The sequence below is a fragment of the Camelus ferus genome, chromosome 18 (genome assembly GCF_009834535.1).
Source record: "Camelus ferus isolate YT-003-E chromosome 18, BCGSAC_Cfer_1.0, whole genome shotgun sequence".
Classification (NCBI taxonomy): domain Eukaryota; kingdom Metazoa; phylum Chordata; class Mammalia; order Artiodactyla; family Camelidae; genus Camelus; species Camelus ferus.
The window spans coordinates 17,846,065-18,077,012 of NC_045713.1; the positions used below are offsets into that span (position 1 = coordinate 17,846,065).

The 230,948-nt window shown below is 43.7% G+C and overlaps 13 protein-coding genes and 1 long non-coding RNA gene across 29 annotated transcripts; 5 read left to right on the forward strand and 9 right to left on the reverse strand.

Moving 5' to 3' along the window:
• Window positions 1-3,845: 3,845 nt before the first annotated feature.
• NIPSNAP2 (nipsnap homolog 2) lies at window positions 3,846-30,411 on the reverse strand. Of its 4 annotated transcripts, none has more exons than XM_032460373.1 (10): window positions 30,230-30,410; window positions 20,832-20,971; window positions 20,704-20,749; window positions 17,847-17,941; window positions 17,432-17,502; window positions 16,495-16,635; window positions 15,563-15,594; window positions 9,583-9,677; window positions 6,083-6,159; window positions 3,846-4,990 (listed from the first exon to the last, which is right to left on the reverse strand). In XM_032460373.1, the coding sequence occupies exons 1-10, from the start codon at window positions 30,319-30,321 to the stop codon at window positions 4,955-4,957; spliced, it is 825 nt and encodes a 274-aa protein (XP_032316264.1). In that variant the 5' UTR covers window positions 30,322-30,410; the 3' UTR covers window positions 3,846-4,954. The 4 variants fall into 4 exon arrangements, with proteins under 4 accessions (XP_032316264.1, XP_032316263.1, XP_032316266.1 ...); XM_032460372.1 differs by having other exon boundaries at window positions 6,083-6,166; window positions 30,230-30,408; XM_032460374.1 differs by lacking the exons at window positions 3,846-4,990; window positions 6,083-6,159 and adding an exon at window positions 6,173-9,471 and having other exon boundaries at window positions 30,230-30,411.
• Window positions 30,412-33,091: 2,680 nt separating this feature from the next.
• MRPS17 (mitochondrial ribosomal protein S17) lies at window positions 33,092-37,193 on the reverse strand. 2 transcript variants are annotated; one of them, XM_014556613.2, is made up of 3 exons: window positions 37,031-37,193; window positions 36,387-36,526; window positions 33,092-33,892 (listed from the first exon to the last, which is right to left on the reverse strand). In XM_014556613.2, exons 2-3 carry the CDS (start codon window positions 36,507-36,509, stop codon window positions 33,623-33,625), a joined length of 393 nt encoding a protein of 130 aa, XP_014412099.1. In that variant the 5' UTR covers window positions 36,510-36,526; window positions 37,031-37,193; the 3' UTR covers window positions 33,092-33,622. The 2 variants fall into 2 exon arrangements, with proteins under 2 accessions (XP_014412099.1, XP_014412100.1); XM_014556614.2 differs by having other exon boundaries at window positions 37,041-37,192.
• Window positions 37,194-45,202: 8,009 nt separating this feature from the next.
• On the reverse strand, window positions 45,203-118,033 carry ZNF713 (zinc finger protein 713). 5 transcript variants are annotated; one of them, XM_032460382.1, is made up of 7 exons: window positions 117,942-118,033; window positions 117,110-117,276; window positions 67,650-68,101; window positions 66,995-67,083; window positions 56,926-57,052; window positions 56,509-56,601; window positions 45,203-48,387 (listed from the first exon to the last, which is right to left on the reverse strand). In XM_032460382.1, the coding sequence occupies exons 4-7, from the start codon at window positions 67,079-67,081 to the stop codon at window positions 47,339-47,341; spliced, it is 1,356 nt and encodes a 451-aa protein (XP_032316273.1). In that variant the 5' UTR covers window positions 67,082-67,083; window positions 67,650-68,101; window positions 117,110-117,276; window positions 117,942-118,033; the 3' UTR covers window positions 45,203-47,338. The 5 variants fall into 5 exon arrangements, 3 of the variants coding, with proteins under 3 accessions (XP_032316273.1, XP_032316274.1, XP_032316272.1); XM_032460383.1 differs by lacking the exons at window positions 117,110-117,276; window positions 117,942-118,033 and adding an exon at window positions 72,861-73,269 and having other exon boundaries at window positions 67,666-68,101; XM_032460381.1 differs by lacking the exons at window positions 117,110-117,276; window positions 117,942-118,033 and adding an exon at window positions 72,861-73,268.
• Window positions 77,724-105,849, forward strand: SEPTIN14 (septin 14). Of its 2 annotated transcripts, XM_006181474.2 has the most exons (9): window positions 77,724-77,897; window positions 84,669-84,789; window positions 85,161-85,356; window positions 88,799-88,985; window positions 89,787-89,948; window positions 99,174-99,270; window positions 100,572-100,740; window positions 102,292-102,424; window positions 105,432-105,849. In XM_006181474.2, exons 1-9 carry the CDS (start codon window positions 77,844-77,846, stop codon window positions 105,609-105,611), a joined length of 1,299 nt encoding a protein of 432 aa, XP_006181536.1. In that variant the 5' UTR covers window positions 77,724-77,843; the 3' UTR covers window positions 105,612-105,849. The 2 variants fall into 2 exon arrangements, with proteins under 2 accessions (XP_006181536.1, XP_032316275.1); XM_032460384.1 differs by lacking the exons at window positions 77,724-77,897; window positions 84,669-84,789; window positions 85,161-85,356 and having other exon boundaries at window positions 88,793-88,985.
• On the reverse strand, window positions 107,926-108,935 carry LOC106729218 (olfactory receptor 7A17). The gene has a single exon (XM_014556600.2). It carries the CDS (start codon window positions 108,913-108,915, stop codon window positions 107,926-107,928), a length of 990 nt encoding a protein of 329 aa, XP_014412086.2. The 5' UTR covers window positions 108,916-108,935.
• A 31-nt stretch (window positions 118,034-118,064) lies between the features above and the next one.
• On the forward strand, window positions 118,065-123,948 carry LOC116657553. The gene is made up of 4 exons (XR_004312679.1): window positions 118,065-118,138; window positions 119,318-119,428; window positions 121,756-121,842; window positions 123,090-123,948. It is a non-coding gene; the product is annotated as an uncharacterized LOC116657553 (long non-coding RNA).
• Window positions 123,949-129,580: 5,632 nt separating this feature from the next.
• Window positions 129,581-134,932, reverse strand: AHSP (alpha hemoglobin stabilizing protein). Of its 4 annotated transcripts, none has more exons than XM_032460385.1 (4): window positions 134,789-134,932; window positions 130,433-130,502; window positions 130,182-130,256; window positions 129,581-129,947 (listed from the first exon to the last, which is right to left on the reverse strand). In XM_032460385.1, the coding sequence occupies exons 3-4, from the start codon at window positions 130,254-130,256 to the stop codon at window positions 129,744-129,746; spliced, it is 279 nt and encodes a 92-aa protein (XP_032316276.1). In that variant the 5' UTR covers window positions 130,433-130,502; window positions 134,789-134,932; the 3' UTR covers window positions 129,581-129,743. The 4 variants fall into 4 exon arrangements, with proteins under 4 accessions (XP_032316276.1, XP_032316277.1, XP_014412036.1 ...); XM_032460386.1 differs by lacking the exon at window positions 134,789-134,932 and adding an exon at window positions 134,461-134,667; XM_014556550.2 differs by lacking the exon at window positions 134,789-134,932 and adding an exon at window positions 133,586-133,769.
• Window positions 133,769-149,128, forward strand: RUSF1 (RUS family member 1). Of its 3 annotated transcripts, none has more exons than XM_032460376.1 (13): window positions 133,769-134,120; window positions 134,321-134,435; window positions 139,023-139,068; window positions 140,705-140,737; window positions 140,823-140,928; window positions 143,141-143,242; window positions 145,173-145,243; window positions 145,322-145,506; window positions 145,589-145,646; window positions 146,034-146,104; window positions 146,900-147,043; window positions 147,143-147,220; window positions 147,609-149,128. In XM_032460376.1, exons 1-13 carry the CDS (start codon window positions 133,821-133,823, stop codon window positions 147,752-147,754), a joined length of 1,455 nt encoding a protein of 484 aa, XP_032316267.1. In that variant the 5' UTR covers window positions 133,769-133,820; the 3' UTR covers window positions 147,755-149,128. The 3 variants fall into 3 exon arrangements, with proteins under 3 accessions (XP_032316267.1, XP_032316269.1, XP_032316268.1); XM_032460378.1 differs by lacking the exon at window positions 147,609-149,128 and adding an exon at window positions 147,318-147,602 and having other exon boundaries at window positions 133,770-134,120; XM_032460377.1 differs by having other exon boundaries at window positions 133,821-134,120; window positions 147,657-149,128.
• SLC5A2 (solute carrier family 5 member 2) lies at window positions 147,821-154,993 on the reverse strand. The gene is made up of 14 exons (XM_006181475.3): window positions 154,385-154,993; window positions 153,764-153,835; window positions 153,583-153,687; window positions 152,530-152,694; window positions 152,124-152,229; window positions 151,314-151,394; window positions 150,948-151,177; window positions 150,513-150,648; window positions 150,173-150,280; window positions 149,896-150,046; window positions 149,604-149,772; window positions 149,310-149,525; window positions 148,382-148,511; window positions 147,821-148,301 (listed from the first exon to the last, which is right to left on the reverse strand). Exons 1-14 carry the CDS (start codon window positions 154,508-154,510, stop codon window positions 148,075-148,077), a joined length of 2,022 nt encoding a protein of 673 aa, XP_006181537.1. The 5' UTR covers window positions 154,511-154,993; the 3' UTR covers window positions 147,821-148,074.
• A 2,807-nt stretch (window positions 154,994-157,800) lies between these two features.
• Window positions 157,801-163,460, reverse strand: TGFB1I1 (transforming growth factor beta 1 induced transcript 1). 2 transcript variants are annotated; one of them, XM_032460379.1, is made up of 11 exons: window positions 163,310-163,460; window positions 161,773-161,873; window positions 161,597-161,649; window positions 161,353-161,495; window positions 161,099-161,186; window positions 160,878-160,983; window positions 160,567-160,761; window positions 159,529-159,702; window positions 159,173-159,254; window positions 158,716-158,864; window positions 157,801-158,486 (listed from the first exon to the last, which is right to left on the reverse strand). In XM_032460379.1, the coding sequence occupies exons 1-11, from the start codon at window positions 163,320-163,322 to the stop codon at window positions 158,220-158,222; spliced, it is 1,371 nt and encodes a 456-aa protein (XP_032316270.1). In that variant the 5' UTR covers window positions 163,323-163,460; the 3' UTR covers window positions 157,801-158,219. The 2 variants fall into 2 exon arrangements, with proteins under 2 accessions (XP_032316270.1, XP_032316271.1); XM_032460380.1 differs by having other exon boundaries at window positions 161,773-161,934; window positions 163,310-163,423.
• Window positions 163,461-165,181: 1,721 nt separating this feature from the next.
• ARMC5 (armadillo repeat containing 5) lies at window positions 165,182-172,299 on the reverse strand. The gene is made up of 6 exons (XM_032460388.1): window positions 171,760-172,299; window positions 170,126-170,233; window positions 169,239-170,025; window positions 167,137-167,666; window positions 166,377-166,509; window positions 165,182-166,273 (listed from the first exon to the last, which is right to left on the reverse strand). The coding sequence occupies exons 1-6, from the start codon at window positions 172,232-172,234 to the stop codon at window positions 165,454-165,456; spliced, it is 2,853 nt and encodes a 950-aa protein (XP_032316279.1). The 5' UTR covers window positions 172,235-172,299; the 3' UTR covers window positions 165,182-165,453.
• Window positions 172,300-172,407: 108 nt separating this feature from the next.
• Window positions 172,408-179,019, forward strand: LOC106729208 (zinc finger protein 501-like). Its single transcript, XM_032460389.1, is given in 3 exon segments — window positions 172,408-173,767; window positions 173,770-177,277; window positions 177,387-179,019. Coding segments are annotated over 2 exon segments (1,455 nt in total). The 5' UTR covers window positions 172,408-172,974; the 3' UTR covers window positions 174,432-177,277; window positions 177,387-179,019.
• A 4,297-nt stretch (window positions 179,020-183,316) lies between these two features.
• On the forward strand, window positions 183,317-184,003 carry LOC102512681 (cytochrome c oxidase subunit 6A2, mitochondrial). Its single transcript, XM_006181478.3, has 3 exons — window positions 183,317-183,478; window positions 183,644-183,780; window positions 183,876-184,003. The coding sequence occupies exons 1-3, from the start codon at window positions 183,406-183,408 to the stop codon at window positions 183,957-183,959; spliced, it is 294 nt and encodes a 97-aa protein (XP_006181540.1). The 5' UTR covers window positions 183,317-183,405; the 3' UTR covers window positions 183,960-184,003.
• A 1,205-nt stretch (window positions 184,004-185,208) lies between these two features.
• Window positions 185,209-212,204, reverse strand: ITGAD (integrin subunit alpha D). Its single transcript, XM_014556603.2, is given in 31 exon segments — window positions 185,209-185,322; window positions 185,785-185,895; window positions 186,160-186,261; window positions 186,397-186,510; window positions 186,713-186,784; window positions 186,892-186,999; window positions 187,160-187,238; window positions 189,479-189,562; window positions 189,668-189,747; window positions 189,858-189,971; window positions 191,622-191,763; window positions 191,997-192,018; window positions 192,021-192,069; window positions 192,908-193,039; window positions 193,282-193,436; window positions 194,293-194,450; window positions 194,560-194,691; window positions 195,254-195,459; window positions 195,552-195,692; window positions 195,850-195,992; window positions 196,094-196,223; window positions 197,653-197,744; window positions 197,929-198,078; window positions 198,162-198,331; window positions 200,784-200,929; window positions 201,873-202,003; window positions 204,764-204,814; window positions 204,817-204,877; window positions 205,003-205,073; window positions 205,216-205,319; window positions 212,149-212,204. Coding segments are annotated over 31 exon segments (3,420 nt in total).
• Between the last annotated feature and the right edge of the window lie 18,744 nt (window positions 212,205-230,948).

A 230,948-nucleotide genomic window follows, 5' to 3' on the forward strand; every position in this document is an offset into this window, starting at 1 on the left:
TTCGACCCTCAGAGCCTTTCTGATCGGGTTGAGAAGACTTGGGGAGCAACCTGAACACATCACACTGCTTGTCTTCACATGTTGCCTCATGTGACTCTTACAACCCTGAGGTCAGCGGTTTAGCTATCACTGCCCTATTTTTAACAGCTAGGAAACAAGCTCACAAAAGTTAATGACTGCTATGAGGTCACATTCAGGGCTGGAATCCAGGCTAAAGATTTCCACAGCGTTCTTTATCTAATGCACTCATTACTGGAGCGTTAACAATTTACTGGGGCTGGGAGAACCCACCCTAAGCTGTGATCACAAGTGTTAACAGATGTTAATACAGTAGATGAAATTTTACTTCCTAGATGGAAGACCCGTTTTGCAAAAAATTCAAGTGGTTTCATTTTTAATGGAAAAGTACTGGTTTTAGTACTGCTTAACACAGGACTGTTCAGGACTTGACTGATCACGGTTTCCAACTCTGAACATACTCCTTTGTATGTTTAGTTTCTTCCTTTTGAATTGTTTTTATGGCGCTTACCTAGGCAGATCATATTTCTAAGGATTTATAGAACATGAAAAATGGTAGGAATGAAGACACTGCCCTGCTTTCTGAGTCCTGTGTGTTTTCTAATTAGAACTGATAGTCCCTGTGCTTTCTCTTTCCTCTCCTTCCCTCTCTCCCCCTCCTTTTACTTTCTCCCTCTTCTTCCTTCTATCAACTCATCAAGCATATTAGTGAACGTCTACATCCTAGCCAGAAAGTAAAATAAGTATAATAAGAAATTAGAAACTATAATGTAGAACTGAAGAAAAGGCTCCTTCACAGGCAGTTTTGAGAGTGAGGGAAACGAAGCAGGTTTCTATCCATCGCTAGCTGGGAGGAGAGCAAAGTGCGGTTCCCAGGGGGCTTTTAAAAAATAGTCAGGATGCCTATCCCACGAACAAGAGTGGAAAATGAGTTGGCTCATATAAGTAATAATCATCAGACTTATACCCCACGGATGGAAAATGAATTTGGAAGTTTTGAATATTGCCAGTGACAGTTAACAGTGGGACAAAACAATGCAATTCACTCTACTCTGGGGGGTTAATAAAAGGATTGACAAGTTGGGCAGGAATTACTAAAAGTGGTAATTTGATAAATTAGCTTCATGATAGAATGTTCCTGTCAGAAGTCACCAGGTGACCACCACGTTGCTAAATTAATGATCGGTTTTCAGCCCCCACCCAGCCCAGCCTCGCAGTAGCTTTCGATACAGCTGCTCTCATCCTTGATGGACTTTCTTCACTTGGCTTTCACTATATCCCACATCCTTGAGTTTCTTCTTATTTCCCTGGTGGTTCCTCACTCTCCCTTCCTGGTTCCTCCTCACACCAGTCCTCTTCTCTGTCTACACTCACTCCCCATCGACTTTGAATTCTATATGCAGACAATTCTATCTCCAGGCCAGACTGCCCTCCTGAATTTCAGACTCAGATACCCAACTGCCTGCCTGACATCTCCACCTGGATATTTGCACAGACATCTCGAACTCAGCACGAGCAAAGCAAAATTTCTAATCCTCACTCCCCCAAATCTGCTCCACTTACAGCCTTCTCCTTCCTTTCAGTTGCTGAGGCCAATCTGAATACAACCTCTTGTAACTGATGGGTTTTACATCACTGTACCCGATTCATGGCTAAAATTTTGAAACGGGAACTATGCGGTCTCTGTGTTTTGTGTGTCACAGGTGTATGGTATTGCCAAAATTAACTCGTAAAATAGCTCTATTTAATCGGCTTAAAGGAAGTTAAGTGCTTATAGGAGTACTCAGAAATATAAAAAAAGTGGCCAGAGTGAATTTCAGGTTCATGTGATCTGGGAAATATTCAGTATTAAATTGCTGTCTGGTATTGAAATCTTTGAACAAGCTTCAGTTTGTTGGTTTAATATGGAAATGTCTTCACAGTCATCAGTGTTTAGTATAATACTTCTGTTGTACCTAGACTTACTAGAAGTCAGATAAGATCTTATTATAGCTGTTGCAAATTTGTCAGCAAAAAGGTAACTCACGGTGAAAAAAACCTTTCAAGGGAAGTAAATGTGAACAAGATAAGAGGTTTTGGGTAAACGCTTCAGGAATAATCATGTTTTGGAATTGTCTGTCTAAAATAGTCTTTCCAGATTTTGGTACTTGAAACTAAGTTAAATGAAGAAAACTCACTATGAGTCATTTACAAAATATTGAAACATTAATTGCTGGGCAGGTCTAAATTTACCTACCTTTGCCTGGCTTAGGAGAGGAAGACAAAAACATAAGTTTCCAAACAGAAAATGCTGACATAACAACAGTTCACAATTATTTGCCTCTTAATTTTTCCTAGAGATTAAGAATGTAATTAAAGCTACTAAAATAAGGGAAACATGTCAGGATGCTAGTAAAATAATATGTGTGATTTCAGTAAAAGACGGTACGAGGATTATTTGGTTATGTTATGTTAAATATAATCGGTCATAATTCTAGCAAGTCTCTTTATTGATTACATTGAAATCAGGTGTCTAACCATGTCTTTAAAAAGTATCATTCTTGAATGTTCTATTTGGCACCCGGACACTCTGGTTCTTATTCTCATCAGATACTGAATGGCCAGTAGATGGGGAGCTGGGTGGATGAGGCCATTTGGGAAAGACCTTGAGCCCCGTTGTGATGGTTAATGTGTCAACCTGACCGGCCTTAAAGGATGCCCAGATAGCTGGTAAAACTTTATATCTGGGTGTGTCTGTGAGGGTTTTTCTGGAAGAGATTAGCATTTGATTCAGCAGACTAAAGTGCATTGCTCTCCCCAGTGTGAGTGGATATCACCCCACCCATTCGGGGCCTGAATGGAACAAAAAAGGTGAGGGAAGGACAAATTCACTCTCTGTTTGATTTGGGATATCCACCTTTTGCTTTGATAGTAGGTTCTTTGGCCTTTGACCTCAGACTGGGAGTTACACCATCAGCTCCCCCTGATTCTCAGGTCTTTGAACTTGGACTGAATCATACCATTGGGTTCCTTGGTTCTCCAGCTGGCAAACAGCAGACTATGAGACTTCTTGGCTTCCATAATAGCACTAGCCAGTTCCTATAATAAATCCCCTCTTAAATATATCTGTATCTAGATATCCGATTGGTTCTGTTTCTCTGGAGAACCCCAATACACCACTGAATGGTAGAAGATTCCTGACTTCTGCAGGGTTTGTTTCCTTTACAAGTCCACACAATTTTGAAGTGAAAATTCCTTTTGTTCCCAGCGTATTTTTTTTCAGTTCTGAATAACTAGATTACTGTTAATAGTAATACAAATTCTACCATTTTTCTTTAAGTAGTTTAGGAAGCAGTTTCATTTAAATCATTCTTTCATTCACATCCTGCAAACATGCTCTGAGCACCTAGTCAGCAGAATAGCTGGGGCTGAAATGCAGGGTTTCTGTGCCAGAGCCTGCTACACCCTCTCCCCACCTCCTGCTTCCTGTGGCGCCAAGAGCCAGTTACAGAAATTCAGAGCTGAAGGGACTAAAGGCCATCGGATTCAACCTCCCCATTTTACAGATTAAGGAACTCAGCACCAAAAAGGGTAAGTACCCCATCAAGAAGCAGAGCCTGGACTTCCCCGCCGACAGCCCCAACCCCCCGGACACCATGACACGACACACTGGTACCCAAACACCCGCTCCCTGTAACGCCCTGCCACAGGGCCGGAAGGAGCGGCCCGTGAGCTCAATATTTCCCTCTGTAGACTCACACAGGCCCACTGAACTGGGACTATTTTTTAAGAGCGACAAGGTCATTCTCAGCAATAGTTCATTAAAAAAAAAAAAAATCACAAACATGTAATATGTGAAAATTAAGAGGATTTTTATTGACTTTTATATGTTCTTGGAGAAAACCACTCACATGTAAAAGCTTGACATTTGATATGAGATTTATTCACACTTTATTTTGACATAAATTCTTTAATCTGGAGGTCAGACATAATTTTTCATTTCAACAGGACTTTCACATTAGTCACAAAATTGGCATACTAGAGTAAAAAACTAAATCAAACAAAGCCAAAGTGTGCAGCTCTATGCCGATTTACATCTCAACATGCACCACCCTCATACCCGATCCTGGAAGCATCTGCTGTGAGCTTACTGAAGTAACAACCACAGAATGTCTGAGGTCACAAATGATTGTTTACAAAATAAAACCTCTTTTCCTGGGGCTACTCGTTTTGTTATAGAAAAATATTACAAATAAAAATTAGTGCTATTCAAGGTGTTCATTTCAAAGTCACATATGATACACACATTCAAGCCATTTCCCCCCCCCTCATGTAAAGACGTCACAAAACATGATGTGGAGACTGAGTTACTGATTAAATATAGTTGACAACCACTACCAGCTTAGTAATGACACACTGTTTACTATGCCAATATTAAAAATGAGTGAATGAGAACATTTTCAGGTATTCGGTACACTCATAATTTGTTCCTAATCTGAGACTCAGAAAAAATGCTAGAGAAACAAAATTTATATTTCTTCCTGATACAAGAAATTTGTCTAAAAATCTGTAATTATAAAACAGATTTGCTTTTTATAAAGAAATGGCTAACTTTTTTCCATGGCTAGATTCTCATTTGGAGATGATCAGATTTTAATTTGGGCCCTCGCTTCCTGGAGGGCGGGGAGGGGTGGCTCGGTGGTGTAAGGCAGGGATGTCGGAGGACTACAGAGCGCTGGTACAGTCAGCCCGGCGGCAGGAGTTTCCCTTCTTGTGATGATGTAAATTGTAAAGAAAAGAGGTCTCTTACAAGCTATATACAGCGGTTTACACTTCAGTGTTTCTTTTTCACTTGATATACAGTTCAAATTAATTTATGACAAGTACTTGTCACATCACTTATGTAGGCACATCTAAATCCTGTAGCTTTACTGGAGGGGTGAGGTCTTCTGTGGGATCATGATTCTGGATTCCATTTCCTGAATAAGTGGGACTGAAAACAAGGATCAAGATTACCGGGCTTATTCTTTTCTAGACAGATTACAGGAGATCTACATTAACAGATAGGTTGCTGAGAATGTTCAGAAGACATGCTGCTTGAAATCAGAATAGAGTGTTCGAATATTTAGGACTGACCTCGGGTGGAAAATACACAACCTAACGGTAGACCAGCTAGCATCCTGGAAGATGTTACTAAAATTAAGACATCTGGTTGGGAGATGTGTTTCACTTGTAGGAAATTAGAAAAGTCCACATCGTGAGAAAAAGGGTGCTTTCTCAAAAGGTTCTCTTAACTGAAATAAAATTTATACAAAAACAAGTAATATCCTGTAATAAAGGGACAAACACACTGCACTTGGAAGACTGTCACTGCTGACTAGTAAAACAGGTCTCTGGAAGCTGATGAAAGTAAGAATCAGCAGCAGAGTCACATAGTTTTATTGACTAAAAAGACAAGATAGTAGTTATTTTCCAGAACAAACTACTCTTTGATTTTCTTGGTAGTATACAGGCTTAAATGTACCTGACATGCACCAGGGGTGGTACTTATTAACTGCGCTGGTATCTCTGGGTAGTATTCAGCCTGGTTGTTTTCTGCTAAAAAATCAAGCAACTAGGATTTCATGGTATGTATGTATGTGGGTACACGTGCACTGGTGTACATGTGTGTGCACACATGTACGTATAGAAGGTCTAAATTATCAAAGTCTCAAAATTTTAAATTGCCATATTATAAAGTTTTGGAGAATGGACAATTTTGCTGAGAAAGGGAAAGCTTAGAAAAGAATTTGTTTCATAAATTTTCAGAGAATACAGAACTGTACCAAAAAAGGTAATGTCAAATTTACAACATACAAGGGTCTGAAAACTGTACCAGACAACATATGTACTTGAAAGAATAAATACTCTCTATTGAAAAAAAGTCACATAACTATGAAAAATCTATTTCCCTATCCCCTCAACCTTATGATTCATTATCCCTAGAGCGACATACTATTTAAAAATATACGTTAGCTTCTGGGTGAAAGAATGTAAAACAAACCGACGAGAAAAACGAAATGTCGTACACCTATTAAAATATTACCTGTGTAATACACCAGCTCCTCCCAGCCATGTTTATGCCATGCTGCGTTCCGTATGTCTTCCCTGCTCTGAAGATCCCTGTAAGCTTAAAAAAAAGCCACATGGAAGAATTAAGACTTAAACCAAAGCGTGGAGGGTGTAGCTCAGTGGTAGAGCGCATGCTTAGCATGCATGAGGTCCTGGGTTCAATCTCCAGTATCTCCATTAAATAAATAAATAAACCTAATTACTGTCCTCCCCACCTAAATTTTAAAAAGACTTAAACCAAACATGATGCCCCAGGTTCTACTAGTACAGTTGGCCTTCCACACTGGGGGACTGATTGGTTCCAGGACCCGCCACAGATACCAAAATCCGCAGTTGCTCAAGTTCCATACTGAAATAGTCACAGACATCTCTGTGTCCATGGTTCCACATCCTTGGATTCAACCAACTGTGGATTGTGTAGTACGGTATTTACTGAAAAAACCTGCAGATAAGTGGACCCATGAAGTTCAAACCCATGTTGTTCAAGGGTCAACTGTATATCCATTAAGTGTTGATCAGCTGCTCATCTAATTTTCTCAGAGAGCTTACAGAGCTCCCTCGACTTAAGATGGGGTTACAGTCCCAATAAACCCATCGTAAGTTGAAAACATTGTAAATCAAAAATGTGTTTAACACATCTAACCTACCAGATCATCCTAGCTTAGCCTCACCTAACTGAAACGTGCTCAGAACGCTTACCTTAGCCTACAATGGGGCAAAATCATCTGACACAAAGCCTATTTTATAATAAGGTACTGACTAGCTCATGTACTTTATTGAACACTGCACTGAAAATGAAAACCAGAAGGGCTGTCTGGGTACAGAATGGTTGTTAAGTGTATCTCGGTTGTTTACCCTGTGATCGCGGGGCTGCCTGGGAGCTACCCAGCATCACGGGACAGTATCTGACTGTGTATCGCTAGCCCAGGAACAGATCAAAGTTCAAAATTCGAAGTACAGTTTCTACAGAATGTGGATCACTTTTGCACCATCGTAAGATTGAAAAACTGTAAGTTGAATCATCCTAAGTCACGGACCATCTATACCTTGGGAATTTAGTACTAAGCTGGGATAATTGTGAGCTGGTTATTCTGAACAAAAGTATGTTGGGCCTTGTGGGAGAAGTGAAACAGTCTGCTCTCAAGTTTTACAGTCTAGTGGATCTGAGACACACCTTTACAAACCAAGTGAGCTTCCTCAGTAACATGTTAAATCCATAACCAGAAACTGTCAGATTATAGACAAGAAAATACTAGGTTCAATTTTTCTCAACATACATAAAGCACTAGAACACCTGGGGGAGGGACTGTGCACTGCAGTGGACAAAAAGTCTCAACAGGGAAGATGGAGCTGATGAGGGAGAGCTGCCCTGAAGGTGTGATGTGACCAAGGGGGTCTTCAAAGTTGAAAAGGACATTTTGTCATCGACACGCAGGAACGGGAGAGAGAGGCACTCTGGGTGGAGGGAAGAGCCTGGGCAAAGGGTCAGGGTCCTTGGGGTCATGAGTACAGCTCAGGTATCCCTTGGGGTCATGAGTACAGCTCAGGTGCCTTGGTTTCTGATTCCCAACCTGTGCCAGATCCTCCCAAACGCCTACTAGGGAATCTCCTCCTATAGGCATCTGCTGGGGGGGTCTCTGAGTGTCAGCCGAGACACGAGTGTCTGCTTCTGTTTTGGGGCTTCCTCCTCTTAAAAGAAGACCTACCAAACCCTGGGGGCCTAGCAATTTGACCATCTAAAGACAAAATTTCTCTCTTCTACTAGTAATGGAGTGTAAATTCCAGGCTCCTTTCCCCAGAGTCCTGTCTGGACATGCTACGGGCACTGCTGTGAACCAAGTGTACGTGCGGCCTGCCCTCCGCCTGGAGCCAAGGCCCTGGGCTCCCATCTGGACAGAGGGCCGCCAGGGCGGCTGCGCAGGGGCCACCCTCAGAGGCCCCTCCAGGCTGAGGAAGGGGAGGGATCTGTCTTTCCACAGTTTATATCCTTTGGACAGACCATATGCTATTTAAAAAACAATAATAAAAACTACTTCATTCCTACTGCAAACCCATAAAGGTTAAATTATATTTAGTATAACCTCAAAAGGTAGGGACACCAACACATTTTTAAAAGATCCATTTGCAAATCTACTATGTTTGAAAACTCTGATACTTAGGAGGTCAAACCTTGGCGGGTTAGAAAGCCGCTCCCTAGAACAGCGCCGCCCCCGATACCCGGCGAGCGGAGGCCGCTCGCGGTCTCAGCCGTCCACGCAGTTTCACTCCCTCAGATGCCAGGGAAGCCCAGGCTGTGCGGCTGAGGTGTGCAGGGCCTGGCAGGGGTCTGGATGGGGTCTCTTCCCCAGGCCCTGCGGGTTTGCAGGGGAGGGCTCGGGAGCACAACGTGAAAATGACTTTTCTTCCCTCTACTCACCCATTCAGACCCAGGTCCCCAGCAGGCCCCCTCCATTCAGCCCGTCAGCACGACTGGTAGTCTTCTGAGCAGTTTTCATAATTTCCTGTGTCTCCATCACTTCCAGCCCGTCCTTCCCCCATTACCTGTCAGTCTCGTCTAGATATTCCACCTTCTGCTGACTTCCCCCAATACGTAACTTTCTACCCCTCTATGTGTCAGGAGTACACCCACGGTAACTCGAGGTCGTGCGCGCCACTCAGGTTTGCATTCTCACTTGTCAGACGGGTCACCTGGTCCCCAAACCTCCCGCTAGCCCAGCAGGCAGACAACACTGCAGCGCGTGATGAGACCAAACAGGGCAAACCAACACCTCAGTTAACTACTATGGTTTGGAAATGAGTCACGCTTTTCATCTTTTTAATTTTAATAACCATTTACAAATGTGCCCACAAGGTACTAAGCTGTCACTGAGACCCAGCTCCTGTTCCAACAGGGAGACAAGCCACCACTGTGACCACACACAACACCAGGCTCTGGGGGCTCAGTGGGACAGTGACGTTCACTTGGGGACCAGTGGGACCATCTGAGTCAGGCCCCGAAAAACACAAAGAAGATGCCAAACCAAAGTGGGTGGGGAAGGAAAAGGCGGGAGAAGGGCGTCTGGACATGGAGCCAGATGCAGGTGGGCAGTGGGCGCTCGGGGACCTCCTCTCCAGGTGAAACGCAGGACCAGCTCGGAGGGGGCGGCGGGGCGGCAGGGCGTTCCGCTCAGGGAGGCGGGGACTCTGGGAAAGGCGCTGTTGCTTTATCGTCTTCCGTCTCCTGGGGCTGCTCGCGTCACCTCTCATCCCGCTCTCACGCCCACTAGCTGCCAACACGCCACGAGTCTGTGGCCCTTTCACCACTGACCTCGTCTGTTCCAGGTGGCCCGGCACCTGCCTTCCATCTGGGACGGTCTGGATCGGCTACAGTGTTTAATGCTCTTGACATGAAACACGCTTTACTGCCCGGGACAACCTACTTACCGATGAACTTTGAAATCCCAGGAACACAAAAATGAAGGGAAAAAAACATACCCCAAAGATGATGCACCATATACAGCTGCCCAATCTGAGAGAAGAATCCTCCGACGGCTTCATTCCCGTCCTGCCTGAAGCGGATGGCACGAGCCCTGCAAGAGAAGAAACAAAGTTCAGACACTGAACCAGGTATGTTAAAAAAACCCACCAGTGTGTGTCCTCCATACTCAGCGCAAGTTGTTCAGAACGAAGGATAATTTTTAAATTATCGAATGCATTAGAAAGTTATTTTAATGTACATGAGATGTAAATGTACCTTTCTGTAGCTGTATTAGTCATCTTTGTGAGAAGTGGAAAGTAATTGATAACTATAAAAACAACATGAGGATACATGGTTGCACTGCTGATTCTTGACGTGAAGTCAAGAAAATTGGCAGAGGATAGGACCTGTCAACTTGAAAAGAGTTGCTGTCCCCAGACTACACCGAGAGAAAGTGAAGGAATTCTGGATCCTAGGACACCCAAGATGCCACAGGGACCTTCCCTCAAGAATGGGGCTTAAAACAAAGATGACAGAAGCACACCTTTAAAGCAGCTGCAGACAGTAAACTCTGAGAAACATGCAAGCTCTCTGATCCACAGGGGGGACTCTGCGACCCTGGGACAGCACATGGGAGAACCACGGAAGTGAGCTTCCTGGCAATACACCGTCACTACCACCGCTGTCCAGACTGAAGCTGCCTCTTTCCCCTTTACCTGAGCAAACTGGTAGAAAAATAAGTAACAAGTGGCATTCATTATGTACTATGTGTGCAGGAAGGTGTGTATATACGTGTGTCAACATGTATAATATGAAATTGTCATTAAGTTGGTTAAAAATTAGCACTTGTCTCAAACTTTGCTTTGTAAGATTTCCTGCTACAAAAGGTATCAGCTCTTTAAACACCTTCTTTCATATTTGCACCAGAACTTTATATTTAGTCATGCACCTGAAATCCCAAACAAGTTGTAAAAACCTGTATGTTTTTCCAAAAGCAGTTTTCTAGATTCAAAGTTGAAAATGAAGGAAGCAGCTTCAAGTATATAGGGAGGTCACAGCCTGAGCCTCGCAGGAGACTCCAGGCCACACGCTGCCCAGTGCATTGGCATCAATTCTGCCCAGGCTTTGGTCTGCTGTCTCAGTCACAGCAGGGTCCCGGAGTGGACAGGACTTGGGAAGATATATTCATTCTAATTCATTTAAAAGAGCTGGAGGCTGTGAACAAGGGTATCAATCTACTAGTATCCACAGGGAGAGACAAGATACTTGAGTTGGCCTGACCAGTGCATTCTCTTCTTAGAGTAAACGGCATAGGAACTGAATCAGAACATCTCAAAGTGGGGTGAGGAGTCAGAGCAAGGGCGGCCTGCGGGGGTGGGGGGAGCAGGAAGCCAGGCTCCTGAGGACCGCTGTACACACCTCAGCTCTCATTCACCAGGTGTTCAGCTCCGTGAAGGGAACCCACGCTCTCCGGTTTTTCTGTGGTGAAGGAGGGATCTCTCGCTATTGCCCCCCAGGTTACCTCCAAAGGGATGTTAACTTCTTTAAGCTTACTTTTAATATTAAATGATCATAATCTTCACAGAAATTACAAATCTGATTAGTAATTATTGAAATTAACCAAATCACTTTAACGTGCATTCTAACTGAAAGGGAAAAAAAAAAGCCTAAGTTTCATCCACAGTGATAAATATTCAGGATTGTTCATTTCATTCTGGATTTTTCTCATTCACTTACAGTAGGCAAAGAAAACATACCTGCCTTAGCCTGGAAATAATCAGAAGCACGTACTGAAGAGAAGATCACCATCTTATATAGTTACCTATGTGCCAAAATATAAACTGAATGCTGAACTGGCTTTATAAATAATTTTAAAACCTCAGTACTTCCTTATGGATTCCATGGTGGGCAAGTCTCCATTAGTAACATGGAAAAGTAGACCTGAGCGAGCCTATTCTGTGGGCAACTAAATTCTTACACGTACCCTAAATTCCTCAATGAAATGGTGCCTACAGTAATAGTATACAATCAAATATGTATTTATCAGGTTTCAAATGAAAAGGAATTCTACCTTGTATTACTTAGCCTTTGATGACCTAAGAAGAAAAGATTCACCAGACAAAAAGATCACAGAACTGTTTTTTTTTTTTTTTGAGGTAGAAGAGAACTTAGGAATAAATTATCTAGTCCAAAGCAAGAAATATCATTAATTGAAAAAAGCAGAACATATATAAATTGAAAGTAAGTAAAAAGTCACGGTTCTCGACAGTCTCTTCAATAAGTGGTGCTGGGAAAACCAGACAGCTACTCGTACAAGACTGAAACGAGAACATTCTCTAACACCATATACAAAAATAAACTCAAAGAGATTTAAATGTAAGACCAAATACTGTAAAACTCCTAGAGGAAAACATAGGGAGAACACTCTTGTGCATAAATCACAGCACTGTATTTTTTGAACCAGCTCCTGGAATGATGGAAATAAAAGCAAAAATAAACAAATGGGATCTAATTAAACTTAAAAGCTTTTAAAAACTTTTGCACAGCTAAGGATACCATCAACAAAATGAAAAGACAACCTACAGAATGGGAGAAAATATTTGCAAATGATGTGACCGGCAAGGGACTGATTTCCAAAGTATACAAACAGCTCATACACCTTAATATCAAAAAAAATGCAACCCAATCAAAAAATGGACATTAGACCTAAATAGACATTGCTCCAAAGAAGACAGACAGCCAACAAACACATGAAAAGAGGCTCAACATCACTAATTGTTAGAGAAATGCAAATCAAAACTACAATGAGATATCACCTCATACCAGTCAGAACGGCCATTATCAAAAAGTCTACAAACGATAAATGCTGGGAAGCGTGCAGAGAAAAACGAATCTTTTTACACTGTTGGTGGGAATGTAAACTGGTGCAGCCACTATGGGGGACAGTATGGAGAGAACTTAAAAAACTAAAAATAGACTTGCCATATGATCCAGCAATCCCACACCTGGGCATATATCTGGAGAAAAATATAATTCAAAAAGATACATGCACCTCAATGTTCACAGCAGCACTATTTAGCCAAGACATGGAAGCAAACTAAATGTTCATCAATAGATGACTGGATAAAGATGTGGTGTGTAAGGTATATGTATGTATGTATGTATGCGTGTGTGTGTGTATATATATATATATATATATATACACATGGAATACTGCTCAGCCAAAAAAAAAAGAATAAAATAATGCCATTTGTAGCAACATGAATGGACCTGGAGACAGTCATTCTAAGTGAAGCCAGAAAGAGAAAGAAAAATGCCATATGACATCGCTTATATGTGGAATCTAAAAAAGGACACAAATGGACTTATCTACAAAACAGAAACAGACTCACAGACATAGAGAACAAACTTATGGTTACCAGGGGATAGAGGGGGTGGGAAGGGATGAACTGGGAATTTGAAAACTGCACCTCTAGAGGGGTGATGGAAATGTTAGCTATCTTGATTGTGGCTGTGGTTTCACTGGTATATACGTTTATCAAAATTCATCAAATTGTACACCTGAATTACATATAGTTTACTGTACGGGAACCATACCCCAATAAAGGTGTTAAAAAAATAAAGTGCCATTGAACGTGAGAAAAAAAAAAGGAAAAAAAAAGGTCACAGTTCTCCTTTTCCAAAGTGGCTGTACCATTTTACATTCTCAACAGCAGCGTACAAAGGTACCAATTCATCTACAACTTCATCAGCACTTGCTGCACCGTCCATTGTTACAGCCATCCCCGTAGGCACGAGGTGGCATCTCACTGAGGTTTACTCTCCACCTCCATCAGGACTAAGGATGTTGAGCACTTTTTCATGTGCTTATTAGGCATTTATAGAACTCCTCTGAGGAAATGTCTATTCAAATTCTTTGCCCATTAAAAATTTTTTTTTCAGATTTATGATTTTATTCTTTATCGTGGAAAAAAAACACCTACTGTGAAATTTGCCTCAACCATTTTCAACTGTCCAGGTCAGCAGTGCCAAGTATATTCACACTGTTGTGCAACAGATCTCTAGAACTTTTTCATCTTGCAAAACCGAAACACCATACCCACTAAACACCAACCCCCCTCCAGCTAGCCCCTAGAAACCACCTTTTCATTTTCTGCTTTAGGAACTTTGTATTAGTGGAGTCATACAGAATTTGTCCTTTGTGACTGGTTTATTTTGTAATGTTCTCAAGGTTCACCCTGCATGTGGTAGGATTTCCTTTTTAAAGGCTGCATAATCTTCCATAGTATGTATATGCCACAATTTTTTTTACTGTTTTTTTTTTTTTTAAACATATTTTCATCTTTGGATTGATATTTGGGTTGCTTCCATCTCTTACCTACTGTGAACACTGCTGTGATGAACATGGGTGTGCAAATCTCTCTGAGATGTTGCTTTGAATTTTTCTGAATATATAACAAGAAGCAGGATAGCTGGGTCATACAGTAGTGCTATTTTTAATGTTTTGAAGAGCCTCTGTACTGTCTTCCATACTGGCTGCACCATTTTATATTCCTACCTACAGTGCACAAGGATTCCAATTTCTCTGTATCTTCACCAACATTTCTTATTTTCCGTCCTTTTGACAACGGCCCTCCTAAAGGCTATGAGATGGATGGTATCTAATTGTCATTTTGATTTGCATTTCTCTCATGATTAGTGATGCTGAACATCTTTTCCTATGCTTTTTGGCTATTTGTGTATCTTTGGAGAATTGTCTATTCAAGTCCTTTGGCCACTTTTAAATTGGGTTATTTATGTTCTTGTTATTGAGTTGTAGGATTTCTGTATATATTCAAGATACGAGTCCTTTATCACATCTGTGATCTGCAAAATTTTCTCCCAGCCTGTGACTTGTCTTTTAATTTTAAAAATTGTATCCTTTGAAATACAAAAGCTTTTAATTTTGATGAATTATAATTTATCAATTTTTTTTTATGGATTGTGATTTTGGTGTTGTATCTAAGAACTCTGCCTAATGCTAGGTCACAAAGATTTTCTCTCATGTTTTCTTCTGAAAGTGTTGTATTTTAGCTCTTGCATTTAGGTCTACAGTTCATTTTCAGGTAATTTTTGTATATAATGTGAGCTAGGGGGTCTAAATTCTGCTTTTTGCAAGGATATCCAGTTGTCTCAGGAACCTTTGATGAAAAGACTCTCTGTCCCCACTGAAGTGCCTTGGTACATTTGTCAAAAGCCAACTGCTCACATCCGTGAGAACTTCTTTCTTGTCTTTCAGTTCTAGTCCATTGATCCATGTCTGTCCTTATACCAGTACCACGCTATCTTGATTACTCTAGCTTTGTAGTCAATTTTTAAATCGAGATGTGTGAGCCCTCCAACTTTGTTCCTCCTTTTCAAGGTTGTTTTAGCTATTCTGGGGCCTTTGCATTTCTAAAGGCTGCTGGGATTTTGACTGGGATTCTGCCGAATCTACAGATCAGTTTGGGGAAAAATTGGTATTTTGCTAATTAAACTAAGAAGAAAAAAAGAAGCAGTCATATCATTGTGGTGCTCTGTTTATGTGACAAAAGCAGTATTTCAGAAAACATAATATCCAAGAAGAATATGAAGTAACCTCATGCAACACTGGGGTTTTGTTTAAAAAAAAGTCCTTATCTTAGAGATATATGCTAGAATATTTACAGATGAAATGGTATGTTGTCTGGGACTTGCTTCTGAATACTCTGGGTTGGGGGACTTAGACCTAAGCAAGACTGGCCACATGCTGATAATTACTAAAGCTAAGTAATGGGCGTGGAAGGGGGGACCTATGGTATTATTCTCTTTAGTTCTGTATATAGTTGAAAAAATTCATAATACAAATATGTTAAACAAAATAACAGTCTAGTATCAAATCATGACATCATTCCCAGATTTTAGTTCTAGAATTAACACTATGGCCTAAAATAATCTATTTATAAGGCTTACAAACTCACAATTTGGTAATATACTCACCAGTAATTGCCCCATTCAATCATGGTTCCTGGCTGAAAAGAGATTTGGATTTGGTTTGTTAGTTCTTCTGTGAAGAAATATGGAAACAGCAGTATAAGAAATATCAAATGGCAAGATTAACTTAAAAATTAACTTTTAATAAAGGGAGATCTAACAAATTTAAAAAAAAGGTAACAAAGTAATACGTTCACTGTGTCCATACCTACCCCTCAGTGGGAGGGACAGCCTACAGTTTCATCTAAGATGATGACGTGCACACAGCGTGAGAGGTAAGTCATCCAACTACGGGTATGAAAACCGCAGTCAGGCCCATCCTCCAGAGGTACTGAAGTCATGACTGACGTGTTAGTACCCATTCAGACTTTACTGTGACATTTTAAAACAATCCCACTTAAGTAAACCTAGCAAGGATATCCCTTGATTTTTTTCCTAGTATAATACTGCGCAATAGAACACTGAGGTCTACTGACACATATTCCTTTTAACCACGTTGCTATCTGGGCCTTTCCTTTTAGTAGTCACTTAGTAGGTCAGTATCTAGAAAGTCAAACAAATAGGGCTCCCCTGTCCTCTTAGGGTGCTACATAACGTGCGCAACAGTCACACGCGCATTAGCTGCTCCAGTTCAATGACAACAGATGCTATATAATCTACCTGGTCCTGCATTTTAGGTCTTTCCTCTTAAAAAACAGGAACATTATGTGGAAAATGTCAAATAATAAATGGTATGTGTAAGATTATAAAAAACCAACAAGCTTAGCAGAAGAGAAGGAATGAAAAAGAAAGATTACAACAAAGGACCGGACGGGGAGAATACATGCCAAACACACGTCACACAGCGTGCCCGGCGCCCGCGGTCTGCTCAGCAGCAGGCGTGCACGTTCCCGCGCACGGAGGACGAGGGGACGGCTAACCCCCACTTCAGCACTTACTCGGAGCTGGTAAGATCGGAGCTCATATATATTCGGTCCTGACCGTGGGACAGGCTCATTCCAGAAGCTGAACTCCAGCAGCAGCTGATTCCTCCTTGAGAGCAGCATGTTGCTTCTCGCCTTGCGGAACTCTACAAATTCCTGTGAGTGAAAAAGTGTGCTCATGAAATCTTCTAATACTTATATATAAACCCTGGTAACATTTATGTTCCTCCTCTGACGGAATACTATTACAAACAGGGTCCAGTGGGCCTGAGGCCATCCCAGTTTACATCTTGTTGAACTGGTATAATGACTATAGCATCCCCTTCACTCCCAAAAGCGTCCAGGTTTAGATGACAAACCACACAGTCATTCTAATTATTTAAATGACAACGTAAACACATTTAATTTCCTACGTTTTCAGGTTCTCCCAACAGTGTTTGACAGCGTACTAATGGAGGTGACAAGAAGACCTCACAGCATCAGATAACCCCAAAGCCATTTATATATGGACTAGGAACCTACACAAAAGGTTTTCTTTCCTAATAAGGTGTGGCTGTTAAAATCTTCTCCATTAACACACACCTGTTAGTGAAAGGAGGGGCGGACAGCAAAGTCAGCCCAGGTAAAGGAGGCGTGGCTGGCAGCTCCGCGACAGGTAAGTGTTAGGTGCTCACAGCTGGCTGTGTCTGTGGTGCTGACTTACCGGTTTCAAAGTACCAGCTAATCAGTTTCAAAGTAAAACTGACTTTCACAATAAGAACTGTTATTTTAATAGTGTTACAACTGGTTACTCTACGTTTAAATACAACCTCAAGAGTCCAAATAATAACATTTTTACCGTAAAAAACTAACAGTTCACTAACAGAAACTGATGACAGAAAAGAGTCACTTAATTCTGTACTAATATCTACTACATCGTTAGTCTGAACAAGCAAACATTTTTCAAGATTACCTGATTTTCTCTGAGTTTACTCATGACCTCCGTGAGGGCTGGATAGCCTCCTTCATACCTCCAGAGGTGAACTGAAATACATTTTTAGAAGGTAACATACATTTAGACTTTCATGATACTCTTATCTTGAAAATGCTCCAGATATGCACAATGCTAACACAGCACAAAACTACAGTGTGCCATGTGTTGGCCCCTGAGTCACACCATCAAGTTTCAATAAGAGATTCAAATATGAAAAATTTTTTAAAAAGGAGTTTTTGCAATGAATTACTGGAGATACTACTTTAACTAGAAGACTAGACTGAGACTTTGAAAGCTTTGATTATAAAAACAAGCATTACGTTAAGAATCAGTTAAGTAATTACAGTCAAGGCTTAAGGAACAAGTGTTTATTCCAAAGACTTCTGCTTCCTACCAGCTTGATCCTGCTCGCCATACCACGTGTTCCAAGTCCCCACCAAAGTACAAGGGTAATGTTTGTCTTCATGAATCTTTGGCAACACCTCTTGACTTAAAGAGAAGAAACAGCAACACTAATTAAACAACCAACAAAATTATTCCAGGTGGACAACAGATGATCAATAAAGGATCTATTCTGTGTTCTGACAACTGACCTCAGAATACATTACAATAAAAATGATGTGCAGAATTACCCTTTTAGCTGAATTCTGTTGTACTCTGACATCCCGCTTATCAGAAGCTTAGGTGACTGACACCTCAGCTCTCTACAACGGTGGTAAGGAACTCAAGCATAGTGATAAAAATGATAAAGAAGAGCCAATGGTTCCCAAATTCCTAGTCTACTATTTGCTGTTTCAGGAGGAAAAAAAAAAAAGCACTTAGGAATGGTGAGGTTTATAAAGGCTAAGTCCTGCTGGTTCCAAAGATAGGAAGAATGAGAGAAATGGGAACAGTAGAAAAAGAAGGCGGAAGAAGAAAAGGGCCGAAAGTAATGTGCAGAGAAGGGGAGAGAGCAGAAGCAGCCTGGAAGGCAGAGGATGAGCAGGCCTCGAGGAGGAAGACAACGGAGCCGGAACCCAGCACGGGCTGGAAGCAACCCCACCCCAACAGTCCCAAGGGCGTCAACGTGGCAGAAGCAGCCAAACGAAAGATACAACGTGAATCATAAATTCACTTCTACTCAATGCAACCGGCTGAGGGGATCTGAAAGATCTCACATAATCTCACACTGGACATACCCATGACCACTGACTGGACACGGTCATGGCCGTGTGTTAATCTGACAGAGGTGTCACAGCCTGGTTCCGTGGAGCCCTTCTTATAGCACAGGCTCTAACGGACAGGGAAAGGCAAAGGGGAGAGGCACACTGTGTAGGACCAAGAGCAAAGCTGAGACCTGCAGGCTGTTTGAATAAATTATGAGTATAATACAGACTCAACAATGGATGCAAAAAGATCTCAAGGGTCAGGAATGGAACCTGTTCAAATTATTTGCTGAAACCCAGCAATACCAAGCTAATTATCAGCACCAGATGCTGGGACACCAGGATTGGGCATATGAACAGTTAAGAGAAAAGCTCTGAATGGTCTTCAGTCTAACTGAAAACTCAAAAATGTTTCTGTGACCCAATACAATGATCAAACCACATGTATTTTTTGAAGGGCAGCACTGACTTTAAAAATTTAGATCTGATACTAAATCTATCTGCTGTATGACCCCTGAACGTTCAGAAATAACATGGGGTTGACAGAAATGGGGGTGGGGAAAGATGGATTATGTTAGGGAGAGGGAAATGGGCTTCCTTTCTGCCACATGACTTGAGTGGGAGGCAAACAACCCAGAACTGGAGCCCGGCGGTGGGGTGTGGAGATGGATGTCTGTACAGAAGACCCAGGTGAACCGAGGCTGTAAGGTCGGGAGCACTTGCACAAGGAGCTTGATGGGTTGGGCAGAACCTCATTATTTGGGCTCCTAAAAATCGGGTAAGAGTTAAGTTTTTATGTACTGGAAACAGGGAGCTGCTGAAAGTTTCAGAGAGGAGAAAAGAGAACTCAAGCAGATCACTGTGACGAACGTTTAGGTAACGGACTGCAGCGGGGTGGGGCACAGGTACAGCGTCAAGCCCAGAGGGCAGTCAGAAGGACACGGGCCTCAGCAGGCCTAGAGAGGGAGCTGGAGGGGGAACAAGCACAGAGAAACAACAAACACAGCAAGTGAAGAACGCGCAGCCCTTAGGGACCAACTCATCACAAAAAACTACGGAAAGAGTCAAAACCACGGGGCGCGCCACACATGGGGAAACTGGGAGGGCAAGGTGAGTCTACACATTGAGTGTGAAGGGAGAGCAAGACATCCAAATAGAAATATGAACAGACAGCCAGAAATCTGGGGCAGGAGATGAAGCGACAAAAGCAGGGCAGAAAAGATAATCCATTCAGAAAATTTTCATTTTATGAGAAAAGATTCAGAAAAAAGCATCTGCTTCGTTTTAGGGCATTTTTTTAAATAAAGAGAACTGTGCTGAGATGAGTGAGAAACTATGCTAAGGCTACATTTCACGAACCACCTCCAAAAATAAAACAACAAAAGTTTTTTTTTTTTTTTTTTTTTGCTTCTGAAAGTTAACCTGATTCTGGTGACAAAATCATTTGCTTTCTCATGAAAGCAGCAGACATGAAAGGTGAAGAAAATGCTTTTAAATTATATTTGCTGACAATTGATCATTAAAACGCTATTTCTATTAACTTAAGAACCGATGCACTTAAATCTCTTTAAAGTTAATAAATTCTACAAGAGCACATGGAATTCACATCATATGAGAATCTGCTGGAGGGACCCGAATCCTGGGAACGGAAGATTTGGGAAGAAATGGTGGCTACAATCTACCACAGAAGGGGCTCTCACATGGTGGTGCTACTTAGGGGTAAAACTGGAAACAATGGAGGTCACAGCTCTAACTCCTAACACTGGAAGCTGCCCAGAGATGGAAGATACGGATGTATTTAAGCAGAGGCAGCAGTCAGGAGGGGCTGCAGTCTGGATGGGCAGACGGGCTAGACAGCCCTGCAAGGTTCCTTCCAACCTTAGGAGTCTAGTACCATCCCCAGTCTGACAGCCTGTGTGATGACTTAGCTGACTGAGTGCCTAAAATCAAAACGCCCTTGGTAATCCCACGCAGAGCTCAATTTAAGAGTCTCTGAGCTTTAAGAAGTGGTGTGAATGTGCCTGCTCTGCTCTCAAGGGTTAGCTCGACCAACAGATACTAAAAGTGTTATTTTTCCCCAAGTAAAGGATAGTTTGGTATACACACCAAATTTTGTTGTATGCTTCTAGGCATTCCGGTTTAACATTGTGAACTGAAACAAAAGAAAATTCAACGATAAACTTACGAACAGAGGGAAAAAAGTCAACTATGAAGATAGCAAACCTATGACTCACACTGTAATTTGTACAGACTGCTTGTTTCCTTTTTGGCTAGGAGATTAGAGTGAGCATCTTTTCTTGGATCAACTTTCCGGACAAATAAGGATTTTAACCAGCTGTCTTCTCGAGGTCTGTTATTGGAAGATGTCAATCTCCTATGGAATAACAAACGCAAAAACGTGAGCTTCATCAGAGGGAGAGATTTCAGCGTCTCTAGGTTGTGTCGCGTAGTACGCTGTTTTCATCAATTCATCAACCCATTCAGCCGACACGCCTTGAGCAAGTATCCTAGAAGCTGGGATACCACATGCCCACCTTCCATCCCGACAGCGTGCACTCTAAACGCAAAGTGGGGAAGTAACTTCAGGCGCTCCTGGGGGAGTTCTCACGTTTATCTCTGCAACTTCCGCTACGTGTTCTTCCTCCCTTCAAATCTTCAACATTGGAAGAACACACACGGAAACCTAGAGCAGTCAAATTCACAGAGAAAGAAATAGAATGATGGGTGGCTAGGGATAAAGGGGTAAGGAGCTCCAGTTTGGGACGATGAAAAGGTTCTGGAGGTGGATGGCGGTGATGCTTGTATAATAACGAGAGTGTGATAAACGCCACAGAACTGTGCACTTAGAGGGCTAAAATGGCCATGCTTATGCTATGTACCCTACCACAATAAAAAATGTGGGAAGAAATATACTTAAAATTAAAGGATTACTTTAAAAAAATTACTTTACCCCTAAACTAACCTTAGAATCAAGATTTTTAACGGTCACAAAAACCTAAGAATACAGACTTCATTAACATATAAATAACTAGTTAATTTTCATCTTATTGCTGCATTTCTACTATACATGCTATCAGAAAGTGAGGATAAATGTGACTGAAGTAACAAACTACACTTCACCTGTGAAATTTTAAGTGCATGTTTAACTCCCACATGCCTGCTAGTGGGATGACAAATTTGCGGAACCTCCCTAGAGGGCAGTGTGGCATTATCTATATCGAAATTATAACTGCATAGGCCTTTCGGCCCAATAATTGCACTTGAACTTATGTCCTACAGGCAGCTATATTTAGACAGGCGCACAGATCCAAATGCAGGAGAGCCTTCCTTATTACTGCCTTGTTTCCAGTTTGTTCCTGATACAGGCAATTTGGAATCCATTAATGGGGACTGGTTAAATTAACCGAGGCATATCCAAAATCATGCACGGATACATGGTTGGTCTCTCTAAGATGAATTATGCAGAAAAAGCAGGCACAGGACAGGACCACAAGCACAAAGTGAACTGCTAACAGTGATGACATCTAGGGAATGCGACTGGGCTTGGGGTGGGAGTAGAGATTTTCCACTTTCGCAGAATAACCTTCTGGACCATTTGAGAATTTTCCACATATGTATATTATTTTTATACTTAAAATTAGCTAAAATACCTAGAAGTGCAAGTTTAGAAACTCTTTTATGGGTAAGGTATACAGGTATACATAACCTGAGAACAAGATTTTAAAAATTAAAACCTGGTCAAGATTTATCCTCTTCTTAACTTCACATAACCACAATCAGACGACAAACCGCGTCCCTTCTTCTCCACTTTAATTCAGATTCATGTACAGTAAAGTCACTCTTCTTTGGACATACAGTTCTACAAGTTTTGACAAATGCACATAAACTCATGTAACCACCACCACAGTAGGGGATGCAACAGTTCCTTTACCCCCTAAAATTCCTCCTCCTATAATCAGCTCTTCCAGCTGCATGCAACCACTGATCTGTTCTACGTTCCTGTAGTTTGCCTTTTCCAGAATGTCTTATGTATGGAATCACACAGGATGGAGCCTTTTGAGTCTGTGCCCAGTGTTTCTGCATGATCCCTTGTATAGCTGATGACCATCCCCTCTGGCCAGGACTATCACAGCACACTCTTTATTGTTTTGATCTTTAATTGACATCCACATAAATGATCTCTCCCGTCCTCTGCTAGATCACACCAAAGGCGGTGATATGCTAGGACTAGGTAATAATATGCAAGTGACCAATATAAGTGCTCAGATCTTATCCAGTGCTTCAAAAGGAGGTCGGGCTGCTGACAGGCCAGGGGGAGCATTTTCTGGGGGCTCTCTCAGACACATTAGATGGTTTTCTACAGATTCCTTTCAATCTGCTTAACAGGCGTGCTTAAGAACACAGATACCACAAAGCAAACATAAGGGGAAAAGAGAGTGACCTCAGGTATTGAGGAAGGGGAGTTTAAACAAGAGGCAAGGAAAACTCTCATGAGATGAATATGTGGATTCCACATTAAATAATACAAAGTCCTATTCTTATTCAACTATGGTGCATTAGAAATTTTAGAATTCTAAATTTCACGTGTTACAATGGCAACCTTTTTCTTTTTTTTGCTTACAAAGTCAACTTGCTGCTTTAATTAACAAACATTACAGAGCCATTTTCTCCCATTATGTTCTTTTCACTTAAAAACCAATTCATAGGATCACAAATAGCTAAAAACCAGATAAAGACTTTTTTTGACTGATGGAAGCTTACAAATATATAAACATCTAATATCCAAATATGAAATTAATGATAAAACATTTTCTGTAAATACAGTAATGATCAAGAAATATAAAAGCATTTTTTCCAAGTCTTTCAAGATTAAAAAGCAGCAGGCTTATACTGAATAAGCAAAATAACACTACCAGTATATGTAATTTTTCTTGTAAGTGCACAGCACAAAAATGTATAGTCCTAAGTGGTATTTGTAAAATGAAGTTGGAAATTCTTCCATTTTGCTTTAATTATATATTAAAATTCCTTAGAATTAAGGAAACTGTTAATGGTGGTATCCCCGAAGGAAGGACAGGATTAAACTGGGAGAGACACAGCTTTCTCCAGAGAACATCTATACTGACCGTGGTTTTCACTTTTGTACATTTTTAAGTACACGTTTAACCTCATACCTCAGGAAACACACTTTTAAAGCACATAGGACAGCACCCGATTAACAGTAGAAGATTAAAAATCTTTTTAAACTACTTAAAAAAACCTTTTAAAATTAAAAGCAATAATATCTAAAAACTATTAGCCCTTTAGCAAAAACCAAAATCATTCTTTTTTTTTTTTTTTTTTTTTTTTAGTTGGTTAGTTTTTTGGCTTTAGGGGAAGGAGGTAATTATTTAGATGGAAATACTGGGGATTGAACCCAGGACTTCATGCATGCTAAGCATGTGCTCTACCACTTGAGCTATACCCTCCTCCATCTCTGTTTTCAATTCATTCTTCGGTTCTATAAACTAATTCTGAAGAAGGCAATTCTCCAAACGAATCATGGTAAAATTTATTTCAATAAAAATACAAACATTTTGTCAATTTGTTTAAAATGTTTCAAGCACACCACATTTTGGAATATTTGCTTGAATAATATTATGAAGTAACATGGCAGGCATATAAAATTAGTGCTATACAAAGTAGAAAGTTTTAAGATTTATTACTAGGACTTTGTATAATTCCTGTTTTTTCTTTGTTTTAGATTTTAAATTTACCAAACAGAGATTGTGTTCAAAAAATTTTTTTTCGATTAAATACATTTTAAGAGTTCAGGAATAACAATTATGAACAAGTAGGAGTGGGGCACAATAAGTTTCTAAAAATATCAGCACTGGGGAATTTCACTAAGAAGTACTCACCAAAGCAACCACTACTAATAGTTCTTAATGGATCTTTTCAGAAATGCATAGATAAGCATGCGCACACATGTTGATATTTAATACTTTACAAGATAAGAGAACATAATAAAGATTTATTGGCAGACTAAATCTGGAGGGGAAAAAAATCCAAATTTTTCTCTTCCTCTTTAGAATGTAAGGGGATTACAAATGAGAAAGCACATGCTTCCTGCTAGGCACTGGACTAGGCAGGTTGTTTAAGGTCATCTCATTTAATCCTTGGAACAATCTAGCAATGTAGGTATTGTTGTATTTCATTTTAAGGATTGGCTCACAGAGTTTACACAATCTGAGCAAAGAAGTGGCAAGATAAAAATCAAATCCAGATCTAACTATACATTTCAAAATATTTCCACTAATAAGGGATGCCTCCCCCACATAAATCTCCCCAAGTGGATGTTCATTCCATGTTTTAATAATACCAGAGGGATTTACTTTAGGCCAGGTAAAATGAAGTGAGGGGTGGGACACTTTGTAAACTAAAGATTAACCTAAGAAACAGTCAACATCACAGGACACACACAAGAACCTCAGTGTTGTTTGCTTGTCAAATTTGGGCAGCAATTGTCTTGACAAATGAAAAACAGACTAGCCCAGTGTTAGCCTCACCTGACCATCGAACTCATATCTTCCGAGTGGCAGGTGACCAAAGTGCCTCACGTGCCCAGTCCATCTAGCTGTCCAAGCTGAATCATGGAAAAGGGTAGAAGTGGCCATGCCAACAGCTGTCAGGGTGATAAGACCTGGATGGACGATCCTTACTGAGGGACAAATACCATGATCAGCTGTCTTTATAACATCACATAAGCATTGCGTGGCACTTTACAGAGGGTGGGGTGGAGGGCAGCACATCCTGCAAAACACTAGACTTTAAACAGAGTAAGCGTTGCGTGCCTGGCTCGGTGGATATAAAGATGAACCAGATGCCTTGCCTGCCCGGCCTCATGGGAAAAACCTCCTGGTAAACAGCTGAAGCAGTCACGGACATTAGAGACTCACACACACACTGTGGGAACCAGGGGGGAATGAACAGTCTTGGCCTTGGCCTTGGTCTGCAAGGAGTGGGAGGGACTCCAGTGGAGACAGTCCAGCTCTGTCTTGGAGGACAAGCAAGACAGGTGGACAAAGCTGGTGATAATTCCAGTCAAAGGGAACAACATGTTCAGGGCTGCGGAGTTGTGAAGCTGTATGGTGTATTTCTGGAACAGCAAAGAGTTCAGGGAGACAAGAGAACACGGTGTGGGAGAACAGGGGAAGAGACCACGGGAGTGCAAGGGGGGCGGGAGGCTGGGCTCCCATGCACCATGCCTGTCAGCTGGACTTTATCCGGTACCTGGTGCAATGCTCGCAAGTTCTCAGAAAAGATCTAAGTGGAAAAAGCAGCCTGGCAGTGGTGCGGTGGGCGGACTGCATGCAGCAAGAAGGGCAAGGAACACGGGTCCCTGGTGGGCTGCCCAGCCCAGCAGCACCAGGCACAAAGGAGGCATTCGGTGCCTACTGGATGGACCAAAAGATGGTCATGGGTTAAGATGATAACAAAAGGGATGATGGGGAAAGAATACATTCAAAAGACATTGCTGAGGTGAAAAGGAGAAGACTTGGGCCCTGATTAGGTGTACAAGACGGTGTTTTGGTTTAGTTGGAGCAAATTATGGAAGAGAAATACATTTAACATCGAGACCATAGGAGGCAGCAGTGGTTTAAGTGGCTTTGGTCATTTGATCACCAAATACCAACTGACTGCGCACCGTACGTGCCAGGCACTGGGCCAGGCAGAGGATACAAAGATGAATAAGCTTGGCCCTGACTTCAGAGCTGGTGGGAGCAGTCAAACATGATCACAACCCAAGGAAGAGGAAGCAGGCTCTCCATGGAGACAGGGTACGGCGGGGGTGGGGGCAGAGGAAGTGGAGTCTGGGTCGGCCTGAGGGGGACATGGACCAACTCTCTGAAGAGGCACTTGCTGAGCTGAGGACATGAAAGATGGAGAGCGGTTTGTCAGGGTGATGCCCATGGGAGGAAGGACATCCTAGGATGCAGAACTCTACTCTTGGCCAAAGCAGGAGTGTGTGAATATGGCTGAGGGCAAAGGGAGGGGACTGAAGGGCTGGAGCCAAAGAAGAGTCTGGCATTAAAGCAAGAAGCTACAAGAATCCCCTCCCCACCACCAACCCGCCTGCTAACCCCAATCAATCTGTCTTCCCCAATAGCTGCTAGAGAGAGCTATTCCCTAACTTCATTTTTTAAAAACTTCACAGATGATGAAAGGACAGTATAATGAAGGCCTCTATGCCCTCATCTAGATGGAAAATAAACATTTTATCATCTTTAGTCTTTATATATACATATTTGCTTTTTTATCTTTACCAAACCATTTGAAACTAGAGTGCAGACATAATGACCCTCCATCTCTAAATACATGCATGCATCTCCTAAGAACAAGGACAAAACCATGACACTAATGTCACATCTAAGGAAAATAGTGATTCTAAATCTAATATCCACCCCACATTAAAATGTCCCCAATATCCCCCCAAATTTTTTTTAGAGGTTTTCTTGGTAGGGGTGGGATGGAAGGGATGAGAGATTAGTCACGGTTCGTGTCATAGAGCTCTTTCTAGTAGGAAAACGTCCTGCTCAGATTCTTTAGTTGTCCCCCTCACCAGTGGCTTCAAGTCCACGCTCTTTGTAGGAATTCAGCCCAGATATGCTGCCAGAGATGAGCTGGGGGAGTGTGGATACAGAGGGTGGAGTCCAGACATGCTGGAGGCAGAACTAACAGGTCAAGCAACTGAGTAGATGGGCTTAGGGAAGACTTTCTGGCCTGGACCACTAAATGGAAAATGTTCCATTACTGGGGGGAAACACCCAGGAGAAGCAAGGAGGCTTTGCAGGAGGAAGATGAGTTAAATTCTGGGTACACAGCCTGTTCTGGCACCTGTGGGACACGAGTGCAATGTTCCATAAGCGGCTGAGTGGAGGGCCTGGCACTGGGCAGAGCTAAGTCAGATGTGCTGGCAAGTTAAGTCTCCCAGGGAAGACTTCCTTGTTCCCCTCTGAAACCACTAATGCAAGGTCACCCACAGCACCCCTGCTGGCAAACGCGGTTTTCTTCTGTTGTCTTACTTAACCTTTTAGCGGCATCAGGCATAGCTGAACCCCTCCCTCCTTGAATCACCTCTCCTGGGCACTGACCCACAACAATGACCTCACAGCTGCCCCTTCTCAGTCTCCCTTGCTGCCTCTTTCCTACATCCAGCCTGTAAATGTCAACACATCCCAGGACCTGTTTCTCAGCTCCTTCTCTATCCTCAATCTCATCCATTCCTGTAGTTTAAAAAGCATTTTATTATGAAAAATTTCAAATACAAAACAGTATATTGAAACCCATGGATCTGTCAACATTTTGCATTCCTATATGTTGACAACTCTCAGATGGTGTCCAGACATCTCCTTTAAGGAGTCATGCAGGTCCAGTCAGCCAACTGCCTACTTGGCCTTTCCATCTGAATAGCTGACAGCCATCTCAAACTTCGTCAGGCTCAAAACTGCCCTGGATCCGCCCCCCTCCCCACCCCACATCTGTTCCTCCTCCTCTGAATTACTAGCAAGCTCCTAGATGGCAGGCACCTGGTGCACCTCATTCACTGAGGTTTCCCAGCAGCACCTGGCACGTGCTGGGCACTCTGACCTACGGAACAAACAACTCTCAGTAAATAGAACCAGCATCCATCCTGTTGGCTATTAACTACCCTGGTCCTGTCCTCTTTTCGAAGTCAGATGGAACTTTTAGAAACATACATCGGATCATGTCACACTAGAGTTTATACCTTTAAATGTCTTCCATGGCTCTCAGAATAAAATCCAAGTTCTCTAAATGGCTTTTAAGGCCTGGAATTACCCGGCCCCTGCTCCTCTCCACCTGTCCTTTGCTGTCCCTTCATTCCTGCCTCCTAGATTTTTCTGGGGTTTCCCAGCACACCTGACTTCTCCCATTCAGGGCTCTCATGGACACGGACCCTTAGGTCTCAGCTGAATGTCACCTTCTCAGAGAGGCCTTCTATGACCTCATGCTGGAGGTTCCCTGATTTCCTCCCACGACACCTACCTTGATCTGTAAATTCATATGGGTTTTCACCTCTGCCATGACCATGGCAATTATGCTCAGTTCCAGAGCTTCAAAGACATCATACATTCACTATTTGATAGAATTAATGAATTAACCAGGTCTAGACTGAGTCCTAAAGAACACCTTACAGTTAAGGCAGACAAGAGCCCAAGAAGGAGCCGTCAGAAGGGACAGGGGACCTGAGAGAATAATCAAAGAACCAACAGACTGTATACAGACAGGGACTCCAGGGGCAAGAGCATTTGGCCCCAGCAGGAAGTGGGGGTACTGGGTGGACCCAGGTCCGAATCTCCAGTTTACTTGCTTCAAGTGACCTTGGGCACTTTAGGTGAACACCTTCAATATCAGCTGTCTTTTTTGCAAAGAATAGAAGTTTAAATCACCTGTGTGAAAAAATAAAACAGTAGATACGCAGTAACAGAATAAAAATGAAAGGAGGTTGATCTGTTAAACCTGGAAACATAAACATCAAATTTGGAAACACAAGTTGAGCTTCAGTTCTGGGAAGGGCGCTGGGCCGGAAGCCTGAAAAACTTGGGTTCAAATGCCTTTTCCAGCCATGCGTCTCAAGCTCTTTGAGGTTCCTTCTCATCCCTAAAATGCAGATCCTCTTACTTACTTAAAATTGCTAATAGGATTACATTAAATAAGCCATATCATATAAAGCTCCTTCGCCTATGTTAAGAGTTTAACAAATAGGTAGTTCTTTCCTTCTTCATTTTTAAGTACCAACTGTTTTTTTTTCTACAGGCTCACAATTTAATTAAAATCAAACAAAAAGGTAAAATTTAAATTACCCAATGTAATGAAACCGACAAAGCAAATCGACGTGTAAGTTAGTACGGGCTTTGGTTTTTCATTTTGGAAAATGGGACATGGCTATGTCAGCGATGGATCCAAAAAACCGAATATTTCATCCAATGAGGGCAGGAAAAAAAGTTTAAACTGAACTCAACGGCTACCTAGTGCTGATAATTGTACATAATTTGGATCCACTACCTACTTTTAAATGCAAGTCAACGACTGTTCGTAGGGCTGAGACGGCTTCACTAATTCCCCGACCTTCACCGGGGCGACGCGTTACTACGTTTCTTCCTCACAGCAACCTAGGTGAGTGGTGTGTCTACTGCCATTTGCAGATGCAGACACAGGCTTTGCGCGGGCGGGAAGCGTTCTCAGGAAGTCAGGCGGGAGCCCCTGGGGGCCAAGTTCAGGGCCTGCGGCCTCAGCCGCGCACCCGCCGCTGGGCCAGGGCTCCGGGTCGCGCCGGGTCAAGGTCCTGCAGGCCGGGCCGGCACGGCGGGCGGACGTGGTTCCGGAGCCGAGGGCCATTCCGGCCGTGACCTTGAGCCTAGCCCGCCAGGCTGGCGCTCCCACCCTGCCGCGGTTCCGGCTCGCCCCACCGTGCCGACTGCGGCCTTGGTCCCGCCGCCCCGCAGCCGGGGCGGCCCTGCCCCGTGGGAGCGCGCCCGGGCCGGGGCGGTGACCCGCGCCGGGGACCCCGCGCCCTCCGCCCCGCGGCGGCCCCTCCCTGGCCGCTCCCGGAAAGGGCGGCGCTGCTCACCGGAGCCTGGGCAGGAGGCTGCAGGGGGCGGCCCGCTGCAGGAGGCCACCGGCCGAAGCCGCTCTGCCGGCGCGCAGCACTCGGGCCGCCATCTTGCTCCGGCGCCTCGACTCCCACCACCCGGGCCTCCGCTGACGCCGCCGCCGCCGCCGCGACCCCTCCCCCGACCGGGCCCGCGGAGATGGGGGCGGGGCGGGGCGGGGCGGGGCAGGGCGCACGGCCGCTGCAGTGCAGGGCGCGGCCGCCAGGGGGAGCGGGGCGCGTGGCCGCGGAGGCCGGGTCTACTGTGCGTCCCGGCGCCGAGGTTCCGCCGCTGCGAGAAAGGAGCGCGAGGCCGGAGAGGAACGACTGCGAGACAAGCTCCAGCGAAAGGAGCTCGGTGCTCAGCACAGGGTGCCGCAAAGAAATGAGGGCAAGGCTTGAATGTACGTGGAGGGAGCCACAAGTAGAGAGTAGCACGGTTCCTAGTGGAATCTAGGGCCTGGGGGCAAAAACTGGGAGGCGGGCTTCTCCCCGAATACCTTTTGGATTTTGCACTATGTAAATATATTGCCTTTTCAAAAATAAATTACGCTTTAATAAAGGCATTCTGGATGGAAACCTACTCAAGTTCCCTCATGGTCTCAGGATTCCGTTGTTACTGCTTTCAGCAGTGGAGGGCTGCGCTCCATCCCTGCGCTCAAGCCGCCCCAGACTAGTGGGGCTGGATGTGAAATGATTGCAGTGTGTCAGGTGTTGAAACGCAGACGTTCACAAAAGGACGAGAGAGCACGTAACCGGCGGTGCCTGTGAAGTGGAGGGTAGACCCTGGGGAGATGGCACAACTGTGCGGTCCCAAGAGAAGAGCAGTTGACCGGTGGGACCAGGGAGGACAACTCCAGCCGGCCAAGGGAACAACTTGAAGGCGAGTCAGGATGGCACTGCTGGGGGAATGTATCCTGCGGTAAGATAAAAGAGCCACAGATGTAATCAGGAAAACTGTAACCAAGACAAGACTGGCAGAAAGGGAGCTAGATGGTGAGAAAAGGGGAAGAAACTGGGAGGATCAGAGGCTCCTGCCACCGAGGGGAGTCAAGGTCAAGAAGAAAACGTCCTCAGGCCTGAGTAGCTGAATGGTCTCTGCTACCCAGGCAGGTCTCCATGTAGGAGGGGTCGGGGCAGGAACTGGGTTTGTGGACTGAGAGGTTCTCGGAAGCTGGTAATCTTGGAGGTGAAGGAAGGAAGAAGGGGCTCCAGGGGTGCAGGAGTTTCTGACTAGGGCACTATTTGAACATGTTAATACGGCAAGGAGCCACCAAGGAGGACCGAAATGGGTCCTATGGATGGAGGAGTGGCAACAAGGATTTGCTCCAGAGAGAGGCATCTGGTGGAAAGGAGCCCGTGGAAGAGGTCAAGGCACACAGGGACAGGCCAGAAGCTGTGTGGCCGAGGGAGTTCCTGATCTCAACTGGCTCATGCTTAGTGAGGCCGTCGAGGCTGGAGACCCAATAGGGAGGCTGAAGTGAGCTCTCCCCACGGCGGAAAGGACATGTCTCCATCCTCTACGGGGTGGGGGCGGGGCAGGGCCTCTTCCAGCCAGTGGTGTCGATGGGACTGTCTCACACATTCCCCCGATTTCTCATCTCCACTTCAGGAGACACATGCTTTCAAATCCAGTTTCCTTAAATGTAAACTTGGTAGGCATTTCTTTGCTGACCTGGCTTTCGTGTTACTTAGGATTAGGCCGCTCATTGTGCACTTCTTTTCCTCCACTATCATTTTGCTCTGAAGTTCCATTAACCCAACGCGTTTTACTGGGGGGAGGGAGGGACTCTTACTTCACAGGGATGTGGCTTAGGTTACAACACCATAGGATAAACCTGGGGCATCTTCCTGGAGCATCAATTTTAACACGAAGATTTTCAAGGAAAATATCTATGTTAAGATAAAAATGATACATGTAAAGCATTTAAAATATTTGAGCTTTATGTGTCTTGTCCCCTCCAGGGTAACCGGTACCACATAGCCCACCAGAGAAACACTCTTAGATGCCTCCCTTTTGCACACGCTCCCTGATGCCAAGCCCTGAGAGTTCTACTTTGGAGTATCTTCTAACTTCTTTTCATCTTCCCTGCCCAACTCAATTTATGCCTTAGGACCAATCTTAGAACAGCTCAGTCCCCTACCTCTCATCTTTCCCATTCAGTCTGTTCCTCACACAGATGCTACTACTTTACTGAAATGTGCATCTAATTCTATCATTCTTTAAAACATTAAATAACCCACCCCAACTAATCATTCCTGCCTTTTTCTCTGAGTTCCACCCTTGTTCAGTGTCTTAGTGGTGCTCACTGCTTCCAGACCCCTTGCTATGCCCCTTTCTCTCAGCCTTTGAGGACCTGACCCTCCTTCCCTCTGCCTGGAATGCCCTTTCCAGATGCCTCATGCACAAACCTGGACACTCTTCCTTTAAGATTCAGTTCTAGCACTCGCTCATCTCTTCTGGAAAGTTACCCTAATTTCTCAGGCACCCATGTGCTTGTGTGTTTTCCATGAAGGTACCTGTGCTACTTCCCCAGATTATGAGCCCCGAGAGGGTGGGCAGTGCCTATGATCAGTATTGAAACCCCGTGCTGGAATAATACACATAGTAACTAAGGTTGAAATATGCTCCAAGTCTCTTTCTAGGAGCCAGAAAACTGAAATATTTAGCTCAATGTTTCATCACGAAAGTCATCACAGTTTATCAATGAACAGCAAACTCTGAAACTCTCCAACTCAAATGCCTGTGTGAGAAGTTCTACAACTTCGTCAATGTATCAGACTGTAAGAACTCATTCCTACTTAATCTAGCCTAGGATAAAGGATAAAAGAAAAAGGACAGAATTTTTAAGTTTTATTTTCTATATGTCAACATTCTTATTAATACAGACTTCAATCTGATAAAGTCTGACCCAAACATGTTAATTATTTCCATTTGGAATTGGTTAAATCAGAGAAAAAAATTAAATTAATTTTGAATGTAAACCATCCAAAATAAATGTTCAGTTAACGTGCTCTTATCTGTGTATGATATCAAAAGGTTTTCTTCTCCCAAAATAAAGGTTCTAAGATAAATCCAAGATTCCTTTGAATAAAAAAAGAAAAAAAATACACCTTCTAAAATAGTTAGCTTACAAAACAATGTACACTTAGTGAACAGGAAAGTATGTTCACTGAGAAGGAAATTTGAAACATGACCATAAACCTTTATGAAACATTATAACAAGGTCTTTACTTCATTCACTTTTAGCTATTTCATAAATACCAGAAGAGAAATTGGACGGTTTATGATGAAACTTAGAAAATTTTTTTCATAAAGCAAACTGATACATCTTTCCCTTTGTCTCCATCTTCCAATCCTCCAAGCCTCCTTCACTGTGCTGAAGAGAGATCGAGTTCCCCCAGGTTTTTGGTTAGGTGGGCGGTTTCCAAACTGACCGGACTCTCTAGGTAGGTAGTTCCTGCACAGGGCTTTCCGGTCACCGGATCTATGACTTGTCCAACTTTGAAAACGATCTCAGCCAGTTCATGTTTCACGTGCTTCGTTCGCGCGACAGGTAGAGCTTTGAGAAGCACGATATCCCCAACTGTGCACTGCTGAAGAGCATCGTGAGCAAAGTAGGTTTTTCGCTTATTATAATACTGTTGAGAGAAGGAGGGACAAATCAGTGGTTCCCACCAGTGGTCTGGCAACGCAGCAGAGAATATGAAAAAGTGGGGGGCAGAAAACAAGCTGAGACTTGGGGGAAAATACATATATATATACTTAAGGAGGCTTCCAATACAAAAATTAGCTGCTCAATTTCTGGAACACAGCAGTGACTTTCCCAGAGCTAATCCTGTCCCCGAGTTCTCCAGTCTATTCCTTGCAGCACCCTTGCTCTATCAGTTATCATTCTTTAATTTTTTTTTTAATAATTTTTTTGGGGGGAAGTAATTAGGTTTATTTATTCTTTTACTTTTAGAGGAGGTACTGGGGATTGAACCTAGGACCTCATGCATGCTAAGCACACATTCTACCACTTGAGCTATCCACCCCCCCCCCCAATTACCATCCTTTTCTACATGATTTTTTAAAATACAATATTTAATTAATTAATTTATTTTTAGCATTAAAAAAAATTTTTTTTTTAACGGAGGTACTGGGGATTGAACCAGGGCCTCATGCATGCTAAGCACCCACTCCATCACAGAGCTATACCCTCCCCCTGCCTTTTCTATACTATTTGAACTCTTCCTTCCCAGTAGAGCTGTCTCTCTGGCCTATAAACACGTTATCTCAACACTAGCTGTGTAATTTGGGACAAGTCGCTTAACCACTCCCAGCTGTTTTTTTTTCACCATAAAATGAGGCTCCAATACCTGGCCCTCTAAAGTTATCAAGAGAATGGAACGTTACAATGTACATAAAGCACTTAGCACCAAGCCTCAAAGTATTGCAAACAAGCTACAGGTGAGAACTAGAATATCTATTCCTCATACCAACCAACCCTGCTGCAGCAGACATTCCCATGTGACAGGTGAGAAGAGAAAGACCAGCTCAGGCAGGCTAAGTAATGTGTACAGCCAGTAAACAATAGCCAGAACTCAAACTAAGGTCTTCGATTCTAGGGCCAATAATCATGCCGTCACTCTTCAGCTTGCTCCTGTGTTATTTTGTTGGTTTTTTTTTAATTGAAGTACTGTCAGTTTACAATGTTGTATCAGTTTTTTCTGGTGTATGGCATAATGTTTCAGTCATACATATATTCCTTGTCCTATTCTTTTTCATTATAGGTTACTACAAGATATTGAATAGAGTTCCCTGTGCTCCACAGCAGAAACTTGCTTACTTTATATATATATTAGTTAGTACCTGCAAATCTCGAACCCCCAATTTAACCCTTCCCACCCTCTTCTCCTCCTGGTAACCATACATTTGTTTTCTATGTCTGTGAGTCTGCTCCTGTGTTTTTGATCCTAAACAGCAAACAGCATTTGTCCGTACCAGTGTGCCCAACCTGGAATGCAGAAACATCCTTGGCGTGCTCCCCTCCCTCCCTTGCCCATCTATGAAATCAAGAACTCTAACCCTTCTTTTCTAAAATTGACTTTTTCCACTCCATCCACACTGCTCCAAGGACTGTTTGGTTCCTTATCATTCCCACCCTAGACTTTTGCAATAGCCTCCTTACCCATTTCCATTTCCTCACCTCCAGTCCTCATCTCCATCTCTGTGTCCTTTGCTTATAGGGTGAAATCCAAAATACAACATAAAAGCCCCTTCAGAGTCCATCTCCACATGTTCTTGCATTTACTCAACAACCGTGCCTACTTAGGGCCAAGCTCTGGGCTCAACCCTGCCAAACCACTTGCTGCTCCAGTAGAATGTCAAGCCCTTTCACGTGTAAGAAATTAATAAACAGAAACCTCAATTGAACAGTCAGGAGACCAGAAGAGGAAGCTCTCACACCCTGTGAGGACAGCAGAGCCCACGCCACAGCAAGAAAGACCTTGTCTTCTTTCCCGGCAACAATTCATCCAAGGAAAAGCCATGGGCCCTGCTTACCTTGCCCCTCCCAACTTCCCTTCCCAGGGGTAATAACACTTTCTGGTCTCCTGTTCACTTTTGAGGGGGACACGCACGTGGCTCATCATGACTGCACACCCTGAACTGCAATTCTCTGCTGATCTCGAATAAACCCATTTTTGCTGCAGAAATAACTGTAAGTCTATTTGTTTTAGGTCAATACATGGCTAAAAGAACTTCCACAAACTCTTCATCAAGCCTAGAATGATTCCCCCCACCCACTCCTGCCCCCAACCTGATCCTCTGGATAAAATCCTTTTTGAAATTCAGCTCAAATGTCTTATAATCAAGAATGCTCCCCTTCAGCAACCTGGGCAGTAAGAATGAGGAGTCTATTTTCTGCTCCCACAGTACTTTGCTCATTGAACAATTACAGCATTTATCAGGTTGAATTAAGTCTGTGTCTCTAAAATGTGAGTATGAACCATGATTGAATTCACCTTGTTATGTCCAGCGACCAGCCCAATGTCTGGTTTGCAGCAGATGCTCAGTGCATCTTTACTGACTGGGAAATGTTTTTCTGCTCAGAATCCAGAACATGCTGGTGATGACAGAGCTGTTCCTTACCTTTAATAAATAGGGATCCAGAACAAGTCTGGTCACTCTCACTTTAGCAGTTTTTTGCATTGCTGTCCCAATCACCTTCCCCACGATCCATTTGGCATGGACGTATGAACGAACTACTGACATTATGTGGCTTTGGTCACCTGAAAACAAATTTCAAAGTTTAATATTCTGGTAGTTGTGAGTCGCCAAATGAATTTCGTCACTAGAACGGCCCAAGTTCAGAAACAAGTTCTATTGGCCTTCTAGAATCATCACTTTAGAGATGCTCACACGTTTCAGTGTTTCCTTAACTACCCAACCTCCCATCTTTATACTGTTAACAAAGCTGTAATTTTAATCTCTCCAAGCCTCAGCTTCCTCCTCTGCAAACAGGGCTTACTCACAGGAGCGCTTTGAGGATTTAACCTACAAGGCGCTCAACAGCGAGAATAACGCTGGCCTTACTGGTGTCCCTTATTTTTTCCATCCCGCTGGGCTGCCTCTTCCCAAAGGCAACCCGGCCGGGGTGCCCTCCCCACCGGAGGAGACTTTGACTTCAGACTGCTTTCAAGATCAATTAATACTAAGTCCATGCGGCCCGGTCTGGGTAAGGCTGGAGGTGATCGATCCCTCCGCCCCGAAAACCCCGGGGTAAGGCAACTCGCCTCAACTCGCCTGGAGGTCTCCCACGCGGCGGCGCTTCTCGCCCCGGATTCCACCCGGGCAGCAGCGGCTCGCGGCCTGCGGTCACCTCTGGACTCCACAGTTCCGGGAGCGCCGCCTGCGGAGCGCCGACCGGAGCGAGATGGCGTCACGTCGCACGCAGATGGCTCCGCCCCTGACTGTCCTCTCATTGGACCCGAGTTCCCTCAGCTCTGGGCGGGGTTAAAGGCAGGGCTCCGCCCACTCCCCCTTCAGCGGGGCCGCGGACCGTGGGTCAGCCAGCAACTTTGACCTCTCCTTTCCGCACCCGCAGGGCGGCGGGAGCTTGGGGGATTCCGGCCTTTCCTTTTCCTATTCCACTTGGCTTCCTCTTTTTATGTTGAGCTCCCTGGCATTGGACAAGACCTTCCAAATCAAAGGAACGTAATTCATTCATCAAACATTGAAACACTTGCCGCTGCCAAATGCTGAGATGGAAATCCTTAGGCGTTTTTAATCCCCAGAAGTTGCTTTTGAGACTAAACTTATGCAGATTTTTATGTCTAGTATGATTTCAGATGTTAATTCTCAATATCTGTGAGATGGAGGAAAGTCTGGTGTGGGTACGTATATATATGTGCCAATTGTGAAGCCCTTGGATGGGTCATAAGCAGGCTGCTTGATGATGCCTTCTCAGATAGAAGGAAGACTGGGAACATATTAGGAAACTGTTAGACTAGGAGGGAGCTAATGCATAGCAAAAAAGTGCTGGTATCATTAGACTGAAATGCGGATTCAGATGAAGAATTAAGGCCAAGGGCACACTTAGCAGTGTATTTAAAAGGAGAGATGGTGGTGGGGAGAGTGTGAGATGTTAGACATTTCAGAATTGGGAGCTATTTTTCAATGAAAGTGATTAATTGCTTAATATGCCTTATTTCATATAAACAAAAACTTTTCCAGTATACCATATTTCCCTCTAGCTATGAACGTAAACCCCTTTCTTTTACAAGAGAGCTTAAAACTTTACTTGCTAATGACACCAAAGATGTACTCAGAGTGATTTTTAAAAACACAAATCAAAATCATTCCACACCATCAAAGTGATAATAAGCATCTGTTGTTTTGCCACCCCTTTTTGGGAGGAAAACTTTCCCTTTACTAACTTAGGTCTGAGTGTTGGTGGTGGGGCTGTGAATGCTAATAAGTTACCAGGAGAGAAGACAAGGTTTATTTGCACACACATGCAGGAGCGTTCAGATGAAGAGACTCCTGCACAACTAGAAATAGGAGTTTATATACCAACTTAACAGGGGAAAGGAAGGAGGCAGAAAGGGCCTCTGGGAAAACAAATGGACTTTTAGGAAAGGTAGATAGGCTTTTATGAAAACAATGAAAAGTATAGCAGTTTGTGATAATGTTTGTTTATGCAGTTTCTCATCCTGGAGCCAGTGGCTGGTTGGTCTCCTTCCTGGCTAAAATCTACCCTAAGAGGTGATTTATGGCAGCTTCTCTCTCTCAGAAAGCTCTGCCTTTGGTCAGATAAGGAATGCTCTGAAAAGGCTTCTTTCTGCACCTGCTGTATCTTAAATGTCCTCAGTTTAAGGTAAACTTTATATCATTTTGGAGGATCTAAGAGGGTCCTGTCACCTCTTCATGTCCTTTCTGTCTTCTGGGGTAAAAACAGCTTGATTTGCCTTTGTGAAACCATCCCTATTTCTGTGTCTGCAGTCTCGATGGGTCTGCCAATCAAAGGGCTCTGTCATCCTTGAGCACATGACCCATGCTGAACCAATCAGATTATCTTCCAGGAATATAAATCTTGAGTGTTTCGACTGGAGGATGGGAGGTGGCTGGAGCTTCTGCATCCTGTGGGAGGTGTCCTGAAGAGACTGTTCAGCTAGAATCAATGCCTGCTGCTTGCACCTACAGAAAATTAACCTATAAAGAAGCTGGCATTTGGAAAATGGAAAACAACATGCAGTCATTCATGGTGTAAGACATGAATTAGATGCTTTTGGAAAGGAGTAAAAACTCCCCACATTTGATAAGCTTCTTGGCCAGCCATCCAGTCCCCTAACCCATAACCTATAAACATATTATTCATTCTCATATTCAGTTTCCCTCTCCTTCTCTCCCTCTCTCTCTCTTTCCCCCTCGCCTCAACCTATCCTTTTCATCCATTTCTTTTCATGGTCACTGCTATTGTGTGAATGCTTGTGGCCTTCCAGACTTCATACATCTTGAATCTTAACCCTACGGTGAACATACTAGGAGATGGGGTTTGGGGAAGTGATTAGGCTTTGCCCTCACAAATAGGATTCAATCTCTCTTATAAAAGGACTCCAAGAAAGCACCTTTGCGCTATTCTACCCTGTGAGGGGACAGCAAGAAGGCACTGTCTATGAACCAGCAAGTGGGCCCTTATTAAATACAGATCTTTTAGCATCTTGATCTTGGATTTGCCAGCTTCCAGAACTGTAAGCAATAAATTTCTGTTTCTGTAAGTCAGTCTATGGCATTTTGTGTGTGTGTGTATACATATATATACATACATACATACATGTACATACATATGGTGTTTTGTGTATATACATCACATTCCTTTCTCCATTCATCAGTGGATGGGCATTAAAGTTGTTTCCATATCTTGGCTTTTATGAATGCTGCTGCAATAAACATGGAAATGCAGATATGTTTAGGATATCTTGTTTTCATTTCTTTTGGATCTATATCCAGAAGTGGGATTGCTGGATCATATGGTAACTTTTTTGTGATCTTTTTTGTTTTTTGAGATACAGTTGACATATAACATTATTTTTGTTTCAGGTGTACAACACAATGATTCAATATTTGTATATATTGTGAAACGATCACCGCAATGAATCTAGTTAACATCCAACACCACACATAGAATTTCTTTTTTCTTTGACGAGAAGTTTTAAGATTTACTCCTTAGCAACTTTCAAATATAGGCATATCTTGAGATATTATGGGTTCACAATAATGCAAGTCACATGAATTTTTTGGTTTCCAGTGCATATAAAAGTTATGCTTATACTATACTGCAGTATATTAAGTGTGCAATGGCATTATGTCTGAAAAAACAATGTACGCATCTTTTTAAAAAGTACTTTCTTCTAAACCCACACACTTACAGTCAATTAATCTTTGACAAAGGAGGCAAGAATATACAATGGAGAAAAGACAGTCTCTTCAGCAAGTGGTGTTGGGAAATCTGGACAGCCACATGTAAATCAATGAAGTTAGAATGCTCCCTCACACCATACACAAAAAATAAACTCAAAATGGCTTAAAGACTTAAACATAAGACATTATAAACCTCCTAGAAGAAAACATAGGCAAAACATTTTCTGACATAAATCTTAGCAATGTTCTCCTAGGGCACTCTACATAGACAATAGAAATAAAAGCAAAATAAACAAATGAGACCTAATTAAATTCATAAGCTTTTGCACAGCAAAGGAAACCATAAACAAAAAGAAAAGACAACCTATGGAATGGGAGGATACATTTGCAAATGATGAGACTGACAAGGGCTTAATTTCCAGAATATACAAACAGCTCATACAACTTAATAATAAAAAAACCAAACAACCCAATCCAAAAATGGGCAGAAGGCCTAAACAAGAAATTCTCCAATGAAGGCATACAAATCGCCAATAGGCACATGAAAAAATGTTTAATATCTCTAATTACCAGAGAAATGCAAATCAAAACTACAATGAGGTATCACCTCACATCAGTCAGAATGGCCATCATTAAAAAGTCCGCAAATGATAAATGCTGGAGAGGCTGTGGAGAAAAGGGCACCCTCCTAACCTGTTGGTGGAATGCAGTTTGGTGCAGCCATTATGGAAAACAGTATGGAGATTCCTCAAAAAACAAAAAATAGACTTACCATATGATCCAGCAATCTCACTCCTGGGCATTTATCTGGAAGGAACTCTAACTAGAAAGATACATGGACCCCAGTGTTCATAGCTGCACTATTTACAATAACTAAGACATGAAACCAACATAGTATATGTCTACAATGGAATACTACTCAGCCATAAAAAAGAATAAAATAATGTCATTTGTAGCAGCATGGATGCACCTGGAGATCATTATTCTAAGTGAAGCCAGAAAGAGAAGGAAAAATACCATATGATATCACTTACATGTGGAATCTAAAAAAAAAAAAAAGACACAAATGAACTTACTTACAAAACAGAAACAGACTCACAGACGTAGAAAACAAATGATAAGAAAACTTATGGTTACTGGGGGAAAAGGAGGTGGGAAGGGATAAACTGGGAGTTCGAGATTTGCAGATGCTAACTACTGTAATATAGGTAAACATCAAGTTTATATTGCATAGCACAGGGAACCATATTCAGTATCTTGTAACCTATAATGAAAAAGAATATGTGTATGTATATATATGACTAAAACATTATGCTGTACACCAGAAACTGACACATTGTAAACTGACTATATTTTAATAAAAAAAAGATATAATCTAAAAATACATTAAAATACTTTGTTGCTAAAAAGTGCTAACTATCATCTGACAATGGAGGGTTGCCATGAACCTTCAATTTATAAAAGAATGTAGTATCTGTGAAGCTCAATGAAGGATGGTTATATACAATACAGTATTAACTACAGGCACCTGGCTGTACATTACATCCCAAGGACTTATTTATTTTATAACTGAAACTTGCACCTTTTGACCACCTTAACCCATTTTGCTCACCCCTGACCCCTGCCTCTGGCAAACACCAATCTTTTCTCTGTATCTGTGATTTTGGTTTTGTTTTAGATTCCACATATAAGTGAGATCCTATGGTATTTGTTTTTCTCTGTCTGACTTATTTCACTTTAGTATAGTGCCCTCAAGGTCCATCCATGTTGTAGCAAATGGCAAGTATTCCATCTTTTTTTAATGGCTGAATAGGATCTACTATGTATCTATAGACACAAAAACACACCTTTCTTTGTCCATTCCATGTCTTGGCTATTGTAAATAGTGCTGCAGTGAACATGGGGGTGCATATATCTTTTTGAGTTAGTGTTTTTGTTTTCTTTGAATACATACCAGGAAATGGAATTGCTGGATCATGTGGTAGTTCTATTTTTATTTTTTTCCATAGTGGTTGGGCCAATTTACATTCTCAACAACAGTGCAACATGTTTTTCTTTTCTCCAGATCCTCATCAGCATTTGTTATCCCTTGTCTATTTGATGGTAGCCATTCCATCAAATGGAACAGGTGTGAGGTGATAGTTCATTGTGGTTTTAATTTGCATTTCCCTGATAATTAGGGATGGTATCTTTTCATGTACTGGTTGGCCTTTTGAATGTCTTATTTGAAAATGTGTATTTAGTTCCCCTGCCCATTTTAAACTGGAATGTTTGTTGTTTCACTACTGAGTTTATGAGTTCTTTATATATTTTGGATATTAACCTCTTACATGATATATGGTTTGCAAATATTTTCCCTAATTCCGTAGGATGCCTTTTCATTTTGTTGACCGTTTCTTTTGCTGTGCAAAAGCTTTTTAGTTTGATGTAGCCTTGCTTGTTGACTTTTGCTTTTGTTGCTTTTGGTGACATATCCAAATAGTCACAGCCAAGACCAGTGTCAAGGAGCTTCTTCTCTTTGTTTTCTTCTAGGAGCTTTAAGGATAAGATCATATCATCTACAAATAACAACAATTCTACTTCTTCCTTTATGATTTGGGTGCAAAGAAAACTGGAGTGCATATATCTTTTTGAATTATTGTTTTCATTTTCTTCAGAGATATACCCAGAAGTGGAACTGCTGGATCACAGGGTAGTTCTATTTTTAGTTTTTTAAGGAAACTCCTTAGTTTTTTCACAGTGGCAGCACCAATTTACATTCTCACCAACAGTGTACTAGGGTTTCCTTTTCTCCACATCCTGGCCAACATTTGTTATCTGTAGACTTTTTTATAATAGTCATTTTGACAGGTTTGAGGTGATATCTCATTGTGATTTTGATGTGCATTCCCCTGATGATTAGTAATGTTGAACATATTTTTCATGTTCTTGTATGGCCATCTGTATGACTTCTTTAGAAAAATGCCTATTCAGGTCCTCTGCCTTTTTTTAATTTTTTTTTTTTTTTACATATCAAGTTGTATAAGTTCTTTATATATTTTGGATATTAACCCCTTACCACACATATCATTTGCAAACATCTTCTCCTATTTAATAGGTTGCTTTTTTGTTTTGTTGATGGTTTCCTTTGTTATGCAGAAGCTTTCAAGTTTGATTCCCATTTTTTATTTTTGCTTTTGTTTCCGTTGCCTGAAGAGAAAGATTCCCACCCCCCAAAAAATCACAAAGACCTATGTCATGTTTTCTTCTGTGTTCTGCCTATGTTTTCTTCTAGGAGTTTTATGTTTTCAGATCTTATGTTGAGGTCCTTAATCATTTTGAGTTTATTTTTTATAAGGTATGAGAAAATGATCCATTTTTATTTTTACATGTGGCTGTCCAATTTTCCAGCACCACTCGTTGAAGAGATTACCTTTTCTCCATTGTATATTCTTGCTACATTTTTCATAGATTAATTGACCATAAGTGTGTGGGTGTATTTTTGGGCCCTCTATTCTCTATTCCATCAGTTTGTATGTATGTTTCTGTGCCAGGACCACACTGTTTTGTACTGCAGCTTTGTAGTATAGTCTAGAGTCAGGGAGACAGATACCTCTGGCTTTGTTCTTGTTTCTCAAGTCTTCTTTTGCTACTCAGGGTCTTTTGTGGTTCCCTACAAATTTTAGGATTATTTGTTCCAGTGAAAAATGTCATGGGTTATTTTGATAGAGGGGGTGCATTAAATCTATAGATTGCTTTGGGTAGTATGGACATCTTAACATATTAATTCTTCCAATCCATGAACATGGAATATCTTTCCATTTATTTGTAAAGTTTTCAGTTTCCTTCATCAATATCTTATAGTTTACAGAGTGTAAGTCTTTCACCTCCTTGGTTAAATTTATTCCGTGGGCATTTTATTCTTTTTGATGTGATTGTAAATGGGATTATTGTTTTATTTCTCCTTCTGATAGTTCATTATTAGTGTTTAGAAATGCAACAGGTTTCTGTGTATTAGTCTTGTATCCTGCGACTTTACTGAATTCATTTATTAGCTCTAATAGTTTTCTGGTGGAGTATTTAAGGTTTTCTATAAAGTCCTGGGTTTTTTTTTTTTAACATTTTAATTTTTGTACAATTTATTTTATTTATTTTTAAAAACATTTGGAGGGGAGTTAATTAAGTTTATTTATTTATGGAGGGGCTGGGGATTGAAACCAGGACCTCAAGCATGCTAAGCAACACTCTACTACTGAGCTATACCCTCCCCCCACATTTTTAAACTATATAATGAAACGTTTAAATGTGTTTAAATCTGGTCAGTGTCTAAAAGAGTAGGGGTATCTAATTTTAGAAATTCTTAGGTTTTTATTTATTATTTGCACATCTATGAATAATTAGAGGAATGCTGGCTGCTTAAAGAATGTCAGTTGGTTTCTTAAATTAATAAATTGAACATTAATCAAAATCCAAATTAGTATTTTTCTCTAAGCCTGTAAGACCTTTGGACATAAAAGAATGTATCAACATGATGATACTGTAATATATTCTGAGGTTCTGAGAAGGAGAGTGTTGAGCAGCAATCTCTCAATTTTGGTGTTGAGCAGCAATCTCTCAATCTATTAATTTTAAATCTCTCAATTTATCAATTTTAATATATTTGTCAAATGTTTTCAGAGTGTTATAAAACATTGTTCCAGGCACTGTTTGTATCCACTGGATTAGGAGTAAGATGATCCATGTTCTAGTGACATTTCAGTCCAGGAGACCCTAAATAATAAATCACTTATTATGTCTAAACTTAAGTATCTCTTTTGACATGAGAAAGGCAACAGCACCTGGTTGGATGGACCAAATGAACTAATATATGTGAAAGGGTAACATCTCGGCCTCCTAAACAGAAATACGTCATAGCAACAGGTTTCTGAATGACTACTACTCCTGTGCCTCCCCTGCTCTGAGCACCAGTATTTTGATGTGATGACCATAATTAGTATCCGCTTAACTTGGAACATTTTGACAAGAACAAAGGACACGAGAATGAATTCACACCAGAATGACATAGCTTACAGTTAACAGAAGCATAATCATTTATGACCCTAAGTATATGTAATAGACTTTTAATTTTACAATTCCTATTTATGAAGAATTGGTGAAAATCCATGACCAACTGTGGTCTTCTTCATCCCAGACTCCTCTTTTTTGGGACTGTCCAAATTCTGCTGATCCTCTTCCAAAAACCCCATCCTGCTCTCCTTCTTCACCTGTGCTGAGACACACTGCCTTGTATTGAAGTCCTTAGCACTCTTTGTGGATTACTCAGGGTTTTTTTTTTTTTTCTTGGTTGCAAAATTAAAACTTTGATCAAAGGCTTCACAACTTGTAATTAATCATTACTTATTTTAATACATACCTCTGCAGTCTGAGACTTCATCTTGGCTCACTCACTCTTCCTGAAACCTGAGTGCTCTATACTCTGCCTCCTTAGGGCAAATAAATGTTAAATGTAGCTCCTTTTAGTGAAGAGACACTTCCAGAACTGGAAATAGATCTCCACTATACAGATTTCTGAACACAAAACACTATTAGAAATCCTCCCTGACTACAGTAACCCAGGGTTTTAGTAAGTATTTCATCCACTGAATGATGGGACGTTAAATGTACTTTGAAAAATTTTACTTCCACGATGAAATGAGTGCATTTCATTGCTTTCTTGGTTTTTCGTGTTCTAATTAAAAAAATTTTTAAATAATTTTAGCTTTCAGTTAAGACCTATAAAATCTAGTCCTTCACAGGGAAAAAAACTGGGGAAGTCTTGAGCTGGGAGATATGTTAGAAGAAAGGCGAGAAAGCAGGAGACTGCATTCCTACCTTAGCCTCATGGCTTCTTCAGCCATGCCTGGGAAGACTGAGAGAAAAACAGAAAGCCAAGAAACAGAAGCAGGCCCACAGCTGCAGCAATTCGTGGTTATGACAGTGTATATTTACAATGCTTTGTAACATCAAAATGTGATTTCTGTCAAACAAGGCAGTAATCATAAAAATCAAATTAAACCACCTTAAATTCTTTTTTGGAAAAAGGTGTTACATAAATACATTACAATAAATAAGATGAATTATTAAGCTAACTAGTAACACTGCTTTAGCTGTTTATATAAGTCAATAAGGCTCTTCCCTGGTTCCTGGTTCTCAGCCTCAACGTGGCACCACCATTTGCTCTGGCATAGTTCCCTACTTCTTGTCTTCCACAGTGATGCAGGGAGGTGCAGGGATTCTTATAAAGCCCCTAAGGTCATTATAAAATAAAACCTCCTCTCTATTCAAACCTGCAAATATAACAGAAATAACCATTTAAATCCAAAAACCTATGTTTGCTATAGGGAAATTTCAAACTACAATACCAGCTTAGAAAAGCAGACTTCTCTGAATCACTTTTCAAAGTTCATCAATAAGACCTTCAGTTTCCTCCTAGACTCTTCTTAAAGATCCTAGGACTTGTTTGATGAAAATAATACAAGGATTCCTAAAAAATAACATAATATTGCCATATCCTATCACATTGCTTTTATAATAATGGTACAGAAGATTTAGGTAGTAAACCACTGGGTATTTTCAATCTCAAAGTTATATATTTATTTTTGATGGAAATTAGAATGTAATTAGCATATAAAATTTGTAATTCCATAAATAATACTTTCCAGGACAAGACTCAAAATTCTGAATCTGTTTAAAGAAAAATAAGTAAACACTAAATACGGTAAAAATCTGTAAAGAATGCCCATAAATGACTGAAGTTTGAGAAACATTGCTCTTTTCTGTTTATTTCAAGTTTATGTGACTGGTTATATTACATCATTGGCTTGATTAATCAATTTAAAATCCTTATGCCATAAAAATCACAGAGAATAATTGTAGGTTATTGCCTACAGGATTTCTGGTCATTAAAAAAAAGTTTGGAACATGACTACTAATATAACCTTGTTTACAAAATAAATTATTTTCACTATTTATAACCTTTCCTGGGAATATAATATGCTACTAGTTTAAGGTCTAAACTTACTTGGTTTCTATGCATCAAAAGTTTATTTATAAGATTTCTCTCCACCATGAATAATTTGATATTGAATGGGATGAAAAGTTCTGACCAAAATTTTCTTACTTTTATATATTCAAATGATTCCCCCTCCCTGCCCAGGACAAAGCTAAAAATTCTGAGTTATGTGCTGCTCAGTAAGTGAAGGATTGTGGCTTAAAGTTTTCTCACATTTATTATATTCACATAATTTCTCCCGAGTATGGATTTTTCTGTGTTGATTAAGGTGTGCACTCTGGCTGAAGGCTTTGTCACATTCATTACATTTATAGGGCTTCTCTCCTGTATGAGTCCTCTCATGCTGATTAAGATGTGTCCTCTGGCTGAAGGCTTTCCCACAGAAACTACATTCATAAGGCTTCTCTCCAGTATGAAGTCTATGATGCTCAGTAAGGGATGTGATACGGCTAAAGGCTTTACCACACTGATTGCATTTATAGGGCTTCTCTCCAGTATGAATTCTCAGATGCTGAGTGAAGGATGAATGCTGACGGAAGGCTTTCCCACACTCATTGCATATAAAAGGTTTTTCTCCCGTGTGAATCCTCTGATGTTGAATAAGATGTATCCTCTGGCTGAATCTTTTCCCACATTCATCACACTTATAGGGCTTCTCTCCTGTGAGGACTATCTGAGGTTGAGCAAGAGATGAGTTTTGGCTGAAGGCCTTCCCACATTCACTGGGTTTCCCTTTAGCATGAACGTGATTAGGAAGAAGAATATGTTGATTGAAGACTTTTCCACACTCATTATACTCATAAGGATCCTCCCTTACATAGTTTCTCTGATAGTAAATCAAGTCTGAATGATGTTTGATGCTATTTCTTTGTGTGTCAGAATTAAGGGGTATTTTAATTGAAGGAATTCTCTGATGCACAATAAGGTTTGAGTTCAGATTATAGTTTTCCCCAAATCGATTACATTCAAGGCTCCTCTCTTGTGTGATCCTTTTGTGGGTGAAAGATACTTGTCCTAAATGTCTCTGCTGGTTTTCTCGGTTAAATTCTAACTGGTAATCAAAATCCCAGAGTCCACCTAAGATGGAGTACCAGAAACTATCTCCTGTGAGTCTCTCCATTATCACGTCATGGGTTTGATTTTCATCAGAAATATTCTGGTTTTGAGTTGATTTTTTGATCTCTGGTCTATTCTCCCCATCTAAAAGAAATTCAGAACACACAAAAAGTATTCTGCAGCATTCTACATTTTGTAAAAGAAATTATTACATAATGAATTGCCAAATGCCAAATGTGGCATTAAAAGTTCTGAAATACAGCCATGTAACAAGGGGAAACACTATAAAAGGATGACAAGAAGCAATGAGCAGGGGGAAGTTTTAAAATATGTGTGGTAATCATAAAAAGAAGAGATCATTCAGGAGTATCCACAGTTGAAAGGAAATGGAAAGGAGAAAATGAAGTATCAGAGTAAGATCTATGTTCAGAGACGGGAGACATCAGAGGAAGGACTGTACTTAGGCAGGTCCAAGTCTAAGACCTTCTAAATCTCATCTGCAGATTATTCTATTGTAACTCCAACCACTTGTTTATTTTAAAAGTATTTCTTCCTATTTTTAATCTGTTATTTAAAAAGAGAAAACTAATACTTGCTTACAGTAAATCTATTCAAGTAATGTGGAAACGTGTAAAGTTAGAATTCCAACCCCTAAATGTAATCATTGTTGACAGTTTGAAGCCTCTCTTGCCGGTTTTCTTTTATATTCACACAAATATAAATGTAAAACATATTTTGAACAAGCATGATGCATGGATTGTGATAAAAACAAAATTTTATTTCAGTCCCCCACCACCTCTTTAAACTTTATCCTTTGCTTCTGGATGAAGATCTGGGCAGATCCCATGGCTCTTCCCCTCATTCCTAGGTAACATACTTCTACTGTTGCAATAAATCACAAACACAGTCTCTGTTCAGTAGTCAAAATGTTCAGTCACGTGTAATAGTCAAAACTTCACAGTTGGTCCCTCTCCCCTTCCTTGGGCTGTTACAGAGTCATATTCCTCCTCCTCTCTCCCTGCCTGCCTCGTCCCCACTCCCTACTCCCTCCCTGCTAGTCTTTTTCCTGCTTCTACTCTACTTCTTCCTCCCCTTAACTATCTCCCTGCACACCTCTTCCTTTACTAACTCTTGTTTAGTTCCGTTCTAACAGGAGTTGCAGGGTAGGAGCTGTGTGGAGGGAGGAGGGATTAAGAGATGGGCCAGTTTTTGTACGACTGGGTGGCTTCACATTCTCCTCTTGGTGGATGTTTAAAATAGACTCACTTTTGGGAACTTTTATGATTCTTGGAAGGTTCTAGCTGGACCCCTCGCTCTCCTGTCATTTCCATGATCTAGACAGATATCTCTATTTTGGGTAATCCCTTGGGACCAGCCTTAGGGCATGAATCCTATTCGATAAGATCCAAGATCATGTTAGCTGACTCATGAAAAACACTCATAAGACCTTGTCCCAACAAAACCTGGGGTAGTGCAGACTGACCTTATCTCAACAGCTTCTCATGACTCACCCACCAAAGCCAGCTCATCAGGCAGCTGTCGCCAGGCCTGGGCTGCTTTAGCTTTCTCAGACGTGAGTCATGCACTAGTCTTGGTCTTCCAACCACAGGGAATGTGTATCAGGGCTGTATGGGTGGTACCAAAGCTGGCACAAGTGACTGTCATCAAGGACATCTGGCAGTAAAAGGGGGCACCGTTAATAATTATGCCAGCAACTGTCCTGGGAAAATAAAACGGAATTCTGCTATAATTCTGTTTTGTAGTTTACTTTTTTTACATTATTGCATATCATGAACACATTTCCATGCCAACAAACACATTTCCATATAATTTTTAAAGGACTGTAAAATATCCAATTTTATGGATGTACCAAAGTCAATTCACATTTGGATTATATTGGACTTCCTGTTATCACAGACAGAACAACAAGAGGAATTAGTTGGCTGAACAGGCAATAGAAATTTAAAAAAAGTCCAATCAGAAAGTTATAAACTTACTCTGGTCTGAAATTAAATTATATGTGGAAAAAATAGTGTTTTAAAAGATTCATTTTTAAACCAAATTATTATTTTAACCAAGTTATCAACTGGACCACTTTATTTTCAGATGAAATGCTTTTGTCTGCTCAGGGACTTTGACTCTAAAATGGTTGGAATAATTGGCTGGAGCTCTGAAGACTGTCTTTCATATTCTCTTAGCACCAAAATCTGCAGGCTGCTGACCTGGCTCCTGGAACCACAGGTAAGCATAGAACTCTAGGCTCCTACAGCCTAGAAGCAGAGTTTAGGGCATTCATTCCCTGAGGCCCAGCTCCCAGAACTTTTGTTTATCCCCGGAAACAGGGCAGCCCGATCGACATACTGTGGGGAGTGACTGTGCAAGGACTGCGCAGGCACTGCTTCCTAGTTGTGGACACCCTCAAGGCACGTCAGATCTTCAATCACAGGGCTGCCTATCTACATCCCAGTGGGACGCTAGGGGACAGGGTCTAGACTCCAGATTGAGACGATGATCTTGGGCTTTAAAGCAGTTTTGAGGAACAAACTCTAGTCCCTTTGCTCCAGCTCCTCACCTAACCTGAGCCCCCACGTTAGCAGACATGACTGCCACTGACCTTAAAAGGAGGGTAGACACTGATAAGCATGAATACCCCCATCAAGCACGTGTGTGAGAGCACATAGAGGTGCTTGCTCACGCATTACCCACTGTCCACTCCCTTCCTGGTGTGACTTTACCTGTCTAGAAGCCCAGTCATTCACTGAAACCTCCAAGCCCTACTTCGTACTTCTGCCTCCTCTCCTATCCGGCCTTACACTGCCCAGCCCCCCGGCATCTGAGATCACAGGCAACAGTGCTGCTTGGGAAGAAAGTGTTTTCAGACATGGAAGCAGAAGAGCTTTCCCTGCCTACATTGTGGAATGACATGCAATCTATCTTGTGCCCAAATCCTAGGTTACGTGAGTGTAATATCTCTGTCACAGCTCGAGACTAAGGCTCTCCAGCTTATGGCAGGAGTTCATCAAGCTTCTGTTATATGCAGGGGCCTAAGGGTCTTCATAAAGAAAAACAGGGGATTTACACAGACTACCCTAGTCTCAGTGTGGTTACCATCTGTCCCCAGTGATTCTGCACTTCCTGGAACAACCCTAGGGGCTTACGGGCTTTTAATAAAATTAGATTTCTAGGGCCTGTATGACCTTCTTTGCATCTAAGAAAGGATACCTTCTAGACACGCCTTTGGTCAGCATATTGTGACACCACGGGGCGATCTGAACAACACCCTCCAAGGCCTTCTGCACCACTGCAGGCCTCGCCAGGCAGGCCCTTACCCTGCTCAGGCCTACCCAATGCCTTTTGAACGAATTATTCAGGAAGCAGGAAGGAAGGAAACACAAAAGGAAAGAAGAACAGAGACGGCGAGGGAAAGAAGGTGGAAGAAAAGGAAAAATTAGGGAGAAAAGTAGGGAAGAAAATAAATTTTTCAAAGTTTCTTTTCTACTTTCAAAAGCATTGTGATGTTTCCAGTTCTCTTTTGTTAATTTAAAAAAATGTGCCACAATTTATAGTGGGTTATGATATTAATCACTGGGTAGAAATGAATAAAAACTGAAACAGAATAGGCTAAAAAAGGAACAGGAAATATCAGAGTTCATCAGACATAGTGATAAGGGTAAACGTTTGGAAAGTTTCAGTTTTACAGATTATATCGATCTTAACAGGTTGCTTTAAAAATTCGTATCTTAATGAGAGTGGAGGACACAAATAATTAGGAACTATTGCTTTAGCAGACATTAGCAAGCTTTTTCTTAAAGTAAAGGGTCATACAGTAAATATTTAAGGTTTTGTGGGCCATACATTTCTGTTTTAATTACTTTTACAAAAATGTGTGTCTCATCTAAGTTTTGTTCATCCAAAGAATCTACAGTGCCAAACAGAGTATCTGGAAAGGGAGCGCCTTCATTAGTCTAAGACATCCTTTTGTTGACTGGTGGTTCATCTTATACTAGCAACTGTATGAGAGCGCTTTCTTCCCTATGGACTCATCAATAGTGTGTGTTACTAAACTTTTAGACTTGCTAATCTGACAGGCAAGAAAAGGCAACCTGGTGTAGTTTCAATTTGGGTTTGTCTTATCATGAGTGAGACTGAACATTTTTTCCTATGTTAAAGGTGTTTGCACTCCTTTATCTAAGACCTGTTGATATTTCTGCATTTTTCTATTGGGCTGTTTGCCTCACTGATTAGAGGAGCCCTTTACATACTAATGGGAAATTAGCTCCTTTGATATAAGTTGCAAATATCTTCCTCCATTGCTACTTACCTTTTGACTTTGCTTATTATTCTAAACTAAGTAGAATATGGGGATTTGTGTATGTTTAATGTATGAATCTTTTCTTTCATGGCTTCTAGATTTTGAATCATAGTCTTCTGAAAACACTTCCCCACTTCTAGGTTATAAAAGATTTCTCCTATATTTTCTTCCAGGTCTTTTACGGTTTCACGTTTTACATCTAAGTTTCTGACCCCTTTGGAGTTTATCTTGGTTTAAGGAGTTAGTTATAGATCCAATTTTGTCTCTTTCCAGATGGCTATCCACTATTTATTAAAAGGTCTACCTTTTAAGTATCAGTTGCCTCACCACCATTTATTAAGATGTCCACCCTTCCCCTCCTAATTTGAAATGATGCCTTTATCATACACCAAATTTCTGCATCTATCTGGGTCTACTTCTGGATTTTCTATTCTGTTCAGTTGTTCTGCTTTATTTTAACCAGGGAAATTTTACTGATATTACCTAGTAGCGATAATTCCCCATATTGTTTTCTCTTTCAGAGTTTTCCTGATTATTTTTGTGTTTTGGCTTTTCCATATAAACTTTCAAATGAGCTTATCTAGATCCTCCCAAAAGTGTATAGGTACTTTTTATGAGAGTTCAAGTGTTTTAGGGACAATGACATCTTGGTATGCCCATTTATTCAAGTTTATTTTTGCGTCTGTCAGAAGTGTTCTAAAGTTGTCCTCATGCAGGTGCTGCACATTTCTCATTGTAAGTTTGTTTCTGGATGTTTTATCTTTTTACTTGTTGTTAAAGAGGCTCTTCTTTTCCATCTTATTTTCTAACTGGTAGTTGTCTGTGCCTTGACCTTCACTCCACTTCAACAATCTATATACCTGGCTATACTGTGGTAACTCAACTGCACTCCACATAAGGAATCTCAAACTCAGTGTCACACTTTTGCCCAATGAGTGGACTCATGTTTGTATTCAGTTACTTTCTGACCTATCTAGACCTCCATTTCCTTGGCTCCTCTGTTGTCTTCCAGTTTTCAGACCTCTTCAGGTCTTACTTTACTTTTTTGGTCTTTATGGCAAATCACTTGAATCAACTGTCAGTTTTCCTCCTTTAGTTCCACCCGTCTAATGGGCCCTCAGCCTGGGCTCTAAAGTCCGTTCCAGTGCTGAACATAACAGGAGAAACGGCATGCCCGTGGAAATTAGAAACCGCATGTGTGTAGGGCAAAATCTCATTTGCACCCTCAAAGCTGCTCGGTCAGCCCTTTATTCATCTTTGGTCTGCTTCCACTGACCTGAGCAAACTACAGCAAGTGCTCCTCAGAGTTCTCTACTTCTCCTCCCAATGCTTTTACATTCAACAGAGGACCTCGCTTCCTACTTTACCAAAACCCAGAAATCACCAATTGTGAGCTCCCCTAAACTTCCCCCAACAAACCTGAGGCATATAAAATCCCCCTAATCTCCTTCTCTCCAACCCCAGTCCTCTCTCTCTGGAACCTGGCTCCAACTTTTGTATCTATTTTCTGCTTACCTTCTCTACCAGCTCCTTCCTTTCAGCACCATAAATAAGCTGAAATCATTCCTGCTCAGAACGACCCTCTTTTGCCACTACCTCCTGTTCTGGCGATTATCCTCCTTAGTGTCTCCCCTTCTCAGTCTAGCTTCTTGCAGGGGTACTGCATACGTATGCGTACTAGCTCCACTTTTTTGCCTCCTGTTCATTCAATAATGTAGAAACTGATTGTTCTGCTAATCACTGCTCTGTCATTTCTCTCATTAATAACATTCCTAACCTTTTTGTTGCTAAATCCATTGGACATTTTCCATATCTCATCTTAGCTAAGAAGAGAATTTCTAGATAAATAGACATCAGCAGATGTTAATAACAATGAGACAGCCATACCCCAGAGGGCACACCAGAATTAGGTCGCACAAGCCATATCATTCTATCTCAGTCCCTCAGTCAACAGAAATGTTCTACCACATCCTCATAAGAGGAGCCGTTGATTGTGACTCACAGGATAATGCAAAAATGCAAGCAGTCTCCTTGAAGGATACTGCTAGGTTGCCTGCTCTGACGAGGATATGAAGAAATCACTTGTTCAAGCTGATCTTTGAAACAAAAGCCTTGGACATCCACATATTGTTGCATAATGAAGTCTGGAAATTTCCTTAAGTTAGCAATTATTTTCTCTAGTTGGGGGTCTGTGGGTAGGGACATAACGGAAGACAGTGTGGATCCTATACACGGCAGCATAGGTACCTACGGGAAAGAACAGCTCTGCTTTCTGTTGTAGGTACCTACCTGGTGACTCACCTGGAAAGGGAGTTTTTCATTTTCCTCTTTAGTTTCCTACTCCCCAGTTTCCAGAGTGCGAAGGCTCATGGAAATAATGTTACCCAGTGTTGTCAGGGAAAGTGCTAGGGGTTCTGGACAAAATGTTTTAATAATCAGCCTCTAAATGGGCTTAGCGCACTGGAAAGCCAGCAGCGGTCAGGTCAAAATTCAGGTTCAGTGAGGCTGAAATAGGAACAAAGTTTCCTACCTAAGGTAACCTAGAGCACTAAAAACAAGGATGGCCAAGTGAAAGTCAACTTGAAAAAACTAAAGTCTGAATGACCGAAAACCAAGTCTAAATGATGAAACAAGGTGTGAGAGCAAAGACTCAGCGGTGGAACTAGATAGAGATGAGGTAGGTTAACCTGGCTTAATAGACCAGAATGGAAAATGACCAACTCAGTATCTGGCATATATTTATCAGCCAACTGTTTGCTAATAATATAACCAGGAAGAGCATTGTACATGGTATGCCAACAAAAGAGAGCTAAGGTTTTTGGTTTTGGGGTTTTTTCTTGGTCAAGAAGTCTCATATTTGGGGGGAGGGTATAGCTCTGTGGTAGAGTGCATGCCTAGCATTCATGAGGTCCTGGGTTCAATTCCCAGTACCCTTGTTTGAAAAATCAATTAATCAATCAATCTAATTACCTACCCCCATTAAAAAAAAAAGAAGTCTCATATTTAGTGAGTTGCTTTAAAGAAGAGAGTAGAAAGTCATCAGATCCAGGTTTTGAGATACTTAATTAAAATGATAGCATGACAGTCATAAACAAAAATATGGCTGAAAATCTGGGCAGACAATGTGGGTGAAGTGCTAAGGTCAGAAATGTAGAAATGGGAAAATGACACAGAAAGGCTACTTAAAAGCGCTGTACAGAGTAAACACCAAGTCCACAGGAAGACATGCCTTTAGAAGAACAAGAGGGAGAGAAGGTAGTAAAGGAACAGACGGGAGAGGCTGGAAGAGATAAGAACAGTGTGTATCACAAGCCAGGGTGGAAGAAAATTTTAAGAAAGTAAAGTCAAAACAGTCAAATGCAACATGATCATAAGAGACAATAACTGGGTTTTTAGCCACTGCATTTGACTGGAAGAAAGGTAGTGCTAATCTCCAAGAAAACAATTTTAGTAATACAGGTAGGGTAAGGGTTATACCACAAAGGTGAGCAAGAGAATTAGAACTGAGGTTATGGGTTTTAGACAAGTTTACAGAGTTTGATAATAAAAAGAAAAAGAGAGAATGAAAAATAGGTAAAAATGGCAGAGGATTTTTGATATGGAAAGGAAAGCTTTAAAGAATATCAAGAGGATGTATAAGTAAACAAGAGAAAGAGAATGCTACATAGAGATTCACAACATTAAGGTATTTATGGATATTTAAACTAATACCTTCAAAATAACTTCGGTGTTGTATAAATTTTTTAATAGTAAGTACATGTTACCTGTTTCACCAGAAAAAATAAGAGTCATGTCCACTTTGGAAAGATGTCAAATATAAACTGAATTTTTAAAAAAGGCTTCAGTATGCTTTAAATCCCAGAGGGAGACATTTAGAGCACACTCAGTAAACTATTTCAAAAGCGACTATTTTCCTTCCCTGAGCAGCAAATACCTGAATACTGGCTTCTTACCTGGGTGTGTGTCCAGTGGGCTGTCTCTTTCCATCATCCACTGCTCCTCTTGCTCCAACTGAGTGATCACTTCAGGCTTATAAAGCTGATGCCCTATTCATTGGGAAAATGTATGTCTTAGAATTTTATACTGGGAACAAAAATCTCTCTCAGAACTCATTTCCGACCTTTTAAATCTTTACAGCATCTGGATTCGGAAGGGGGAGGTTTCAACAGCAAAGTAAAGCTACTCATTTCAGAGTCAAGACCTCTCACCCGAGGAGAAAGTAGGAAACAGAGGTCTGTCTCCAAGACTGATTAGCATTCTTCCACCCTGCCCTTCTAAACTACAGTCACAAAAGCTCTGAACGTTTTCACTACTTAGGGAAATAAACCTGTGTATAATGATTTCCAGGTTTACAGGGATGCTGTCCTTACCCAGAGCAACCAGATTCCTATAGTTCTCCAGCATCACGTCTCGGTAGAGGTTCTTCTGAGCAGGGTACAGCTGGTCCCACTCCTCTCTGGTGAAATTCACAGCCACATCCTGGAATGTCAGTGATTCCTGAAACACAAAGGAAATCCCTGCTCAGCCAGAAACTGTTTTCTTACAGGGGCCCTTATGGGAAGAGGCAAAAGTGCAGCAGTAGGCAAAGGTTAGGATGTCTAAACCATTATGCTGAGTCTTCAGGGCTCTGATTAATCCAGGTCAAAACTTGGACAATGAGTACCTTTCTATAAACTTTCAAGATAAAATATAAAAACATGCATGGAATAATGCTTCCTTGTAGGCTTTTTACACCCCCTACACCCCCAACAAAATATCACTCACTTCATACTACAATAACTCAATTCTTCAGGAGTGTGGTGTTCCGAATAAATGCTTTTTCCCGTAAGTTAAAATTCAATATTTAAGTATGGTATTGGCATTTTATTTAAATTAATTTTCATGCCTTGATTAATATATCTTTCTAAAATACATTTCAATTGACATAGGCAATGTGCAGAGATGAGTCACCGAGGCTAGACGAAATTAAGTAATTTATCCAAGGACATACAGCTGGTAGATGAGAGCAACAGAATTTCATCTTAAATCTTATTCTAAAGCCTGTGCTCTTTCCATCAGACCACAGGGATGTCTTTTCCGCTTCTAAGAATATCTTCCCTCTTGCGATATTTAACTTCCATTCAGTTTTCCGCATGCTTCATGAATATAGCACAGGGATGTGGAAAACTATGAATTACAGCCTACATTCTTTACTGTCCACATCTGCAGTTCTTTTGGGCTGTTTTAATCAGTTCCTTGCCTACAACTTCCCTTTCCTTCTAAACCTTCTAATGATGATCTTGCAATTGGTTACCTGTTTCTTTTTTATTTTCTTCTTTTTTTGCATATTCTTATTTGAATTCTATTTTTAGGTAGATAATAATATGGTTTAGAAACAAAAACACACAAAAGAATATTTAGTAAAAAAAAAAAAAAAAGATTCTCTCCATGATTCTTTCCTTCTTGTCCAGCTCCTACTCCCAATGATCACAATTTACAGCTTTTAGTATATTTCCCCAGAATTCTTAATGCAAATATGAGTATGATTCTAATTTCCTCCTACTTTTTTTAACCTCCAAAGTGCATATTTTATACATTGCTTTTTAACTTAACAATTAATGCTGGAAAGCTTTCCATCTTAGACATATTAGGAAATAGAGAATGTCCTCATTATTGTTTTTAAACTTAAAAATTCTTTTGTATCATTTCAGACTTAAAGAAAAGTTGCAAGAATAATTAAACAAACTCCTCCCTCTCCTCTCCCTTCTTCTCTCTCTCTGTAATTTTTTCTGGACTGTTTTAGAGTAAGCTGCAGAGGTGATGCCCCCTAACCCCTAAAAAAATTGGTGTTTATTTTCTAAAAACAAGGAATTCTCTTACATAACAATAGTACGGTGGTCAAAATTATGGAAATTAACACCGATACAGTGCTGTTGTCTAAACTATGTATTTGTTCAGATTTCACTAAATGTCCCAACAAAAGAAAATTCAAGATTTTTGGTTCTCTTGTATCTCTTGGCTCCTTTAATCTGCAGCAGTTTCCCAGCCTTTCTCTGTATTTCAGAACACTGGCATTTTGAAAGTACAGGCTAGTTATTTTGTAGGCTAAGCCTCAATTTGGGCTTATCGAATGTCTCGTCATGAGTGATGGGCACCATGCACTTACAGCAGGAATAGTCCAGGAACGACGCCGGGCTCTTCTCAGTGAATTGTTTTCAGGAAGCACACACTGTTGTCTAGTTCCATTACTGGTAATGCAGACTTTGATTACCTTGGTTATGGTGGTTATTTACCAGTAATTTCCACTGGAAGATTACTGTTGAATTCTGTAATTACTAAGTTTCTTGTGGGGAAGATACTCTGAGACTGTGTAAATATCTTGTTCCTCCTCAAACTTTCACCCACTTGTTTTAGCTTTTACCATAATTCTTGCCTGAATCAACTGTAATTATAATGGTTGCCAAATGATACTTTTCTAATGCCATTACTCTTGGACACTATTAGTTGGCTTTCTACTGTGCTGAAGAGGTTTACCTTCTCATTCACTCATTAATTTATATGAGGTAGGTTTATTTACTTATTCAGTAAGTTATAATCATTTACTATCACTATTTTAATGCTCAGATTGCCCTGGATTTAGCCAGTGGAAGCCTCTTGAAACTGGCTTCTGTGTCCTTCTGAAACGTACCTATCATTCTTTGAGTACTTCTTTACTCTTTGGGACAGAAAGATTTCTTTCAGTGTTCATCTTGTGCTTTTCCTGCCTCAAGCCTGAAATCAGCCACTTCTCCAAGGATCCTTGATTCCTTCTAATGGTCAAATACTGAGCAGCTCTGCTTCCCACCAGAGGATCTACAGGGTCACAGTCTGTCACATCCTGCTCTGTTGTCAAATACTGAGTGGCTATGTCTGGTTCCTTTTAATGGAGAATGGCATTTAGAAACCAAGATCCATGCACTAGATGTGCTCAATGCTACTGGAGTATCATTGCTTCTAGGCCTTCTCAGAGTTTGTAACTGGGAAAGATATATAAAATGATGAATGCATACGTGTACGTGTATATGCGTGCATACACACACAACTCCATATCCAATTCTGTATGTAGCTACGTGTATTAAAACCTGTGAGACCACACTGATACTTCTAATTCTAATCCAACATAGCAGCGTTCATTCTATCCTTCTCTCTTTTCGTATCTGTAACTCCTTTCTCTGACGGGGAGAAACCTGGCTCTCATTATGCACACTTTATTTACTTGTTTGTTCAACCCTAGAATGTAAAGAAAGTGGTTCCAGAGTTGCTAACACATGCTCCTATAGGAAAGAAGCCTACAAATGAGAGTTCAGTATTTAGAACTGCTTTGCTTTTAGCCTGAGGATACAGGGTATAAACATTTAGGTTCAAAAGTTGACTCATTTTTAGTGTGGCTCTATCAGTAATTTGAAATACAGTTGGATTCACTTGGTTCTGTTTGTATTCATTTTAAGCCCTCCTCCCGTACTGACCCTCCATTTCCTGTCTTTTTCACCCCATCCTCAGCCAAGCCCTGCAAGTAACCAATTTCATTAGACTCAAGTTTATCCTTCCAGTATCTTTTTGCTCAAAGGAGTAGACACATTTATATGCATATTTTTATTTCCTCTTCTTTCTTACACAAAAGTAGCAAATTACAGATACTCTTTTGCACTGTTTTTTTTTTCACTGAACAGTTTATCCTGGAAATCCCTCCACATCAGTTCATAGATATCTTCCTTATTTTTTTTATAGCTGCATGGTATTCTGTGTGAATGTTCCATAATTTAACTCATCTATTATAGACATTTTAGCTGCTTTCTACTCTTCTGCTACTACAAATAATGCTGCAATGAATTATCTTGTATGTATGTTATTTTGCAGTTGCAGGTAAGTCTATCTACAGAATCCATCCCCCAAATAGGATGTCTGGTAAAAGAGTATATGAATCTGCAATTTTGATAAATATTGTCAAGTTGATCTCCATCGGGGTTGTATCTACTTATACTCTGTAATTAACTATTGCTATATAACAAATCACCCCAAAATTTAGTAGCTCAAATCAACAACAACCATTTATTTTGCTCACAGAATCTGTAACATGGGCAGGATTTAGCGGGACTAGCTTATCTTTATTCCATTTTGTTTCAGCCGGGGTGGCTCAACTTTGGGCTGTAGGATTCACTTTTAAGATGGCTTCATTTATATGGCTGACAAGTTGGTGCTGGCTGCTGGCTGGGAGCTCAGCCAAGGGCCTCAGGTTCTCTCCAGAGAGGCCTCTCCATAGGCTGCTTGGGCTTCATCATAGTTGGACCCCAAATGCAAAATTCCCAACCTTTCATCACTCAGCCTCAAGAATCACAGTTTCAGTTCCACCACAGTCACAAGCCTGCCAAGATCCAAGGGGAAGGAACAGTCTCACATCTCTTGATAGAAAGTGTATTTAAATCATAGTATGAGAGGAGCCTATGTAATGTGAGAAACTGTGCCATTTTCAGAAAATACAATGTGAACATAAAAACTCACATTCCTCCCACATGTAAAATATGCTCATCTTCTTCCCCACGACCCCCACATTTCATCCCATTTGGCATTAGTTTGAAGTCCAGGATCTTGTCACATAAATCAGGTCCACATGCAGATGAGGTTGTTGGAGTGTAGTTTCTTAGAAATGGTTCTTTGCAAGCTTTCCCTCTTTTTTTCCTTCTGTAAACTAAAGAAATAGTTATTTGGCCCCACCCTCTATCCTTCACAAACTCAAAATGGTGGGAGAGGCATAGAAATACCCATCAGAGTCTCTCCCATTCAAGTAAACAGCAGTACATAGCAATCTTAAAATGTACCTGAGCTGGGTATATATTGAGAGGTGTAAATGAGAAACAGTTTTATTTTCAAACTCAGTAATTCCTGGTTCCTTTTTTTTTTTTGACTTTTAGAAATTGAAGTATAGCTGATATGCAATATTATATATATAAGTTACAGGTGTACAATATAGTGATTTGCAAATTTTAAAGGTTATAGCCCACTTACAGTTACTATAAAATACTGGTTACATCCCCTGTGTTGTACAACATATCCTTATAGCCTATTTTATACATAATAATTTGTACCTCTTATTCCTCTACCCCTATATTGCCCCTCCCCATCAGTAACTACTAGTTTGTTCTCTGTATCAGTGAGTCTGCTTCTTTTTTGTTGTATTCATTAATTAGTTTGTTGTATTTTTAAAATTCCACACTTAAGTGGGATCATACAGTATTTGTCTTTTTCTTTCTTACCTCACTCAGCATAATATCCTCCAAGTCCATCCGTGTTGCTGCAAATGGCAAAATTTAATTCTTTTTTATGGCTGAGTACTATTTCACTGTGAGTGTGTGTGAGAGTGTGTGTGTGTGTGTGTGTGTGTGTGTATGTATATATGCCACTTCTTCATCCATTCATCCGTTGATGGACATAGGTTGCTTTCATATCTCGGCAATTGTAATTAATGGTGCTATGAACATTGGGGTGCATGTATCTTTTTGAATTAGTGTTTCTGTTTTTTTTTTTTTTTCTGGATATGTACCCAGAAGTGGAATTGCTGGTCATATGACAGTTCTATTTTTAGTTTTTTTAGAAACCTCTATACTGTTTTCCACAATGACTGCACCAATTTACATTCCCATCAACAGTGTAGAAGGGTTCCCTTTTCTCCACATCCTCACCAAGATTTGTTATTTGTTCTTTTCGATGATACCCACTCTGACAGTGTGAGGTGATCTCTCACTGTGAGACTGATATGCACTTCCCTGATGGTTAGCAATGCTGAGCACCTTCTCATGTCTGGCTCCTTTATATTTAACAGTTCTTTATTTAGCTTATCTTTTTCCTCTTACATTTTACTCTAGGCAGCCAGAAGCTGCCAGCCGGCACTTTCAATCTTCTACCTGAAAATCCCCTTAAATAGGTCATTGAGTCTGATTAAGTATATTTCCTATTTTTCTTGTTACTGAAGGTGACGTTGACCAAAATTCTTTCTTTGAGTGTCCCCTTTCCTCCGGTTCATAACAGTATTTTCCTAATTATCCTTTAAGCCTTGTGAAAGGTCCTCTGGGGCCTCCATTAACTCTCCCTGAGGCCCTTTATGATTTCACTAATGACCTTTTCCTTTCCGTCTTCTGCTCATTGCTCAACTGGCTCTGTTGCAAAGCCAATGCCATACGGTCTGTGTCTGTTTTGGCAGCACACCACTTCCAGGTAACAAAATCTGTAACAGTTATTTATCTATTGCTTCATAACAAACCACTTCAAAACCTGGGGGATCAAAACAGCAACTATCATTGATTTTGCTCACAAACCTGCAGTTTGGGCATAGCTTAGTGGGTCAGCTTGCCTCTGCTCTATGTGGCATCAGCTGGGAGGGCTTGACTGCAGATTAGAGAATCCACTTTCAAGATGGCTCGCTCTCACGGCTGGCAAGTTGGTACTGGCTTTTACCTGAGAGCTCAGCCAGGGCTGTGTGCCTTGGTTTCTCTCCATGCAGGCTTCTCAATGAGCTCTTTTTTGTTTTGTGGGGTTTATTTTCCATGGCAAGGTGGCTGGATTTAGAGCAAGCGTCCCAAGAGAATGAGGTGGAAGTCTTACTGCCTTTTATGACCTGCCTTGAAAGTCACATACTTTCACTTTTATGGGTCACAAGTTTGCACAGATTCAATGGAGGGAACAGACCTTGGTATGTATCTTGATGGGATGAATGTCAAAGTCATACTGTAGGAAGAGGGTATAGCTCAGTGGTAGAGTATGTGCTTGGCATGCATGAGGTCCTGGGTTCAGTTCCCAGTACCTCCACTGGAAAGAAAGACAGAAAGACAGACAGAAAGAAGGGAAGGAAGGAAGGAAGGAAGGAACCAACCTAATTACACTGGCCAAAAATTAAAAAAAAAAAAAAGTCACATTATAAAGGAAGCATCTTGGATGGGAGACATTTGGTCTTTTTTCTGAAAGCGCAATCTCCACACACTTACACCAGCAATGTAAGAGAGCCTGTCTCCCCCACAACTTTGCTGAGCTTGTGGAAAATATCAAACTCATGGGAAATACAGAGATAGTGATAAAAGGGCAAGCCTTCTCTAGTTCTAATTTAAATTTTCTCTTGTTACAAGTACAGATGAACATTTTTCCTGTTAAAGATGCACCTGAATTTTCCTTCCTGTGAACTGTCTTTTTATGTTGTTTGTACAGTTTTCTACTGCACTCCTAATCTCTTAGCTGATTTAGAGGAGTGTTTTATATATCAGAGAGACTATCCCACTGCAATTTGAGTAGCAAAAATATTTCTCAATTTGACATGTCTTTTTACTTTGCTTGTAGTTTTTTTTTTCTTATACAGATTTTTGGGTATTTTAAAAGAGTTGAACCCATCAATCTTTTATGGCTTTTGGATTCTCAGTTGTAATTAGAAGTCTTTACTCAGTGAAGGTTATAAAGGAAGTCTCCCATTTTTTTCTTGTGTAACTTCTATGGCTTAATTTTTCACATTTAAATCTTTGATCAATTTTTTAAAGACTATTCTGATGTAAAGTATAAGGTATGAATTCACCTTTATCTTTTTCCAGAAGGCTTCCCAGAAATACCAACATCAGTTATTGAATAAATCATCTTTTCACCACTGGTCTGAGATGTGACCTTTATCATATGCTAAATTCCTATCTGTTCAACAGGTATTTACTCAGTGCTTTCTATGTGCCAACTATGGTGCTTGGGATACACTAGAGAACAAAAGAGACTAAAATTATCTTCCCTATTACACTTACATTCTAGTAGGGGAAAGTAGACAATAAACATGAAAACTGGGTAAATTACGCAATATGTTTTAAGAAAAAAGAGTAAAGAGGGTTTGAGAATGTGGAGGTGAAGCAGTTGTGATTTTACATAAAGTGGTCAGGAAAGATGTCATTTAAGAGGTGACAATTGAGAAAAGACTTGAAAAGTTAATGGTGCAAAGGCAAGGGTGTGTTTGGCATGTTCAAGGAAGAAGAAGGTGGCCAACGAAGCTGGAGTGGAATGAGCGAGGGGGAGAAATAACTGATGAAGTCAGAGAGGTAACAGGTCCAGATTCTGCAGGACTGTTGAGGCCATCATAAGGAGTTTGGCTTTTACCCTGAGTGAAATGGGAGCCATGCATTTTGAGCAGAGGAATGACATGATCTGATTTACTGTTACCTGGGTATTTCCTGGGCTACATTTTCTGAAGTCATCTTTTTTCCTCCTTTGTCTTTATCCCTCTTGCTAATCTCTGCTGTTTCCTAAAGCAAAACACTCAAATCCTCTGCTGTTCAAAGCAAAGCACTCAAAGCCACCTAGTTTTTTCCACCTTCTAGTTTTAAGATATTACTTTCCATCATCTAGAATACTGCAATAGGTTTCTAAGGGTTCTCTCCCCTTTTCATTCTTGCGTCTCATAAATTCACTTACTATGTAGCATGCACCAGGGTGATGTTTAAAGTGGAATTCAGTTACTTATTATGTTACTACATTGCTTAAATTCCCCCAAAAGGCTTTCCACTGCACCTAGAATAAAACCCAAACTTCTTTTCATGGCCATAAAACCCTGTGTACTTAGCTCCTGCATACTTCTCCAAGCTTCCTCCAAGTCCCTCTCTCCCTCCACTCCTTCTGATTTCTCAAATATACCCACAGTTTTTGCACATGATTTTTAGCATATGTCTAAAATGCTCTTTTCCACCTACTTTTTATAACTCCTATATTCTCCTTCACCTCTCATCTTAAATTTTGCTTCCCCAGAGTTCTTGTCTAATACCCTAATGTCTATTCACAGCACCTTATTCTTACTGTGTATATAATAAACATCTCAATCTGCAATTTCTTAGTATATTTGCTGAATGTCTGTCTCTGCTAGACTAAAGAACTTGGGTTTAGGACCATGTCTGTTTTGCTCACTCACGGATGTCCATCTGATGTCATGCACAATTTCTGGCACATAGCAACTGCCCAAAAAATGTTTGCTGAATGAAGGAATCACCTCCCTTCTGAATACAATAAATGGTTCTTGGAAATTAAAGCAAACTCCTCTGGCTAGAACACCAAGAAGCAGATATGCTACCTGAGTCCTCTACGTCTTTCTATCTCTGTCTGTGGGGAGCCTTACAATTAAGAGTAAACCGAATGACTCTATTCCTTGTAGCCCAAAGATCCCAAAGCACTGACATACCAAAAAAAGCTCCGCTCCAGCTGACAGTCGCCTTATCGTCCCTGCTCTTGCTCAAGTTTTATTTCCTGTCTTCTCTAACCTCCAAGCCCTACCTGACATCAGCACAAATTCAAATTCCCCCTTCTTCATGAAGTCTTCCCTTACCCTTCCAGTCTTAATCGATTCCTCCCCTCTCTGAGCACCTGCTGTATTTGCTGTCTTTGGCATTCATAACAGCATCTTACATTACACTTTTCTGAATATTAACTGGGTGATGCCGGCTTTTAAAAATCTCCTCCAATGAGTTTATTTGCTACCTACGGATAATGATTATCTCATATAATATGGAACAGTCCTCCTTTCAGAAGCAATCAAGACTGGTATCTAGTGTGTAAGCAAAAGAGCTGGTTCAAGTGGAGATCTATAAAAGGTATTTTAAACTTTTTAAAACTTAAAACACATGAACGTACATTTATTCCCTTATCTTTTGATATCACTTTCCTATGAAAGCGATCTAAGTGACCGAGTGCCCATATCCATAAAGCATCAGTTTCTGCTTGGTTAAAGCAGAACAAGCAAACGACTCTTAGGAAATAATATAGGTGTAGAATCCTCTGATATTTTTATGATTTTCCTTCAATGTTTTACAGTTCTGCTCACACCTAATTTGATGGCAGTATTTTATAAGGTGACTGGCATTTGTTGAGTCTTTCTAAAGCATTCAACTAGTTTTCACAGAAACAGCTTCTTGTCACACTTATACCTCACTGGTTTACATAGTACTTAATCAAATAGTAACAACAGGCTTGCACAGGTTTTGGAAGAGATACAACAGATCCTCGATAAGCATTAACCTATGGCAACAGATGTCCTCAGGTATATTAATAATCCCATTATCTCCAAGCAGTCACAGTGACATGGGCATCATTCATTGCTTACAGACAGAATGACAAGTGTTGTTTAAATTCTAGTGAGCTGTTTAAGGGAAGGGTGATTAAAAGATGGTCTGTAGCTTCCTGTGTTGCCTTTACAACATCTAGCACAGACATGAGTCTGTGATCTGGTAAAAATGCTGACAGGAGAGAAGAGCTATGAAGGGGCACATAAGGTGAATGGGAAACACCCTGGAGAGATTAGAAGAGTCAGAAGAGTCTCAAGGGCTCTGGATTTGGGGGGCTTAGCACTTCTGAGGGTTGAAAAATAGAAGAACCACATTCTGAGAACTGCAACAGCATTTCAGAGGAGGAAAATGAGCTTACCTGAGAACTGACTATCTGTGACCCAACAATCATTTCCTTCTCCTCCATGTTTCCTTCTTGGGGAAGCAGAGCATTCTGAGAAGGCATCACTGGGAAAAAGAGAAAGGAAGCATCTTGTCAATAGACAATATTAAGGCTGAACCTAAACCTTGGAGCTTTTGCTTTGCATTAAGAAGGCAGACAGTTTAGAGAGAAGCCTCTAAGATATAAACTTAAAGGCTGGGTGACCTAACTGTGACATCCTTGTTCCTCTATCACATTGAGGAATTTAAAGCAGGACTTTCTCCCCTCTGTGGTACAACCCCAGTGGTTGTGACATATGGGAAGCTCAAGAGAACTGAGTAGTGTAGCTACACACTTGGGGAATTTTTCAAAGATGCCAATGCTTAGCGTTTGTTCCCAGAGATTTGGATTTAATGGTCTGGGGTACGCCTAGGTAACAGCATTTTAAATTCTGACGTTTCCAAGTGATTCTGAGTGGGAGATGAGAACGGCTGAGACGAGGTGATGGAGGGAACATATGTTTAGGACCAATTCTTACTGTGTAATTATCCCCAAATTCAAACTCCAGAGATCTCTCTCCTCTACTCTCTTTAAGATGATCCTTCTAACAGATGAAGGAGATTTCACTCTTTTCATTTTTCTGAATGCTCACCTTCCTTTTTGAGTACCTGGATTCAGCCCTCCACCAGGATGACTACACCTCTTTGCGGTTCTTAAGCTGTTGTGTCACCAAAGCCTTGTTCTCTTCCAGCATGACAGTCAGGAGACAGACCAGTACTAACAGCTTCCATATTGTCAGTCCTTGAAGGCTGATTTTCCAGTGCCTTATGGGAAACAGTCGCTCCCAGGTATTACAGGCGCTTCATCTCATTAGAGTGTCAGGAGCCAATGGATATCCACAAGAATGATTTCTGCTTCCCAGGGGCAGCCACCCTCAGAATCTTGCCTTGTTCATGTAGAGTTGAGATGCAGAGGCTCCTGAAGATGGCTATTGCGCTGTTTTTTCCCCCTAAAGGCATCAATCCTTCGGGTACAGACTTCACTATGATATTCAAATCTGTCTCCTGGCAGGGATCTTGTAAGATACAGTTTCAGGTTGAGCACCTGTAACAAGAGGCACCAGAGTCAGCAGATGTATTTAGCCAGGCTCAATCTAAAAGCTACTAAATCAGAATCTGTTGAGATGAATCCTGGTATCCACATATTTTTAAAATGCCCTACAGGAGATTTTGATGCAAGCCAAGAACTCAGAACGACTATCAGAGCTTTTCATTTCCTTTACGCCCTCAATTCCAATGATTTCCATCCTCATTCTACTTCAGTCACCCAATTTCAGGGCCGAACCACTTCTGAAATCTTTTTTACCTTACAAAACACTAGACTGCAAATCAGGAGACCTAGGTTCTAGACTGGATGGGGAAGAAAGTGAAGGCAGGAGTAGTGGCTTAATAGATGGGGAGAAAATAGAAAAAAGAGCAGCGTTCTTTAAAGTGTAGTCTGAAGATCACTTGAATCATGGTATTTGTTGAAAAGCAGATTCGCTGGTCCTATCCTAGATCTAATTTGAAATAGCACCTCTGGAGGTAATACTGGCCCAGGAATTTGCACTATAAAGTATTTCTTCCCTGGAATCAGTACATTCTCTCCAGCCTCCCTGCAAGCCTGAATCTAGCGCGTATCTTTTCATTCCTGTATCTTCAACTTTATCTTTCACTTTTATTGATTCCTTCCTCTCATCATTTGAAATCATTTAATGTCTCTCCCAACATTAAAAACTTTCACTGGCTTTACACCCCTTTGCAACTACCATCCTTTCTGTTTTCAAGGCCAGAACTCCTCAAAGGATTGTCAATACTTGTCTTTACTTCTCATTACCCATGTATTTTTCAGTTCTCTGTAATCTTACTTCTGTTCTGCCATCAGCACTCCACTGAAATTGCTCTGGTCAAAGAACAGCAAAACCCCCTTTATAGTTCATGCAATGGGCCTCATTACTTCGTACTTTCCTGAGCTCTGACGGTATCTGATACTGCTGACAGCTGTGCCTTGCTTTACTTCCATGGTCTTTCAGTGGGCTGTGCTCTAATCCCTTCTCCGCTGCCTATCATCCCTATATTGTTGGCCCTTAGGGTTTCCCAAAATCTACTCTTGTTCCCTCCATGGTTTCACTGACCATCTTTTCTGAGCTACATAACCACATATATGCCCAACCATCTTACCAGACATCCTCATGTAAATGTCCCTCAGATTTCTCAAGCCTACCATGTCCAAAACTCATTCTTCTTCAGCCTCTTGCCATATATTTGCTATTGAGTAAAGTATGTCAGAACACTTGACCCTATAGCCACACTGACTGGCTTGACTCCCAGCTCCACAGCTTACTAGCTGTGTGAGGCTGGTTGGGTAAGTTACTCGACCTCCCTATGCCTGCACTTCCTCATCTGTAAAACTATGGATAATAGTACCTACCTCGCAGGTTTGTTGTGAGAATTAAGGGACTACGTATTTGTAAATATTTAGGACATAAACAGCACATAGTTAGCAGTATTTATATATTTCACATATTATTCTTATTCTAATATATTCCCTAACTCAATGAATAGTACAACCAAGCCTGAAAGCTGAACGCCATTCCTGACTTCTCTTTCTTTCCCTTAGTCTCTCTCCCCAATCAAAAGTCAAATCCTGGTAAATTTACCTCCTAAAACCTGTAGCGAATGTTTCAGCTTCACTCCCACTACCTTGATTCAGACCACTATCACCTCTCACTTTGATTACTGCCACCCCCGTCTAACTGGTCCTTGATTTTAGTCCAACATTTTCCTCACGCTGCAGCCAGACACATCTCTCTCCACACCCCTTCTCTACCAGGGAAGTACCTTCATTTTATTTTCTGACAAACAGTAAAACAAAAATTTTAGCAAATATAGAAAAGCATAAAGAAAATCACTTACAATGTCATCACCCAGAGATAACCAGTTATTATTTTGAGGATATATCCTTTCAGGCTTTTTCTATGCAAACACACACACACACACACACACACACTTTATAATATGGCATGTGTTATTATTACGCATGTAATTTTCTATCTTGAAACCTGGAGTTTAATTGATAATATTGTGTATATCACTTCATGATAGAAAACAAAAATCAAAATATTCATTTAAAAAAAGGATTCATAGTGCATTTCATTGTGTGTAATACCCAAAATTTATTAAAGTTTTATTATTAATAGACATTTAGCTTCCTTTTTTCTTTCCTCCCTCCCTCCCTCTATTTCCTTCTTTCTTTCTGGATACAGACAACAGCAAAACTGTACAGTTTTGGCAAAATTTTGCCTATTTCCTGAGGATAAATTCCTAGAAGTGGAACTGCTGAGTAAAAAGGAAACGAGGCAAAAGGTGTTCCAGAAGGTTGTACCATTTTACATACTCTTCAACAATGTATGACAGTGACACTGGCCAATGTTAGGTATCATTCTTTTAAAATATAATACACAAATAGTATTTAATTGCTGCTTTAATATGCAATTGTTAGATAACATGTGAGGTAGAGCTTTAATATTTTTAGTTTTTGTATTTTTTCTTTTATAAATTACTCTTTGGTGTTACTAGTCCACTTTTCTACCATGTTATGTTTTTCTTATTGATTTGCAAGAGTTCTTTATTACAGAGTATAGTGTGCAGTGAAGGATTAACTGAGCCGGTCTGGATGGTCCAAACTCTGCACATTCCACAGAAAGGTTTAACCCTGACCTGGCTCCTGGTAGATAATCTATAAGCCCCTGAAACATCCTGTCTACCTGACCAATGAGATTTATGGTGGGAACTTCGGGCAATGTGATATCAGCTTGCCCACTGGAGGAGCTGGAGACTGGAGGTCAGCAAAATGGGTGCTCAGCCATGCCTACATGACCAACTTCCAATAAATACTCTGGACACCCAGGTTTGAATGAGCTTTCCTGCTTGGCAATACTGCCTACATACGACCACATGTCATTGCTGGGATAATTAAGCACTAGCTGCACCAGGCCATTGACAGAGGACAGCTGGAAGCTCGCACCTGGTCTCTCCTGGACCCTGCCCTACACGTCTTTTTTCATTGCTGGTTTTAATCTATATCCTTTCACTGTGATACTCATCTTACTGTGAGTATAACAGTTTTGCTGAGTTCTTTGAGTCCTTCTAGAACATCACTAAACACGAGGGTGGTCCTGGGGATCTCTGAACACAGACAGTAACCAGCAATGCACACCATACCATATGCATTGTTCTGCAACATCCTTTATTCACTAAATGTCCTAGAGATCTTTCCCCGTCTGTTAACTTCACAATAAACTTATTGTTTTATAGTACCATTATATTCCACTGTACCAATCTACCACAATATATTTAACCATATCCAAAGTGAACATTTAAGCTGTATCCATTTCTCAAATTACAAACAATATTATAATAAACATCTTTGTACATACATCCTTCGGTACCTGTGCAAGTATTTCTGCACGACAGATCTTAGAACAGAATTTCTGAGCCACTGAGTGAGCTCATTTAACATTTTGGAAGGTATAGTCAAATTGCCATTCAAAATACTTCAACTGTACAACCGGTGTACAACCCGTGCCCTTCCCCCCTGCACTTTTTTCAACACTGTATCACTGATATTTTAATATTTTGCCAGTCTAATGGGTGAAAAAATCTTTGTCTTCATTTGCATTCTAGGGTTACTTATGAGGTTAAGCACGTTTTTTGTTTATTGGTTTCCTGTATTTCTTCTATAAATTGCTGTGCATATCCTTTGCCATATTTTCTTTTTTTAAAAAGCAAGTCTCTTTACATATTATGGACACTAATCCTTTTTCTCTAACACATGTTGCAAACATTTCCTTCACGTCTCTTGTTTTTAGCCCTTTGTTTCAAATACAAAATTTTAAAATTCTGATATAATTAAATTAACGAATTTTCCCCAGAGGGTTCTGTGTCCTGTTCGGTATGGTGAGAGCATGAAGTGCAAGGATGGAAGGCAAAGCAGTATGCAATACCAGGGTCGTAAAGGGCTTTGAGGGCATTGCTAAGAAACTAAAACATTGTCCCGATGGCAGCAGGGAAGGGTATAAAACTTTTCAGCAACAGAGTGACTTTCAACATTCTTCATTTAATAAGAGCACCTACTAAGTGCTGGGATCTATTCTGTCTCTTAGAAAATGATCATTTTTGTACCTGTTACATTCCCCACAATCTAAAGCAAGTAAAAGAAATAGAAAGCTCATTATACATATTTAAAGAGGACTTACTCTGCCCCCAGATTAAAACATATTTTAAACGGAAACAAAATGGTATCAATGCAGAAACTGAGAACAGTGAAACAGCCTAGAAACGAACCCAAGTATACACACGTCTCAAGAGTAGAATAAAAGTGTCATATCAATTCAGTGGGAGAACAGACGATGGCAAGACCATGGGGCGGAAAGGCGTATTACTACCTAACACCTTATCACGAAATTAATGCCCAATAAAATATAGGTTAAATGTAAAAAAAAAAGGGGGGGGGGAAGCTGTTTAAAATTCTGTAAAAGTATTAGAAGAAAATAAAGGTGAATGTTTTAATACTCTTGAAATGGGGGAAAACTTCAAAAACTAAGACCCACCCATGCCTATGCAAAAATAAATTGCAGAAGGAAATAGAAAAAAAGAGGTTTGTATTGTAATCTTGGGAATGGGGGAGGCCTTCCCATCGAAGCAGGGGCACGGGGTCTCCAAGAAGCCAGAGGGCACCGCGGGGGGTCTCCGTGTCGGGACCCCCGGGCCGCCGCCCGCCCTGCCCCCTCGCCCGCCGCCGGGCCCGCGGGCGCCGCACTCACCCGCCTCCACGGACAAAGGGCGCCGCGGGCGGCTCCGCCCCCTTACGCGCCGCCGCCGCTGCAGCCGCCGCCGCCTGTCCCGACCGAGGCGGGAGAGGGTGACGAGGGCCCGATGTCTGAGCCAATGACGCCCAGTGACTGGGCCCCTGAGGCTGGACCAGCCGCCGGGGCCAGGCGGACTCTGACGAAAGCCTCCCAGCAATGGCGGCCGCGCCGCGCTGGCTTGGGCTCCCCGATACGCATGCGTCAGCGGCGCCCTGCCGACCGCTTCCCACACGCCGGACTCCGGACTCCCACCCGCTCCCCGGGTCTGCTTCTCTCCTGGGCCGCGCTAACCCCGGAGGCCCGGGCCCCCATCCCAGCGCTCACAGAACTGCGAGTTCTCAGAGGGCTGAGGACCCTCCCATAGCCTCTGCCAATCGGAAACGTTGGATTGCCTGGCTCCCGGGCGGTGTCACTGCTCCGTCCCCAAGGTGACCACGCAAGCCGTCGCTCTCCTCAGTCCTGAAATACCGCCCTCTCCCCGATTTTATACTGACGAAACTCGAGCTATAATAGTAATAATTGGATATAATTTTTTTTTTGGTAATGTGGGGCTACTGATGAGGAGAACGGAATTCTTTTAATGGGGATAACATTTTGCTTATTTGGGATTCACCAAAATCCATTGCAAAGGTTCATCTGTTACTGCTAGCCTTCAATGGGGAAAGGAGACACCTTTCAAAAGATAGTGTTGGGAAAACTGGATATTCATATACAGAGAGTGAAACTGGACCCTAGCCTTACACGAAATACAAAAATTAATTCAAAATGAATCAAAATCCTAAACGTGAGAACTAAAATTATAAAACTCTTAGAAAAAACATAGGAGTGAAACTTCATGACATTGTTCTTGGCGATTATTTCTTCTATGTGACATGAAAAGCACAGGCAATAAAAGAAAAAATAAATAAACTTAACTTAAATAAACAGTTTTGTATACCAAAGGACGGTAGTAATAGAGTAAAAAGGCAATCCACAAAATGGGAGAAAATATTTACAAATCATATATCCAATAAGGGTTTAATATCCAGAATATATAAAAAAAATCCTACAAATCAACAACAAATAAACAGACAACCAGATTTTAATATGGGCAAAGGAAGTGAATAGACGTTTCTTCTAACAAGGTATACAGATGACCAATAAGCACATGAAAAGATGTTCAGCATCACTAATCATTAGGGAAATGCAAGTCAAAAACCACAAGAGATGCCAATTCACACCCACTAGGATGGCTACTATTAAAAAAACAGAAAGTGTAAGTGTTGGCAATGATGTGGAATGACTGGAATCTTTGTGTGCTACTGGTGGAAATGTAAAATGGTACGGCTGCCGTGGAATTTTTCAAAAAATTAAACATAGAATTACAATATGATCCAGCAATTCCACTTCTGGGTAGATAGTCAAGAGAATTGAAAACAGGGTCTCAAAGAGATGTTTGCATCCCCCTATTTTTTGCAGCATTATTCACAATAGACAAAAGTAGGAGAAACCCACCGTTCATTGACAGATGAATGAATAAGCAAAATGTGGTATATGTATACATACCATGGAATATCATTCAGCCTTAAAAAGGAAGGAAATTCTGAAACATGCTACAACATGGATGAACCTTGAAGACATTATGCTGAGTGAAATAATTCAGTCACAAGAGGACAAATACTGTATGATTCCACTTATATGAGATACCTAGAGTAGTTAAATTCTGACATTGACAGAAATTACAATTGTTGCCAGGGGCTGGAGGTGGGATGGAGAGAGCCAGCTACTGTTTAACAACTATAAAATGTCAACTTGAGACAATGAAAAGAGTTCTAGAGGTAGATGGTGCTTATGGTCGTCCAACAATGTGAATGTATTGAATACCACTGAAATTAAGGTGGTAAATTTTATGTTACGTGTTTTTCAAAACAATTAATAAAACAGCTGACTTCTTATATCTGTTTCTACATTCAAACTTTTGAAGTGTATTGTCTTGGTTGATGTTTCTGAAGAAAATCTGGCTTCATTTAGATATGTAGTTGGGAAAAGGAATCCTTTAATAAGTCTTCTCGCATAATTGTGAATATTCTTCAATATGCCACCAAAACTTGACAAGATTAGTTGCAAGATAGATTCCGAAAACATGTTTATACACTTTTTGTTTTATTGCATTAAAATCTGTTGGTCTATCTTACTTTCCAAATGGATCTTGAACTCACGTATGACTGTTTTGTTTTTTTTTTTTAATTTAAGTGTAGTTGACTTACAATGTTAGTTTCAGGTGTACAGTGTCATGTATGACTTTGTAATGTCACATGCTGGCCATTTGGAAAATATCTGTTTTCTGAGTTATCTAACTCAGTGGTTCTCAGCTGGGTGTGATTTCACCCTCCAGGAAATATTTGGCAAAGTCTAGAAAGAGGTTTGGTTGTCACATTCCGGGATTGCTACTGACATCCACTGGGTAGAGGCCAGAGATCCTGCTAAACATCTTACAACGCACAGAACAGCCTTCCACAACAAAAGACTACACAGCCCCAAATGTCAATAAATTTGAGGTTGGAAGACCCTAGTTTATTTAATGCTGACATATTTCATTATACAATACAAAAATTTTATGTTTGTTAATATCGTCACTAATCTTTCTGGGAAAGTTTGTATTAGGGAGCTGTCAAGATCATGATGGTGGATACAAGTTCTCCAAGAAAGCTCAAATTGTATCATTTACAACATATTTTTCAGTTATTTTCCTTCATGTTACAAAGCACACTTCAATCATTTTCAAGAAACTATCTTAGAAATAAGCAAGCCTAAAAAGCTAGTATTTGTTAGTTGTTTTTGCAGTTGAAATTGGTGTGCCATAAAATAAGGAGTTACTATTTCTCACAATCACATAACTTGTTTTACTCAAGAGACCCATCACACTTGTATGTGGTGTACGTGCGAAATGGGTACTCACTGCCTTGATTGAAGGAGCAGCAGTTTTACCCACCATTGCTTCAGTGCAAATATCAACACAGTGGAAAAAACAAACTTAGTATTATTAGAAAAAAAGTGACCCTATGGGCCCCCTGAAACAGTGTCAGGGATCCCCAGGGGCCCAAGGACCATACTTTGTAAACCTCTGTTCTACATTTACGTGAGGGAAGCAAATCCCTGTGTGTTTAAGGCACCATTAATTAGGTTTTAAAATACAAGGTAATTGTATCTCTAGTTTTCAAACTGTCTTCTGCAGACTTGCCAAAAAGTCAGCAGATACACAGAGATATTTTTAAAAAATAATTCTCTTTTTTCCCAGCTTTATTGAGATATAATTGACAAATAAAAATTGTATATATTTAAAGTGTACAATGTGATGTTTTGCTATACATATATATTGTGAAATGTTTACCACAATCAAGCTAACATATCCATCATTTCACATAGATACCACTGGGGTTTGTGTGCGTGTGCTGGGGAGAGACTATTCGTTCAGCAAATTTTAAGTGTACTATACAGTACTATTAATTATAGTCACCATGCTGTACATTAGATCTCTAGAGTTTTTTCATCTGCATAACAAACTTGAGAGTCAACTTTATAGTAACTTACTTCAAATTATGAGATAGGATAAGTATGAGAAGTTAAGAGACAACCCTTTTTCAGTGGTTTAAGTGTTCACTGTTGATTGCAATGATAGCCTGGGAATCATTGCATTAACCAGCATTAATGTTCTGCTAAATAACATAGAACCTTCATATATATTAGACTAGAGTAAACCATACCATAAAACAAAACACTGTCTGTGTTAGAAAATACTATTTACCATTAGCCTCAGTCTCAGTGTCTTTGTGTTGTACTCAAAAGTAGGGTAGCGTGTCCTTCTCAGGCGATGCTGCTTAGAAATCAGCACAGCATACTCTCTTGTATCTCTCCTCCCTTGTTCCAAACTGTTGCAAACACAGTGAATATTTGGTCCACAACTGGGGACAGAAGAAAGAGCACCAGCTTTGGAGTCAGCTCAGACCTGCATCTGCTGCATAGCTCAAATCTTGGGCAAGTAAGTACTTAATTTTTCTGATTCTGAGTTTTCTCTTACGGCATATGGCAATGAAAATATGTGTATCACATCTACTGAGAGGACCGAAGGAGGTAAAGCACATAAGCACGCAGCACAATGCGAGGTGCGTAGTAAGTGCTTCCTGAATGACAACTATCATGAATTTGGTTCTGTGTCTAAGGGCATTATTTAGATTTTTATAAGCTCTGCTTTCCCAATTCTCCTTCAATAGGTATATTCTAAGACCACCTGATAAGTTACTCTGGAAAGTTAAGTAATCATAAATGTCTTTCTGTTTTTTTTTTTTTTAAGCACTTTTTAAGAGGGAAGAGGGGGCGAGATAGAGGTATACGATTCAGAGACACAAACTACTATGTATGAAATAAATAAGCAGCAAGGATATATTGTACAGCATGGGGAAATATAGCCATTATTTTGTAACAGTTTTAAATGGAGTACAATCTATAAAAAAATACTGAATTACTATGTTGTACACCTGAAACTAATATTGTAAATCAACTATACTTCACCACAAAAATAAAAAGAAAGAAAGAAAAAGAAAAGCAAAATTCCCTATTTCCCTTTCTCATGGCCAGAGAATTCTTTAAAGAAGAATGCTCTTTGTCCTTTTGATTTCAAAAAGGAGCTTACCTTTCTTTAGATGCTTTTTGTGTGTTTATGATTAAATGTATTACTGGACATTGTAAGTTGAATATTATATATTATTTATTATATAGAAGCCTGACTAGCAAAATAGCCACAATTTAAAACAGGTCAGTAGTGTGGACTGAAGGCCAAAACCTGGGATAATGTCTATACTAGATTTCCTTATTGATCTAAATTATATTGTAGGAATGTAGCCCTTGACAGTAATCTTTTAAAGGTTTTTGTTTCTTTGTTTTCAGCTTCTTCAGTCTAACATGGCAGAAAAACCAAGGCGTATGTCTACACAAACACTGGATGATGAGGATACAGTTGAGTATATCTTTCAAAGAGAACTTTCCATTTTGTACTTCAGTAAGACTGTGTAGCTTCAGAATATTGACTCAGTAAACTGACTGACTCAGAGCTAGATGATAAAGGCTCATGTTTGTTATGGTTGCACATGAATTAACTTTTATACTGATCAGAGTTAAATGTCAACGATGTCGCATGTTTCTTGAGTCTCCAGGCACTTTTAATAGCGCAAAAGACTGTTCCTATTTAACACCAAAGAATTACAAATGAAAACTCCAGAACCTCCAGTAGGTGAGAAGAATAATGCTACTTTGATGCATATGCTTGTGGAACATTATGTGCTGATAATAAATAACTTTTAAATGAAGTTATTTTAGGAAGTGGCCAGTGGCTGCTTTTTTATTACCTTACTGAGTGGGAGCTTGTACCAAGTTCCATTTTAAGGTGAGCCTCTACTATGGAAAACATAGAAATTCATAGAAAATTTTAAACTAAAAGAGAGAGTAGCATATCTGGAAACTATGCAAAATGTGAGATGATGTATAGTGTTCTAGTGTCCTTAGAGTTCAAGATGAATTTCCAAGAAAGTTTGAACCAGCAGAGATAAGTTCAGACTGCCCATCCTTTATCTGGATACACTGACCACCATAGGTTTTCTCCCTCTACAGTTACATTACAGTATTAAATCTTTACGCTTATAATCAACCTAAGTTTCTTGCCGCCTTTTTCTCTTTATGTTTTTATTAAGATTCACTTGCCATTAAGCCATGGGCTGTAAATGCGACATGAGATGTTTAATTCTTTTAGATTTTCTGTAGTTTTCTCATTCGTCACAGTGTTTTTATAGTTGACAGTGTATGTTGATACTTTTTTCTGTTTCCCTGTCTGGTCACTCTTCATCTTCTTTTCAGGCATCTCTTTTCACCTCCTGAGAGTCATTCTTGTCTTATTCTTAGGCCTTTTTTTTTTTTTTTTAGTTTTTTTAATTTTTAAAATGTTATCTTCCTTCAAGCCTCCACTGTGCTCAAATGACTATAACTGCATTCAGGGTATTTCTATACTTTCTTTAAAACTAAAATTTCAAAACTCAAACTTATCTTGCTCTCATAAAAAAAACACTAGCTTTTTCTTCTGCCTTTCTTATAACTGGTCACGGTATCTCATTAGTTATTAAGTTCTTTTGATTCTTTTTTTTCAAAATGTCTCACTCATCTCACTATTTTTCCACTCACACCAATAGTTTTAGTACCACTCACATTCATCAGGGAAGGGGCTTCACAACTTATCTTCTGGCCCTGGTTTCCTTTCCAGGCCACTCTGCATGCTAAGTGCCCCATTCATCTGTTTGAAATGCTTCTTCCTTCTGCTGTTCTCTGGCTCAAATCTCCAGCTACTGCCCTTCACCATTTAGATAAAATCTATATTCCTTAGCCTCATATTCAAAACTCTCTATTTCTGGGGTCCTTTTTATCTTTCTAATTTTCCCTCCTTCAGTTTCCCAATTTAAATCTTTCCCTTTAGATAGGCAAGTTCCTTATGGCACAAGAGCACATAGTCCATAATTCTACCTCTAAGCCTGTTGCCATATTTGCCTCTTGTTCATAATACTTACCTCATCCACACAAACCTTATCCTGTCTTCAAGGGCCAATCTGCTGTCTTTTTAAATCATCTTTCACTACGCCATACCACAGTCATTTATCCTTCTTCCAAATTCTTATATTATCTTTTTCTAAAAGTAAATGTTTTTGTTAACAGTTTTATTTTTTTAAATTTCCACTTAATTTTTAAAGCTTTTTGGGGGGGAGTGCAGGTAATTTTATTTATTTATTTTATTTTTAAACATTTTTAACGGATATACTGGGGATTGAACCCAGGACCTCATGTATACTAAGCATGCACTCTATCACTGAAGTACCCTCCCCCTGAATTCCTATATTATTTATTGACTTTTCTATAATTTTGGTATTAGTATGATGTTAATTGATTTTAATTTTTTCTACATGGTTTCATTGAACTTCATTGAAATTGTAGGCTCTTCATAAATAAGACTCTTGACTTGTAGAACATTAGCACGTGAAAGAATTTTAAGCTCACTTGGTCAAATGTTTTCATTTTGCACAAGGGAAAACAGGCACCAGTGACTGTCCAAAAGGTTCCCTATGACAAGTGAATTTCTTATTCAGCTGACTTCCCTTGCCACTGGAAAAGAGTCCAGTGAGTACAGGATAAGCAGGCTTGTCAGAGTTTGTAGAGTGCTTTATAATTTACAGACTATAACTTAATCCCATCTGCTACGTTATCCTGTTTGCCAGATATAGTCTGTGTGTCTTTGCTATCATGAGGGATTAAGATAGTATATGATTAACACCTCAGTTTCATGTGAATGTGTATGAAATAATCCTTTAATAGTATGATATTGTATTTTATATAGATATATCTTTATATACCTTACATTTTTATATACCTACCTTGTTTACTTCTTAATTTGCTTTATTTGTGGATGGTGCAAAGGTGAATTCAAGAACAAGATCTGAATGATCACAAATTCCAGATTAATAGAATCTGAAATATTTAAGTGTTCTACATAGATTATATTGGCATTTTATAAAAATACATACCATAAGAAAGAACTTTTGGCTCATCAGAAGACATTTGTTAAGTAAGAGTGATGACACTATGGAAACCCCTACTTGTTCTTTTTGCTCTTTGGGTGAAAACTCAGTGTTAATGAGGCCAAGGTTTCTGGTCCTTTCCTGATAAGAAAATGGGCAATATTTTGTTCTATGGACACACAAAGTACTTTGATCTGGTACCTCCCTGATCTAGTTTTAAAAATGAGGGAAGCCTGTCAAAAGGGAGTCTGGGAGAGAGGGAATGGTGGAATGTCAAAATCTATTATTGTTACATTACATATAATCTTCAGATTAGATGGATCAGAACGTTCTCTTCGTAAGTAGAGAACTCAGAATTTACAACATATATTAAACCCTCTCTTCCAAGAGCACAAAGAGTAAGAAATTGAATATTTTTTTCTTATTTTTTATTTGATTGTACTTCCAATTTAGTATTACTAACTATGCTCTCTCTAAATTAAAAAATCCCCATTTTTATTAATTTTTATTGATTATTATTATTTTATTTTTTTATTAATTTATTAATTAATTTTTTATAAATTAATTCTTTGTTGACTCCTGAATTCCTGGTTGGTCCCATCCCTATCATTAACTGTTCGTTGAACATAGACTAATTCAACTAGCGACTATTGAGAACCTGCTGTGAGCTAGGAATTAACAATGTAAAATGAACAAAATTCTATCTCAAAGAGCTCAAAGTGTGTTGAACTCTGTCTTAGGGTAAATCATGATGTAAACTGTTTGAAATTTAACCTCTTATTTTGATTAAGAGAATTAAATTAATTTTAATATTAACCATAGTGAAACTGTTCATTGAATATAAATGTTTCCTTATATCCACTATGCCTACTATATTAGAATGCTTATGGAAAAAGAAATAGCATAATTTTATTTTCTATGCAAAGAATGTTTTACAAAAAATCTTAATGGGAGAGGATATAGCTCAGCTGGTAGACTGCTTGCTTAGCATGCATGAGGTCCTGGGTTCAATCTCCAGTACCTCCATTAAAAAATAAATAAACCTAAAACAAACAAACAAACAAACAAACCTAATTACCCTCCCCAAAACAAAACAAACAAAATCTTGGAAGCATACTCTTATTTAGGACTACTAACTCTATGATTTCTTGGTTAAGAAAAAAATTTTAAATAATTTCATATTGTTGACCACACTATTCAAAATACTTATGCTAAAAATGTGATTTAGTGAATCTATTTTACTCTTACTGCTGAACTTAATTAACAGCCGCATAGCAGGGTGATTCAGAAAGTGGTAGGAATGCACAAAGGAATATGAAATTAGAATATGAAGAACAATAATCCAATTAATAGTTTTGATGCTCAAATATGCAACATTTGGATAGCAGGTGCCATTTAAACAGATTCTCCTGTGCTTTATAAATTGTATTTTAATATATATGGGGAGAAAGGACATCTTCGTACTAATAGTTTTTCCAATATGTAAACATGATACATGTTTCTGTTTATGTAGTTCTACCTTAATCATGCTCATCATTGTTTTGTGGTTTTCTGTGAATGTCTTACATATCTCTATAATACTTGATATTATTTCTGTCATTTTGAATTCATTGAGACTTGTTCTGTGGCTTAATGTATGATCTATCCTAGAAAATGTTTTGTGTGCATCTGAGAAAAATGTGTATTAGATAGCTGTTACATGGAACTTTATATGCCTGTTAGGTCCCTTTGGTCTATTGCTTTGTTCAAATCTGTTTCCTTTTTGGTTCTCTGTCTGGATGATCTGTCTATCCATTGTTGAGAGTTGGGTGTTCGAGTCCCTGACTACTACTACATTGGTCTCTCTTTCTCCTTTTAGTTCTGATAGTAATTGCTTTGTATATTTAAGTGCCCCAATGTTGAGTGCATATTTATAATAATTACATATTCTTGATGGATTGTCCTCTTTATCATTATAATTTAGTTTATTTTGTTTGAAATAAGTATAGCTGCTTTCACTTTCTTTTGGTAACCATTTGCTTGAAATATCTTTTTCCGTCACTTTACTCCTTCTATTGTGTTCCTAAAACTAAAGTTACTCTCATGTAGGCAGCATATCATTTAATTTTTAAAAAATCTATTCAGCCTTCTATGATTTTTTATTGGAGAATTAATCCACTTACATTTAAAGCAAGTCTTGGTAGGCAAGGACTTACTACTGCTATTTTGTTAATTGTTTCTGTTTTGTAATTGTTTTGTTCTTTATGTGTTATCTTGCTATGTTCTTTTGTGGTTTGATGACTTTTTTTGGTGGTATGCTTTGACTCCTGTATCATTACCTTTTGTGTATCTAAAATAATCTATCATTTCACCCATTATATCCATTTTTTTCTGTGGATTCTTAAATATACTCACAGTAGTTATCTTACAGTGTTTATCAATTCCAGTATCCTCATTGTCTGGCTATTTCCATTGATTGTGTTTTTCCTTGGCTCATGGGACAGATTTTTTTCTGCTTCTTCATATCTGGTAATTTTCATTATGCATTGAGCATTACGTATGGTGTATGGTAGAAAGTCTGAGTTCTATTATTTTATTTCTCTAAAAAGTATTGAATTTTGTTTTAGCAGGCAGTTAGATTACTGGCAGGTCATTTGGACCCTGTCAAGTCATGATACTCTTTGTAAAGATGGATTTACCTTAGTTATACCCTTCTACTTGCAAGTAATCCTTTGACTTAAAGCATAATCCTGAATCCTATAGCAAATCCTTTTAAACTTTAAGTTAAGTGTTTACCAAACATATAACTTGGAAGACATTTAAACTCCAAACTCTGTCTCCTTAGGTCTTCCCAGGACCACTGCTGAAATACCAGCTCAGCACTTTCGGAATGCCAGCCCCTCTCAATTTTTTGTAGTCATGCCTGCATGTGCAGAGTTAGATTCAGCCAAGTATTCTTAAGTTTGCAGATTTGGATCTCCCTGCTCTGTGGCTTGCTCTTTCAGGATTTCTCTCTCAATATCCTAGTATTTTGTCAGCCCCAACTTTTGACCTTAGACTTCACAGCTCAGGATTGTCAGTCTTTGCCTGCGCTCTGCTTCCCAAGCTTCTCATTCACAGGGGAGGAGCCTCAAGAGCATACATGGACAAACCTAGTTCACCTATTATTTTAACCTTACTCCCAGAATTTGATTTAGTCCTGTTTCTGCTTCCTTTTCTTTCCATTCCAGTGCTTCAAATAGTTCTTTCTAATTGTTAATGTAAGGAAAGGTAAAATGCTGTGTTACTCTGATATCACTAAAAGCTGAGAATGTACACACGATTTTATGTCTTACATTTTAACTTAATATTTTCATGTAACCATTTTTCAATTTATTAAAGCATTCTTTATAAATATCTTTAGAGACTTAAGAATGCTCCAGTATGTGCCTGAATAAATATATTATCATTTACTTAGACATTCTGTTTCAGGGAGTCATATATTTGGTTGTTAGAGGACTACACTGAACACTTCTCTGTATAAAGCATTTATGAAATTTTCTAGTGATTTGGGAGAGATTTCCAAGGGTAAGATTAATATAAATTGTTAAGCCTTTTTTGAATTATTTTTTCCCTCTTTTAAAAATAATCGATTGGTAAATGTATGTATAATATTGATGGATATCTAGTTTTCTAGGCTGGTGTTATTACCAGTGTATCCCTTTAACAATTTGATGTAACACAAGTTCTCAGAGAGCATATAACAAGTTTGAAGTCAAATTTTTTAGTTGCTTTTTAAAAAACTCAAATTAACTTTGGTTTTCTTACATATATTAACATATATTGGGTTTCCTGAAAATGCTACACTGAAACAGAATGAAAGAATGTTGTTTCCTTTTTTCTATAAAAAATAATTTATTATTTTAGAGTAACACACTGGGTTTTCTTGTGGTATTTCTTTAATTTCTTACTTTTAAATTTAGAAATATAGTCTATTTGAGTGTGATCAAGGATAGAGTCACTATAAAAATGATGACAAAATCTGTGTGTCTGGACAAAGATTTCTCTTCTGACAAATTTACTTCATTTGCATTTTGTCTGAGGTATGATTATGAAATGATAATCAATTCCATTTCTTTGATATGTTATTATAATCATATTTTCAAATGATATTTCTTATTCTAATTAAAAATATATACATATTTTTTTCTTCAAGCAAAAAGAAGATAATACCCGCTGCTTAACTATGCTTGGTCATTTTGGTTTTGATTGTTTGCCTCATCAGTTGGTGAACAAATCTGTTCAACAAGGATTTTCTTTTAATATTCTCTGTGTGGGTAAGTGCCAAACCCCTCGCATGAATTATTTCTTAATTTTCCTAAATGCTTATTTCAACTTTCCTTAAGCAACATAACTGGTGCTGTTAATTTAAGACCACACCTCTATGTTTGTATTTTCATTTTCTTAGTCATGTTACCTAGACATTTTTTCTTTAAATGTTTCAGTGCTCTTCTAGATCCGATACAGTTTTCTGTATATTATCTTTCTATATTATGTTAATGGCTGAAGGAGTCAGGAGTAGTATGTATACTTTCAAGGACATTCCAGTCTTTGAAGTATCTGGGACCTTTTAAATCACGCTAGGGGTTCAGAGTGTTACTTCTTCTCAGACATCTTATGTCCCTATGATGTGTCTGTATTTATACAGGGGAAACTGGAATTGGAAAATCAACATTGGTTGACACATTGTTCAATACTAATTTGAAAGACAAAAAATCCTCACATTTCTACTCAAATGTTGGACTTAAAGTTCAGACCTATGAACTTCAGGAAAGCCATGTTCAGTTGAAATTAACTGTTGTGAAAACAGTGGGATATGGTGATCAAATGAACAAGGAAGCCAGGTGAGTGCTCTCTTATTTTAATTTAAAAGTTATCCTTATTTCAAGAATTTACTGTCAAGATGTAATATTCTTCTAAGGCAACTGAAACTTTTTCTCCCAGATATTAATTATTTCCTAATTAAGTAATATTATCTTATTATGAAATTGATTCTTAATCCAATTTTCTGATTTCCTTACAAGATTTTGGAATTAACCAATTATAACAAAAATTTGTTGATGTGGTTTCTGTTCATTTTAACTTATTTTCTTACTTGTCCTCTGGTACTATGGGGACTTTTTACAGTTCTTGGGTCAGATTTAAACTATCTGTGTAAGAGGGAAATAAACTGTGACATAGCAATAGCTTTAGAGTTTTTGTGAAATGGATGCATATTCATTATCATAATACATGATAATATATATCATACTTTTCTACTTCACTGAAGTTAGCATTAGAGTGAAAATTTTTTTTTCCATATATTGACCTTTTTGGTGTGACTTAGGTTAGTTATATGTAGTGATATGCTGAAACTGGTTCATACAAGCTATTGAGAATAGGTTGTGCTCAAGTCTACATTTAATGACCTCATTTGGGTAGTCTGAAATTAGCCAAGGTGGGAGTATTCACAACACAGAGATCAGCAAATGCTACAAATCAGTTTTCTTTTCCCTCCTAGAGGGCTGTGTTTTAAACATTCACCACTGGTTAAAGACACCACTAGCACACCACTGGTTAAAGACAGCCTTTTAAACATGTAAGTTCTAACAAGTATGAAAATAATTTGTGTGACACTTGTATATAAAGAATAGACAGCTGAGAAAAGACTTGAAGCAAAGGCAAATGATACATTGCTTTAAATATTAATATATAGAAAATGAATATTATTATAGTACTAATAGTCAATACTTCTGAAAGTATTTTTTAATATAGGATTAAGCCTAGGGTCGATATGCTTAATGTACTGTATGCATTTCATTGTATTGTGGACTGAGGTGGTGCCCTCTCTATTAATTTCCTGAGTCTGTCGTAAGAAGTTACCTTAAACTGAGTGGCTTTTCAGGAGGCCAGAAGTCAAAAATCAAGGACTAGCAGGGCCACACTCTCAGCAAGCTCTAGGAGAGACTCTTTCTTTGCTTTTGTAGTTGACATTCCCTCTGGCTACATCAGTCCAATCTCTGCCTCCATCTTCACATAGCCTTCTCTGCTCTCTATGCATCTCTTTTAAGGACATTTGCTATTGAATTTAAGGTGGACTCAGTTAATCCAGGGTTATCTCGTATTGAATTTCTTAATTATATTTTTAAGACTTTTTTTCAAACAAGATCACATTTACAGATTCTAAGGATTAGGATGCGGACATATCCTTTTGGGGATTACCATTCAACCCATGACAGACCCTTTATATGATAGGGTTGCTTCTCATATGTTTTTAATGGATTTTTCCCATTTATTTACTTGTTGGGTTGCTTGTTTGCTATCAGCTATTCAAGTCATATATGGATATATTTCTGTAAAAAATTAAATAATCCAGATGAAATGAAAACCCACTTAGCCAAACCTAAGCACTTTGCACCATTTCTTTTCCCAAAAATATCCCCTATTGTGAGTTTGGTAGGTGTCCTCTCAGACCTTATCCCATGTAGTCGTTCAATTTTTGAAATAATTGAAATACATTTGAAATAACACAGAGAAAATTTCTTTAAAATATATCATGTATAATAAAGAAATACATAAAACATTTATGGTCAAGTTAATAGATATTCCAAAACAAATGTCCTAGGTAAACTTCTTTCTATTCAAGTTATAACCTGCTTCTCACAGGTGTTGAACATTTCCATTTTTAGATAACAACCACTAGTCAGATTCACAGAAGCAGAATAAAATGTTGGTTGCCAGTGGTGGTTGGAAGGAGAAATGGGGAATTACTGTTCAATGGGTATAAAATTTCAGCTATGCGAGATAACTGGAGAACTTCTGTACAACCTAGTGCCTATATTTAACAGTACTTTATTGTACAATTAAAATTTTGTTATAAGAATAGATCTCCTGCTAGGTGACCCATAGTTTAAAAAAAACTATAGGATACTGCAAAAGTACTGCTTAGCATGTACATTTTTATAGCATGAAATCCTTATATTAGGGAAGAACTAATCAGTGATGTAGGTTTCCATGTTAAACCAGACAAATAAGAACAAATTAACCCTAAATCAAGAAAAAGAAAAGAAAAATTACAGTAGAGCAGAAATTTACGAAAACAGAAAAAAAGTCAGAAAATCAGTAAAACCAAAAGCATGTTCTTTGAAAAGATTAGTAATTTTGAACCTCTAGCCAGACTGAGCAGCACTATATACAATAGACAAGACATGGAAACAACCTAAATGTCCATAGACAGAGGACTGGATAAGAAGCTGTGATATATTTATATAATGGAATACTACTCAGTCATAAAAAAGAATAAAATAATGCCATTTGCAGCAACATGGATGGATCTGGAGATTATATATATATATATCTTCTTTATCCAATCATCTGTCAATAGACATCTGTCTTAGCTATTGTAAATAGTGCTGCTATGAACATTGGGGTGCATGTATCTTTTCTAGTTAGAGTTTCCTCTGGATATATGCCCAGAAGGGTGATTACTGGAACATATGGTAAGTCTATTTTTAGATTTTTAAGGAATCGCCATACTACTTCCCAACTACATCAAACTACATTCCCACCAACAGACAAGGGTTCCCTTTTCTCCACACTCTCTACAGCATTTATCATTTGTGGACTTTTGAATGATGGCCATCTTGACCAGTGTGAGGTGATACCTCATTGTAATTTTGATTTGCATTTCTCTGATAATTAGTGATATCGAGCATTTTTTCCTGTGCCTATTGGCCATTTGTATGTCTTCACTGGAGAAATGTTTATTTAGGTCTTCTGCCCATTTTTTGATTGAGTTGTTTGTTTGTTTGTTTTTGTTATTTGAGTTGTATGAGCTGTTTATATAGTCTGGAAATCAAGCCCTTGTCAGTCGCATGACATAGAACAGCCTTAATCTATTTATCCTTGTGCTGATCCCATGCTGTATTAAGTATTTTAGCTTCATAATAAGACCTGATATATGAAGAATATATCTCCTTGGTTTTTCAGTATGTCTTGAGCATTCTCGGTTCTTTGTATTTACACATATGTACACATATAAAAATTTGGTTTCTGATTGGGATTGCATTGAACCGATAACTCATTTTGCCATTTCTATAAACAATATAAAGCACGGGCCTTTTTTATTGGTTTGTAATTGTAATTGGTTTGTAATTGTTATCTTTGTGTGGACATGTTATACACATTTTTAATCACTGTGGCAAACTAGTGAGTACACATATTACATACATATTAAGTGGTAAAAATGCAGATTTCAGATGTTATTAATCTATTAAGCTAAATATTTAAATGATCATTTTTTTTCAGCTATCAGCCAATTGTTAACTACATAGATGCTCAATTTGAGGCCTATCTTCAAGAAGAACTGAAAATTAAACGTTCCTTCGCTGACTACCATGATTCCCGTGTCCACGTGTGCCTTTACTTCATTTCACCTACAGGACATTCTCTGAAGTCCCTTGATGTATTGACCATGAAGAACATTGATAGTAAGGTGTGTCTGGTAAATCCATCAACCTATCAAGATTTGATACTTCTTTTGAGATCATCCAAATCTTGAAGGCATCTGAACACATGAATCTGTTACTTTGTAATATGCATATGCATCTTTTCCCCTCTGTTATCCTTTAAAGCACAAAATTCAACCTCAAATATGCAATATAGAAATAATTTCTTTGTACAAATTACAAGTGAACATTTTTTGTTAGGTGCTACACACATATACACACACACAGCCTTTCGAGTATAGTAACAAAAAAGTCCATTATTTTTAGGTGTTTTTTTGCAAATACAAGTAGAGCTATCTGCAAAGACATCTAGATAGGATAAGGATCTGTTAAAATTGGATATTGATTAAGATGGATTTACAGAGAAGGTGCTGCAAATGAATGACAGGTAGAAAGAATTAATCTGCTCTACAATTTTGATGAAAGATCTCTTTTGACTTTTTTAACATTCAGTTTAATAAGAAATAAAACTGATAGTGAATTAAATAGACTACCTCATTCTACTGTTTACATTTTACTAACTCCAGATGTGTTGAAAGTGTAAGAACATTTGAGAAGAGAAAGAAAATTAAGACTTCTAAACCTGAATTCTGATTAACGATTAATCTTCAAAAGTACCAATCGATTTTGGAAAGCAATTTTGTGAAGAAGTCATGATAGTGATTAGTGATAGTGATTATCTAGTTATGAAAATTTGTTGTCAGAAATTGTGAGGTTTTGACTGTAAAAATTCCAGGACTAATAACAAATTCTCAATAGTAATATTTTGTTTGCTTCCTTCTTAATAGGTGAACATTGTACCACTGATTGCCAAAGCAGATGCAATTTCTAAAAACGATTTACAGAAATTTAAGTGTAGGATCATGAGTGAATTGGTTAGTAATGGCATCCAGATATACCAGTTCCCAACAGATGATGAAACTTCTGCTCAGGTGAACTCCTCAATGAATGTAAGCTCCTAACGACTGAATGTCAATTGTTTTACATGTGGAAATGAAAACAGAATTTATGAGTAACAATATGAGTAATATATTGTCACTTGTATCTAACAAAGACACTATAAATAAGGTATTTTTCTCCAAAATGCTGTGTGGGAGAATGTTTTTCTTTCTCAATTTTGAAAAATGTTTGCTGAGAATCAATGCTTTTAAAAATAGTTTTGTTGAGATATAGTTTACATAGTATATGATTCACCCATTTAAGTATACGATTTAGTCTGTTCACAGATATGTGCAACCATCCCCACAAACAAATTTAGGATATTTTTATTATCTTGAAAAGAAACTCCATACTCTTTAGCTTCTCTCCCCTACTACCTGTCAGCCCTCCTGTCTACCTACCCTAGGAAACCACTAATCAACTTCTCTCTCTTCAGATTCCTCTGCACTAGATATATCATATGAATGAAATTACACAACATTTGGTCATGTTTCCATGGTTTTACTGGCTATTAGTATGTCTTCCCAAGAGGAGCATTTACTCAGACCTTTTGTCCATTTTTTGTTGAGCTTTTGCCTTTTTATTATTGAATTGTAAGAGTTCTTTATATACTCTGGATACAAGTTCCTTATGAGATATGTGATTTGCAAATATTTTCTCCCAATCTGTTTGTCATATTTTCACTTTATTTTTCATGTTCTTTGAAACATAAGCTTTTTAATATTGATGAAGTCCAATTTATCTATTTTTGTTGTTGCTTGTGCTTTTGATGTCATTTCTAAGAATATTTTGTCAAATCTAAAGTAATAAAGGTTTACTTACAAGTTTTCTTCTAAGAGTTTTAAAAATTGTGGTAAAATACACGTAACAAGAAATTTGCCATCTTAAACCTTTTAAATGATACAGTCCAGTGGCATTATACCTTCACAATGTTGTGCTACAATCATCACCACCTTCTATCCACAGAACTCTTTTCATCTTGCAAAACTAAAACTCTGTAATAAACAATTCCTCATTACTCTTCCCCTCAGCCCCTGGCCACCATATTGTACTTTCTGTCCTTATGAATTTGATTACTTAAGATACTTCTACTAAATGAAATTATATAGTATTTGTCTTTTTATGTCTGTGCAAATATCTCTTTGAATTCCTACTTTCAGTTCCCTTGGGTATATGCCAAGAAGTGGAATTGCCAGATTGTATGGTAATTCTATGTTTAATTTCTTGAGGATCACCATACTGTTTTTCCATAGTGGCTGCATTATTTTACATTCCCACCAAAAGTGCACAAGGATTTCAGTTTATCCACATTCATGCCAACACTTGTTCCCTTTTTTAAAAATAGTAGCTTACCTTAATAGATGTGAGGTGGTATCCATTGTGGTTTCAATTTCTGTGGTTATTGAGATGATCATGAGATTTGTATCCTTCATTTTTTTAATGTGATGTGTCATTTTGATTGCTTTTCAGATAGCGAACCATCCTTGCATCCCTGGGATGGATTCCATTTGATCATGGTTTATGATTCTTTTTATATATTGTTGAATTTAGTTCCCTAATACTTTTTGAGGATTTTTGCATTTATATTCGTCTGAGATATTGCCCTGTAATTTTCTTCTTTTGTAGTGTCTCTGTCTGGTTTTACTATCAGGCTGACAGTGGCCTCATAATGAACTTGGGAGTGCTCCCTCCTCTTCAATTTTTTGGAGTAGTTTGAGAAGGATTGGTATTAGCTCTTCTTTGTATGTTTGGTAGAATTACCCTTTGAAGCTATCCAGTCTTGAATTTCTGTTTGCTAGGGGTTTTTTGATCACCGATTCAATTTCAATCCTAGAGATTTGTCTGATCAGATTACCTATTTCCTTCTGATTCAGTTTTGGAAGATTGTATATTTCTAGGAATTTATCAATTTTTTCTAGGTTGTCCAATTTGTTGGCTTAACTATTCATGGTTTTCTTTTATGATTTTTTTTGTATCTCTGCACTATTCATTGTAGTTTCTCCTCTTGCACTTCTTATTTTGCTTACTTGAGTCCTCTCTCTTTTTTTAATGAGCCAGTCTAAAGGCTTGTCAATTTTGTTTATCTTTTCAGAAAACCAGCTGTTGATTTCATTTATCTTTTTTGTCTCTATTTCATTTATTTCCTCTCTGATCTTTATTATTCCTTTCTTCTGCTGACTTCGGGCTTTGTTTGTTCTTCTTTTTCTAATCCGTATAATTGGTAGGTTAAGTGGTTTGAGTATTTTTCTTGTTTTTTCAGGAAGACCTGTATCACCATAACCTTTCCTCTTAGAATATCTTTTGCTGCATCCTGTAGATTTTTGGAAAGTTGCATTTTCATTTTCATTGTCTCAAGGTATTTTCTGGTTTCTTCTTTAATTTCATCATTGACCCATTGGTTTTTAGTCACATGTTGTATAGTCTCCATATCTTTGTCCTTTTCCTATTTTTCTTTCTGTAGTTGATTTCTAGTTTTGTACCACTGTGGTCAGAAAACATGCTTGATATAGTTTATATCCTCCTAAATTTGTTAAGATTTGTTTTGTGGTCTATCAGGTGATCCATCCTGGATAATGTCTCATGTGCACTTGAAAAGAATGTGATTTTGCTGTTTTTGGATGCACAGTCTTGTAGATATCTATTAAGTCCAATTGATCTAATGTGTTATTTAAGGCCACTGTTTCCTTGTTAATATTCTGTCTGGATTTACCTGCCCGTTGATGTAAGTGGTATGTTAACATCACTACTATTACTGTATTATTGTCAATTTCTCCCTTTATATCTGTTAATACTTGCTTTATATCTTTATATGTACTTAGTGCACATTTGTTTAGAAACATCATATCCTCTTCTTGTATTGATTTCTTTATCATTATATAATGCCCTTCTTTGTCTTTTGTTATAGACTTTGTCTATGTGAGTATTGATAGCCCAGCTTTCTTTTCATTTCCATTTGCATCCCCTCACTTTCAGTCTGTATGTGTTCTTAGCTCTGAAGTGAGTCTCTTGTAGGCAGTATATAGATGGGTCTTCTTGCTTTTATCCAATCAGCCACCCTATGTCTTTTGATTGGAGCCATTCAGTCCACTGACACTTAAAGTGATTATTGATAGGTATGTACTTATTGCCATTTTGTTACTTGTTTTATGGGTTTTTCTCTCTCTGTTCTTTTTTCTTTTAGTCTTTTCCCTTGTGGTTTGCTGACATTCTACAGTGGTATCCCTGTGTTCCTTCTCTCTAGTTTTTGTGTATTTATTGTAGGTTTTTGATTTGTGGTTACCATGGGGTTCATATATGTGGACCTATAACTAGATCTACTTGTTTTAAACTAGTAGTCATTTATGTTCAAACACATTATAAAAGATCTACATTTTTCTCCCCTCCCCCACATTTTGTGTTTGATGTTATATTTTATGTCTTCATGCTTATCCCTTAATTGTTTATTGCAGTTATAGTTAATTTTATAATTTTTATCTCAGTCTTAATACTAACTTATTTACATGATGGATCCACAGCCCTTACTATATATTTGCCTTTACTAGTAGGATTTTTCCTTTCCTATAGATTCTTATTTTCTCTTATAGCCTTTCTTTTCCACTTAGAGAAGACCCTCTAACACTTCTTTTAGGGTCAGTTTAGCATTGGTTAACTCTTAGTTTTTGCTTGTTTTAGATGTTCTTTATCTCTCATTGAATTTGAATGGTAACCATTCTGGGTAGAATATCCTAGGTTGTAGGTTTTACCCCTCAGTGCTTTAAATATATTTTGCCACTTCCTTCTGGCCTGCAAAGCTTCTGTAGAAAAATCAGCTGATAGCCTTATGGTGGTTCCCTTGTATGAGACTATTTGGTTTTCTTTTGCTGCCTTCAGAATTATCTCTTTTTATTCAAGTTTTGCCATTTTAATTATGATATGTATTGCTGTGGGTCTCTTTAGGGTTCTCTTGTTTGGGACTCTGTGCTTCCTGTACCTAGGTATCTGTTTCCTTCTTCAGGTTTGGGAAGTTTTCAGCCATAATTTTGTCAGATACATTTTCAACTCTTTTCTCTCTCTTCTTCTGGGATCCCTTTAATGTGAATGTTAGTACACCTCATGTTGCTGCACAGGTCCCTTAAACTGTTCTCATTTTTTAAATTGTTTTTCTTTTTGCTATTCTGATTGGGTGATTTCCGTTATTCTATGTTCCATATCACTTATATGTTCTTCTATATCACCTAATCTGCTGTCAATTCCTCCTAGTGTGTTTTTCATTTCAGTTATTATATTCTTCAAGTCTGATTGGCTCTTTTTTTTAAAAAAAATTTTTTTTCTAGCTCCTTGTTAAAATTCTTATTGTGTTCATCTATTCTTTTCCCCAGTTCAGTTATCATTCTTATTACTAATGCTTTGAATTCTTTATCCAGTAAATTATTTATCTCTGTTTCATTCGTTGTTTTTTTCAGGGTTGTTTTCTTGTTCTTTTGTTTGAAACAAATTCCAGTCTTTTCATTTTGTTTAACTTTCTCTGTTTCTATTAACTTAGGGGAAACAGTTACTTATTCTGGTCTTGAAGAGGTGTTCTTATGTGGGGTCATCCCTATGCAGTCTGCATGTGCCCAGTAACTTTGGTGGTTCATCCATATTGCAGTGTTTGACAAGATTTCTTTCCTTTATAAGACTAAGTTTTATTCCATTGTTTATCTGTTCATTTGTCCATGACATTTGGTTTGCTTCCACCTCTTGGCTATTGTGAATAATGTTGCAGTTAACACAGAGTGCAAGTATCTCTCTGAGACCCTGCTTTTGATTTCTTCAGATATATTTCTGGAAGGAGAATTAATTGTTGGATCATGTGGTAATTCCATTTTTAATTTTTTGAGGAACAATAATACTGTTTTCTATAATAGTTGCACCATTTTACAGTTCCACCATCAGTGCACAATGGTTTCATTTCTTCTACACCTTTGCCGACACTTGTTAAAGTCAAAAAAAAAATAGAAGCTATCTTAATGGATGTGAAGTTATATCTCATTGTGGATTTGTTTTGTATTTCTCTAATGGTTAGTGATGTTGAACATATTTTCACATGCTTGTTTCACCATTTGTATTCATCTTTGGACAACTGTCTATTCAAATTTTTTGCCCATTTAAAATTTGTTTATTAACTTTTGTTGAGTTACAGGAATTATTTATATATTCTGGATATTAAATCCCTAACCAATGTGGTTTGAAAATGGTATCCCATTACATAAGTTTTTTACTTTTTACTCTGATTATGTATTTTGATTGTACAAAAGTTTTTAAGTTTGATGTAGTACCATTTGTTTATTTTTGCTTTTGTTGCCCGTGTTTTTGCTGTCTTAAAGAAATCATTGCCAAATCCAATCTCTTTGTTTTCTTCTAGTATTTTTATAATTTTGAGTCAAAAATTTGGGTCTTTAATTGACTGTGAGTTAATTTTTTATATGGTGTAAGATAAGGTGCCAACTTCATTTTTTTTTTTTTTTTTTTGCCTGTTGATAATCAGTTTCTCTAGCAACATATGTTGAAGAAATTTTCCTTTTCCAATTTAGTTGTCTTGGCACTTTTGTTGAAGATTATTTGACCAAGTACATGTGGATTAATTCTGGGCTTAAGACCAGTTAATTCCACTGGTCTCTATGTCTTCTTTATGCTAGTACCAATCTGCTTTGATAACTGTACATTTGTAATATATTTTGAATTCAGGAAGTGTAAAACCTCCAACTTTGTTCTTCTTTTTCAAGATGTTTTTGACTATTAAGGTCTCTTGAGATTTCACATGAAATTTTTGGATGGATTTTTATATTCCTTCAAAACATGCCATTGGGATGTAGATAAGAATTGTATGAAGTTCGTAGATCACTTTGGGTAATAAAATATCTTAACAATATTAGGTCTTCTGATTCATGAATATGAGATGTATTTCCATTTGTTTGTTTATCTTTTAATTTCTTTCAGCAACATTGTGTTGTTTTCAGTATTTAAGTCCCTCTTTGGTTAGGTTTATTCCTAAGTATTTTATTATTTTTAATATTATTGCAAATGTAATTGTTTTCTTAATTTTCTTTCTGTGTTGATCAGGTAGTGTATAAAAATGCAACTGATTTTTATGAGTCGATTTTGTATCCTGTAACTTTATTGAATTAATTTATTACTTTAAACAGTGTTTTTGTGAAATCTTTAGAGTTTTTCTACATGTAATACCATGTCACACCACATTAACAAAATGAAGAATAAAAAGTATATAGTCATCTCAATAGATGGAAAAAAAGCTTTTGGAAAAATTCAACATATATTCATGATAAAAACTCTCAACAAAGTTGGTATGGAAGGAACATACCTCAACATAATAAAGGTCATATATGACAAGCCTGCAGCTAACATCATATTCAATGGTGAAAAGCTGAAAGCATTTCCTCTAAGATCAGGAACAAGACAAGAATGGCCAATCTCACCACGTTTATTCAACATTGTATTGGAGGTTCTAGTCAGAGCAAACAGACAAGAAAAAGAAAGAAAAGGATTCCAAATTGAAAAGAAAAAGTAAAACAGTCATTATTTGAAGATGACATGATGTTATATAAAGGAAGACCTAAAGATTCCACCAAAATACCACTAGAACTAATAAATTAATTTCGTAAATTTGCAGGATACAAAATTAATATACAGAAATGTGTTACATTTCTATACACAAATAATGGCCTACCAGAAAGAGAAACTAAGAAAACAATCCCATTTACAATTGCATCAAAAGGACTAAAATAACCAGAAATAAACTTAATCAAGGGGTTGAAAAATTTGCACACTGAAAACTGTAAGAAATTAATGAAAGAAATCGAAAAAGACACAAATAAATGGGAAGATATTCCATTCTCATGGATTGGAAAAATTAATATTTTTTAGGTGTCCCTACTACCTAAATCAATATACAGATTTAATGAAATCCCTATCAAAATTCCAATGGAAGTTTTCACAGAAATAGAAAAATCTTCAAGCTCATGTGGAACCATAAAGATCTTGATTAGCCACAGCAATCTCAGGAAAGAAGACCAAAGCTGGAGTATCATGCTTCCTGATTTCAAATTATAACAAAGTTATCATAATGAAAACAGTGTGGTATTGGCATAAAAACAGACACAGAGATAAATGGAACAGAATATAGAGCCCAGAAGTAAACCCATGCTTATATGCTTAATTAATTTAACACAAAGGATCCAAGAATATACAATGAGGAAAGAGCAGTTTCTTCAATAAATCGTGATGGGGAAACTGGACAGCCACATGTGTAAGAATGAAACTGGACCACTATCTTACATGATATACAAAAATTAACTCAAAATGAATTAAAGACTTGAATGTAAGGCCTGAAACCATAAAGCTCCTAGAAGAAAATACAGGCAGTAAGTTCCTCGACATTGGTTTTGGTGATTTTTTTTTTTTAATGGAGATACTGGGGATAGAACCTAGGACCTCATGCATGCTAAGCATACACTCTACCACTGAGCTATTCCCCTCCCCTTTTGGTGATGATTTTTTGAATTTGACATCAAAAATAAACAAGTAGAACTACATCAAATTAATAAGCTCTGCACAGAACAGGAAACTATCAACAGGATGAAAGGGTAACGTATGGAATGGGAAAGAATATTTGCAAATTATATATCTGATAAGTGGTTAATATCCAAAATATCTAAAGAACTCATGTGACTCATAGTAAAAAAGCAAACAAATCCAATTAAATAATGGAAAAGCAACTGAACAGATATTTTTCCAAGGAAGACACCCAGATGGCCAACACACACATGAAAACTTGCTCAACGTCATCAATCATCAGGGAAATGCAAATCAAAGTCACAATAAGATATCACCTCGCAGTTGTTAAAATGACTACTATTGAAAAGACAAGAAATAACAAATGTTGGCGACGATGTAGAGAAAAGGAAACCCTTGTGCACTATTGATGGGTGTGGAAATTCATAGAGCCACTATGGAAAACAGTATGGAGTTTCCTCAAATAATTAAAAACAGAAATGCCATATGATCCAGCAATTCCATTTCTGGGTATTTCTCCAAAGAAACTGAAAACATCAATGTAAAAAGATATCTGTTCATTGCCTGTGCATTGCAGCATTATTTACAATAATCAAGACATGGAAGGAATCTAAGCATCCATCAATGGATGAATGGATAAAGAAGATTTGGCATGTGTGTTATGTACTCACTAGAATATTATTCAACTATAAAAAGAATGAAATCTCACCATTTATGACAACAAGGATGGACCTTATGTGAAATAAGTCAGACTCGAGAAAGATAAATACCATATGATCTCACTTATATTTGGAATCTAAAAGACAAACAAACAAAAATCTGAATTCACAGATAAAGTGGATGGTTCCCAGTGGCAGGGGTGGAGAGTGGGCAAAATGGGTGAAGGTGTCAAAAGGCACAAATTTCCAGTTATAAGACAAATAAGTCCTAAGGATATAATGTACAGCATGGTGACTGTAGTTAATAATACTGTATTGTATAGTTGAAAGGTACTAAGAGAGTAGATCCAAAAAGATCTCATCCCAAGAAAAAAACTGTAACTGTGGTGATGGATGTTAACTAGACTTATTGTGGTGATCATTCTACAATATATACAAATATTGAATCATGTTGTACACTAGAAACTAATATGCTACTTATATCTCAATTTAAAAAAATATTTTTAAAATGCCATCTGTGAACAGATAGTTTTACTTATTCCTTTCTGATTTGAATGCTTTTTGTTTCTTTTTTATGTTGATTTCCATTTTTCTATATAGAATTATTTATTAATATACTTTATACAACATTTTGATTAATTATTATAGTTACAGTTTTATTACTTTTAAAAGTAACTGAAGTTAAAAGTGATTTGCATATTACGTTTCAGGGTAAAGATAATGTGAGAAGAATAATATGTCTATCTAAACTTTCGTCTTTGTATTCCCCACAGCAAAATGCCTTGCTTTTAGACAGCAGTCAGTAGATAGCTTTCAGCTGTATGTGTGTTCTGACACTGACCCTTACAGCAATCAATTTGCACGTATTTACTGCCAAGTCATAAAATCCTAGGCAGGATAGATCCCTCATTTGAATAAATTTATTATGACATTCTTGTCTCTGTTATTTCCATAACAGAAATAAGAGTAACAGAGTAAGCCATATCGGTATAAGGAAGGATGATTAACACTGTTCTTATTTTCTAGGGGCTCTTACCTTTTGCTGTAGTAGGAAGTATGGATGAAGTGAAAGTTGGAAAAAGGATGGTCAGAGGCCGTCAGTACCCCTGGGGAGTTTTACAAGGTAAGTATAACAAAGATAAGCAGCCTTGCTCTGGGATGATTATGTTTAAATAATATATATAATTACAAAAATTATATAAATTATATAACCTATATTTGAAAATATAATTTTAACTTGAGTCATTATTGGTAACTTTTGCTAAACAGCAAGTTTCTAGTAAGGAGCACAGATTCTGTTTCATTTAAGCTAACGCTTATTTTGACTATAATTTATAATAGGACTTTTCTGGATGGTGCTTCAGGCAAAAATTCAGAGACTGGGCAGAACCCCCTCATTTACCTCCATCTGCCGTATCTTTCTATGCACAAACCATCACGTTCAGAATGTTGAAAAGTGCTTTTAACAAAAGAACTTTGAACAACGCTGAAGCACAAATACTAGTACTTAAAACCTGTTACATAAATTACTACCTAATTTATAAAGTATTTTAAATGGTCACTAGAAAAAAGGACGGTAAACTATTTTTAAAATAAAGAAATACAACTTAACTCTGGATAAACTATACCTAGATATTTATATTAGGTACCTAGCATCACAGTGAGTTGGAATATTGTAATCGCAGTCTTTTATGTCTGGGTCATATATTTGTGATAATAACTATTGGGGACCGGATTATCTCTATCTGTACTAGTTTCCAGGTGCTATTTTCAATTAATATATTATACATTTTAAAATTTATGAAATATACTTAAAACAACATATTTTAATGAATACTACATTTGGTTACAATATTATACACAATACAAAATATAGTGTGATCAGTCTTTTGGATATGACCAACAAAGGAGAGAGCCATGTAAATTCACTGAGTGATTTTGAAAATTGACTAATTCGTTCTAATAAATATGGTGTATAAATGGAATTTAGTAACTAAATCATGCACAATTGTTAAGGCCTTTACATTAGCAGAATTTACGTTAATAAAGTTATTTGCTTTAGTGAAATTATATTCTTTGTTAGCACACTGTAAAATATCTTGAGACTACTTTGAAAAATACTAACATAATTATTAATGAAAACGTATGCCACATTCTAATATAACATGTTATTTCATTGTTTCTTATTTATTCTTTTTCTAGTAAATTTAAAGGAAGTTTCCTGGTCTATAAATAAGCTCTACGTGTATTTGGTATATACCATATGACCATAGTTACATGGTTAAAGGAATTACAGCTATTAATCAGAATGATCTCTTAGCTGTTACTTGAAATGTGTTTTTTCAAGCCTGCATTCATTCAATAATACTTAATCAGAGTGACAGGGATTGATAAAAAGTGTGGCTTTATTATTTTTCTGCCTAGTGGAAAATGAAAATCACTGTGACTTTGTTAAGCTCCGGGACATGCTTCTTTGTACAAATACAGAAGACTTGAAAGAACAAACCCACACTCAGCACTATGAACGTTATAGGTGCTGCAAACTTCAGAAAATGGGCTTTCCTGACGTGGGTCCAGACAACCAGCCTGTTAGGTGAGTGGAGTTCTTGCCAGAACAAGCTGATGAGTGACTTAGAAACCCCCTACAACCCTGAGACGCAATTATTTGGGAATGAGAATAGCTGTACTTCTAACATCCTGGGCCATCCTGAATTTTATGTTCTTTAATCATCCTCAGACTTAGATGGAGAGAGTTAATAGGAGCAATGTAACAATGAGCAAAGGCTCATCTATACGCACCCAATAGGTGTGCATGCTGAAATGTGTATCCAAAAGAAAAACTCAATTTTATATGAAACAGAAGCTCAGGAAGGAGATTTGCAAATATTAGTAAAAACTGGCATAAGATGACAAAGGATACTGAGAAGGATGGCAAAGGATATTGAGGATTGGATGAAGCAAAGAGGAAAGGCAGCAGTGTAACATTATGGTATTGCTGAACCCAAGTTCATGCGCCAAATACTGAGGCCAAACAAACCAAAAAGTTGGAGTTTAGAGCAGAGGAGGATTTACTGCAAGGGCCATGCAAGGAGAATAGGTGGCTTGTGCTCAAAAAGACCTGAACTCTCCGATGGGTTTCAGGAGGAAGTTTTTATAGGCAAAATTTGGGGGGAGGGCTGCAGGGTGTGTAACCCCCCTCTGATTGGTTGGCGGTGAGAAAACAGGGTGGTGTTCAATCATCAGTTCCAATCAGTCTGGGGTCCACATGCTTGTGCTCAGCCTGAAGTTATCATCTTCCACCTGGGTGGGGTCCTTAGTTCCTGTAGAAGAACTCAAAGATCTGTATGAAACCTTATTAGTAACTGTTTGAATCTGCCCTTTGAAACCCAGGGAAGGTCTAGGAGGCTGAAAGCCTCTTCCCTACAAACAAGAAACTGGGGGACACAGAAAGGCTTTTGTGCCAGGGAGGGCCCACAGCATTCTGCTCGGTTTTAGTCCCCTTTCTTCTTTGATACCCCTCAATCCTGAGGGGAACAGGTGTTGGACAAGCAAGAGAATAACATTTTGGATAGAGAGTTCAATTGTAAACTCAGCAGAGGAACTCGGTTTTTGGGGGACTGGATTTCAATGGAAGTGAAGTGAAAATAGTTTGAGGGCAGGTGTACTTAGCTATACTGAGGAGAGATAGGATTTGTGCTGCAAAAGTATGACAGTGTAGAACAATCTAGTTATATTTAGTTATGGAACTCTGAAGACAACCAAAATTGAACCAGCTATCTTAAATGAATCCTATTTTGAAAAATGCCTCCCTTATTTTTATTATTTTGAGAACCTCATAAATTAGAAGTTTCCTCAAATTTTGCTGTTAGAAGATGTGAAGAAGTATGATATAATGAAAAATGGTAGGAGAAAGAAATCACTGACACAGTGCTTCAAAATTCAAGTATGTTCTATGTATACACTCTCTATAGTCATATTTAATATGGTACCTCACTTTTTAACATCTCATGATATGGACATTTTCATTCTATACGTGAGAGAATACTGATAAATGTTCTCATATGTGACTTAACATACAATATATATTTTACACGTTTATTTATATTAACATTTTAATATACTGGTAATACAAATTTCTTTTTAGTTTTCAAGAGATCTATGAAGCCAAAAGGCAGGAGTTCTTTGATCAGTGTCAGAGGGAAGAAGAAGAGTTGAAACAGAAATTTATGCAGCGAGTAAAGGAGAAAGAAGCAGCATTTAAAGAAGCTGAAAAAGAGGTAAATATTGCTAGTTGGATATAATTTGCATTCAAGTTTAGGTGAGTTGGGGGTTTTAAGCTCAAGAGTTTGGATGATTTTTTTGGAGGATACTTGCTATTCTTCAAAAAGTAGCTGTTTACCATATATGTTTTGAATACAGCCTTTAAAAATTACAGTCTATAATGTCATTTTTTCTATAATACTTGGATAATTTGCTTTTTTATTTTTTTAAGTTGAAGTATAACTGACTTACAATATTATATTAGTTTCAGGTATATAACAGTGATTCAATATTTTTATACATTACAAAATGATCACCATGATGTCCTTGTTAATGTCTGTCACCATACAAAGCTATTACAGTATTTTTCACTCTGTTCCTCATGCTGTACATTAAATCCCCTGACATTTATTTTAAGTTTGTATCTCTTAATCTCCTTTACCTATTTCACTCATCCCCTAACTCCACTCTCTTCTGGCAGCCACCAGTTTGTTCTCTGTATCTACGAGTGTGTTTCTATTTTATTATGTTTGTTCATTTGAATTGTTTCTTAGATTCCATGTATATGTGAAATCATATGGTATTTGTCTCTCTCTATCTGACTTATTTCACTTAGTGTAATACGCTCCAGTTCCATCCATGTTGTTGCAAAAGGCAAGATTTCATTCTTTTCTCTGGCTGAGTAATATTTAATTGTATACATATACCACATTTTCTTTGTCCATCCATCTATTGGTGGTTAATGTTGCTTCCATGTCTTGGCTATTGTAAATAATGCTACAATGAACATAGGGGTGCATATATCTTTTCAAATTAAGTGTTTTGGTTTTCTTCAGAAAAGTAACCAGAAGAGGAATTACTGGATCATATGGTAGTTTTATTTTTAATTTTTTTATAGGAATCTCCATCCTGTTTTCCATAGTGGCTGTATCAATTTACATTCCCACCAACACTGCCCAGGTGTTCCCTTCTCTTCACATCTTTGTGAACTTGTTAAGTGTTGTCTTTTTGATAATAGCCATTTTGAAGGGTGTGAGGAGATATCTCATTGTGAATTTGACTTGCATTTCCCTGATGATCAGTGATATTGAGCATTTTTTCATGTACCTGGCAGTCACCTATCCTTCAACTTTGTTCTTTTCCTTCAATATTGTGTTGGTTATCCTGGATCTTTTGTTTTGCCATAAAACGTTAGAATCAGTTTGTCAATATCTATAAAATAAATTGCTGGGATTTTGATTAGGATGGCAATGAGTCTATAGATCAAGTTGAGAAGAGTTGACATCTTGACAACATTATCTTCCTATCCATAAGCATGAAATCTTTAGTTAGCTTTCTTCTCTAATTTTTTTCATCAAGCTTTTATAGTTTTCCTCATATGGATCTTGCATATATTTTGTTAGATTTATACAAGTATTTCTTTTTTGGGGTGCTAATGCAATTAGCATTGTGTTTTTTTACTTCAAATTCTACTTGTTCATTGCTGGTATATAGGAAAGCAATTAATCTTTGTATATTAACTTTGTATCTTGCCATCTTGCTATAATCTCCAATTTGTTCCAGGAGTTTTTGTCAATTCTTTTGGATTTTCTATGTAGATGATTACATTATCTGTGAACAAAGACAGTTTTATGTCTTTCTTCCCAATCTGTATATGTTTTATTTTCCTTCTCTTGCTTTTTTTGCATTAGCAAGGACTTCCAGTACAATGTTGAAAGGGAGTGGTGAGGGGGGACGGCTTTATCTTGAAACCGATTTGCAGGAAAACTTTTAGTCTCTCACTAGAGTAGTTAATTTTTAACATGTTTATGTAGTAAGATAAAGTTTAGCTTTCTCTGATTTCTACCCTCATGCTCCCATCTTTAAGTAAAAATTTTCTCAATGATTTTGCCATCATTTATAAATACCACATTCTCACATTGCCAGCCTCTCCAATCATTCTCCTTGCCTTTGTACCTAGATGCTCATTTGCTTCTTAGGTCCAAAAATGTAATTACCAGAGACAGCTGACTCCAGTAGAGATAAAAGTTATGTTTATTTGGAACCACGTACCTCAACCTTTGCTGCACACTAAAATCATCTAGGGAATTTTTAAAGCACAGAGTCTAGGTTTTAGCTCGAGACATTCTGATGTAATTGATCTGTGTGCAGCCTGAGCACTGGTAAATTTACAAGCTCACTGAGTGATTCTAATGGGCACCTAGGATTGAGAGCCACCAGTGTTAACACTGCACTTGAGTTCTTTACAGCCAAATAAGCCAGCTAATTAATATTGTGGCAGTAGAAGGCCCTAGCCTATTTGTTTTTCAGAAGGTTAAACTGCAAATAAGCCTGTTCTTTATAGTTTTACAGCAGATAAGCTCTATAGCTTTAAAAAAAAAACACACCTCCTTTGATGAATACAAGCAATCCTTATATGGCTGAATGTCACATCAAAGACCCATGCCTGTCTCTAATGGAATCTAAGGTGATATTATCTCCTTTACAGGGTTTTTTTGGTTTAAATCCCACAGATTAAATAAAAATTTGCAAGTAAATAAAAAAAGTAACTGAATAAGGGTTTTTTGGTTTCTTTCTATAATTATGCTAATTTCACTTCACATGGAAATTATTAGACTTTCAAAAGGTCTTTATCAATTGAAATCTCAACAAATGTTTCACAACCCATGCTATATTTTAATGTATGTATTTTTAGTGACTGAGGATCTATCAAATTTTATTTGAAGAAATTTGGGGGGAAAGGTAAAGTGAGAAAATATACCTCATAAGGAAAAGTAAAGTGTTTTACCAATTGAATGTTGCTTATAGCTGTGAGTTTTATTACATTTGATTCAATGGGGATACAGTTAAAATTAAAATTGGGAGAAACTTCATATACGAATTTTTACTTTAAACATGAATTTTTGAGACTGTTATTAAGATCAGGCTCTACTCTAATGATTTCTACCAGAAAAAAAGAACTGGGTTCCTGGGACTGTGCCACCATAGTGTGCTTTGAGTCACAACTGCAGATTTGTTTCACAGCTTCAGGACAAGTTTGAGCATCTTAAAAGAATCCAACAAGAGGAGACAATGAAACTTGAGGAGGAGAGAAGACAACTGGAAGAAGAAATCATAGATTTTTATAAAATGAAGACTGCCTCTGGATCACTGCAGACTCAGGTGTGCACCAATACAAAGAAGGACAAAGATCGTAAGAAATAGTCCTCTCTTGCCATTCTCCGTGTTGTCGAGCTCTGTAAGTCTTCAGCCTATTTTTCTGTGAGATGTTCCTCATAGCACTTACCTCTGATTGCAGTTTTGCTAAGTTTTAAAATTTGTTTGCCGATCCTGTATTTTCCCCAATTAGACTGTGAACTCCTTGAGAGCAGCTACCTTGACCATCTTGTTAGATGCTGTATCCTCAGTGTTTAGAACAAGACTAGCAGAGAATTGGCACTCACTCAATATTTGCTGAAATGAAGGAAAAATCAAAGAAATATATAGAACAGTGTAAAAAGTGCTGATGAGCTGTGGACATTCTTTTACTATATACCCCAACTTGTGGCTCCAGTGCAGAAGTATATATATATATATATTTTCACATCTAAACAGAAGTAAAGGATTTCCCAGGGAGTCATAAGCATAAAATGTTATGTTATAAAAAGCAACTTCCTTAGGCTCATATTCCTTACCAAATTCTACTGATAATAATTTCTTGATAGCTTTTATTACAATAAAAGATTATTTCTCATTAGAACTCTCATGCTTTGATGTCAGACATTGTAAAATTAATATTAGAATAAAACTTCAAAAGTTAGAGCCAGAGAACAATGCGAACTGGGGATAACCTTTGGATGATAATACTATGCCTTATATATTTGGAGTATATGTTAAAACTAAAGTTACCAAAATCTTAGACGATAAGGTGGATATTTTTGCCATTTAAGGGGAAAGCATTCAGTCTGTCACAATTATGTATGAAGTGCGTACTTTTGTACAGGCTGAGAGGGTTCCCTTCCGTTTGTAGTTTCCTCAAAGTTGAAATGTGAATGTTGAATTTTGACATATATTAAGATGATCATATGGTTTTCTTATTTAGTTCATTGATTGTTTTTTGAATGTTAAACCAAGATTGCATTTATATATTCCTTGTTCTTACTGTCAACATTTTATTAAGGATTATTGTTCATTAGGGATATTAGTCTGAACTTTTGTTTTCTTGGAACATCATTTTTGGCTTCTGGTATTAGGATTATTTTAAATTTGTAAAATGAGATGGGAAGAGTTCCCTCCTACTCTCATTTCTAAAGGAGGCTGTCTAAGATTAGCATTTTACTATTATATTTTTAATAGAATTAACCAGTAAAACCATCTGGCCTGAGGTTTTCTTCACTGGGCAGTTTTTTTTTTACTACAAATACAATTATCATACAGGTCTCAGGCTCTTCATCATTTCTCTTTCTTATTGAGTTAGTTTTACTAAGATTTGTTTTTCAAGAAATATGTTCATGTAACCTGTCAAATGTATTGACATAATGTTGTTTACAGTAACTCATTATTATTCTTTTAATATCTGAGCATTTACGATGATCTCACTGATGCTAGTAATTTGTGGGGTTTTCCCTTTTTTCTACTTAATATTTCTTGCTAATTTTATATTAATGTTTTCAAGAAATTAAATGTTGGCTTTTTTGGTTGTTGCTTCTTATATCTTTCTGCACTTACCTTTATTATTTCCCTTCTTCAATGTACTTTGGGTTATTTTGTTCTTTTTCCTAGCTTCTTAAGGTAGACTCTAGACTACTGATGTAAACATTTCATTTCTATTACAGGCTTTTGAAGCCATAAATATTCTTCTGAGCACTTCTGTAGATGCATCTCATAAAATTTTATGTTATTTTTGTGCTATTTTACTTGAAATAACATGTTACTACTGTTAAGGTGGCAATGCTGTATAACAGCGTTCCCAGTGAGGGAACTAAAATCTCTCATTGCGCTTATAAAATAATTAAGTATATCACAGTCTAAACTTTCATGAATTGAACTTGAAATGAATTGAAGGTAGGGAGGGATACGGAAGGAAATACTGACTCAAAGTTAACAAAAAAAGACAAATAAATAATGTAAACATGCATTAAAACTTAAGTTCCAACTCTTTGCCATCTACTTGAAATTTATACACCTCATCTGCCACGAAAAAGAAGATCATTGAAGAGGATGTATTTGGAGAAATAGACATCAATTGAAATAAGTGGATTTTCCCAAATTACTTCCCTTCCAAAGTTGGAAAGGAAAAACCTGAAATAGTGAAAAAGTTTGAAGACAATGAAGAAAGAAATATATCAAAGCAATCTAAAAAAGTCAATGTTAGAAAACACATAAAGTGTGATATTATTGATTTAAGGGACATAGGGATAAAGAAAGAAAGAAAGAAAGATATCTGAAGATAGCAGAAAGGTCAGGATTTTTGGATGCCAGTCTTGTTCTTGGCTACTCCTGAGAACGTCTCCAGCCTCAAGGCAAACAAACATTCCTGTCACTCATTGAAAGTGACAGTGCTGACAAGACTTTTAAGAGCCCTCTTTATGTCCTTGTTCCTTAGAGAGTAAATAAATGGATTCAGCATTGGAGTGACCACAGTGTACATCACAGAGGCTATTGCACTGGCTCTGGAATTTTGGGTAGCGGCAGAACTGAGGTACACCCCAAGACCTGTGCCATAACACAAGGAAACAATGGAAAGATGAGACCCGCAGGTGGAAAATGCCTTATACTTCCCGCTTGTTGATGTAATTCTCAGTATGGAGGAGAAAATACGAGAATAAGAAACAATAATGCCAGAAAGGGGGATAATGCCCAACAGCCCAGTGGCAAAATACATCTCTATGACATTGAGGAGAGTGTCAGAACAGGCAAGTTGGATAACCTGATTGATTTCACAGAAGAAATGGGGGATCTCCAAGTCAGTACAAAAGGAAAGCCGCAACACCAGTAAACCACGTAGCAAAGCGTCCAGGACACTCAATGTCCAAGATGCCAGCAAGAGCAAGCCACAGAGATGGGGGTTCATAATGGCTGTGTAGTGCAGTGGATGGCAGATGGCTACGAACCGGTCATAGGCCATCACAGAGAGGAGGAAAATGTCCAGTTCTGCAAAAAGGATGAAAAAATACATCTGGGTGAGGCAGCCTTTGTAGGTGATGCTTTTGTTCTGGATGTGGATGTTCAGCAGCATCTTTGGGATGGTGGTGGAGGTGAAACAGATGTCTGAAAAATACAAGTTGGAGAGGAAGAAGTACATGGGCGTGTGGAGGTGGGAGTCAAAGAGGGTGGTGAGAATGATGAGCAGGTTTCCAGCAAAAGTAATCAGGTACATGAAGAGGAAAAGCCAAAAGAGGAGAGGCTGCATCTCTGCCTCTTCTGACAGTCCGAGGAGAATAAATTCTGAAAACTGTGTGTGATTTTCTTGTTCCATATAGCTGGTGTGACTGTCTTGAACGATGCAATAAAAAATACAAACAGACATTATCAACCAACGGAATTAGTATTGATTATATTTTTCATGTTATATAAATAAATGTTAATATTACAGTTTACACATAAAATAAATACATCCCTGTGTTTTGTCAATGGATCATGGTTAGTTTAGCTGAAAAATTCAGAGGATTAAAAAATGCAGCCAATCTCTTTCTGCCACCATCCCCACTCCAGTTTACAATCTGGGCCCTAGTCATATCTTATCCCTCAAAACCAGCATGATTTCTACCATTTCTCTGAGATAGGATTATCTAGCTCCTTGCTCTTCAAAGTCACCCACGGAACCACAGCCCCAGCATCATCTGGAAAACTTGATAGAAATGCAGAATTATATAAGAAATCTTACATAAAGCTTATGGATAATAAGAATGCAGCCACGGTTCTAATCAGCTTATGTTTGTCAATTCATTTGATGCTCATAGTGCTACAAGGTAGACAAATTACCAGTTGCTGGTTGTTTAAAACAACAGCAATATATTTCCTTACAGTTCCGCAGAAATTTGAAATTAGTTTCTCTGAGCTAAAGTCAAATTGTTGCTATGGCTGGCTCCTTCTGGAGGCTCTGGCGGGGGATCTGTCTTTTCCAGTTTCTGGAGCCTGTCTATAGATTCTTTGGACTTTTACTCACATTCCTCTGAGCTCTTGTTTCCATCATCTCACGGCCTCTGTCTCCTTGATCTCCTGCCTCCCTTATAAGGAACACTACAATTAGACTGGGCTCACCCAGACAACCCAGAGTAATCTCCCCATCTCAAAATTCTTGACATAGTCTTAACATAGTCACATCTGCAAAACGCTTTTTTGCCATAGAAGGTATATTCACAGGTTCTGGGGATGTGGACCTGGATATCTTTGGGGGACATTATTTAACCTGTCAGAAGGCATGATGCAGAAGGGAAAGTAAACATAGAGCATATACATGGACATGAAAAGATGAGAAATGACAGTGATATAAACATAAACTATTAAACACTACTGTTGTATAAGAAAGAACGTGTCTGGTTATGGTTATGGGTTGCTAAGGTGGAGCGTCAAAAAACCCTTATAGTTCCACAATTGATAGGAGTGTCCTAGTATGCTAATGATGTGACTTAGGTTGGGCCTTTGGATGGCTTCTGGATGGGGGCTGGTCATCAACAAATCCATAGAATTAGACGCTTGGGGCTTTGAGCCATCACAATTTCCAGGGAGGTGAAGGAGGCTGGAGACTGGGTTCAAGTACATGGCCGATGATTTAATTAAGCATGCCTATGTAATGAGACCCCAATAAAATCTCTGGACACCAGTGATCAGAAAACCTTCCTGGTTAGTGAACACACTGAAAAGCCAGGAGGGTGTCCCACCCTGATATGATAGGTAGGGCAGGAAAGCTCTGCATTTGGAACCTTTTCAGACTTCACTCTGTGTCCCTTCATCTGACTCTTGCTGCGTTGTATCCTTTTTAATAAAACGATAATCATTAGGGTAGTGTTTTCGTGAGTTCTGTATGTTGTTTTCATGACTTATTGAACCTGATGAGTTCTAGAGATTTCCAGAATTTGTAGCTAGTTGGTCATAAATGTAGGTGGCCCAGGGAACCCCTGAATCTGAGGCTTGTATGTGAAGTAGGGACAGTCTCATGGGAGACTGTACCTTTAAACCTGTGGAGTCGGACACTAATTCTGGGTGGTTGGTGGCAGACTTGAATTGTTCAGCCAGTTGGGGTTGAAACAGAATAACTATATATGCTTTATTTCATAGCACTTCTCTGAGAAAGGGCTTATTATCAGCCTTTTATAAGATATGTGTGGTTGGCAGAATTCCAAGGTGGCCTCCCTGACCTTCACCTCCCAGCATTACTGCCATGATTAAGTCATATAACATGACAACAAGGATTTTGTGGATATTATTTAAGTTACTATCAGTTAAGGTAGAGAGACATCTGAGTGAGTGTGAACTGATGACTTGAGCCCTTTAAAAGCAGTTACTTGTGACTGGTAACAGAAAAGGAAATCAGGGCACTTCTAAAGGTGGCTGGATGCACTGTGGCTGGCTTGAAGATTGCGGGGCCAAGCAGTGAGGAACATGGGTGGTCTCCAGGAACCAAGAGCAGCCCTAAGCCAACAACCAGTAAGGATGTTGGGACCACAGTCCTACAACTGCATGTAATTAAATTCTGCCTTCCACATGAATGAACTTGGAAGGAAGTCCCCTGGAGCCTCAAGATGAGAACTCCGGCCAGCCAACACCTGGATTTCAGCTTCGGGAGACCCTGAGCAGAGAACCTTGTCAATCCCACCCAGAGTGCTAGCCTACGGGACTGTGAGATCATGAGTGCTGTTTTAAACTGCTACGTTTGTGATAATTTGTGCCACAGCAATAGGAAACTAATACACTGTGACTTAGTATCCTGAGGTCATTGGGATAAAGGCATGCAGCTAAAGCCATGATAGGTGGATGCTGACAACTCAAGGTCTAGTGGTTGTCAAAAGTTGTTGTCCACTTTCCTAAGGTAGCAGATGGAATATACAAGTATCCTTAGAAATCCAAGTCACCATGGGAACCATAAAACCACGGCAAAGGAGGTCAGAGAGAAAACACAAACGCTTCTGAAGTCGCAGTTGCTGGGACTGCGGCTACTGGTTGAAAACCCCTCATTTCCGTATTATTCTGGGAAGGCTGAACAATGGTACCACTCACAGGAAAAATCTAGGAGTGTAGGTAGCAATGCAACTTCTCATTCACTGCTCAGAGTGACCGATGGCTGAGAAGCTACCTCTGGCACCCCCTGCATGTGTCAAGGCCACCAGAAGCCCCAGAATCATCAGCAGTGGGGGTATGAAAGAGTCTTTGTTTGTTGATGTTTTGTTCTACTTTTTTGCTGAATTAGTTTAGTAGCTGAAATAATTTTTAGTTGATTTTTTTTTCTTTTTCTTTCTTTCTTTCCTTTTATTTTTTTTTTTTTCTTTGCAGGGGGGAGGTAATTAGGTTTATTTATTTATTTGATTTTTCTGTGGAGGTACTAGGGATTGAACCCAGTACCTCAGGCATGCTAGGCATGCGCTCTACCACCTGAGCTATACCCTCCCCCCTGAAAGAGTCTTAAGGTCACTTAGACCAATGATTTTCACCGGGGGATACATGGCAACGTCTAGAGACGTTTTGGGTTGTCACTGTTAAAACAGTCCAGGCATACTGCTCAACGTTTTACAATAAACACAGCAGCCCCCTATAATAAAGAAAAATCCATCCCCAAATGTTCAGAGTGTCACAGTGAGAAACTCTAATTTAAATAAATGTTTTGATAATAAATAATAAATACTGAGGTCCAGACATGTGAAGTAAACTGCGAGGGTCACATAACATGCAAGATTAATATTCTCCTCCTTTACCAAGTGGAAGACTGGAGCTCTGATGCTGCCCTGGCCCTGTTCCCTGCAGAAGGGGGACCAAGTCCAGGTAGGAGGAAAAGAAAGCCCGCAGGACAAGATCTATGCATTTGAGGGGGACTGTCTGAACATACTCTGGGCACACTGAATTTTTAAATAAGAAGAGTGATTAAGGATCCATACTGAAGGACCTGCAGATGGCATGCACACACACACACACACACACACACACACACACACACACACACCTATTGTTACTTAGCCAGTGTTCACAGATGTCCAACACTGACCACTGAGCACAGGAACTTAGCAATCCCTGATTTTGAATTCTGGTTCCCCAACTATGAACAAATATTTGGCAATGCTGGCTTACTCTTGTGCATTTTATCTCTCAGCACATCAATTATTTTCCCACTGCTTATATCCCATCTCTGCGGTCTCTCATCATCTCTCGCTCTGCAATCACAGGAGGCTAACATGTCTCCAGCACAATCACTGCTTTGGCCCCAGAGAGAGCTTTCTTTATTCCAGAACACAGTTAATTGTTCAATTTAGAGTAATCCCTGATAGTTATTTCCTGAATGAGTTTGAATAGAAATTGTTAATAATGAAAGAGAAACAGAGAAACAAAAGGAAAGGCTAAAATGAATGTGGAAAACAAACAGGAGACAATGGAGGGGAAAGGGCAGCCCATGCTACTGAACTGAAAGCCAAAGCAAATAACCCATATTGCAAAACAATAGGCCACAAGTGATGCTAAAGCTATTTCCAAGTCTAGAGTCATAAAACTGGAAGGACTTGGCACTGTTGAACTTTTACCTCTTGACCTCTGTTAGGCACCTTGGAGTAAATGCCATTAAAAGGGGACCGTCCCTCCATATCTCATTTTTTTCTGCACTTACAAAGATGTTCTGGCTTCCCAAGATGGTATCACTGAAGAATAAACTTTCCCTGATTCTTGTTGTGCTTCTTTTGTGAACAGCTGTTAAGGACGGGAGCTCTGCCCCCAGAAAGGGCAGGAAGGCAGAGTCACTCATCAGATCTTGGGGAGATACAGTTGTGCTTTCTCTGTTACTGATTAAACCAAATTGCCAAAGATGTACGAAAAAGAAAACCACTACAATATCTGAGGTTTCCAGGATCGAATCCTCACTGTGCCTCATTAAGTAAACTGCTTCACTGTTACTCTGTTCTCTGAGGACTGTAATTCTCTAGACGCTAAGCAGCTAAAAAAAAAGTAGATTTGGTTTTGGCGTCATGCCTCCCCAGTGTATGTCTCCTCACCAGTGTCAGGATTATTCCCTTAGATGCTGTCTGTGGGGAGCAGGCTATCAGAAGGCCCCATTTATATTTAAGTGAAGCATCATTATAGACCTGAAGCAAAGGGTTGGACAAAGTCAGCTGAGTCCCCCAGGCTTTGACTCAGAAATTTGAAAATCATTTAAAAATGTAAAAATCGTAAATCTTTCATTGTGCCTGTGTTATTTCTACGTTAGCTACCTGAAGGACCTTTGCTGCTCCTTCAGCTAAGGGATATTAATAACCACTGTTTACATTTTTTTATCTTATCATTTTCTCGTACACATACTGAATAAAAATGGGATTTCTAAATACAGAGTCTAAATACAAACTCTTCAGAAGAAAGTCTAATGTACATTTTCCAACATTGTTCATTCTCAGAAGATCAAAATAGTCTAATAAATGGAAATGGGTCTCTAAATACTTGCCCACTTCTGGACATTTGTTCTCTTTCTAAGTTTTCTTTATGACAATATTGTGTTGATTGATTTTAATTTTATGTATTTTGTCTTAGAATAATCTTTAAGTATACCTTGCTCAGTCTTTAGGATTAAGATATTTCCTTGATCATATTCTTATAAATGATCATCTATTCCATGATTTTCATGCTGTTCAAGTGAGCATGCTGTCAAATTTTTGTGCCATATTTTTATTTATCTATCTTCATAAAATGCTTAAATATCGAGTAGAGAAAGTGGTATTTCTGTCTACAATAATTTTATTTCAAGTACCAGCTTACTCTTCCAGATAAATTTTAGAATGATCTAGCCTTGTTGCAAGAAAAATACTATGGAATTTACTGGCTATTCCATTAAAGTTAAAATTTAATTTGGAAAGAATTGACATATTTATTATGTTCAGATTCCCATTCTAATAACAAGAATTTGCCTTCAGATATTTCAGCCTTTTGGGAGGTAAGCTTTCCTGTAGTTTTGCAGGTTATGCTAATTTATTGATAACAATATTTTAATGTATCTTAGGTTTAATTCCTTGAAGGTATTTCCCACATTATATCTCTCATACTGCTATTATATTAGGAAACCTTTTGATTTTTTTGTATTTATGAAGCATCGTATTAGTTTTCAGGATTTGTCCCTTAATTTTTAAGATTTTTCCAAAATTGTATTTATCCTAAGAATATTAATTTATGAAGCCTATTTCACATTTGTCTTATTGCATTGGTTTGACATTTCAGAACACTGTTAATATTTATGGCAAGAATCAGGAGTTCTTGATGGCAAACTAAAGATGGCAGAGAATGCAGTGCACCTCCTCCCATGGGCACACTAAAATTGCAACTATTTACAAAGCAACTATCCATGATAGCAACCCAAAGACTAGCAGAAAAGATCTTCTGTACTTAAAAACATAAAGGAACCACAGAACCACAGTGAGTCAGGTAGGAAGGGCAGGGATGTGGTATAGTCCAGACACATACCCCCGGTTAGAGATGGTATTACAGAGGTTCTTCCAAAGGAGTGAGGGGTCCAAGCCCCACATTCAGCACCCCCATCTACACCAAGAAGATGAGCCTCAGAACATTTGGTTTTGAAAGCCAGTGGGGCTTACTTTGGGGAGAGCCAGAGGGCTGTGGGAAATAGAAACTCCACTCTTAAAGGGCACACACTAAATCTCACATGCTCCAAGAGCCAGTCGCAGTCATTTGAAAGAAGCTATTCAGGACATGAATAGGTAAGAGTTTCACCAAACTTTACAAAGATGGAGAAAGAAAAGCAAAATAGGAAGACAGAGGAATTTGTTTCAAACAAAAGAACAAGAAAAAAAAAAACAATGCTGAAAAAACAGCTAATGAAACAGAAATAAATAATTTACCAGATAAAGAATTTGTATGGAAACACAAATAGCCAAAGAAATCTTGAGAAAAAAAGAACAAAGTTGGCAGTACCACACTCTGTAACTTCAGACTATACTACAAAGGTACAGTAATTAAAACAGTATGAAAATAAATAAATAAAACAGTATGGTGTTACTGCAAAAACAGACACTTAGACACATAATAGAATAGATTCAAATGCTTTTCCTGCATCTATTGAGATGATCATGTGATTTTTATCCTTTGTTTTTTTAATGTGGTGTATCACATTGATTGATTTGCAATTCATTTCACTACAACAAAGGAAGCAAGAATATACAATGGGAAAAAGACAGTGTCTTCAATAAGCAGTGTTGAGAAAACAGACAGCTACATGTAAAAGAACAAAATTAGAACATTTTCTCACACCATATACAAAAATAAACTGAAAATGGATTAAAGACTTAAATGTAAGACTGGAAACCATAAAACTCCTAGAAAAAAATATAGGCAGTACACTCTTTGACATAAGCCTTAGCAATATTTTTTTTAATCTATCTCAAAGGCAAGGGAAACAAAAGCAAAAATAAATAAATAGGACCTAATCTTAAAAGCTTTTGCACACCAAAGGAAACCATCAACAAAACAAAAGACAACCTACTGAATAGGAAAAAATATTTGCAAACGATGTGTCTGATAAGGGGCTATTATCCAAAATATATTAACAGCTCATACAACTCAGTATCAAAACAAAATGAAATAAACAACCTGTTTAAAAAATGGGCAGAATATCTGAATAGACATTTTTCCAAAGAAGACATAGAGACGGTAAACAAGCACATGAAAAGATGTTCAACATCCCTAATCATCAAGGAAATGCAAATCCACAATGAGATAACAACTCACACCTGTTAGAATGGCTATCATCCAAAGAAAACAAATAATAAATACTGGCAAGGATGTGAAGAAAAGGGAACCCTCTTGCACTGTTGGTAGGAATTTAAATTGGTGTAGCCACTATGGAAACCATATGGCTGTTCCTCAAAAAAATAAAATGGAACTAACAGATGATTTAGCAATTCCACTTCTGGCTAAACAGCTGCAGAAAATGAAAACACTAATTCAAAAAGATACATGCATTCCAATGTTCAGAGCAGTACTATTTACAATAACCAAGATACAGAAGCAATCTAAGTGTTCATCAATGAATGGATAAAGAAGATGCGGTATATATACAATGGAATATTACTCAGTTGTAAAAAAAAAAAAAAAGAAGAACAAACTTTTGCCATTTGCAAAAACATGGATGGACCCGGAGGGCATTATGCTTAGAGAAATAAGTCAGAAAGAGAAAAGATTTACATATGGAATCTAAAAAATAAAAGAGTGACCAAGGGAGCTCAGCAGGGGCTGCTGCATTTAGAGGGGGTGGGGGCCTGGAGCGACTGAGGGCCTGGTATTTGGTGGGGATCCCAGGAAGAGGCACCCTTGTTAGTGCGCGTTTTGGCGGGGTTCATGAGGAACTGGATTTGGAGCAGGCTCGCAAGGCGAGAGTTTCCGTGGAGGCTTAGTTTAGGATGTAACGAAGTCTGATGGCCTAAGAAGAGGGTGTGCAGCGCGTCCACTGGGTCCGCGGCTTGGCGGCAAAACGAGCTTAGGGAGTTGAGACGCGCAGGGTGGGGCCGGGCTGAGAGCATCCTTACCGATCCCAGTAGTTCTCATGGTGCTGCGGAGTGATGATGATGACCACGGTGAGGATGGTACAGAGCACCACGGCTATGCCCACCGCCAGAGAGATGAAGGCAGGCCTTGAGTGAAGGGGCCTCTCGGCTGACACCAGATCTCTGCGGGGCCAAGGCCATGCTTACCCCTTCAGGGGAGAGGGACGAAGATCTGATCAGAGAGCTGCTACCTCCGCCTCACGCCTCAGCCTCCCTCTTAGATGGTCCCCCAAACATCCAGCACACCCTGGGAATAAGAAAAACCTAGTGAGCCTTCCTCTCCATATTCTGCCTCCATTCCCTCCCCCACCCCGCTCCCCACACACCTGCACTGCCTGGAAGATGGCAATGACGCCCGTGGGCCAGAAGCGGCAGATGGTGGTCACCACCGCCTGGGGCCAGCAGGGCCAGCCCTGGGCCCTGAGATGGCCGGCCGAGTGAGGACTTCACTCGCGTTACCCCCGGGGTCCTGCCTGCAAGTGGCTGTGGAAGGAAGGCCGTGGGGAGAGGACGTCATTATTACCCTCTCTGAGCCCACCAAATTTCCACGTTTGGCAGAGAAAGAAGGCTCTTTTCTTCTTCCAAACCTCCTCCGGACTTGCAGGCTGTTCCCCTCCCAGACCCTGATCTTTGACTCCAACGGACCACCAGGCACTCTCCTCCCCGCTCTTCAGGCCTTTCCCTCGTCCCTCCTCTCCCTTGGCCCCAGAAAACAGCCTGGTCCCCTGGCTCTGGGTCTCTATCCCACCAGCCCCCAGTGCGTTCCCAGTTCCCCCAGCCCCCTCCTCCCAGGCCCCCGTCCGCCCGTACTCACCGTGCCCTCGGGGTGGACCCGCGGGGCGGCAGTCCTAGGCGGCGGCTGTCGGGGTAGCGCGGGCCACGTAGCCCCGCAGCGGCAGCGTGCGTGCGCCCCCGGGTGCGTGCGCACCGCCAAGCCCCGGCCTGGGCGGCGTGAGAGGGCGGCCGTGGCGGTGGCGGCGGCGGCGGGCCCTCGAAGTGAGTCTCCTGCAGGTAAGGGTCGAGTCCATGCGGGGCAGGACAAGGGAGCACAGCCGGGTGGGGACGGGGGGACGGGGCGGGACCGCGCGGAGCGGTGGCCCCAGACGCCAGGTCTCCTGCCTCTAAGCGCGGGAGGGTGGTGGTGCCAGACTGGTGGTGGTGGTGATGGTGAGAGGAAGGGGCTGCCTGTAGGGATGCGGCGGGAGGTTCGGCGGGGGACTGGGGTGCATTGTAGGAAAAATAAAAATAAAAATAAATGAAACAAATGAATATAACAAAACAGAAACAGACTCATAAATACAGAGAACAAATTAGTGGTTACCTGTGGGGAGGGACAAGATAGGACAAGTGGATTAAGAGGTACAAATTGCTAGGTATAAAATAAGATACAAGGATATAATGTACAGCACAGGGAATATAGCCAGTATTTTATGATAACTTTTAATGGAATATAATGAATAAAAATATCGAATGACTATGTTGTACGCCTGAACTATTCTTCAATATAAAGAAAGTTAAAATTTTTTCACTACTATATAGCATTTCATGGTATGAATGGAATATTATTCATTGTTGATAGACATTTGCATTTTTCCAATTTTTACCTGTACTGAACAATGCCACCATAACCATTCTTTACTGCAAATAAATCACATGTGAAAGAGTGTTTCTAGGCTGTACAGATTCCATTGGAATCTCTAGATCATAGGTTATGAAGATGTTCAACTTTACTAGGTAGTCCCAACTGTCTGCCTGCAGTGATATCTTTAGCCCTGGGCAGGAGATACAGCAGTGGAGTCTGTGGACGGCTCCATCAGCTGGGAAGATGAAGACTTTTGGTTGCAGAAGCTGCAGATAACCACGGTATTGACAAGGATTTCTAGGATCCTCCCGTTCCCCTCTTCCCTTGGGTGAAATCCCTCCAAGAGGATCTGTATTGGTGCCAAATGACTCTGGACTGAGGAATGGGGTGACATAGGTAAAATGCTTTCTGTGCTTCCTTATTTAGCCTTGATTTTTGAACTGTACAAAATTTTGCTTTCTCTTTATTGTAGTCCAGAGCTTTCCCACTGTTATTTTAATCAACTTGTTTATTGTTTTTGTAGGAGAGACAAGTGTTGGGACATTCTAGCCCACCATTTTGCTATCATCATTTTCTTATCTTCTTTTTCTTATCTTTCCTCTCTGCAGATCTAAAGTAGATGTGACTGATTTCTCGGTCCAGGGTCTCACAATGCTAATGTCAAGATGATGGCCTTGCTGTGTTGGACTCCAGATTTCAGGATCCTCTTCCTCATTCAGGTGTGGACAGAATTTATATCCTTGTATTTATAAGCTTGAGACATATTTGTCTTGCTGGCTATAGATGAAGCTCTCTCTCAGATCTTAGAGGCTGTCCTCAGGTTCTAGTCATGTGACATTATGGACAGAAGCTTTTTGTCCCTCCCCAAATTCATATGTTGAAATGTGATGGTATTTGGGGGGTGGGAATTTTGGGAGATAACTAGGTCATGGGTGGGGCCCTCATAAATGGGATTAGTGCCATTATGAGAAGAGTCCAGAGATCTTGCTTGTTCTTTTTCTACTATGTGAGTACACAAGGAAAAATCAGCCACCTGCAGCCTGGAAGAGAGCCTTCATCAGACTCAGACCTTACTGGTAGAATGAGCTCAGATTTTCAGCCTCCAGAACTGTGAGAAATAAATATCATTTGTGGATAAGTCTCCAGTTTATGATATTTTTATTATAGCAGCCTGACCTGCCGAGGCATTTCTTTTGCAGTGTAACAGCTTACTGTTTAAAGACCAGAAATAAAATCTCTCCCATAGTTGAATTTCTTTCTTTGGTAGGGGCTCACCTGATTAGGTCAGACCAAGCCAGTATAAACTCCCTTTCGATTAAGTCAAAGGAAACTGAATTGAGACTTGAATTGTATATGCAAAATTCCTTTATTTTTAATAAAATATATCCTACTCATGAGAGTTAATCCACCAGTCCACACTAAGAGGAGATGTATTCAGGGTGTGCATACTAGGAACAGAAATCATGAAGCTATCTCATAATTCTGCTTATTGCATCATGTGAATGAATGGGAAGATTCAGCATGGTTAAGAAGTCAAGTTTGCCTAAACTGACCTGGTGATGCAGTGAAATCCAAATTAAAATTCCTGTAAGGATTGTTTTGATAGGAATTGACAATTATGTAACATTTACATAGTAATTCAAAGAACCTACAAGAGCCAAAAGGGTTTGGAAAGAGAACAAAAGGAGGTCTTACACTACCTGACTTCAAAACTTACTCAAAAGGTACAGTAATCAAGACATGGTGGTTTTAGTGTAAAGATAGACATAGAAACCAATGGAAAACAGTTCTTTAAATGGGCCCACCTATATATGGTTAACAAATTATTCAGAGTGGTCCACAGACCAGGACCTGCAGCATCAGTATCAACTGGGAACTAGTTTCAAATGCAAACTCTCTCGGCCCAGCCTAGATCTGCTGAATCAGAATCTGCATTTGGACAAGATCCCAAGTGATTCAAATACACATTAATGTTGGAGAACTTTGGGTCTAGAATAGTATTTCTCACTCTGTTGACTTTTGTCTTGGACAATCCTTTGTGGTGGGAATGCCCTGTGCATCGTAGGATGTTGAGCAGCAAACTTGCCTCAACCCAATGTGTGGCATTTTCCCAGTTGTGACAACTGAAGATTTCTCCAGAAAATGCTAAGTGTCCCTACAGGCAAAGTCACCCCTGGTCGGGAACTACTGACTTCAAGCATGAGAACTGTAACTATCTTGATGGAGTTCCAATCAAATCTCATCCTTTAGTCATTTAATAATTTTGGGCAGATTACTTCACCCTTCTAAGCCCAGTTTCTGCAAATATAGAATGATATTCATAATAGTAGGGACCTCAGAGAATGGACTTTAGTAAAATTAGATGAGACAATCCATATAAAAATCTAAGTTCAGTTCATGATGCATAAAAAGATCCAATTATATCTTATAATTTCTAAGTGACAGTTACTAATTTGTGTTAAAAGCATAAAGCTCCTAATTGATTTGTCAAAAGAATCATGAAGCTAACAGTTATAGTACCCCTTGTTTCTGTCCAAGGAAAACACCCCTTATCCTCATTGAGGAGGTATAATTTTCTAGAGCTATCAGGAGCTGTTCCCCTGACACAGATCAATACTTTAAAGGCCCATGACACCTACTTAACACAGGACCCTCAGTCTTAGACTTGGAGAATACATTAACTTGAGATTGGGAGAAGGTGCCAGGAAGTTAGACCTTTGGAAGGCAGGGGAGTTCCTGGAGGAAAAGTAATAAAAACTGGAGTCCCCTGACTTCTGATCTGGTCTGTTGGGAATATACAATCAGCAGGAGATTTTCCCCTTGGGCCAGATCAGTGTCCTGTAGGAAATGATGTGCTCAGAAGTAGACTAATAAATACTAAAAACAGTGCCTAATGAGCAGACATGAGAAGCTGTAAATATCTTCTGTGCTGCAGTTCCTCAGCATGTGCAACCTTGAATGGGAGAGGACATGGTTGTTGCTTTTAGATTCCTAAATCTGGCTCAGAAGCTAATGTTTCACTCCTTTCTGCCGTCCTCTCTATAAGAGAGAGCGCCTCAGTCTCCATCATCAACCATCCAGAGAGGAATTCAGACTTCGACACAGGGACCTTCCTCTCAAAGACCCCATCCAGGTGAGTCTGAGAGCTCAGTAGGTTCTTCGGGAAAGGTTCAGAGAGATGGGAAGTGGAGAATTTTTACCTGAGATCAACTGAGAGAAGAACCAGCCTAGCCCAGAGCCATGAGATTGTTTGCTAGGTAGACTGATGAATTTATAATTAACTTATTTAGTATGTTAAAAGGAGAAGTGTCCTTTGGACTCAGAAATACAAGAATCATGGTTACCATTAAATGATGGGAATGCAAGTCCTCTGGGATGGGAATAAAGAAGCAATCGAAGGCGTAAAGTGGTTCCAGTAAAATTATGTCTGAAGAGTTTTGCAGTTAAGAGGAGTAGCAAAATAGAGTATTAGGTTTGGAAGCCTCTGCGGTGAACTAAAGGCATTTAAAAAAAATATGTTTAATATAGAGTATATTTGAGCATGTCTGTATTGATTAGAAATCCCAGACCAAAAGAAGTCGATATAACTTTGCAATAGCAGTTCTTGAGATAAAATGTTTCACAATAGTATATCGCATGTTGAAAATTCACATGAAAAATTGGTATTTAATATGAAAAACGGGTGTGCTAAAGAGCTTTACTGTACAATTATTTTATTACCTGGTCGTGGGAAGCAATGGAGACATTTGAGAGATAGAATAAAAAATCTGGCCTCATGTCACCACCATCGTCATCCAGAGGAAGGAACTATGCTAAACTTTTTGCATATATTGACTAAATCTGTTGACTACCTAAGGGCATAGATACCACTATCCCCACCATTTGAGTAAAGATTTTAACATTTGGAATAATTCAGTTGGCTCTCCATAGACAAACAGTTAACATGTGATAGATCTGATACTTAAAACATGGTTGCCTGATTCTGAAAGTTTTACATTTAACGTCACTTAGAAAGTCTTTTTATCATTTCATCTTTTAAAAATCCCCATTATTGTTGTTTGTTGTAATTTTGTGTTGTAAATTGAGGGTATATTCCCTTTGCTGATTTTTCTAGTGGAACGTTCAACCAAGAAGGTGTATTAAAATTGTAAGATACTCCTTCCCTTGAGGACAGGTTGGTTTTTGCTGCTTTATTAGTTATTCTGGGCATTGAGGGGATATAACTGGGGTTGGAATGCTGCCAGAACCAAGGAAGCTTTCTCCCCATCATTGTCTCTCAAGAATCTCCTGAGCATTTTAGATCTCTTTTTCCCACACATGTCTATTAACTTTCCCCTCTCCCTGTTTTTGAAATGCTTTTTATGTTTCCTTAAAATACAGGACACAAAATGGTCATACGAATATGGAATCCCATGTTTTCATGTCCACGGGAGGCTTACCAGCTGGAACTTGGTTGGTTGCTATTTCTATATTCTTTAGGGTAAAAATAATCTGATGTTGACAGCTTCCCTTGGATCAATTATTTCCTAATTGTCATGGCTGTGATGAGAAGATCCTGACAGTAACATGGCCCCGGGAAGTCATAAAGTCATAATGCACTCAGTGTGTGTATGTGTGTTGTGTGTTGATCGTACATGTGCACTTATATTTTGTAGGGCATTAGCAGTTCACAGTACAGTGGTACCCAGCTCATATACTCCAAAATGTGACCCTAATATAGATGCCAGAATGTTAACCAACAGATGGAAATAAGAGGATTGTTACTACTCGACATCATTCCTTGCAAACAAAATTAATGAAGTGCAAGGAACAACTTGTGAATGAGGGACTGCCTGTATCTTGAAGCTTCAGCTGTAGCAAGGAAGCCATCTTGTTTCCCAACATTCTTTGACATTTTTCATCCCATTCCTTCTTGCTTTCCCTCATCACACTGGCCCCATTTGGAGTCTTGGGTATCAATCTCCTTCCTCAGGGTCTTTACTCAGGCTCTTTCTGTTGCAGGGTATCCATTTACCCCAGAAAATCTCCTAGTGTAAATAATGCCGCTATGACCATTGGAGTGCTTGTATCTTTTCGAGTTAGAGTTTTCTCTGGATACATGTACAGGAGTGGGATTGCTGGATCATATGGTAACTCTATTTTTAGTTTTTTAAGGAACCTCCATACTGTTTTCCATACTGGCTGCACCAGTTTGCCTGCTCATCATCAACAGTGTAGAAGGGTTCCTTCTTCTCTACACTCTCTTTGGCACTTATTATTTGTAGATTTTAAATGACGGCCATTCTGAGGGAGGAAGGGTATAGCAGAATGGTAGAGTGCATGCCTAGCATAGCATGCATGAGGTCCTGGGTTCAATCCCCAGTACCTCCATTAATAAATAAATAAATACACAAACCTAATTATCTCCCCCCTCAACAATTATTTCTTAAGAATAATTTCTTTTCAAATGACAAATATTACCGCATGTAATATGCCTTTACTTTTACTAGAAGAATGATGGTGAGTTTTGCCACTGCAGTGGGAAAAACTAAACTTTGTAACTATGCCATTTCTATAATTTTATAGGAGAGGACAATCTGAGACCACAGGTTTTCACTTTTGTGTCTGTCATTCCTATGTATATAACTACCTTAACTGACCTTCTTGACAGCGTAGACTTTAACACACTAGTTTATTGTCATTGCCTTTTATTCTCCTTATTAAGATCCTGTACTCTTTTTCAGGCTCTAGTCCACATTGCCTGCCGTTGTCACTGACATAACTGATTATCAAATACATTTCTTCTAATGGTGTCTACACAGAAACAGAAATGTGAATAAATAGATTGACTTAATATAGCCTTAGAATCAGAGATAACATTTAATATCATGAAGAAAATCTAAAAATAGACTTTGTATGTCTATACATTAAATTTATTTTCAAGCTGTATGTCTCCTCACTGAAGTATAGATACCAATGTCATTGAGTAACGGAATTTATTCATTGGGATGAAGAGTTAGCATGTTTCATGTTTTCTCACTGAATTTTCTGACTGTTTCTGCTTGAAAACTTAAAACGATGCTACAAATATGACTTTTTCCATTGTTTCAAATAAAATATCTCATTCTTTTCTAAATTTTATCATAAACACTAGAGAGACAGTGAATGGATAATATCATCCATTAGATATCTCCTATATAGAAAGGAATTTTTTTAGTTTTATAATCAAAACTGACTCATCACAGAACCTGAATTCCTGCCTAGTCGTATGATTCAGGGTCAGCAGTTTCTCTTCAGAAACACGCATGTTCTTGCAAGCTCTCCTGAGTACTTGGGAAGGAATATCAACGTAGTCATTTTTAATACAGTTACCTGGTAAAAACTTGAATGACAAAGTAATCAAAATACTTCAAACAAAAGACGAAAATAAGCAGTAGATTATTATGATTGCCCTTCATTAAATTCACTTTGATGGTTGTATCTTTAGCTATGGCTGCATGCGAAATGTGAAAATAAAATGGTTGAACGTGATGTTTTGTTGAATGAGATGCAGTGGTGGGGAGTTGTTTTGAGCTCTCATGAGTCTGTAATTTGCTGTCAGTCTTGCATTGTGTTTCTAAGACTCACCCAGGAACCTGTGTATTGCTGTAGTGTTGTCTGTCTTAAACCCAGATAAGATCAAACAGGTTAATCTTGTTTACAAGAAAATGAGCTTTTAGAATGGGAGTTGCTTTAATTGGACTCCTTTGCACATAGAGCCATAAATAACAGTTTCCTTTTTCCCAGTTAGAAGGCATTTACCACACATCTGTTCAGTGCGACTCAGTTACCTGTGGTCAAGATCGTAAAGTGAGTCCGGCATCATTTCACTTTTTCCTTTTAATTAATTTATTAGAGTATAATGACGCAAAATAAACTGCAGATATTTAGCATAATAAATAAAATAATAATCACTTCAGACAGATGTTGTGAGGAATAAATGAGATGTGGAATTCCTTTGTTGAGTTCAAAGAAAGCGTTCAAGAGTAAGGAATGTATGTATTTATACGTGTGTGAGTTTGTATACATCTTTCTTTCAAATAAGCACACATGTATATGAACACGCACGGGCTCATGTATAGACCCATCTGTTGGGGTGAAAGAAGCCTTGAAAGAAAGTAGGAGAGGAAAGAAATAAAAAGGATGAACTCTGAGTTAACAATGTAGAAATGATTTGGACAAAACTTGCAGGAGAATGAGTGACAACATTATAATCAATTACTTTGCCTGTCTTAATGGCCCTCAAAGGCCTCAAAGTCAGAACATCAACTGTCAGGCAATGGGAAATTCTCTGTACCAGCTCATGGGGCCAAATATCTCTAAACTGACTTTAATTTTCCTTTTTTCTATTAATGTAGAATTTCAACACAAAATGCTTTACCCAAAGGAAACTACATAAATGAGTGGAGAGCTTAAATTCAGTTCTGTAAGACAAAATTTTATTGCACAGATGTCTGTATTCAATTCCCTCTACTACTATAACAAATTACTGTAATAGTTGCTTAAAACATCAAATACATGCTTTTACAGTTCTAGAAGTTAGTAACCTGAAATGCATCTTACTAGGCTAAGAGAAAAATGTGTCTGTAGGACTGGGTATGTTCTGGATGTTCCGGGAGAGACTGCATCTCTTTCCTATTTGGCTCTCCAGTAGACACCTGCATTCGTTGGTTCCTGGCTTTTCTTCCATCCTCAAAACCAGCAGTGTAGCATTTTCTAACATCTCCCGGACTCCAACTCTTCTGTCTGTCTTCCACATTTAGAAGACAATTGTGATTACATTAGTTTTGGGTACTAAAAGTTAAGTTCCTTAACTTAAGATCCATAATAGTCTTCTATTTCTGGCTCTATTTTCACCTTTACCAGAGTGTTATGTAGTGTCTTCACTCTCTGATTAGCATAACTCGAAGAACTCCTTTTAGCATCTATCAAGACAGACCTAGGGGTGGTGAACTCTTCAGCTTTTGTTTGTCTGGAAAAGACTTTATTTCTCTTTGTGTCTGAAGGATAACTTTGCGGGATAATGTATTCTTGGCTAGAAGTTTTTATCTTCCAGTACTTTGAATGTGTCGTTCTTCTCTCTCCTGCCCTGTAGAGTTTTCGCTGAGAAATCAGCTGAGCCTGATGGGGATTCCTCTCTAGGTTACTTTCTTTTTTTTTCCCTGGCTGCCTTTAAGATTCTTTCTTTGTCATTGATTTTTGACAGTTTTCATTTTAATAGGTCTTGGAGAGGTCTTTTTGCATTGAGATAATAGGGTTTCCTATTAGCTTCATAGACTTGTATGTCCAAGTCCTTCCCCAGATTTGGAAAGTTCTCAGCTTTTCTTGCTTTTTTTTTTTTTTTTAATGGAGGTACTAGGGAATTGACCCCAGGACTGTGTGCATGCTGAGTTATACCACTGAGCTGTACCCCTGCCTCCCAGCTTTTATTTCTTCAAACAAGCTTTCTATCCCCTTCTTCCTGTCTCCTCCTGGTACACCAGTTATTCTTATATTTGTCTTTCTGATTGAATCAAGTAGCTTTTGTAGGGTTTCTCCACTTTATAAAAATTTTAGTTCTCTTTCTTCTAACTGAATTATTTCTATATTCGTATCCTCCAAGTACCTTATTCTTTTCCATCTGGTCTGTCCTGTCACCGTTGCTCTCCACTGCATTCTTCAGCTCCAGAATTTGTTTGGTTCTTTTTTTTTTTTTTTTTTAAATCATTTCAGTCTTTTTGGTAAAGAACTCCTTCTGTTTATTAATTTTATTCCTGCGTTCATTGAATTGTCTTTCTGAGCTTTCTTGTAGCTCATTGGATTTCTTCATAACAGCTATTTTGAATTATCAGTTAGATTGCAATATTCCATGCCTTTGTGTTCAGTTGCTGGAAAATTATTATTTTATTTTTGTGATAGCATTATTTCCTTGATTTTTAAAATAGTGTTTGTAGGTAGGCACTTCTGCTTTCACATTTGACGTAGCAGATACCTCCCTAACTAAGCATTTGTCTTCTTTGGTTCAACAGGCTGGCTATTAGAAACCTTTCTTTTGTATTCCAGAAGGTGGTGCTATATAGCTCAGGTTTGTGTTTTCTCCCTTGCCCGCCAATCTGCGATTGTTATCTGAGCACCGGTGAGCACCATCCATTCTACTGGGGCTCACTCTGGCAGATGCACTGGGGAGCCACGTGTCTGTCCATGCTGCTATCTCTAACTCCACTCCATTACCGCATGGATCATTCTACTCCTCTCCCCTTGCTTATCCCCAAATCCCCACTCCAACATTGAGAAACCCAGCTCCCATCAACCATCCTCTGTTTACTTCACTGTTCAGTTCCAACGTGCATGTACAGCAGTGTCAGAATTATTAACCCGTACCTCTGTGAGAAATAACTTTATCAACTAGAGCACCCTGGTTATGTGCAGTTATTTCTGATTTAGTCCTATAGACGCCATCATTTCCAAAGTCCCTTAGGTGAGTACATTTCATTCTCCCATCCCCTTCAGTGAGGTTGTCCTGTACATTTGTAATAGCTTGAGTCTGTCTCTCTCCTCTTCCCATGCACAGGAGTAAGGGTCTTTTTGCAAAGGTGGCGCTATTGGCTACTATCCCACCTGAGCAGGCCTTGGGTCCCCATTAATGGGCTGAGTTTTTTGAGGGGTGTAGTGGGAAGGCCCTGGCCTCCACCTGGGCCACCAACCACACCTTAAAGGTGCTCGCTACCTAGCTCCCTGGGAGGCTGCCACTCTCTTGCAGGTCTGGGGCGTCCTCACATCCCAAATTTGGAAGGATGGCTGGAGGTACTGAGCTCATTCCCTTTGGCCTTTAAACTGCACTATAAAGGCCCGAAAACCAAAAGTCTAAGGTGGGAAGGCACAGACCTGAAACGAAGGAGGCTGTAAAGAGAAGACAACCCCTCTCAGCCCCAAACCTTTCTCGGCCACCGTAGAGAGGCACAGAACGGAACCGGAGCACTCCCAACCCGCCCCTCCCTCCGCCGGCGCGCGCCAAGTCACAGCGTCTGATTGGCGCGTTTCGCCTCCTAGCCCCGCCCCTCCTGCCCCGCGCCCCTCCCTCCGCGCCGCGAGGGTTTCGTGAGGATCTCCCAGTTGGTTCCACATTTCTCCTAACACCTTCATTTCGCTTTCGCTAAGCGCGAGAGCGTGGCCCGGCCCTAGTTACACCCTAAAGCCCTAAAATAAGGGGGCTTAGGGTCTGGAGATCGAAGAAAAAGGGGGGTCTAGTCTGGAGAATGACAAGAAAAAGTTGAGGCAGCAGGGAAGAGGGACAGGAATCTCCACTTCCCAATGGTGGGGGCTGGGACTGAGGGGTGATGGAGCCAAAGGTTTTCCCGTCTGAAAAATAAGGAATGTGCTGAATGATTCTCAAGATCCCTTCCAACTCGAAATCAAGCGATACTCCGGGAGGTATTCTGTGGTCGTCTTTTGAGTCAGAATATCCTAGAACATTGTCAAGCTGGGGCTAAGGGCAGGGGATTGAAAAATCGAGCCGGGAGGACACTTGATGCCACCTATAGTAGGAGAACAAGGCTGGGAGATTCCATCAACTTTCTTTTAGACATCGTGTCACAGGGCCACAATTTCTGTAGAGCCTCTACCTCCCTCTTTTTGTCTATGACTCCCCTTCTCCTCCCTCTCCCCCGCCAGCACTTACTTTTTGCTCTCTGCAGGCTGGCCCCTCCTTCAGGCTATTTTAATTAACTGCTCAGTGGTTACTTAAGTCTGCAAACCTCTGCTCTAAGGAATTAGATCTCAAAGATCATATCCAGGAAGCAGGGCTGAAGGAAAAGGGACCAACTGTCTCCATAAGCCAGGGATGGAAACCAAAGAAGAGCCGAAGAGCCAGGAAAACCATCAAAACCAGTACTGATGTTTACTGAGGTGTCAGGGTACAGCAACACCACAAAGGAGCACAGCCTGAGGATTGAAGAACACAGAGGCAGCATCTAAGGGTTTCTTAGAGACGCAGCCTTGGTCTCCGGGCCAGGAGAAAGACAGTGGGTGATCTGGTGCTCACAAGGACTTCAAGAAGTTCCTGTATTTGTCCAGGAAAGAGGCAGCCAGAGTAGTCAGCTCTTGTCGAAGTTCCTGCAGGGCCCTGTCCTGTTCTTGCTGCTCCCCCACCATCTGCTGCCTGTAATAGTTGATGTAGAAGTTCACCCAGTCATTTGCCACAGTCTCCATGGCTTCTTCAGAGATGACAGGATCAGAGAAGACCTGGAAGCAGGGTGGGGATGGGGCAGGATTTGGCAAGGGAGATGGTGCTCAGCAACGTGACTCAGGAATAACCACAAACTCTGACATCGTCTTTTCTCCCATTTGTATTCCCTATCTCTAGTTGTTGTCATCAATGCCACCATCACCCTCCTGGCTCCAAATTTTCTCCCTTCTTTATCCTCACCCACCTCCCAACACCCCAGGCTTGCCCTTAAAACAGAGCAGCAGGCTTACCTGCTGATTGAGCAGAGTCTTAAATTCCTTTATTCCTGCAGAAATGAGATCCTTGTTGGTCTGAAGAAGAGCCATCTGCATGGTTAGAAAAAGAGATGGAATTTAAGTATCCTTTTCCCCCACCCCAGGGTATTTCCTTCAGTTCCCTCACTCCTCTTTAGGATCCCTGGGGGCCTGCAGGGCCACCTCTCCTCCACCATCTTTCCAACCCTGCCCTGCTCTGAGATCATGTTTCTCCCAGGTTGGCTCACCTTCAGGTCCAATGGTGCTATGTGTGTCTCACCCACACTTCTTAAGGTCTGGATGTCCTTTTGTGACAAGCTAGATGTAGACAAGGAGTCAAATATCAGCCAAAGAGGGAAACACCCTGCATTTAGATCCTGAGAGAGGGTGATAGCTCAACCAGGGGAGTGGAAGGAGGGCGAGGCTTCCCTGTAATTAGAAAGATAGCAAGGCTAAGAAAACAGATAAGTGGGGAGACCCAGAAAACCAGACCAGGGACAGATCCTTGCCCTCTGCCCCACATCTCAGAAATCAGGCTCCAAATGCTAACAAAACTAATAGTCACTGATCCCCTGTTACATGACACACACTTTTAAAATCATCCCAACAAGTGATGGCAATTATTCTCCTAATTCATAGATGATATATTAAGAGCAGCTTATGTTATACTTCTCATTTGTGCCAGGCATTGTTTTAAGTGTGTATTAAGGTATTTATCCTTATAAAAAATTCTATTAGGCAGGTACTAATAATAGTCACATTTTGCAGCTGAGCCTTCTGGAAGATGGGGAGACTGGCCTCTACCAGGCTGAATTCTGCAAGAATGGAGACACATTTGCCTTTTTCTCTACCATATCCTCAGGCACTCAACAAAGCAGAAATGCTCTTTTTCTTCTTTTTAAGTATCTTCCTAATGTTATCCATTTTTAATAGATTTTTTCAAATTTCAAAATCACCCTATTCTAATTGAAATAAGTGAAACATTACAAAAATGCACACTGAAAAAGTTGATCCTTTTTGTTTCCTCCCCCGACAAAGTAACCAGCATTAAAAATAAACTTTCCTGCCACATCTTTCTTCATTCAAAATCCAACATTTCTAGGCACCTATACACTCATACTTTTCTTTTTTTAACATATTTTTATTGAAGTATAGCTTACAATGCTGTGAATACACTCATAGTTTGTTGATTTGTTTTTTAAGTTTATAGCATTTTCTTAATTAACCTTAATTAATTTACAACAAAATTAACTTCGTTTTGGTGTACAATGTACCATGTATGGATTTTAATACATAGATTCATGTAACTGCTATCAGGATACAGAACATTTCCATCGCTCCAAAAACTCCTTAAAGCTACCCCTTTGTATTCACTCCCACTCCCATCCCCAAACCCTGCCAACCACTGATCTGTTCCTCATCACTGCAGTCCTATGATGGAATCATATAGTAGGTAACCTTTGAGACTGGCTTCTTTTGCTCAGAATAATGCCCTTATGCTCCATTCACATTGTTGCAAGTAGCGGTAAGTTGTTCCTTCCCACTGCTAAGTGTGCATCATATGGATACACTGCAGTTTGTTTATTCATTCACCCACTGAAGGATACCTGGATTGTTTGCAGTTATTGGCAAGTATGACTAGCGCTGCTATAAATGTTTGTGTAAGGATTTTTGTGTGAACATGTTTTCATTTATTTAGGGTAGGAAGTATTTGTTACCACTAGGAGAAATAATTGCAATACAACTTGACAAAGAACATGTATACGGAATTTAAAACAAACTCTTACAGTTCGATAATAAGACAACCCAGTTTTTTTCTGGCTCCAGAAAGCAGATGCTAAGGGCTAAGTAAGTGCTACAGTGAACAAGGGTTGCCATGGTCTCTGAGCAGGGAACAGTCAACGTGGACAATGATGATCAGTAAAGCCGCGAGGGTTGGTAAGTAGCATGACTGTATATCTCAGTTCACCCAGGACAGCTCCAGGCTGTTATTTCAATGTGATTATTAATGGTGCCTCCTTTAACTCTCAAAAATCCTGATTTGGACAATACATTATATGATAGTGCTGATCATGAGGGCCCTTGACCTGCCTTATATGGAACAAAGAACCTGACATTTGAATACTTGACACTGACTCCATATATCAGTCAACACTTAAACAGCATGTACTATGTGCCAAATGTAGTTTAAGAGCTTTACATACAGGACTCATTTAATCTTCATCCCAAGCCTATGTGGTAGGTACTAGCATTATTCCCATTTTACACATGAAGAAACTGAAGGACAGAATGATGACAAATTTGCCCAAGATCTCACAGATACTTAGTGATAGAACCTGCATTCAAACTAAGGCCCTCTGATGGAATTCATTCATGGACGTTGGCCTCAATTCAGTACACCCACAGAAGCTAATATTTTATACACACACACACACACACAAACACACACACACACACACACACACACATATATTTAATTTTGAGTTTTCCATTAGAGTGAAAAATTGAAGGGACACAAAAAATTTAATGCCCTGGGTCTATATCAGCCTCAGAGACTCTGTATAAGTCTTAGATAAGGCGAGGTGGGGTAGAAGAGCATCCCAGGCTGAGGTCCATGAGGAAGGTGATAGTTTGTAAGAGTCAGAAGTTTCAAGCAGGGAGTCAAACTGGAGGGGGGGGGCCTCCAAGAATGCTAGGCTAAGGAACCAGGATATTGAATTTCCTGATAAAAAGAGGATGCTTTTTGGCAAATTTCTACTTTGAAGTCAGTACATTGCACTGGATAGGAAGGAGAAAGGGAGAGAGGGAAAGAGAAAAAGAGGTGAGGTGGGAGGGAGTGAAACGCTGCCTTTAGACTTTCTCCCTGATTTCGTAGAACTTCTCCCCCAATAAACACACAAGAGCTTGCCTATTTCTCCTGTTTTCTGACACTTTTAACTGAAATCCCCTGATTTTCTCATTCCTCAGATGTTCTTAGGATCCCTTCAAAAATAATACTCTTCCAGCTGGGGAGGGCTGAAAGACAAAAAATTTCTAGTGGAGGGCCAGAGATACCCAGAAGGAAAACAAAATCAAAACAAACAAATGAAAAAAAAAAAAACCCACAACCAAAAAGAGAAGCTTAACAGGGCCTCAGGGATCTCCTGGTCCATTGTGCATGCATGCATTCATTCATGAATATCTTTTACGTACCTACTATGTGTTGGGTACTCGGGATAGAATAGGAGTAAAATATAGTTTCTGGCCTCACAACAAAGAAGGCACCTGAGACCCAGAGAGGGACACTGACTTGCCTAAAGCCACACAGCTTAAAATTCTGGGGCTACACGGGGGGTCTCAACACAACGATTCCCTAGGGACGCCCTCCTCCCTTCTCCCCATAATTGGAAGTCGCGGGTTACCGCAATGCAGGTACTTCCAGGGCCTGGTGGGCCAAAATGCTACCCAGAACCAGGGCGGAACCAGCCCTGGGAGGTCGAGGCCGGGGCGGGAGGTGGGAGAGGAACGATCCAGTTCTTGGACTGGCCGACGGCCCTTTCGCGAAGGAAGATTGCCCCTCTGCAGCCGCCGTAGGGGAGTCGGACTCGCAGTCCCGCCACGTTTCTCATCGCGCGGAACTGAAGGGAGGGATCGGGGATGGCTGACGTCGCGAGGCGTGAGGCCCCACTGTGCTCCGAGCAGTTCGGCTCCGGGGCGGCCCGGGGTTGCCGCCCCGCCGCCGATGGGAGCCTCCAGTGGGAGGCCTGGGGGCGGCGCTGGTGGGGGTTCTCCGGGGCCTTCACAGGGAAACCCGGAGGACGAGATGGGGGCGGAGGGGTGGCTCCCGGGACGGCCTCCCCACCTCTGTCCCCGCTCCTGGCCGTGTTTCTGCCGCAGGGCTTCCCCGATAGCGTCAGCCCGGACTATCTGCCCTACCAGCTGTGGGATTCCGTGCAGGTCAGCCCGGCCGACGGGGAAAGGGGGCGACATGAAGCCGGGGGCCGGGGAGATAGTGTGCGCCGCCTCTCCCTCCCCACATACAGACTGGGGATCCAGTGCCGAGCTGTGACACGTCCCAGGCCACACACCAAGGAGAGCTGATAATAGATCTCCATACTCCTGTGCCCACGCCTGATCCCACTTCTTTTCTTCTCCAGGCCTTTGCTTCCAGCCTCTCGGGCTCCCTGGCCACCCACGCCGTCTTGCTGGGCATAGGGGTAGGCAACGCAAAAGCCTCAGTTTCAGCTGCCACGGCCACCTGGCTTGTGAAAGGTGAGCTGGTTTCCTGGAGTCTCACCTGTCGCTCCTCTCAGCCCTACTATCTCTCTGGCTTCCTCTTTTTTTACTCCGACTGAGAAGCCCGGCTCCTTTCCGCCTCTATCAGTCTTTTGGCATCTAGCTCTGGGCTGTGATGAGTATATTTATGCATTCCACTAGATCCAGGAGCCAAGTTTCCCCAGGTCCTAGAATAGTGTGCCTTGTACCTTGTTAAACAAAATTCAACTGAGTAATTTTAAAGATTTCTATTGGCTTTACTCAGCGATTGATTAGTCACCCCCGGCTGGAATGACCTCACCCCCCTCCCACCCCCTGCCCCGCAGTTGCACTCTGTTCCCTGTACTTACTGTTCAGTGTCTCTTAATCATCTGAAGCCCTGATCTGTAAGTTAACCGTCCCCTCCCCTTTACTCCTAATCTATGGAGGACTGCCCAAGAGTTCCGTTATTGAATAAAACTGCCAGCTGCCTGGGGTGTAGGAAATCAGTTAATTCCAGACAAAAACAATTTTGTAATAGGTCGTGAGTGGCAGAGAGGAGGTTCTGGGAAGGGTGAAAGGCATTTTTAGATCCTCTGGGATACTGGATGATGTTATAAATAATAACTATAGTAACTACCTGTTGAATGTGTACAACTTTTTGAAAACTCACTAATGGGAAAAAAAGATAGTTTTGTACCATGCCACCTAGAGAGTGAAGTAGAGAAGAAAAGGGCAACTGTTCCACATCAGGAGGGCCCATGGCGCTCTCTGCTGTCTTTCACTACTGTTCCCATTGGGGATTTAAATCAGACCCAGGCTAAGGCTCATACTGCTCCTAGCATCAGCCTGGCCACATCTCTAGTGAGTCTCCCTGGATCTTTTGGAGACTCTGGAGGCTCCTGCTTATACCCTCCCCATTAAGACAAGCAAACTGTGTAAATGTGAGTCACCTCTGGATTCTGAGAGTGCAGATCAGTGGAGAAGTGGTGGTGATCTGTGACTCTTGTCCTGGTTGTCTCTTCTTTTAATAATAATAGTTCACTAGACAGTACTTCTTATGTGCTGGTCTTTAAATGTATTGACCCAGTCTTCACAGTAGCTGTGAGATAGGTATTGTCATTATCTTCATTTTATAGATGGGGAAACTGAAGCACAGAAAAGTCACTTGCCCAGAGTCACAGCCAGCAAGTGGTAAGGCATGGATTTGAACTCAAGACGTTTAGTTCTAGAGTTCATTTTCATGGCCCACATTGGGCTCAATTTGGAATTTTTCCCTTGCTCTCCTGTTGGCTGTTTGGAATGAGGTAGGAGCTTGGGTCAGTAGTTTCACATCATTCCTAGCACTTTAATCTTATCACCAACACATTGCCTATATATGGCTTCAGCTCAGGCAAGTTATTAAGGAAAAAACAAGACCATTTTAAGAAGTGAAAAAATATCCACTTCCTTTAGAGCCTGTTGTTGATATTAAAAGAAGCCCCCTTAGTTAGAAAGGATATTACAAACTTATTTCCACCAAACATGGGAAATCTATGCAAAGCTTTATATAAGAAACTCCCTTGGTTTCAGATATACAAATGTTAGCCACTATATATAAAAATTGATTTTAAAAAAGTTTTTGCTGTGTAGCACAGGAAACTATATTCAGTATCTTGTAATAACCTTTAATGAAAAAGAATATGAAAACAAATATATGAATGTATATGCATGACTGAGACATTGTGCTGTACACCAGAAATTGACATGTTGTAACTGACAGTACTTTACACACACAAAATAAAAACTCCCTTGGAGTTTTTTGATGTGGTTACTTTTAGTTATAGATCTCTTAATGGAACATGCTGTTAACTGTTATAACTAGCAATAGTAATACTACTAGCAGCCAGTATTTTGGCAGCATACTAATCTGTGCAGCAGCCATAGTAGGTAGATGCCATTATGAATACCTTTTTCAGAGGGGGAGGCTGAGGCACAGAGAAGTTTAGTAATTTACCTAAGGTCACATAAGGCCAGGATTTGGACCCAGATGGACTGACTCCTGTGTCCTACTCTTAACCACCACACTCTTTTGCCAGTTAGCATTTTAGAGTGGAGCCAGGTACAATTTGTGGACAACTGATCCCTTACTAGGACTCAAAGAGTTTTTAGGTCTTACAGCTCAGCTAATTGTAAGTGAGGCAAAAAGGAGCAGGTGGAAATGAAGTTTCCTAGTCGACTGGACAATGTTGACTTTCAGATGATAGGGAGGCTGTGTGTCCTGACTGCATCCTAGTGCCAACTTCCAGGTTCTGACAAAAGCCCTGAAGACTGCCTCCAATGAAAAACAAAGCAGTCACCCTTTCTGCCAAGTGGTCCCTGTATGGAGGACATACACACTGATTGGGGAAGAGTGTGCAGTCAGAGGGAAGAAAATAGAGTCTGGCTCTGTCAACCAATAAAAGTAATCTGAGCCACGTTCAGAGTCACCAAGATGATCCAGTACAAGAATCTTGAACAATAAAATTTTTGTGTCAAATAAGAACTACTTAAAAGGAAAAGGGTAGGTGAGTAAGAGAGGGAGGAGGCTTCTGGAGCCACGCTGGGAAGTGTTGCATCAGGGACAGATGGGACAAAAGTACAGAAGCAGAGCAGGCCAGAGGGGGACTGTGTTGTCTACATGCCTCCGAATGAGGAAGCCGCTGCTCAGCCCCAGCCGATTGTAGCGGTGAGAGGAGGCAGGCCCCGTGTTACCATGTCTTCAGGTTCTTCTAGGAAAGCTATAAATCCAGATTTTCTGGTAAAATGTCCCATTTTTGTACACCTGTCTTCTCTGAGCTTTAGTTGCTTCATCTGTGAAAGGGAATGATCCCTCTCAAGCTCATAGGGTCATTGGGAAGATTGAAAGGCGGGGGCATTTCAGGTGTCCACTGGAGTGCTTAGCGGTCTCCTTCAAATCCGAGGTTGGGTAAAGATGTCTAGATAGAAGGCATCGAGGCCGAAGGATGGCGGTTGTGGCAAGGGAGGATGAGAAGAACGTTTCCAATGAATGGGGAAGGTTTGCCTGTGTCACCACCTTTGTATATTGTGGGAAGTTCCGATCCCTCTTGCCCACAACCTTGTTCTCCTTGCCTCCCATACTTAAGGGTCCCTGCCCTCAAGCTCAAACAGGTTAGGGGTCCTCTGCCCACTGTATCTGTCCTTTCCAGTGCCCAGTGTATGAAGCCTTCCCAGTTTGAGTCTATAACAGTCCTTTGGGATCCCCCTGCTGGGCTTAACAAGTACTACTCTCAGCATAAGGTATGGTCTGAATCGGGAGTTGGCAAACTTTCTGTAAGGGACCAGATGGCTTTGCAGGCTATGCAGTTTCAGTTGTGGCAACTTGGTTTTGCCACTGTGTTATGAAAAAAGCCATAGACATCTAAACGAAGGGGCACAGCTGTCTTCCAATAAAACTGTTTACAAAAGGGCATGGAAGCCCACAGATCACAGCTGACTGATCCTTGGTTGAAGTCAGTGTTTTTCATAGTGCTTGCTCTCTGCTTTTACACTGGCCTTTGAGCCTGGAACCGTGACTCTCTGGGTCTCTGTAGTGTCCCCCATACCTCATATAGTGCCTGGCACAGTAGGTAGCCGGTAAGCACTTGTTATGCAAATAAAGATCTAGTGGATTCCAGAGATTACTCTGAGTCTCCCCAGCCTGAGGAGGCCTCTCCCTCTGCCCCACACCCCCAGCTCTCTGTCACCAACCTGCAGTTCAAATCCTTTTTATTTGTTTGTGCTCTAATGACCACCTGGAAACCACTGCCCAACTTAAGAGCTAGACTATCAATGGTAACCTCTGAACTTTTCACACGGAATTTTCTGCTTTTTAAAAAAATACTTTTACTGTGTATGTGTATGTATATATATGTATGTGTGTGTGTGTATCCAAACACTATATTGTTTGTCTAAATACTATATTGTTTAGTTTTAGTTGTTTTTAGGGTTGTATGAAGAGTATGTTGTGCTGTATGTAGTCTTTATGACTTACTTTTTTATGCAAGATTGTAATACTAGGATTCATCCATGCTGATGTGAGCAGTTGTAGTCCCTTGGATTTCCACTGCTGTCTAATATGCCCCTGAGTAAAGGTACCAGAATTGATTTATGCACTTTCCTGTTGATGAGCATTTGCATTATTCCCAGTTTCTTACTGTTATTAACAATGCTGCAAACAACATTTCTGGCCCCTGTCTCTTGGTGTGCTTGGATACGTAGTTCTCTTGGGTACGTAGTGGGAAGCTGCTATGTCTGGGCACTTCTGATCCCATCACACAACTGCGTCTGTCTAGAACTTATGGGACCAGACTGAGCGCCCAAGATAAAAAAGCCATCTCAGGAGGTAGGATATAGCTCAGTGGTAGAGCATGTGCTTATCATGCACGAGGTCCTGGGTTCAATCCCCAGGACCTGCATCAAAATAAATAAACCTAATTACCTCTCCCTCCAAAAAAAAAAATAATTAAAATAAATGTTAAAAAAAAAAAAAAGTAAAAGCCATCTTGGTTCCAGGCTCTGCCAGGCCCCACAGCCCTCAAGGGTCTTGCTTGTTTCTTACTGATTCCTTGTCTCTCTTTCTCCCAGATTCAACTGGCATGCTGGGTCGCATCGTCTTTGCCTGGTGGATGGGGTGAGTTTGTCTTCCTGGTCAGGAGACTTCTGGCCATTGTCTCCAGACAGGAGTTATGTCTCTCTCAGCCCTGGCTGTATTGTCAGCTCCCTCAGCTCTCCCTCTTTCTTATCAGTATCTAGGGGAGGGGAGATTTAGCAGTTAACATCATCAGAGCTAAGGAGTCTTTAATGAGTAGTGTAGGTGGCCGGCCTAGGGTCACAGAGCAGGGAAGCCACAGAGACGTTACTGTGATGAGATCTGCCTTCAGGAGCGCTGATGTGCCCCTATGCTGCCCATGATGGAAAAACACAGACAGCCACAAGGCTCTGAGTGTCCTCTGCTGGCTTGTTAGAAACTTGAATGTGACAGTATTTAGCCCAAAAAGAATGACTTTATTCTAGAGGCTACTGTGGTGGCTTAGATACTTGGTTGGACTTTGCTAAGTTGAGTGGGGAGTGGCCTTGGGCAGGTCTTGGGGATCCCTGTCCCATGTGGGGCCCACGTCACCATTTGTCTCAAAGGGATGGAGAGTCTTGTGTTGCCTGCTTCCTCCTGGAGTCAGTGCTGGGCAACCTCAGGGGTGATTTAGCATCTGCCATCAATTGCAGTTGTGAGGGTCACTGAGATAGTTTTTGCAAAGTGCTTAGCACATAATAAGTGCTCAGTAAACACTAGCTGCAATTACCAGCTCTAACCGTGCCTCACAGGCTCTCCGTGTGTCGTCTCTAATCCTTATAACAACCTTGCAGAGTAGGAGTGAATGTGTACATTTTCCAGATGTGAAGCAGACAAAGTCCCACAGCTTGTAACTGGTGAGATGGGATTTGAACCTAAAGCCTGTACTCTTTCGTGGCATCAGGCAGAGCCCTAGACCAGGCCCATGTGTCCTAGTCCTGCCTGCGCCATATACTCGTTCCCTCGGGAGCTCCCCACGTACGTCCCGTGCCTCACCCAGGAAGGCTCCCTTTCCCTCTAGGACATTTCAAATCAAGGGTTAAGGCTAGTGCTGCAAATTCTGAGTTGGGTGGTGGGCTGCAGCATCTCCTGCCACTGGGATCTTGGAGAAGTGGTCTCCAGGGTTTGTGCTCAGGCTGGAGAGTCACTCAGCCTGGCACAGGAGGGGACATCCATGGTGTCGTGTAATAGAGATATCCTAGACCTGGATGTCAGAGCCTGGTTCTTTCTCTTGGCCTTCCCCGCCGGCCCTGACTCTCTGTGTTATCCAAGGGAGGTCATATCCCCTCTCTGGGCTGGTTATCTGTAATATGCAGGGTGTTTACATGTAGTGTTTACAAAATATTTGAATTTCTTGCTGGGTACCCTCTGTAAAGCAGGAGGAAGAAGAGGGGGGATGGCAGAGGAACCAAGGATGGCCTCTCTGCAGGGAGGGCCAGAGGGTGGGGAGCAGCCACAGACAGTTTTTCCTTTGGTACCTCATGGGTTAGTAAGGGGGAAATACTGAGTGGCCACTGAAGGGCCTCCAAGCTAACGGGGGCATTTCAGTCAGCATTGACAGGGTGTCGGGACAGATGTCTGGCTGGGGTGTGGGTTTTCCCGAGCCCTCCTAACCAAGGCCTTAGGATGGCCTGCAGTGCCCACAGGATATGCTTCCTGCTTAAATCCAAATTGCAAACCAACCTCTCCTCCCCAACAGGAGCAAAATGGACTGTAATGCCAAGCAGTGGAGGTGAGGAGGAGGGGCTGGAACCGAGGGGAGGGGAGACTTCAGTGATGAAGGTCTCTGACCTCTGACCTCTGATCCCTTCCCCCAGGCTTTTTGCTGACATCCTCAATGATGTAGCCATGTTCCTCGAGATTATGGCTCCCATATTCCCCATCTGTTTCACCATGACCATCTGCATCAGCAACCTGGCCAAGGTACTCACTACACCCAAGATACCTGCCTTGGTGGTGCTGGGTCTGGGCTCACTGGGGGCCCGCAGGTGAGCCCAGCCTGGGCCCTGTGTTCATTTCTAGAAGTGAAAAAGTTCAGCTCTTTCTTCTTGGACCCAACCATATTTTCTGATCCTCCTCTAGCCAGACAGCCTCCAGAGCCTGAGATGGTCAGTCTAAGGTGGTGTTTGGAGCCACGGGATTGGTGATGGAGCTGAGAGATAGAGGAGGTGGTCCGGTGTCAGCATCTTGGGACTGGCTACCTTTCATTCCTGCAGTGAAATATTTGTTGAGTGCCTCCTGTATGTTTGGCTCGGAATATGGACCACACATAATTAAGCAAATATTTATTGAATCATAGCTAGAGGTATTCCAGATGAGAAGTGTAGGAGGCTGTAGGAGGATTCAGCAGGGAATCTGGCCTGATCAGGGGATGCAGGAAGGTCTCCCCTGGGGCTGGGTCCTGAGGAATAAGTTGCAGGTGCAGGCTGGGCGTTCTGAGCAGAAAGAACAGTGTGGCTCAAGGTCCACTGGCAAGACAGACACAGACCGAAAAGCAAGGTTGGAGGGGAGCGGAGTGAACCCGAGCTCTTCTTCTCTGCCAGGCTGCTCACCCTCATGATTCCTTCAGGTCATCCTCATACAGATGAGGAAACAGAGTCTAGCAAGGTTCAGTAAAGAGGCGAGCCTGTCTTCACCACAGGGTCCAGTACCTAGCAGAGTGAAGACTCTTAAGAAGACCTGTCAGATCCATCTCAGAGGCCCATCCATCTGTTCAGAATCACTCCATGTTTCTCCTCAGGGCAGCAGTGACATTTGGGATACAGCAGATCTTTGTGGTGGAGGACACTGAGATTCCCTGGCCCAGGCACTAAATGCCCTGCACCCCTTCCCCTCCAGGGCAGGTAACCCCAGGGAAAATCACTGCTGTCGTTGTATACCCAGAATTGTGACCTCTGCCTGAATTTTGCACTAAATGCCACATCTGGGGCCTTAGTCTCTTTATCTGTCAAATAAGGGACTAGAACAGGGCCCTGAACTTCCCCCTCCCCACCCCCACCCCTCTCTAGAGTTCTAGTCTCAGTGACCAGCACCTCCATCCCCCAGGGACACTGGCCGGAAGCCTGGCTGTCATCCATGCCGTCACCTCCTCCCCACTCACCTGCCACCCTCAGCTAAACCTCCATTCAATTCTGTTATTTTCCCTCTTAAGTCTCTCCAGGCCTTTCATTCCTCCGTCCCTGTATCACCTGCTGGTTCCTTGTTGCTGAAAAAGCACATTTATTTGCAGAAAAGTCACATTTATTTCCTAGATCATCTCCCTGCATCTGTTCTTAGCCTCTTCAGTCCTCATAATACTTTTAAGAGTGGAAATCAAATCAGGTCACTTCCCTGCTCTTGGTGTAAAGACCTTAACAAGACTTCCAAGGTTCTATGTGATCAGGTCCCCACCCATCACTCCAGCCTCATTTTGTACCACAGTTCTCTTACCTTCAAACAAATTCTGCCTATGTAATAACTAGTTTATTTATCATCTAGTGATTTATGAGCTTTGTGAGGGCAGGTTGTATCTGAATTCTACCACACAGCACCTAAGTCTGTATCTGACATCTAAAAGAGATTTGCTAAATATGAATGAAGGTGACAGTGGCCCTTCAATGAACTTTCAATCTCTGAGGGAGAGATCCAGGTGCCCTGGGAGGTCAGGGCCACTGGTGTGGGTTTTGAACTGGCCTGGAAGTCTCGGCTAAGCCTTGACTAGGGCAGGAAGAGTGGAGTTAGTTCCAGACATGCAGAATGTAAGCATGAAGTTGGAAACCAGAGTGGGCCTGGGAGCTCAGCAAGGGGAAGGTTGCAGCCAAAGCAGAAGTTGGAGGCTGGGGAAGTTCTGGGCTGAGAATTGTCTTTGGGCCTTCACCTTGGGGAAGGAAATTGACTTTCCTTGGGGCTGGGCCCACGGGGTGGTGTGGCAAGCAGACCTTTAGTTCTCTCCTGGGAATAGACAGAGGAGGAAGGCCTAGTGGAAGTGCGGGGTGAGAGCAACGCACCGAGGATAGCATTCAGAGTTTCGCTGTGGGGTGGCCTGAGGCCTGGTTTTTCTCCAGCTGGTTCGAGCCATTTATTTGGCTCACCCACAGAAACACCTGTGTTGCCACCCAGTGCACTGAGGCTTTCCCGCTCCCCTTTCCCCACCCAGTGCATTGTGAGTGTGGCTGGCGGGGCCACTCGGGCCGCGCTGACCATGCATCAGGCCCAGAGAAACAACATGGCCGACGTGTCAGCCAAGGATGGCAGCCAGGTGAGCAGCCGGAAGTGGAGGGACGGTGTGGGGAGCATGGGGTGGGGAGGGATATCAGGCCAGGTCATGATTTGGGAGTGAAGAGAAGCACCTGAGTGCTCCTGGGGGTAGGGGTGGGAGACACGCAGGAGAACTGTGGGTGCTCCTTGCTCTGCCTCTTAGGATGGGTAGTCAGGTGTAAGGGCATGGACTCTGGTGGCAATAAGTCCAAATTGATTATCTCAGCACTTGCCCACTGCCCATGTGGCCAAGAGCGAGCCCTTGCCCTGGACCTCACCCTCTCTAGGCCAGAGCCCCACCCTGGGAGGTGGATGTTCTGATCACCTGAGGCCCCATGTGTCATAGCACTTGGCAAGTCAAAGAGTGCTCAGCGTGTGAGGTGGCTGGGGTCACTGGCCAGAGGCCTCCACTTGGCAGTTCAGCAAGCCCCTCCAGCCCAGCCCCTCACCTGATCAAAGGAGCCTGGACTGGGGATGGGGACACCCCTGAGGCCGAACCCTACAGGTATTAGATCCCCCCATACCCCTGTGCTAAGTGCTTGTGGGAACCATTTAATTCTTAAACCAAGCCTATGAGGTAGATATTGTTATCACCTCCATTTTATAGATGGGGAAAGTGAGACCCAGGGAGGTCAGAAATGTGACATGGTTTTCTTTGACACTGAAGCAATTCAGCCACCTCTGTTCCATCCAGTCCTGCTTTCTGGCCTTCTCTTATATTGTTTTGTTAAATAGAACTTCATTGAAAAAAAGTTAAGACTAACTCCTTTCAATAATAACACAAGTGAATATTTATCAAGCATTAACTATGTGCCAAGTATCTCATTTGTATGAACTCACTAAATCCTTGCAGTGGTACTGTACGGGAAGCGTTCATCATGGCCACTACAGATGAGGGAAGAAGGCAGAGTGGTTCAGTCCTTGGGTACTCTTGGGCACGTCCCTGCTCTCAGGAGGTGGTCGGACAAGTTCTTCCCCATCATCCCTTCCACAGGTTGTTAGGGAAGAGAAATAAGTAACACCCAGGCCCTGCTTTTAGGATCTCCCAGCTCCAGGCCTGCTGTCTCTCACCTGCTCACTTTCTAACCTGCAGCCCCCACCCCACCCCCAGGCTGTATTGTCCAAGGCGTCAGGGCTTCCTCAGCTCCCGGAGGCAGTAACATCACTGGGACAACCCCGGACGTGTGCTCAGGCCCCTGCTTTCTGCTGATGTGGCTGCTGGGAATGACTGTTCACACCCAGGGGAGAGGAGGTCCCTCTGCTCCTGAGCTCCCACGGCCCTTGATCCCCAGTTTACTGTCACACCCACAGCCTTTATTTCCAGCTGTCCCCACCTCCCGTTGCCAGGGCAGCTGGGTAAGAAGAGCTCTTGAGTCTTAGGCCCCACTCTGTGCCAGGACTGATTCTCCCGGGACCCCCATAGTCAGGGACACCAGTCTAGATGCCTCTGTCATGATGAGTTGGGGGTGGTGGCCAGGGGTCTTTCCCCTAGGGTAAGCTCAGTCAGGCCATCTCGGGCCACCAGAGGGGTCATCACATTGATTCCCAAGGGAAGTTTGGATCTTGTGCTTTTCTTCCTGGGTGGTTCCTTGACCCGTTTGAGACCAAGGGGCTGAGGGGATTGGCCATTTTAAAGACCAAATAAAGTAGTTCTACTCTGTGGAAATTTACTTGCCTGAGTGTAGAGCTACTCAAGCAACTCTTGCAAAACAAAGAAGATATGTTCCAAGGGCATTCCAAGGTCATTGCACTCTGGGAGAGAAGCAGCTGGTATCTTAAATGACACCAAAAACATTAAAAATTTACTCGGCACCCTTATCAATGTATGGAGCCCTCTGGGGCGGGGAGAAATTTGGAGAAAGGCACTCAAGGACATTCAGTCTGGCCTGGAGGGAAGCCCTCCAGCTCCCAACCCCTCTGCCATTTTTTAGGAGACGCTGGTAAGCCTGGCAGGGCTCCTGGTCAGCCTCTTGATGCTTCCCCTGGTGTCTGATTGCCCCTGGTAAGCCGCGGTCTGGGGCAGGGAGGAGGTGCCCCCTGGGCCTCTGCTCCTGTTGAGCATCTCACTCTCTTTTCCCAGCTTAAGCCTCGGTTGTTTCTTCTTCCTCACTGCCCTCCACATCTATGCCAACTACCGGGCCGTCCGTGCCCTTGTCATAGAGACCCTGAATGAGGGCCGGCTCTGGCTGGTCCTGAAGCACTTCCTTCAGAGGGGAGAGGTACTTGGCCCCACAACAGCCAATCAGATGGAGCCGCTGTGGACAGGTGACCCAACCCCTTGGTCTCAAGCTTCCTGTGGCTCCTAGTCTCTCCCCTGCCTGGGCATCCTGACTCCAGCTTCCCACAGGTTTCTGGCCGTCTCTGTCTCTGTCCCTGGGGGTCCCCCTACACCGCTTGACCTCCAGGTGAGTGGCCCAGTGTCTCCTACCCATCACTACTGCCACCCCTACTCCCCACACATGCTCCCGATTCTGATCATACACTAGCCTCCCCTGGCCAAGCCCTAGCATTCTGGTTCTTTATTTCCACTGAACAGACTTCGGGGTCAGTGTGGGTGCCTGACGGCCGCAGGGTGTATAACATAGACTAGATACAAGGGATATATTTGTTGGATGCAGGAAAAAAGGAGGGATTGATGGTGGGGCTGGGTCACAGCTGAGGGATGGTCAGAAGGAGGTGCAGGACAGATGAAGTGTGGACAGTTAGGGTTAACAGGTGGCTGTGCAGTTGACTGGATGTTCACGCCTGCCTTCATTTTCTCCTCCTCCACTGCACACTCTTCTTCCCTTCAGTGTCTTTGAGCTGCAGCAGCTGGTTGAGGGGCACCGAGAACCTTACCTGCTTCGCTGGGACCAGTCACGAAGTGAGTTCATTGTGTTCTCCCAGCTTTAGACTCACCTTCCTGGGGTCAGCCTCTCATCCCTCCAACTCCAGGGCCCCTACCTGCTGTCCTGAAGGGGGCTCTAGACTAAGATCAGATGCATTCAAATTATAGCTGCATGCCCCAGTGAGATTCACTTTACCACTCTGTAAAATGGAGCTAACAATACCTGCCTTATCTGCCGTGTTTTTATGAGGATCCAATAAGGTGATTGTGTAAAAGCACTTTTTACATTGCAGCACACACAAATCAGGTTATGACCTTTGGTTATCCCTGAAGAACCACTTTCCTCTCCCATCTGGGGTCACCTCTCAAGGAAGCAAGTACTGAAGTTTACTAGTCTGCTGGTTGTGTGTTAAAAGGTTAAAGCCATTAATGACATGCAAGGGGGGAGGGTGTAGCTCAAGTGGTAGAGTGCATGCTTAGCATACACAAGGTCCTGGGTTCAATCCCCAGTAACCCCCTCCAAAACTAAATATGCAAACTTAATTACCTCCCCCCCAAAAAATAAAAAATTAAAGGCATGCAAAATAAACCCACCTCAGGGAGCTGCTCTGAAGCTGTATTTGGGAATTGGGTATTTCAGCTTGGCAAGAGCACTGGAAGCAACAGGAGATGAAGTTGGAAAGAAAAAAGACGAAAGATGGCCTTCTGTGCCAGGCCAGGGCCTTTGGGGCAGACAGAGGTGAAGCAAGCTCGTAGGGTTAGGGTTAGGATTACAGAGTATTTGGGGAGGTGGGCCTTCCCTGGTACCAGTCTGTCCCTGGGTCTCTCCAGACCAGGTACAGGTTGTCCTGAGCCAGATGGCAGGCCCTGAGACTGTTCTAAGGGCTGCCACTCACGGGCTGGTGCTTGGAGCCCTGCGGGAAGATGGACCCCTCCCATGGGAGCTGGAGGAACTGAGGAACCGAGCACGGGCAGGTAGGTGACCATCTCACAATCTAGGCTGCTTCTGACTCAAAGAGGAAGCACTCTGTTCAACTTGGAGAACCTGAGTGTCTGGTTCTGCACCCACTCCAGGTCCTGAGAAAGAGAGCTGGGTCATTGTCAAGGAGACGCACCAAGTGTTAGACAAGCTATTCCCAAAGTTCTTGAAAGGTAACATCCTTCTGCTTCATGGCTCCTTGGCCTCTGAGGCCTTCTCCCCTCGCCTGTTCCCCTCCCCACCCCTCTACCTGGCTTTCCCTGTCTGCAGGATGGGGAGCTTAGGATGGTGTCTGAGGCACCGTCAGTGCCGACAGTCTGTGTGATCCCAGTTGGCACTGGAGAACGGGGCGGAGCGAGGCTCACAAATCACTGAAGGTGCTTTCATCTAGCACCTACTTCATTCCAGCCCTTTTCCATGTGCTGCTCGGTGAGTTCTGGCTGCAACCAGGTGAGGTTTTAGCCTCATTTTGTGCCAGAGATCACCCAGCAGAGGCAAGGGGAGCCCAAGCAGCGCACAGAGTGTGCACCCAGCCTGTGCTGCTCCCTGTCCCGCCCCCAGGGTCAGCCAGGGTCTCCTCCCCAGCAGCACCGTGTGACCTCTCCCCAGGACTGCAGGATGCGGGCTGGAAGACTGAGAAACACCAGCTAGAGGTGGATGAGTGGAGGGCCACATGGCTCCCGTGCCCAGAAAAGAAGGTCTTGTGAGCAGCCCCAGCCTGAGGCCCAGTCTCAGGACAGGAGCCTGGAGCAAGGACACTTGGGCCACAGCAGGACATGGAAAAGATGGTTTTATTTTTACTTATGGGAAGTGCTGTGACCGGTCAGCCAGGACCTCACAGGAAGTGACTGCCTGTCAGATGGACTGGGCCCTAGGCAGAGACAAGGCAGAGAGAAGGGGTACCGGGGCCTTCCCCCACCGCTCTCCTGCCCCAGGCCCTTCTCACCACTGCATGCTCCCCACCCCTACTCATTGTGAGGCTGAGCACTGCCCTGGCTGTGGCTCGCGGTGTCCAGCACGGTTGGCCTCAGGCATAAAAGCCCCAGAGGAACGTGGCCACGGCCATCATGAGCAGGGCATTGAGGTTGACGACACGGGCCCAACTTGGGTCCTCACTGATGTCCTCCAGCCGCTTGGTTGCTGCAGCCATCTCCTCCTGGGTGGGGGGTGGGGGACTGCCTGCCCCACCCCTGCTCATTCCACAGAACCAGAGCAGGCACTGGCGGAGCAGGCCCGGCTTTGGGGATGGGGCCTCTGGGAGAAATTGAGGCCTGACAGTTAGTCTGAGGAAACTTCCCAGCTCCCTCACCCAGACACCCGGGGCAGTGCCTTACCCTCCATCTCCACTGCGTGTTCAGGACACCCATTCTGTACTGGGGGTGAGGCTGGACCTTCTAGCTCATCAGCATCCAGGTCCTCCCGCTCCTCCTTGCTGTGCCGAAGACTAAAAACCAGGCGGTGGAGCTGGGGAAGGGTGGGAGCAGGCACTGAGTGGCAGTGCCATCCCCCACCCCAGATCTTGATGTCTGTTGTCCACTCTGGCCCTCCCTAACCTGCCTGTGTCCAGCCCGCACACCCAGCCCAGGCTCACTCCAGGCTGATCTTCCATGGCTGCCCTTTGCCTTCAGACTAAACCCAGACTCTTCAGCTGGGCATTTAAAGCTCTGGGCCTTGCTGGCCCCTCTGCTTCATCACCCCAAGTCCCCTGTCTACACTCACAGTGGTAGTGCTTTAGACTCCACTCTTACAATCTCGATTGCATGGTGTCCTTCCTGGGGGAATTTGCTCAGAGGGTTTCCTTCTGCTGCCTTACCCCTTCTCCACCAGTGGAATCCTGCCCATCCTTCCGGGCCCAGCTCTCTGTCCTGCCCCCCAGTCGGCTCTGCCCTGGAACACCTGCCTTACAGCAGCGCAAGACCAAAGTGGGCTTTCAGGATGGCACTCTGTCCCTCTCTGCCACCAATCAGGTCCTGTGTTTTTAGTCCCAAAGGCCATGCCAAGACTCTGGGGGCCTTAGCCTCCCCCAAAATCTTCAAGCCACCTCCAAACCACCTCAAATAAATGTCATTTAAATAAAAACATTGCTTTGTGCTTGCTTTGCAAATGAAGCTTCAAACTGGACTCCCAGCCTGTTCTCACCAACCCTCGGTATAGAATTCAGGTCCCCCCTGCTGAGTGTTCCCAGAAGCAGGACAGACAGTGTGAGGGTGGGGAGGGCTGCACTGGCCAATGTTTGGTGCCTGTCCAGAGGCCGGCACTTACATGCTTGCGCGGGATGGGTGGTGTGCACAGCGAGACCACAAGGGTGAGGAGGCCGGAGCAGACGAAGAGCACGATGGCGAAGTAGAGGTAGTGCACGCGGCAGAGGAGCGCTGGGCACGCTGAGGGTCGCACGCAGCTGCCAGAGCCAAAGGAGAACTCGGGAACAAGGCGTGCCAGACCCATCAGCAGGCCCCCAATCAGTCCCCAGAAGGCGCCCTGTTGGGGGAGAGAGTGGGTCAGCCTCCTCGTGTGTCCAAGTCCTGCCCCGAGCTCACAGCATAAACAGGTGCTCACCTTCTCATTGACGCGGGGCACGAAGAGCGCCAGCACGAAGACGGCCGACACCGGCGGCGCCAGGTAGCTGGAGACCGACTGGATATAATCAAAGAGCTGCCCACCCTGCGCCGCCTGCACCACGGGGAGCCAGGCCACCGACACGGCCACGATAAACACCACCCAGAGCCTGTGATGGGTGGCCATCAGGAGGTTTCACTCAGGACCCCGGCTCCCCTTGTCCCCTACTTGGTGCTCCTAACCCCCACCCAGGGCTGACTCATGGGGGAAGAGATGGAAAACCCTGGCCCACCGTCCTACTAAGAGCAGCTCGCCGTCGCCCGCGTGGGGCCGCAGGCGCGTGTAGATGTCCATGGTGAACAGCGTGCTGCTACTGTTAAAGATTGAGGCCAGCGAGGACATGAGCGCGGCCAGCATGACCGCCAGCATGAGGCCGCGCAGACCTGCAAGCCGATGGGAACCGTGAGTCTGGGGCACTAGGGGGTCCCCGGAAGGTTCCCGGCTGGGCAAGGGGTGACGCCTCCCATTGGCGCCTACAGGCAGGGGACAACCCGGGTGCCTGCCCTCACCGTTGGGCATGAGCTTCACGACGAGCCGAGGGTAGGCGATGTTGGAACACCCCACCTCAGTGCCGCAAACGCGCTTACACACCTCGGGCACAACGCAGGCCACCTCATCTGCAGGAAAGAGGGCACGATGCGCCTAGGATGGGGACCTCGTCTGGAAATTTGGATCCCAGAAATGGGGACCGGGAATCCCAGTGGAGGAGGGATGGGACCCCTGATGTGAGGTGAAACTGGATGGCCCAAATCTTAGGCTGGTAACGGAAATGGGAGACAAGCATCTTGCACAAGAAAGGGGCTGGATAGGGCACAGGACTCTTGGTCGGGGCGGGGTTGTAGACGTTACCCGGGTAAAGAATGCGGCTGATCATGCCCGGCATGACCATGAGGAACATGGGCATCAGCTTCAAGTAGCCGCACAGGATGCAGCCAGCCTTGATGTGGGTCAGGTTTTTCCCAGCCAGGCAGCGCTGCACTATGACCTGCGACGACGGGCGTTCAACTATCTGCATCCAGTCCCGGATACCCCGCCCCTCCGGTGTTGCCTCAGCTGGCCTCTAATTCAGGCCCCGCCTCTGGCTCGGCGAAGCCATCTGTTCAGCTCCCAGCGCAGACCCCGCCTCTTGGATCTGGCTCCATCTGGTTTAACTCCTTCTGGCCAGCTTCCCGCCCCCTGGGACCACACTGTCCACCTAGTTCAGGCTCCACCCATCTCAGCTCCTCTCAGGGAGGTTCCGGTTCTGCCCTCGCCAGGCTGCCCGCCCAAGCCCTGACCCCGCACCTGGTCGCTGCACCAGTACCAACTTGAGACGATGGTAAGCCCCAGAAGCAGCGCGGGCCACGGCAGGTCCCCCGTCACAGGATCCCGGAGCAGGTGGTAGGAGTCGGGCCGGGGTCGAAAGCAGGAGCTGGAGATGTTGCCCACCGCCGGATCCTCGGACACCGTCAGGGATGTCATTGCCCTCAGGTATTTGTCGAAAAGCCCCGAATACCCGCCCACCTCGTGGAAGGCTGTGAAGACAAGGCGTCAGGGGACCCGGCGCCCGCGACAAGGACCTCCCTAGGACCCAAATGACGCCGATGCGTCAGGTTGAGAGCTCTGCTACTCGCGACCTCCGCGCCCCTCCCCCATCGACTGAGCCCGTACCGTAACCCATGAGGACGAAGGCTCCCGCGAGAATGACGAAGGTCTGCACGGTATCCGTGTACATCAGTGCTGCCAGCCCTCCTGCAATGGGTCAGTGGGGACAGCCCAGACTGACTGCCTCTAGTACATACAGTGTCTCTGTGCGAGCTGGAAAAATGTTCCCTTTCCTGGAGGGCAAATTTCAAAACGATAGCCCATTCTCTGGGCTCATGCACACCTGCATCAGGAGGCAGGGCTTGGTGAGCACAGGATGGCTGAGTTTTAGACTCCACTGATGCCAAGTGCCCTTGGCCAGGAGCCCAAGCGCAGGACCTCCACTATCCGCCCTCCTCTAAGCCCGTTTTCTCATCTGTGTAATAGGAGGAGGTGATTCTCTAAGGCCCAATTCTCAGTTCCATCCCATGCAGGGCCGGACCCTCAAGCTGACCTTGGCACCAGGCCCCACCCACGTTGGTCCAGCATCAGGCCCCAGGCCCCATCCCGGGATCCTTGGACCAGCACTGGGTTTAGTGAGTTATCCTGGAGTGCGGCCAAGTCCTCTCTCCCCTCCCAGGTGTTCAAGAAGGGTAAGAGCTGTTAAACCTTCCTTTTTGCCCAGGCCCAGGAGGAGCTCAGAGTCTGAACTTCCAATGCAAATCCAAGGAACGTGGAGAGAGAGGGGGAGTTTGCTTTCCAAAGATCATCACATCACACTTAAGAACTGCTGCTGTTTGCTTTCCTCTGGGGACTCCTCTAAGACCCACCCACAAATCCACACTCCTAGCACGGCTAAGGGGCCCACTCCCTTCCCTAAGCCTCTGCCATGGCCACCTGTCACAGTGTAGATCATGGTGATCACCAACAGCGCAATGACGGAGGCATAGATGTTCCAGCCCAGAGCCTGTTGAATGAATACTGCCCCGGAGAACATGTCCACCTTGGAAGAAAAAGCGAGCATGCAAGTCAGGACCCAGGGGCCAGGGCAGGGACCCAGGTCTACCTCCTGTCTAGACCACAACACTACATGGCCACGCCTCAAAGGTTCCCTCATTTTTTGATGGCCTGGCCTTCCCAGATGCCTCCCGCTGAGGCCCTGTAAACCTATTCCTCCCAGGCCCTGCCTCTATGACACTTCTTACAGTTTGCTCCTTGGACCCGCCCCCTCTGGGCTTTCTGGACCTCCACTGGAAGGCCCCACCCTTCCCAGGATCCCGTCCCGCCTGACGCTCGTGCGCACCGAAATCTTGGTGAAGATGTACAGAAAAAGCGAAAGCACCGACAAGTAGAGACGGATACGATGGCCGCCGAAGCGCTTGCGCAGGTACTGCGGCATCGTAATGACGCCCGCGGTCAGGTACACCGGCGCGAAGAGCCAGCCAAGTAGCAGCACCACGAACAGCGCCTGCGAGCACAGCGCGACAGCTAAGAGTGACTCCCTGTCTGAGATTCTGCCATAAGCATGTCCTCACCCTTGATGGGTCTGAGGAACCTTCCCCTCTTGAACGTGCTACTCCAAAGTAAGGTCGCATGAAGGGTCCAGAGGACACAAATATGGAAGATGTCCCTGGGCCTTGGGCATTAGGGACAAGGTCTTGATATCTTGTAGGGCCCTTAAATAGAGCCCTTCTTGCCCTCCCAGGCCATGACCCTTGGCCAGTCCCTCCCAAGATGACTCCTATCCTCCCTGCCTCCCAGCGCCTGAATCCAAGCACAGACCACTCAGCCTGACCCCAGCCTCTGCCAGGAAAGACCCCCTCCCCTCTCCTCTCCACCCCTCCAAACCTGCTGTCCCTCAAGGCTCAGCTCAGAGGACTTCTCCTCCAGGAAGCCCTGAGGTGAAGCCCTGATCTCCCCATCTCTCTGAGGTGAGCCTCAGTCCCATAGCTGCATCTCCTGCCCTCTTCTGTAAGGGGCTTTAATTTGGCCCAGAAATCCTCACACGCCACAGCTTCCAAGAGCATCAGCACAAGCACTTCACGATCTTTAAGGCTGTTCACCTACTTCAGAGAGGAGTAACTCAAAGCCACAGAGCGTGGTGGCTGGTCCAAGCTCATATGACAACAGTGAGTCAGGAGCAGGACCTACCCCTGCCCTGAAAGCGGTCATCTCCTACATCCCTCTGCCTCCAAGCTCCATGTGTGAGCTTTACTCGAAGCTCAGCCCCCACCTCACAATTGAAGTCCTGCCTCCAGTTCCACATCCCTACCTCTTCTACCTGGAACCTCATGAGGTGTGACCCTTTGGGGGTTCCCAATGGGGGTGGGGGCCATTGGCACAAAGAGGGGCTCACATTCCATTCAAATCCAGCCACAGCCAGGCCGCTTGCTGCACCAGTCCCTGCTAGTCCCACAAAGTGGCCGCTGCCGATGTTGCTGGCAAAGAGAGAGGCCCCGACCTGGGCGACCAGAGGTGGAGATGAGCCAGGCTGCTTCTCTAGGCCTCCTCCCACTCCACAGCCCAGGCTTTCTCACCGGCCACCACACCATGCTTCGTCCTGCCAGGAAGTAGCCACCAACGGTGCCTCTGTTGGTTCTGCACATGGACTGGGGGAGAGGAGTGGGGAGAGACCTGGGTTTGGGGCCCATCTTTGGACCTCATTAGCCTCCTCAACACATTCCTCAGCCTTGTTTCAGGCTGAAGATTAACCAGAGTGCAGGTCCTCTTATGGTTCACACACCACCCCCACCTCCTCCAGCCTCTTCCCAGGCACCCAGACCCACCCTGGCCCTAACCTAACGTCCAACTCCCCAAGTGTGGCTGGGTTAGGTCTGACTTTCTTGGGGGCTTTGGATGAAGGTTTCTGGTCACTCAGCCATTATGTAGACAGGGGAACAGAGACCTCATTTAGAGTGCTGTCCCTGCTGAAAATCCACTGACCCCTTCAATTAGCTCAATCCAAAGGTGGGCAGACAAGGCATGAGTGTGGGCTGGGCTGCCCTGAGACTATTAAAGTCTTATTGCCTTTCCCCTCTGCCACCCCATTTCTCCCTCAAAGATCCAGGCATCCTTCCTCTACCACACATGGGGTGTCCCTGAGACTTTTCCCCTGGGTCCCAGAAGCAGGTCCCCAGCAGCAGTCCCCAATTTCTCACCCACAAGCCGACACCAATGACCAGCAGGAAATAAGCCGTAATGACCAGGATGTCAGCAAGGTTGTCAATTAGGGCCCTCTGGTCCCCCAGCCCTGGTGCTGAGCCTGCCTCTGTGTGTTCCTCCATTCTGCCCAGGATCTGCCCCTCAAGGCGCCAGCCCCTGGATTCCCCCCGGGGAGGGATTAATGGTTACCTCAGGGGCAGTGAGCCGACAAGTCCCCCTGGCCTTATCCCCCCTTCCCGGCTTTGTTTAGCTGAATCAGGCCACATCGAGGCCGAAGGCTGGTCCTGGGGAGCTGGACACTTTCAAGTTCAAGAACACTCCCCTTCCTGGGCCTTAGGCTCCACCCCTCCCCCAATGTCCCGGGATCAAAATCACTTCTTTCACCCACTAAAAATGCCTACCTTTCATCTTCCACCTAGGGAAACTGGCTGAGCCAACCCCCTGCTTCTGACTAATCCAGAGGGATCATTTTCAAACCCAAATCAGACACTGTCACTCCCCTGCTCAGAAACCCTCCATAGCTCCCCATCACACTCAGGAGGAAGCAGAAGTTCCTCAGCCTGATGTTTAAGGCCTTCCATGCCCTGACCCCTGCCCACCATTCCCCTCACTCATCCATACCAAACTTAGACTGGAATCACCTTTCCTCCCTGCTCCCTGGCCCTACGCAGCCCCTGAATTCTCATAGCCCCAAACTTTTATATAAGCTGCGCTGTCTGCTTAGAATGCCTCTCTGCCTCCCAAATGGCCAACTCCTACTCAGACTTTATTGCCCAGCCTCTTTAGGGAAGATAGCATCTCTTCATGAAAGACTTCTCTGACTTTTCTGATACAGTCTGAGCACATTTTGTGGTCCTTGTCTGGGTCCAGGTCAGTCTCCCCAATAGACCAGAGAATCCCCCAAAGCAGAAAACGATCTGATTCATCCCTGGAGTCCCATTGCTCAGCACAGGCTTGGATACAAGAAGGGGGGTGGTTTAAATATCTGTACCTTTGCCTTTCTAGAATTGACCAGACTTGGGTGTCTGATTGTAGTAATTGGGTTCTTGCCAGAGATGGGGGAACAGAAAACAATATTTTAGGGGACTATGATGAGTTAAGTTTAGGGAATGCTTTCATTTTGGTCCCTTCAAAAGCAGGCTCTAAGATGAGAATTGGGGTGTGAGGACTTTACTGGGGAGCTGATCCCAGTAAGGACTGTGTAGGGGTGGGGAAGAGACTAGGAATGGCAAAAAGCCTGTAAAGGGTGTGTTGATTAAAAGGTGACCACTGTGACAATCCCAGTGGGGAGCCTCTGAGACACTGAGGGGAACTCACCTCAGAATTGACCCCCAAGGGTCCAGAAAGCTAGCATATTCAGCAATCCCTGTCTCTAACTGGCTGGAGATTACAGAACCTCCCTCCACCCACTCCAGGCCTGCTGGGCATAGGAGCACTCGCCTTCCTCTGGAGAGTACCCTCAGGGAGCAGCTGGGGAGACTGAGGGTCTGGGAACTCTCTTCCCAGGTGGGCCAAGTGGATGCGGGCAGGACACCCACGGCATCTGCTTCAGAGGGTGATGAATTTGAAGTGCCTGAGAGAAATCCAGGGGCAAGTATCAGAGGACACATTGGGGTTATAGGTGATTAAAATCTATATGCCCTCACTGTGGCCTGCAAAGCCCTTCGTAAGGTGGCCACTATTTCCTCTTTGGCCTCCTCTCCTACTACTCTGTCCCTTGCTGGCTCTAATCAACCACACTAGCTTTCTTTCCTTCCTTCCAGTAGTCCAAGCTCTTCACAACCTCTTGGCCTTTGCACTTGCTGTTTCTGCTGCCCAGGATACTCTCCTCAGGCTCTTTGCCTGGCTGGTTCTTTCCTCAACCTTCAAAGTCTCAACTTAGACATTAATATTCACAGAGGCCTTCTCTAACTGTCTGGTTCAAGTAACCCCTTGCCCACCTTCTCTCATTTAGTTCTCTGTGTTTTGCCCCCTCACCCTCCCTCCTTCCCTTCTTCCTCATTCCTTCCTTCATTAACATTTATTGAGCCCTGACCACATGCTAGACAGTATTCTAGACACTGGACAGACAACCGTCAGCAAAACAAACATACCCTTTGACAATAAGCTCCCAGGAGTTTGCATTTGTTTGAGAAATAAACAAGCAACAAACACCTATTTGCAATAGTTCCAAGTGAGGGGACAGGGAGGTGCTGTGGGGGAAGACTTACCCAGGCCATCAGGGAAATTCCCCCTTACTCCATCACACTTGTCCCTGTGTATTTGTTTTTCATCTGTCTCCCCTACTAGATCATAAGGCCAAGGAAGATGTCCCCTATGGCCTCCCCAGCACCTGGCCTGGAGCCTGGCACAGTACACACTCAATAAAAACTTGGTAAATGAATGACTTGAGACTGGGAGGTGGTTACAAGTCAAAGAATGGACAGCATTCACCAGGGAGAATGTGTGGACAGGAAAGAGCAGGAGACTTAGGAAGACCCAAGGAGAGGAGCCTCAGGGAGGAGAGGATTTGGGGGTCTGCCTGAGGCCAGGGAAGAGAACCTCACTTTTGTCACTTGCCCACACATGTTCTCTTTGGCTGTTAGCTCCTCCTTGAGCTGGAAGGGCATCTGAGGATCCATGTTTCCAGCCTCAAAGGTCCCTGTAGTTATGACCCAGGAATCCAGGCCCCCTCCCTAGGGACTTACAGGGTCCAAGGTACTGGTTCTGGGATTTAGAAAGGCCCCTGGGGCTTGGGGATTCAGATGGAGCCTGAACTTCTCCACACCTAAAAACTTGGCCCAACCTTCTCTGCTGGGGCTTGGCTCAGGTGCCACCTCCTCCAGGAAGCCTTCCTTGACTTCCGGTCTGAGTTAGAAGTCTCCCTCTAGCTCGTACAGCCCCCAGTGCTTCCCTCAGTCACTGTCCTGACCACTCCAAGTGTCATCCTCTGCCTAGAGGGAGATGTTACGAGTCAAAATTAGTATGAGGGAAGCTGTAGTTTAATGCCCAGATCTAAAAGGTCGGCATAAATGGACACTTTTTAATGGAGCTCCATCTCTGAAGGTCTTTGAAGGAGGGGAAAAAATATGAAAACCGGACAAGGTGGCAAGAGTGGGAGAGAGTTGGGGGACTACAGACTAAGTGCTTATTTCAAGGTAATAGGGAGCTGAAAAAGCCGGACGACGGGGCCTAGAAGGTTCGATGGCGCGCAGCTTGAGCTTCTGTCCTGGCTGGCCACCATCTGCATAATCCTGCTTAGGTGGCCGGCCTTTCCAGCCTCAGGCTCATCTGATAGGTGGACAGCCTGCAAGAGCTGAGGCTGAGTCTCCAGGCACTGGGCGGTGGCCTAGAACCTTTCGCGGCCAGAGCAAGTAAAAGGGGCGGGGCTTCGCGACGCAAGGCCCTCCCGCGCAGAGACACAGAACCGGTGTGAAGTAGAATGTGTGTTTATGTGGGTAGAAAAAAGTGCACAAAACAGTGAGGGGTGGGGAGAGGGACGTCCGGGCCTGGTCTCGGATTCGTGGGAATTGCATGGGCCTTCCTCCAGTCGGGGAGATCCCTTAAGGCTGGGAATAAAGTGAAGGGCTCAAGCGGGGTCGCTTTTCAGAGTACCACCCACTTTAGGGGGCGTGTGGCTTTAGGATCTGCTGGGCCTTTTCTGAACTCGCCCATCGGGAGTGTACAGTACCTTCAGGGCGGGTCTCTCCAAGGGGTGGGGCCTCATGGAGTGGGGCTTGGGGAGTCCCAAGCTCCAAGAGCAAGGCCTTGGGGTCTGGAGAGCCCGATCTTTTCGGGAAGGGCGAGGTCTTTGAGACTGCGTTCTCCCGGAGTGGCAAGCCGGCCAGGCGGTCAGCCGAAGAGCTTGAGGAAGCAGGGCTGGCAATAGGGTTTGCTGGCGCGCTCCTGGAAGGAGCCCTTGGTGAGCGGGCGCAGGCAGAAGGTGCAAGTGAAGTGGTCCGGGTGGAAACGGCGGCCTAGGGCCGACACGCATCGTCCTGTCACCGGGAGGCCACACGTGGCGCACAGCGACCCGCGCCGCGCGTGGAAATGGTTCTCGCACAGCGGGCGGCCCTCATGCTCGAAAAAGCTGCCTCCCGAGAAGGGCGCGAAGCATTCCTGGGGAAGGGCAGCCGCGAAAGGAAGGGGTCAGCGTCAACCCCGAGACCAGATAACTCGTTTCATGACCTGAATAACCCGGGAGACCCCCGCAGCACCCTCACCCCGCCCACAAACGCGAAGCCCCGTCCCCCGAGAACGCTGTTCTGGTTAATTGCCCCGCCCCAGGCTTTTAGTCCCGCTCGCCATTGACCCATCCCTCCCAGGCCCCGCCCCCAAAGCCGCGCACCCTACAGACGAAGCAGTCTGGGTGCCAGAGCGCGCTGAGCGCCGAGATGTAGTTATCCAGAATGGGGCCTTGGCAGCCCTGGCAGCGCGGGGCAAACAGCTGCAGGAAGTCCCGGCGGCAGTAGGGGCGGCCCTCTCGCTCGTGGAAACCTAGGAGCGGGAACCGAGTGGGCGGAAGGAAAAGGGTGCGAGGTGGCCCTGGGGGCCTAGAAGATCTGAGGCTGTGGGTCCAGAGGAGGGACAGTCCGAGTGAGTAGTAGGAAAAGAGGGACGGGGTCTGTGGCGGGGGCAGAGCGGGAAGGGATGGAACCAACAGGTGAGACAGATTGGGGCCGGGAGAGAGCAGGGGGAAAATTCACCGCCCCGGGACTTCGGAGGTCGTAGTCGGCTGGGGACAAAGGGAATGAGCGGGATGTCGAGTGGACCCGCGGCTTTCAAGGTGGGAGTTAAGCTCTCACCCTCATCTCCGAAGGGCTCCCCGCAACTGACGCAACAGAAATGCTCCGGGTGCCAGTGGGTGCCCAAGGCAGTAACCATCTTCTGCGGGAAATGAAAGGGAACACTCAGTGTGGCCCTCTATTCCTTCTTCCCTCCCTCTTCCGCCCTGAACCTAAGTGAGTGGGTTAGAGTAAGATTTTAAGGTGTGGGAGACCTAAAAGGGAGTCAAAGAGAGAGGGCAGAGTCCAAAGGGCCTCGGGACTAGGCCACGGGAAGGGGCTGGAGATGGGGTGGGGGACCTGTGAGTGGATGAGGCCCATTCCACCCGCTCCTTGCGTGAGACAGAGGCGGGGCTTGTGGGCCAGGCAGGGCTCACATGTCTGATGGGTTGGTTGCAGAGGCCACACCGTGGGGAGAAGCGCTCGAAGTAGCACTCGGGACAGAAGGGGGCTCCATCCTTCTCGAAGAAGCTGCTGCCTCCCAGGGCCGTGGAACAGCCACCGCAAACAAAGTGCTCAGGGTGCCAAGCACGGCCAAGCGCAGTCACCACCTGCGAGTTGGGGGCAAGGCCTGGGTCAGAGTGGCCCTCGGGCTGCCAAGGGCCCAGTGAGCTAAGGTTTACATGGCACTTTTGGGATATTATCTCTGAGAGATCAGGATGAAGAATCTAACAATCATGTCACTCAGTCAATAAGTGATGGAGATTCAACCTGTCTTCTCTTACAGTGCCTAGGGCCCATGGTACTTTTAGGAGCCCACAAAAATGTTGTAATTTCTTTTAAAATTAAGAGAAGAAACGAGCTAGAAAAAATTACTTAATATAAAACATTAATATTCATCTTTACACCAACACAGTCATAAAATGCAATTAAAATTTTTTTTAATGGAGGAAGGAACCCATGAAGATGAAAGTGCTCAGGGCCCACGAAAGTCATAATGCCACCCTGCTCTGCTGAGACTGGAATTCTAGGATGACAGTAGGGTGCTTTATCTAGCAGTAGGATCTAGGTCAACCATTGGGCACAGTCACCAATAACATCTTTTCAGTCAATAAGCCAAGAACCAGAGCCCCTGAACCAGACTCTGACAGAGGAGAAACAGTCTTTGTGGGTGCCTGAGAGATGGTAAGTGGTGCCAACAAGGCTTTTGTGAAGACTAAATGAGATGGGGGTTTGTAAAGGAGCTAGCATAGTGCCTGGCACAGAGTAGGACCAGAATAAATGGTAAGCGGGTTGGAATTCTCCCCCTGCCACTTACTTGCTGTGTGACTCAGAGCTTCAGTTTCCTCATCTGTAGAATAAGAGTAATACCCACTTCCCAGAGTTATTTATTAAAAGGGAGCAGCACAAAGGCTGGCTCTCAGTAAAGATGGGTCTGTGGGTCTCTACCCACCTCCTCACAGGGCTCCACTTACTTGCCCAGCAATGGGTTTATTGCAGGAGCCACAGAGGCCCTTGGCCTGGGTGGGAACACCACGGCGGCTGAGGTCGGACTGAAGCAGCCCCAGCATGGTGTCCAGGCTGCCCTTGTTAGTTGGCCCTGGTGGGGTGGGAGAGTCCTCATTCACAGAGCTTAGCACTGGTGGCTGGTTTGGGCCAGAGGCTGGAAGCTGTAGCAGGGAGGACAGGACAGTTGAGTCAGCAAGGCAGCAGAAGTGGGAGGGTCTAAAATGTGTTGGGAGCCACAAACCCACACTGGCCCACCCCCTCCCCCTGCCTGACTCACATGGTTCTGGACACGGAAATCAGAGAGTGAAGCCATCAGTCTGTCTAGCTCCAGGGTGGCCGAGGTGGCTGAAGGCTTTGGAAGAACAGGAGATGGGCTGGGAGGCCTGTGAAGGACATAATTCATGTCAGTCAGAGCCTCAGAGTAACCCTTCCTCCAGTAACTCAGGTATCCAGGACTGAATACCTCTCTCCCCGCCCTGCCAACTATGCCACACTCACGGGCTGGGCCTTTTCTTGTCCTCAGATTTGTCCTCCTTCTGCTCCCCTGCAGTGTCCTTGCTAGATGGGAACTGAGACATTATTTCATCTGCAGAGAGGAGAGAAGTGCACTGGACATGGGGCCACACTCTAGCCTCCCTCCCAGTTAAGGCTTGTGTCCCTTTAGCTGCTACTCTGGGAAATCAATCTATACCTTTAGTCTCCACCCTGCTCTGCCCCCATCCTGTCAAGGCCTTTCCCAGTAACCCTGGTACCTGTGATGTTGAACTGAGTAGCATTAAGTTCCTGAAGTAACCGGTCTAGCTCACAGAGCCCCGTGCCCAAGACACCACAGGAAGAGGAGAATGGAGGGGCCGCAGGGGCTGCAGGCTTCGGGGACCGAGGCTTGCATACCGTGCTGGGAAACAAGGTAGGAACCTGGGTTCAGGGTGGGGAATTCAAGCCTCCTCATGTGAGTCTCAGATGGCTCCCCCACCCCCCAGTCCCCAGCACCCTCACCTGTATAGATGGTCCTTGTCCCCAGAGGCTCCTGAAGACTCCCCAGACCCCATCTATAGAGAAGGACACATGTATGGGATGATAGGCCTATACTTTGCCCCACTCAGGCCCAGATTCTCCTCCCCGGGGCAAACCTGGCCCTAGTAGTTGCCCCAGTCCCCGGCATCTGATCTCACCTGTGGCAGAGGAGACGTCAGGGGTTCTGGGGGCCGCTCTTTTAGAGCCCCTGACCTTGGCATGTGTGAGGTGGTTGTCTCCAGGTCAGAGAGTAGGGCATCTGCAGGAAGAGGCCATCAGGGTGAGAGGTTGAGAGGTGAAGGTTAGGCCAGAGACGGGGCCTTAAGAGATCAGAGAATAAGTGTTCTAAGTGGGCAGTATTTCAGGAGGACAGAAGCCAGCATTAAGAGCAGAGGTCAAGAATCAGAAGGAAACACAATGCCAGAGATGTGGAAGAGCAGCAAGTAATATGTATGATCACAATATCCCACATGGCTCATCCTGGGAGTCACTTATAGACTTAGCTACCTGATTCTTTTATTCTCTCAATCTTTTCTAATGCAATCCAAATTGGCTCTTTGCTGGAGCCAAATTTGGCTTCATCCCAAATTGCTCAATTGGCTGCATGCCAGGCACCAGCTTTCTGATTGGATGTTCTTTCTGCCACACCCCCTACACCTAAACAGGCCCCTCCCTCCAGGCGCCACTGGGCTCCACTCTATGCACCTCATTGGTGAGTCGGCTGGGACCTGCTTTCTGATTGGCTAATTCTTCACAGTACTAGTGCCCGTTACCCCTGCTGAGCAGCACCCCCTACTGCAGGGTGCTGGAACCCCTTCTCTCCCACGGAGGGTACAGCCTTCCAGCCTCAGTTCCAACAGACAGGGAGGATGAGATGCCTGGACCCTCCTTCCAGCCCCGAGACACACACGCGCGCGCGCGCGCGCGCACACACACACACACACACACACACACAGAGAGAGAGAGAGAGAGAGAGAGAGAGAGAGAGAGAGAGAGAGAGAGAGAGAGAGAGAGAGAGAGAGAGAGAGAAGAGAGAGAGAGAGAGAAAGAGAGAGAGAAAGAGAGAGAGCGAGAAGGGGAGGGGGAGATGCCCTCAGATCTGGATCCTTTGAACTCTTTACCTTTCAGAACCTAGAAGTCTTTGCCCCTTTACTCTTCATTTCTGAGCACCTTAGTGGAACCCTTAGCCACCTTTTGGCTTCTTGGCACTCATCTATTATACTTTCTGCCCCAAGGAACTGACCTCTACCATACTTAAGGGCCCTTAACTCTTTCCTTCCCAAAGCCCTAGGGAAAGCCCATTTTCTTCTCCAGAACTTGATGTCATATTCTCCCTTCCCGTCTACTTTCCCAGTCCCCGGACTCAAGGTCCCGTTAACCCCTCCCTTCCCCGAGCTCCTGAGCCCAGGTGCCCACAGGCGCTGCACCTCCCTGCCCATCCGTCAGTCCTCAGCCAGTGATGGAGGAGCGGCGCGAGAGAAGGAGGGAGCGGCCAGTCTGGGAAAGGCAGGAAGGGAGAGGCAGGAAGGGGGACGTGGAGTCGGAAAGGAGGCGCCGGCAGAGACCAGAAGCCAGAAGCCAGAAGACAGGAGGCAGGGATGGAGAGATGCCGGGAGTGCGAGGGGGTGCAGGATGGGGAAGTGGGTCCAGGTGGTGGTGAAGGACTAGGGACAAGGGGACCAGGGCCCCACTCACCCAGGTCCTCCATGACGGGGCGCGGGCAGACCGCGCGGGGCGAGCAGGGCGGGGGCCGTGTCCGGTGGGGGCGGGGGGAGGGGGAAGTCCAGGATCTGGAGGCCCGGTCCTGACCATGTAAGGAAGCCGGGACCCGCTGGGTTAGGGCTGGGGCGAGGGGGGGGGGTGCACAATGAACGGGAGAACCCGGCGTGGGGGCCTGTAAGGGAGGGAGGGCCCCGGCCCACCCAGGCCCAGCCCGCCGGCCTGCCGCGGAGGCAGCCACACCCCAGCCTTGGCCTCAGCTGCAGGGAGTCCCAGGCAGCCAGAGCCTGGTAAGAAAAGTGGCTCTTCCAGACCAAGCCCGGGATCCTCTGCCCACTGAGACTCGTAGACACAGACTGAGGCCCCCAAGCCAACACCCCACCTCCCAAAGCTAGCACCCTGAGTCCTAGACAGACCTTTCCCATCCAGGCTGTTCCTGGGAGACTGCTCCAGACAAAATTTTTGCATTGGAGGCAGGAGTGATGTTCTAAGGATCAGTCAGATCCCAGGTTCAGAGACCTTCCCTCAGACACTCTGACTGACAGTGACATAAACAGATCCCAAAAGGCATACATACTGGACACAAAGAACTCTCTCAGAGACAGACAGACCCCATGAGCCCTCCCACAGACTATAAACTATAGAGCTGGAAACAGACATACAGACACAGATAAACAGAAACCAGGCCCAAGCCCCATGAAGACTCAGGGAGAACTCCCAGGCAGCCAGACCCAGCCAGCCTTTTCCAACACTGAGGTGACCCAGACCGGTCCCCAAAGAGCCTTTTCCCAATATACTGATGAACAGAGAAGAAAGCAAGACAAAGACCCCAGCCACAAAAGAACAAGAGGCCTTCCCTGGACAGAGACCCTGAGAAATCAAGGTGGAAACGAGACACTCTGGAGCTGGGTATGGACAGACACAACAGTGCTGCAGCCACTGGACTGTGGGTTTCAACCCAGACCTGAGCCCAGGTATGAACCCTGGAATTGGCAGGGAGGTGAGGATCTCAACCCAGCAGCAAATCAGAACAGCCTAGGAGATTTTTAAAGAGTGATACCCAAGGTATCCTCCCCTCAGTCCAGTTCAGTCAGAAAGGGCCCAGTCATCAGTATTTTTAAAAAGCTTTCTGGGTGGTTCTAAAGCACAGCCTGAGAACAGAGGCCTGGACACTACCAGAGGCACAGAGGTGGCAAGTGGCAACCTTGGCTCCACAGGAGCTAACAGGCAGGCCCCGTCCAGGCACTCTCCTCAAAGTCAGGCTGCCACCTATGGTCAGTGATCTGGGAGCCAGGTCATGGAGACCCTGCCTGGGTGACAAAAACCATGAGCCCTTCCCTCACCTGAATGTCAGCCTAGGGCTCAGGCTGTCTGGGCATGAGTAAGGGCCTCACGGACTTGAACACAGGTCTTCCGTTAGAAAAACAGCAGGAGGACACTTGACCCAAAACATGAAAACAGATCCAGAGACTAAAGGCCAAAGACAAGAGGAAGAGCACTGAGGAAATAGTAATGTCAAGGCCTCGGATGTATATCCCCACACTTACATTCCCTCAGCACAACCCTCTTAGCCCTGACCAAGGTCTGCATCCAGCTGGGTGGCTGCTTGAGCAATGAAGTAGCATGAGCAGGAAGCAGGCCTCCCCCAGGGCCCAAAACCACATCCTTGGGAGAAGCCTGGGAACTCCCCCATATTCCAGGGCTCCAGGAATCAGCCCATACTCACTTATTAAACTTCTAAACCAAGGGTGTACTCTACTGAGACAGACCTGGACTAGACCCTACTTGATGGGTGAGGGGGTAGAGGGACTTCCACAGGAAAGTAAGCAGAGACACCACACAACAGGGGCAGCCCATCTCCAAAGTTTTTAATTCCAACTCCAGAAAGCCGGGCCAGGCCAGGTGTCTGGGGCTCTGGGCTGTTCTTCATCTTGTGGGCCCCATGCCCAGCCCCTGGCCTTAGCTTCTCACTCCTGAGTCTTCAGACCATCAGCCAGGTTTGAGGTCCATCCTCTCACAGGTCCTTGCCGGTGACTCCTTCTGCTCATCCTCCTCCTGTGCCACTCTGAGGGGGATCTCCTTCATAGCCAACTCATCCTCGGGTCTCCTCCCAGGGGACATCAACAGTCTAGGCTAGGACCCTTGCCCTCCAGTTCTACCCCCATCACCACAGCCAGCAAAGCCTCGGTCAGGGGCCCTGCCTCTTCGCCTGCTGCCTCCACAAGCCCCACTAGGGCCAGGGCTCGCTTCCGTGGGCACTGCCCTGGCCCCAGTGTCCAGCGGGCACAGTGGGCAGCCAGCCGGGGCCGGCCCAGGCGGAATACCTCACCCACTGACTCTGGGCCACCCTGAGGTCCCAGGTGGATACGGCCCACGGCTTCTTCAAGCTCCTCCTCCAGCCCAGGCAGCAGGAAACGGCCAGCAGCCTCCAGGGCCTCCTCAGCCTCTGAGCCCAGCAGGGGCTGGCCTGGTGGAGGAACAGGCCCCAGGGCAGCCCCACAGCCCCGGCAGCCATGCAAGTGATGCAGGATGGGCCAGGCTGCGCTGGGTGACAGGCCTCGAAGTGGCACTAGATCCATCTCAGCTTCGGCAAAGCTGCCAGCTAGCAGGGCCCGGAAAAAGGGGGAGGCGGTGGCAGAGGTGGCTCGCTGGGCAGGGAGCCGGAGGCCTGAGTCCAGTAGGAAGTGGAGGTCAGGGGCTGGGATGGGGGCTGGGCCCAGCAGAGGTTCATAGAGGCAAGGGGAGGGCGGGTCTAGGTCCAAGGGAATTGCAGGTAGGAGGGCTGGGCTCATGGTGGGAGACACCAGGCCTTGGAGGCAGGACAGGGAGTCCGCAGCAAAGAAGAGGAAGAGCGGATGCGGAGCTGGCCGAGTGAGTGCCGAGAGGAGGAGACGGAGGCCGCCCTGGTCCAGAAGCAGCCGGCGCCACAGAGAAGGCTTCCTTTAGGGAGAAGAGAGAATCCTCTAGAAGGTGGAAGAGGGTGGGACTGGGAAACAGTAACCTTGCCTCCCCAACCCCTGCAAGGCATCCACATCTCCCTCACCGACAGATGAAGGGCAGGGTCAGTGCGCAGGCTACACGGTCCTCGGGACTCCCAGAGAGCAGCAGGTGAGTGAGGGCACCCACTCCAAAGGGCGATTCAGCCTGCACGGTCAGGTTCTGCAGCAGCATTTCACCTGCAGGGATGGGCAGAGCAGGTCAGGTTGGGAGCTGGTGTCCAAGACTGGGGTGGGATAGACAAGACAGGCCTCTGGGCCCCTGAAAGGAAGGAAGGTGTAAACTCAGGGCAAGGAAGAAGGGGATGACAGCAGGCTGAGGTCTAGACACTAGGAGTTGGAGGTCAAGGGCAAGAACAGGAAGTGGGATGGTCAGGGAAGGAGGCTGGGCCCTCAAAGCCTGAAACAGGGCACAGAAGACAGGGCCATCCCTAGCAGGGTTGGAAGGGGTGGTGGGGCCTAGGAGGGCATGCTGCCTGAGCCTGGGTTCACAATCAGTGAGCCCAGTGGGAAGACAGGATAATGCAGAGCCAAGAAGAGACTGGATAGGGAGATGCAGACAGGCATAATTCTAACGCGTTGGGGCCAAGTCTGGTGTCAGGGTCTCTGGACCCCAAGGCTCGGGTAAAGGTTGGAACTGTGTGCAGCCCCGATAGAACAGGAGGGAGTCCCTCCCGCCACCACCTAGTGGCTGAGGTTGTTTAAAGGTGAGCTGAGGGCAGCGAGAGAGGGTGAGCCTCAAGGTGCAGGGAAGGCAGAATGGGGAAGGGGCCTCGCATGTGGGCGGAAAGGCGCTCAGGGACCCACCCAGCTCCCGGTGCTGGTGCTGCTGCTGGTGCTGGCTGCGACGAGCAGGCCGGGTCCGCACCACCGGCCAGTCGTCGGGGGCAACGCCGAGGACCAGCCAGGCACGCAGCAGGGCGGCCCCGTAGCTGCGCACGAAGGCCTCGAGGCAGGCGGGGTTGCAGGTGAGGCGCGCCAGGATGCGCAGCGCGCGGGGGCTCGGCGGGCCCGGCGCGCCCGTCACGTAGGCCAGCAGGCCGCACAGGGCGGGGCCGGTCACCAGCGCCCCGCTGGGGTCGGGAGCCTGGGAGAAGCGCGACAGCAGCAGCAGCGCGGGCCCCTCGCGACCCCAGGGCTCCTCGGCGGCGGTGGTGGCGGGGCTGCGGCCCGGGGTGCGCAGGGCGCGGGGCGTCCGCAGTGAGGTCGGGGCCAGGGAAGGGCTGGCTGGATGGGCCGGCTCTGGCGGCGGCGGCGGCGGCGGACAGCGCTCGGGGGACCAGTCGGGGGAGATGTCTCCTGGGCCTGCGGCATAGCCCTCAGAGATTAGCCAGGACCTGCATGGGAAGAAAGAGGGGATGGAACCCAGGGCCGAGGGGAGGGGCAGGGCCAAAAGACTGATCATGCAAAAGGAGGTAACTGAATCCAGGAGAGAAGGTGGATCCAGGGAGGTGATAAAGAGAGGTGGGGGAAAAACCTGGTTCCTTCAGCAATTACTGATGCCTATTATGTGCTAAGATCCGTTTTAGGTGCTGGGGAGAAGCAATGAGCAAAAAGTTCCTGTCTTCCTACCCTTTATATTCTAGTGAGGGGTGAGAAAAGAAATTTTCACATATTGAGATATAGGGAAGTCATTCTGGCTTACACATGAGTTAACTTGAATTTGATGCTAACTAAAATAGCCTGCTGTGGCCTATCAAACATATATTGTACATCTGCTTTAATTCTTAAAGGAAAGGGCATATTGACCACAAGAATGTCCATGTTAAAAATAAAGATTAAATGCCCCTTTTCCGGGGATGCCAATGCTGGTCCTCCTTTGATGGTAAGACTCTCTTCCCAGGTACCAAGGCCATACTATACATGCTGTACGGTATGTGCTAGTATAGTTTTTTGAAACCTTGAAGAAATGTATCCCTGACTTGTTTAGTGTTCTTTGTTCTGATAAGATATAAAACTGCTAGAAACCCTGCTTCTCTGGAGCAGTTTCTCAGAGTAATCTGGGAAACAGGCTTCCAGGCTAATCCTGTTTGGGGCTCAAATAAAATTCTTCTATTCTTTGTTTTTCCTTTTTTAGTTTTATTTTCTATTCTTATTATTGATTATTTTTGTCGACAGGGGAAAAGGATAACAAAATAGGGAAACCACAAGGTATGTTAGTGTGGTGTGAAGTGATGCATATGGAGGAAAGTTAAAGGGAATAGAAAAGAGCCGGGGGAGGGGAGAGCTGACATTTAAAATCAGGTGCTGATGGCGGCCCCCACTGAGAAGGTAAGATCTAATCAAGGCATACACAGGGGGAACAGCAACCAAAGAGGCTCTGAGACAGTACTTACATGTCAGGTTCAAAAACTAGCTAGAAGGCCAGCGTGCAAGAGTATCATGGGCACCAGGAAAGCAGTGGGAGGTGAGGTCAAAGAGTCCACAAGAAGGCTGACATTTACTGAGCGCTGCTTAGTGCCAGGTAAGGTGCAAAGTGCTCTCATTTAATCTTTACAACTTTATGGGGTATGTATGTATGATTATCCTCCATGCTACAAACAAGGAATTTGGGGCTCAGAGAAGTTAATTAACTTTCCTGAGATGACTCAGCTTAAAAGTGGTGGTACTAGAATAAGAATTTAGACTCCAGAGTGTATCATCACAACCAGTGCACACACCACCTTCCAGTGAACCTGTCTGGGACCCAAAGTTCAGAGGTGCTGGGGTGGAGGAAAGGTCAAAGGTGGCCCCAGGGGAGAAGAGGTGTATTTAATTAGGACTAGAAAGTGGTCTTGTTCAGTGAGAACCCAGAATTAGGAGTCAGAGTCAATAAAAGTCTTGCTGAGACAGAATTGGGGGATTAAGCATAGGGAAGAGGGTTGGAGCAGACACAAACCCCCATCCCACAGCATCAGCTGGGAACTCACCTGAGGCTTCGGAAGCTTCCAGCCTCTGCTCTCTCAGGGGTCCGCTCCTCAGGAAAGTCCCAGGAAGCAGCTTCTCTTCCTTCTTCTTCCTCATCACCAGCCTCACCACACAGCTGCCCAGCCAGGAGAGGTACAAGTCCCAGAGCCTGCAGCCGGCCCAGGGCCCCAGTATCATAGAGGAAACCCACAAGGGCGGCCACAACACGAGGGTGCCAGGTGCTGGCGCGAGGATCCCGCAGCAGGCCCATCAGCAGCTCCAGACCACCAGCGTCCCGCAGTCGGGCCCGGTTGATGGCCTCCCGGCACAACAGACACACAGCCCGCACCAGGGGCTGCTGGGAGGCGGGGCTGGCCCCGCTGGGGCCCCGGCGCCGCCGAAGCTCACCTAGTAGCACCTCCACGCCACCAGCATTGCCCAGGGCAGGCCGCACCAGGCCCTGGGCACACAGGTTGGCAAGGATCAGGATAGTTGCCTCACGCACTGCTCTTTTGGGGTGGGAGGCCAGGCCGACCAGTGGGCCGAGTCCCCCACCCAGACTTAGCTGCTCAGCACAGGCCCGGGAGCAGCCTCGACTCAGCTCCAGGAGGGCACGGACTAAGGCCAAGGTAAGTGCAGGGTCTGGGGCAGCGGCCAGAAGCTCAGCCAGTGGGCGCACCGCTCCCTGCTGTGCTAGGGCCAGGCGGTGCTGGGGTGAATCTGCCAGGTTGCGAAGGGCACGAACCACACTCTGCCGGCACTGTGAATCCTGGCAGGCCGTCAGGCTCTCAACGAGCAGGGGGACAGCACCTGGAGAGGGAAGAAGAGGACAGAGGGTGAGCGAGGACAGACCCTCAAGTCCCTTGTCCACCCCAGGTCCTAGCTGACTCCCCCCTCGGAGACTGCTCACCAGCAGAGTGGATGTCCCCACAGCTCTCAGGTTCCATGGCTAAGTTCCCCAGAGCACGGGCTGTTCGGTTCTGGATGCTGTCTGTCTTCACACACTGAAGAATGGTCACTGCAAGAGAGTTTGGCCTCTTGAGGGTTCTACTTCTTCTTGTCTCTCTCATTAATTACCTCAAGAATGTGGCCTGAGAGAGACAGGGAAGGTCTGCAGAACAGGCTAACACTTGCTGGGTCTGGAAGGTTCAATAGGTAGGTATTTGCTAGAAGGATGGTGGACAGAAGTGTTACAGGGCATTTCAGGTTTGGAAGTAAACTTTGTAAAGGCCCAGAGGTGAGACCAAGTGTTTATGCTATGACCTCATGAAGGGCCTTGATCACGATTTGAATGTGAGGGAGCTGGGAGCAACAGAGGGTTTTAGGAATGGGAGTGATATGATATAATCTGGCAGCCATGGGGACAATGACTACAGGGGAAAAGAATAAGGCAGAGGGAGCAACACGGAGGTTGTCACAATAGTGAGAAAATGGCTTGAACCAAATCAGCTACCAGCACAGTCCAGCACATGGGCACCATTTTCTGGGCACATGATGGAAGAACGCAAAGAAGTGATGGTTTCAGGAGATATTTAAAATATAAAACAGACAAGGAATGACAGGGTTATACACTAACAACAAAACCTATCATTTATTGAGGATTTATAAATGTGCCAGGCCTCTCATTGAATACATCAACGTCTGCATGCATTTTTGCAAATTTTAAATGTTAATGCTTTATTTTATTCAAAAAATTAAGAGTTCATCAAAATAGGCATAATTTCATAGCTGGCAGGCAATGACATGTAAACTGTGTTCACATTGTTGCCACTAGGAGGCACCAATTTAACTGGTGAGTAGAAAACCTTGCCATCTTTTGTTAGGATTTGTTCTGTTTTTTTTTTTTAATTGAAGTACAGTTGATATGCAATATTATATGTTATAGGTATACAATACAGTAATTTACAGTTTTTAAAGGTTATACTCCATGAATAGTTATTATAAAATATTGGATTAGGATTTGTTCTTATTGTGCTAGTTTTTAATAACTGGAAGTACCCAGTACCATGCTTAGAGTATCTGAGTTCTATTTTTGTATTCCATTTTCTCCCTACCCCAACTTTTCGAGGTAGCTATTACCCCATATTACAATCCTAGCCTGGGAGGGTTCTAGCTGACTGCAGAGCCCACTTCCTTAATCACTACTCCTGATTTCCCGCTCATCAAATGGGACTTAAGAGCCCTGCACAAGGCCAGATACTCAGTAAGCACTGAGTGCCTGCTATGAGCATAAATGTAGGTTAAGAGTCATCTGAAAGAGTCATCAAATAACCCTTTGGCTCCAGCAGCCCAGATGCGAGAGAGGTGCTCCACAGTCAATACCCAGATGATTGGCTGTAATTATCTGACCTAGGAAGGCTAGGGTACGATCTATAGAGAGGCCAGTGACGTCACGGGCCATGACAGCTTGAGAGGTGGGGGAGCTGCGCCGTCATAAAGTGCATTCTTCCAGGATACAACACAAAGAACTAAAGACCGCTTAGGCCCAGATAGGGACAGAGGCGTAGTTGGAATCCCTCTAGGATATGAGGGCGGAGCACTTACCCAATGGGAGAATGCCCCCGAGTCTGCGCACTTCAGCCCGGCACGCCCCTTCCGTACAGCAGTTGGCTAGGATGCTGAGCGCCAAGTCCAGCGTCTTGCGCAGGCGCGCTGGAGGAGAGGGCGCCGCCGCCGCAGCGCAGGGGGCGGGGCCCGGCGATGGGGCGGGGCCAAAAGAAGCCGCTGACTCCACCGACGAGGGGGCGGAGCCGGGGCCAGTCTGGGACGGGGCGGGACCCGCTGCAGCCGCTCGCCGTAGCAGCGCAAGAAGGGGGCGGAGCCCGCCGCGTGCCCGGAAGCGCTCGATTCCCCCCGCTGCCTTGACGTGGCGCGTGCGGAGGGCTAGGAGTGCACGGCCCAAGGGTGTCTCGTTGGTAGCTGTGTCCTTTCCCCCACGTAGACCCTCCCCGGCCGCCGCCGTGAGCTGCGCGAGGCAGAACGAGAGCGAGTCCGTGGGGGTTGGCTTCGCAGTCGCCATCTTGGCTCAGGCCTAAGGCTCCGCCCCCCTCCTCGCAGCTTATCCAAGGGAGCGGAACTGGAAGAGAGGGGCGTGGCCAGGCACCTCCTCTCTGACGCTTTTTAAATAGCGCCGCCGCAGTTATTATGCAAGTCGGAAGTTGTAGTTCGCGATCCCAGTTCTCTGACTTGCACAGTCGCAGAAGACACGTAGAGAGTAGTGGTTAATCGTTGTACGAGACAAAGAGGCGCGTGCGGTGCACGCTGGGCTGTGTAGTCCGCGCCAAGCTTAACACACCTAACTTAGGATGGATGGGAAACTCTCCCAGGGTATTCGGATGGGTCAGTGCCTCGGGGGAACCCAGACATCTGACCAGAGTCTCAGTACCGTCCCGTTCCAGGTGACTTGGCTAGTCCGCCCCCAGCGTGTCCTCGGCAGCGATAACCTTTTCCTGCAGGCTCTCTCTGACGCCTCCCAGCGGTGGCCGGGGCACCGAAGTCTGCGCTGACCAACTGAGAACCCCGAGCCAAGCGGAAAAAATCAAGTTCCTAACAGCGGCTGCAAGTGGGAGCACTTGTTCCGCCAGGTGAATGAGAGGGTTAAACCTACCGAGACCGTTCGCTGCTATTTCCTAGAATGGCACGGGCTAGTGGACATTTCCGTTTCCGTTGCTGGATCCCTGGGTCCCAAGTGTCTCCAGCTCTGGTTGTGCTTATGAGCTAAGTAGCTGGTATCTAGAAAACGGGACTCTCTTCACCGCAATGGAGTCAGCGGCGCCAGAAGCTGCAAGGGAGAAGTTGGACGGGGCAGAGCAGGGGGAGAACCGGACGTCAGGATCCCAGGGAGTCCCGGGGTCCCCCTTCAGTTGCGGAGTTGTTACACCCAATCGGCCCTTCTTGATATGGCCCGGGCAGCCGGCCGCTCGGGAAATGATGCTGGGCCTGCAGTACCTACGTAGGTCAGTCTCTGGCCCTAGGGAGGAAGAAGATCCTGCCAGGACCAACTATCCTGCTGTCCCCAAAGCCTTCGAGTGCCGGGAATGTGGACTGACTGCAGCCTATCTCCCTGACGTCGTTCACCACCAAAGCAGCCACGGAGGTGACAAGCCCTACTGCTGTCCAGAGTGTGGCAAAAGCTTCCGACGTGGCTCAGATCTGGTTAAGCACCACCGGGTACATACTGGCGAGAAACCGTACCCCTGTCCCGAGTGTGGCCGTTGCTTCAGCCTGAACTCCAACCTCATCCAGCACCGTCGCTCCCACTCAGGCCTCCGGCCCCACAAGTGTCTAGAGTGCGGGGAGGCATTTGGCCGCAGCTCGGACCTGGTTAAACACCAACGGGTGCACACGGGTGAGAAACCTTATGCCTGTGCGGAGTGTGGTAAGACTTTCAGCGTTAGCTCCAACCTGATCCAGCACCAGCGGACGCACATAGGCGAGAAGCCCTACCGCTGCGGAGAATGCGGCAAGAGCTTCTGCCTCAGCTCTAACCTGGCGCAGCACCAGCGCTCACACACGGGTGAGAAGCCCTATCGCTGTGTCTGGTGTGGTGACAGCTTAGCTCTTACCTGCTCAAGCACCAGCGTTCGCACACAGGGGAGAAGCCCTACAGTTGCTGTGAGTGCGGCAAGAACTTCACCAACAGCTCGGACTGCCTACGGCACCAGCGCACCCACAATGGCGAGCGCCCATTCAGGTGTCCTGAGTGTGACCGTGGCTTTAGTGAGCGCACCCAGTTCGCTGAGCACCAGCGTATCCACTTGGGTGAACGGCCCTATGCCTGCCCAGAATGTGGCAAAACCTTCAACCACAGCTCCAAGCTCCTGAAACCCCACGAGCGCACACTGGCGAGAAGCCCTATCAGTGTCCCAACTGCAGCAAGAGTTTTGTACACAGTTCAAATCTGCTGCGGCACCAGCACACTCACGCTGGCCAGAAGCCTTATGCTTGTAGCGAGTGTGGCAGGAGCTTCCGCCAGAGCTCCCACCTGCTCATCCACCAGGTGGCGCACAGCGGTGAGAAGCCCTATGTCGGCCTGCTGTGTGGCAAGGCCTTTGCCCGCAGCTCCAACCTGGGCCAGCACCAGCGGACACACCAGGGTGGCAGCCCATATCCCTGGCTTAAGTTTCAGCCCCAACTTCAGCCCTGACTTGGGTCCAGACCTCAAGAGGCCTGAGCAGACTAGCACTTCTCAGCAAACCTTGTTTCTGCTCCTCTAGGGTTGCTGGTTTGTGGGCTGAATCAGGGAACCCCAGGCTGGAGGAATCAGAACAGAAAAGTGGACTTAGGCCTGGCCTGTGAGGCCCTGGAGACAGAAGGCCAGCTGGAGGGAGATTTTTTGGTTGGCAAGTGCTATCCATCACTGGCGCAGCTGCTTCAAGATGCAGATACACCTTTGGCAGCTGCTGGCCAGATCCCTTCAAAGGCCTAGGGAGGGATGATGCTAATCACACCCAGAGCAACAACTACCTTGTCCCAGAGGAACAGGGCTGGACACCAGGCAAGCCCCCATGAAGAACGCAGTGGAGAAGGGAGCGGGGTCAGGGGGCCCTAACCTCCAGAGCAGACCCTAAGGAAGGCTGTGTTGTGGCAGAAGGACCAGGCAATTTGAATTTGGGACTATTATGTGAGCTCTGGGGTGTATGACCCCTTTGAGAGAACTCTTGTAAAGAACAGGGTGAAACTGGTGGGGCCCTGGGCCAAAGCAAAGGACGAGGAGACCTGTCTGTTGATTTCAGGGGATGCTTTGTGCCATTTCTAGGCAGGGGCAAAAGGCCCGAGGTTGGTCATCTACCCCTTCCTCTTCTTTAGCCTATTACCTCGCAGGTTCCCCGGGCTCTATCTCTGATCCCTCAACAGGAAAAATGGTGAAGATTCACTTGTGCCCAGACACTGGGGATTGGACATGGCCCTTTTGCCTGGGCCCTGCAGAGGGCTGTCTAAGTAAACAAATGTGTTTCTGTTGGTAAAACTTAAGCGTATATGGAAGCCAGAGGGAGGCTTCCTTAAGCAATGCACAGTGTGTGCCCGGAGCCGAGTCTAAGCTGTGAGGCCCTTCTCTTTCCTCCTGGTAGCTTGCTTTGTTCCTGGGAGGGGCACAGACTGTAGCCTTTTTGAGGTTGGGGGAGGCCTACTGCCCACCCAGTGGAACCATAAGCCCCATGCATCTGGTGCCCTGTCCCACAGTCTTGCCTTTTATCAGGCTTGGTGCATCTAGAACTGTACCCACATAGAATAGGGGCTGAAGGGAAGTAACCCCTCTCTCAGCTTCTAACAGTGTCCAGGCTTCTCTCTTCCTATCTGTGTGACCTCGGACAGGTCTACCTCTTCTGAGCTTCAGTTTCTTCATCTGTAAAACAGGGATGATAATAGTTACCTCTCAGGATTGTGGCAAGGGATTCATGGGACTACCTACCTGAAACACTCGGGTCAAGGAAGTGATTTGGTAAATGTCAGTTCCCCGCTCTTCCTCAAGGCTCGAGCCCTTTCACTGGTGGCATCGGTCCGCAGGCACCACATGCTAGCACTTGCTAGCTTCTCCCAAAGGTTATAAAAATGAGCAAGACAGCCCCAGTCCCAGGGTAGCTTTGTGTCGCGAAGGAGAAGGACTCAGGACCGATGCTGGCAGTGGAGAAAGGGCACTTTCACCTGGAGCAAATATAAGAGGCTTCCTCAAGGTGACAGGTAATGAATGCCACTTGTCTCCTGAAGCTGGGAGCAACATATGCCCCAGGGCACGGGGTCCCTGATGAAGGGAAAGTTTCTTGCATGTTCCCCATCAACGGCACTTCGTAGAGCACAAGCCAGGGCCAGAGTTGGAAGCCTGAGCCAGGCACATCCACAGTAGGCGCTCAATAAATAGTTGTTAAGATCAGGTCCTGTTTATACTCTTCCGAGTGGCCTTTGGGCTCAGCTTCCTCAGGGGTGGATTGTATTCTCTGCAAAATCTCTACCTGCAGATGGATGTTAGGTACGTGGCAGAGGTGGGCGTGGGAGGAGGATTTGTTTGCACAATCCCTTTTAGTTACCTGGAAGCTAGTTTCTCACATTAAGAGGCGCTCTGAAAATACTAAGGCCTGGGACGGTTGAGAGGGAGGGGAACTCAGTAATACTGCCTCCCCTGGGCTGGCCCTTCTTCTGCTTAGGTCAGGACATGAGCTTGGATTCCGTCCAGATCTGTCTCTGATCTCACCCAGTCTTGGGACTCAGGTTCCTCCTCTGAGCCTGGTGGGCGGTGTAGAGGCAGGTGTCGCGGAGTGGGTGTGGCCACGGTCTGGCAGCTGGCAGTCCCGCCCACCCGGAAGCTCAACTGTGACGACTTCGGTGCTTTTTGGGGAAGGGTGCCGGGGATGCTGGAGCAGCACCTCCCGGTCCAAGTAAGATTCCCTCCCTCCTCCCGTCCCTCGACATTCACCAGGAGGACAGGGATTCTGCATTGTCTTTATTTAAATGGTCGATATTTTGTTCACTACGCATTTTTTTGCATTCATTTTGATTTTTTGAAATACCGCATTACAATGTCGTTTATCTTGATTACTGAGTTTGGAGGCGCCCCGTGAAATTCTGTACCACAATTCAGCGCCTCACTCGCCTTCGCCTCACCCTAATCCCGCCTGGGCTTGCGACCCAGCCAGCCTCTTGAACCTTGCCACCCAGCGCCATCCAGCCCCGGCCGCTCGCCACTTCCCTCTACCCCTAGGGGGCGCGAAGTTCCGGCCTCCAGCGCGTCCTATGCACCCTCTGCGCACAGGGAGGAGAGAGCGGCTCGGGGGCGGGGTCGACGCGTCTGCGTGCGCGCGGCTCAAAAATCGCTGGGCGGGGGCAACTGGGTGATCCCTGGCGTGGTACCGAAAACCTCATGCTTGAGGAGAGACCGCCTCTAGCCATTCCTCTCATGTTCTAGTTAGGGACTGGGATGGGGTTCCTATGCAGCGCTTTGTCATGTGCTCACTGCTCTTACCGTTTCGGCCCTTCTTGGGAAGGCAAGGGGACGGGGGCGCGTTTTCTGAGGAAGTGAGAAGCTAGCTGGGCGGCCGGGGCTGGAGCGCCCCCTGCCAGAGGCTGGGTAAGGATGCCCGAGACCCTCCACATCCGGGTCTCCGGGTCTTCGGGGGCAGGGGTCAACGCACTTCCCGCTCCCAGGACCCCCTGCGGGAGACTACATTTCCCAACAGGCCCCTCGGAGGCTGCCGGCCGCGATCTGGCAGTGGCGCCCCTCTCGGAGCAGGACGTGGAGCGGAGAAAAAGTGGGGAAAAAATGTTACTCTATGAGAATTTCAGACGGCAGAGAAGTGCTTCATAGCATCATCCATGGAGTTTCCAGACTTGCTACCCCAGTCCTTGATTCCTTGTTCTCCCCTAGCACAGCACCTCCAACTCAAGTCCCGCCAGGTACCACATCCTATTCGCCTACTTTAGAAAGTTTTCTCAACTCTGTCTTCCCTCTGTTGCCAGTTCTACTGCCTTAAGTGCAAGTCCTTGCCATCATTTGCCTAGATTATTGCAGTAGACTCCTTTTCAGTCTTCTCTGCTTCCAGCCTCTGCATTCTGGTTCATCATACGTATAATCCATCAGTGATAGTACTAGCTTAAACCCCAGACTCCAACATTGAGTCTGATGTCACTCCCCTGCTTAAAAGCATCTGTGCCCACCCTCACCCCCCCAACATGGCCTACAGAAGAGAGTTCAAATGCTTCAACATGACCTACATGTCTTCTCAGTCTGGCTCTGCCCTACCTCTGCAGCTTTACTGGCCACGGCCTTTCAGACCTCTGTGTTTTTGTACTTAACTTTATTTCCAACTTCCCAGAATGACCTTCCCCCTTTTCTGTTACCTAAACTTGTCCTACTTATTATGTGAGCCCCCAAAGCCTTCCCACAGTCCCCTGTCACACCTGAGGTGGTAACTGCTACAGCGTCATTGAGAACCGTCGCGAATGCCAGGTCACATGTCTGACTTCCCCGTAGACGGAGCTCCATAAGGGCAGAGACCCTGGCCTAGTGCCTGACTCACCGTAGGCGCTCAGTAAATATTAATTGAATCAAGGAACCACTTCTGGTTTTTCAGAGTTTTTTTTTTTTAATGCTAAGACTCAGGTTTCTTTCATCCTCATCCTCCCAAGATACAACGTGGACACACTTGGGAAGTTAACCAAAGTGACCACGAAGCTGACCACACCCAATCGGAAGTCTTCCTGGTCATTTTACTTGCCAGTCAATGAGATCATGGTTATGTCTATAGTGGTAACAGAGAAAAGCAACTAAAGACTATGCTGTTTACTTGGATCCAGTGCACTTCACCGGAAGTGGTTCCTTGCATCTGTAAGGATGAGATTATCACAAATTGCAAGGATGGTCTCATCAAATTTTCAGCATCATCAGTGATAGTACAGAAGGGCCTTCAAGTGTATTGTCAATAATCAGCATTTGCAGTGGCAAAATAGTGGTTTAGAAAATATCTGAGATTAATAAGTAATCATTTTAAGGCCTCTTTACATACTAGTTGGTCTAGTGAACACAGCACTTGGATGTGAGATGTAGGGCCCATATGGGAGCAGCAATTTCAAACTGTGGCAGGTGGTCTAGCCGCAGTCTGGCCTTGAGTTACACGAGCCACGAAGCCAACTAAGCACAAGTGTGCCTGGCTCAGCTAAAGTCTTCTGTGTCCCCAGCATTAGATACGTATTTCAGATAAATCAGGTAACAGCATATAGATTTATTTTGATGAATAACACTGTACTATTATGAAATGGAAGAAGAAAATAAAAATACAAAGACTCAACCTATTAAATCCTTAGCAAGTTGGACTATATCTCAATGTATGATTTATTTGACTTAATTCCATTTTAACAAATATCAGAGCCCTTCACTTCAAGTGCCCATTAAGTTTAATTCATTGAAGTCATACATCCTCCAGAATGTTTATTAAAGACATTTATAATGTATCTACGAAAGAAGGCAAAAAAGTTTCAATAAAATGTGGATCACAGTACAGGGGAACAGAAGTAGGAAATGTGTTGGTAAAAGTTTAGAGATATGCTGTCTTTTCACTAGAAACATTTAGCACACAATGAAGACTCAAAACCCCCTCTCATACTGGCTTTTTGTTATTTCATGGAACTGAAAAGCCTAAGAGTACAAATCTTTCTCAATTCTGGTACATCTTGATCGGGGTGGGGGGGGGGTTCAAATAATATTAACAAGGCAAGATTTCTCCCAATCTTTCAAGTCTGCTCTAAAAATGGCTTCAATATTGGCTTTCATCTAAGGCTCCAGTTGAACTCTTAAGTCCAGTTGAAGTACTACTGTGTCTCAACAGCTCCAGAAAGAAGTCCCCAAATTGAGACTCATGGACCTGTGCCCCTCCCAAACCAATCACTATGGCCAGGAGAACGGAGTGCTCTGATTGGCTAGGCCAGGGTCAGGTGGCCCCTCTTAGAGCTGGAGGAGGGAGTCAACCCCACCTGAACTGTGAACAGAAAATGGTGGTGGTAGGGCTGGTGGTGGTGATTTCACAAAGAAAACCCAGGGAGTTATTACCAGAAGAAGACATAGGTATGATGAGCAGATGACACAGAACGACAGATGTCTGTTACAATAAACTTCTAGTCCCTTCCAGTGTCAGAGGAAGCTAACAGCCCCTCTTTAGACCCTATTATCCCATAGAATGAGCTACTGGTGGGCTCTACCCTGATTCTGTCTTACCTCAAACTCCCCTTACTGTTCATTGTAACTAACCCATGTCTTGTATCATCACTAAATTGTCTTTTGGGACAATTCCATTTCAAATATTTGGTCTTAGGGCCTCCACAAACAAAGTTTATATTTAGTAAATCACATATTGGATTGATCGTTGCTTTGGAAAATATGATCATGGTCGTGGTCATGGCGTCCCAGGAAACAGGCACGAGAGAGACCTCCATGCAGTCGTCCCTCCACACCCTTCACCACCAACAGCTGAGGAATGTCTGAAGGGGGGCTGGGATGCTGCCCACTGGGGTTTATTTAACAGCTAGTGAACTTGTTCTTCCCTCTGCCTGCAGCAAAGAAAAACCTAAACTTCTAGAAACTGGAAGCTTTGGCAGCAGCTCAATTAATTATGTGAGAGAGAACTTATGAAACAGTAGTGGGTATAAAGACAGCAGGAGCTGGCTCTGCACTGCCTCTTACACAGAGGCAGTTAAGACAAAAACCACCATCAGCCTAGAAAAGCACAGACTCCCTGTATAGAAGTCTCTGGGTACTTGGGCAGGTGCGCCACAAGGGGGCGACAGCAGCAGAGGATGCTAGCAGCCCTCAGGCCACTGACCAAGTACCAGCCAGAAAAACTCTTAGTGGGAACTTCCAAGCTGAGACCTGGGGAAGAGAGTTCTCAGGGAATTGTTTGGCAATGACCGTCAAAGCTCTGAGCGGAGAGAGGGGCGCTTAGAACCTTTTCATGTAAAAATACCCTTCTTCATTTCTGTTTTCTCCAAGAGTCATATCGTAAGTTGGGAGGGAGCTGGAGGGGGCTGTGTGTGGACAGAGAAGGTCAAGTAACTTTAACTGGAATAAGGCCCCATCTTCTCAGCAGCAGTTCCAAAGTCCAGCTAGGAAAAAGCAACTATAGGAGAAATTCCATCATAGATCAGTGAGGGTGCAGGAATAATTTAGCAGCACTACATAACATTTGATTGTTCAACAAGTTTCCTAAAAAAAAATGACCCCAAAAAGGTTAAAAAAAAAAAAAAAAAGCCCTCCCCCACAAAAGAACCAGTTTAGAATTACCAGGAAGAACAGGTCTGGAGTCCCTTCTTGAAAATATACCTTCCTCATTTTTCTTTCATATATTTAGATTAGATACATAAAACTTATTTTTCTTTTATATATTTAATTCAGATTAGGTGTATCAGCTCTTGATCAAAACTGGAGGCATCCTGTTGGACAGTAGTTCTGAAAAGGCATTTCCATAGAGTTATCCAAAGTAACATGGTTCAAACATTCATTAAATACATATTTTTAGAGCACCCACTTCATGCCAAGTTCAGTGCCGGTGCTGAGGAAAGAACCACGAACACCGCAGATGTCAGCCCTGCCCTGTCTTGCAGATTTCTAAAACCCTGATTTCTAGAGCCTCTAAGGTTCATACGGGCCTGCCTGTGTGTTCTTCCTCTTCCTCCAAGTAGTCAGGTTTTTTCCAGACTGAAAAAACATACTTAGCAGTAGACACCTGTCAAATTTGTGGCTGTCCAGCACCTTGGAAATACTCATCCTATACTGGGGGATTTTCTCCAAGATACAATTCCCACCTCCTGAAGGCAGAACTCAATTTCTCAATCTTTAAAATAATTTTTTTTAAGTTGGGGTGCTGGGGATTGAACCCAGGACCTCGTGCATGCTAAGCATGCGCTCCACCACTGAGCTGTACCCAGCCCATTCCAACCTTTCTTGAAGCCAGGGCACAGGCAATGATGTCAGTGTTGCTGATTGGTGCCCTCTTAATTCTTTGATTCATAAGAGAACAACTCAAAGATGCAAGTTTCATGAAGAATCCATTTTCAAGAGGGGGTGAGGGTGGAAGAATCTGGCTTTTGATGCAATAAAATTATTTTAAGGCAGGACAAGAAAAATTTTAAGCAGAAAATTCTCTGCCCATTTGAGGCACCACCCCTTCCCTTTAGTGTGCATTGTGAATCTGCATTATCCATTAACTTTAGATCCCCTTAGAAGAACAGGAATGCCTGCTTGCCAAAAAACCAAAACAGAACAAAAAGGCAATTTCCTCCTAGCACCAGCAAAGTAATTCCTTGGGAGATAACACTCCTTTCCCAATACTGTAACAGGTCACAATAACTCACTGTATGCATTGTTGGACTATGTAAATTGTCAATATGTTATTCTGATGTATAACCCTTTGTCTCAAACACTTATAATAACTGCCTTGACCTTTAGAAACGTCCTCAGAGCTTTCTGTAAGACTGTCTCCCCAGTTATTTTTTTTATTTTTATTTTTAAATTGACTTATAGTCGATTTACAATGTTGTGCTAGTTTCCAGTGTACAGCATAGTGACACAACTTTATACATATATTCCTTTTCATATTCTTTTTCATTATAGGGTATTACAAGATATTGAATACAGTTCCCTGTGCTATACAGCCAGACCCCACTGTTTATCTATCTTATGCACAGCAGCTAGGATCTGCAAATCCCAAACTTCCAATTTACCCCTCCTCTCTTCCCACCCCCTCCCCCGGCAACCATAAGTTTATATTCTATGCGAGGCCATTTCTGCTTTTTAAACAAGTTCATTGGTGTCATCTTTTAAGATTTCACATATAAGTGATATCATATGGTATTTGTCTTTCTCTTTCTGGCTTACTTTGCTTAGTATGAGCATCTCTAGGTCCATCCATGCTGCTGCAAATACTGTCTCCCCGGTTACAATCCTCAGGTTGGCTCGAATCAAGTTTTCCTCTTCTTTCTTAGACTGACTGTTAATTAAATTTTTGATGACACTTTCCAGGGCAGCACTGATGAAGTTTTTGGCATCCAGTGTCCAGCACTGTGAACTGTGGTGGTGTCTCCCTGCAGCTGGCCCACAGAACGGTTTGTTTCTGGCGGTGCGGACGGTAGTCCTCTCAGGCTGGACCAGAGATACTGCTACCTCAGATTCCCAACTGCTTATCTTCTAAAAACTAGTCAAAGCAAGTTCTGCTCTTTGCAAAGAATTGTTACTAATACATATACTGAGCTCCAGTTATGTGCCAGACTCTAAGCTGGCACATTCCTATATTACTTCACTTAAACTTCATAAAGATCATTTAAGGTACAATTTATTATATATTTTACACATTAAAAAAAAACCCTTAAGTTCAAAAGGACACAATTCATTCTGCAAATATTTAGTAAAGACCTAGCCACTGGGAATAGAGTATTGAACAAAATAGTTCTCTGAAACTATATATATATATATAAAACAATATTGTATTTTAAATGTCCTTTTACTTTGGTAAGAGGCACAGTACAGCAGCTGTCTGGAGAGAAGGATCTCCTGCCAGTCAGGCCTCATTTTAAATATAGAAACCCCCTAAAAATAGCCACTCATGTTACAGACTCAACAGGTGATTGGCCCAAAGAGAGGAGAGGGGAGCCTAGGCCTCACTGAAGGAGACTGAAAGGACAGTGCTGTTGTCCCCAGCTTCTCCCACCGAAATGTCTTTGCCTCTGGGGTCCTTGAGTCGGGGCTTGGCCAGTGCGGCCAAGGGAGACCACGGAGGGGCCGGAGGTGAGTGCAGCCGGAGCCTGACCCCTTGGGTTCCTGACCTTGTCCATCTGTCCCCCAACTCCCACCTCTGGGCCCTTTCAGGGCCCTGGCAACACCCCCACCGGTGATCCTCCCCCGCGCCCCAGTCCACCTCTCTCTCTCACCCGGGCCTGTCCCCTGCTGCAGCCCGCACCTGGCGCCTCCTGACCTTCATGCTGGCGCTCCCGAGCGTGGCCCTCTGCACACTCAACTCCTGGCTCCACTCGGGCCACCACAAGCGCCCCGAGTTCATCCCCTACCACCATCTCCGGATCCGCACCAAGGTACACTGGCCCCCGAGGGCGCGAGCGGGCAGAGGGGTGAGGGGATGCGGGGGCCCCCCAGGCTGACTCCTTGCTCTCCCTCCCTCTCTCCACAGCCCTACTCCTGGGGAGACGGCAACCACACTCTTTTCCACAATCCCCGGGTCAACCCTCTGCCCACGGGCTATGAACAGCCCTGAGACCTTGACTGATGCCCTCAGACAATAAAAGTGTGGAAGCTGTGTGTCCGCAGGCTCCGTGGGGCTCGCGCCGGGAGACCGCGGGGCGGGGCGGGGCGTCGATGGCTCTCTCCGGGCGCATGCGCACGGCGCAGTGGGCGCTCCACCTGCTCTTCCTGAGACCCTGACTTGCGAGGGACTTGAGGGAACATTCTTGATGAACAGGTATGAGATGGTCGCTCCTCTCTCACCTATTAATAATTAGGGCTCTCGGCTGTAAAGAGCTTTCAGATACACAGCATTCTCACAGTAACTGTGGGAGCAAAATGTAATTGTGGTTGCCCCTTCTCCAGGGGAGGAATTTGAGATTCTCAGAGATTAAATGACTTAAGCTCAGGCAGCTCATCAGAGGCCCCGTGGGGACTCAGGGCTGCAGACCCTGAAGTACCACTTTTCGCCTGACACACATAGAGGGCATCTGTGAATTCCAGCTATCTGGAAACAACCCTGATTTCAAACATAGATTCTACAGCCAGCCCTATATGTGAGGCTTCGTGACCCAATTCTGGATGTGGAATATTTCGATCATTCTCTGTGACCACCTTTAATGGGTCTTCTGTATTAGTTGGGGGAACAGATGCTTCCTTTCTGGAAGTCTGGTTCTCCTAGTTTCTGGGGACACCATTCAAGGGGGATGTTGGTTCAAGCAAACTCTGGACATTTCATTCACCTTCTAGGACAGTCAGCTCACTTGCCATTACCCAGGAGCCTGAAGCCTGAGCTGAAACCCATGACCAACACAGACAGAGAGAGCTTCTTTTGGCCTCCTCTCCTGACATTACTCACAGCACCATTAGGAAAAAATACTCACACTCCCCAGTCACGTGAGAAAGAAAGAGAACATTTTCTTTACCCACGAGCAGGTCCACCTGCCCCTAACTCTTACTAGACCAGCATTCAGGTCTCTGGATTAGAGCTCTTTCATACAAGGAACCTGTTACAAACATCCTCATTTAATGCCACAATTCTTACACAAATGAGAATTCATGCTGACATCATGCCTGCTTCTATAATGTGGGTCATCCTTGAAGAACTCTGGCAGGTATATAAAAATATGAAAATCTTTCAACACCTTGGGAAGATGACTTAGTACCTGGTAAGTTGTTCAGGCCAGTCCAGATCTGTGCAGAAATTATTGCCATGGAAATAGATTTGTAGGTTAAGACAAGATCAACCAATAGGGGTAGAGATAAATGGGAAAAGTAGATTATTAGGACAAAGGCTAATTGGGAGCCTCACAGGTGAAATCCTCCCCACTCAATGTGGCAGTGTCTTCAGACTTGTCACCCATCATTTCTTTGTACTCACGTATGAAGAAGCCACACTATTAGGAGAAATAAATCAGAAAATCTGGATAGGCGGGCAGGGCAGGAAGTTGAGAGTAGGGAAAAGCTGAGACAGAAGAAAGGAACTAAGCTGACTTGTATTTGTGGGCCAGAACGCGTATGTGAACAACAGCTCTCGTGTGCTGAGCACCTACTGTGTGCCAAGTTCAGTAGTTATACACATAATCCAAAGCAGAAAAGCGCAGATTCTGCATCCTTTGGCCTCTTTCTGTCTCATTCCAGCCACTCTGTGATGTAGGCATTATTAGCATTTCAAAAATGAGGAAACAGGCTCAGAGAAGTAGAGCAAGCTGCCTGACATTAAACAGTGAGTAGGAGTCAAAATGTGTACCCAGACCTGCCTGACTTCGTTGTCTGAGTTCTTCCTGCTGTACCATCCTGTCTGTGGGACGGCTGGGGTCGGATGCTGTTGGTGTCAAGGGGGCGATGAAAACACTCACCCTGTACAGGACGGCTGTGATGAGAGCCAGCAGCAGCAGTCCCCCCATAGAGCTGCTCACAATGAGGGGGACAGGATCATAGAGCTCATACTCTTCTAGCACTGTCACCATCTGATCGGGGGATCAGAAAGTATCAGGCTTCTTGCCGTTCCAGGCTCTTCCCAGGTCCCCAACCTTTACCTCCCTCCCCTCCTTCACCAGGCTCAGCTCCAACGGATGAGATACAGAAGCACTCATAGGCTTAGGGACAACTGTCCTACCCAGGGACCTCCATCCTTCCTCCCTCCAGGCTTGCAGGCCCCCCACCCAGCACCACAGATTTAGCATCAGAAGCCCTCTTGCCAGCCTGGCCACTGCCCACCATACAGTCACTACCTGGGATCTCAAAAAGGCCTCCTGTCCTGAAATCTGGGAATACGTGGATCTGTTGAATGTGATTTCAGCCACACTCACGACCAGTATTTCCTTCTGCAACATCTGTTAAAAAGGAGAGAGCTGGGAACTAGCTCTGGGGAAGGCTCAGGGTTAGAAAATGCCCTGCCTTCGGGTGGGCACAGACATATTAGCCCCCACTGGAGTCGGGGAAGGGACTGAACTGTTGGGCCTCCACACCTGGCTGACCCAGCCAAAGCTGAGTTTGCCCTTCAGGATGAAGTCAAGTTCCTCCTGGACTCCGAAGGAGGGGATGTCACAGTGGAACCTCAGGCAGTCGGCAATGGAGCAGTCCTAGGGTCAGGAGAGGAATGAAGCTGAGCAGGGTCTTCACTTAAGGAGAGACCACGGGAGAAAATAAAGTGGGTCAGATATGGGGTGGGGAACAGATGAACAATTACAGGTTGTAAACATAGTGCTGCAACCTAGCAGTACATTCCCCTGTGTCTCCCAATGTATAGCTGGTCCTGCAGTGGGAGTCCATGGCCTTGCTCACCAGCATGAGGCTCCCTGGAGTCTGGAAGTCAGGATGCTGGGGAGGTTCCCTCTCTGACACACAGGGGAGACTCTAGGGAGGGAGAGCAATAGCCACAGAATGATCAACAGTTCACTGGCAAGAGGGTACGAGGCACTGTGAGATCAGACCCTGGAGAGTGAGGAAAGACAGACGGGCACCTGCAAAGGGGCCACCACAGCCATGTCCCACACAGCCACACTGTTCAGCAGGACAGGGACCCAGAAATGAATGCTGAGGGCGAGATCTGGCTGACCCAGGTTATTCACCTGCAGAAAATGGAGACAACATTACTGTTGTCCTTGAAGCATCCCAAATCCCACCCCTTTTCCGGCTCTCGCCCTCCGCTCCTCTCCATCTTCCCCCACTGGCTTCCTCCATTAGCAGTCCCTTGGGAGGGACAGACGTGAGTATTCTCTGGCCTCTCACACGATATTGATGCTCAGCTTCTTTTCTGCTCTTCTCATCAGAAGCTGAAAAATTGAAGTATTTGGTGGAGTCTTCCTGGCTGTAGAGACAGGGAGGGCTTGTTGGTGAAAAACAGCCCTGGGACCATCCTCAGTTGCACCCCAGCCTCCTGCTAGCTCTGCTGGGCCCAGCAGATGACCGGGGGGAACGATGACTGTCCCCACATACCTGTACAGCCTCCCCTCCATGGCCTTTGCCCTGGTCACCCAGAACTGCTAGCTTGTCCTTTGATACCCCTGCTCTTTCCTATCCCCATGACTTTGCTCAAGCTTTTTTTTTTTTTTTCCTGCTTAGAATGTCCTTGTCTGCTCCTCCCTCTAGAAAGTTTCACTTAAAGGCCCAACTTGAACATCACCTCTCATAATATCAAAACATTTCCCAATGGATAAAGGTGTTCCCATTGCTTTCTCTAGTAGGTACAATGTTGGTTTCCTGTAATGCTTGCAGAGGCAGCTGCCAGAACAAATTAGCCTGAGGGGACCTCAGGGAACCATGGCCTGGATCACTTGGTAAAAGATGGGGTGCTAGTCCTTCCATGATGGGGAGAAACTGATGTGGCTATCCTGGGGCAGTTAAGTAAATGTAAAAGAGGAAAGATGGTGCATGGAGTCCATGGGTGAGCATAAAATCTCCAGACTGCTGGTGGCTTTCCATCCATCCATCCATCCATCCATGGATTCCTTCAGTAAACATTTACCATGTGCCAGGCTGTGTGCTTGTTTCTGGAGAGTCAACAGTTAACAAGCCATGATCCCTGCCATCCCAGAGCTTAACATCTAAGAGCTCAGTGGAATCAGGCAAACAAGGAGAGTGACTAGCAAGCAGAAGCCAGGCCAGCCCTAAAGGAACTCCATGGGCCCCCTTGGTTTTCCCACAGATGTGACTGTCAGCTTGATGATTAAGAACATAGACCCTGGAGCCAGACCACCTGGGTTCACATCTCAGGTCCACCACTTCCTACCCAAGTAACCTAAGGCAAATTCCTTAACCTTTCTGGACCCCTGTAGTTTTTTCCTCTTTAAAAGGGGGATGCTAATAATAGTGCCTGTAACAGACTGGTGATGAGGCTTGTAGTGGTGCCATAAATATTAAAATCTACTTTTTCCCCCTTAGGATGTTAGCCTTCCTTTCTGCTTCCCATCCCGCCCCCTTCTCTCTCTCTGCTTCAGTTTTCTCACCTAAAACTCTTCTAGTTCTAAACCTCTTTTCAAATTTGAGTAGACCACTCAGCTTCTCCAGTCCTTGGAGAGGCATGTACAATATGGCCCTTGGGCACAGCTCTGGACCCAGACCATCTGGGTTTGATTCCTGGTTCTGCTGCTTACCAGCTGAATGACAGGGCTAAGTTATTTAACCTGTGGATTTCTTTGCTGGCAAAAAGGGGTGTAATAATAACTATATCACAGAGTTAACAGAAGGGTTAAATGAATGTAAATGCATATAAAGTACTTAAAACAATGCCTGGCATATCGTTAAGTATATGTAACTGTGAGCTCTTATGATAAGTTTCAGCGTTTCCCATGGATAGAAGGGGAAATTCACACACACAGTTTGGAAGGGCAATGACACCACTTGACCCCCCACGTAGTTCCCCTAAAAATTGGCACATCAGCGGCAACAGCAGCAAACTCCGTCCCACAACTATATGAGAAGCTTCTGACCAATTCTAAAAGCTCTGGACTTTAGCCAGGTATGTGGGGCCCCTTGTCCTGCTCCCAGCCTGGCCCGCCCCCACTCCCTCACCCACCTTCAGAACCCAGAGCAGCAGCCCTACACTTGCCTTTCCTGCCTTGACCTTGGTTTCTTAAAGGCCCTCCCAACAATTTCTCACATCTCTGCTCTCCTCTGAGTTTTATGAAAACCTGATCTTTTCTTTGCTCTGTGTGGTGACAGACCATATCCTGTTGGGCACAGACTCCCCACCTCTGAGTACTCAGAAAATCTTCAGTCTTCATTGAGTAGCTTCGATTCAGCACATCTGTGTTTAGCCCAAAGGATAGAATTGGCTTCATGCTAAAGGAAGCCTGCATCTTGGAGAGAGAGGAGGGAATGTGCATGGTGGCAAGGCGTATGTGTCCCATCACCAGGCCAGTTCATTAGAGAAGAAGCAAGAATGATGGAATATGCTATTATGGTATAAATATATGGCTGTCACAAGAAGTCCCATGTGAGGAGTCAGGGCAGCTAGCTTAGATACCCATCTTCAAAAGAGCAGGCTGGCCTGCAAGGGGAGGTACTAGGATTGGAGGAAGGTCCGGGGGAGGGCCAGGGATTAAGTACCTGCTGATCACCGTGTAGACAGCGTATTTCACTGGGAGCTCCAGCTGGAAGTTAGACTTGCTGGATGCAGGCTTATTATTTTCACTTGGGGGGGGGGGTTCCTGGTTGGGAAGGAATCCAGGAGAGGAGTCTCCAGCTAGGGCATGAGATGGGAGGGTGGGGGATGCACCATACCTGGCCTGGGTTCACCTGCTTGCATTGGCTGTCAAAAGCAACTTGTCTCCCAGGGTGGCCTTGTAGGAGACATCAAATGTGACCATGAAGGTGCCCTGAGGGAAGAAGAAAGGGTTGGGGATAGGGAAGGCCATGGGGGAGTGAGGGAAGGAAATGGGTCACGACATGGGAGAAGAGTCATGAGAAGTTGGGGGGAAGCTCTGACTTTAGTGCCCTCTTGGAAGATGGGATGGTTAATGCTACAGCCGCTGCTACTCAAGCCCTCGTCCCCAGTGGGCACTGCCTCACATGCCAGGTGCAGGGGCCGCTGATGGGGTTGCTTCCAGAGGAGGAGGATTTAAAAAAACTTACCCACATGCATATATGGGTTTGATATATAAAAGTGGTGGCATTGCAGAGCAGTGAGTGAAATGACAGATTTTTCAGTAAATAGTCCTGGGAAAATTGGCCCATACAAAACAAACAAACAAACAAACAAACAAACAAACAAACAAACAAACAAACAAACATTGGATCCTCACCTCACTCCATACATTAGAATAAATCTCCACTGGATTAAAGACTTAAATGTGAAGAGGCAAAACTATCAATCTTTTAGAAGAGATAATATAGCAGAATATCTTTATAACCTTGGACTAGAGAAGTATTTCTTAAACAAGATAAACACACAAAACACTAAATACAAAGGGAAAGTTAGATAAAAAGCAACCACAATCAAATTAAGACAGTCTGTTTATTAAAAGACACTACAAAGAGACTAAAAAGACAAGCGACCAAGCAGCAGGATTGGAAAAGATATTGGAACATATATAATTGGAAAAGAACTAGTAACCAGAATATGTAAAGAGCTCTTACAACTGAATAAGAAAAAGATGGACAACTCAATAGAAAAAGAAGAAAAAGACTTGGTGCTCAAGAATGGTCATGGCCAAAATCAGAAACAACTCAAATGACCACTGATTGTCAAATGAGTAAATAAATTGTGGTATCATCATACAAAGGGATTCTATATAGCAGTGAAATATTCCATAGCTATAGACCACAACATTGATGGATTTCACTAGCATAATATTGAAGAAAAGAAGAAAGACACAAAATAACATATAACATTGTTATCACTTATATTTGGAATCTAAAAAATAAACAAATGAGTTTTACAAAATAGAAGCAAACTCACAGATGTAGAGAACAGGCTGGTGGTCACTACTGAGGAGAGGAATGGGAAGGGCAAGATGGGGGTAAGGGGTTAAGAGGTACAAACTACTATGTATAAAATAAGTAAGATATAAGGATATATTGTCCAGCACAGGAAATATAGCCAGTATTTTATAATAATTTTAAATGGAGTATAATTTATAAAAATATTGAATCATTAATGTTGTACATCTGATATACTTTAATTTTTTAATTTCAGGGAAAAAAGGAACTTACAACATGTTTCCATTCATATAAAGTTCAAATAGTGGCAAAACCCAACAGTATTGTCTAGGAAAGTATTTATGGGTGGTAAAATTATAAAGAAATACAAAGATTTGATTATCACAAAGTTAGAATAGTGATGAAATTTGGGGAGAGTGTGAGGTTATGATGAGGAAGGCACATAGTGAAAGGGCTTCTGGAGGTGTTAGCAGTGCTTTAGTTTTTAAAATGTTTTGTGAGGGAGGTATTTATCTTTATTTATTTTTACTTATTTATTTTTTTAATGGAGGTACTGGGGATTGAACCCAGGGCCTCATGCATGCTGAGCACACACTCTATCGCTGAGCTATACCCTCTGCCCAGTGCTTTATTTCTTGACCTGGATGTTAATTGCATAGACTTTGCTTAATATTATTCGTAAAGCTATACACATGCCTTATGCACTTCTGTGCATGTGTTTATATTTCATCATAGAAGAATTAAAAGGAATCTACTATAACCCAGGACAGGGGAGAGGTCCCAGCCACTAGAGCCCAAGGGAGCTGTTTACCTGGATTCCTAACACTTGTCGGTAGGACAGCCCTGCTGGATAGTGGAAGCTGATCACAGTTCCGTAGGAATCCTTGCCCTCATTCCACACGTTCACTGTCACATTGAGGTCCAGGGAGCTCCCCACCACCAGGGTCTGCAGGCTGAAGGAGGAAGGACAAGGCCAGGAGAGAGACTCCATTGGAAGTAGGTTGGAACTGAGTCACGGGCAGGGGCAGGGCTGTGGGAACTCATGAGCTATGGGCTGATAACCTTCCAATCAAAAACATTTCTTTGTTGGAAGGTGAGCCAAAGGGAAACATAAGGACTTCTCATCCTAGGAGGATGGGAGACCCAAATGCTTGGCTGTCTGGCTATGAAAGGAGATAGAGCTCACCCTGAGAAGCTGAGGCTGATGCAAGGGCCCCTTCACAGAGGTAATCTTGCCCACAGTTCTCCCCAAAGGGGAGCTGCAGCAAAACAGTATATTCTCATCCCATCCGTCTTAATCCATCTCCATCCCCTCACTGTGGGCACTCATCCCATTGAGTATTACTGAGCACCACCTGCACCCAGCACCAGGCTAGATACTGGCGAGGAGTGGGGCAATGGGAGAGGGGCAGCTAGACTATGAAAAAGAGATAGGACAAGATCCTTGGTTTCAAGGAACATAAAGTTTAGTTGAGGAGTCAAATCCAACTCACATTGAACCAACTAGTCAACAAACATTATGAAGTATCAGTAACGAAACAGGTTCTGGGTTGGGTGGAGGGTGAGGAAAGGTGGGAACCAAAGGTGAATTAGACACAGTTCTTGAACTCAAGGAACCTGCAGTTTCAAGAGAGCCACAGGAGTAGAAGTAGAGTGCCACGGTCCAGTCATGTGATATTTGGCATGAAATCACCATGACGCAGTAAGAAGCCAGGGAAGAAGTGACAGTTGCTGAGTGTGGTCTTCAAAAGAGAGGGAGGTAAAGACTGGGGCTCCTGGGGATGGGAGGAGATCTTTGAAGTGGAGAGAAGAAAATGTTTTCCAAGTAAGAGGTATGACATGGACAAAGGCAGAGGTAGAAATGAGAAAAGTTGGGAAGAATCTGCAGAATGAGATCCAGAGAGTTTATGCTGGAGTAAAGTGGATACTCAGCTGGGATGTGTGAAGGGGTCCAAGCTAAGCAGGACTGTGGTAACTGGGGGGACGTATTTTAGATTTGATGTGGTTGTTGGGCCACTGGGAGCCACTGTAGGTTCTTAAGCACAGGGAGCCACTGTGAAAGTCAACACATCCCTGGGACTTCACTGGAAGACTTACAGAAGCAGTGAAGAGGTCCTGTGAGCCCATGGCCAGTACAGGGCGAAGGTTCTGAGATGAGGGGATGGGCTCCCCAACCAGGGAGAAGTTGAGCCACAGGATGATGGGGTTCACCACGTCCTCCACACAGCCCTGGGGGAGAAAGGGCTTTCAAGACCCACAATCTTCCTCCTTACTTGCTACCACTATGGCTTCTTTTCCACTGCATCCACTCCCCACTGTCCAGTGCCCCATTCAAGCTGTGGAGCCAGGTTCCCTGGTCCCAAGTTTCCCCTCCAGCCTGAGCCTCTCCACCATTCCCACTTCACTCAGCAGGGAGGCTAGCCTTGGGCTCCTTCCCCTCGTCTCCCTTTCCAGGAACCCAAAGTCCTCACTGGTAAAAACAGCTTCAGGGTTTCACAGTGATCCCCCAGCCCCAGGATTTTTCTTCGAGTCAAAGTCCAGTTCTTGGTCTCATCAAAAATGGCACGAGGAATCAGACGGCCTGGATCCAATGCCAGATCGTACTTGACAGAGCTTTGGACGTCACCTGAAGCACAAGGGGGAATGGAAGCCGGAAAGTTAATAAGAGAAACTCGGACTTCTGTTTCCATTTATTCATGCAATGAAGATTTGTTGAGTGCTCTCTTTGGGCCGGGAACTGGACCAGTTGCCAGGGATGCATGTGGAAAAGACAGAGAAACATGGTCCCTGCCCCGGTGAAGCTCACGGTCTAGAAACGGAGAGGGACATGTGGGACATAACATCCCAGTGTGATCCGTGCCAGGGCGGGATTCTCTGTGGTACTGGGGGGCCTTGCTAACTCAGACTGCGGGTCAGAGACGCCTTCCTGGAAGGGCCTGTCTCAGCTCTGACCTGGAGGATGAGCAGGAGTCGGGTGAAGAGTGGGGAGGAGAGAATTCCAGACTGTGGGAACAGCAGCTAAGACCAGAAGGGAGAGAGAGGCTGGCACATGAATTCAAAAGTGTCTGGAGTAAGGAGGAGTGGGATGAGGTGAGGCTGGAGGGGCAGAGAGGGGCTAAATCAGCAGGGGCACTGCAGGGGAGAACTGTGGTCTTTATCAATGCAAGAGGGGGCACGTGAGGGATGTTTAGGACCAGTCTGTGGGGGGTTGGGGGGTGGAGGCTACGTGGACACAGCTTCAAGTGTAGGTAGGAAGGAGAAGGCATCCTCAAGGAAGGCAATAGCTGGGGCTGGTGGAGAAAAGTGGGCAGACTTCACTTGTATCCTGGAGACAGAACCTGGAGGCTGAGGTGTGGGCAGAGGCAGAGAGAAGGGCAGCTGGTTGGATGGGAGGTCAGATTTGGATCTCTGGGCCCATTCTGTCCTGACCTCTAGCGGGCGGGGGTGGGGGCGGTGTCTGGGTCTACTGGGAGGAAACTCACCGAGCTGATCCTGTGAGCTTTCGTGGATAGTGAGACAGACTCTGGTGTCCCCAATTTCCAGGGTGGCGGGCACATCTTCCCAGCACCAGTACACAGCTTTTGCCACTTCCGGGGGTGTGAATATCATAGCTACCTCCACATTCAGCACCGGCAGGCTCCTGAGGGTACACACAGGGGCTGAGGACAGGCCTCTGGCCTCTGGGAGGAGAATGGGGGAGGGGACAGCTTGGTGAATTAGACACAGGTAGACAAGGGAGAAGTTGTCACCTGAACAGCAGCACGTGTCCCCGGGCCCCCACGGCCAGGTCCACCAGTCCATCCTGAGTGATGTCCTGACACCCACTCAGTGACTGCCAGAAATACTGAAGCCTGGGGGAGAGCTGGGAGCCTGCGATCCACCTGCCAGAGAGAAAGGAGGAGGGGAAGTCAAAGAAAGGGGATTGGAGGTTTGAGAAGACCTTAGTTGGGAAGGACACTGAATAGAGAAGTTGAAAAGGAGAGAGAAGTGGAGAGCAGGGTCCCAAGACAGAGAGAGGAGCACTTGTGGTCCAACAAGGACCATGAGGGTGCAGGCTAATGACAACATCAGTGCACAACAATAGGCTCATCACAGATTCATTTACTCCTCCTTTGTTCCTTCATAACTATGTGAGGAATGCAGTGCTTAGCGCTCTCACTGAGTTATCTTTACAAGAAGCCAGTGGAATTCGTTCATCCTTTAATGTTTCATAGAAGGAAACTAAGGCTCACAGAGGCTAAATCAGTCACTTGCCTAAGCCCACGCAGCTAACAGGGCTGGCTAGGCATTTGACTTGGGGCCCTGATCTCTTGACTGCTAAGCTGCTCAAAGGGGAAGGTCACCAATGAAGCCGGTGACTGGAGGCAGCATCAGGCGAATCTAAGACGTGGGAAAGAAGGTGGAACAGAAGAAAGAGGTAGAAGACGGGGGGCCTCACCTGGCTGTGCGGAGGGGCTGATGCTCAGTCCTGAGGTTCCATGAAACAGGTAGATGGCACCCCGGTTCTCCTGCTCTCCTGGGGCCCCGATGGCCACGTCCATCAGCTTGCCCCCATTCACATCCCCCATCACTGTCAGGGCTGCCCCAAAGTGGCTCCAGGGGTGGCCTTGCTCCCCATGGAGAATGACCCCACACTGCCACTTAGCCCACTGCAGAAGAAAACCAGTGTCAGGTACCAACCCGGGCAAGCCCTCCACCCACACCCTGACTCCGCCCAACCCAGGTCCCGTCAGCCACTCACCCCCTTGGGCAAGGGGCACACGGACACCCGGCCCCCCCGGGTCTGCTCATAGTAATGCGGGGCCCCGATGAGGACCAGGTCGGAGCTGCCATCTCTGTCCACGTCCACGGAGCAGAGGGAGGCCCCGAAGTAGGAGCCGATCTGCAGGGCAGAGCCCGGAGTCATCCTGCCTGCCCTTGCCAGAGGACCCCTTCTGGGCCAGGTCCCGCTCTCCCCAGCCACCAGCACCTCCCTCCCCGCCCCACACCCACTTCATCTCCCTCCTCTCTGCCCCTGGAGACCCTCCTCCACGCCCAACCTGGGTCCCTGTGACTTCAGCCTTCGGCCTCCACTGCCTGGACACCTGGGTGAAGAGGACAACCTTCCCGGTGTGCTGATGGCGGGGGGCCCCCAGGACCAGGTTCTGTACCCCCTTCCAAAGGGCCAGCTCAGTGGAGTAACCTGAGGGGGCCAGGCCTCAGCACAAAGGCTTCCCCTCCCGCCCCCAGGGCCCGCCCTCCCCGGCAGCCCTGCCTGACCCTCCAGCCGCAGCCCTGTCTCACCCAGGTAAGAGTCCCTCATGTCCCCGTTCTCCTGGGACATGTTGATGAAGGTGGGGCTCATTTTGGGGGGGTACAGGAAGGCCCCTCCAGACCAGCTGAAGCTCCCCACAGCCCCCAGAACTGGTCCATCCTGGGAGGAGAGATTCCAGGGCTGAGCAGGTGGGAAGGAGAAGCATTGCCTGCCGCTGGCTCCACTCGCCATTTGGAGTTCCTCTTCCCAGACTCTCACCGCAGCTTCCGTGTCCCTGACTCCCGTATCTCTCAGTCCCTCCCCACTGCCACTGTCACAGTCAGCCCCAGCCCTCACCCGCTGCCCTTCTGCCTCCTCACTTGCTCTCCTCTGCTTCATCTACTGCCCCAGAGCTAGATTTCTTCAAACCCAAATGTGCAGCCACCACCCTGCTAGCAAACCAAGATGGCTCCCTGTCACCAAGCCCCTGAAGGTGGCATCTAGGATCCTTCCCAATCAAACCAAATCCTCTGCTCCAAAACACACCAAGCCTCTGGCCTGGACACTTCTCTCTCCTCTCTTTCTGGGACTCAACTCCTCCTTCTGGAAGAGTTAACCTCAAAGTCACCTCTGTGAGGTCTTCCTGGGCTCCCTCCAGAAGCGACAAGTGTTTCCCCTTCTGAATACTTTGTTTATTGCCTTTTCAAACTTTTAGGATATGTTTTTTTTAATTTGCATTTGTTTTGGGGGGTAATTATGTTTATTTATTTATTCTTAATGGAGGTACTGGGGATTGAACCCAGGATATTGTACATGCTAGGCAGGCACTCTACCACTGCACTATACTCTTCCCCTCAAACTTTTGATTATGGATAATTTAGAACATATACAAAAGTGGAAAGAAATGTATACTGAATCCAAAAGTATCGGCGACCTAGCGTCAGGGATTAATTCATGAATAAGCTTGTTCTGTTTCTGCATGCCCCTCAATCACCCTCAAAATTATTTGGAAGCAAATCCTTCTGGATATTTTGAACACACATGTCCTTTCTGGCAAGTCAGGCCGTGTTGTGGTTTCCTTGGTCTGCATGGTCAGGTCTTTCCCATCTCTCTGGCTCTCTTTCCATGCTGCCCCTAGCCCACTCTGCTCCAGCTGTGCTGGCCCTTCTGTCTCTCTAGTGCAGTAACCTTATTCCTGCCTCAGGACCTTTGCACTTGCTTTTTCCTCAGCCTGGAGCAATCTCTCCCCAGATTTTCCCAGGCCTAGCCCTTTCTCATCATTCAGCCTCAGCTGTCACTCCTTAGGCTTCCTCTGATCACCTCTCTTTCTCTACCCCAATGCTTAGCACAATCTGAGAGTCTTTGTTTGTTGTTTGCTATCTCTTCCCACCAGTAATGCATTCCAGGAGAGCAGGAACCTTGGCCATCCTGTTCTTGGCTGTGCTTCCAGCACCTGCATACACTGCCCGTGTGTCTCTCCTGGACTAGATGGTGAGCTTGAGGACAGGGTCTGCTTTCTTATTTATTCTCGGTCCCAGGTCCCAGCCCAGGGTTGGCACAGCGTTGGTGCCTGAGACTCGTTTATCAAGCATATTATGGCTCCACCCACCGTGGTGAGGACTGAACTGAAGCCTTCTTGTGACATCTCATGCTGGAAGGAGCTACTTGTCCTCGACTGGGTTCCAGCAGGGAAACAGGTCACTCAGGCTCCTGGAGATCTTGAGACCATGAGGACTCAGAGCAAAGAGAGGAGAGGTGGTCTGGAGCTTAGGTTCTGGGGAACAGTGTTGGATGAGCTCTGAGTAGGGATGGATCCTCAGGCCTATGGGGGACAACCAAGTCAGGACCCTTTCTATTCCAAGACCTAACCTCACTGCCCACTTACCCTCAACTGAAAAGATCTTTTCCTGCAGCCGCTTCTGGATGCTGCCGAGGGCTGCAAAGTTGTCCACCTTGAATACATGGTCCTTTGAAGGCGCTGGGCCAGTGATGTTCAGCTCCTGCCTGGCAGTGGGTTTCTGGAAGCATCTCCCACCTGTAGCAGAGAGGCAGCTGAGGAGGAGGAACCTGCCAGCCCTTCAGTCTGGGTGAGTCGCAGGCTGAGTCGGGGGGAGCCACGAGGAAGGGGATGAACCCCAATGGCATAGCGGATGATGCTGGCTTTCTCTGCCTGGGGGATGACGTCACTGTACTCCAGGGGGTCTTCATATTTTTGCCCATCTGTGATGACAATGAGGATCTTCTTGGCACTTTTGCAGGCTCCATTCTTACTATGAAATAGTTCTTCCCTGTCAAGGAAGAAAGAGGGGGGTGACTTTACTGAGATTCTGGAAAGAAATCATTTGCAGCACTAGAAGCTCATCTGGAGAGATTGGGGAGTCTTGGTAACCCTGAGACTCTGTCAGGCATGTTAAGAAATCGATTCAGCCCTTCTTGAAAATTATACTAACAATAAATAGTATGACGCACAGTAAAAGTACTCGTTCGTATTCCTTGTTCTTAAAGTGTCAGCCAGTAAGGAATCCACTCCCAGGAGGCAGTATGGGTCAGACACTCCTGGGCAAATTACTTCACCTCTCTGAGCCTTTGCTTCTCTCCGTGCAAGATGAGAGGAGTAATTGTTTCACGGCTGGTCTTCAAAGACAGCCCCCAGTGAGCCACACCCGATCTCCTTCCCATATTGAACTGGCCTGTGACTCCCTTTAATCAGCAGCGTGCAATGGAAGTGACCCTGTGTCAGATATGGGCCTAAGGAGCCCTGGTAGCTTTTGCACTTTGGGGAGCCCTGAGCTCACATGAGAGAAGTCTAGCCAACCTGTTAGAGGCACCCCATGGAGTGGCCACGTGAAGAGAGAGGCCCAGCCGTCCCAGCTGAGCCTAGCCTTCCAGCCAGTCCTGCCAAGGCAGCAGCCATGCGAATGAAGCTCTCATACTCCAGCCTCAGATGCCACCTGGCCACAGCCACACGAGTGACCCCGCGTGAGAACAGCTGAGCCCCAGGATCATGAAAAATAGTAGCAGAAGTGTTGCTGTTTAAGCCACTAATATTGGGACTGGTTTGTTAGCAACAATAGGTAACTGAGACAAATAGTATCAGGTTATTCTGAGGATCAAACTATGTCAAGCTTAGTCAAGCTTTTACAACAGTGACTGGCCAACAGGTAAGTATTAATTCTATGGTAGCTGTTACAAACGACTGAAAAATGTAACTATATGCTCATGTAGTTCAACAAACCCAGAATAAACACACATACACACATGTGCACACAAAATAACATACATATGCCAAATAAAATACTGGAAACAACTTAAATGTTTAACATTAGGGAAGGGGTTTAGCAAATCATGATCCAGCCCCTGGGTGGAAAAGTACGTAGCCATTTCAAAGGGAAACAATAAAAACTGCAGAGAAACATGGAACAGGTTTATGTAATAGACGGGGAGGGGGGAAATAGCAGGATGGAAATAGTTTCTGCTCTAATTGTGACCATATAAAATACGTATGAATAAAGACAAGGATGGAAAGGACAGTGTGCTTTGAGGGTAGGATATACTTTTTTGTTTGTACTTACGCTTTCTTATTGCTAAAATACTGTGAAGTGTTTGGCTAGAGGGACTGTAAATAATACTTCTTTCTTTCAAAAATTTCCTTAATGCTTTGACTTTTTGTCTTTTTTGTAATGAAACTTCTAAAAAAGAAAAAAACAACCACCACCACCAGTCAGTGGCTTGGGCTTGGCTTCGGAGAGCAGGGAGGAGATGGGAACAGGACAGATGTGGATGAGAACTACACCGTCACCCACTACGAGAAGGAGCTTCAGGGGCTAGGAAGGGACGCCGCTCCTATGCAACTTTCAACACAAGGAACAGAGGCTTTCTTCCCGGTTATTCAGTCCCAAGGGGTCAGTGTTCAAGGCAGAAAAGCCGCTCAAAAGTAAAGAGGGTGCTTCTGGAGACATCATCCCTTGTTCAGCATTTCTCCAGCACCATGCCCAGGACAGCACCAAAGAGTATGCAGGAAGTTGAGGATTCCAGACATTCCACCCAGTTCCTCCCCAAGAGAACCACACATTCTATTCTGGCCCCACCACCTAAGCCGTTTTCTTCCCAGACCGCCTTGCCGCCAGTGCTGAGCAAGCACATGGTACGTGTGGAGGGTTTGAATGGGGAGGGATGAGGGATAAAGGGAGATGAGTGGGGAAAAGGCACAAAGAAGACATTTAGCCATAATTCCTGAGTCCCTTCCAGGGAGGTGAAGAGGGGGTGCACCAGTTTTTGGATAAAATCCTCAACCATTTATGTAGCACACCTCGTGTGGAAGCACCTGGCTCGTGTTATCTCATTTAATCCTTACAACCAAGTTGTGAGTTTATCCTCATTTGACAGTTTCCTGAAACTTAGGAAGAGTCAGTAACTTCAAGGGTGGCCCAGGTAGCACACAGGGAGCTAGGTCGGGAACCCAGAAGCAAAGCCCAGGTGGACTCAGGGTCCAGCCAATCCAAAGCCAGGCAAAGGGGAAGCAGCCTGCAGGGGAGTCCTGTGCTAGATCAGGGGAGCGCAATGAGCCACGAGCAAGGGGACCAGAAGAAACCCTCCGGGGAGGACTCTGCCCCCAGCCACCTCAGTTCCCTGTGAGCCCCTCCCCAGAGCCTCCCTCAGCCTCTGAGAAGGGCTGCAGACGCAGCCCAACAAAGCAGTGAGGAAGCAGCGAATCCACAGGCAGTAGGAGGGGTAGCTTACACCACTGTCCGGATGCCGGTGGCTGTGAATGTCAGGCCGGTCAGCTGGACAATAGGATCCACCAGGCTCTGAGGGTGCGGGCTGGTCTGAAATTTGCTGAAGCTGAAGTGGGTTATCAGGAGGTTTGAGTAATGCATCAGGGAGAACTGTGAAGTTCACGAACAGGGCCCTGGGGCTTAGGAGCTGCTTTTTAATGAACTTTTTATTTGGGAATAATTTTTGACTTACAAACCATGTCCCCTGTGTTTTTGAGGCCTGACAAACGTAGACTGACACCTAGAAAAGAAATAATAAATGGCCCAAAAAGAAAACAGGAAAGTCAAAATCAAATAATGCTTCTTTCATAGTTTACAAAGAATAGCCTTGCTGACCACAATATTTGTAAAACTTAGATTTAAAAAAATTTTTATGGGGGGAGGATATAGCTCAGTGGTAGAGCATGTGCTTAGCATACACAAGGTCCTGGGTCCAATCCCCAGTGCCTCCATTAAAAAGAGATAGATAGATGATAGATAGATAGATAGATAGACAGACAGACACATAGATAGATAGAGATACATAGATAACTTTAAACCTAATTATCTCCAACCCAAAATAAAGTCAACAGTGTCACAAAAAGTTTTTAAACAAAAATTTAAAAATTGAAAACACTTATAATACATGAAATCAATTTGTAGGCTATACTTCCTTGCTCCTCAAGAATTTGTACATCAACGCTAATAAATGGGAAATAATGAGATAAATCACGAGTTACATGGAAAATATAACAAAGAAAGCATCAATTATTTGGCTGAGTTACCTTTGGTCAGATTTCCCAGCAAAATTATTTGACAATCCTTTCAATGTATCTAAACAGCAAAAACACTGTTATTTCCTGTGTGGACATAAGAAATACGGTGGAGGAAACTCCTTGGGTCATGACTCAAATCGGCTAGCACTGGGACCACATCTTGACCTTGGACCCTAGCCTTGTCACAGCACAGGTCCACTGAGCCAGCCTAGTGATGCCAGGCTCCCTCCCAGGGTGACCTTCCCAGAGGCAGACCCTCCCCCATTGCACTGCCCAGGCCTCGGGAGCCCAGTTTTCACCAGTGTGTTGGTGCCCTTGAACTGGTCCATCACAGCTCTGACAAAGTTCTTCATCTGTTTAAAGTCAGTTGGGTCAATGCTGCCAGAATCATCAGTCAGGAAGACAATGTTCATCTCTTGATTTGGACACTCTACGAGAGAGAGGGAGGAACCAGAGATATGTGTGTGGGTCCCAGCTACCTCCTGTTCCACAGAGTCAAGGGGGCATTCTTGGCATAGGCATCAATCCCCACTCAGTTTCTGACACCCTTCATGGGGAGGCCCAAATCTGTTGCCCCAGTCCCTTCTCCCTTCAGCGGAGTCCCTTTTGCTCCCTCCTCCCACCAGGCCTGGAAAAGGGGAAAGAAATAGAGGATAGGGGCCAAGTGGGCTCTTCATTCATCTTGTTAACAGATATTTATTGAGTACGCACTCCAGGGATACTGTAGAGCACAGGGGAAGGCAATTTAGCCAAGTGGTTCCGAGTCTGTGTTCTGGAGCCAGCATGCCTGGGCTCAAATCCCAGCTCTGCCACCTGTTAGTGGTGAATCAGGCAAGTTACATAACTTCAGTGGGCTTCGGTTCTCCCTGCCTGTAAAATGGGTAATAACAGTGCCTTCCACATGGGATCACTGCAAGGATTAAAAACATCAATATGTACATAAAGCAAAGACAGGGCCTGGCACACCATAAGGGGAAGCTATCATCACCACCATCACCACGGGCCTGGCATTGTTCTAGGCCCAAAGACGCACCTGCAGGGGATGCTAACGTGTGCCACCAAGAGCTGCCCCCATCAGGATGGAGGTGCTCATTCCTGGCTGCAGGGGGTTGGCTGTCGATGGTTCCCAGTGGAGTCCCTCCCTAGGCATCACCTCATTCAAAAGACAGGTGCCTTGCTCAAGGTTACACCTCTGGCTCCTGGGGGCAACATGTATCCAGCTATGCTCCAAGTGTCCGTGGGTCGGCTGAGGCCTCTCAATAGTCCACCCTCTCCAGCTGCCCAGTCCTGCCTCCCTCACACTCTAGTAGGTGTTGCTCCTGAGAACATTCCCAAGAGAGCCTCAGAGTCTGTTTCCAGGGAAATCTGATCTAAGAACATAGCTTTAAAAAAGATCTCACCCCTGCCCTTGTGGAGCCCACACCATAACAGAAAGACACATCACACGCACATGAACAAGTAAGACATCACAGGTTGTTCCCAGACTTACGTGGAGGGATGTGGCCTGTGTGCAAAACCCAGTCTGTGCCTCCACCAGCACTCCACATCCTGTGTTGGTCCCAGGGTGCTGGGAGATCAGGCCACCACAGCGCTGAGGTGCACCCACACAGCAAGCCAAGAAGCCCTCAGGTGCTCCCCCTGCTTACCCGTTATCTATCCCCCACAGCTGGGTAGCTGGTGTTCCCTGTCACCACACCTTGTACTTGTGTCCACATTTTTAGCTGTATCACAAAACCACCCCACATCCTCTCTCAGGCTAGGTTTGTGGCCAGCGCCCTCACAGCATCACTTCTGTTTCTTGTTCCTTTTACTGTATCCACTGGGCTTCCCACCGCAGGCACCTGGCTACAGCTAAACCACTTCTGAAAAAGGACCAACCCAATCAAATAAGGTTGGCTCAAGCTCTGGACTCTGCCACTTTCTAAAGTAGGAACTCACCTCTCTGAGCCTCAGTTTTCTCATCTGTAAAGTGGGGATCATCCCGGCCTCCACAAGGATCTTGTGAGGATGCCATAAGGTGATGCACACCCGGCATGCAGTACCCAGCACTGCCTGGCACACGGTCCTTCCACTTCTACTCAGACCTGCCTCACCTGCATCAGGCTTATGTACCTGTGTCCCATTTTCATCAGGCATCCCACCTCCCAAGCCCTGGAGACATCTAGGAGAAGACATTTACCTCCTAGTATTTAAATGTCACCTCCCCAACCCTGGCTGCACAGACATCCCAGGTGGGGCATGGTCCTCGCAAAAGTCCTTTCCACTCTCTGTCCCTTGTGTGGACTCTGCTTCCACAATTTGGTCTGGGGAGTGTTTCTGCTGCCGGTTCACCTTTGACTAAAAGCCCACCATGGCTGGCATCATGGTTTCTCTGGTCCAAGGCACTGTTCTTGTGCCTTGAGTGGCCCCTGGCTCTCAACTGGGGCCCACTACTCCCTTCAATGCCATAGATGGGGCAGTTTATCTGTATCTTCCTCCTACCGTGAACACATGGCCTTCAGCTAGAAAATCAGTCACAATGGCTATCACATGTACGAGACTCAGCAATTTATATATATCAAATTGTTCAATCCTCATAACCTCAATTATGAAAGGCCATTTACCAGCGAGGAATCTAAGACCCAGGGAATGAAGCCACTTGCCCAAGGATGCAGAAGATGAATGTGTAAAGACTGACTCTCAGAGAGAAGCTGTAGCAGGGCCCTAGGCACCACTCGCTATGAACAACTTAAGTGCTGACAATATTGGGCCTCATGCGTCCCACGGTCCGATCATTCGCTCCGCTTAGAAGGGGAGGAGCGAGTCTGGGAAGTCCTGACAGCTCAGTAGTGAATGCCTTCCTCGTGGATCCTCGGATCTGCATCCTCACCACAAATTTTCACCACCCAAAGCCCTTCCTCTGAAAACCAAGAAGCACCCCTGCCCCTGGTGGCAACTGTAGGCCCCTCATGCCTCCAGCAGCAGCTCCCTCCTGTCCCAACAGAACCATCACTGCTCGTCCAACTTATGGCTCCTGCCATGAGCTACGCCTCCAGGCAGGCCAGACTGTGCTCCCAGCCCCTCTGGGCTTTGCTGAGGCCTTGGGGAAGGGGCCCTGTGCACGGGAGGCCAGACTCAGGCTTCATGCTCTGTGCACACAAGCAGTACCAGGATATGCTTCACACCGAACTGCCGTCTCTAAGGGACCTACCTGGCAGGGCAGCGGGGACTGTCGAGATGATCTGCAGATGGGTGCCCAAGGGAGGCAAGAGCCTTTGGCATACATGTTCTCCCTGCAGGCTCTGTGCACCGACGGGCCGCAAGCCTGAGGGCAGAGGTCTGTGTAGGCAAGGGGCGCCTCGGAACTCTCCCTCCGCTTCTCCCTCAGATCCAGCCTCCTTTGGCCCCTGTTCCTCCCTCGAGACCCTCCTGTAACCCAGAAAAACTCACCAGCAGCCAAGAGGAATTGGTGGAGGCCGCCATGGACAGGCCCAAGGACATGTTCACGGCTTCTAGGGGTGCTGAGAGGGCAGACACGTATGGTCACACTCACGGGCACACCCTCAGTTGTGATGAGGTGGTGGAGTCTGGGCTTCAGGCTGGGAGGGGACACTCCGGTGTAGGAGGGTTGAAGGCTCAGATGCCTGGAGGCGAGTCACTCACTGTCCAGCAAGATGGGCCGGCACAGGCCGGTGGCCACCACACAGTTGTACAACCATCCTGTTTTCCTGACCGATACCACCTCCAGGGGGGCTCCCACCACGAGTCTGGAGACACAACCAGGACAGTCACAGGAGGGGTCGGGGCACAAGGCGCTTCGGGGCAGAAGTGTCACAGGGAAGTGAGACTTTGTGAGGGGAGCTCTTGGCATTGGCCACTCGTGAGGCTATTCAAAAATCAGACCGAGTCTAACCCATGTATATAGAGACACGCTGGGCCTTTTGTTTGTTTGTTTGTGTATGTGTGTATATATATATAAATATCTGTGTATTCATGTATGCAAATGGTTTGAGATGTGTGTGTGTGTTTAACATTCACCAAAAATAAAACTATTCAAAACAAAAGCAGCATTTCCCAACCACGCTTCCATGTATCTTGTTTCCTGGGAGCCCTCATTCTGAGCCACTAAAGAAACAGATCACCTCAAGTTAAATGGAAAAATGTCCTGAAGTGATATGCTTTCAAAACAAATAGATAATTCTATAATTAACTGAACAATTTAAATAGAATATAAACAATGAAAATTGGACGATTTAAAGCAGCTATTTCAGAATCCACATCTATATCCAGTCATAGAAATGCAACCATTTATTGCAAAAGTGAGAGGAAAGACTTTTAAAAAATTGTTTAATTTATTTTTATTTACTGGGGGACAGGTAATTAGGTCTACTTATGTTTAGAGGGAGTCCTGGGGATTGAACCCAGTATCTTGTGCGCGCTAAGCATGTGCTCTACCTCTGAGCTGTACCCTCCTGCTGAGACTTTTTTAATTTGGAAAAATGTTCTCACCACCAACTATCTCGCCACTCAGATGAAGACACTAGACAAATATTAGTGCATTTTAATTAATTAGTCATGCAAACCTTGTTAAATTGGCATTTTTTTTAAATAAAGAATTCTTTTTTTTTTTAATTGGCATTTAAAGATTCCTTCTAAAGATGGCATGTAGTGTATAGGGCGACAGAAAATACGACCTCATGGTCCCCTCCGCTGAGCAACGATAATTTGGCAATGCCGTATGAATACATTCCGAAACCAACAAGAGTGTTTTAAAAAGGCTCATCAAATGCTGATTGGGGCTTGATGTTTAAAAGTGGAAGAGAAGTGCCCGCCACAGTCGCGTAAGGATCGCCTAGCGTCTTCCCTGGCCCTACGGGGAACAGTGCAAGCTCTGCCCTTTCCTCTTGGTGTCTCACAGGGCAACGCAGAAGGAGTTTAATTTCAGGATTGCGACTGTGAGTAACAGTGGGCAATGTGAAAAATATGATATTAAATTTTAAAAAAAGTTTCCTTCTAGAGAGCCATTCCTTTACAGAAACCTGAATGCCTTGCATCTCTTAAGACCTGCTGATGAAATGGAATCGGGTGGCTGGAGATGTAGCAGTTTGGGACCTGTTGGCATAAATGGGAGGGTGAACTTGTGGTCTTAAACTACTGATCTGCATGGCTTTCTTTACCCCAGTCCATTCCTTACACATAGGCTTAATCTATTCGTATTTGTGTTATGACTCAACGGAGACCAGGAAAACCAGTACATTTGTAGCAATCAGAATGTCATCCAATATACATGATTTGCTTGATTGTGAATACTGGTGAACTGTGGTCAATCAATAGTTTTATATTCATTTTTCGAAAAATAGGGCCTGAACACAAATTGACAGTGATGGAAGTGGGACAGTGGCTATCTTTGGATTTATTAGGTGTTGTGTGATCAGGAGGGGCCCAAGGGAACCAAGGGAAGGGGGGACCAGAGATGTTCTACGTCTTGGCCTAGGGGGTGGTTACCTGGGCACACACATGGAAAATTCAATGAGTTGGATCTTTTGGATTTGTGCATTTCAGTGTATGTATTATATTTCAAAACAAATAAAGAAAAAATACAACTCTGGCACCTGGTACTTACTTCTGTGTCCCCAGTCTGCCAGCTCGGTGAAGAAGGAGGAGGGATGTACATTTAGAACTCAATGACCTCTGTACGTTCCTTATCAGCCAAATGAAACTCCCTGTGCTCTCAGGCTCATTGCCAATGCCACCTCCTCTTTGAAGTCTTCCTGGAATTCCCTCCTAGGTTTGATCCCTCCCTCCCTGTGCCTCCCAGACTTTGGTTATGTTTTAGTTATCACAATGTGACTTCAACTCACTTTCTCTGGGACCTGAGAACATGTGCGTCTGGAAGCAGGGACAGGTACAGAATTTGCCAGTCTTGGTCAAAATAAAAAGTGTGGAGCCTCTTGTTCTTGGGAAAAAAGTTTTGCCTTTCTTCTGCAGCCCCTCCCTCTACCTGTCCTCATGTTTCCTATTTGCAGTTTAGTGTCACACTCCTTCATACACGGGGATGCTCACAGGGCCAGCGCAGACTCATAAGACTGGGCAAGCCGGGCAAGACTTTCGTTCCCTACCTGCCCGAGGGAAAGACATTCTCTCCTTCTCCTTTGCTTCCTGACTGCCATCTTTGTGGTTCCTGTCTCTCACCCTCTCTCAAAAACAATTGAACGACAATGCAAAGGACAGCCATCCAGAGAAATGCCCCCTTAAGGACACTTCAAAGGACATCCACAATTTGAAATTAGGCCAGTCACCTCCTGGTATGTCCCTTAAAGATCAAGTGACCTTACAACTTATTGTCTAAACTGGGACCTTCTCAGAGTGAAAGGGGCGCCATTAACAATTACACCAGGGACACTGGGACTGCCCCAGGCAAACCAGAGCATATAGTCATCCCACTTAGAAACTGTCCTGCTGGTGGGGGGGAAGGTGACAAACAGCCCAGTGGCAGAGTGCATGCTTAGCATGCACAGCATGCCCGAGGGCCTGGGTTCCATCCCTAGTACCTCCGTTAAAAAAGCAAAAACAAAAAGCTGTCCCGTTACATCTCCTTATTATGCAGAGACCCTAAGGTCCAGGTTGGAGAACAGACTTAGAAGTCTATGATTAATTATTTGTCCTTATGTGTTTCCCATGTCACCCACCCTTGGTGCCAGGCTCTAGGAGGGCGAGAACTACATCTGCCTTGTCCTGGTGCCTGGTACAGTGCCTGGCCCTTCGCAGGTGACTTTAGTATTTGTTGACCGACTCAGAACCACACAGCAAGTCACTGGCACAGCCGGGATTCCAACTCACTCTTCTGATCCTTGACTCATCACACTCCCCTTCTGGGGGGCTGAGCTAGAAAGCCTCAGGGGAAGACCCCCTCCATTTCAAGGGTTTTTTCCGACTCCCCTGCCCTGACCACCCAAGCACTCCCCATTTCTCCCCCTTCCTCCTAGAATTCCCAGCTATCTCTGGATTGAGGAGTTGGCTCCAACCCCAGGAGTAGGGAAGCTTTAAGGAGGTCAGGCTTCAGTGACAGGGACGGTCCAGACACCTGAACCCTGGGATTCTGGGAAGATGCCAGATGTTTAGGATGCTGGGACCCCTACTATGGCCACATGCAGGGGAGCTTCATGAGCCATGCTTTTCTCATGAAAAGTGATTCTGTTCCTGAGTCTGAAAGTAGCCCCTCTGGTCTGCCATGTGGCAGGATACCAAGGGTCCCAAACTCAGAAGCCTCGGGAGCCAGGCAGGTGACATCGATGAGTGGCATGGGTGGGAGTGAGCACCATGCAAAGGGAACAGCCATTCTCAGGCTCTAGGACCCAGAGCTGCCGGATCTTTCCATTTCTCAAGAGAAGTAAAAAAATCTGGATTTTTGTGTGAAATCTGATTTTTAACAGACACACAACCGATTTTTAAATGACACATGAATGTGATCCTGATACAGTTTTTGACCTCTGGGCTCTTCTCTTGGCAGTAGAGGGACAGCCTACCAGAAATCAAGACTTGGGGGGATACACAGGACCAAGGAGGCACTGGCAGCCTGTCCCCCTCCCTGGTGGCTTCCCTGGCCTTCCCTTCCCAAGGACGCTGGGACAGATGCCCCTCACCTCACAGCACCCACAGCAGGGCCTCCATGGGAGGGAGGCCATGGGGGATGTGGAGAGCAGCTCACTGTCCACCAAGCATAAACCACGAGCCCACTCCCTTACCTTTGCTCAGCTCTCGCCCCTCCCCAGATTCCAGACTGTTCCTCCCTCCATGCCAGACTGGACACGAGTTCTCTCTCCTTCCTTCAGTTCCTCCTAAGAGCTGAAGGAGCTGACCAGCCCCCAGCCTACCCTACCAGACAGAGACTGCCCCAAGGCTTCTCCCAGCCCCGAGGGCCCCCACTCACCACCCAGGAGGAGCACAACTCCAAAGGCCTTCGCTGAGCAGCGCATCAGAGAAGAGGAGGGCCAGGCCGCAGAGCACTGGAGGGTGCTCAGTGGCTTGGGGGTAGTTAGAATAACAACTCAGGGCTTGACGTAGCAAGAGGAAGGCTCAGTGAGGAAGTACGTGTTAATTACAGAAAGATGGGGCAAAAGGCCAAAGACACCTTGGTGAAAAGCCCCCATACTCTCACCGCCACCACCTCCAGGGCGCTGGCTTCCTTCTCCAGGGCCTGGCTGTCCCAGAAGACCACCCACTCCCCAGCCCTCGAGACCAGCCTAGGCAGTCCTGGTAGCTCTCTGGGGCCTCAGGAATCAGGCTGCCTGTGAGTGGAAGGGGCGGAAAGGAGAGATGAAAGGCCACGTTCTGACCGAGTCCAAGCTCATACTGCTCGATGCATGGCAGGCCAGTAAGTCGAGAGACAAGGTGTTTGGGGCAAGGAATAGCAACTTTATTCAGAAAGCCAGCAGATGGAGAAGATGGTGGACTAACGTCCTAAGGAACCCTCTTAACTTGGAATAAAATTCAAGCCTCTTTTATGTTAAGGGAAAGGGGAAGTGGGAGGGTTCAAGATTAAAGGGTAAAAGGGGGCTGTAGACGTCTTGGAAACACCTGGCCTTCAGGGGCTGCTCACACAGGCTGGATCACAAGGCTCCTGCAAAAACTTCAAGTTGTTAACAGGTATTTTTACTCTACCATTCTTATCTCTGCTCACTAAAAAGTTTTCTGGGCTGAAAGCAAACTTACCGAGGACAAGTGGCAGCCATAACCAGCTTGGACCATAGGATGGGAACCTTCTTCAGGGAACTTAATGAGCTACTTGGGCACAAGCAATATTTCTTTAACATTTTACTCTTTGTGTGCAGGGCTAGAGTAATAGAATATATAAGCCGAACAGAATGAGGGAGACAGTTCTAATACAGTGCTAGTTCTGCTCTTCCTCCGTCACACCCCTGCTTGGATGTGAGCCCAGAGAGGAGCAGACCACTCACTGCCTCAGACGGTATGTGTGTGGGTGCGGGTGTCGCTTCAGAAAGTAGATCCCATCAAGAGGAGAACGCACAACCAAGCTGGTAAACTCACACAATGGATCGTAAATTCATACAATGACTAGCCAGCAATACAAGAGAACAGACTACAGGTATACGCAGCAATGGAGATGAATTTCACCTTTGTCATCAGTGAAAGAAGCCAGACACTAGCTTGCATTAGACATGGGTCCTTTCATATGAACAAGCGAAACTAATCTGTGGAGGTAGAAATCAGAAGAGTGATCAAAAGAGTGGTCGGATGGGGTGGGAACTTCCAACATGTGTTAAATTCAGCATTCAACACCTAATAGTTTAACATTTGTTAAATTGGGGAGAGGAATTGTTAATTCCCTAATTTTCTGTGTGTTCTAAATATTCTGTATTTAAGCATAAATGAATGTCTTTCAAAAGCATGCAAAAAGGTCCCATGTAGAAGGATACAAAAGCTGAAGAATAGACTTAGAAAGTTAAAATACATGACAAAAATCCCTAACTGTGGCTGGCACATTATTTTAAGTATGTCTCTGTCAGATATATAAAACCCTCAAAGTGTAGATTAAATGTCAAGCACAGTAGTACCCTTCCCCCTGTATCCTTGGTTTCAATTTCCATGAAAATATTAAATAGGAAATTTCAGACATGAACAATTCCTAAGTTTTCATTGTGCACCTTTCTGAGGAGCGTGACGAAATCTCCCACCATCCACTCAAGCTCACACTTGACGTGTTGATGTGACTCACCTCTTTGTCTACAGTTATCTTGCCCCCAACCCCTCCACCCCCTCCCTGTTAGTCACTTAGTAACCTGCTCCATTATCAAATGGACTGTCGATGAATCCCAGTGCTTGTGTTCAAGTGACCTTTAGCTTACTTCATAATGGCCCCAGAGCACAAGAGCAGTGAAACTGGCAATTCAGATAAGCCGAAGAGAAGCTGTAAAGTGCTCCCTGTAAATGGAAAGGTGAGCGTTCTCAGCTTAGTAAGGAAAGGAAAAAAAAATCGTATGTCGAGTTTGTTAAGATTTATGAATAGAACAAATCTTCTATTTGTGAAACCATGAAGAAGGAAAAAGAAATTTGTGTTAGTTTTACTGTTGCACCTCAAACTGCAAAAGTTATGGCCACAATGCAGGATAAGAGCTTAGTTAAGATGCAAAAGGCGTTAAATTTGTATAATAAGATATTTTCAGAGAGAGGGAGAGTGGGATCGCATCCGTGTAACTTTTATTACAGTAAGCTGTTTAAATTGTTCTATTTTATTATCAGTTACTGTTGTTAATCTCTTACTGAGCCTAATTTATAAATTAAATTTTATCATAGGTGAGGATGTATAGGAAAACCATAGTGTAGATAGGGTTCAGTACCATCCGAGGTTTCAGGCATCCACTGGGGGTCTTGGAACATATCTCCCATGGATAAGGGGGTACTCCTGTACAGGCAATATAAAATAGCTTCCTAAACAAAAATTTTAGCTTCATTTACTTGCGCTGATACTTAAGAGACAGAAGAAATTAATTAGACGTTGGGAAGGGCATGAGTGAGTCTCCTGCAGGGAACTGGGTGGAAGACTGTCATTGCTGACTTTGAGGCTGACTTACCCACTTCCGGCAAAGGCTGTCGGCCTTTGTTGAGCCAAGTTGAGCAACAGCCTTCTCCATCTTGTGTTAAGGGGTCAGTAGCAAACAGCACCCTGTCATCAGTTCTGTGGATCTGTGAACTCCTCTCTGTGTTTGGAATCAGAGAATGATTTTTTGACGATTCTCCTTAACCCCCAAATTGAAAGATCGCTTCATTTCCTCCATCTTCACCACACCTCATCTTTTAGAAACGATCTTGAATGAGATCACATTTCATACATCATCTTGAATTTCGGACTTCCCTTCACAAGCACGGCTTGAGGCTAACTAAATTTTGGCTGTTTCAGCAACTGTAAAGATTTCCAACTTTGCTTCAATTGTATTATCACTTATGTCAGCAGAAGTGTTGTTTCCCACTCATTTTTAAAGAATAAGGGCTAATTGCAAAAAGATATTTAAATACTTGTGAAAACCACACACAGCCAGGAAATGGTCTTTCTCTCAAGCCCAGTGCTAACAGCGCCGAGGCTCTGACTCCTCCAGCAGTTGGTGTGAGTGATGTTTCTCAGCTCTGGGCATCCTCAGGGCACTTAATGGGGCTTCCACACTTAGAAGAAGCACCAACTCTCGGTAAATATTTTAAAGCTTCTGATATTGTTATTTATAATAAAAATATATAATTGATCTTTGTCCTATACATGGAACAGAACTCCTAAAACTGTTAGAATTTCCTAAGTCATGAGATGATAAAGGTGTCTTTTGTTATGCTAATGAGGTGACTTTTGGAAAGAAACTAAGTATAGGGGCTGGTGACCAGTAGAGCCAACCACCTGATTAGAGATTTGGAACTTTCAGCTCCCCACCCCCAACCTCCTGGGAGGAGAGAAGGGAAGTTCATTCACCAACAGCCAACAATAGAATCAATCAGCCTGTGTAATGAAGCCTCCATAAAACCCCTAACGGACAGGGTTCAGAGAGTGGAGTGGCGCTCTCGTAAAGGGCATGGAACTTCCTTGTATTGCTTCCATCTACCTGTCTCTGAGTTCTGCCTTTTATAATAAACTGGTCATCTAGTAAGTAAAATGCTTCTCTGAGTTCTATGAGCTGCTCTAGCAAATTAATGGCATCAAAGGAGGGGGGGTCACTGAAACCTCCAATTTATAGTCAGTCAGAAACACAGGTGATAATCTGGGCTTCCAATTGGTGTCTGAAGTGGGGATGGGAGACAGTCTTGTAAAACTGAGACCTTACCCTATGGAGTCTGATGCTATCTCTGGATAGATAATGTCAGAACTAAGTTGAATTGTAGAACACCCAGCCAGTATTGGGAAATTGCTTGGTGGTGGTGAAAACCCCAAACACAATCCATAGCTTGGAATTGGATGCTCAAAACATTCACTGGTGTCAGGAATGGGGTTTACTAGTACAGCCCTGGCTCATGGAAACATGTGGTTTAAGAAGAGAAAGGGTAAAAGGGCAGAGAATGACACAAACGTTTGATCCCTGAATGGCACCCATTCTACGGAACTTCAGCCGTGCTGCAAGCTCTTACTAAATATAAAAGTTATGAATACGGTTTAAAACCAGTAGTCGCCTGCTTCCCACGGAGCTGGCTATTGGATCTATACAGAAATGCAAAGTAATAAGCGTGCTAAACATACAATTCTGTGATGATTATTGCCCATAACTGCTAAAACGAAATTAAATGAAAGTGCTGAGTTGGGCAATGATGCTAAACCAAGCTCAGATTTAGGTGAGTCTGAGCTTAACCACTGGCCTCAAAGCCATGCCCCAAGGGGAAAATTGTGCAGGGTGTTAAGAAACAGCAGGCCCCAAATGGAGTCTACTTGTGTAAACCCCACATTAGCAAGTGACTTACAACTTAAACTTTACGCTTACAACCTCCTGCAGGGATATAGTTTTAGCCAGTCAGTCTGGAATTTTCTAGGCAGTGCCAATGATGTAATCTGCCACAAGGGTCATTTTCATCCTCCAAAGGAAGATGAAATAATCCATTTTGTGCTTATTAAAGCCTCCCATTTCGTACGACTCCTCAGAGATTTGCTGGATAGGGTGCTGCCTGGTTCATGAAGCGTTCTAGAAAGCCAATTAGATCTTTAAAGTTTACTGTGTATTCATGTGAGTCTCTGTTTGTGTTGTAGAGGTGTGCTGTTTTTCACCTCCAAATGGTATTACTAAATTTAATTTGTAAAAGAGCTCTATTTAATTGGCTTAAAACCAGAAAAGGACTTACATGAATGAAAATTTAACAGAAAATAACCCAAAGGCTTTTCAAGTTCACATGATCTAAGATGAATCTCTAGTAAATAAAAGCTAGTTTAAGGTTGTTGTTTTAAATAAAACAAGCCTGTCTTTAGAGTTATCAACACTGAATATAATCCAGATATACAACTTTCATTCCACTTGGGTTTATTAACAAAATAAATTCGCAAGCAAAATTTGTCAACGAGAAAAACAACTTGGTAAGATAAAATTTTCATAAGTGATCTAAATATAATTGTTGAAAACAAATAAATGGATGTAAATAAGATAAAAAGTTTCTAGGTACACTTACAAAATAGTGTCCCCAATCTTCTTGGTAACCTGAAATCTTAAAGATATGCTAAATTAAGCTTAATGATGCATAGTCTTTAAATATCTAGATCATTCCCAAATAAGATAAAATACTGAAACATTAATTACTGAACACAGGCTTATCTACTTTTATCTTCATTTTACAAACAAACTGCAGATATTTCGGTCTTTTAGTAAACATGGGTTGGTACTGAGAAATTTTCTGTGAGAGAGCACATATTTCTAGAAATGATGAAAAATATGTCTGCCAATCCACAGAATGTTAACGTAAAAGACAGTCCATAATTGCTTACTTTCTAGTTTTCACTAAAATTTAAGGATTTCTAAGGCTTAAAAAATTCTAATATGTGTGATTAAAAGAAATAATAAAGGAAATATCTCTATAATGGCAAGAAGAGTAAGATGTATTTTGGGTTTAAAAAAGGATTTATGAAAGAGGAATCTTTGGAAAAGAATTGTGTGTATGGTCAGGACAGGCTAAGACTGGAATGATTAAATTAAGTAAATGAGGCTCAGGTCAGCTTTGCTTCTGCACAGCCCTAACTCCCTTGCACTCACCCTGTCTCACTCCCCAGTGACCTCCCCCCTGTTCCTACGTCTTCGTCAGATCACCTTCATGGCCACCTTTGATGTCTCCCCCACAGCCGTGCTGGGAGACCGGCTGCTTCTGACCGCCAATGTGAGCAGGTGAGCTGGACCAGGCCTAGGGCATCACCCCGTCCCGCCCAGCCTCCTCCCCTGGGGCACTTGCCAACTGGGAGCCTCCTCTTTTTCCAGTGAGAATAACACCCCCAGGACAAGCAAGACAAACTTTCTAGCTGGAGCTCCAGGTCAAGTACGCTGTCTTCACCGTGAACAGCAGGTGCCACACCACGACCTCAAAAGGGTCCTCCCCTGTCACTCTGAGGGGCCCGGGCAATCCTCCGTCTCTGCAGCAGCTGGCCACCTGCCATATTTAAGTTTCACCGCCACCTTTTCAATTGGGCGATGCTGCTGCTAGCAGCACTCACTGATCCATCCAGTGTTTATAGTGGGCTATTGATGGTAACAAGAATTGTCACATTGTCCCCATTACATCCTACATTTCATAGAGGATCATAGAGGCTACAGTTCTCAGAAACCTTTCTTAAAAGCCTCACGATCGTCCAGGATTCCCTAGACGTATGAGACGTGTCCCTGTCTTCAAGGTTCTTACAGCCTCACTGGGGAGCAAGGTTACCCTGACCACAGGCAGAATCTCATCAAGGGCCTCCCTGTGGTTCTGAACCCTGAGGTTGAGTGAGTTTCCAAGGTGGGGTGGGCGCTAGGGCCTGCTGTCAGGGGAGACCTCCGCTAAACACTGAGGGCTCCGTGACGTTGGAGTGTAGACCTTGGGCAGGACAATTGCTTGTTGCAAGGAACAGATTCTCACCCTGCAGGGCTTTCAGAACCACCCCTCCTCCTTGTCCCAGTCTCCATGGGAAGGATGGAGGAAACGACCTGCTTGTGGCAGAGGCTGGGAATCAGGGAAAAGCTGGATGGAAGAAAAGGCCTTAAAATGCTGTCCTGGGAGGGGTAGACCGGCTGTTTGACACTAAGGAGTCAAGTTAAGGGCTTGAGCAGATACCTTCCTTCAACAAATACCTCCCTAGCATCATATGTTCCAGCCACAGTGCTGTGGTTACTTTCTGTAAATTCATTTCACATTCAACAGAGACTTACTGCGCCCTCCCTATTATGTGCCATCAGCACCAGACGTAACCCCTGCCTTTGTGAGATCCGTGTACTTGCGATGTGAAACGGGCTCCAGTGGCTTGGCCTGGGAACCTTCCCTGCTAGATCTGCCCACACGCCTCTTTGGGTTTCCTCCTCCCACCCAGAGTCTCCCGCCCTCATTCACACCCGCACGCGGGGGGCTCTCGGCAGCCCCGCAGGAGCAAGCTCGGAGCTCCTTGCTCGGTTGCCTGAGGTTCTCACACTTGCTTGCAGGGGGCCCACAAGCACAACACGCCAAGTCTAGGTGTGCGTGGCCCAACAGCCTGGTTGTACTCTGCAGTTGTGAGTCTGTGGGTGGGGGCACTCGGGATTCCCCCCAGGACAAGGCCGGGATGTTTCGGGGGAGCCCCTCACAAAGGAGGGAGGAGACTTCAGAGTAGGAGTCGGGGTCTAGAATTTGGACGGTGCAGACACAGGACTGGTACCCAAGGAGTGGAGCGTGGAGGGGCGGAAGTGAGAGCAGCCAAGGGGTGAGGGGCCAGGCTGGCCGCGGGGCCTCCAGATGGGCCTAGGCAGGCCTCAGGAGGTGCGGTTACACTGAGACCCAGAGAAGAGTCTGTGTTGGGCCCTCCCTCACCTCGTGGCCCCAAGCCCAGAGCAGCCAAGGAAACAAGGCCTGTGGGAGATGAGACGGGAATGGGTCCAGGAGACCTCTGTCCACAGCATCAGCCTGAGTCTCCCCAAACCTTTGCCGTGTCCCCGTGCCCATCCAGCTTCCTCCGTGGGCAGCCTCTGCCAGCACTTTGCGCCCAGCTGGAAGCCCAGCCCTGCTCCCTAAACCTCCCGTTACCCCACGTCAGCCACAGACCTCGTTCCAGAGCAGCCCAAGGGCCACTGACCCGTGTTCTGTCAAGCTCCCAGCCAGAGCCTCCTCAGGGGGCCCTAATGGAACCCCACATCCACCCATGCCCCTCCTCTCCCCAGCCATGAAGAGTCCACCAAGTACCTCAACTTCTCGGCCTCAGAGGAGAAGGACAGCCGTGGGGCCCAGCACAGATACCAGGCAAGTGAGGGCGACTGAGGAGCATGGGCTGGGGCGGGCGCCCAGGAGCCAGAGACTCGGGACGGATGTGGGGTTTGGCGTGACCTTTGCCCTCACTGCCCGCCATGCAGGTGAACAACCTGGGACAGAGGGACCTGCCTGCCAGCATTGATTTCTCAGTGCCCGTGGAGCTGAACCAGGTGAAAGGATTTAATAACTTTATGATCAGAAATTTGTCCAAGTTGGAAGCTGATATTCAGAGATTGATAGAAAAAAACAATTCTTTTTAGCCCTTCTCTTCTGAGCTAAAGGTACCCAGAGGGAAAGAAAAAAGATTCCAATATAGGTGAATGAGGCTATCTACCCTCTAGCATCCAGGCTACAACTCAACCTTTTGAAACATTAGAAGCAACTGTCCTTATCGTATGAATCTTCACAAGACTAGAGATGCAGCTCCAGAGACAATTCAAAATTCACCTATTCCTTTTCACCAGTTCCCCAAACCTTCCTTGTGTATCTTATAAGTCTCATAACTCAGATTCTTTCCTGTGCTTTGAGTTGAAAATGTTAAAGTACAAACCTCAGAAAGGTAATTTTTAGCAGAAATAAAACAGAAAGAGGAAGGTCATTTGAAATTTGGGGATGGGGGGGCAAGGAAATCCTTAAATCATCTTCTAAGTTCTCTGTTTTCCTCTGTCTGTATGTTCATGTGTGTCTACATATGCTGCAGAGAAGTGTAGTATTTTCTACCTTTGGATCATATTGCTAAAACTAATTCATAAGAAGAATTCTATTTAATTGTCTTGAAAATAAACGAGTACTTATAAGAATTAAAATTTAAGAGAAACCGATCCAAATGTTTTTTCAAGTTCACATAATCTAGGATTAATCTTTGGTAAATTAAAAGCTACTTTAGGGTTTTGGGTTTAATTAAAATAAGCATGTCTTTAGAGTTATCAACACTGAATATAATGCAGATATACAACTTAGATTCCACCTGGGTTCATTAGTCAAAGAAGTTCATATTATCTCTATTACAAAATTTGTCAGCAAGAAAAATAACTTGGTGAGATTAAAGTTTTCACAATTAAACATTATTGTTAAAAACAGATAAACTAAATGGACGTAAGTAAGATGAAAAATTTCTAGGTGAACTTTTCAAGTAGTTTCCCGAAATCTTTTTTTCAAATCTTAAAGTTTTCTAAGTTGAATTATATGATGGCTAGCCATTGAATATCTAGATTATTCTCAAATAAGATAAAATAGTGCAACATTAATTACTGAACACTATTTTTGGCTTCATCTTACAGAGAAACTAACACTATTTGGGTCTTTTTAGTAAACATATTTGGTGCTGAGAAATTTTCTATGAGAAAGCACATGCTTCTAGAAATGATGGAAAATATTTATGTCTGCCAATCCACAGAATGCTATTGTAAAAGACAGGTCATAATTGCTTACTTCTTAGTTTTCACTGGAAAGTAAAAATTCTAATATATGTAATTAAAACCACTAGAGATAAGAACGGAAAGGAATCTTATGTGTGGTCAGAACTGGCTAAGAATTGGAATGAATTTAACTAAGTTAATGAGTTTTAATATCAAAAATAAGCTGGTGCAAAATTATTATATGGTTTTCTCTCTGGAAAGACAAAGTTTTTTTGTTTGTTTGTTTTTGACTATTGGTCTGCTTTTCATTGTGGAAGGCTTTTCTTTACCTTTTAAAATAATTTGATAAGAAAACATGGATTCTGTGTTTTGTCAAAATAATTTTCTGTGTTCAGAAAGCTGAATCTTTTCTATTGAAAAAGTTAGTTTTTTAAAAAACAGCTATTTAACTTTCTGATTTTGCTTTTAACGTTTTCTGTTATCTTTTTGTTTCAATAGATAACTAAGTATTGTTTGAGAGTGATCTATAATTCTTTTTGACGAAGTGTTTTAAACACTTTTTGATTCTTTGACAAACTTCCCCTAATTATAAATGAAGTCTCTTTTGACCTCAAATTAAACTGAAAAATTGAAAAACTGAAATTTTTCAGAGGGCTCCTGGAACATTTCAAAAGATTTGTTCTCTCCCCTTTAAAAAAGGGAGATGTTAAACAAATTAGGCTTACCTGAAATGTTAAACCGCGTGTGAAGCGTTGTCAGATAAGTAATAAAAAGCCTTCTCTACGTTGTATTTATATATGTATGTTATAAGTGTTTCAGAAATTATGTGAAATTCCTGGAAATCTGATAGGTCCTGATCAGTCATAATTCCAGGTATTATCTTAAAATGTGTGTCACAGAAATAACCAAATTTCCTTGTCAATCCCTTTATAATGAACTCTCATCAGATCTTCAATAATGAACATTTGTTAAGTCTCTTGTCATTACAGAGAGTTATTGTTTTTCCGTGATGATTTTACAAAAGCCTTTTTGCAAAAGTGTTTCATCTCCAAGAATTCATGAAAAAGAACTTCGACAAGAACAGTTTTCTGATAACTTTGAGATAATAAAACTAAACTGGGTAAAAATTTCCAGAACTAGTGGAAAAATTGGATTCAAGTAGAACAAGAATTAGTAACATGGGACTAAATGAACTGAGGAGAATGATTGTAATTTTTATGACTTCGTGTTTTGAAAAATTGCCAGTTCTCTAATGTTTCGCTTTTCTAGACTTAAGGAAATGTTTTCTCTCAAGCTACCTATGGCTTACAGCAATTTGGTGGAACATACTTTTGTAAACAGAGGTGAAATAAATACCTTTTCTCCCTACCTAATCTTTCCAGAATTTTAAAACTCTCGCGTATTGTTTCGTGGCAATATAGTTAGTTATTTTGCATGAGTTCAATAAACATTTGATCTCCTTGTAACAAAATAGGACACAGTGGGAACCACTGGCTATTACCAAGGCTTTGATTGAAAGATGTCATATTTGAGAGAGGAATGTAGAGACTCAGATATGACCAGACAGCTTTAAGGAAGAACCTGAACTTTGGCTTGACTTCCTGTCCTCAAGTGTTTTTCAAGTTCAATCTGAGATTCCTTATAAAAAATTCCAGCAAGGCAGTCGTAAAAGAAACTTACATGGTCAGTCACAATCCTTGCTGCATTTATGTAAACAATCAGGCCAAGTCTAAAACAAACAAGTTAGTTTTTCTGTAATTATCCTTGGAAAAAAAAGAAAAAAATGGGGGGAGGGGTAGCTGAGACACAAAAATTATGTTTGCATCTTTGCAGATATTATATTCTAGTCTTGTTAATTGTCTTTGAGGTTTTGCTAAGTACCTGTAAACTGGACTGGATCCTGAATTCTTCTTGTTTCCTCAAATACCCGGTTATGATTCTCCAAACTAACATTTCCCATTTTCTCCCACCCTTCTGATTTGGAATCGGTAAGAACAAAGATTGCTCTTGAATATTTTTGGAAGGGACTATACCATGTCCTCTTCATGACCCAGAAAAATGGCAGCCCAACTTCAAGGACTCCAGCCTTGGGTACACATCTCACAGCTAAAGAAGACTGCACTTGACTTCTGGCCCTGGATAGATGCTGGTGACCTCCAAGTCAAATTAGGTAGGAAGAGAAGGATTTGACATTGAGGTGGACAGCTTTCTCCCAAGTGGTTGGATCAAGATTTAATACTTTAGCAAGACATTCTCCTTCTCCTTCTCCTTCTTCTCCATCCCTTCTCTTCTCCTTCTCCTTCCCCTTCCTCCTCCTCTTCCTCCTCTTCCTCTTCTTCCTCTTCCTCCTCCTCTCCTCCTCCTCCCCCTCCTTCTTCTTTTCTCCTTTGCTCTGGCATTGACTTGGAAAAATAACATGATCATATCTCCCAGGCCATTTTTAAGGGGGGCAGGTAACATTTCAGACTGCTCTGATCTTTCCATTATGCTACAGACTCCCTGGTGTCTTTCTCTGCTTCTGGTCAACTACCCTAGACTTGCAGAACTTTGAATCCAGGCTTTATTCAAAGAAAGGGACACAAGGCAAGGGTAATAAAAAATAATATATTAAGTTAAATTAAAAATAAAAAGAATAAAACTACCTGTGCAGTCTACAGACCCTTAAATTTTTATTAGCCTCCGTGTCTGTCACAGTTCCAGTTCTGAGAGACAGATTCAAATGGAAATTACCAAGAGGCATTCATGATTCAAAATTAGCTCCCTTTGGTTAAGAGAAAATATAAATGAGGAAATTCTCCTTAACTATTGAAAATATTGCAGAATCTGCTGCTCTAATAGAATCTGTCCAACAAGGATCCTTACACTCTCTGGCCAAAGTTGTGTTTGTTTTTTTTTTTCCAAAGTTGTTCTTGATGATAGGATAGCCCTTGATTATCTTTCAGCTGAAGAAGGAGGTATCTATGCTGTGGCCAAGGCCACGAGTTGCACCTGGATGAACACTTCTGGGGAAGTTGAAATTCAGTTACATGAGGTCACTGAGTGATAAGATCACTGAGCAAGCCACTTGGCTTGAAAAAGCAACTCCTTCAGCAGAGTCTTTCTTTGACTTATTTAATTTTGATTGGTTTGGATCTTGGGGACCATGGTCCAAAGTGCACTGCAGACATGGGGGATTATCCTGCTTATTGTAATTATAATACTTTCCTGGGTGCATTGTATTCCCTCAAAAGCTTTAAATGCCTGTTTACAGCTGCTAACCACCAAGCAAATGATCTCCCTAAGCCTGGGACATCAAAAAAGGAAGAAAAAGAATGACTAACTTAAAGATTGTGAACCTGAAGCTGTGACCTGTGACTATCACAGGAGAGTAAGCAAAAATGTTATGACCTATAGATACCACACAAAGAATGGATAAAACCCAGAGAACTTCAGATCAGTAGCTGAGAGTGGCACTAATGCCTTAAAATTTTTACCACCTCTCTCAGCTAAGCTGAGAGTCTGATCAAAAGGGAAAAATTGTTAAAAAGGAACAATAGAACCCAAATGGAGTCACTTGTGCTAAGCCCCACATCAGCAAAGACTTAACATCTAAACTAATTGCAGTTTCAACCTTTCCCAGGAATGTAGTTTTAACTGATCAGTCAACTGGTCAGTCTGGAATTTTCTGGACAGCACCGATGAGGTAATCTGCCACATAGGCCCTTTCCATCCCCCAAAGGAAGATGAGGTAATCCACTCTCTGACTATAAAAATCTTCCATTTTGTATGGCTCCTCAGAGCTTCTCTCTACTTGCTAGATGGGATGCTGTCCAATTCATGAATGGTTCAACAAAGCCAATTAGATCTTTATAATTTACTCAATTGAATTTTTCTTTTTTAACAAAGGACAACAGAGAGTATCTCTAAGACCTCTGGTCTCTAAGAGGGTAGTCACTGTGAAGGGCAAAACCAAGAAACTATTAATACCAGGGGGTGTAGTGTGAAGGAGTTATTTTGTTTTGTAAATCTGTTAAAGCAGGCAGATATCTAGATATAAGCAGAGAAAGGGGGATGCAGGCCAAGGGCAGGAATTGGGCAAAAAGGAGGGGCGTGGGCCAAATGCAGAAAAGCATACATCATGTAAACAACAGGGGTCCCTGGAAAGAGAAAGAAGTGCAAGAACCTCGGGCTGATAAGTGGTCACACCTTTTGGGGTGATGAGCGGCCTGGAGGCCAACAAAGGAAGGTGGGAAAAGGCAGGATTCTCTAGTGTTCAAGTGGAGACTTTTGCTCATTATGCCCTCACTTCAATAAAATTAGCCTTGCATATTGGAAGTACCCATCATGCACCAACACCGTGACACTTCCAATCTAGTCTAAAAAAGGGCAAAAATCCCTCCCCCCTTTGAAGGTGGAATTGGGATGAAAATCAGAAAATACTACCCCCAAACTCTTCCCTCCCCAATGAAAATTCCACCCATTCATTTTTACGCTCCATGTAACCAACTTGCCAGAGAAACTCAGGGCAGCGGCTCCCCTGAGCCTGCCCGCTCTCCCCTTGAGAGTGTACTATCTATCCCTGAATAAATCCTCGCTTTACTTTCTTAACCTACAAGTCTTGTCTCTGAATTCTTTCTGCGATGAGACGAGGACCTGGTCACCGGTAGCAGATCGGTATCATCAGCTTCCTGAGGAAACTTCACTAAAATGGGTTGTGAGACTGGTCTTTGGGTGAACGCTGCAGAGAGGGCGAGCGTGTTTGGGCTTGACACAGGGCACACTGCTCACTCTGAACAATCACAGATGGCTCTATGTGACCCAGACACACAGGAGGTTATTCCTGAGAGATCAGCCAGCCAGGTGGACTGGATAAAAGCCACCATAAGGTCTGTTTACCCTGAGGAGGGGACTGTCCATTACCCCCATGAATGCGAAGTGGAGCACCCCACATGGAGCAGCTGATATGCCTCAGACTCAGGCCATCTGGTTCGGGCTTTGTGATGACTGAGCTGTTTACCTGATGATGATGCCCGTTACCCAGGTCTTGGTAAATGCTGGGGTTAAGACGGCCCCTTTCACATGTGCTGGGCTGCACCTCACAGGCCTAGAAGGCCTATACTTGTCTGGCTTCAAGATCAGAGAAAGAACCCGGAGTCAGTGACAGAGACGTCAATGGTTTAATGGGTAGGGGGAGCTTATATGTCTGAAGCCAGGTCCTGGAGCAACTCCCCACCGTGTGTGGAGGATGTGGCCAGGACATGAGGCAGTCTTCACTCCCAGGGGCTGAGGTAGGTTAGCAATTATAGGGGGAATTGACGCTCCTTGGTTACCAAGGAAACCAGCAGAGGTGCGCATCCCTCACCGCCCCTTTGATAAGAACAATCACTAGCTGGGGCCTGGGGCACGTATGTAGGAAGGTCAGTCTTGTGAGTAGGGTGGAGGTGAAGCAGGCACTGGTTGAGTGAGCAGGGAGGGGATGTACAGAAAGCAGGAGAGCAGCCACCTCGAGTGGCCAGATTGTTACAACATGGGCACCGCATGTAACCCTACTGATGCAAAACCAAAAAACAGTTCAGGAAGCTTTATCAAATTTCCTGTCTCAGCTTCCCCTCAAAGGTCTTACAGACGTAACCAAGCAAAGGGCTCACGTCCCCACCGCACACAAAGCCGAACTCTGACAGCAGGAATTTGCAACAAGGCAAGAATTTATTGCAGGGCATCAAGCAAGGGAGGGGGAGACAAGCCTCAGATCCATGCCAGCTTGGTCCTGGAGTTAGAGGTTTTTTTTTAAAAGGGAAGAACAAAGAGGCTGGGATTAATCATGTCTTGTGATATTTCTTTATTTTATTTTATTTTATTTTATTTTATTTTATTTTATTTTATTTTATTTACTTATTTATTATTTTTTGTCTTGTGACATTGCTTAATCATAGTTTTGGGAGTCAGGATGTCTCTGGTTTGTGATTCTCTGGCCATGTGGTCCAGGGCTTGGGAGGTCTGTCAGCTCATCTTGCCCTGGAGAAACAACCTGAGTTTGTACATTAATAATGATACCTACAGTAGCAATTTTAGTACGTTAACGACGTTATCGACAATAGCCAAATTTTAGTTATCTGATTCTGATTGATTGGTGTTCAGTTAGCACAGAATTGAGGTCAGAGGGGACAAGGAGGGAGTAAAGTTTTGGATAGAGAGATTAATCATGCACTCGGTAAGGGATCTCGGTTTTAGGGAGACTCAGTTTCACAGATGGTTAATAAAACCATTTAGTTAATTAACAAGAAAACGAGAGGAGGCTGAGGGGCGATTCGAGGGACTTCCCAACAAAGTGGAAAATCTTTCATGGTTATTAAGAAATATGGTGAACAAAGAAATACTGATAGGAGCAAAACAAAGAAGAAACAGAAAGGGGAGAGTCATGGGACTTATCCCAGCAGGGGGGGAATTTTTAGATGGTTTTGGAGAAATTTAAAATTGGAATGCAAAAATTACAATGAGAAGCCTGACAAGTAATCGCTTGGGACGGTGGTTAGACAGATTAATCAGGTTAATGATTGACAAAAGGACGTTGGTTCAGTCCCTCACTGGTGACCCAAAGCCTTTGGCACAAGAGTGGGTAAAGTAGTCAGAGGGTGGAGAAGAGACATTTCCAGGACTCCTGGATTCAGCAGTTACACCCATTGGTGTAGCCCCTACGTGGGCAACAATTAGATGAGGGGAATGTAAAAATGTACTGATGGATAGGATTATGAAAGTTGGAATACTTAAACAGATTTTATGTAAAGAAGTTGTGCCTCCTTTACCTGAATACTTTTGGGGAATGGATATAAGGTTTGGCTGTGGAACACTTCCCCTACCTAGTATTGTAAAACCAAAATCTGTAGATGAGAAGTCCTCATGGAGGCTACAATCAGGAATGTAAGGTAAAAGTTTGTAGGCGAATTGGTAGATTTGAAGTCTTCATATGAAGTAGTTGCATTTATTTTACCTGTTGTATTTATGGGGATGGACACTGAATCTCACAGGGGAACATTTCCCCTACCTGGGATTGTGCACAACAGAAGACATGTGAATGTACCCTTCGAGCAATGTTAACTGCACATGCTAAATGGGAATCAGCAAGATTGCCTGAGTGTAGAATAGAAGCTAGAGTGTTGGTGGGGACAAGTTCTCTGCGCGATCGCCCTATGTCGGGTAGCCCTACGTGGAGTACAGGCTGGGGCTTATGGCAAAAGCCTCGGAAAGCCTCCCAGCAATGCCTGCGGGGATTTTTGGACTAGAGAATTGAAACACTCTGGTGAAGATGGCGGCACCCAGAAGAATTCCGTATATAATTGTACTGGATCTTGTTCTGGGGAGAATGCAAGGAGGAAATAGATACCAGCAGGGAGCTTATTCCCCCTAGGATTGACTCTGGTACTGTGTGCGGAGCTGATGGATTCCACTGTCACTTGGACAGTGCCCTTTAAGCCACTCCCCACTGACAAAGAGCTACTTGGTTTGTGGATGGCAGTTCCAAGGTTAATAGACAACATTCTGGTTGAAAGGCCACCAGTCTGAATGAAAAAGGTAAAAAGAGATCAGCCTGAATGTGGGTGTGCTGAATTGCATGCTGTTTTCCTAACAATGATGGAAAAATCATATGGTGTTAAAAGCCCGTACGTTTGGGTTTTTAATGACTCAGTGGCAGTGGCCAATGGCCTGTCCATATAGTCAGGTAGTAGGTCAGTGGAAACCTGGCCTATTAAAGGGGTGCCTATATGGGGTGTGGCCCTATGGAAATTGAAGGAGTCTGATAAAATGCTTTAAATCTCATTAACCATTGAAAAATCCCATGGGGTTACAATGGAATGCTACTCAGCAACAAAAAGGAATCGTACCTACAACAATGGTATCAAAGTCGTTATCCTGAGTGAAAGGAGCCTAACAAAGCTTCCGGGTTGGTGAACACAAGGAGGTGCAGGTAGAACGACACTGGGAGAGGGTATGGAGCTCCGTGCCCTTCCCCTCACCTTACCTCTGTATCTCTCCTATCTGGCTCTTCCTGAGTTATGTCCTTTTGTAATAAACCAGGGGTCTGGTAAGTTTAAAAAAGGTAAAGCCTAACAAAAATAGCAAATCCTGTCTGACTTCATTTACAGGAAATCTTTTAAAAATGCAAATGAACATATAGTGACAGAAAGAAAATCAGTGGTTGCCTGAGGATGGGGGAAAGAGGGATTAAAAAGAGGCACAAGTTTAGGAAAACTGGGCATCCACTTGCAAAAGAGTGAAGTTGGGCTCTTACCGCACACCCTTACCATATACAAAAATTGACTCAAAATGGATCAAAGGCCTAAACATAAGAGCTAAACTGTAAAACCCTTACAAGAAAAATAGGGGAAATTGGATTCATGAAAAGTTCACGAAATCGGATCTGGCAATGATTTCATGGATATGACATTAAAAGCATTTGCAACAAAAGAAAAAACAGGTAAACTGAACTATATCAAAATTAACTTCTGTGCATCAAAGGGCACAATCAACAGAGTGAAAAGATGCAATGGGGGAAAAACATTTGCAAATACATATCTGACACAGACTGAATACCCAAAATACCTAAAGAACTCCTGCAACTCAACAACAACAAAAACAACCCAATTTAAAAACAAAGGACTTGAATATGTGTATATACAAAGATATACATGTGGCTAACAAGCACTTGAAAAGATGCTCAGTAATACTAATAATTAAGGAAATGCAAATCAAAACCACAATGAGACACCACCTCACACTCTTTAGGATAGATATTACCCAAAACCCCCAAAATACAACCCACCACAACAAAGAAAAGCATAAAACAACAAGTGTTGGCAAGGGCGTGGAGAAATTGGAACCCATTGACACTTTCGGTAAATACATAAAATGGTACAACTGCTATGGAAACAGTGTGGTTGTTCCTCAAATAATTAAGGACAGAATTACCATATGATCTGGCAATTCTCCTTCTAGCTATATACACAAAAAATAGTGAAAGTAGGCTCTCGAGATATTTGTACACACCCATGTTCATAGCAGTATTATTCACAATAGCCAAACGTGTCCATCAACGGTTAAATAAAACGTGATTTATATAACGGAATACTATTCAGCCTTAAAAAGGAAGGGAATTCTGACAGATGCTACAACATGGATGATCCTTGAGGACACTATCCAAAGTGAAATAAGCCAGTCATAAAAAGACAAACACGGTTGTGATTTCACTTATGGGAGGACCTAGAGTAGTTAAATTCATAGAGACAGAAAGTAGAATGGTAGTTGCCAGGGGCTGGGGGAGGGGATGGAGAGTTGTTTAAGGGCTATAGAAATTCAGTTGTGCAAGATGAAAGGAGTTCAGGAGATGGATGGTGGTAACAGCTGCACAACAAGGGACATGTACTTGACGCTACTGAACTTCACACTTAAAAATAGTCAGAGGGTAAATATTACCTTATGTGGATTTTACCATGATTTAAACTAAAAATAAAACCTCAAGTGACTGTATTTCTCACTGACATTACTTTAGTATGAAAAGCAGTCTTGTATTCACCCGTCTCTCCACACAGCCCTGCAAAGATGAACACCCAGTGCCCATGATTTGATCACATTCACAATTCTCGCTCTTTCCTTCAGCACCAAATCAAGGTAGAAATGTGTCTTGTTAACTGGCCCCTGTTCTCTGCAAATCCAGTGAAGGCAGATCGGCCTCTCTAGGTTCCATCAGGAGTGGTCCCATGCATTTTTCTGCCACTCACAGGATGAACATTAATTACAAACAACCAAATCTCATTTTCAGTTACTTGGGTTTTCAGCTACAAATAACTTATCAAGCACCTCTCCCCCTTGGACACACTGCAAAGACACCTCGGGGTGATTCAGCCTCTCCACATCAGGGGCTTCATCCTAGTGGAGTGACATATTTACTGTCACCCATGAGTTAGCCATGGCTACCTCGCTGTATACCTTTGACATTACACAATGTGCGAGTGTTGTCTGATAAAAGAATTTTCCCACAGCTTATTCATCAAGCATAACATTTGTCAGATCCTGGGGGTAGAACCTACCGAACAGTCACCATCCTTGCCACTTTCTTTCTGGCTGGCACAGCTCCCTCTATTACCAAGCCTGCAAAACGCAGATACTAATTTTCTCAGTGCTCCATGTAGTCAGGGGATGGAATTCTTTTTAAATTGAGATAGAGTTGATGTACAGTATTATATGTTATAGGTATACAACATAGTGATTCACAATTTTTAAAGGTTATACTCCATTTACGGTTATTATAAAATGTTGGTTGCATTCCCCGTGCTGTACTACATATTCTTGTAGCCTATTTATTTTATGCATAGTGGTTTGTACCTGTTAATCCCCTACCCCTGTCTTGCCCGTCCCACCTCCCTTTTCCCCACTGGTAACCACTATTTTGTTCTCTGTATCTGTGAGTCTGTTTCTTTGTTGTTATATTCCCTAGTTCGTTGTATTTTTTAGATTCCACGTATAAGTGATAGCATACAGTATTTGCCTTTTTTCTGTCTGACTCATTTCACTTAGCATAATCCCCTCCAAGTCTATCCATGTTGTTGCAACAGGGGATGGAATTTGACTCAATCCTGGTCCTTGAGACTTTAAGGGACCTCATGTGAGGATCTGTGGAAAAGATTTACCTCCCTGATACATGAAGATGTGAGGAGAAACTTGTTTGCAATCTTGGAAACTCCCTGGGTAAAATCTGAAACTGGCCTTGTACACGGAGGACAAGGAGAGATGGAAGAAAGAGGCGGACCCCTCCAGCATGGTAGGCAGCAGGTGTAACAAGTGAGGAAACTTACATATGAGACTTGCCTTGCCACGGCCGCAAGAGCGGTAGATCTCTACACCCATCTGCCAGAATCTTAAATGCTCGTGTAGAGGCCTTAATGGGGTGCAGTCACGTGCACTGTCCATGTGGTCTCTACAACATATTACTCTCTCAAGGCTGTGTCCTTGAAACAGCTCCTAGTGGGGGAAAGGTGGGGCAGAATGCCCATTCCAAGGACAGGGGAGGGGGAGGGGAGCCTCTGATTATCTGGACCCTGCTCGTGGGTCAAAGACCAGTCATGTCCTCTTGATGACTTCCTCCAACCCCCACCCCTCGAGACCAGTCCTTACAATCTCACACAGCCCCCTCTTCTACAGTGGGCTCTGAGCGGTCAGCAGGGGGTGTCACTAGCATGGAGGTGACTCATTGGGCAGCTGCCTGGAGGCTGATGCCACAGCAGCCACAGAGGCACATGCTGTTCTCAGCAGCACAGCACACTGATCCATGGTGAGAACCGGGACAATGCCTGTCTCCCTCGACTTCCATACCTTTAAGGCACTGGGTGCAAAGCAAATGGGGCAACAGGCCCTACTGGTTGTTACTCAAATGTATTAAAGGCTGGGACAGTACTTTAGTCCATTCAGCCAAGGTGGTTTTACCAGTTAGTAATTTAATCTGCTGCTTTAATATTTCATTCTTCCTTTCCACCAGTGCTGCTGCCTATGGCTTATAGGGGAGATAGAACCTCCATTCGACGTCCTTTGCCCAGTCTTGCATTTCATGCACCTTTGAAATGTGACCCTCACCACTGTATTCAACCAGGGTACCTGTCCATGGTACTCAGCTTCTCTAATCCCCTAATGGTGGCAGCCTGGTTTGCACAGCAACAAGGGAAAGCTTGGACAGGCCAAATGCAGTGTCCACAAAAACCAAGGCATATTTACAGCCCTCACTCAGAGGGAGGGGACCAATATACTAAGCTTGCCAATCCCTCACCAGCTGGGAACTCCGGTGGATGGCCCCAGACTCCTTTGGCAATTGCCCTGGTTATTGTTTAGAACATACAGGACATGCTATTACTGCATTAGCCAAGTCATTGTATTTCAAGGGCAATCCAGCATCCTTGGCAACGCACCACCCCACTCTGGCACTATACTACAGCTGAAGGATTGGTTGCTAGGGCTTACACCTGAGCTACAGCTTCAGCTTCCTGGTTGCTGGGGGAGTGAGTGCCTTCCGAGCCAAGACATGGAGGAACAATGAGGACTGACTCAAGCTCTTGCAGTCAAACCCAAATGTCTTTCCACAGA

What these genes read in the sequence shown, in the direction of transcription:
- NIPSNAP2 (XM_032460372.1), bottom strand. Translation starts at nt 30,321, where the DNA reads ATGGCGGCCCGAGTGCTGCGCGCCGGCAGAGCGGCTTCGGCCGGTGGC. An exon ending in GAAGCATACAACAAAATTTG is followed by an intron (nt 17,942 to 20,703) that starts GTGTGTATACCA and finishes CTTCTCTTTAAG; the next exon opens with TCAAGAGGTGTTGCCAAAGA. An exon ending in ATTGAATGGGGCAATTACTG is followed by an intron (nt 9,678 to 15,562) that starts GTGAGTATATTA and finishes CTTCTCTTGCAG; the next exon opens with GGCTCGTGCCATCCGCTTCA.
- MRPS17 (XM_014556613.2), bottom strand. Translation starts at nt 36,509, where the DNA reads ATGTCAGTAGTTCGTTCATACGTCCATGCCAAATGGATCGTGGGGAAG. An exon ending in TGGATCCCTATTTATTAAAG is followed by an intron (nt 33,893 to 36,386) that starts GTAAGGAACAGC and finishes TTCTCTCAACAG; the next exon opens with TATTATAATAAGCGAAAAAC.
- ZNF713 (XM_032460382.1), bottom strand. Translation starts at nt 67,081, where the DNA reads ATGCCTTCTCAGAATGCTCTGCTTCCCCAAGAAGGAAACATGGAGGAG. An exon ending in TAGGAATCTGGTTGCTCTGG is followed by an intron (nt 56,602 to 56,925) that starts GTAAGGACAGCA and finishes CCCAATGAATAG; the next exon opens with GGCATCAGCTTTATAAGCCT. An exon ending in CCCACTGGACACACACCCAG is followed by an intron (nt 48,388 to 56,508) that starts GTAAGAAGCCAG and finishes AATTTCTTTTAG; the next exon opens with ATGGGGAGAATAGACCAGAG.
- SEPTIN14 (XM_006181474.2), top strand. Translation starts at nt 77,844, where the DNA reads ATGGCAGAAAAACCAAGGCGTATGTCTACACAAACACTGGATGATGAG. An exon ending in TGAAGAACATTGATAGTAAG is followed by an intron (nt 88,986 to 89,786) that starts GTGTGTCTGGTA and finishes CCTTCTTAATAG; the next exon opens with GTGAACATTGTACCACTGAT. An exon ending in CCCCTGGGGAGTTTTACAAG is followed by an intron (nt 99,271 to 100,571) that starts GTAAGTATAACA and finishes TTTTCTGCCTAG; the next exon opens with TGGAAAATGAAAATCACTGT.
- LOC106729218 (XM_014556600.2), bottom strand. Translation starts at nt 108,915, where the DNA reads ATGTCTGTTTGTATTTTTTATTGCATCGTTCAAGACAGTCACACCAGC.
- AHSP (XM_032460385.1), bottom strand. Translation starts at nt 130,256, where the DNA reads ATGGCTCTTCTTCAGACCAACAAGGATCTCATTTCTGCAGGAATAAAG. An exon ending in AGACTCTGCTCAATCAGCAG is followed by an intron (nt 129,948 to 130,181) that starts GTAAGCCTGCTG and finishes CCCTGCTTCCAG; the next exon opens with GTCTTCTCTGATCCTGTCAT.
- RUSF1 (XM_032460376.1), top strand. Translation starts at nt 133,821, where the DNA reads ATGGCTGACGTCGCGAGGCGTGAGGCCCCACTGTGCTCCGAGCAGTTC. An exon ending in AGCTGTGGGATTCCGTGCAG is followed by an intron (nt 134,121 to 134,320) that starts GTCAGCCCGGCC and finishes TTTCTTCTCCAG; the next exon opens with GCCTTTGCTTCCAGCCTCTC. An exon ending in TGTAATGCCAAGCAGTGGAG is followed by an intron (nt 140,738 to 140,822) that starts GTGAGGAGGAGG and finishes CCCTTCCCCCAG; the next exon opens with GCTTTTTGCTGACATCCTCA.
- SLC5A2 (XM_006181475.3), bottom strand. Translation starts at nt 154,510, where the DNA reads ATGGAGGAACACACAGAGGCAGGCTCAGCACCAGGGCTGGGGGACCAG. An exon ending in CTTCGTCCTCATGGGTTACG is followed by an intron (nt 151,178 to 151,313) that starts GTACGGGCTCAG and finishes TTGTCTTCACAG; the next exon opens with CCTTCCACGAGGTGGGCGGG. An exon ending in GGTACTGGTGCAGCGACCAG is followed by an intron (nt 150,649 to 150,947) that starts GTGCGGGGTCAG and finishes CCGTCGTCGCAG; the next exon opens with GTCATAGTGCAGCGCTGCCT.
- TGFB1I1 (XM_032460379.1), bottom strand. An exon ending in GACAAGAAAAGGCCCAGCCC is followed by an intron (nt 160,984 to 161,098) that starts GTGAGTGTGGCA and finishes TGTCCTTCACAG; the next exon opens with GCCTCCCAGCCCATCTCCTG. An exon ending in GGAGCCCTTCGGAGATGAGG is followed by an intron (nt 158,865 to 159,172) that starts GTGAGAGCTTAA and finishes TCCCGCTCCTAG; the next exon opens with GTTTCCACGAGCGAGAGGGC.
- ARMC5 (XM_032460388.1), bottom strand. Translation starts at nt 172,234, where the DNA reads ATGGCGACTGCGAAGCCAACCCCCACGGACTCGCTCTCGTTCTGCCTC. An exon ending in CGGGGGCATTCTCCCATTGG is followed by an intron (nt 170,234 to 171,759) that starts GTAAGTGCTCCG and finishes ACTCTCTTGCAG; the next exon opens with TGACCATTCTTCAGTGTGTG. An exon ending in GCACCAGCACCGGGAGCTGG is followed by an intron (nt 166,510 to 167,136) that starts GTGGGTCCCTGA and finishes CCATCCCTGCAG; the next exon opens with GTGAAATGCTGCTGCAGAAC.
- LOC102512681 (XM_006181478.3), top strand. Translation starts at nt 183,406, where the DNA reads ATGTCTTTGCCTCTGGGGTCCTTGAGTCGGGGCTTGGCCAGTGCGGCC. An exon ending in AGACCACGGAGGGGCCGGAG is followed by an intron (nt 183,479 to 183,643) that starts GTGAGTGCAGCC and finishes CCCCTGCTGCAG; the next exon opens with CCCGCACCTGGCGCCTCCTG. An exon ending in ATCTCCGGATCCGCACCAAG is followed by an intron (nt 183,781 to 183,875) that starts GTACACTGGCCC and finishes CTCTCTCCACAG; the next exon opens with CCCTACTCCTGGGGAGACGG.